The following is a 288358-nucleotide window of genomic DNA, read 5'->3' on the forward strand; positions in this document are numbered from 1 at the left end:
AAGACACCATAAATTATCTTGTGTGGAACTGTTTGATTGTTATGTGTAAACATTTTCTGAGTGATTTCTTTGGTCAGTGTTGGCTGAGTACCTTTTGGTGATACTGATTTCTGGCAGGACATGTGTTTAGGGTTTAGTGGTGCATCTGTAGGTGTTGTTGGCATTGTGGACTATTGTGAACGTGACGCTTGTGAATGCATTTGAGAAGTGCTAGAATGGTGTCTTACCATTATGTGTTGGATCTGTGCATTTTCAGATTTTAGAATGTATATGTATATTCATAGTGTCTAGGTGAGAATTTAGGGGCATAATCTTTGGTGTACAGATTTGGAGAGAATGAAATCATTGGGTATGTTGGGGTGTTTGGAGTTATGTATATGTGGCACATAGATGTGTACAGATTCTGTTGATAATGTCTATAGTGGACTGCTGTGTACTTTCTTATTTAGGGCTTTGAGGTGATCATGTAATTCTTGGGAATGGAGGGTATGCTTTGTGAGTACGTAAGAAACTAGCAGTGTCTGTATCTATGAGATTTGTTGTTGAACTTTATATTCTGAGTCATTCTGTGTACATGCATGTTTAAAGCATACAGGTGACTGTATATGTTTTCATTTGAGAATACAAATTGTTGTCATATGTTAATAAGTAATTTGTTTTGTCTATTTAGTTACTGAGGGAATGTTTGTGTGATTGCATTTGGGTGATACTGATTGGTTTGTGTTTTTCTGGGGTCAAAGATACGTGTATCTGAAGCACACCAGATGCTCCAAACCAAACGACTCTTGCCATAATTAAGCTTCTTCTCTTGTCAGATCAGCAGCATGTATGCAGAGGTTACTGGGGTTGGTAGCTTCCTCTTTCTTGTAAATGCCAGGTTTTCTCTCTTTTTTTTCTTGGTAAAAACTTATGAAACCTGCGTCTGCCCTAGAGAATGGAATGAAAAGCACTTGTCAATGAATCTTCAAGCCCCCTTCCCCCCATGGAATACAAATTTCAAAATATTTTGAAATTATCTGTCCAGAGAATGTTTCAGGCATGAGCCACACTCTAGATGGATTGGCTACAGCCAATAAACCTACTTTTTGAAAATTCCTCTGGTATCCAGGCTCTTTGGTCCTACTTTATGTCTATTTTGTTTCTTGGAAGTGACTGGAATATGTATGAGACTTTGTAAGGAAAATTATTGGTTGGAATTGTTTGGATTTTGCTGTGTATTTGTTTTAATTTGGGCATGAGGACTCTGGGTTTACAGTCAGGCATCTGGAAGATAGGAAGTTTATGCAATTGAGTATTTTCAGAGTTCCACAGTGTTGTGTGCTTTTGGCTGAGTATATCAGAAAGTATGGGCAGTTCTGTACATTAATAATGAGTTCTGTGCCCTTCAAAAGTGAGATAGCATGTACTTTGGGTCTGTGGGACTACTGTGGATTTGTAGATTCAGACAGACACGTGTGTTCTCAGACTTATGTAATCTAGGACTATAATGTATTTAGGAAGTGTGATGGCTGAGTATTCATTCTCAAACTGTAGATGGGTGGTGTGTGTTTCCACTGAGAGAATATAGGAGTTATATTTATATGGGAATACAAGTTAGAAGGCTTGGGTACTAACAGTGTATATGGGTTATTTATGATGTGGTGGGACTTGTGAATAATTATTAAGAAGAGTGTTTGGAGTATTTTGATGAATACTTTTTGATATTCACAAAATATTTAATTTTCATTTTATTTTATTTTATTAGGTTAGGGAAGGGTGTGAGATTAGACAGTGCAGGGGTAAAATGTGTGTATTAGGGCCACACATATGTTATGTGTGTATTTGGGAAATAACAATGAGTAGATTGTAGTTGACATCATTGTTGTGTACTTTTGGAGAGGGTTGGGAAACTTTATGTGTGTTGGGAGTTGGTGTTTGCATATCAAGTGATTCTGGGGATATGGACTCATGTTTATGTGTGTATGTTGGTGGTTGTACCTGTGTCGTTTACGGTTAAGGATGTCACATTTTTGTAATCAGGGTATTTCTGGTTGCACTCAATCTTGGAGAAATTCAAAGAGATTTTTCTGTATATTGTATTTCTGATGAGAGGTTCAAGTCTGTGAGATTTTCCAGAGTACTTAGGGTTTTGTTTATGTGACTTCTGGTAACAAGTAGGGGTTTTTTTGTGTGTAGGGTGGTTGTATGTTGTATTTCTGTGTGCGTGCATACTCAGTGTTTGGTGATATCATGTGCATGTATTCAGGAAGTGTAGAATATATAGAAATGTATAAGCCTGCATTTGGAAAAGTATACATTATAGTTGCATGTCCGTCAGTACCTGGGTGATAACAGGCATGTGTATTTGTGGGTATGTATAGAGTATATATTTTTTTTAGAAAGGAAGTGGTGGTGTGTGTATTCAGGGAAATCAGGGATAAGGGTGATTTATGCATCTGTGTTTTTGGTGGGATGGCAGTGAGTTATGGGTCATGCACCTGTTTCCATATGTGAGGTGTTTCAATGATATCTGTGGCAGAAGGGGTTGTAATGAGTGTGCATCTTCACATGTACATGCCTCAGCAAGGGGTGTTCACAGGTCTCTGTGGCTGGGTGGCATTTGTGTCCATCTGTGGCTGTAAGGGGTGGCAGGAACACATTGGTGATGACGAGCCTTTTCCATGTGCACTGATGCTTGTTTCTGTTGATCTGGAGCTCCAACAGTGATTTCTGCTTTCTCATTCTCATCTGACATCTGTCTACATTAGTTGTGGTGGTGGGTGGATGTGCCTCTTGGATCCTGGGCTGGTGGATGAAAGCTAATCAGGGGTGGCTCCTCAGGAGTGGTGGGGGGAGCTTTTGCTCCAAGATGTGAGGTATGGCCATTGTGGCTCAAAGGGACTGACTCTGGAAGGAAACTGCCAGGACTTTCACAGATCCAAAGACAATTGTTGAGAGATTTGTTTGTGGTCTACCTTTTGCCTCCTCGCTTGCATTTTTCTCTGCCAAGACAAAGACAGAGACCCTAAGCACAAGTCTCCCCAGGACCCTCCAAGCCTGGTGGTGTCCTTGGCCCATATGTGCACATGACTGGCCTCATGGTGTGCATGCTCTGGCAACATCACAAGCTCTATAATTATTACACCACTGCACCTCAGTCAGATTAGGAGAGGAATTAAGAACTGATTGTATGATACTTGCTTTAAATTTTCCTGAGGAGCTACTCTTTGTATTCTTTATTTCTTGGCATGACCAAGTGAGTGATTCTTCCTTTCAATCTGAATGATCCCTTCACAGTTCTACTCATGGAGAACTTCTTTCTGATCAGTTTCTACTAGTGGAGAATTTCCTTGGTTTTTATTTGTGTGGAAATAAGTAGAAGGAGTTTAATTTTATATACATTTTCAAATACACACAGCAAAGTTTTGCCATGTCCACTATTTGGGAAGGCACATCAGTGGTGTTTATTGCATTTATTTTTCTATTCTTCTGAAACCAGCATGCAACCACAGAACTTTTCTCATCTTGCAAAATTGAAGTTCATTTGTTAGACAGTAATCATCAATTTCCCTCATGCCCTAAGAAGCTACCATTTTCCTTTTTGTATTATTTTAATTACTCTGTGTACTGTACTTCATATAATTAGGATCATACAGTATGTGTTCTCAAGGTCCATCCCTGATCTACTATCAGCCATGAGTTCCTTTGTTTTCTAGACAAATAATATTTCATCATGTGCTACATGTAAAACATTCTTCCTTGGGATAGGAAAAGGGCAAAATTGTAGATTGAAATTGACCAAACTATCCTATATACATATAAGAAGAGACCACAGTGAGTTTTATCTTTATGCATATCTGTAAAGTACAAGTTAAGAAAACTATAAATACATGGATGGAACACCAGTATAGAAGAAGAAAGGAAACAGGGTCAGGGAGGAGGGGAGGGAAAGGGCAAGTTCTGGAGACTGACTTGGAACAAACCATATTCCATGCTTTTGTATAACCATAATTCACAGCTAAAAATTTAAAAAAAAATTCTTTCTCAATGGACCCTTTAGTATAATGAATAATTTTGGAGTAATTATTAACATATAAATATCTCTTCAAAAGAATTAGAATTGAAGGGTCATTTGAATGATCCTTTTGATAATTTGAGGAACAACCCATCACTTTCCCATGGAGCCTGAACTACTTTGCATTCTAACCAGGATTCCAGCTCCATCTCATTCTCAGAAGCACTGGTGTTTTCTGTTTTATTTGTGGTGGTGGGTGCTTGTGCCTCTTGGCTCCTGGGTTGGTAGATGGGAACCAATCAGGGATTTTTGTGTTTTTTGTTTCTTTCTCTTTCATCATGAGTGTGAAGCTGGATCTCATTGTGATTTTGATTTCTCCACTGATTATTGGTATTGAACATCTTCCCATGTGCTTCTCAGCCATTTGCATATCTTCTTTGGACAAACATCTGTGGAAGTCCTTTGCCCATTTTACTATTGGGTTGTTGTTTTCTTATTGTTGAGGTATAAGGGCTATTTATATGATAGATCTTAATTCTAATCAGAAATATAATTTTCACATGCTTTCTTGCATTTAGTGAGTCATCTTTTCACTAATGACTGTGTCCATTGATGAATCAAAGTTTTGGTGTTGATGTAGTTCAGTTTGTTTCTTCCTTTTGGTGCCTGTGCTTTTGATGTTCTGTTCAAAAAGTCACTGTCACATTCCCTTGTCATGGGCTTTTTCTCTTGTGTATTATGAGTTTTAAAGTTTCAGATCTTACATCTAGGTCCTCTATTTATGTTGAGTTACTTTTTATCCATGGTGTCAGATAAGGGCCCAGCTTCCTTGTTTGGTGTGTGGCTATCTATTCAGTTTTCTCAACAGTATTTGTTGAAAGATTGTCCATTTCCATGGAATGCTGTGATCAGAAATCACTTGAGAATTTATGTGATATTTTTTGTTCTTGTTCAAAATGTTTCTAAAGTTGGTTGCTTTCACATTCCCTATCATTTTAGGATGAAATTTTAAATTTTTGCAATGAATAATCTCTGCATCATGTACAACAAGACTGGAATCTTAATTAGAATAAGATGTATTCCATGTTTTATGAATAAATCAAAATATTCTCTACTTTGATGTAAAATGAATATGAGTAAATTAAAATATAAAACAAAAATGGCATTCATGAAAAAAAGAAATTAGGAATTTTTTAGGGATGGGACAGAAACTGTAGATTTCTTTGGGTAGTGTTGATATGTTAACAATTTTAAGTGTTCCTGCCCATGATCATTTGATATCTTTCACTTTTTGGTGTTATTCTAAGTTTCATTGCTTGTTTTAACGTCTTCATGTTTGATCTATTTTATTGGGTAGTACTACATTGGGTGTAGTATTACATTTAATTTTACTTGTCAGATGAAATTGTTTTCTTGATTTTCTTTCAATATTTTTTATTATTAGTGTATAGAAACCCAGTTTTTGTGTGTGGGGTTTTGTAATGGCACCTTTGCTGAATTTATTCATTGTTGTGATTATTTTCTTGGAACCTTGAGATTCTCCAGATGTAACTTTATCTCGCTTATGAACAGAGGTTGTTATACTTCTATCTTTCCATTTGGCATGCCCTTGCCTGTACGTCTTGCAGATTGATCTGGCCAGGATTTCTAATATGTTAAAAAGTACAAGTGAAAGCATGCAAATTTGTCTTGTTTCCATTTTGGGAAGAAAATATTTTATTTTCTGATTATTTAATGTATTAGAAAGTCATTTCTTATGTGTGATCTTTATTTTGTTGTTGTTTGCATTCTCCTTTTTTTTTGGTATGAAGAATTGCATTCATGGTCTGACACATGCTATGCATGCATTCTCCCAACCACAGAACTAAATCCTGACCCTTTTAAAAATGTTAAGACAGAATCTGGTGAAGGGGTTCAGGGTGGTTTAGAACTTGTGTTTTTTTCTGCCTTGGACTTTGAATAGCTGGGATTAGAGGTATACACCTTATCATCCAGCTGTTTTTCTTTCTTCTTTTTCTAGTTGTTTTCACCTTCTAATCATGAAAGGTGTTCTTGCCAGATGGATGCAATGACAAGGATTGTAGTTCCAGGTTCTTTTTGTGAACAGATAATTGAAGGAGGCACACACTAGACAGAGCACAAGGAGTTACTGAAGTGAAAGTACACTGCCTAAGACAAGGGGCAGTGGGCTCATCTATGGGAATGGGAGGCCTTGAGGCAGAGAAGGAACTGGGAAGCTGGCTTTGAGAAATAAAGAGACCAGATCTGGGATGCTAAAGTTAGTAAAAGGATATGACTATCACTCCATAGGATGTGACTACAACTGACTTTGGCAAATACAAATTTTTATCAACAGAGAATGTTGATAGAAATTTGGTTTCTGTAGCTTCATTGGGAACTTGACTAATTTTAGATGAGATTAAGTAGAAGACTTTGTTTAATACTGCCCTGCTTCTCAAATTCGAGGCCTATTGACTGCTGGGGGTAGATTCTTTATGTGTCTTGGAGTCATAAAAAAACCCAACTACTTATATGCTAGCTACTGCAGGGTTTGGAACACCTCATTTGACCAAAGGATCCCTTTTCTCACTTCATGGAAGTCAGGAGCCTTACCAGAGAAAGGCAATAGACTTAATCCAAAATTACTGTTCTTTTTTGTCATTTTAGTTGTGCATGGACACATGAGATCTTTATTTAGTTTCATGGGGTGCTGAGAATCTAACACACAGCCTCACACAGTGCCAAGAGGTTGATTCAGACACATCCCTTCACAAAGCACTTTACCAAAGAGCCACAGGGGAGGCACCTTCATTTCCATTTTAAAACTGTTTTTTTGAGGCTTCACAAAGGTGTGGCCTGAGGCAAAGACCTTCCTGACCTGCTGGGGAAGTGAACAATAGGTAAGAAAAAAGCCCAGGGACAGACTTTTTCACAAGATGAACACTAGGGCACTGATAGCTCCTGTTCAGGCTACTTGGGTTGCTATCCAGCCAAGCAGGGTTTCTCCACTGAGAGCCTTAAAGGTCATACTAATTTCTGAATTTTCTGAGATGCTTGGCATTCCTTTCAGCAATACAGTACATGACCATGTCACAGAGCTTGGAGCTGGTACATATCTTGGAGACAAAATTACAAGCCAAAATTCAGGCCAAAATTCAGGAAGAATACAGAAATTTAGGAACATAGTAGGTGTTGCCCATCTGCAAAGCAAGCAGCAGTCTATTCATATATTCATTAGGTGGAGTGCTGGAAAGCTTTGCACTGATGCATACTGTTTCCTAATTCTTTGTTTCCAGAGACTCAGTAAAAACTTCCTGAGATCAGGTTTTGGAAGGGCACAGCCAAGAGTAGGAGAGATTAAAGACTCAGTCACTGTAATCTCCTCTGCCACCTACAAAGTTGTGAACTGCTGAGCATTTTCCATTCCAGATATATATTCACAGATATTCTTCTTCTTCTCCCTCTATTTGTGTATAACTTGGAGTGATGTTAATGTCAAGGCATTGTTCTGGATGACAGTGGGAAGTGTTCTTGTGTAGCACGTGTTCATATAAATATTGGATTGATTTTATTATTTTCCCTTTGAAGTATTGAATCTCTGACCCTAACCCTTACCCTACTAGACTCTGAGTACTAATCCTAACATTATGGATAAAAGCAAACCTAAAATAAAGAAATGCAGGCAGTTCATAGGAGGAATTGTGTATACGTTGATTTTCCTTTTGCTTTATCAAGGGTATGTGTTATAAAACCAGTCACATTTTCATTCTAATACTTCTTCATAATCTTCAAATTTATCAAATTTATAACTTCTGGATTCCCTTTCTCTGTAGCCTGGGTCAGAACATGTATTGTTATATACATATACATTGCCCTTCCTGCTAACACAGGGACATTCTTTGTACATATCACATGTACAAATTCCATGAACAGATCACTCTCCTCAAACCCCAGGGGAACTGAAAATTCAAGCACTGGTGAGCTCCATAGTTGAACAAGTTTATATGTAACCCCATGTAGAGTAAAATGAATATTTTTGTGATCTTTGAATGATATATGTTCCATTAAGAATTTGGATTTGCATATCTATTGCTACTTTTTCATGTATTTAATATATATATTTCTCTCTCTGTCTCTGTCTCTCTGTCTCTCTGTCTCTCTGTCTCTATCTGTCTTTCTCTCTCTCTCTCTCTCCATATATATATATATATATATATATATATATATATATATATATATATATATTGAAAGGAGTTTCCTTACCCCTTAATGGTTCCTGAAAGAATCGAAAGCCACAGTGCCACCTACTTCATCCTTGAATGATGGCTAGGCCAATACAGTGAAATATTTGAAATTCTCATGACCAGGAAGCACTGGAGGACCTTTGGATTTTCATGACTAAACCAGATAGTGACTTTATTGACTGGAATTCATGAAAATGGTGTAGAACAGAGATGCCATTGAGTGGAAGCCTGCTGGGAACTAGGCCTGGAGGAGTGGAGTGCAGGTGTCTGATAAAACATCTGTAGTGGAGCCATGTGGATCTGCCATTGGCTTCCAAATGACATGTGACTGATGTGGGGCAGTCAGGAGACCCTTATATGTAAAGGCCTTTTGTTGTGGGGAGAGGTTTCGGGGTGATAATCAGAATCAAGTTGCTACCCTAAGTGGGAAAGATGTATGGGATAGCAGCCCAGTTGGTGTTTTCTTCTGCAGACCCTGAATCACCACACGTGACAGAACTCCCTCCAGTGCTGTGTCCCAGTTTGTTGTAGGGACAAATGAACAAGGCACTGAAGATAGCTGCAGCCAGGTTCAGAGAGCACAGTTTTTGCTGTTGTCAATCAATCCCTTCAGGGAGTTTCAGAGTTTTATACCCAGCGTGTAAGTGGAAGGGCTCAGAAGTTCACAGTCTGCAGATGTTCACGTAAAAGCAGCTTTTTATTTCACTGTTCTGGGCAAGTTAACTCTTCAAGGACAACACCTGAGAAGGGGAGAGCTTATTCTTATCTTTCTTCCTCCCCCTGCCAGCTGTTACCATGGAGCCCATTTGTAACTTATCTCAATAATGTAGACATCTCTGTGAAGCCCAGCTCAAGGCCAGAGGCCTTGTTTGCACATTTCTTCAAAGTACTCTACTGGATACCTTTTGAAAAGTAGTAAGGGGGTGTCCAGCACATGGAGTGCTGGTATCTTCCTGGCCAGTGGCCAAGTAAACAGGGCAACACAAAAATAGAAAGTTTATCTACATTGAACTCTTTTGCAGAGACTCTTTGGCTGACATTCCCCAAATCAGCCATGGTGAAGAGGGCTTTTCTGTGGAGAAAGGGGGTACCACTTAATTGGGTCCCCCTCTTCCTCCAGGGAGTAGTCTTTTCTGCTATCCTTTAATAAAGCTCCAACTTTCCACTCTAAACTTGCCTCAGTGTGCTTCTCTGGTGTTATACTTCAGCACTGGGAAAGCAAGGCCTCATTACCAGGAAACAGCAGTAACTATAATAGTCAAAGGACAGAGATAATGCCAAAAATAAAGTCAACATTTAGAATTGAAGATAAAAATAATCTTTAGTGATAAGAATTCCTTAATTTGATACTTTAAAAATAATAACAACCTATTGCCTGGGGGCAAATTTGTGACATATGCAGTCAAGGGGAGAAATAAAGAATGTCCACATGCTTCTGCCCCTTTCAATTCTTTATTCATTCAAATTACTCAATACAATTTTACTCTATAGGTACTTAATGAAGAAAACAACAATCCTTAATGATAGGCACTGCAATGGAGATAATCAATTAACAATAAGCAATTCTAGATTAATTAATTCACAGAAAACAATTTTAGATTAATTCTGAGCTTTGCAGAACATATTTAATCATGACAGGCTAGTGACATTTTTTTTCTGAATACTAAGTTCAAAAGTCTCAAGTCTTAGACTTTATGTCCTGCAAATGCACACTCTCTCAGACAGCAGTGATCAGGTCCCAAACCAAAACAGGCTTTTTCTGGTTTAGGGTGGACCACCAGTTGAGGAGAGGGTCATAGGGAGAAGTTGCAGCTCTCACAAAGGTCCAGATAAGATGGTAGAGTTTGTTAGCAGTAAGGGTCACAAAGAGAATCAGGAGAATGATGGCAAATAATGGGATGTCAGTACAGGTCCTCATCAGGCTCTCCAGCTTGAGTACATATTTGTTTATGCTGACTGAATCCCTGTTTATTAGCTCTATTTTTTATACTATATTTTGGGGTATTTGACCACCCCTTGCAATTCTTATCAGGTGCCACCAGATTTCTCCATGACATCATTTACTCTGAGGTCAGAAACATCTGGTCTGGTGGTCTCCATCCTCATAGTCTCACCTTTCACTCTTATCAGGAGAGGAAAGCCTGCCAGAGGCTTTACTCAGTTTATCAGGGTGAGGGGAAGTAATTTGTCTGAGGCCATATTAGTGGGCTCTGTGGATATGTCTGTTGATAAATGATCTCTAATAATGACCTCAGGTTTCAAACTGGAATTTTTTAAATGGAGTGACAAACTGATATGACTCCATTTTTGAGAAACCAGCCTCTACCTGAGAGCAAAGCCTGTCCAAAGAGGGGAGTTATCCTTGTCCTTGGAAAAACCCAGAGTGCTCCTAGGCACATATCCACCCTGCTGATTTGTTTGTCTGTAAATAACTGGGGAGATCTTCCATGCCAGGTGACACTGACTTAGTTACACTAGGTTAGGACCCATAGCAACCCCTTAGCAACCACAATCAGTGTGAGACAGGGAAAATACCTGAAATGCCAGGTAACCTTCCCAGTAGTTTTGTTGATTGATAACATGATTAGACAACCCTGCAAGTTTATCATATACACTCTTGCAACCCCTCATGGCCTAAACCAATCAGTTCAAATGTATCCACCACTTGAACTAACCAATCACACTTACCTGACTTGTTCCTGCCAATGAATGTGCTAATCAATGTTAAGAGTTGTTGTTTGACTTTTCCTACTATGTGAAATGATTGGCTGTGTGATGTTGTGATACATAGAGTATCCCCAAAAATCTTATTAATCCTCACTGAACTAAGGGTTGGAACTCAGTCCTTGGGACCCCTGCATCTGAAATGGTTTGAGTCCAGAGTTGAGCTTACAATAAATATTCTTGTGTGATTGCATTGAATTTGGCTCCTGGAGATCTCCTGGGGTCCCATGAATCTGGTGTTATAGGAGTTGCTTAGGCTCAGGCCTATGGCCATTCTCACACAACCCCTTTCACCTTGACAGCTCTTCTGCAGATAAACAAAAACCATAACACATAACTCCTGTCTTCATAAACATGATCTCTTGAGTCCAGTGTCATTTCAAGTTCTGGGTCTAAAAAGACATATTTATTTTCCCTGACATTTTCAATAAATCACAAGGAAGTCTTAGAAATAGCTTGGAAGAATAACAATGTTATACTGCAAAACTTCATGAACTTTCATATTGCTTGCTGTGTGTGACTGACTAGTAATGTTAAAGGCTTTGAGGATATGTGAAAAATATGAATATAATAGGGAGAACTCTTGAGATTTTTTTTTTTTTTGCTTACTGTACACACATCCTGAGGCCAAATGGGGATCTTTATTAGAGGTCATTTCTCAAAGAAGAGAAAATGATCACAAAGCAATAATTTAAACTAGATATTATGAAATGAATCTAATATATATTTGATTAAAATTAAGGACATATATGAGCATCCCAAAAACAATTGCAGTTATTTAGTTATTTTAATGTTTTGCTTACTATCTGCTTTAGAGACATCATTGACCTGTAATTCAGGGAAACATTCTTAATTCTAACACTGAATTTACCAGGTTTTGTCACTTTGATATATTACTTATTGCCATAGGATCTCTTGTTCTACAATGCATATATTTATAAATTTACACATTCTAGAAGGTTTTAGAAAGATAAAAGAAAATATGTATTAAAAGAGTAGTTAAAAATGCTCTTTAAAATTAATGTACTAGTGCTATGGTTATTACATAACATTTTCCTTTTAAGAATGAATTAACCAGCAATATGTATATAACAATAACATAATAACAAAATATGGTAAAAACAAATAAACAAAAATTAGTAAATCTTATGTGATTTATGTTATAATAATATTGGTAAAATATCCTCAGAGGTGAAAATAAACATTTCAATAATGATAAATGTACATGTCCATTTTTATTAAGGAATAGTGAAATACATCTATTTTTAATATACTTTTGTTCATGAAAGCATCATAAATATTATTATTAAATATTATTGTAGCTGCACAAAAATTAAAAATCCAAATTGTACATATCTCAGTAAATGGCTTTTAGTGACTGAAATTTTTGAGTCTGTTTATTGTGAAACACAAATACTCAGTAAAATATGCTCTGAAGAAAACCTCAATTTGAAAGTGTAAAAACATAGAAAGGAGTATTTAGAGTTGTTTTACCATGAGATTAAATTAAAATACTTTTGATACCGGAATAAATACTCTGAAGTTTTTAACAATAAGAAATACATATGAAAGAGTACAACAATTCTTTCTCTGAGTAATGCAAGCATAAGAGAAAGATGATAATAATATTAAGAAAGGCTCAAAAATATGTGGATCATGAAATAAATAAATTTTTGGCAAGAAAATATCTCGAATCAACTTTGATGTAAAGTCAAAACTAATAAGCATTCTAATTTACCAAATCTTAATGATTTAATATATTAGAGAAAAGAATGCAGAATTCCAAGCAAAGACTTGAGAAATGGGTGTGCACAGCAAGGTTTAACCTCAGAAAATTTTTTACATCTCCTTTGTCTGTCCATGTGTCTCTCTCACATCTTTCCACTGTGACACCAAAAACAAAACAATGAAGAACAAGTTTTTGAGTAATTATATTTAAGTCTTAAAACAGTTAAAGAAAATGGTTAGCTCTCTTTGTCTATTTTCAATAGTAGTTTCTCTTAGTATTTCTTCAATAATTAAAAATGGGAGTTCATAATCCACTTGAATCTCATGTATAAAATATGATATGTCAAGAGCTTTGTAATGTTTTGAACAACCAATAAAAAAAAATAATGATCATCCTGTACTTGTTGCTCACAATATAGAATGAGGTTCTGACGAGCACTATTAGAATAATGTCAGAACAAAAAGTGCTACAGAACACTAGGAACTGAAGAACAAGGCTGAAGCCAGTACAGGACCACACAGCATACAGGGATATCTCAAGGAGGAATGGAGGTGGTCAATGAGGTCTGGCCTCCCTTAGCCAAGACAAAGGGTAGACTAGTTCACACTGTATTAGAAAATATTTTTCTTCAAATCTTATATTTTAATGGATGCATGGTAAGAATCCAGAAGTTAAATGTAAACTAGCATATTTACATTCATTTCTGGGACACTTTTACTTCTAGTTCACTAGATTAGCTAATTTTAATGTCTTTCACCATATCCTCATTGATATTCTAGCTAAGGTGGATAACATTTTCTTATTCAATATTTATCAGGTAATTTACAAAGGACTCCATTACAGAATACCTTCATTTTTAAAAATTGTTAAAACAACAGATAAAATTGTTTAATACACATACACAGTAATATCACAGGATATGTAGTCTGTGTAGACACCATGGTCTTTATGTTTAGCTCCTAGTTTAAAAAAAAGGCTGAATTGCTTGGAAGTTTAGTTTGAAACCTTATCTCAAAAAACTTGAAAGAACTTCTCCCCTGTCTTTAGACAGGGAAACTGGTGGTAACTTAGAGACAACTGTGGGTTTGGCACCTCTACTCATGACCACTTTTTCCTTTCTGGAAGACTAAACTCTTTGAAGATTCACATATCCACTCAGAAGTAGGAAATTTTCTTTTTTCATGTTTTATTTCCCCTCTTACATATTCTGATTATAGAATATGTTAGAAAAATTTATTCTTCTGGACCCATCTTCTGTTTTCTCTCTGAAGAATCTTTTCAACATTATCTTCCAGGTGTTATAATAGCCATGTGTTTTTAAGCTTTTTTTTTAAGAGAGAGAGAGAGAGAGAGAGAGAGAGAAAGTTTTAATATTTACTTATTTTTTTAACATTTTCAGTCAAATTTTATTTAAAAAAAGCAGCAGATCAACATTACAATTCAAGATTCTAATCTAAATATGCACTTGACAATGAAGCACATCTGAGTATGGAGTGAAAAAGGTTTTCCAAAAAAAAAACATCAAATATATTATCTCCAAATACCCAAATTATAAACCACTCCTTGAAAGCCTTTTGTTAAATGGAATCATAAAGAACTGAAGATTTATTGCTGTGAAAACAAATCTGTAGTACAGTATTATGAATCTTGGGTATTAAGCATAATCAGCTGAATCAAGTTAGGAAGGTGAAAATGTGGTAAGAATGTGTGTGTGTGTGTGTGTGTGTGTGTGTGACAGAGAGAGAAAGAGAGGGAGAGGGAGAGAGAGAGAGAGAGAGAGAGAGAGAGAGAGAGAATGAATATGAGAGAGAAAAGGGAGGGAGGGAAAGAGAGAAACAGACAGAAAAGACTGAGACTGTAAGTCAGTTGACCCAAGAACAACTGAGATATCTAACTTGTTCAGTTGAGACCAGGCATCATGTTAATTCTCCATTTTTTAGAAGGCAATTAAAAGTCACAATTCCACAGCCCACAAATCAAATAAAAATATTGTAGAAAGAAATTAAAACTATGTTCAAAGAGCTTTTTCTCCCAGCTCATTTTCAGCACCCCAAGGAAAATAAAAGCATCCATGACTATCACAGATGAAAATAAAATGAACGTCATTGGAATCAGTTATTTTTCCCCACTGAGGTATAAAATCTATATAGAAATTTGATACTATACTATAACAAATTGTACTTCTCATAGTTCTGTTTTAATTTTGTTTAAACCCTGTTTAATATAGTTTTTTTTAATGTAAAAATGTTGTTTTCATGATTCTGTATCTGGTTTCAGTTCTTTTTCATTTGCTTTTATGTCAATGTTTAATATACTGGCTACCAGTTCTAATCAGGAAAAAAATCTTGGTAATCTCTTCATTGACAGCACACTCAGCAGAAATTACTGATGTGCAAGCAAACCATAAAAGGTGCAGCTCTCCAGAAAGCACATTTTGTTGACTGTTTCACTGTCTGAATATTCTTTTCCATGATTCTTGATGAAAGACTCTTTCAATCTTGTAAACATCAGTGTGCACAGTCTCACTACTATGCAGTTTCATGTCCTTGGACAGGAAGGCTGGTTCATAGCTAGTGAAAAGCTAGAGGAGTCTGAGTTTTAATGGCTGATAATCTTACATCCCGCAGAGGAGGAAAGCACTTTTCCTTTTTTGCTACTTAAGAATGTGGCAGAAACGTATGCTGAGGTAGCCCAGTCAATCCTTATTTTTTTTCTTTTTTTTAAAAATTTGGTCTCAGAATATTTCTGGAAGGGTGACATTTCGAAGAAGCCACTGCTGGGACTGGCTTCCACTGCAGTCTCTAATGCTGGGCACCTGGCTGTCCTCTTCCGTGGCTTTATCCAGGCACTGATTACTGTTCACATGCTGCAGGGTTAATTTCACTCGGTCATACTCCCAGAGCTGGTTGCCTTTTAGGTGATGGCACTTGAGCATGGTAACTGGGCCATTAAGTTTGGAAACATCTAAGCAAAGGTCATCTGTTCTAATTTCTTTATTGGCAGTATAAGAGAAAACCTGATTGCCTCCCATACCATGACAATTAAAAATTCCAACTTTTTCATTCTCTTTTCTAGCCATGTTATCTAGACACTGATTTGTTTCCACATTTCGTATCTCTCCCAGTGAAAAATAGTGACGTAGAATTTGAGAATCAGGGTAAATATTCTCTAGGTACCAAGAAAAAGGTTTGCATTGTAGTTTGTGTCTTAGACCAAGTCTTGATGATATATCCCCCTAATCTACCTTTGTAACACCTGGAGAAATTATATAGAAGAAATTCTTGAATTCATCCATCCATACTTCTGCAAGTCGTCTGTTATTTTTATTGATAATTTTCCCTGTGCCTCCTGGAAATGTGTATGGGGTAGCCTTCCGAAACACATGTCCAACACTTGAGCAAGTGACAATTTCCAAAGTTCCTCCACACTGCCAAATCCTAAAGAAAATTTCTAAGTTTTCTCCTCCCCAAATATCCATTCCAGCATCATATGTTCCAATTTCCTGAAAGTAATCTCTGTCTATTGAAAAAAGGCCTCCTGCCATTGTAGGTGTTCTGACAGGAAGAGTCCTATCACCTTTCCTTCTGTCCATTTCTCTCTGGGGAACAGGATACCAGCGAAAATTAAGCTTCCAGTTGAATCCACCATAAGTCATATCAGAGCCTGCCATGTACTCAAAAGTATCATCACTGATCACATCAATGATAGGACATACCACTGTTCTCCTGTCATGTTTGATCCTTGCTAAGAGAGGCTCCAGCCATTCCACTGTGCACTCACAATGAGCATCTAAGAAGGTTATCACCTGGCCTTTGGACACTGCAGCTCCTTTCAATCTAGCTCTGATCAATCCAGAATGCTGTTGCATTCGAATTACATGAACTGGCACTTTGAGTTTCTTCACATAACTCTCTAGAGGTCTTTTCAAAAAGTCTCTTTCACTGGCATCATCTACTAGAACAATTTCTTCTATCATGTGTCTTGGTGAGCGATTAATGACACTATGGACAGTTCGCAGAAGTGTGCTCCAAGCCTCATTATGGAAAACAATCACGACACTTGTTGTAGGAAGATTATCTGGATACACCTTTGTTTTACACCTTTCTAACCTAACATCTGGTAAAGATCTGTTGAGTGCAATCATCTCGCTTGCCATTAAGTTGAACTGATTGATTTTAAACATCTCTTTCATCTTTTCTTGATCCTCTTTAGGAATGACAACTGGTTTCCCCATTTCTCCAGGACCTTCATGAGGTTTTTGTACTGGCTCTAGAACATCCCCAGCAGGAAGTCCTCTTTCCTTTTTCTCATCACATTTGTTGCATTCACTGAAGTAAAGCAGCAAGAACATATCCAACAGTACCCAAATTAAGGAGGTGGCTAGGACCACCTTGCAATATGCAAATTTTCTCATGGCACTTTAAGTCAAATGCAAAATTTTAAAATATATATATATATATATATATATATATATATATATATATATATATATAAAAATATACAAAGATCATGAAAATTACTCCAATCCAGTTTCATCAGAAATCACGTTCACACCCCCAAAGCAGTTTTTCAAATGAATTAATATTCCAAATCCACATGTCCCACATTTCCTCGCTCTGCGCGCGGCGGCGGCTGCGAGCGCTCCTCTGGGCCGGCCGGGGCGGTCGCGGCGTGGTCCCGTGGGCCGCAGCGCGGGCGCTACTCAGGGGCGGCCGCGCCGCCTCCTTGGCCACTGCCGCCGGCTCCCCCCGGCGGGCGGGCGGGCCTGGCGCGAGCCCCGCCTCCGCCGCGCCCGCCCCCGCCTCCGCGGCGGGCCTCCTGGCCTCGGCGGGCTAGTCCGGGCCACCCTGCATGCCATGGCCGCAGCCGCTAGCTCTCGGCCCCCTCAGCGCCGCCTGCCGGGGCCGCAGGGCCGCCCGCAGGCCGCTCGGGCGCGTTTACTTATTTTTTTAAGTTTTCAGCGAACACAACATATTTTATTTTGTATGTGGTTCTGAGGATCGAACCCAGTGCCACACACATGCCAGGCAAATGCGCTACCGCTTGAGCCACATTCCCAGCCCTAATCTTGTTTTTAATATACAAATTTTCTGCATAATTTTTGAGTTTTGCACCTCATGAGTTGTGATTCATTGAGCTCAGGTGTGAAAAAATATAATCTTTAAGTTAATGAAGTTTCAATTATATGTGTTAAGATAAAGAAACTTTGTTTTAAATTTACCCAATTTGCTATAATATTTAAATTACAATAATTTTAAATGACAAATATTTAAAATACATTAATTTTCTTTCTCATTTGACAATATTAATGAAGGCATAATGACTCATTCTATTTTTCTTGTTTATAATTTTATCTTATGAAATATGCTTTGTCATTTATTATTCATGTAAAATTATTAATAGAAATTCGTCACTGGTTAAGAGACATCAGTCAGCCAAGAGGCAAGTTAAATAAAAATTCAAATTTTTCTCCACAAACAAAATAACTTCCTCAGTATAATTTATGATGGGAACAAACCTTCAAGATGGCAAGTAGCACAAACAAGTTTGCTGAAGGCCAAAACTGACTCTGAATGTGCATGCCTCTCCCATAGCACACCACCATGGAATGAAGGTTTCTAAGGCCTGGGAGACTAACATGGGTATTTTTAATGGGGACATGTACTCTTGTGATACTAACAAACTGTAGAGGAAAAATGATCCATAAAACCCATGAAATGCAGGATCCCAGAGTTCTGAGAACTACCTCAGATGTAAGCCACCCAGGAGACCTGCCTGACCATTAGATTTTGTTTACTTTAGATTTTTTAGAGTGGGAAATAAACATTGATTAAATAAATCACTGAGATTTGGGGTTCTAAACAACATTTATTTTCTCAACTATACAGTCTAAAACATTACTCCAAATAGATTGAAGCACAAGTCTCTGGGACACATTTTTCAAGGCTTTTTAATTTTATTAAAATTTTCACTTAATGTGCCACATTCTTTTCCAAATTTCTTAAGGAACAATATCAACAATTTGACATTATGCTTGACCATTCTTACATAGTCACTTCAAGAACTTTAGAGTAATTTTCCCACTCTTGCCAAGATAATACCATATTTACATAGAGTGAGTTTTTAGGTTATTTGTGGTATAAGGCACAGATTCTATTCAAACATTTGCAAAAGAAAACACAATCATTGTCAGATGAAGTCCTGATATATAAAAATAAAAGCAGTTTAAAAAATTTTAAGCTGGATATGGTGGCAAACGCCTGTAATATTTGTTGGATCTAGGGGCTAAGGCATGAGAATTGCAAGCTCAAAGCCAGTCTTAGAAATTCTGCAAGATTCAATCTCAAAAAAAAAAAAAAGTAGGAATAGCTGTGGTTTTGCTTAGTAATTTAGCACCTGTGGGTTAAATTCCTGATTTTAATAATAATACTAATCATAATTCTAAATGACATCATGATAAACACAATAAAAGTTAGTAACTGAAGATCTTTTTTCCTTTTTTTTTTTTTTTTTTTTGGTGGTACTGGAGATTAAACGCAGGGCCTTGTGCATATGAGGCAACTGCTCTACCAACTGAGCTGTATCCCCAGCCCTATAACTGAACATCTTACTAGCTTCCTTCTGTGACTTTTGTGCTTTTGCTATTCCTTCTCTTATTTTATACTTTCTGCCCAAATTTTCTCCAGAAACGAAAAACTCACTCTTTCCACAAATTATGTTCATAAAGGAAAATTTCTGGCACATCTTCACCCCTTTGGTAAGGATTGTCAAGCCTTCTATTATGAGTGAAAACTCTATCCTGTTCTTTAATTCTGTCCTTCTGCCTGTTACTCTGTCCTTCTGTTCAAAATTGTGATTTATAACTACATAGTTAAAATTATGGTTTACATTGCTTCCTTGCCTTAGAACAATTAAGCTTTTTGCAGACTTATCTCTAAACCACAATACTCATGCTTTGATCTTTTGGGGGGTTCAGCTACATCACCAGGGTGGTTACAGGTCTTAATGCAAGCAGTTTCTGTTTGATCTGGTCCTGGCTTCCCCCCTCCCATATATGGTGTTCAAAATTTTTTGTGCTTGATGAGACTCTTAGTGAGGTTACATCTCATATACCAGTTTTGATATAATGAGATGCCTTTTTGCAAATGTAGTGGATGTGATAAGCGGATGTGATATTGGGACTTCATGGAGATAAGTGACCTCAGTTTCTACCAGTCCTGCTATGAGATCTTCTTAATAGTATGAAAATTTTGTCTTATTCCTTGTTAATAAAACTTGAATTGATGGAGTATACAAACCAAGCTTCATGTAGTTCTGATTTCAATAGTTATGACCACTACATGTCTACATTGTATAAAGCACTTGCTGTTTTTAAGGGCTACTTTACTTTAGGAACTCTGAATAATTATTTCATAACATATAAGTTAGGAAAATAATATTGGGCATTTTCAAGTTTTCCAGAAAATCTGAAAGCAATTATTAATGATTGATTGAAGATCAAATTGATGAGATTCCCAGATTTTAAGTGATATATCAAAGTTTATAAAGTTACTAAGTTAGAAAACCTAACATTAGGTTAAATTAAAATCTAGCTATGATTTTACAACTAAAAAATACTAAAATATTCACAAAGTCTTACACCTAATAAATTATGAGGCAAGGCTATTACTTTATTGGCTTCTCCATTTAGTATTTTCATTTTAGAAGCATTTTATTAGAAGAAATAATATTTCTGATAACAAATATATAAGAAAATATTCAACACCTTACACATCCACAATGTTCAGTAGAAACCATGTAAAGTAGAATTTTTATATCTTTATATCAGATTTTAGAAAATTCATTTATAATCTGATAGCTAAAATCATTTTTTGAAGTGTGCTTTTATAAACATTGATGTAGCTCCATCTTTGTACTATGCTGTGATGTCCTTCAGTAGATGAATTGATAAAAAAAATTTCATTTTTATACAAAATGGAATGTTGCTCATTATTAAAAGAGCATGAAATTATAGCACATGCAGATAAATGTGTGGAGGTTTAAGAATATAATGCTAAGTGAAGTAAGCCCATCCCCAAAAAACCAAATGCTGAATGTTTTCTCTGTTAGTAAAATTTCTGATTTGTAATGGAGAGGAGGGAGAAGCATGGGAGGAATAGACAAACACTAGATAAGGCAGTGGGGAGGAAGGGGGAGAATGTGGGCATGGGAATAGGAAAGCAGAGGAATGAGATGGATGTCATTACTCTAAGTACATGTATGAAGACATGAATGATGTGACTCTATCTTGTGTACAAGAGATATGAAAAATTGTACTCTATATGTGTAATATGAATTACAATGCATTCTACTATCATATATAACATATTAGAATAAAATCTAAAAGTTAGTTTATAAAAGACTGTGAGCAAACGTAGAGGAAATAAAATATTTAAAAATAAAAAAAAATTGAAAGCACATTTGTATATGTTGAAAATGTTTTATATATCACATTGTGGAGTTTGTAATACCCAGGAATAACTGTAACATATTATGAAATAAAGCAAGTAGTTTTGAAGCAAGTTAAATATATTCATTTGTTAAAAAAGTAAAATATTCTCTCATTTAAATCTATTTTTTTGTGTGTGAGAGAGAGACAAAAACAGAATACAAAGAGTGTTTAAGAAAGTAAATCAAAATAGGTAGAAGTGAAAAATTCAATTTACATATGAAGAAAATGTCTTAAGTACTAGAGACAATATCCAGGCTAGAAATAAGAAAAGTAGTGAATGCATAATAAGACTGTGAGGAATCACAGGTTATTTATGCTCTGAAAAACCTCTAAAAACTTATTTTCTTGGGATAAAGATAAAGATAAACACATGAAACTATTTCTAATAAGTTTAGACATAATTTTGTATTTTCTTTTCCATAAAAGTTCATTAAATAATATCAATACTAGATAATTTTTGGAATTTTTCTCCAAGTTGATGAAATCTTTTATATATTTTAGAATGTGTGTGTACATTCCAGAACACTATGTATAAATGTATATATATATGTATATATGTTTTATCTAAGGTTAACTTTTTATATTGATATGAAATAATTTGCTTCTTTTATATTTTTCTAAACAAAATGGTAAATAAAATTTTTTTGTAGAAAATATGATGTGAATTACCTTTCTACTTTTATTTTGAAGTGTCTGAATTTTTTACATAACTGACTTCAAAAAGCCAGCTATTTATATATTTTAAATAAAAGGTGTGTTTGAATAAAATCATTTTAAGGAAGCCATTACTCAATAGTGTATAAAATTCCCTATTAAAGAGTATTTGCATTTTTAAATTTTTTTTTTATTAAAAAATATTTCCCATCAAAATAATCAATGGAGGTTAGCCCACCACAGTATTTTAAATCACCTTTCATATAAACCTATGGCAGGGATGCTAAGAGGATTACATTTCAAAGCACAATGGATCTCAAATAAAACTCTAGCCTTCAGGAATCCAAAATAAAGGATATGACCAGTATTTTCTATTTACCACAGAGCCTTCTCTCAAAGAAGTAGGCAGTCCTATGCTAAGTATTTGATAGCATACCCTTGGCGTCAACATTTCCTATTCTTCTATAAGAATCACTGGAGGTCCAGATTTTCCCCCACAGTTAGAATTCTATTTTCTTTTATAGGGTATGTTCATAAAGCAAAACAAAGAGGAGTTCATGAAAAAAGGACTTTGAACTTATATTTTCTTTATTGTCTTTTTGCTGGAAGCAAACAGAAGGAATATGTCTTCAAAATTGCTGTCACCATAGTTCACTACACTTTACTAATCCCAATATTGGACTGCAGCAATCTCTTCTGTGGGAGCCAGTGTTGAGGGTCTTCTGCTGCTGAACCAAGGCCACACAAGCCATGTGGAATGCAGATGAGCCATGTCATGTCTTGTGAGCTCCATGGCTTACACATTCTCTTTCTAAAGAAGTCAAACTGATGTGGTCTAGAAGGCCCTGTATTATATAAATTCTGACTGTCTTAGAAATTATTCAGCTCAGCTAGTGTGCTGCTCCTAATGGTATCTGCATTAATATTAGTGCAACACAAAAGAGAAGTGGGCCTCAACTATTATTTTCCACCTGTTTCAGTCAAAATATTTTTCAGGATTTTTTTTGTGTAAAAATCGCACCCCTCTTATATAGGTTAATATACAAGTGAATTAAAAGGCACTATTCTAATAGTTTCATGACTCTAATTAGCTTGAATGCTTAAAATGAACTTAAGTTATAAACCATGCTGTTATGCTGCAGTAAATGGTACTGTGTTTTTTGTGAATCAAATTACTGTATCAGTGTGAAGTAGATGTAGGAATACTTAGATCAAGACAGCAGAGGCATGGGTGAGAAATTCTACACATCAAGAAAGAGCTGAAAGACCTGGGCTTTTGCCTGGACATGGGATTGTGACTCAATGGTAGAACACTTGCTTAGCATTTTTGAGGCACAAGGTTCCACATAAGTACTGTATATAAATAATTGAACAAAATAAAGGCCCATCAACATCCAAAAATGTATATAAAAAAAGAAAGTGCGTAAGTACTTTCTCAGAATTTGTCTATGCAGTTTAAAAAAAATGAAATATTTTCCCCTCTTAGAAAAACTATTACTTTCAATAAATTGCTTTTTATAAATTTATTTCTTCTTTGTTTTCCTGTGAGAAAATTGTAACATGTTAAAATTCAGTTGTATGTTCTCAGCCAAAAGGATGATTTAATGTCAGAATTTTTCTTCCTATGCACAAATCACCACCCTTACTGTTTTTATAGGAGAAATTAATAAACACAGAAAGCTTGGTTATTATCACAAAGTTTATGTAAATATGTCTCTAACTTCTATTTATATAATCAATTGGGGTTTGCTACCAATGCAGACATCTTGTTACCATTTGGAACACATGAAGTGGTGAAGAATTGATGGCTTTTTCATTTTCAAGAGAAACATTTCCTATAAGGGTGTCTGTATTTTTTCAAGAGGATAAAACAAGAACAGTAAGGATTTATTATTTCTGATCCATGCAAAAATAACTGAGAAAGAAGGGTGATATCACTTAGAACAGGTGCACACGTGTATAAACCACTTAAAAAAATCATATTAAAAATAGACACAAAGAAATACAGATCCAATTAAGACAAAATCAGCTACTGCAGTCAATAAAACTACAGGCGATATCACAATATCAATACTTGAGAAATACTGCCACTTGTTATCTGATCATATCACTCATTGAAACATTACCAAGGAGAGTGAGAGCCAATATAAATATTTCCATAACCATTTAGAGCACACTATTCTTTAAGACCTTAGAAATAAATGATATCTAGAGCCTACGAACATACTAAAGTTATTTATCATCACGAGGGTGAACTACTATATACTGCTTTACAACTCTCCTGGCAGGCCAGAGAAAAGACTGAATTTATTACCTACAACACATAATGCTCACAAAGAGCTCTGTATTACTGATAAGAGTGCATTATTTTGTGGCATAATAATGCTGATAAATTACAAAAAAAAAAACATATTTTTTCCAACTTAAAACATTGTTTTATACATTATGTTGTGGCCAGCAAAGTACACATTATTACAAACAGCTGTTGACATGATTCAATAAAGCCCCATGGGCTTTCACTGATAATCCTAAATCACAACTACTTTTCCAAATAAAAAGCCACTTGTATCTATCACAATATTTAGAGGAGGTTTGCAGAAATGTCAGTGGTTCATAAGGAAGAAACTTGGGCAGAAGCCCCAAGAAACCAGTGTAATTTTCTTAGTAAGTTTAGTGGAGAGGAGAGGGAGTCTTGTATATTAAAGAGTAAACCCTCTGCAGAAAATGGAGTCTCTCATGTGAAGATTAATAAGTCTAATTTTGGAAAGAGTTTCTGTCAGAGTTTGCTAGTATTTTATTTGGTTTCTTATCTTTCTCTTCTTGTGTCAGATGGTGAAGTACCTAATTTTAAAACCACATTTTGAGATGAACGTCCTTAAAAAACTTTAGAGATTCTTCCATTGACTTAGAATTCCTCTGCAGTTTTCAATTTTGCAAGTCATAGTAACATTAAAATAGGCAGACTGCATAAACAAATGTTATTCGGATGTCTTCAAATAAATTTAATAATTTCTTTTTTTTAAATCCCATGTAAAAAGGAATAATTTAATTATAATGAATAAAAGATTAGTTGAGAGCAATTAGTGCTTTTCATAAAGAAACATTTTTTAGGCATCAAGAACTCCATAAATACAATTTTGAGCTAAAAAGATCTTAGAGTACAGCAAAGTAACTACTTCATCTTACAAATTAAAAATCTGACTTCATGTGGTGCCTGTTCTAGTCTATGTCTCTAAGAGAATTACAAATACAGTGCAGGCCTGTCTCTTTGTAATTCAGTCTATTATTCCAAATGCCTTTTTTTTTAGTTTAAAGTGCTAATTTATATATACTATTTTAAATTAACTTAATACTCTTTGGATATAGATATCTCTTTGTTGCAGAGCACAAAAAGGCATTGCTGTTTCAAGTACCAGGCAGGAGCTAGCTGGGATGAGAAGGTTACAAAAGGTACCTTTGGCACGATTTTATGTGTAAATAAGAAAAAAAAATTACTGGCCAAAAAAAGAACATGAACTAGATGACATAAAGACTACAAAAAGTAGTTAAATATTATATTAGTGCAGAAAAATATCTCATATACTTTGAAATAATTTCTTGCGCAGGAGGCAAATTGCCTGTGCCATGGGAGTCAGTCACCAAAGTGAGATTCTCAACTTCTGCTGTGAAATGAGTGTCTCTCCCTGCCCTCTGGGCCTTCTGCAAACAGCAGCAGTGCCCAGAGTAAAGACTTCAGTGAACGCCCAGACAGGTACTCCTCCTGGTGTGGACACTGTTCAAACTTCCACACATCCACCCTTTCAAGAGCAGTGAGAGGAGCAGAAAGGCACAGCCCAGCCTTCATTTCACAGCAGGAGGCTGAAGAAAGGCCACTCGACACTAGATACCTCACAGGACTAAGCATTTGTGCCTAATTTATTTTGGAGAACAAGTGAGGGAGAAGCTAAAGAAATATGGGTCAGCTCCTCTGGCCCCTGGCCAGCCCAGGCGCGCCTCCAGCACACATGCCCCCACCCAAAAAGTTAAGTCAGGTGAGAGCCTAGATCCACGCCTCAGCGGCCTGGCTCCCAGCCCCCCACCTCGGCCTGCCCCCAGCTCCCCGCTCCCACCGAGGCCTACCCCCTGGCCCTGCCCGCTGCAACTCCTTCCCATCACCCAGTGCCAGGGTGCCCCTCGCCCCTGGCACTGATTCAGGCCGCTGCCTGCAGAGTCAAGGCTCCCCTCCTCCTCTTAAAGGCTCAGCCCGTGGGCTTGGACACTCCATTTCACCTCCACACATCCCAATCACTTCCCGAGTCCCTTCCCTCGACCATCTCCCACTTGCACTGCAGCCTCAAAGAGTTTCCCTCAAAGAATCCACCTTCTTGGGAGTCACCTTTTCAGCTCAGCGTGGCTATCTTCGGAAGAGCCAGAGCCTCGGCTCTCTCCAACACCAAAAGGGGGGCAGGCACTCGCTCTTCAAGTGAGGGCCAGCCTGCGCCCCAGCCTCTCAGCTGGGCCTTAGCGCTCACCTCTAGCCTGCGCATTGGGCTGCCGACCCCGCCCGCCTTGCGCTCTGGGACTTGTCTCCCGAGCTCTCCGGAGGCGCTGGAGCACCTCCTTTCTCTCCCAGGACTCAGCGTTTCTCCCACCGCTTACCACCCTCCCCACCCAAACCCTAACTCCCCAGCTCCACAGCGCCTCCAGGATGCAACACCCGTTTTGGCACACTAGGGGCAGCGGTGCCTGCAACCAAAAACAGCCCTCGTTTGGGCACATGGCTCCTCCAGGCTCTACCTGGGCAGTCATGGGGGGGGATGGGGACAAGGTGCCCCTGCCTGCCTCCCACCTGCCTGCCCTCGCAGCCCCTGGGGAAGGCGTGGCGACCGGCTGAGGCTGGTCCATCAGGTGCCAGCTACCCTAAAAGCATCTCCTGTTAATATTCCAACCTGAGAATATAGTGACTTAAAAAAAAAAGACTTTTGTAAAGAAACTCAAATAAAAACTATTTAATTCAATAATAGTTTGCATCTACCTATAGTTGGAAACTAATCTTTAACCAAGAAGTCAAAATGAGAAACTGTGTATTAAAGACTATCTAATTTAAGATCTTGGATCTGCTGACAATGGTGTCAAAATATGAAAAGAAGCACACCTAAAACTGCTGAGTCCGGCAATGAACAACATGAGAGGATAGTCAAAGAAAAAAGGGGTAAGAATCTTGTGAAACTAACAAGATGGGTGAGGCAGAAGGATTGTACACTGAAAGTCAGCCTCAGCAAAAGTGAGGCGCTAAGCAACTCAGTGAAAGCCTGTATCTAAATAAAATGCAAATAAAGCCTGGCGATGTTGCTCAGGGGTTGATAATTATTATTATTATTATTATTATTATTATTATTATTATTATTATGGTATCAGGTATATTATTATTATTATTATTATTTTGGTATCCGGTATTGAGTTCAATACCTGATACCATAATAATAATAATAATAATAATAATAATAATAATAATAATAAAATATTCAAAGTAAACTAATCTGCAGTAATAGCCATTAATGTGTCAGTGGTGTCCAATTTTTGAGCTTTGATAGACAAATAAAATTTCATGTGTGCTCTGGTAAATCTGAGATATATAACAGTCATACAAAAATTATATCACTTCTTGTAATGTATAGTATTTGCATAAAATGCCTCATTAAATGACAGGCATATTTTTGTAAATATCATACTGTTTACTGATATTTTTATTATATACTACTACAATCCTTGGCTATATATTGTAGCTGTTGTATATAATGACCATCACTGACTAAAAGATCACTATGCAACACATTATTGTATGTTATAAACTTAGAGATATCAGTGTACCAAAAAGAGAATTTTTAATTTTTTTAGTTGTTAGTGGACACAATATCTTTTTATTATTATTATTTTATTTTAATATAGTGTGAGTTGTGTGGTGGTGTGCGAGAAACGTTTGGCAGATCATTGGAAGGAAATGTGAGAAATGCAAAAAGAATCTAGAGGAGCGGATTGCAGCCTTTGCTGGGGAAGGTGGTGTTGGGCGCCCCCAGAAGCAACAACCCCTTCAGACTGGCTTAGTGTGCTGGAGCCCAGAGCGTGGACCCGGAGGAGAGGGAAGAAACAAAGCCCAAGGGAGGGTGCAGGAGAGCCCTGCGTGGCTTCCTGTCCTTCTTTGTCCCCTCCTAGTGAACCTCCAAATGACACTTGCAGAGACACTCGCATTCTAGTTGGTGGAGCAAGAATCAAACAAGAGGATAGAAGAAAAAGGGAGATTTCACCTCCTCAGTAGAAGCCAACATAAAAAAAAATCACACTTGACTTTTACCCATAGACAAAAACAGGGGATGTTGTTTAATGAGAAAATAAACAAATGAAAACAAACACATGAGTCCTTGATTCTGTGACATTGGAGAGGCAAAAACCTTTGCCCAGGCTGGGTAGAGGACCTGGTGGGAGGAGCTGCTCTACCAGCTCCCCCAGACCCCGCAGCACAGAGACGCTGGGTGCTCGGGCTTGAGTCTCCTGGCAGCCGGTACCCCTGCCTCAGTTTGGGGCTTCGGGTACTCTGAGCTCAGACTTTCTCAGGACACTCCATTTCCCAGATCCATTTGATAAAAACATTCCCTTTGGACTCCATCTTCTTCCTGAATATTAGAAAACTCCAGATTCATTTTACTGGACACCAGCAGGAATATCTAAGTAATCCCCAACCGGGAGGCTCCCGAGAGTTTGGGTTAAAATGCTGTTCCTCATGGAGGGAACTGGTGTCACCTTCTCTTTCATATGTGAACAGTCACTAGACAAACATCAAACAAACATAGTTTATGAAAATGCTGACCACTAACTAATTAAATCCTGACAGGAAACTTCAGAGCCTCCACTACTGGTTCTAAGAATATATCCCATTTTCTCCCAAATTTAATTTTTTTTCTTTTTCTTTTTTTTTTTTTTTGGTACTGGGGATTGAACCCAGGGGCACTTAACCACTGAGCCACATCCCCAGCCTTTTTTGTGTGTTTTATTTAGAGACAGGGTCTCACTGAGTTGCTTAGTGCCTTGCTTTTGCTGAGGCTGGCTTTGAACTCGAGATCCTCTTGCCTCAGCTTCCGGAGCAGCTGGGATTACAGGCTTACACCGCTGTGCTGGGCCCCAAATTTTAACTTTTAAAATCTTTTACTTGATAAAAAAATCAAAGCAATGACTGCTTCCTTCCGTGTGGTCCAGAATACAAGCATTGTTCTTGTTTAAAACACATGGCAGAAACCCAACAGCCTTGTTGAGTAAATTCAGGCCACAGGTTCCTAGGAGAAAATGAATCTCAGAAACAATGAAAATCAAAAGCAAATTACCTTTTGAAGTTTACAAATCAATGTTCTAAACTGAGTGTATGGGCAACTGAAGAAAATCAAACGTTGTCTTTAATTACCTAAAGTACCAAAACTTCTCTTCTGGGAGCTAATTCTAAATTTCTATTTATTAAAGAAGGAAGAAAAAACATGTTAAAGTCTTACATTCTCCCATTTTTGCCTTTTCCACTGATTCATAGCATGATTTTGCATATACAATCTGATTAATCTAGAACATTTTTGTGACTAACTTTAGATTTTTTACTATAGCTGACACTTGAGGGAAGGTTTAAGTGATTCTGGTACCTAGACTCAAGGGCATCTACATCTTCAGGAAAACTACAAGAAACTTGTTTAATATTTAGTGAACAATGAAGAAATATGGTCCCAGTTTGAAAATAGAAGTTCTAGGTTTTAAACTAAAAAACACAGGTGACAGATCCATACTCCTGCGAATGGGTGTGACAATTCATTTTAAAAAAATAGAGATTTCTTATATATCGCAGTTTTAGCTTTGTAGCAAAATTAAGCACAAAGTATAGAGCTTATGCCCTCTACACTTGAACCGTAGCCTCCTGACTACCAATATCCTGCATCATAGTGATATATTTCATTTTTTCTTTTTTTTTTCTTATGGGTTCCAGGGATTGAACCTAGGAGTGCTTAACCCTGAGCCACATCCCCAGCCCTACCCCCTTTTTTTTCCTGGTGCTGGGGATTGAACCCAGAGCCTTGTGCATGCAAGGTAAGCCCCTCTTTATATTTTATCTTGACACAGGGTCTTGCCAAGTTGCTTAAGACCTTGATAAATTGCTGAGGTTGTCTTTGAACTTGTGATCCTCCTGCCTCAGCCTCCTGAGTCTCTAGGATTATAGGAGTGCACCATCACCCCCAGCCAGAGTGATATAGTCCTTAAAATCAATGAAGCAACATGGACACATGCTTATCACCCCAAATCCATAGTTGACATTAGAGTTCAAGTTTGGTGTTGTACATTCAGTGTTTTTATTTTTTTTTTCGGGGGGGGGGGGGATGGTGGCGTGTACCGGGGATTGAACTCGGGGGCATTCAACCACTGAGTCACATCCCCAACCCTATTTTGTATTTTTTTCTTTAAAGACGGGGTCTCACTGAGTTACTCAGTGCCTCGCCATTCCTGAGACTGGCTTTGAACTCCTGATCCTCCTGTTTCAGTCACCATCCCCACCACTGGAATTACAGGAATGCATCACTGTGCCCACCCATTCAGTGGGTTTTGATGTATATATAATAATATACATACATTACAATATACATACATTGCATACACCATTACAATATCCTATAGAATAGTATTTTTGTCCTAAAAGTCCCCTATGCTCAGTCTACTCACCCTCTCTTCTCTCATGACCCCAGACAATGACTGATCTTTTTACAGTCTCCATAGTTGTATCTATTTTTTTTTCAGGATCTCACAAAGATGAAATCATATGGTATATAATCTTTTCAGTATGCATTTAAAGTGCCTTCGTGTTTTTAAAGTGTCTGGACACACCCACCCTTTATTCATTCATCTGTAAGGATGCCTTCATTGCTTCCAAATTGAACAATCCATGTGCAAAACCCCACCTGAGATTAATTGCTGTCTTTGCTTTCTCATTGAGTTTCGGAGGCCACCCACCCAAACTTCTGCACAGATGCATGGATTCTCAACCATCCCAGTGGCCTGAGAGTCTGGCTTTGCTGCCTTTTTTTCTGACAAGTAATTCACTATTTTCATGAGATGGCACATTTCATTACAAGCTCCAATTATTATTAAACAGTTCTTCCTAGAGGTGAGTTATCCCTAGACCGTTCATAATAAATCCAATGACTTTCCATAGTGCATTACTAAATGTATATTTATGGTAAAAATCTCAGTGTCTTTAAAATTGTTCAAAAAATGCCAGAATTATTATTAGGCTTATTGTTTTTTAAAACATTTGTGAGATTCATTATCTTATTTACCTCTAAGTATTTTTTTATTTCATCCCTGATTTTCTTCTGGTATCCATTCATCCTTCAGTAGTGAATTATTTAAATTCATTCTCTTATGATATTCATAGATGGAGACTTTCACATAACCAACGCGATCCCTCCCATAACCATCATCTAGCAAGAAATTTATCTAGCAAGGATTTTTCCCCTACTAAGATGATTATTGCTGTTCCTGAAGTTTTTACTCTTCTATGATTTGAAAGTGACCCTTCCAAAGTTGATGTGTTGGAAATTTAATCCTCAGATTTCTAAGTTGATGGTATTTGGAGGTGGGGACTTGGGGAGATAATTAGGATTAGATGAGGCCTTGACAGAGGGGCCTCCATGATGGCATTAGTGGCTGTATGGGAGGGGGAAGAGAGACCTGAGCTAGTTCACTTGCTCTGTCTCACCTTGTGATGCCTCCACCACGGTGTGATAGAGCAACAAGGCCCTCATTTGATGTCGAGCAGATGCTGGCACCATGTTCCCAGCCTCCAGAACCATGAACTCCATAAACCTCTATTCTTTATAAATTATCCAATCTCAGGTAGTTCATTATAGCAACAGGAAACAGACTAAGACACTCTTATTGTGAGTTTCCCATGTCATTATGGCCATCTTCGTTCAGACATGCTTCCTTTTTAATCTGTATTCTTCCTCCAGAATTGGGCACACTCTTCTGTCAGCACAGAGGAGAGGAAAACAATTATTTCTCATGTGTAGTGAATAAACTCCAATTATTGCCATTGGAGGTTTGCATCAGCTTTTCAGCCATACTACTCTGAGACCATATTAAACCCACAATTAATTAAAACTCGCTCCTTCCCCATCTGCTCTACTCTGCCTCCTTACTTCATCATATATTCCCTATTTAGGTTTTGTCCTGTAACACATGGCCCATAATATTAATCTGTCAAGTTTCAAGTTTTGTTTTGTTTGTTTTTTTGGTACTGGGGATGGAACCCAAGGCACTTAACCACGAAGTTACGTTCATGGCCCTTTATCATTTTTTAATTTTGAAACAGGATCTTGTTAGGTTGCTGAGGGTTTCACTAAGTTGCTGAAGCTGGCCTTGAATTCGCAATCCTCCTGCCCCAAGTTCCTGGGGTAATAGGTGTGCACTACTGCACCCAACATCAAGATACTTCTGGAAACTGTATCTACTATCAAAAATGTTGGTCCTCTCACCCTGCTTTATAGTATTTATGTTTTTGAGCTATTGCATTTAATTAATTAATTCACTCATTCGACCAATATTTATCAGTGTCAAGTTTGGATCAGATTCTCTGGCTCTGAAGAGGCACCACAAACATTTGCCCATATTCTTAGGAAATAAATCGTTCAGGGGAAATGGCTGGTTATAATGGATCAAACTAAATAATGGGTAATGACACAGGGATACAACTGTCGTGAAATATAAAAATATGATTTTATTAGTTATTGTAGGCAAGTAATCCAGTGAGGATCCAGGCAGGGGAGTGGTAAAGAAAGGCTTCCCCAGGGAGATCGGGGTGGAACCCAGAACTAATAGGCACACAGAAGTTAATTGGGGGGTGGGAGGGAGAACATTCTAACTAGAGAAGAGTCAGAGGAAGGGCCCTGGAGGAGATGGAGCTCGCTACCCAGACCTGAAATGAGGCCAGTGTGTTCTTCTAGCTAGGTTTTTCATCACTGTGACCAAAAGTCCCCAAAAAAGAGCAATTAGAGGAGGAAAAGTTTATTTATGGGTCACAGTTTCAGAGACACCAGTCCGTAGATGGCTGATTCCATTGTTCTGGTCTCGAGGGGAAGAGACCATCATGGCAGAAGCTCATGTTGGGGGATAGATGCTCAGGACCTGGCAACAGTTGGCAGGGGAAAGAGCTCTCTGCTCACCAGGAACAAAATATAAACCCCAAAGGCATTTCCCCACTGACCTTCCTCCTCCAGCCACACCCTCCCCATCTAAGGTCACCACCCAGGTAATCCATTCACGGGGATTGATGCGCTGATGAGGTGCGTTAATTTTCTTGCATTTTGAGATTTTGGGGGACATCTCATATGGAATTCATAACAGGTGTCCAGAGTGCACAGTGGTCATCCTGGAAGGGAGTCAGGCCAGGTGACACTGTACCATAGGCAGGGCCGGACTAGCTGAGGTCTCTCGAGGCAGGATGAAGGATTTGGCTGTACTTTAGCAGGCCTTAAAGAGTCTCTCTGAAGCCAACTCTTCTACTGAAAAATTTTCATCTTATATCCTCTAAATTTTCCGAGGCTTTCTGCCGCCATTTTTCAAGTCCAAACCCTTTAGCTTGCCGGCTAAGACCTTCAGATTTGGTTTTTCTCTTCAGGGGTGTCTCCAATGACCTCTTGATGTGAGCCCTGTGTTGCAGCAGGAGGCACCAGTGTGGAGATCATTTCCCTGCCCCATGCCTTCGCCTGCCATGTGTTGCCTTTCTGTTGTAGCCTCTGCTGTGGTCCGTAAGAGGTACAGTCAGACACACGGCTCCTTAGCATTTCCTCAGACAGGGAAGGGTTCAGTCTGCTCAGTGGGACTGTTGTTTCCCCCAGTGAGCAGAAAACATTTTTTTTACCTTGGGTGGTGGTGGTGGGGCACTACATAGCTTCCGTATAATTTCCACATGCAATAAGAGCTGATTCGTGTTTGTCAATTATCTAAGTAGTCTTCCCTGAGAGCTCCCACTGAGGGAGATTCACCTGTTTCCCAGCGCTGTGCTCTCTCTGGTAGGCATGACCCTAATGCCTGGTGATTATCACATTTGGTGTCTCTAGGATAGATTCCATGGAAACCTCTGCCTGCATTAGGGATCTTTATGCAATACAAAGGGCACATGAGGTCACGAGGCTTCCTCTTCCCTAATGTTTTAAGGCAGTATTTTCCAAAAGATATTTCTCACTAGTTCTGAGGGATATCCACAGAAATTATTGAAAAAGGGGGGTCCCCAGGTCATATGTGTTTGGGAATATCAAATTATATACAAATTCTATTCCTAGAAAAATTGTCAGAGCATCATTCGGTTGCTGGATACTTTGATTGTCCAAGAGAACTGTATTATCTGCTTATTTATTTATTGATTTGAAGAATATGCCATATGTGGCAATATGTGCTAATAGCAATGTATTGGTAAAGGCTTAAAAAACAGCTTTCTAAATAAACCAACAAAAACCCTCCAAAACAAAACAAAACAAAAAAAGAACTGAACACATACCCCGCCTTGGAGTGTTTGCCAATTTCCATGGTGTAAATATTCCCCCATGGCTGAATGGCTGATTTCAAGTCAACATGACATCCCTGAACTCAGAGTCTGAGAAGAAATGCTCACAGTCAGTGCACACCAGCCAGCTCCAGCTCTCTCCAGCACACCACTGGGTGTCAGCCAGCAAGAGAAATAGTGAACAAAACAGCTGTGTTCCCTACCCAGGTAGATCTTATAGTGGAGTGCAGGGAACATGGCAGGTAGTCACGTGAACCCTCAAAGGAGAGCTGTTTGAGCTGAGTAGAAGTTTTTAGAGGGAACCTCTCAGGAAAGAAGGGAGAGGTAAAGCATTCCAAGTAAGAAGAACAGCTCATGCAATATTTGGGGCCTGGAAAGAATATAGTTGTTTAAAGGACTAACAAGTCCAGTATCTGGAGCGGGGTGAATATGGAGAGAAAGGTAAAGGATTTAGTAGGAAAGGTGGGCAGAATATATGTGCATGGTCTTCAATCTCCTAGGAGGGAGTCTAAATTTTTCAAGTGCAAAATAAAGCAACTGAATGTTATTTTTGTTTTGTTTTAGAAACAAGTGAAATAGCCTTAGCAATTTATGAGCTCGCTCTGACTGCCACGTGGGGAATGGCCTGGAGCATCTCCTGTAATTATTTGACCATGGATCCCTGCTTTCTCCAGAGATTTTTCCTCTGGAGCCACTCACAATACATTTGGGGAAATTTTATACTCGAAGTTGTAAAGATGAATGTAACTTGTGTTAATCTGTTTTTTATTACCATAATGAAATGCCTGAGGCAGGCTAACTTTAGAAAGAATAGAGGTTTATTTGGCTTGCAGTTTGAAGGTTGAAAGTACAAACAGCACAGCACAGGCCCCGGCAAGATCCTTTCCCTGTGACTGCTTTATCTTATGGAAGATGGCAATGGAGGAAGTATGCGTGAGAGGGAAAGATATAACCCAGAAAAGAAATCCAGAGAGAGAGAAATGGCTGTCCAAAGATCCCTTCTGAAAGCACAGCCCCATTTCTGAGGCCTTCCCACTAGGCCCCACCTCTTACAAAGTCCCCACCACCTCCCAATACTACCACCCTGAGTGTTAAGCTTACGAGAGACACTTAAACCAAACCCAAACTATGGCATTAGTTAACCATATGATTTCTCAACCTCTCATGCAGCAAGAAACACAAACTTAAGGGTGATTAATAGAACTTTCTTCTTTGCTGCTCCCTACCCAATTATCCAGGGCTTCCCCAGTAGACTCAACAACACGGCCACTGTTCATACGAAATTAGGAAGTGAAAACAGCTAACAAAAAAACCTGAGTGGCATTGTAAAAGCCAGACAAGATGATTCTGGCTGATGAAGCTTATGCCCAAAGCCTGGCTATTTTCAAAAAAGAAGCAAAGCCGGTTCTGGAGCAATACTGTCCAAGAGAACTTACTGTGATGATGGAAAGTTCTGTAACTGTGAGGACCGTAGTCACTGCCCATATGCCCATTATTCATTTGAGGGATGGTCATGGGACAGAGGCACTGAATTTTAAATTTTATGTATTTTAAATTCATTTAAATTAAAAAATCACTTTATAGCTTTGGCTACCATCATGGATGTCAAGGTACTAAGAATATTAATGGAAAAATTAAAAAGTGGGGACTTCCCTCTTTTTTATGACTAAATGAAACCTCTGCTCCAAAATAAACTTAATCCCCATAGAAGCAAAGTAATACACTGCAGGATTTCAAAGGTCACTCAGCAATTTAGTCTTCTGCCTATCTTTTTTCCCTGTTCAAAGCCAGATATACACAAGACAGTTTGTTAATGCCTCTAAATAATACATTAGTATTATTTATTACTTGTGCTTTGGCCCTCATTTTCTCCTAAAAGGATCACCACATTTTGGACATGAGGGGCCTCCTCTTTGTTGGAAGAAAAATGTTAGGTGGTCAGAGAAAACAAAAGAGTTTTGTGGCTTTGTACCTAGATTTGTTCTGTCAACGTGTAACGCCACCAACAGCCATTATAACACCACACTCCTATATATATATATTAATGACAACACTAAGGGTTCCTTTAAATTTGCTTTAAGTTCCCCAACCCCTTTTAAATTACATCATACCCAGTCGATGGATGGGGAGAATGACCAAGAATATATGGTCCATTAGAAAGTCCCTACTGGCTGTCCATTACAAGCCATTTCTCAAAGCATTCTGTTATTATGCAAGATAAATCTTTCTTATTGATTTTCGCTTCTGAACTCCCCAGTCGAGAAGAACCAAAGCTTGTAAGTGGTGTAAGACAAGGGGAGGCCATTTGCTGAATTCAAATGAAACTCCTTCGTCCTTTGTCCACATAGACTTGCTTTCCCTCCCTCTTCTCTGTTCAACACATTTTCCCAGAGAGCTTACCATGGGCCTGGTTCTAATGGCAGGCCAAGGGATGGAGCAGTCAAGACAGGTCTCCACCCTCATGCCGCTGTGAAATGCTACCAGCACCCTGGGGCAGCAGGCAAAGGTCTATAAAGAGAAGTTTGTGAAACAGATAAAAATATTTGCATAAAGAAAGAGAAAGTTAAGAGACGGGCCTCTAAAGCCAACACACTGAACTCAGATTTCATTCCCCTGTTAAAGGAAAAGGAAAATATTTCCAGAATCCTCTTTGAGGCCCATAGAAATAATTATCTGAAAATTATTGAAAGGGTTTAGAAGGGGCTGGCTCAGTGGTAGAGCTCTTGCCTGACATGTGCATGGCCCTGGTTTGATCCCCAGCATCCCCCCCCAAAAAAAAGAAAAAAAAAGAAAAAGGGACTTATTGGAAATCAAGGCAAGGTGAGAACAGTGGCCCTTGTCAACACAGAGGTTCATTTTGTCAACCCGGACAAGAAAAATATGAAGAGAATCAGAACCGTTCTGTGCCCTCTCATTACAATCAGAGCAACTGATGCTTGCTTTTGTTACATTTGATTTCTTGTCATTCAAAGAAGATTTCTTGCATCTCTTCTTGCTCTGCACCTGGCAGAAGGATCCAAGGAGGTGGGTGGCCTGGATAGAACACAAGGGGCATCAGTCCAGGGACCATGTAGAGGGCTTTGGCATGTGGTCTCAACTCTGAAGGCCTTACCATTCTTACCATTTTGTAAAAGGGTCCTTTTGATTCTACTAAGTCCATGCTTTGTTAGGTGATGCTGAAAGAATCCTGCTAAGTTCTCCTTGCTCTCTGATCTTCAGGTGAGCTTTACTCACTTGGCGCCTGATTCAAGGTAGTAATTAACCTGAGCCAATCAGTACCTCGGGATTGGGTGTCTGAAGCTTCCATCTGTGCTGATTGGTCATGCTCAGCATAGCGGTTATAAATACTCGGTCATATGTAAAAATCACTCTTCAACTTATTATTTTTTTTTAAATATATTCCTTATTTCGAGTCTTTCCATAATAGCTTTTTTTTTCAGGGTAATATATGTATCCTAAAATTTGCCATTTTAGTTATATCTCTAAATTTTTTATTACGGCAAGAACCCTTAACAGGAGTTGCACACTCTAAAAGTTTTAAACAAGTGATACCATATTGTACACTCTACTTCAAAGCTGAATCTCAGAGCTCTAGAATTTACCCATCTTGCAGAAGTGAAACTCCATGCCATGGATTGGCAATTCCTGTTTCCTGATCTTCCTTCTCCTTGGGAGCCACCATGTACCCTTTAATTCTACCAATGTGACTGTTTTAAATAACTTGGTTGACTGGATCATGCAGTGTCTCTCGTTCTGTAACTGGATTATTTCATTTAGCCTGGATAAATTCCATGATATGTATCTACCATATATCTTTTTTCTCTGTTCATATTTTTTTCTGTTCATTTTCATATCTTGGCCACTGTAGAGAGTGCTGTGCCGAGGACTCAGGCCTGGACCGTAAATTCAGAAACTGGACAAGGAGTGACAGAGGGTGAAGAAAAGACAGACACACATAGAGAGAAAAAGGTAGGGCCAGATAGGTAGCCAAGTTCTGGTGATGCTTAACTGATACCAGAGCTGGCTCAGCACATTTATTATATAGGTTGCATCAAAAGGATATTTGTGAAAAAGTCTCAGAAAAGCAGGCGCTCTGAAAGACACAGGACTGGTGTGATATTAAGGTCATCTTGTTTTTGCTCAAATTCTCTGTTTCTGGCCATTGGTGTCTGAACTCAAGACCTTGACTGATAACTCTGACTTTGCCCAGAGTATTCTCAGGCCAGCATCACTGTAGCAACTGGGCAACCTCAACCTGTACTTTTGCACAGGCAGGCCCTAGCACAAATGTAACCACGAGAGAGTCAGAGGCCATGATTTGATTCACCGCTCTCCACAATGCTGCAGCAAAGGGGGAGGGTTGACATTTCAAGATCTTGATTTTATTTCCTGTGGATATATGCCTAACAGTGGGACAGATGGGTCATATAACCACATTCCTATTTGTAACTGTTGGAAGAGCTGCCATTCTGTTCTCCATAACTCCTGTACCATTTTGCATTCCCACCAAGAGTATACACATCCTGGGCAAGATGTGGAGGAAATGGGACCAATTTTACCATTTTCAGGGTACAATTCAGTGGGATTTATGACATTCACAATGCTATTCATTTGGCTTTCTTAGTTTCACATCTTTTCATCACTCCAAACAGAAACTCTCCATTAAGCAATATTCACCCTTACCCCAAACTCAACCCCTGTTAATCTCTAATCTACCTTTTTGTCTTTATGAGTTTGCCCATTCTAGATATTCCATATGAGTGGATTTATATAGTATTTTTTATTTTATGTCTGACATATTTCACTTAGTCTAATGCCTTCGAAGTTATCCTTAGAGTAGTGTGTATCATACCTTCATTTATTTTAGGTGACAATTTTATTTGATAAAACACATTTTGCAAAATACTGCAAATTAATGTGAGATAGAATGCCTGAGCCAGACTCTCTGCTGGTATTTAGTGAATACAGATGCCCACCAGGCTCCTATTTCAACAAAATTTTGCTCACCACTTATTGGAATGAACTCACTTTTGCATAAAATTATTGGTTATAACAGTATTCACCAGTGTGGAGATCTAATCAGTTCAACAATTTTTTGAACTATGACTGTCATGATTATGTTTTATATCAAAGCCAGAGCTGTGGCCATAGCAAAACTATGATAACAGTTGGTCCCTCAAATCTTGACAAATTAAGACCAGAGGAGAGGTATGCGAGAATATGGTATAAAACTTGTCATTGTTGTTGAGTTTTTACTTCCCTAACTAGTATGAGATTCCAAGGTCGTCTTTCCTTTTTATGTAAGTCATTATGATGCCATTATGAGATCATTTCTCACCGAGGGGTGCTGACCTTTACTATTATTTGAAATATAGTTGTGCGTTTCACCTGTAGCTTAGTAATGATATTAAGTCTGAATCTTCTTGCAAAAGCAATTTATTCATTCAGAACTACACCTTTAAGTCTGATTAATATTCCACTGTAATGTTCACCATGTCTTCTTGTTGAGCCATTCATCCGCTGATGGACACTTGAGTTGGCTTCACCTTTGGGCTGTTGTGAATTGTATTTCTGTGACCATTGATGTATTTTGATTTGTTTGGGTTCATGTTTTTAAGTCTCTGTGGTACATACCTAAGAATAAAACAGTTGGGTCACATGATGGTTCTGTTTGGAACTTTTCAAGGAAATCTTGAACTGTTCTCCAGAGCAGCTGCACCACCTCATATTGCAACCAGCAATGACGAGATGGTTTCAGGGACTCCACTCATCATCATCACGTGTTTCCACTCTGTATTGTGGATGCTGTGATAGGTGTGAAGTGGAAATGCATGCAGTTTTGATTTGTGGTCCTATAATGACTGACAGTGCAGAGCATCTTTTTAAGTGGTCATTGACAATTTCTATGTTTTCTTTGAAGAAATGTCTACTCAAGTCCTCTGCCCACTTTTGAATCAGATTATTTTTTTGTTATTGAGTTGTATGAACTCTTTATATATTTTGGATCTTAAGCCCTTATCAGATATATGACTTACAAACATTTTCTCCCAATTTGTAGGTTAGCTTTACTTTTTCTTGATAATGTCCTTTGATGTACAAAAGTTTTTTAAAATTATTTTGATAAAAATCTAATTTATCAATTTTTTTCTTTTGCCTTCAGGGCTTTTGGGGACAAATGTAATAATCCATAGACAAATACAAGGTTATTAATATTTAACCCTACATTTCTTCCTTTGTGATATTATATAGGGGTTCAACTGCACTCTTTTATGTGTAGAAATGCATTTGTCCTAGTACCACATGTTGAAGAGATGAAACTTCATCCATTGAATAGATTTGGCTCCCTTGTTTCAAATAAAATTGGATGTACTTCCAGACTCTTGATTTTATTCCACGTGATTGTACATGTATCCTTCTGCCAATACTACACTATTTTGATTACTGTTTGATTACTGTAGCTTTGTGTTATTGATCTCTTTTAATCACAGTAAATGTGCCTACTGCAATTTTTTACTTCCAATCTCACTGTTTTATTTAATCTATGAGTTAAGAACACCAGTCAATCAAGTTGATTGTACTGCATATTACTAGAGTTCTGGAGTCTCTATTAAGGAACAAATTGGTTTTGGTACACTGGCCTTATGACACATGGCCTAGGACAGTCCCTCTCTCCCAGGTTCTATCAACACAACCTCAGATAATACATTAGGTAGAAATCAGAGGTGTTCAGGTTGAAGGGCAAGGAAGTCAAGGCCCAGTGACCCAGGCTCCTCAATAGCCACATGCTGTAAACACTCTTAGGACAAATGTGATCCCAAATGAAAATCCATAACATCAATTTATTTTCAAAGTTTCTATTATAATTTTTATGGTGATAATTTTATAAAATTCACCCTCCAGATAGACTAAGCATTATACTAACTTTTAAAAACCTCCCTTGTTATTGGGTGTTTTTAAAAATTTTATGTATTTATTTTGTTATTGCTTGCTTCAGGAAAAAAAAAAAGATGATTACATACTATTATGGTTGGGAACAGGGTGGCCCCAGGATAGCTCATGGGGCAAAGCAGGGATGTTAAAAGGTGAAATTGATCAGATTTTGAGAGCTGTCACCTATGCAGTGAATTAATCCCCTTGATGGGTTAATCATTTGGATTACTGGGTGGTAACTGTTGACAAGTGGGGTTGGCTAGAGAAAGTGGGTCACTGGGTGCATTTTGGCCACAGGAACACAAAGCTGACTAATCATATTTATAAATAATTATAATCCATGATTAACATTTCCTGCAGCATTTCCTTCTATTGAAATCATTTACTACATCTTCTTAAGAGAGCATTTCATACTGGACTCTGCAGACAGTCTGCACTTAGGAATCACCTTGAACATCATGAATTAAAGAAGAATACAAGCCACCTAACATGCAGCCTTGGCTACTCCCGAGTTCCACCTTCCTTAGAAGGAAGTGCATTTAAAGTATCATTGGATGATACTTTTGTACAAGATGACAAATCAAACTAGTGGTTTGTACTATTCTGCACCAGGATCCAAATTTACAGTTGTTTCAAATAATGTCATGGAATGGTCCATAAATTCACTAAGGTGACCCAGGAGTGTTGATCAGAATTTACTTTAGCCTCACTTATTGTCACTTAACAGAGTAAATGAGAACTGATGGCTCTTCAAACAGGGATAGTAAATTAGAGTTATAGTGAACACAAATGCCTCATTATGTCGAGTCAAGGTCTATTTCCCTTTTATAGAGCTAACGGGTGGAAAGCATTGTTTTTAATTTACGAATGAAATGCACAGGAATCTGAGCTCTCCTATTTACATAAAACTGATAGACAATTAATCTTCAGTCAAGTACCCAGAGCAGGTTTAGAAAATGCAAATTACAACTAAATTTTTTTAAAAAATCATCCTGAAATATCCAATGTCCTAAACACTAAAATATAACTTTTATAAATCTTTTATTATCTCCCATGTAAACATGGAAAAACAGTTTAATGAGATGATGAGACATTTATGCACTTGGGTTAGATGAATTAATAAATCAATTTGGGTTAAACACTGGGAAAAAAACATTTAAATGTTTGGAGTATCAAAAGGTTCCTTTTAGAGAGTTTCTAAACTTAAGTTTAAATTTTCTTGAAATCCGTGCAGTCAGGTCAACATACTTTAGAAAGGGTTGGTCCACAAGAGTGAAGCATGAGAGAACTTTTTCTGGATGATGGAATTGCTCACTGTCTTGATTGTTGGAGAGATGTCTACATTTACAAAACACGGAATTTCACATTTAAGATTTGGGTGTGTCACTGTATGTCTTTGTGACTCTGTCTATGATTCTCTTTGATCTCTCTCTCTCTCTCTCTCTCTCTCTCTCTCTCTCTCTCTCTCTCTCATGAAAGCTCATCTCTTTCTCAGAAAGAAAGATACATTTCTGAAAAATACCCATGGAGCCAGCCATCCCTATATCTAGATTCATCTTCCCAGAATGTGGGGACACACATCAATACACTTCTCTATACATACATCGCGTTCCAATGGTGTCTTTGTTACTTAAAATCAAAAGAATCCTCATGGAGATTTCTACTTGAAAACTTCCTGGTTTGGGTAGAGACCACTGTCCTTGTCTGTGAGTGTAAGTGGGACCTATTTGTTCCAGCACCCAGGCAGGACTGAGCTTGCTGACTTCACTCACCCATTGAATTTTGAGAGAAGGGGATGGTCCAGATGAGTCTGAGGGTGTGGGATAGAACCTCATGAGCTTGAGGTGGCATGGGGCACTATTGTCCTTGGTAAATCCTGTCTGTGAGAGAATTGATGTGACACTGTTGTCACCCATAAGGACCCCATTTACAGAGTCTGTTTCCTTCAGCCAGTGGGGACTGCTCATCCCATTCTTTATTTTAGAATGGTTTTATGGCTCTCTCCTCCTGCCGTTCTAGCAAAAGGCTGACCTTAGCGCTACCAGTGGTATAGATAGGACTGTCCTCTGATGTCATAGCTGTAAGTGACTTTTGCAAGAAAAAAAAGAAAAGCTTGCTCGGGCCCATGTTACCACTTCTCATTTTCTTTTAAAAGGATTGCTCTTACCTTAGGGGCAAGAAAGACAACAAAGACCTGTAATCTCTTTACAGAAAAAGCACAATGCAGCAATTCAGTCTTGCCCAGTTTTACCTATTAGCTGCTGCTTTTGTATGTAGGCTGGGGGCCTGTGAGGACAAGAGAAGGGATCAGAGGTGTCCTTGGTATCATGTCTCTAATACTGGCAAGACCGACACAGAGGCAAGGCTTTGCTTCACTGAATTTGAATAGATAGTTCTTGATTTCTACCCAGAGGAAGCAAACCAAATGCTAGCAAGTGCCGACTGCAGAGGAAGAGTCTGGATGCTTCTTGCCCATCAACATGAAAGCAATGATCCCAAAGTGTGGGGTTTGCAGGCTGTAGATACCCCTGAGGGCTGGGAATGTTTCCATTTTTGTCCAGAGGGGGCATCAGATATAGTTTGTTAATGTAGGATGTCAGAGAAATTAACTAATGAACCTGAAGGTCATGCATAGCCTAGGATAGAGTTTAACAGATACCTTCTGTATCCACACCTGTTAACGATACATTTAAAATCTTAATATGAGAGACAGTTTTCTTTTGCCTCATCTAATATCTCTTTTCTTTCTCTTCTCCCATGTTGAGGTGCCCTTTCTCAGATCAAGGGCTTCAAGGATTTCTTGCTGGTATATGGCAAAGTCCATCAGGACCACTTGGGACAGGTTGGGGCAGTAGAGGACCAGGGCTTAGCTAGAACAAAATGGGGAATGATCCAGGATAAAGGCTGGTCTCAACAGCTAAAGAAGAAGGTGTGATTGAAACAACGGTTGTGAGTTTATAGAATAGGGGAGCTATTAGGATAGAGAAGAAATGGAGATGAACCCCAACATCAAAGCCTTAGAGAAAGAAGGTCAGATCAAATAGCAGGTAGGAAATCAGAGAGAAAAGGTAGCACTTCTAAGAACCTTCCTTGTATTGGAAGTTAGAAAACCCATGTTCACATCTCACTGCTTCTACTTAAAATTAAGTAATAGTAGGTAAATTAATTTCCTTGTCCGGGAAGCATGGATTATATGCCTATCACTGTTTTTAAGGATTAAATAACATATATAAGATTATTTTTTAGAACGTTTGGCACAGAGTAAATACATTTGGGATGATGATAATCACAATGATGCTTGAATATATGAATCTGTAGGTGGTTAAAAATTAATCATGGAGGGCATAGTGGCTTTCTGGGGGAGAAATCAGCTTTAAGGGTGTCTGCTCTTTGTGTTCTCTAGCTTTGAAAGGGGTAGACTTTATAGAAAAACCCTGGAAATTCCGTCTGAGCTATTCTTTCCTATCCTGTAACTCCTAGAAGGCCTTGGCTTCTTCAAAGTGCCCCCCATTCTGTTGGCCCTCTGCATCTTGAGCCTCTGGAGTGTCTCATGTATTTCATCCCCAGCAAAATGATCACTGGCTCAGTACAGATATGCTGAGGGATAAGGGTAGGGATAGCATTATCTTGTTTAATTTGTGAAATCAAATAAGCCTTCCTTCCTTCTAATGATGCTTTGCTTTGTTTTTAGAGGACGTGCATTGGTCTGGATACCCTCCTTATTTTGACTGTCAGTGAGATAAAGTGACAAGTTCCAGATAGTACGGGGAAATATTTTAGTGAGAGAGGTTAAAGTCGTAGCCCACATATTTACAGCCAACCGAGCTTTTGCAACTTTCCCTTCTAAATGTTCTGGGCAAACAGCTGAACATGTTTTTATGACAACCTCCCTCCCAAATTATTATGAAGTCAGAGACATCTGTGAGTCTTTAGACTCCGGCTGCCAAATCTCACAGCTAATTATAAGTTAATTTGTGATTGCAAAGTTAGACAGCCCCATGTGAGGCAAGACGAAAGGTGACTACCACACTATCTAATGTCACCCGGCACCTCTCTAAAACTCACAGTTTAACTGATTAATTGCAGATATGAACCATTCATCTTGATCACCGCATGAAGTTGTCTATGAAAAGATCCATAGATTTATGCTGCAAGAAGTAAGAAATAAGCACTTGGCATTTTAAGCTCCTGGACTTCAGCACCATGGACAGAGGTGAGACCATTCTTTTGTGATTCTACTTTCCTTTTGTTTCAAAAATGTTTAATTTGTTTTAATTAGTTATACATTACAGTAGGATGCATTTATGCACATTGATATGTCATATATAGATGGGGTACAATTTCTCATTTTTATGAGTGTACATGTTGCAGAATCATGTTGGTCATGCAGTCACGTATATACAGAAAGCAATAATGTCTGTTTCCTTCCACTATCCTTCCTATCCCCACGTCCCCTCCCCTCCCCTCCTTTCACATCCCTCTACCTAATCTAAGGTAACTCTTTTCTTCTCCCATGCTCCCCCCTTATTGTGAATTAGCATTTGCATCTTAGAGGAAAACATTCAGCGTTTGGTTTTGGGGGGATTGGCTTATTTTGCTTAGCATGATAGTCTCCAACTCCATCCATTTACTGGCAAATGCCATAATTTCATTCTTCTTTAAAGCAGAGTAATATTCCACTTATTATATAGTAAGAAAAATTTCACTATTGACACCAAAACAGGTTTGTAGACCAATGGTACAGAATAGAGGACACAGAGACAAACCCACATAAATACAGTTATCTCATACTAGACAAAGGTGCCAAAAACATTCACTGGAGAAATGATAGCTTATTCAACAAATGGAACTGGCAAAACTGGAAATATGTATGTAACAAAATGAAATTAAATCTCTCTCTCTCCTTTTCTTTTGCTTTCTTTCAAATGATTGCTCTACATATGACTTGGTTGTGCATACTCTGTGTACAGCAAGGTATTTGGTTATTGTGTAAAGTGACCTATTTGATCTTCTTATTTTCTCCTTTTGAAACTAGATCTTTCTATTGATAACACATTTATTCTATGCACTTTCAGAGACCCTTCTGAAGTGTAGTTAAATGTGTCTATCAGACAAAGGCAGTTGAATGTGTCCTTATTTTCCCCTTTAGAAAACCAGTTCCTTATATCAAGAACTGTCCCTTTTCTTAACTCAATGTATTTGTTATAGAACTCTGAAATTTTTTAGTCATCAACAGAAAAATCATCACCCAAGAAGTTGCAAAAGAAGATTCTAAATCTGCCTGGAGTATTTGACAATTTGTGTGAATATATTTTCGTGATTCTTTGCTGGGAAGGGATGTTCTGCCTTCAGATTTCTATAATAATTGGTTCATAAATCCTCGTGATATTTATTAATAGATTGTATTAATATGGAGGACCTTGACAGTTATGGATTTCACATAGCCACTTTTACCACTTGCCGATGACCCTGAGAGTTGATGACAGGCTTTGATTTTAGATTTTGCTGAGGCAGAAATTGAGATTGAGCCCATGGGCAAGTTGAGGTGTGAGAACAAGTCATGTGGGTAATTCTTGCTCACTGCACCCACATCTCAATATGCTTATATCATTCTCTCCTCCCTGACTGTATGGTAATTCCTCTGTCATGATTGAAATCTTAGCTTCTTTGTGAAAAAAAATGAGCATAAATCAGAGAAGAATCTTCAATAAGTCTGAAAAGGTTAACAGACATGGTGAAGATATGCAGAAAGAATGCCAAAATGGAACTCCATTCCAGAGGAATTCAGAAACCTGTACTAACTCCCATTCACAAACGGATTTTCATAGAGAAGGACATGCAGAATTGTAAGAATTTAACGCAGGAGTGGAAGGCATATTTCAATTCTGGTGCCAACTCTGTTTTGTGAGGCTCTCCATTTCCTGGGTTAGGCCGTATGTTAAAATTACTTGTATTTTTTTTTCTTGCCTTCTCCCCTACCACCATGCAAAAGTAAATTACAAAATCAATGTAGACACTATCATCAGCAGTTCATCCAATATCCATATCTGTTGTTCCTGCTTCCTAACAGAACCACTTTTTTTTCTTTATCTTGTCTTTCCCTAAAGATCTGTATCCTTGGGCATCTGAATATGGATTCTGATTATTCTAGACCAACTCCCAGCATTCCTCCAGAAATCCATTCTTGGTCCAGAGCATCTACAGTAAAATGACCCCACCAAAGAAGGAGAAAGGCTTATGCCCCGTAATGAAGGAAGTTCTCTCTCGTGGCGATCCTTCTTCTCCCTCCTTACCTTCTCTCTTTCCCTAGCTCCCTCCAGTCCCCTCCTTGTTTGCATTTGATCTTATACTCTAGATATCAAGAGGGGAGCACATGGTCCCACTCCTCACTAGTAACCACCTTGTAACCCAGGGAGGAGCCTGCTTTGGGGTAACTCTCAAGTTGAGTGTGTCAGAGTCGAGAACAGAAAGAACTTTCCCTGTAATGATGTAAAAGAGCCACATAATGGATATCTCTCTCTCTCTCTCTCTCTCTCTCTCTCTCTCTCTCTCTCTCTCTCTCTTATACAACCCCCCCAACAAAAAAAGAACAAATCAATCCTGCTCTTGCAAGATTTTAGTTATGTGAATAATTATATGACTTTTAAGCCTATATGAGCCTGGACAGTATATTTTGTTTCTATCTAACGTTAAGTTTCCCAATGATACTTGCTAAAGGTAGGAACTTTATCATTTTCGTATACACCACAGTGCTGTGTTTGCAAAAGTAGGTGCATCTAAGATCTCTAAAAACCTTCATAAATACATCAAATTATTTATGGAGAAACTTGATGCTTCTTTCACCAAGCCTTTGAAAAAGTTCCCCTTCATACTGTCATACCTGATACTAATGTTTTTTTTGAGGGGCATACTGGGGATTGAACTCAGGGGCTCTTGACCACTGAGCCATATCCCAAATCCATTTTTGTATTTTCTTTAGAGACAGGGTCTCACTGAGCACCTCATCATTGCGGAGGCTGGCTTTGAACTCGAGATCCTCTAGTCTCAGCCTCCTGAGCCTCACTGGGAGTACAGGCGTGCACCCCCAGGCCCAGCACCTTATGATAATCTTCTTGGCTAATTTTCCCAAAGAATCAAACACATTTTGTGTTGCGTTAGGTTTGAATTGGTTTAAAGCAAGCACCATGAGGATAAGAAACTTAGCCTAAATTTAGTGGCAGATGTGAAAAAAAAAATTTTAATCCGATAATTCTGTGTGATGACACACGGAGATGTTGATTTTCATTGTGGTTTTGCCCACACAATACCCAAGAAGTCTATAAGTCTGTGAAGTTCAATTGCAGAAATGATCAATTCTCCAGAAAAAAAAAGGAGTAAAACCACGTATTTGACTGGATTGACCAGCCATTTCTATTGAAATAGCACATTTACAATTTCCCTGGGCATGAAATTGGCTGGCTGTTTTTTTTTTTTTTCCTGATGAAAAAGAAAAGATTTTACAAAATTGAATCAATCAACTCTCCTTGTATTTTGAAGATGCAGCCTCATGCAGCATTTGAACTCCAGTGCTCTGCTTTTAAGCATGGTAAAACTAAAAGCTTTTGAAATCCAGAAGGAGAACAGAAAGGGAATATATCTGAAGATGGAATGCATGAAACTTTTCCAGAACTAATGAAAAAAAGATAGGGGTATGTGTGTGTGTGTGTGTGTGTGTGTGTGTGTGTGTGTGTGTGTGTGTACCCATGTACAGGGGATGGAACCCAGGGCTTCACACATACTAGGCAAGTGCTCTAACCCTGAGCCACACACCCAGCCTCAAAACACAGCTTCTTACACATTCAAGATCTTATTACCGAGATCTGTTCATGCAGATCCTTGAAAGATGCTGATGATCTCTTCATGCAGATCATCTTGAAAGAACTATTTCAAGACCAAGACCAGACTAGGAAAGCTTTTACCCAGAGGAGCCCATGAAAAAAAAAACTAATAAAAAGTATTCAAGGAATCCAGAAGTCAGAGGAGTAATTGTATATATCATATCTGCACCATGAGGTAAGAGTCAAAGTAGAAATAGAAATCTTTTTTATTAGGAGGCAGAAAATCATGATATTGCAATGTAGTATTCAGTAAAGGTGCTTTTAATAATACAAACATAAAAGAGGCCCATTCCTAGGGTGTTTGAAGGTGCTTCATCTTGGGTTGGACTTTCTTCCTATTCAAACTTGACCTTCCCTAAATTCTCTGGTCAAGTGTTTTCCAGTCTCTAATTCCCTTTTCTCCTCTACCATCTCTGATAAAGATGCATTTCTCTTCCATTCCATATAGGCACTCATCTATCTGTACATTTCATTCTTTTGTAAGGGTCATGAACCATTAGCTTTCATAAACCAGGTAAATAAACAAAATGGCGGTGATGGGCAGGAGGGATTTGTGGGGACCATGAGGAAATGGAAGTGTATGCCCTACTCAAATTTGAATAAGTCCATGCTGGTATATGTGCATATCTACAGGCTACATTGGGCTCAGGGATCAGCCTTTGTGTCTTTTGCTTCTTAGGTTTGAATGTTACTCTCTCTCTCCTTCCTACGTCTGCCCATGAAACTCTTCCATAATAGAATCTTCCTGTAATCACTGAACGACATTTCCCCTTCATGGCCATATCTGGTCTCACTGTTCTTACTTTTATGGTATCTTTCTTTTTATTCACTGTATCATTAAATTTAATTTTAAAATATTTGAGACATGCAGAGAAGTACTAAAATCCATACAACTCTCTCCCTCTGCCTACTGTAGACACAGTGGATACTATTTTTTTTTCCAACTTTGATTCCTGTAAGAGTTTCCTCTGAGAAATGAACTTGAAGTTCAATCCCTATTTTTCTCTTTCCCTTCTTAGAATTCATTACTAATTTGAAGCTCATGTACAGCATTCCAATTTTATGAAAAATATTTGAATTTTTGTAATGTAGTCATAAACAACATATGATGAAGTTCGATGCTTTTATCATCTAGATAACACATTTATTCTCATTGAATGTATGCTACTGAGACTTTCACGACTATGTTTCTTTTGTATTTATAATTTTTATATCCAGAGCTTTGGTGAATTTCTTTTCATATTACCACCTGGTTTTGTATGTAAGACATTCACATGGCTCTTGAGTTGGAGGGTTTATAATTTTTAAATTCTCCTGGTTATCAACTATGTATAAAAATACCCGGTTGTTACATCTTTAGCAACAATTTATATTAACTGACTTTTACAATTTAACAATGTTATTGGATATGAAATGCTATCTCAGTATTTTAATTTATATTTCTCATTAATAGGTAAATTGGGCAAGTGTTCCTATTTATATTAGCCATTCAAAGTTCCTTTTTTATGAATTGTATATTAATAGTCAATTTCTTCCCTGTTGTGTGTGTGTGTGTGTGTGTGTTCTGATTCGTCAATCCTTGTATACCTTAACTCTGCTAGCATCATTTGTCTTAGGAACCTCACTTTATTTTTATAATTCACTTTCCTCTTATACAAAATTGGAACAGTAATAGTACCTACATGTTGTGAGGATGAGTGGGTTTTTATATGAAGGGCTTTTGGAATAGTGTATGGCACATACCAGGAATCACATACATTTTTTGCTACCATATTATTTTTTAATTATTATTACTAAACCTTAGTTGTCTCAATGTTAAAAGTAATTTCCCTAGTCAATGGTTTGTGATTTAACCATATTTTATTGTAACTTTTTCATACACAAAATTTCTATTTTCATGAAGGCAAATATCCTTTAGGGTTTGTACTTTTTGTGCCTCAGTAAGAAAGTGTCCTATTCTGTTTTAGTCATCTTTTTTTTTTTTTTTTTTTTTTGCTGCTATGACTAAAAGATCTGACCATAACTAAAAGATCTGACCAGAAAGGAGGAAAAATCTATTTGGGGGCTCACGGTTTCAGAGGTCTTAGTTTATAGACAGCTGTCTCCATTCCTCGGGACTTCAGGTGAGGCAGGACATCATGGCGGAAGAGTGTGGTGGAGGGAAGCAGCTCACATGGTGATCAGGAAGCAGAGAGAGACTTCACTTGCTAAATACAAAATATTTACTTCAAAGGCACACCCGCGATGCCCACCTCTTTCCACCACACCCCACCCACCCTCAGTTACCACTCAGTTAATTCCATCAGAGGATTAATCCACTGATTGGGTTGAGACTCTCATAACCTGATCATTTTTCCTGTAAAGATTCTTGCATTGTCTCACACATGAGTTTCAGGGGAGACACCTCACATCCAAACCATAACATCTCCCCAGGCACAGGTAACAACTGTTCTCTCAAGTTCTCTGAGATTCAACATTTGTAGATTCCACCTGTGATTGAGATCATGTGGTGGTATCTCTCCTTGGCTGGTCTATTTGAGTGGACGTCCTATAGGTTCCTCTATGTGGTAGGGAGATGGGGAGAGGCTGAACCACCGGTGCAAAATGACCATAGAGAATCCTAATGCAGTGTATATTTTAAACAGCAGAAAGAGAGAATTTTAAATAGTCTCACAACAGAGAAATGATAGCTGTGCAAGGTGATGAAGGTACTAATTGCCTTGATTTGTTTATACAACATATACCTGTATTGCAGCATCACACGGTACCTCATACATATGTACAATTATTATGTGTCAACAAAATAATATGTTCTCTAGCCTGATATAAAATATTACCTTGAGTTTTCTTGTAACTTTCTTGCATTTGATCTTTCTTTCTAATTGCAATCTCTCTGGAAATGTGAACAGAGGGCTCTAATTGTATTGTTCTCCACCCAAGGAGCAAACACCCTGGACCTCATTTTTTTGGGGGGAGGTAGCTCTTCCTTCGACACTGATAAGCTCTGCCTGCTCATTTATATTTGGGATTATTCTAAATCTCTGTACTTTGTGCCATTGATCTGTCTGTTCTTATAACTTTTCAGTCCTTGATCTTTGCAATCTTGCAGCTTCAAGAAAACCCTCTCTTCTGTTGGTACTTTTGAAAGCTCCTCTGCTTTCTAAGTGACAATCCTTATGGATGCAGGTTCCATGAACCCACAAACCATTTATATTTTCTCTGTGCTCACAATCTTTGCCTGCCCCTCCGAAAGACTCAAATATCTGTTGAAACCAATTTTAATAAAGAACATGTCTATTGAAAATCTATAGTGTGTATGACTCTTTAAAATGGTACATAGCTTACTGGATGCCTGAGGAAGGTTTAAAAGAAAGAAATAACTTTATTTGGTATTAGAAATTAAATATCTCAAAATGACCATGTCATTTTTCTTGTTTAGGGCAAACTGAACCAATCTATTTCACAGTACTGCATTCCCATTTCTTTCTGGACAGAAAAGAATATATCACATTTTGTTTCACAGATTTGAGTCTGCCGTTGGATTGATTTGTTGCCATGAACTTTAAAATTCCATTAAGAAAGGAGTCAGAAATAGTGAATTAATTTGAAATCCTTTGTTGGTATGGATGAAGTAAGAAACGTAATTATAAAACCATTAATCACGCTTTTAAAATATACTTGAACGTGAATCAGAAGACAGATGTAATAATTGTATTTTCATTTTGCAATCCCCTTAAAGGTCTGGGCACTTTGGAAAGTCTTGTTTAAGTCTTGGTGAATTTTGCCAGATTTTTTCCCATTTCTTTTATTTTGATAAATATATCTTGTCATAGAGCCATCTGGGCCACCATGAAAAGTAGATTGTTACTTAAAATGTTAAGTCTGCACCTAGTTTAAATGGATACAAAAATTGAAAAATATTACAATAAAGCACGGAATCATACACTGGGTGAAATAGGACTCTTTTTTTTTTTGAGATTTTAGTGATCTTTTTTTAATGTATAGAAAAAATATTTATACTTTGAAAATCACAGCAGCATAATTATAGTTCAGGTTATTCTTTTTTTAATTAATTTTTATTGTAGGTTGTTCAAAACATTACATAGTTCTTGATATATCATATTTCACACTTTGATTCAAGTGGGATATGAGCTCCCATTTTTACCCCATATACAGATTGCAGAATCACATCAGTTGCACAACCATTGATTTACATATTGCCATTCTGGTGTCTGTTGTATTCTGCTGTCTTTCCCATCCTCTACTATCCCCCCTCCCCCCTCCCCTCCCCTCTTCTCTCTCTACCCCCTCTACTGTAATTCATTTCTCCCCCTTATATTTTTCCTCCTTTCCCCTCACTTCCTCTTGTATGTAATTTTGTATACCCCTGAGGGTCTCCTTCCATTTACATGCAATTTCCCTTCTCTCATCCTTTCCCTCCCACCTCTCATCCCTGTTTAATGTTAATCTTCTTCTCATGCTCTTCATCCCTACTCTGTTCTTAGTTACTCTCCTTATATCAAAGAAGACATTTGGCATTTGTTTTTAAGGGATTGGCTAGCTTCACTTAGCATAATCTGCTCTAATGCCATCCATTTCCCTCCAAATTCTATGATTTTGTCATTTTTTAATGCAGAGTAATACTCCATTGTGTATAAATGCCACATTTTTTTTATCCATTCGTCTATTGAAGGGCATCTAGGTTGGTTCCACAGTCTTGCTATTGTGAATTGTGCTGCTATGAACATGGATGTAGCAGTGTCCCTATAGTGTGCTCTTTTTAGGTCTTTAGGGAATAGACCGAGTAGGGGAATAGCTGGATCAAACGGTGATTCCATTCCGAGCTTTCCAAGAAATCTCCATACTGCTTTCCAAATTGGCCGCACCAATTTGCAGTCCCACCAGCAATGTACAAGAGTACCCTTTTCCCCACATCCTCGCCAGCACTTGTTGTTGTTTGACTTCCTAATGGCTGCCAATCTTACTGGAGTGAGATGGTATCTTAGGGTGGTTTTGATTTGCATTTCTCTGACTGCTAGAGATGGTGAGCATTTTTTCATATACTTATTGATTGATTGTATGTCCTCCTCTGAGAAATTTCTGTTCAGGTCCTTGGCCCATTTGTTGATTGGGTTATTTGTTATCTCATTGTCTAATTTTTTTAGTTCTTTGTATATTCTGGATATTAGGGCTCTGTCTGAAGTGTGAGGAGTAAAGATTTGTTCCCAGGACAGGCGTCTGATAGAAGAAAAAGTTGGCTATGATCTACATGCTGTGGGGTCGGGCTCCAAATTCCTCAATAGGACACCCATAGCACAACAGTTAATAACTAGAATCAACAAATGGGACTTACTCAAACTAAAAAGTTTTTTCTCAGCAAAAGAAATAGGACTCTTAACATTGAAAAATGCTCTCTGAAATCTCAGCCTCCTCTTAGTTATTCCAAACTTTCTACTAAAGTCCAAAGCCATCCTCAACATAAAAAAAAGGCTTTAAGGTAACATTTGATTGGTATTTAACTAGAGTAAAAAACAAAGTGGGGAATCTGTGATATTTATCAATGCCGCAGAAGTACTATTCTTGATTTATTGCTTTAACATATGAGTAATTTTTCTGGCACGTTCGTGCTAGTTCAGTTACCTGAGAGTGAAGCTGGAATCCAGTTTACGACCAAGGGGTTCAAAGAACATTTTTAATTTGGGAATTCAACATTCAGCCTCTATTCTTAATTTCAATATTTTAAAAGAGGAAACTTGCTGAGTATCATAGAATACTGAACAGAAACAAAGACTGAATATCTTACTAACTGGCATTCCTATTTAAATCTAGAACAAGGCTGATAGGGTCATGACTTATTATTAGCCAATACCATTTTGCAAGTTGGTGTTAATTCCGTAAGATAGATGTGGCATACATGGGGCAGCTATTCGGAGGGAGAGAACATTTATTAGTACTAGCAGATGATGTGGTCATATGATTCTCGGCTGAGGAAATTCCAGTAAAACTAATAAGAAAATTCAGGAAGGTCGCTACATTCTATACCAATACCATGAAAGAAGGAGTCATTTTCCTTCTTATTAGCATGAGCCAGTTAGAAATGGAAATGGGGGAGAAAATCATTCCCAGTAGAAGAAAATTTGAGAGACCTAAAAATACATTTAACAGGAAAGGGTTTAAGCCTAGTTAAAAGCAAAGCATAAAATTTGAAGACTACCAAGTGAGACTTGAAATGAAAGAGGTACTCTGAAATCATCATGTCAATCCTTTTCAAATTAATGTGTGAATTTACCATAAATGTTTGCCAAATCACTGCTTGCATGGATGTGTCAAAACCTGGTAGAAAGTGGATTTCACAACACTAAAAGCTTGCATCTTTCCAGTGGCAAGGCTGCAACTGCCATCTTTTATGTTGGCTTGTCAGAGACTTCAAAAAGCAACATCAGAACCAAAAGAGATTTAAATCTGCAGGAGTATTTTCCTAGCAAACAATCAGTTGCTTTTAATTGTAAGGTGAATACCTGTTGTGTGCTTTGGTTTTATTTAATAAAAAAGAAATCTTTAGTTTCTTCAGATAATTAGAATAGGAATAGCTTTAAATAACTAGATATAGATTAATTTTGTTTCCTAAGGGAATAATACATTCATAATATCTTGAATATAACCTATACATTTTCCTCCTTGTATTCAATATTATATTTCTACTTAAAATGTGAGGTCCCAAATCTGGAATTATGCCTCATAATTACCTAGTGAAAAATTTCCTCATGTCTTACCTGGTATCTGGAATTCTGTGCCTACACAGGAGATATGTAATAAATGCTTTTGAACTAAATGCATTTGATATAAGTATCTAGTGTAGAGGGAAGACACCAGTTCTTTTGTGGTTTTTATCTTAGATCCAGTTACTTCACTGAATTCTCATCATGGATCGATAGTGATTTCTAATAGCATCTATCTGAAATACTAAACCAAATATTCAGAGTTGTTGTGATCACTTGACTTGGGCTGGTTGAATCTCAACTCAAATCTGGGTTCAGATGCCAAGACTCGCAATTGTGCACTGAGCCAGGAGAGTAGAAGGAGGCTCATTGTCACATAAAGGGGCTCTTAGGAGAGCAAGACAGGTCCCTGGCAGTTCTGAAAATGGCTTGAGAGAGCAGAGAAGGGACACTGGCTTGGGGATGTGTGGTGGTCACGTGTCGGGGCTGGGTGAACTTTCCCTATAAGGTTAAAGATGCATCCTGCTTTCTTATGAGTTTGCCTAGATACAAAAGAAAAGACTTTTTTTTGGGGGGGGAGAAAAGACTGTTTTTCTGTGTGTCCAAGTAAGGTGTGAAAGCTGAAGCAAGACACAGAGGGCCTGAGTTGTCAATAAGCAAACAACCAAAACCGAGTCATACTCTTGATCACCAAAGCATTTTTTATACAGCGTGCAAAAGCAAAATTTCTACTTAGGCAACCAGCTATTCCTTGTGATAAGTTGTGAAACGCATAAACATTCTTTGCTCTTGGTATTCTAAGACATGGGACTAAAGCACTAACTGCTCAGCTTAGTGGGGAAAACTTGTGGTGTCTAAGCAGATTCACCATCTAGCTGACAGCTAACTTTTTAACTTTGGAAAGCATTTCACACCTCTGAGCCTCTTTTATGTATTTATTCATTTATTTGTTTATTTTTGTCCTAGAAATGCTACTACCTCATGAAATAGTGGGCATTTACATAGATAATATGTGTAAGACACTTAGTTTCCAGCATGGTATGTGTCAAATGTTAAGTAAGTGGGATTTTATTATTAATAATACTAGTATTGTTAATATTGGTATTAATATTAGTTCTAATACTAATGATATTAACAATATTAATATCATTATTAGTATCAATAAAAATATTGATGTCATTAATATTAGTCCTTAATATTAGTATCAATACTACTATTAATATCACTGATAATAGTATTAATGCTAGTATTGATACCATTAATATTTATATTAATACTAGTATTAATATTATTTATATTTCTATTCAGAAATTATATAGATAATAAGACAAATATTAAGAGAATAGGATATGAATAAACAGAAGATTTTATCCCTTAAAAACATTGGGCCTCTCAAATTATATATACATATAATGCATTTCCAATCAGAATCTGAATCAGTTTGGGGAAGTCAAATACACTTATGTCAGAGGTGATATTTGAAAGTATCTGAGAAGTGTCAAAAATAGGGGAAATAATTAATGGAAAGTTTCATATAAATTATTAAAAATAGATATGCGTATGCATACATATAGAGAGATGATAGATATGTAAACTAGAAAGATAGGGGAAAAAGAATGGAAGTCATTGGGGGGAGGGAATTTAAAAAGGGGTGAGTTCATGAAAATAGAAGGGAGATCAATAGTAAAGGCAAGGGATTGGGGGAATAGGGAAAGACTGGGGAACAAAATCTACCAAATCATGCTACATCATATGCACAATTAAACCACCAAGAATCTTACTTCTCTGTGCGGTTATAATGCACCAATTAGAATAATGGTCATAGAAGGGAGCTCAGCAGAGTACTGCAAAAGCACGTTGCAGGAGGGAGGGAGAAGGGAAGGTACTGGGTATTGATCACATTAACTTATGTGCATATGCAAATATGGCATCATGAGTCCCTCTATCATGCATAATGATAATGTACCAATAAAAAGTAAAATCTTCTGAACACTTAATATGTAGTCGGTATATTAAAAAATCTGGCACCAGTAACTCAACGTCGTTGAACGGACTAGCTGGGCTTTGAACCCAGATTTGAATGTAATTTTTCATATCATCTGCTTTCTTGGTAATCTGATGTATTTCATTTCATACATTTAAAAAGATTTAAGAGGAGAAGTGTTCTGAAGACTTTATCAGACCAAAGGGATATGCGGCACAGTGAAATGAAATTAAACGTTTAAAGAACCATCCAGAAGTACCACGTAGAAATTGATAAAGGAATTAGCAGTCAGTTGCTGCAGGACAGATTACCTGAGGCTTTGTGTCCTACGACCTGAGCATTCATTGTGCCTGCTTCCGGGGGCTGGCAGGCTGGCATGGTTTAACCAGGTCCTTTGTCTCAAGGTCCCTCACAAAGCTTGAGGTCTCATCTCAGTGCTTGTGGGCTGAACTCTATTTCTCCTGGGCTCCTGACCTGAGCACAAGCCTTGCTGCTTCTCTAGCCATTGGCCTGTGGCCAACTTCAGCTCCCTGATAAGGCCACATGGACCTCATCAAAGGGCACTCTGCTCCTCAGAATATGCAACAGGGAAAGGACCACCAAGAGGGACTGCCTGCTGAATGTTTTTCTCAATAAGCCAGTCACTTAGCCCAGCCAATGCACAACAGGTGGAATTATACAAGAAACGATTATCAGAAGGTAGCCCTCAGTGGGAACCATTTTAGAGGCTGCCTACCCTTTTGAGCAAGCAAGATAGATTATTCAGTACAAAGGTTTGGGAAACGAGGCTATGAAATTGAAATAATAGAAAGCTATAGTCCATGTCCTAGGTCATATGTAAAAACAAATCATAGACAAAATAAAATATCTAAATCTAAGGAGTAACACTCTTTAGATGTCAAGAAAATAATGTAAAAGAATGCTAAGTTTAGAACATGATGTCCTCCATTCCATTCATTTTCCTGCAAATAGAGAGGTCTCAACTGAATAACCTAATAATGCCTCTCATGGTTTTAAGAAAAAAAAAAAAGAATAAACCAAACCCCAAGTCCATACAAGGAAACAAAGAGTAAGGATCAGAGCAGAAATAAATTAGAAACTAAATGGGTGCAATATAAAGAATCAATGAAAAAGGATTGATTCTTGGAAAAGATAAACAAAACTGACAAACCCTTAGTTAAACTATTCCAAAGGAAGAAAAGACCCAGATAAGTAAAATCAGAGATAAAAGCAAAATCCACTGACATCTCAGATATCCAAAGGATTATTAAGAAGTTTTTTTTTTTTTTTAAAACTATGTGCTAGTAAATTGGGAAATCTAGAAGACATGGAGAAACTTCTGTGCACCCATGATCTGCCAAATATAAGCAAGAAGAAATAAAGAAACCTACATAGACCAATAGCAAAGCCACAAGATTGAGTTGGTAAGAAGTCTCTCTGCAAAGAAAAAGCTCAGGGTTCCATGATTTCACTGTCCCAGGCACCAAAATTTAGAGAAAATATCTATTAATCCATCTGCTGATGCCCAGGGTCATATGCTGCTTCATAAATGATGCCACCAGTGAGTGATAGCTTCTAGCCCCCAAGGGCAAGGCTCTGCACTCACCAGCTGCCCTTAAGGTAGGTCATTTCTCTGACCTCTTTAGTTCCTGCTCTCAAGGCCAACGGTGTTTATCTCCAAGACAGCACATCTCCTGAAGTCCTCCAACTTGAGGGTGATGTCCTGTGAATGGGACACATGTGTGCCCTCCCCCAAATACACAAATTCAGACCACCTCTCTCTTCTTCCCATTTGAACCTTGGGGGTCAGGAAAACCCAGCATGCCCAGTCACCTTCATTAGGAAGAGGGAAAGATAACACTTGTTATGTCCCCTGACTGTTTTATTCAGCTATTTCGCTGCTGTGACTAAAGGATCTGACCAGAACCACTGTAAAAGAGGAAAATTTCATTTGCAGGCTCACAGTTTCAGAGGTCTTAGTCCAGAGAAGGCTGGGTCCATGCCTTGGGGCTCAAGATGAGGCAGAACAACATGGCAGAGAGGGTGACAGAGGGAAGCAGTTCACATCATAGTGATCAAGAAGCAGAGAGAGAGAGAGAGATTCTACTCTCCAGAGACTAATATACACCCCAAAGTCACGACCTAATTCCCACCTCCTCCAGCCACACCCACCACTTCAGTTACCACTCAGAGAATCCCAATGGGGGATTAAACCACTGATTGAGTTAAGACTCTCGCAACCCAGTCATTCTCCTCTGAACCTTCTTGCATTGTCTCACATGTGAGCTTTTGGGGGACACTATGTCTAAACCATAACACTGACCCAAAGGACAAAATCATCTAAAAAATTTCTACCTGAATTACTCCTCTAGTGTAGAACAGTGTCATGTGAGACACAGATTAACCAACCTAGGGTGGGGGATGTGGATTAAGGAATTTCAGGGGCAGAGCTGACTTTGACCTCTGGTTTTGGCAGCTTCCAGGATCCTAAGGCTGCCTCTCTGGGAGCAAGACCTCTATGTTGTTAAGAGCTGGCCATGTGTGCATTTTCTATTTACAAGAAACAGAAAGGAAAAGCAGGTCAGGAATGCTCTGTTGAAATCTTTAGCATCTCTGCCTCATTTACCAAAGGAGCTGAAATGCAGGCTGTCATTTTTCTCTGACACTTTGCACTGTAGTCCTTCTTCATCACAAAGACCTATGGGCAGCCAGGTGCCCGGTGCTGGGCAGGGCACTGCTCTCAGAAGCTCACAGTTTAGTTGAGCATAGTGGTGCACACACCAGGAGTGCAGGCAGCTGGGGAGGCTGAGGCAGGAGGAACATAAGTTCAAAGCCAGCCTCAGCAACGCGTAAAATGTAAATTACCAGTAGATCAAATAACCAAATAAAAAGAATTTTAATGAAGAAAATCTCAGGTAGCTTTACAAAATAAAACTGAGTGTATCCTAGGAATACTTTTTAAATATAGGCACTCTAAAATTCATTTTTTAAGGTTGACCAGAATAGTCATTATCAATTTTAATATGAGATAGAAACAGTAGATACAAATATATTTAATTTTCTATTGTCTTTATCTGAAAGCAAGATGCCATATATATTGTCTTTATTTACTTTTTTGTTTGTTTATACTTACCTTTATTCAAAAGGACTTTGTATATTTGAATCTTTTGAGAACATTAAAAATTTTGGTACATTAAGTATGTGTCAAATTTCTGTCAGTTGAGTGCTCAGAATGAATTTGTTAACTAGATCACATGTAATATGTTGACAGAGAGTATGACACATGTTTATTAATTATTCACAGTTACTTTTCATTTTAGTTATTTAAGTCCTTAGAATTTAGGGTTTTTAAAATAGATATATCATAACAGGAGGATTCCAGCTTTGTGGTAAAACATGAAAGATGACTTCAAGACATTTCTGATCGTCAGGAATTCATCCCTCTGCATCTCCACAATTCCTGTTTTACTCCCAGCTATTAATAAGCACTAAATGGCCTCTTTGTCCTAAGTATTCCCTCCCACTGCCTTTCCAATATAGCCTCAAAATTGAGTCCAGCATTTTCTTCATAAAATGCAAATCTTCTCATGCCACCCTCCTCCCTCTTAGTTTTAAATAACTCTCCAGCTGTTCCCAGCCCACCTTTTTTATGTAATCACCCTACGCTTTCACTATTCCCCCACAGGGAACAATTTTGGGCCCTTGAAAGCAATATTTTTTCCATGTATTTTTACAGGCTTTTCTTTGCCTGAGGGCTTTGTTTTCTTTCTTCAAGAATCTGCCTGCCTGACCAGTTTACCATCTGGGAAGTGTTTGTGGACACCACTTCCTCCCACCTCTCCCAAGAATGGTTAACACTCCCTCCTCTGTAGTTCCATTGAACATCAATATAGCACCTATCCTGGTATATTGTGTTTCTTTTATTGCTTGTATCTCTACTGAAATATGAATAATGTGAAAGTTGAGACCAGTTTTATTTTTGGAAACTCACCCATTCCCCTACACAAGTACAAAATTGCAATGAGTTCCTAGTTTCTTTGTGCTAATGCTTGATGTATCCTCATTCTTCCCTCCACATCATAGAAAATGACAATCACATCACTTAGTTTCCCTATGCAGATACTGATGTATTCACAGAATACATAGTTCATGGGAGTAGTAAGCACAGTGTTTTAGTCAGCATTGCATTGCTGTGACAAAAAGACCTGAGAAGAACAATTAGAAGAGGAAAGGATTATTTGGCTCACAGTTTCAGAATTCTCTTTCAATAGATAGATGACTCTATAAAGATCTAGGCCTGAGATAAGGCAGAAAATTATGACAGGAAGGTGTGGTGGAGGAAATAATTCAGCAAGTAGGAAGCAGAGAGCTCTATTCACCAGGAACAAAATATTTCTCTAGCCACACCCTATCTGCCTGCAGTTACCGCCCAATTAATCCCCATGTGAGGCTGAATGCATTGATTAGGTTAAGTGTCTCTTAACCCAATGATTTCACTTCTTTTTTTTAAAGAGAGAGAGAGAGAGAGAGAGAGAGAGAGAGAGAGAGAGAGAGAGTTTTAATATTTATTTTTTAGTTTTTGGTGGACACAACATCTTTGTTGGTATGTGGTGCTGACGATCAAACCCGGGCCTCATGCATGCCAGGCAAGCGCACTACCGCTTGAGCCACATCCCCAGCCCTCATTTCACTTTTTAACATGCGTTATCTCACACATGAGATTTTGGGGGATATCTCATATCCAAACACATAGCATAAATAGTACAAGCTATTGTACCAATGCCTACTAATGACCTTGGGTAATTTCCTTTGCCTATCTTTGTTCTTGCATTTCTTCCACTCCAAGATGGAAAAGGCAATACTGTTTACTTCAAAGGGCTGTTGTGAAGATTACTCTATATCCACCCTCAAGCTAAACAAAGCTGAAAATTAGCTCAGGAGCTGCTGACAAAAGTACATTTAAATGTAGGTCCACTAGTCTTGATGGTTTCTAGTGATCATATTACATTCCGGATTTGCTTATTTTGTCATTCTGGTTGGATGATCATGGTATGCTGTTCCTTCTCCTCACCTTCAACACATCTCTCATTCCCACTTGTATTTGATAATTCTGCTTCTTTCATTACTAAGAAAAAGAGAAACAGTCAGAATTAGACTTTTCACACTGCCAATCATTAATCTCTGTGACATGCATGCTCCCTCTTCTCTTGCTTCTTCTACTAGGCCCTCATGCTGTATCACAACATGGCAGAGATACCAAGTGGTGTGAGCCCTCTCTTCCTTTCTCACCTAGCCACTAATCTCACCACAGGGCTCCACTCTCAAAAGTTTATCTCAGCCTAGTTACCTCCCAAAGGCCAGACCTTCAAATACCAAGAGCATATGAACTCTGGGGGACACCTTCAAAAAACAGCAGGTTTCAAATTAAGCAGATGCACTTTACGCAATTAGCTCTTGATTCCTAGTGGAAAGATTTTATTCATTTGTTTGTCAGAAACACATGTTTCTGATTTTCCCTCTCTTTCCTGGAATGATCCTCCTCAATTTCTTTGGGTGGTTCCTTCTTAACTCCCCAAAAACTTTGAGACTTTGACTCAACCCATGGATCCTCTTCTAATTGTATCAACTTTTATTTGGTGATATTGTTGAGATTCACACTTGTTAGTGCCATTGCTAAGTTGATGGTTTTAAGCATGTGTCTGTACTGTGCACCTCTTCTTTGAACTTCAGACTCACATAGCTGTTAACCACCAAACTCTGTTTTATGTCTAGAGTATTTTCAAATCAACATGCTTAAAATACTTTTGTTTTTATTTCTAAAGCATATTTCTTTGATGTTCTTACATGTTTTAGATAGTGGGACTTCCATTTTTCCAGTTTCTCAGGAAAAAAAAAAATCCCTCCAGGCATCTTTAATATCTGTTCCAATCCCACACTACTTCAGATGCATCAACAAAATTCTTGTTGGCTCTGCCTTCATTTGTATATCTCAAATTACTCCAATACTCATTACTCTCCCAGGCAACTGCCTGGGCATAAGCCATCATCATTTCTTGTCTTCATAATAGCCTCCAATTTATCTCTCAGTTTCTTTCATTACTTCTCCTGCAGCCTTTTCTTGTTTGGCAGGGCAGTCAGAGTAATCATTTAAATATGCTATTCATATCATCCCCTTTCTCTCTTATCCTCCCATTGCCTTCTCATCTTATGAAAAGTAAAAGCTGGAGTCCTCAGAGGGACACTGGCTCTATCTGTTATCCTGTTTCCTATATCCCTCTATGGCTGGCTTTCTTTGGTACTTCATTACTACTTCAATAATCCTTCCCCCCCCCCATTGAAATCCCTTACCCTCTTTCCACATTTATATTTCCCTCTAGCATTTGTCACAGTTATATTTTTAATTTACTCATTTATTTGCCCTCTCTTTCTACCAACTAGTATGTAAGCTCCATGAGATAAAGGAATTTTGTCTGTTTTGTTTACTATTAAATTCTTAGAACTGTAAAGAGGTCCAGAATATAGGAAGTCTCATTCAATATTCATGAGTAAATAAGTTAACTGGGAAACTGTTATTATTTGCCATTTAAATGCTAATTGTTTGCATGTGGCACACTGCACATGCTTAGGAATTGTATCACTGTATCACATGGAATGGTGACTTCTAAAATCTTAATATACATTTAACTCTACATATTTGCTAAAAATGTTTTTTGATAGTTCTGAAAACATTTTGAACATTGTAATGACTTGAAATGGAATCACTGCAGTCCTAGATAAAATGAGTGTGTAGTTTGCCTTTAATCTCTACTGTTATTTTACTAAATAATTAGAAGTTATTTGCTATTTAAAGTAGGTTTCTCATAACCATTAATTGTGGTTTTAGCTTTCTTCTTTAAAATGCAAGTGAATGGCAGAAATTTAACACTAATATCTAAGCTGTGCTGCCTTAGCACTTTGCTACCAATAGTTGCTAATGGAAACACAAGTACCCTTTTGCCACATGATTTCATTTTTTTTTACTAAATTCTTTTATATCCTTAAAAAAATTGTCTTTTCGGTAATGCATCATTTCCCATTCTTTCAGCAGCAATGTTGTTGTATTTCCTTGTTCCTGTCTTCTCTGCCTTTCATTACACTTTCATATTTTTCATTCTCTCTAGCTGGAATATGATCCTCCCCTAGTTTTCTTGCCTCATCTCAATCATTTCAAATAAATGTTATTATGGTCTCCTGAATCACAGTAATGAAAAGGAAGCTTCTTGCTTTCATAACCTCTTTGAGATATCACATCAGTCAACATTGCAATGTGAAGTGTCTCAATGTTAATATTCAATGTAAAGTTGATGTGACCTTGATTATTCCATGATGATGTCCTGGAACCACAATATTCAGCCTCCAGATCTCTCATCTGATTTAGACATGCTGCTAGTTTCTTTATTCTATCCTGAAGCAAGCTGAGGGACTAATCTGACTTTCTCTACTCTATACATCTCTGTCTATAGATATCTCTGTGTAGTTTCTCTCTCTCTCTCTCTCTCTCTCTCTCTCTCTCTCTCTCTCTCTTCAGTTTTCAAGTTGAAAAACTAGTTATCTTTCCTCACTCAACACAGGGTTAATAGCTATGATACCTGATAACAAAAGAAAGATTAACCAGAGAAAAGCACTATAGATTTCCTTAAAATATTTCCTTGACATGCAAAACTTCAGAAATATTCAATGACCTAAGAAAACTATTCTTATTGGTAGTCACACAGAAGTGTGATTGGAGAACCAAAAAATAGCATATAATGGTAATAAATGTGAGGGTTACTTAGAGAGACCTGTTTGTTCAGATTCTTCTTGGTGTTTGTGATTTTTCTCCTTTCCAGGTTTAGGGTAAAATACTTGTTCAATGAGGTTTTTCAGGGGTGGAGTGAAGGAGATCATCAGAGATGAAGTGAACTTCCTGTATTCCATGGCCAGTCTCAGGGAACAAAAACTGTTGACAGTGTCTAAAGAATGAGGGAATGGGAGTGGCCTTCCTGTTTCTACTCTTTTCTGAGATACAAGGGGTCAGATTATGGGGTGGAGCTTCCAGCACATCCCTAATTAAGGGGGTGATGGAGTTTTTTTCCATTTCATCCTCTACATTATCATTCTAAGCTAAACTCTAAAATTAATTTGGTTGTGAGAGTTTTACTGCTCATTAGTAAGTAAACAAACAAACAGGGCACCATAAGATGAACAAGTGGAAATAAGAAGACCACTCACATTCTTATAACTGAAAAATCAGACCTAGGTAATCTGGTCCCTTCATAAAATCAATATATAAGAGCAGTTGGAAATTATAGCTCAATAAATCACTACTAAAAGCAAAAGTCATGGAAGAAGGCACTTTAGATCAGCACTGTATGATAGAAATAGAAGGACATCCACACATATAAATTGAGACTTCTTAGTAGCTATGGGTTTTAGTCAACTTGCCACGCTGTGGCCAAAAGACCTGACAAGAACAACTGAGAGAAGTAAAACGTTAGTTGTGTTTACAATTTCAGTGGTTCAGTCCATGGCCAGCTGACTCCATAGCTCTGGGACTGAGTGAGGCAAAACATCATGGAGGAAATACATTGCAGAGGAACACACCTCAGGACATGGCAATAAGAAGCAGAGAAAGGCACACCCTCCAGTTACCCACTTCCTCCAGATGTACTCTACCTACTTACAGTTACTACCCAGTTAATCCATATCAGTTTATTAATTCACTGATTAGGTTTATGATCTAACAGCATTTATGATCTAACATTTCACCTCTAAGTGTTCTTGGATTATCTCACACATGAACTTTTGGGGGACATCACATATCCAAATCATAATGTTATATATTTAAAGGCAACACTTATCTTAGTAATATATTTAACCTAGTGTATCCTAATGTTATCATTCCAACCTGAAATCAATGTAAAAAATACTTAATATGAGTCAGGAGTGGTGGCACATCCTGTAATCTTCCAGTGGCTCTGGAGGGCTGAGAGAGAAGGATCACAAGTTCAAGGCCAGTTTCAGCCACTTAATGAGGCCCTAAGCAACTTAGTGAGACTCTGCCTTAAAATAAAAAATGGAAACAACTGGGGACGTGGCTCAGTGGTTAAGTTCCCCTGGGTTCAATTTTTGGTACCAAAACAACAACAAAAAAACTTAACATTTTGTATTGTTTTTCCACTAGTAAGTCTTCCAGACCAAAATATGTTTTCTATTATAACACACTTAAATCCAATTTGCCCATTGTAAGTGCTCAATTGCCATAAGTAGCTGGTAGCTTCCATGTTGGACAAAAGCAGTCAAAATAAAGAAATAAATAAAGAAGCCTCTGATTGAAGAACACAATTGACATGACTAAAGACCTCATTCAATATAAGTCAAATCCAAATCTCCCTCTGAGAATTTTCTCAATGGGGCAAAAGGACTACTCTGGAAATATTCTGAGTCTAGGACTTTTTTATTTTCTAATTTTGCCTCAAAAGTTTTGAATCTATTAAATCCAGGAAGAAGAAAAATGAGAGAAAAGAAATTTTTCATCTCAGAGCTGCTTACTGTTTAAGTAACCTTAAGTTTAACCCTCTAGATCTCTATTTCCAAATCCATGAAGTCAGATTCATAGAACTGCCTTCCTCATAGAATTATAACAAGAGTTAAATGATACATAAAGGTATAATATGAGCTTATCACCAATGTAAATGTGTATGAATTAATATATATTACCCCTTATTATTGTAAATTTTAAGGTTATGTTAACTTAACTATATGTATTTCAAATGTTAGTTCATTGTAGACCTTTAGCAAATTTTGCTTATGAAAGTGTTTATAAATTCAGTTTCAAGCATTTTTACTGCAGGTTTTGGATGTTTGGAAATGTATAGAACCTTAGAAATCACCACTTTTGTAATAGGGTTGAGTAGTGCTGAAGGTCCTTGTTTCCTCTTTCCTCCTGATAGCAAAATATGAAAATGACAGACACCCTGTCCCCAGGTTTAGCATTATTTACCTTCAGAATGTGAAAGAATGATCATGCATTTCTATTGCTTAAGCAAAAGAATTTACATAAACCTACTATTTAGAAATAGATTAGTGCTGTTTTAAAAATAATAGAGGTGGTTTATAAGTCACCTTTTTGAATGTAAATGCCCAGGACATGTGATTTATATACTTTTGATTCTGTGCAATGCCTCTGGTTATTCTCTTTGTTGTAATAGTTAAATACATTTTTATTTCCCCAGAAAGAAATGAATATGGATTTCATACGTGATAGACTTGACTCAACTTTTTCCTCTGATAGTGAAATTCAATTTTCCTTTTTATAGTTTTAAAAGCAGAAATAATTTTACCTGATAAAATGTAAATGTGGTTAACACATTGCCTATCTCATTCATTAAGGAACTTGTTACCTTCTAACTTGTTTACTATACTTATTTCTACCCTCAACATCATTTTCTATCATTTTATTTTGACACTTTAGTATCCTTCTTGAGCTAAGCAAAGTTTCTTTCTTCAATAATTGATAAGAAAAAGAAATCTAAGACTTCACATCTAGTTCATTTTTTACTTAGATGATTCTGCAGGCATCATTTGCAGCAGAAAGCACATTCTTCCCCCGAGGCCAAAACAATTATCTGTGACATCATAAAGAACTTAAACTGGCACATGTGAAAAATGCTGAATGTATTTCATTCAATGAAAAGAGCAGAAAAAGGTTAAAGGTTGACCGAGGTATGGGGAAGGCATTGGGCATAAAGAATAGGAAGCTATTATGCACAGCTATACCTTTATAAAAATGAACACAATTTCACTTGCTTTTGTGAAATCTGAGCAATGGTTAGTTAAAAAACAATTATGATGGTTGCAGAATGAAGAGTGATTTTAGCCTCACCACATTGTGAATGACTAAATCTTTTAGAACATTTCCTTCAAACGGAGAGGCATACACAAAAGGTAGAATATAATAGTACAAATTACAAGACCCCATTATTTCCTACATAGAATAGCAAATCCCTAAGCCTAGGGAAAATGTAAGTACAACAAATATATGGAAAACAGAATGTTAAAAAAAAAGCATCAGCAACTAAATGTAGCAGCACTTACAGGACAAAAATATACACTAGTTTTTTTTTTTTTTTTAAATATAGGTTCCTTTGCCTTCTCCCGATCCCTCCACCCCTTTCCCCCTTCCCCCCTCCCCTCCCTCATTTTTTTGGAAGCTTATGTCATGGTGATAAAGGAGCAGCAGCCTGGTATAATGGAAAGTTGCCCTGAGAGAATCAGGCTTTCCTCCCATCTAGGCTAGCAACAGAATAACAATTTCAATAAACTCTACCTCTCTCCTTGGGTTTTAGTTTCCTCATCCATAAAATGAAAGGATTGCATTGGATGCTCTCTAAGGCCTCTGCTAGCATAAACATTCCCTAATTCTAAATTTATGTTACAAACTTGCTTTTGTTCCAAGTAGAGAGAATTTAGAATCTACAAATTTGGCCCTAGCAAATAGTGTACTGTAAAAGAGCAATACTGTTCATACACTTTCTCTCATTCCTGTTCACATATGAATTATTTTTCTAATTAAACATGAAGCTATATTGTTTGTCATTTAGAGAGAAAACTAAGTGAAAATGAATAATACAGTAACCTTTATATTCTTTTTATTCTATTAGAAAGTAGGAAATGTGCCGGAAATGTTTTTGCTCTTTCCTATCTCAAGTATCCTGAATATAGACTCATTCTGGGTCTTGCTGAGTGTTTACTAAGCATAATTTCTGCTGATCACATTTCAACATCTAGTCTATCCCACTTGCTAGTCTAATCCTCACAAATCCCCAAATTTCCTTCAAAACCCAGCTTAATCCCAAGCCAAGAAGATTCAATTTTTTAACATTTCAACATTTGCAAGTGAGAGCTAAATTAGAGATAGTAATATAAAAAAGAGTTCATTATACAACCTGAAATTGTTTGAGAGTGTTAATTCTGAGGTAGAGGTAGATGATATAAAGAAAAGAGAGGGGGCTGTTTCACAAGACAGCAGAGCCATGGAAGAATCCAGGACTGACTGGATTGTGCTCCCTTTATTGTAGGTCTTATTCTTCTTTATTCTCTGTTCCTGCGCTTGTCATATTAAGATTTTGGGAGCCCTTTTCACCCATAGAATGCTCACCTTTCCCCTCATTCACCCAGCCTGCCAAAGGAAAGTCAAAATGTGATTTGTTTGTGGCAGAGCAATCCATTGATCTTTTTGCCCAAATAGCCCCCATTTAGGCTAATTCTGGAAGGTTTGGCCTTTTATAACCAAAGTGGCCATTAAGTGCTTTCTTGAACAAAAGACCTTCCAGTTCCTGGAGCTAAGAATGCTTCTACCATAGATGGAAGAAATTTTAGTGTGTCTGTTAAGTTACATTTTTTTAAAAAATTTTTACACTGAATAATAAATCCCCTATCATTTGAAGCCACACAAATGAACTCTGTAACCTGAAACCAAAAGATCTGCTGAAACCATGAATATTCGCATCTGAGACAGGGGCTGGAGGAGAAAGGAGCTTCCTGATACTTCTTGCTCTGATAATTCTCACTGCTGGAGCACTGTAGTACAGCTATAAAACTATTTTCTTACAGTATAATAATATTACTTTTTTATAGCTAAAATCTGCTCTTCAGTTTTCAAGGCAGCAACTCCTAATTCAAATCTGCATGTGGTATCTAACTGGTAAGTGATGGAAGTGAAAAGAAAAACTGGATAACCTATCTCCTGGCAATTTTTTACAGCATATCACACCTTTAAGCCAAGGAGATTCAACATTATCTTTCCCCTTTTCACTTCATTAACTCTGTAGCAGCCATATCAGCCTTTCTTTCTGCCCCTTGAAAAAAGCAAATAATCCTTTACTCCAGGATCCTTATTGGTGGTATATATATGTATATATATATATATATATATATATATATATATATATATATATATAGTCATAATATATATATGTGTGTGTGTGTGTGTGTGTAATAAGAATTGTAATGCAAAAAAGTACAAGTATAAAGGCATGAATTGGTGTGAACATACTCTATATACAAAGATATGAAAAATTGTACTCTGTATGTGTAATAAGAATTGTAAATCATTCCTCTGTTGTGTATTTTAAAAAATAAAATTAATAAAATTAAAAACCCCCCAAATTTATAAGTAACTCTTATAATTCAATAATAAAAAATGAAAAAATATTTATATATGCTTAACTTTCAATTTATTCATATCCCTAATTAAAATTTATCTCATAATGTATGCATTCTTTAATCTGTTATTCTTAGTACAACCCATTGCTTTCTATCACCTAATTTTTGTTTCCCAGTCTTTAACATTACCTGGCATTATCTAGGTATTGGTAGACTTGGTGTTGCTACTTCAAAAATACCCAGGAAAAGAATCTTCAGGAGTAGACAGTGTATCCTCTGTTTACTGAAATATCCAGAGATCCTATTAAAGTGCCTGTTGTGGGAGAGAAGGTGATCAAAAAACATTTATTGAGTAAATAAAGCAAACAATCAGCATAGAAAAACGAACTAGTATTTAATGACCTCTAGGTCATTAAATGTTAGGTCCAGAGAAAAATAACCAAATAAGTAGAAGTTCCATGTTTCTAAAATTTACCTCTAGATTTTTCTCAGTGATTTAGGTAAAGGCACCTATGAGATAATATTGCTACCCACCAGCTTGGCCAAATAAGCCTCTGTTCCTTAGTTATTTAAATAGAAATATTTCTTAAAGTGACATCTAATTTAGATCAATACGCTGTTAGGAGAGAGAAACTAACCCTTGAATTTCTGGCAATTTTTACTAATCAAAATTAGTATAATTTGAACTGATGAGGTATCTCAGTGGGAGAGTTCTTGCCTAGCATGTTCAAGATGTGTGTGTGTGTGTGTGTGTGTGTGTGTGTGTGTGTGTGTATGAAATGAAAAATGAAAATAAAGCATTTGATTTTTTAAATATTCTGAAATTATTCCTTAAACATGTAAAATTATAAAATACTTATATTAAAATATGTTAACAAAAAAGATTATGTACATGCAGAAATATTTATTCAATATTAGTGTTTGTTTATTGAGAGTATACAGATTTTTTTTAATTGCATCTTCTAAATCAACTTTTGCAAGTAAGCAGGAAATTTAAAAGCCTGGTTAAAGACTGAGTGTAGAATGTAGAGTGTTGCAATACCTTATGTTTCTACTGTTTTTCCCTTGCCTGAATATAAGAAGTGTGCTAAGTATTTCTTGCCTGCCTGTTTATCAAGCCATGTTGGGTCAGGCTTTCTGGGACTAAACTGGTAGCCTTTGACTATAAAGAATGTCAGGTAAATGGATGTAAATTGTCTTGTCTTTTGACCTAAGGGCTGAAAAACGGCATCACGGGACAAGTGTTCCACAAACCCAGGCCATTACCAAGAAAAGCCTGTGCTTACACATAGGGACAGAAGGTTACCAACAGCATACAAGTAGAAACCTCACTGTCACTTAGTCACAATTTTCCTTACAAGTTTAAAAGAAGAATGCACTCTGCGAGCCAACATTAGTCAGCTTGTACATTCTGTCTGCTCAGTTCTAAGACACTGATTATCTACCTAAAGGTGTGATTAAGAAGGAAAAATAGAGTAGTCTCCAGGAGCATACTAATTTCAAACTTATGTGAATGTTCTCATAGATAAATTCACCAAGGTTACAATGTGCTTGCTTGGCAATTTATCTAGATTACTAAGAAGAGAGTGCTGTAGAAAAAAAAAAGATACTTCCCCAAAAGCTAAAATAATCTTTTCCATTAGGTATGGAAAGGAAGTGCCAAACAAACAAACAAAACACACCAATATCAACATCTCCTCAGAATTATTGAATATGAAGATAGGCCTGTTGTTTCTGAGAACATACACTTAGGTTGGTAAGAAGAAGGGAGGGAAGAAGGAAGAAAGGAAAAAAAGAGAGCAAAAAAGCAAAAGGGAAAAATAGTATACCCCTTACTTTAGGTTACTGGCTCTTTTTAACTCAAATGAATTTTGCTACATCTTTGTACATTCTTTTAGGACGTGTGGGATATGGGGAAGAGGTTGCTAAATTAGTGGTTCTTAATATATTTTAAGTAAGCATTAGGATTTTCACTAAAAGCCTCTACCTAGAAAATCTATGAATGAAAAGATCATGGGATGCTTCTCATCTAAATTATGCGAGCATTTTTTATTTGACCACAATTCGCTATTGTCTGTTTCTCAGGGCCATCCCTTGATTTAATGAACTTCCAGTAGGAGGGAGGAACTCTGTTAAACTTCTAATACAGCAGTCCATAAAACCAGAAAGGATTGTTGCTTTTGCGAAGATTACATATTATTAAGACAAACAGATATTAATACAAGCATAGCACACAAAAAATGCATCAAATAAATGTAAATATGTACAGAACATGCAAACAAATTTAAATGTAAAAAGCACCTATAATAAGAGTGACAGAAGAGGTCTCCGGTGACAAGTATCTACTTAGTTGCAAAGATAGCGGAACTATTTTTTCTGAAGATGTGACATTTGTAGAGAGAATAGAGAGGTATATGGGAGTTAACAGAGGAAGGCAGTAGGAGCAGAGAGTACAGAGAATGCCTTAGGAGAATATGGGCCATGACTTTAGAACAGGCCTAGATCCCAAAAGAATGGAGGTCTAGGGCTAGATGAGGGTGGAGAGCAGCCACAATATGAGGAGCTCCTACTTTCTGATTACCTTCCAAAACTTGAGGTGGGTTGCAAAAAAGTCTAAAGATTTCAATATTTGAAATTATTTCAAATTAATTTTTCATAATTATTTTTAAAATCTGCCTCATCCCAAGTATATTATAGCCTCAGGTATCTAAAACAAATGTTATTTTGTTAATAAAAAACTGGTTGGAGAATAGAAATGCTCAAGTCACAGGGTTTCCATCAGACACGTTAGCAAAGGATTTCATATGAAGTGTTGGAGGAATTGTTCATCCCACAGATATTGACCATTAACCCAGAGAATGTACCTTTTAACCAAAATGTAAATTAAACATTATCATCCAACTTTGCAGTCAAAAGCACTTTTTGAAAATTTCTTCTTGGTATGTCTGGGGTGAAGGCTGGGAGTTAGAAGGGAGAGGAAATAATGCATATGGATTGTACTGGAAACTTGTGATTTTGTACTGAAAGAAATAAAATCCTGCATATTATATATTATCAGGTTTTTAGCATCAGTGGGCTAATTAGAAAGACTCCTTTTGAAAAAACTATTCCCTATCATTTGGCTTTTGGCATTTGTCTGCACGGAAGTAGCCAGCACACACTGGGCCACTCCTGGCTATTGACACCACAGCAGATAACTCACTTTGATGTCTTCCTGATTCCCACTGATAGAATCTGTTACATTAGGCCTCCATGCCTAAGTATTGAAACATGGCCCATTTATTCTAGGGAGCTTTTGTCCTTTATAATAAATAGGCTTAAATTCACTGTATCAGCTTTATATCACAGAAATCCATATTCTGGTGATTTAATGATCATCTTGTCTACTTTCCACCCAAAACCAAACAGGAAGCTTGAGTTCTAGCTGACATAAAATCCCTGCCAAGCTGCTATCAAAATCAATGTGATTCATAAAATGTTGATAAAATTTTCCTAGTCTATTATTTTAAAATGTAATCCTCTCTGGTTGTATTTTAAAAGTAAGAATGTTGCTCCTTTTGCTTAATTCTTTTAAAATTATTTATTTGTTGAAATATGGTTTTGATTCTTGTAACAGGGGATAGATGTATGAAATTCAGAGGTCAGTGATTAGCATTATACAAAGTGATTTCCTGGTCATGTAGGGTCTCCCATCTTGAGATGTCACTCAATGTTGGAAGCAACTTCTTCATATCAAATCAGCATATTGTTTTCTTTACCCCTTGGAAAACAATAGTACCTATTGTAGTCTATTTATAAAATCATACTTAATAATACTTCTTCCATACAAAAATTCCTTCACTAAATGAAACTGTTTTATATTCAATTTCTTTCTCCAAATTAGATCTCAATTTTGCAGTAGCATTTTATTGTCATCCTGTTTATTCTTAGAACACTACCCTCACCATTATACACAACTGTGTTTTTTAATTCCTTTGAAAAAGACTAATATCCAGATTATATAGAACTTAAAGGTGTTTTCTGTACTGTGGACAGTGATATGGAATAATTATATAGAACTTAAAGGTGTTTTCTGTACTGTGGACAGAGATATGGAACTATCTCTGCCCAGTTTACATAGGATACCTCTGCAAGTGTAACCTTAATTAAAGTAATTTTGCGCAGCCCCTTGACATGGTTTTAATCTGCCACAAAGTCTTAACTTTGTGGCAGATTAAAACAACCATGCCCTTTACCTACTGTTTGTATTTATATACTGTTCTTTTTTTTTAATTAAAAGAATGAGTTTGCAGATTTTGGCAATTATCATTCAATCAAATATTTGATAAGGCAGGAGCCTGAATATATTTTTAGCTTGAATTTTTATTATTCCAATTTTATGTCATTCACGGTATTGAATTGCATGTTCTTTATATAATTTCATTCAAATATCCAGAGAACAGGTTAGTGCTGAGAGAGAAAAATAACAAAGTAGAAGAGCAACTTTATCTGGGTATGGTTGGAGTATCAGCCTTAAATTATTGAAACAAAAAATGTACTTTGAATTTACTATTGCATACTTTATTATATACTAGAGAGTATATGTGAATGGAATTTTAAAAGTTGAAAGATACCCACTACATCTCATCTTAAAATGCTCAATACATATCACAATAAAATCCATACATAAAATAAGGAACTGTTTTTAAGAAAACACGAAACAAAATCAAAAGGGCAAATATATTATAGTCCCCTCTTATCAGTAGAGGATATGTTTCAAGACCCACAGTAGATACCTGAAATATCAGATACCAATCGTATGTTTGCTGTTTTATTCTATGCTTATGAACACACAATCTGTACCATTTTCATCTCAACAAAGCATTTATCTTTCACTATAACTGCAATTTTTGAAGTTTGAAGCACAACTACAAAAGTGAATTTCTCTTTCCTTCTTCATAATTTCATGAAAAGAATATTTGTTCTTACCACAGAGCTTAGAAACCTTGGTACATATTTCTTTTCTCTCTTTATTAAGTTGAGAACATTCATCTTTTCACTTAAAGGAAGCACTATATGGCTTATTTTGGGCATATTTGAATTGCTATAACATTGTGGTCATGATTAAGTAACTTGATCTGATCACCAAGATGGCTCTTGTGTGACTAACAGGTAGGTAGCATATAGAACATGTATAACTGAACAAAGGAATAATTTATACTCTGGGCAGGATGGAGGTAGATGGTGCACAATTTCATTCTTCTACTCAAAATGCAGCAAAACTTAAAACATATTAAATGTTTTGAAATTTTTCTTTTAATATGTTAAGATTGTGGTTACCTGCAGGTAACCAAAGCAGCATAAAGTGCAACTGTGGATAATGGGGGCAAGTAGAGTTGAATGGTGAGGGACAGGAACTAAGGAGACATTTTGAGGATAGTTGAGTGGATCCACAAAGCAGTTTTGAAGTTATTTTTTTGTAACTTGGAAAATATTTTTAGTGATAACATTTTAAAGAAATGACAAGATGAAATAGTGATCTTCCCATCACTAAATATTAAATAAGCATTATCTAAAAATTGTATTTCTGGCAATTATAGTAGGTGTTTATGAATTTTTCTGACAGCTCAACAATGAGACCTTTTAATTATTTCTAAATTTAATATTCTATGTTTCAGAAAGTAAAGAATAAAGTAAAAAAAAAATCATTACTTTCTATGCTTATCACCAACTCTCTTTGAGGGATATAAAATAAATAGAAAACAGAGTCTAAACTCATACTGGCTTACCCAAACTGAAAGAATAATGGTACAATACCATGTTAGACAATGTTCTGCTTAACTATGTAGGATCAATAATCAAGAAGTCCAGTTGATAAGAGATCCAGGTGGGCCAAGCATGTTTTTTGGATTAAACTTCTTCAAAGTTGGGAATTGAGTTTTGGTTTGTAGGCAAAGAAGAGTGAGATAGATTTAATAGGAGAGACTTTTAGTAAGCACTGAGCTGTGGAAACTTGCATTTAATTCTAGTTCAGGACCTTATCCTTCATAACATGCTTGGCCATCCTAGAAATTGTTAGGGTCCTAGGCTATTTTTAGAGAAGTGGCTTTTAATGAGTACTGAATCATAGTTCCAATTTTATGCTGCTTGTTAACAGGTTTTGATATCTTTAGTCTCCAATTAATATCAATATTTCTTTTTCTTTCCTCTAGTCATTCTTCATACCTTGTCAGTCTGTCTTTTAAAATTATTTTTTTCACATGCATTTCATATGTTTAAGAACCTACAGTGATGGCCAATAGTCCATGTCTGTAACATATAGCCTTCTAGTACTTTTCATCCATGGCAGTAATTGCTAACAAGTATTCATTGAAGATTTTCATACCATCCACTAAAGATTCAGCCAAATGCTTTTCATGTATGTTCTCATTTAATTCTTATAAAATTATGAAATTGACAGCATTACTTCAGATAATCTAATATTCACTTACACATCTTGAAAATGTGAGATCTTTTATCTATTCATTTATTCATTAAATGCATATTTGTGTTTGCAGCTATTCTAGGGTGATTGAGCTCAACCAGAGAAAATGTTACCCTCTAAGTGACATTTGGTAATATCTGGAGACATTTTTGTTTGTTATAGCTGAGTTAGGTTTCTACTGGCCTTTGTTGGGAAGATGACATGAATTGCATTAAACATCTTACAATTTATAGAGCAACTCCTCACAATAAATGATCATCTGACATTCACGTCAATAGGGCTGAGGTTGAGAACCATGAGATAAGGTTAAGGGTTTTAATACCTAACAAATCAGACAGCCTCAGCCCCGGTAGAGCTCCTATCATTAGTAAGGAAAACTGATATAAAATCAATAACCATAAAATTAAATACATAGGTATTATTTGTGATAAACTGAAGGAAGTTAAAATAAATGGTGCTAGAAAGAATAAAATTGGAGAAATTCATTTCGATTCTGTTGGAGGGAAATAACTGGGAAGGAGGTCTCTTTGTGAAAACAGTATTTGAAATGCAATCTTAAAAAAAGGAGTTCAGAAGGCTAAATATGTGCAGAAGATCTGGGGAAGGTAAGAGCATTATACATTCAAAGAGTAGGAGAAAAGCCAGTGGGAACAGACCAGGGTGAATTGGAGTGTGTGGGGGTGAGAGATGAGCCTGGTTTCTGATTGTCTTATGTATATAAGTCTTTTCTCTCTAATAAGATTGCAGACTCCCATGAGGAGAACATGACAAATACAGTATTTATTTTCTATCCCATAGAGCACTTTGAACAATATTGGGACATAATAGGTGCAGAGTAACTTCTTGCTAACTTGATTTGTGCATTTTTTCTAGGAATCCAGTTTCTAGATTGTATTATGCCTGTTTCCACTTTTGGGGAATGCTAGTGTGTTTGACAATCGTTCTGATTAATTCAGGGATTGCTTTCAATCGTAGACCCAACCTGAGCATTTCCATTTGTCGGGCAGCCACCGTGTCTGCAGGCTGCCCAGGGCTGCACTGAGCATTTTATGTAACCACTATTAGTAAATCACTTTTTGTCAGGTGGCCTTACTTTGGAATCTGAATAAAAATCATAGATATTATTCTTCCTGGAGAATTCATGCTAAATACCATTTTCCTCTCTATTGGGTATTTGTAAATTGTTTAAATACTAGGGCAAACAGTTGCTTTGTAGTGCTTTGCTATATGAAGAATTCAGATTATTTGTAATACCCTGAATTACTACAATCCATTTAATATCAAGAATAATCCAATATAAATACTCACAAAATATTTTAACATAGAGAGAAAAGCCCTTTGGAACCCGATATATTCTTTGGAAAACATTTCAATTATTATTAAGAGGATGAATTTTAAAAAGGTCCTGTTAGGCCCAAGGACACATAAAAATATTTTGATTCATTCCAAATATTCTATAAATTATATTATATTTATAAAGTAAATGTATTACATATATAATATATTTATACACATATAACTGCCATTTTAAATGGAAGTTAAGAGAATTGTCTTTGTCTGAATTGTTGAAATTTTGATGATGCTTACTCTACAGAAAAAAATAAAGAACTGACCTTTAAAATTATATGAAACCAATAAAATATTTCTACTGTACTAGATAAACAAAATACCTTCTATGAACAATTATATTCCCATGTAATGGGTCTCCGGGTAAATATGTGAGCTTAACATAGTGTTAGATAGCTTTCTTCAATGTTTCTTAGTATGTTCAGCATATGATGTGCTTCATAAATGATTATCGAATAGCAAGGCAAATAAACACTTATTTATAAACCTAATTTTTGTCATGTGCCTTGCAATAAAAATTGACAAATTGAGTGTGTATACATATGTATATACACATACAGAGCCTATTCATATAACTCCAATAGAAATTTGCTTTAGGCAATATTTAAATTTAGGAGAATTCAAAATACCCCTCTAATTAGCACTTTGCTCTTTCTTGTTCTCTTGATTTACAAATTGCTTACTTTCTGAAATTAGGCAGACATACTTCCTCTAAGGTTGCAAAAGAAGGTACAATCAAACTTATTCAAAGGTCAGTTTAAGCTCATGTTCTTTTGGCATCTTGCCACGAGGGGATAAAGTTCCTGATAGAATACTGTGTAATCACTGTGGAGAATATTGGTTTTGGAGGATTGAAAAAGAACAAAATATATGAAAAATTCATGGTCCTTCATTGACATGCATACTGTTCTTCGATTTTCATCAGACAGTAAATGAGAAGAACCTGAAGTCTTGTATGTGTTAACAGAGCTCTTTCAGATGCTGGACAGCCTCTCTAAATAAATGCTCAGCATGTCATGAAAAATCCTAACACTGCATACAAGAATAGACTTTGTCACATGGGGGCCTAAATGTAGGCAGTGATTTTCATGACTGGCCACTATTAATAAACAATGTATATTAATAACAAAATGCGTGGAAGATAAGATGCATCATGAGATGATTTTAGCATATAGGGAACAGAGGCAGGTGTGAGATTTACAGTTCATTAGGCATGCTGATTACATCCAGCGTTATATTAATGTAGAGAGATAAGAAGAATATCAGTTTTGCAAGTATATTTTGGAAAGCACTTTCTGCTTAATCGCTAAGCTAAGTGTTGCAGCAGAGGTTAAGAAAATTTTCCATCTACAAGAAGACATAATGAACATGTTGAATTGCAGTGCAGAGTTAGTGGCAGGCCCTAAATATTCACCTTTCTTTGAATGATAATCATCTTTAAGTCATATATATGTGAATGAGAGGCACTGCATGATTTATGATACTAGGGAGGCATAACATGTTGGAGTTGAAAGTGACCTTAGAAATCATCTAAAGTGTATCTTAAATAGAGTAAAACACAAAATCATTTTGTGTTTTTTTATTTTGCAGGCAATGAAACTGACACCAGTGGAGTCAAATGATTTCTCAAATTTTCATGATAAATTTCTGAAAGGTTTTCATGCTAGTTTTGCTACTCCACAACCCCACTTAGGTTCTTATTACCAAGAAGAAAAGGTAAGTATCATATTTTTACACACAGAACTCAAAAATTAAATTTGGATTCATTCCTTGTTTCTAATTATTTAATGAGTACTTTCTAGGTTAAAATCATTGCAGAAACAAAACAGTTGGTTTAAGCAAATGCTTAACCAATTTCGTACCTGTAGCTTGTTTGGGAAGTAGATGAAAAGGTGCTAAATGGCTCAATGTGTGTCTTGCGGTGTGCAAAAGAAAGGCATTGTTAGTTAGCTGTTGATCTGTTGCTTTTTGCCACAATGGAAAGAATGTACTTTGTTTTGCTTTTCTCACAGCTTCATTCCTCATGTGTCTCAGAGTGACACAAATAGACAGGTTGACAGCAGATTTATTATGTAAAGCTCAGCTGAAAAATTAAATGACACTGCTAAAAGTCATAGTTGGCCTGAATAGCCACTTGGCATTATAGGAGTGAGTGAGCACTAAAAAACCCAGAATAATAGAGTGGTGAAATATTTGTGAGAAAAAGAGGTGGGGAATAAATCAATGATCTGATCAGACTTGACTGACCAAAGCCGGGAAAACATTTTTAATAAATCTCTCATATCTAAATTTTTGGTCTTTCCAAGCACAGAGAAGTCCAGTCCTTTTCAAGTTCTGGGAGGTTATCTGCCCACATGTTTTTAATGATTGAATTCTTTAATGGCACTTTCTCATATTTTCTTAGGTAAACTGTTGGCCATTAAAAGAAGCTAGTTTCCTTTAGAGTGGTACAGGAATGTGTCTCACCAAACTGAAATCAGACCTGAAGAATGTTTGAATTATGTATTATCATTTGGCATTGCTTATACATGGATAAAAATAAGATTAAATGAATAGTGTAGATGAAAGTAACCACTCATGTGATAAAAATTACAAGAACATAAAATATTCTAATTTTTATTAGATGTCTGATAATAATTTCTGTCATGAGATGGACTCCAAAGCTTTTATTTAAAAATAAAAGCCAAAGTAGCATTCTCTATTGAATACAAAATGGGTCCCGAATTCCACTGAATTATAGGCATTTTTGTATGTCTCCCCCTTTATACTGTTTCAAGAGGACAATATAATGACTCTGGTGTTCTTTATTTCAAATGTCCATAATCAGGGTGGAATTATAAGGAAATAAAGGTATCTTCAGCATCGAGAAGATTTTAGTGAGTGTGAATAACATGCCCAAAGGTAAAACTAATCTCATGTCTTATTGAATATGTGCCAACACTTTTTCCCCTTTATGATAAAGGAAGGAAGTTATTTCAAAAGAGCTGCAGGGTTTATTATCCCAGCATTCTTATGCAGTGTGAGTGAAATAATATGAACAGAATAAAAATATTTTTACTGTGAGTGCCACCTGGATAATAAGTATATGTGAACACAAAAGTGTGTCTTAAATAGAGTAAAACACAAAATCATTCTATTTTTTTCCCCAGGGAGAATAGGGTGGGGGAGGGGAATAGATGCAATACTTCACTATTTTATCTAAAAGCCTCAAAATTCCCTAATGTGTTTATTCAGAACTATGCTAATGGGATATTGTTCTTTATGGTTGTCTGATTTGCTTATAGGATGCTCTCCCCATCTTAACAGGTTAAAAGCAGAACAAATGCAATAGAGCTGTGTGAGTCCTTTTGGCTGAATAGAACCCCTAGTGGAAATCTAATAACTTCAAACATAAAATATTGATCCCTTTCTACTTATTCTTGTGAATTCTTTTAATATTAGAGCATCTTATGTTTTCAAAATTACATGAAAAACAAAATATAACGTTGAAGTTTGCTTTCCAAAGTATCACTGACTTTTCCTTTGTAATGTTGAAGGTCAGCTTTGTTTTGCTGAATCATTATAGTAGCATTTAACATAGAAAGTGTTCAAATGCCTGGAATTATAATGAACCTACTTGGTGCCAGTAGGAAAACTGTCTTTTGTACTTGAAACTGTCTTCTTCTATCTTCAGGCATGTAGAAAACACTGGAAGAGTTAGCAGGAACCTTAATTTTTCATCTTTTTCTTCCGTTCCTTAAATATGACAAAAATATGACTCTTAGAGGATAATAAGTAATCACTGTTACCACTCAAGGTGTGAAAATATTTGTTGGCTGAGATCTATTTGCTTTGGTATAGACTTGAGTATCTATAGTGCTATACCAGAGATCCACCCTCCTAAGCAATCCTTAGGAATCATTTGTTCTATACCCTGCTGGAGCAAAATAATATAACATAGTCACACTGATAAGGAGATTAGGGTTATCAGTTGCAAAAATGTGGAACAAGAAAACAAATGGGAACACATATATAATATCTCTTAACATTTAAAAACTATAAATCATTCTTATACCAATAAATTGTTTGACTCCCTTACGCTGACAAGTATGTCTCTATATAACCAGGAATAATCAATTTGAATTTACAATTCAATGGATTCCTTTATATTTCTCCTTACCATAGTGATACAGATAAATTTGGCCACTGCTTCCTATCTATTTCCCCTTGCCTCCCAGACTTCATTTTATGTTAGAAGATCCTTTGCTTGCAAGTATGGATACCTCAGATCTTATGTCAATACAGTGTCTGTATCTCTATAAATAACTGCCTATTGGTTTAGCAGAGGCAAACTGGTTCCCCCCAGAAAAGAGACACAGGTGGACTCAAACTAGTTTAAAATCATTCAAATAGCATTCTAAGGTCTTGTGAACTTACAGTAGAGCCCCCAGCTGGCTACCCCAGTAAAATCTACAGTCTTATTAGAATATCTAACCACATTCCAGAACTTCCCAATCAAAATTTGCATTTAAAAAAAAAAAAAACCTCTCAGTGGTTTGAGGCCCATTGGTTTAAGATAGAGTTATGGGAGTCACAGATACTCTGTTGGTAATTTCCTTGGTGGCTCAGACTTTTGGCTCTGTGATCTACCTACCTTCCAAATCTAGACTGTAAAATCTGTAAGGACATTTTCTTATTTAATATTTAGTCACTATGGATGAAAATACAGGCCAAAGATTTGTTACTTCTCATGGAAGTAAAGGATAATCAGAGAGACTACACATATCTGGGAGTTGAGGCTATAATAAGAAATCTCTATATCTTCTTCTCCATTTTCTGTGGACTTAAAATTGCTCTAAAATTTTCTTTAATAAAGGAAGTGCTCTCATAAAATAATTTGAATACAAAAACCTTCTATCTCATACTCATAGGAAATAATGATTGTAGTGGGAAGTTCAATTTAAACAATCAAATGATTTTATGGAGATTTTTAAACAAATTTACCACTATTTGTTTCTGCTTCGAGGCACAAGCTCAAGTTCTGTTCTGTTTATGTAAATACATATATTTAGATACTTGAAGAGTACAGGTAGCTGTTGATCATAGCCCCAATGCCAGCTGCATGAACTCACAGGCTAAAACACAGTTCCTTCTGTTTATCATCTAATTGTATACCTAATACTTACAACTACAGTTAAAGTTTTATTATTAGTCCTTTTTATTTCTGTCTGCCTTCACTTACTATCAGTGTTAATCATGCACATATTGAAAAAAAATGCATATTTGTCATCTCAGTTGCTTAAATGAATTTTGTTTTAAAAATAATAACACTAGTTGATACCCAAAAAGTTTTAATGAAAGTTTTAATTAAGTATGTAGATAAAGATTTTGAATAATAATCTTTCAATTTTATGTAATTTGACACTATTTTAGATGATGAACACTGATCTCTATATGAAGAATTAATATTAGGTAAGAAATATTAGTAGTTTTCCTTAAAATTGCTTATGGCCATACTAATTAATTATGTAAAATATTTAGTTATTTATAAATAACTTCTATCTACTTTTTATTATCTAATATGATACAAAAATGTTTATTTAGAAAATCTACATCAAATATCTATTTGAAATTTTGTATTTATTTCCAGTACTTCTCAACCAAATATAATTGTATTGCAAGTAATAAAAATTTAAATATTTAAAATTACCTATAATAGGTCAACACAATTTTAAACTCATTACTTATGAGCACTTACCTATTGAATAGAACATTAAAAATTAAAATATGATCAGGAAATTTGAAATAATCCCAAATGAGTAAACTATAACTAATCACCATTACTTTCATTTATAATTATTAGTAAACTTACTTAGCTTGGTATTTGTATATGTAAATGAGATGGGAAAAGCAAAGGGATTATAGAGATAAAAGTAATGTTGAAAAAATAAATTAAAATTATAAATAGAAAAAGAATATAGAATTAGTATCAGTTTCATCTATAAGCAGTAGATTTCTTAGAGAATAATAATTCAAGAAAAAATAATATATATATATAATTAAAATATATCTAATAAAATATATCTAATTAAAAAATAAAATATATCTAATCAAGATTTGATGTATTTGTTTCCTTCTAAACATTAGAAAATGAAGAAAAAAGAGACATTTCAAAGTTATGAAATCAGTATGCCAATGTAAGAGCATGAGAGGTCAAACTCAGGTGTGCCATATTTAGATGACAAGGATGTCCATAATTTTTTTGTTCTACTGTGGACATTAATGGTCTAGAGCTCTTTTGTCAGCCAAATTTCACAAAGAACTAATAGTTGTGAATCACAAGGAATTTCAATAATAAAGCCAGTATCTTTATTTAAATATATGCAAAGCCTTTGGACTATGGCTCTAGCAATAGTGGTGGATAGTGAAAAGGTAAATTAGTTCTTAGGGAAGTAAAACATAGAACCACAGTGAAGTAACACCACTTATCTTCTATAATATCTTTAAAAATAAAAGTTTGTTTATACTAAGTGTTGGTGTTGACTAAGTATTGCTGAAGGTGCTGAACAAATGGAAATCTCATAAACTACCACTGAGAATTCAAAAGCCTATGACCACCACAATAAATAAGTTGGCAGTCTCTTAAAAATGAAAATACTCCTACCATAGGACCAAAGTTTACCAGTCCTAGGTAGTGACCCTAAAGAAACAACAGGATATATTCATGACAAGATTTGGAGGTAAGTGTTCATAGAAATTTATTTGTAATAGCCAAAGAATGTAAACAACTTCAATGTCTATCAATAGGTGAATGGCAAAAAAAGTTTTGATAAACCGATACAATAAAATACTACTCAGAAATATAAAGGGAAGAACTATTGATACATGCAACAACATGGATGAACCCAAAATCACACCAAACTGTAATGATAGGAAGATCAGTGATACCTGGGGATGAATGTTGAGGTAGAAAGAGGCAGGAGGATATGATTGAATCATACACTTTCAATTTAGGCAGTTTATTGTGTACAATTTTTATCACAATGAAGCTATTTAAAAATATTGCAAAAATAAAATTGAGAAAAACTGGACAGTAATACAAGTAATACAAGAAGAAAATATAGCTCAGAAACATTATATGTTTATGTGTATTGTGTGTGGGGGGGAAGTGTGCTTTATAAATTAAATGAAACAAAGTCCCCACACTATGAAAATATACATATATATTTAAAAAAAAAACAAAGTCTGCTAAACAGTGAGTGAATCCAAACAATTTTGTCCATGCATATCATGACAAAGGGGCATTTGCTTCTTTATTTAGTTTTACTGACATAATTTATTCAGACTTCATAATACCTTGTCTTAAATACAAAAAAAAAAACACAAAACTTCTTAATTGGTCTAATTTTCTTCATGCTGATGGCAAAGTTGCTATCATATAGTACACCCTAACTGTGCTAACATCTTACTGAATAATAAGTAGGCAAGTAAAGTGTTTCTAGAGCCAGCAAAATACAGATCAGATTAGATGAGTTGGCATAATATTTATAGTACTTCATTTTATTATTTATATCTGACCTCCCTTGTAATATCCTTATGTACTTTAGAGCCCACTTAAAGTGGAAAGGTGAGTTTAAAAAACTTCTGTTTGCTTATGCTGCTATTGATTCGTGAAATATGCTTCTACCCCATTTCTACTTATGAGATACTACTTACTTTTCAAGTTAGAACTTTGATAACACACTCCTTCTTACAAAAATCATTAAATGAAAATGAATTGCTCTTCACGTTTGATCTATCCATCCTGGTTTCAGATGTTATTATATAAACTAACACATACCACATTATATTGTCAATTGTGGTCTCTTTGATGAAATGACATTTCTTCAAAGATATTTCCCTGCAATAATGATAGGAAACAGATTGTAAGTATTTGGTAAATTGACTTCAAATGTCAAATAATCTGTATTTTAAAAAATAACCTTGCACATAAAATAATTGGAATATAGTTTAAAATAGAAATATAAGGCTATATTTTATGTGGGTTTTATAACAGCATGTTAGAAACTTGTCCTTTTCTCTTATTTTGTGATTGAAATTCCTTTTGGTCAATATTTATACATTAAATATTTTTAGTAGTCGATCAATATATTCTTTTGTCTTGATACTTATTAAAATTTAAAAAAATGTATTTTTAATTTTTTATTTACTGTAAGCTTGTTATCTACTAAAATATTATTAATCAGTATTTTTTCTTACTTTTTATATGTTTGTACTGAGATATAGTATAACATACGTACCAGGTGATAGCCAGAGTAGCACAGAAATTATATATAGACTACATGCTCAAAACTTTTCACTTCTTTTTTAAAAATTTAAGACATAGATATTTTTTTTAAGACATAGATCTTGTATTGCAGAATTTAATTATCTGAAATATTTTCATAAGGAGGACAATATTGTTTAAGGTTTTTGAGTATATTTTGAATGAGATATTTGAGACATTAAACTTTACAGAACTCCAAGTTGCAGCAACACTACTTTATTATCTAGTTTTTTGATTGCAGATTCAAGGAGGATCTTGTATCTACACTGCCCACAATATGAATTATACTGCAATTAGATTATATCTGTCATAGATTAAATCAATATTTCTGTCCTTGTAATTCATTCATAGTTTTCTAGATTCATAGTCATGAATCCATATAATGATCCCAAGTACTAAACATTGCCTTTGAATTTGTGATTGAATTGACATATGTAAAAAGTCACTTATAGCTAGATAAGCCATGATGAATGTTTAGCTGTGAATCCTAAAAAAAAATGGCAGTTATTTTGTTGCAGTAAATGTGCAATATGATGCAAACTATCTGGTCACAATTTATTCCTTTATGTTAATTATGTGTATGCTGAAGATGTCAGTAATAGAAAAACAAATGATTAATTTGAGGATCTGAGCAAAGGAATATGTAAAAACAAGGGAGAAGAACAAAGAGAAAATCACTATTTTTGTACATTTTTTGTAGGGATTATAAACTGTGCAATTCTTGTTGCTTTGCAGTGATAACTTATTTAAACAGCAAGAAGTAGGTATTTATATGGCCTTTTCCTTTCCATAACTGCAAAAGTCAAAATAGGGATGTACAACTGTTGTAAAGCATATGAAATATGTGAAAACTTCTGTAATGTTCTAGTTCTTGGATTGCTCCTGTTTTCCCTTGATTATTGCAGAGTTTTTAACTTATTTATATGCTTGCATATGCTCTTATTCATACCTTTTTATATATACATATATACTATATAGTTTATTTATATATAATTTAATGTAACATAAATATTATTTTTAAAAAAATATATAAGAAGAAAAGAAAGGGAATGATTTTGTTTTCTTCCAGCCTTCAATAATCACTGAACTAAGTGCATTTTGCTGAGGAATTACAGCTTTTGGAGACTTTATTTACCTAATTATTTCTGTTGGTGTTCACATATTTAATACTTACTTAATATCAACTTAAGAATAATTTATTATTCTCATTGATTGGATCTTGAAATATTGTGTACCCTAGTTATCTACCATAAAATTTGTCGTAAAATAATTGCCATTTTATTATATCTTAAGATTTTGAGGTTTAAACTTTGATCAGGCCACTGCTGGGTAATTCTGTTTTTTAAAATAATTGCCATTTTATTATATCTTAAGATTTTGAGGTTTAAACTTTGATCAGGCCACTGCTGGGTAATTCTGTTTTTTATGTCATCAATAGAATTCACCCATTGCTATTATGCTTGTAGTGGGTTTTATGTGAAGGCTTCAGACAATTTTTACCCAGAAGTGATGTCTGCTGCCTTGGGGCCTCTGTAGCTTGATAGCCTCAGGTGGTTAGCATCTTATGAGACTCAGGCACCCAAGAGCAAGTTTCCTACTGAGACAAATGGAAGCTCTAGGGCCTTCTAGCCTTGAATTTCACATGGTGTCTCCTTTGCTTATACCCTGCTGGGTGAAGAGTTCATACACCCAGATTCAGAACTACCTATTTTTGAAGATGTTAAACAATTTACAGGCATATTATAGAACCATGGTACTCTATAAACACATAGAGAAAACTATGTTGTTATTTCACAAATTCCATAAATCCACATTCTTTTTCAGTACTTTTTTTTGAGATGTCTCTGCATCTCTACAGATAACTGGTATATTTCCCAGAACATATAATGAGGCTTTGGATAAAGGTGCCCTCTACTTTTTCTATTTATTTTCTTTGTATGTACTACCACTACTAAGCCCTCTTTTATTTGTAAAAATTAGCAAACTTTTCTGTAGCAAAACACCAGACACAAAGACCTCACAGTATATTTTGATTACCTGTATCCGTTATTTGGTTTGGCTAAGGATGGAGAAAAGTCTTGGCCTATGCCCAGGCTGATCTTTCAGGGGCAGAGAGTTGTGCCATATTTCTGCTTTAGGAAGTTTGCCTCTCTTCTTCTTGAGATTCTTCTCTAGTGGCACAGCCATCCTTTATTTTACTTTGACTTTGTTCTTCTCCCATCTCACTCTCCAGAGCTTCTAGCAACCCTGTTTCAGTCAAGAAGGCGATTAATAAGCTTTCTGCTATTTCTTTTCCCTTTCCTTTCTAACTTACACTGCCAACTCCTATTAGGCTATGCTTCTTCAGCCCCTTGCTCTTATTCCTACTTTCTGGCTTTCTATCTGACTTACAACTAGAAGACTTATAAAAATAGTATGAAAATCTTGAACCAGAACCCTCACATTCCCATGACTTGGCTACAACTATCAACTCATTGTCCATCAGGTTTCATTTTTGTAATGTCTGTACTTTTTGCTTTCGAATATATCACATCCAACTGGGCTAAGTTTAAGGTTTCAGAGAGGCTTAAGAAATAGCCTTAAACATAAGACATATGACTTATTAGTGGAAGTTTTAGAGATCAGTGACTACAATAGGCTGAATGAACAGATAGCACCTCCATACCTCAAGGTGTTTCAACAAGCAGTGCCTCCTCTTCCTTGGGGCATTTTATTTAACAGTGACTGGATGGACCAGTGGCATATATATATATATATATATATATATATATATATATATATATATATATATATATATATATATATATTTTACAGTTCTCTCAATTGTATGCTCTTGACCATCCAGCAGCAGCAGTGACATCAGAATTAGATTATTTAGTTTGCTTATTTGACCAACAGCTCAAGGGGCAACTGTCCTGGCATACATTCAAGAAAAGTAGGGTTTTACTCAGCTTTTTCATCACTGAGACTAAAAAATCGAAAGGAAGATTTTAGAGGAGGAAAAGTTTATTTGGCAATCACAGTTTCAGAGGTCTCAGTTCATGGCCAAGGTGAGGCAGAACACCATGGGGAAAAAGTATAGTAGAAGAAAAGGGACCAAAAAAAAACACCAAAATATGGTCATCACCAGGAAGCAGAGAGAGAGGGTGGGGTGAGGTTGGGGGGGTAGACTGACTTCTCACCATGGAGAAAATATATACCATAAAGGCAAACCTCCAAGTACCTCCTCCAGCTACACCCTACATGCTTACAGTTACCACCCAGTACATATCAAGGGGTGACTGTACTGATTAGATTAAGACTGTCATAACCCAATCATTTTACCTCTAAACGTTTTGCATTGTCTCATACATGAGGTTTCAGGGGACACCTAATATCTAAACCACAATAGTTTATATTGATATTTGTAATGCCCTTTTGAAATTTAAAGTTTTCTTTTATTGGCATTGATGTTACATCTCTTTCTCTGATATAAAAAGTAATGAAGTCTTCATTCAAGTCAGTGAAGAGGCAAGAAGGAAGACACAAGAAAATTTCATCATAGAATTGTTTCCTCATATCCCAAAGAGCTAAATTCAATGCAGATGGTTTATAGGATTAGTATTAAAGTCAGTGGAAATTAGGAATACTTCATCTATTCCATACTCTTTTCCATTCTGTTTTCAGGTGGTTAATATTCTGGAAAAGAAGTCAAAGAGTTCTACTGCACAGAGATGAAAGACTTATATGTATACACTTGGAAAATATAACAAAAATGTCTGAAATCTCACATGAATAGAATCATCAGTTTATCAACATAGGAGCAAATGGCTTATAAAAGTCTTTCCTGTTTTCTAATGGACTGAATGATTTTAATCAGAGGGTGGAACAAATGCTTACTTATAAATCCCTATCAAAGAGAAAGATAAGTCCAAGGCAATTTCAGCACAATGAAATTCTCAATTTTTATTTCATTATATTGTGTATTTATTTCTTAAGAACTTTAATACCAGAGGAAGTACTAAAATTAAGGTCTATATGGCTGAAAGGAAAATTGAAAATATCACAAAATACTTTGTAAGATTCAATGTTTATTTATTTTTTTAATGTGTCCCTATTCCACATGTAATGGAACCTGGCCTGCTCAGAGTCTTCCAGAAAGAGTAGCACAAACACTTATATTCAAAAACTGTTAAATTATCTCCCAAACACTTCCTATATCTACTTTGTAAAAGCTGCTCAACTGACTAGTCCTGTTCTGCATTACCTATGTAGCATTTTTATTGTTTTTAAATTCTTTTTAGTAATTATTCAACTGGCTTTTTATAAAGTTTAAGCCTGAGCATATACATTTATCAAAATGCACCTCAGATGAGTAAATATTAGACCAGTCTGGTACCACCTAGTGTATGGTGAATTTTTTTCTCTCCTGTGTTTTCAGTGTGCATTCTAGCACATATTTCTTGTTCCTGAGTCTCTATACTTCTACCTCTGTTTTATGATTTTTAGAAACCTTTCAGTCACAGAGAATTGAGGCCCACTCATGCTGCTTCTCAAAATGGGCTTACTAAACACAGGTGCCAGAAATCATGTCTTGAAGGAGCGATCCAAGGCACCAAGGCACCTCCAGGTACCTTGGCAGCTTCATCTGACACCTGTCTCATCCCCCTTTCATTTTTTTTTTAGCTTGGAATCAACTGTGTACCTTGTAAGACTCTTCAGCTTCAGGTCACTCAGTGCTCACAGTCTCTCAATTAATGGAAGCACAAAGTTAGAATCAGACTTGTCCTTTACAAAGCAGGACAGTCATATTATATACAAGGGTGGGGGTGCAGAGGATTAATCAAATAAGTTTTATGGTAACATATCTGAGTAGGGACACTCATCAGGGATTTTACTAAAGGAGGAGGATATTTTCCAGATGATTGTGTGTGTGTGTATGTGTGTGTGTGTGTGTGTGTGTGTGTGTGTGTTTGTATATTGGTGGGGGGTTAAGTAACTAAATTAGTCTCATGAAAGATATTCATATGGGAATTATGTGATATAGTTAGGGTAGTCTTGTTTTGTTTTTGCTGTATATTTTTCCTACTTTAAATGTGAAATAACTAATAGTCTTTTATGCATTTTACATTGGTAATTGTTTTTCTTATAAAACAAAATAAGTCAGTATTAGATAACTTGAAGATGTATCTTAAAAATATCATTTTTTAGGGGATGTGGCTCAAGTGGTAGTGCACTCGCCTGGCATGTGTGCGGCCCGGTTTCAAGCCTCAGCACCACATACAAACAAAGATGTTGTGTCGCCGAAAACAAGGAAATAAATATTAAAAAATTCTCTCTCTCTCTCTCTCTCTCTCTCTCTCTCTCTCTCTCTCTCTCTCTCCCTCTTTAAAAAAATATCATTTTTTAGAACAGTTTGTTGTGCTAAAACTTTTTTTAAAGAGAGAAAGAGAGAGAATTTTCTAATATTTATTTTTCAGTTTTCAGTAGACACAACATCTTTATTTTATTTTATGTGGTGCTGAGGATCGAACCCAGCGCCCCACACATGCCAGGTGAGTGTGTTACCACTTGAGCCACATCCCCAACCCATGCTAAAAAATTTTGAATGCCTTCTAGCCAGGTAAAAAGGACAAGGGACATGCAAAATAATAATATCATTGTGTAGTTTAAAAAAACTGAAAAAAAATACTTTTTGTCTTTTGTTTCTTAGAATAAACAACGTGCATTTTTTAAAAATTAAAATAAACTTCAGAATGCCTATAAAATGTAAACTTCTGTAGGAGGTAATGGCTTCCCCATAATTACCAGAGAAAATCAAGTCCTCAAAGAGAAGACAGGAAGGAAACAGACAATCCAATATAAGGTGATGAATTTTAATATAAATACAGGACATTTTCTGTGCCCTCATCTTAGTTTAAGATGTTAAAACAAAGAACCATCAACTGAGTGTGTTAAACAACAAAAACTTATTTTTTTACAATTCTAGCAAAGAGAAGTCCAAGTTCCTGGTAGCAGTGTGGTCCAGTTCTTGATGAAGGCCTACTTCCTGGTTTACAAATGGACCAACTGTGGTTATATTAGAATATATACATTCTGGCAGAGACAAGAGTGAGAGAAGCTCCCTATTGTCTTTTTTCTGAAGGCCCTTCTCCCATTCATGAGGATTTCACCCTATAAGCTGATTACCTCCCAGATTTTTCCTTCTCCTAACACTATCACAGGTAGGATTCAGGATTTAACATATGAATTTTGGGGGAATATAAACATTCAGTCCAAAGCACCTTACTGTATACCAGCCCCTATTCAGAGTACTATCTGTATACTGATTCATCTATATTTTATTATAATTCTGCAAGTCAGGTTCAGTTATTATCATTACCCGGTTAAAGATGAAGAATTACCAGCACAGAGAAATGGCATCACTTGTTTACCTCAGTACATGATAAGGACTGTGCTGTTCTGAACTTGGTATCAAATGCTTATACTGAGTAGATAATTTATATGAGCCTGACAAGGAGCGGTATATGGATGATTTTAATGAAAGCAACTAGGTTATCTGGCATAAGCTTATTCCTGCATCTACATTGTTTCTATTAAAATTCTTCAATTTGTAATATATATACAAGGAGTCAGCTCCTGATTACAAGTTTCATGGTGCCTTCGTTATATATTTTTTTGAACTCTGCATGTTGAGACATTTTTAACTAGACCTTGCTGCACAGAATCTCTTGCCATTTGTGAGCTTAGCTCATCAAATATTTGTTAAAGACTGAGAAGTCTAGTATCTGACCCCCAAAACTTTGCATTCCAAAGACTTAGGAATGAAGAAGCTAATTGGAATCTAATTTAAATTCTGAAAAACGCATTCAATGGTAACATATGGATTTCTCCCCTTACAGTTTATCCTTCATTATTTTTAGTGAATTCCTTCTCATTCATATAATTCACTCATTGTGTCATAAAACCTAGAGAACATCCAAAAATATGCACACTAACTCTTAGTATGCCATCAGATTTATTACTCAGAAAATATTCCTCCAAAGTATATTCACACCAATAAGCTCCTTTTTAGATTCTTTGTCATTTTATTTTCTTTAGTAAATCTAATAATATGATTAGAGTTGCTCAGATAATCTTCCATCTCAAGGTTTTATTCATTTCTGATTCATTGTGTCTATTATTAAACCCAGCTGTTGATGTTTTTGAACAAACTGATTTCTGAATTAACTCTACATTGTGTTCTCTAATAACCCCACTTCAGTATTACCATGGGTTGCTCCCAATTTACTTTTAGATAATTAAAGCCTCTCTTTATTTCTATCTAAGTTGCCTGTTTTATTTCCCAGAACACAAGGATGTGATTTCATTCATGTTGCTCTAGGGGTCTAAAGTTGATAATCATTTTTCTACATCTGCCCTCATCAGTGTCTGCTTGCAATATATGTTGCTATATCCCCACCCCTTGGCTTCTGCTCATTAGCATTCACATTCCTACTGATATATTATGTTTCTCTGCCACAAGTCATTCCTTGTTGTTTTCCTATAAAGTCGGTACCTTTGCATCAGAATTGTCCTAATTTCCCTAGCATATTAGATATTTTCCCTATTGACTTGTTTATGATGATTATTTACATATGAATGCATCTGCTTCAGAACTGATGACACCTTTTACTGAAATAAGAATATATATATATATATATATATATATATATATATATATATATATATATATATATATATATTCTCAATATCAGAATAAGCAATTTGCAAGTGAATATAGGGAGAGAAGAAGATGTAGGTCATCACACAAAAATCCCAGGTTGTTTCTCTGTTATTTTCATGATCGAAACTAGAAAATTAATACATTATTTGTTAAATCAGAACAAAGGGAAAGTGGTTTAGAAAATTATCATATTCAATATATTCTAACAGAGGTTTACTTTTAGAATTATATACTTATAAGTATACATATGTATCTGAATATGTACCTATGCAGGTATAGGTATACTTTGAATTTGATATGACTTTGGGTTTATACTCTTAAATACTTAATTTTAATACTTAATTACTTAAGATTTTTTTTTACCAAATATGTATGTCTTATATGACAAAATCAAGTAATAGAATTTATGAAGAATATGTAGAATCACTAGTTTTCTGTATGTAGATTTAGAATTAATGTGTCTGGTATGAGTTTCTTGGATTTTATTAATCTCCTTTAATAAAATACCATTATTTTTTGGATGATAAATATGTAAATTTCTCAGGAAGACTATGTCATTAATAGTTTTATTGTGAAATAGGAATTGGAATATATAGTTAATGCAGGTAGGAAATTTCTCTAAAAGTCACTATCTTCTTTTAATTCTTGGATCACTTCATTGTTTAACAACTTTCCTACCTAATTGTATAGTTACCAAAATAGTAACATCTATACTGAAAAATCCATATTCCTAGAAGTTAAGAAAGTATGCTTTAAGATTGTGCAGATTAATTTAATGCTACCTAGTAATATAAAAACAATTTCTTGGAAGCACCCAACCCTCAACTTTTTCCCACAATTTTTACTAAGCAGAAAACCTAACTCCCTTTAGTTTAGCTTCTTTAAAAATGTGTATTAGTATATTTTGCCTTTTCAAGAATAAGACTTTCTTCATTCTTTTAAATAACTCTCTAATAATATGTACTTGAAGAAATTAGATTTTAAGTATCAGTAATCCAGATTTTCCTCTTACATGCCAACTCTTTTTACCATGTGGAATAATATCACAAGAATCCCTATTACCAGATGTGAAGAGTTTCTTGGAAAGCTTTTCTATTTTACAAATGGGAGAGTTGGGAAAATAATTTCTTAAAACTTTAATGCTCCAATTGCCTGCTAGTAGGGAGCTGAGATAGTAAGTAGAATGTTTTGAGCCTTGATTTGGGACAGCCTAAGAAATCCAAGCCTGTGAAGAGGACTTAGAAGTTGACGTTTGATGTCCTGAGACTTTTCTTTACAGTACCTAGAGTATTAAATATTTCCTATACTATAGGAATCTTAATTTTTAATATATAAGAAGAATCCAGATATAAAAACAAAGCTATTTTTAACAATCACCACAAAAAACATTTCATCATGAAAGCACAATCTTATGATGTTTTTCTTAATATTATTGACAATACAAAAGTGACAAGGAAACTGTGTTCCAGGGGAAAATTAAATAGACCTACTTAAAATATATACAGAGGTTGAATGTAGAAAAATTTGAAAAAATGAGGTTGAATATGTAGGACAGTTTTGATATGAAGAGTCTATATTTTCTTTATATTGTTTCTGTTTTACTACAATCCTCTCTATCTTTTGGAATCTAGTGTTTTTCCTAATTCAATTATCAATTTTCATGTATCTCATTTTAAGTAATATTATGGTATTTATTTTTAATCAATGAGAATTAAAAAAAAAACTAGTTGTAAGATCTTTTCATACTTTTCAGTAAGAAGATCCATTTCTAAATCACTAAAGTTTTCAAAAACATATTGTAACCTTTACAAATACTTGATATTTTTCAATTTAATTTTGACCTTTAAGTTTATAATTTTACCAATGCTTCTGGTTCTCAGTTTTCAAAACCAAGCATTAAGCTGATCAGTTAAAACCACTGTCCTGTACTAAATAGTGATCAATGTATTGACCTGTTCCCTAACATAATATTCGGTTTAAATTTTAAACAACAACTAAAAACATTTGTGACTGTTTCTTTTAGTCTTTAAGCAAGTGAAAGCATTTTCTATACTTTTCTGTACCCGTCAGTGAAAAATGTCAACGTGAGCCAGCGACATTATATTACACTCTTTGTTTGTATGTTTTGTTGCTTTACATACAAGGTTTTCCTTATAGTTTATTTCTCCCTAAGAGGCGGCACTTTGTTAATATGGCTGTGTACAATTTTCTGACAAGTGCTGAACCTACCCTAACAAAAAATGGTTCTTATTTATGATGTGTCAAACTACTGTTCTGAGAGTAGACCTTTTAGGTTGCATTTAGCCTTTAATTTGACTGAATTTAAATGGCATAAAATGCCTTTTAGTTGGGCCTTGGCTGGCATATTATATATCTCATTCAATGAAAAACATTCACATGCAAATACGGTTTGTTTGGAGTGAGGACAAATGCAACTATCATGACTGATGAAGGCTTTTGATCACAGTTCTACACACTGAAACCTTGAAAAAGAAGAGGCTATTTGGACTGGCATCTGAAATCCCATGAATTATTTAGTTCACATTATTCATAAATCTCTTTGAAGAGGAGGTTTTATGAGGTTTTAAGGAGGAGTCATCTTAGTTTTGTTGCCAGTTTCAATGTATGCTGTAAGTGCCTACCTGCATAGGAGCACTTTCTTTAAACGCTAAGTCTTCCCTAGTCAGGAAAGTGTGTTACTCTAGTACACTAGCAAGTAAATCTTGTAGCTCTTAGGAAATGGAATCACATGCCCATTCCTTCTTTACTTCATCTACCAGGATCTATTACTATAGAAAAGTGAAATAAGAATAATTTGGAGCATTTCATGCTGAGTATATGTAGAAGTAGACTTTTCCACAAAACACATTTTCTATTTCAGCTTTACGGCAGAGCAATCTGAACTCACTCCTTCCTCCCAACACCATGAATCCCCTTTCCTCTGGACCTTTGCATTGAAGTTGCTGTGTGTACAGGCATCTCTTGCCCCAGATTTTCAACCAGCTTCATCTAGCTGGGGAATTGATTTTTTCAAAATTTAATCCCACACTGTTGACCTAGCCCTAGTTTTACAATTAAGTTCTATTTTAATTACTTCTCTACATAGTTGTTTTCTTTTCTACAGGATAAAATCTCCCATGACAGGGACTAGTAGTAATCACATTCTTTGTCCAAGTACATCATTATTCCTATAATTTATACTGGACATTTAATAAGTGGCTCTTAGATTATCTTAACTTGAATTATATTCAAATTATATCTCCAAAATGGAAAAATGGATATATTTTGTTTTCAGTTTATACAAAGAACTATAACTTCAAAATTATTTTCACATTTGAGCCACTGTGAGAAGTTTAATATTAGGTAGTACTGTGGGGAAAAAAAATCTTCCATTCATTGATCTTGCATTGGCTTTTGGCTAGCACAGGGTGTGACTCATGTTCAGGCCTTGTTTTGAAAGTGTGAATCAGAATTTATAGTTTGCTCACTTTAATTTTTAAGCGATATTATCTACATTTTAAAACTAATGAACAGTTGCAGTTTATGATTCTAAATAACTATCTCAGCCTTTCAATTTAGAGTTCACAGTATTTAACAATGCTGGAAAGGAAGAGACTTAGAGTACATAATATTTAACAGTATCTTCCCACTCTTAGGATTCTCTGATTATCTGAAATTATCCCAGGTGGGATTTTAGGCTTAATAGTAGATTCAAATGTAAACAACCTGAATAAATTTAGTTACAGTTTGACTATTTAAAAATCCTGAGAACTTTTCTCTCATAAATATAATTTTCTGTAGATTTGTGGGATTTGTCAACATATTTATTAATATGTATACATAAACTGGTTTGTAAAATTATAAAACGACATTGTGACACAATATTTACTTTCCAAGATAGATAGACTATGTAATTCTATAGATGAGATAAGCCAGAACAATGGCTACTGAAAATCAAGAGTTATGGTATAAGGGGAAGATTCCTGTGTTGGGACTTGGAAGTTTTCGAAATTCTTAATCCTGTTGTCAGTGACTTGGTATTACTGAGAAAATTTCTTACTGTCCCTCCAGCCTAAGTTTCCCCATATTCAGTTTGGAATTAACAGTGCCAGATCTTAGAATTTTTTGTGACTCCTTATGCAATCATAGATGTGTAAACATTTCATTTGAAAGCATTACATTGCTTGTCAAATTGTGAGATTTAATAATATTAATTAACTCTACAAAATTTATGGTAGATCATTTTCTGTAAAGGAAGGTTACTTATTAAAAGAATGTATTTTTAGTTTGATTTAATGAAGTTGTTAATTGTTGTAGGCTATTTACTTTTATCAAATGCACATTTCTAGATACCTTTGGTATGCTTAAATAGGTCTTTCAAGGTAATGGCCTACAAAGTTATTGTTAGGTTTCATTATGAATGTAGCTGTTACAGACATTAAAACTCAAAGTAGCGGGGCATGGTGGTGCATGCCTATAATCCCAGTGGCTCAGAGGTGAGCCTGAAGCAGGAGGATCATGGAATCAAAGGCAGCCTCAGCAATTTAGCAAGGACCTAAGTAACTCAGTGAGACCCTATCTCTAATTAAAATATTAAAAAAGGGCTGGGGATATGGCTCAATTGTTAAGTGACCCTGGGTTCAAACCCTATTACCAAAAAAAAAAAAAAAAAAAACCCTCTCAAAGTGGAAGGTATCAGTTTAAACAACAGCAACAAACAAAAAGGATAACCATCTAACTTCTTCACGATTGGGTATTTTATTAAACTATAAACTATTGTATATCATAATCATTATCTTTAAAAGTATATGTTAGTAATCTGATAATTCTAGGTAGTATTTGATATATAAAATGTCATGATGATATTAGAAGCAAAACTAGAATCTATTTTACCTGTAGCACAATATGATGCCATCTCCCCATCTCCCCACTTGGTTGCCATAGCATTTTTAAAATTTTTAATTATTATTTTCATATGTTTTTTATATGTGGCAGTAGAATGTATTTTGAAGTTATACATATATGGAGTATAATACCTCATTCTTCTGGTTGATGTGATGTAAAATTACATTGGTCATGTAATCATATATGTATATAGGATAATAATGTCAGACTCATTCCATTGTCTTTCCTATTCCCATTCCACCTCCCTTCCCTTTATTCCCCCTTTGTGTAATTCAAAATACTTCTGTTCTCCCCTAACCACCTCTCCCACCATTATGAGTTAGTATCTGCAAATCAGAGAAAATGTCTGGCTTTTGTTTTTTGGGGATTGGCGTATTTCACTTAATATGATATTTTCCAGTACAATCCAGTTACTGGTGATGGTCAAAATTTCATTCTTCTATATGGCTAATAACCAATTGGTTGTATATACCACATTTTCTTTAGTCATCTGGTTGGTTCCATAGTTTGGATATTGTGAATTGAGCTGATATAAACATTGATGTGGCTGCATTACTAGTATGCCATTTTAAGTCCTTTAGATCTAAACAAAGGAGTGGGCTAACTGGGTCAAATGGGGGTTTCTTTCATTCCAGTTTTTCTGAGGAATCTGTATACATGGAGTAGCATTTAGAGATGCTCAGAAATTGAGGACACAGAATATACTTCTGCATCATTTACATATCCTGATCTCTCTCTCTCTCTCTCTCTCTCTCTCTCTCTCTCTCTCTCTCTCTCTCCATACATTTTTTTCTACTTTCAGTGACAAAGTTCATTTCAAATTTCATTTTGACTATAATTTCAGACTACTTGAATCCAATATTAATATAAAATAGTGATACTTGTTTTCATGAGTGATACATAATTGTTTTGTGTTCATAATTGCTTTCATTTAGAGTTTCTTCTAAAATATTTACCCTGTTCTACAGAGGAGACAGTTCATGACATTCCAAGATATCTGTAACCTAATTGGCTTCCACATATAAAATATGAAGTGGCTTGTTTAATACACTGTAATTATGTAATTACAATTGTTTTCATGTGTCTGCAAATCCCTATGTCATTTTGACATTATATTTTAATAACGGACACTGTTTGAAATAACTTTTCCCCAAGTGCTCTTTTAGGCAAAGTTTGTAATAAATTTTTCAGAAAATTTTCCATAAAGTTACTGTGCAGAAGATTTTGCTAGTGCACCAAATAGATTTTCTGAAAATGAACTTTTAAGACCATTTTCCATTATATTTCCATATGACCCAAATAATGTTACCTATAGGCATTTTACCATAAAGGGAAGACTACATTAGGTCACCCCTTCTCTCACAATATTGAAATAACCACATAAATAAAGTTCCACTCAGAGAATGTTTGACTCAGATAAAAAGTTCAGACCATAAAATTATGTTCTCCAAAAATTATTCTTGTTAATTAACATTGTATTTGACACGCTTGCCTGAGATCTCCTAATATGGCTTGAATTTAAGGATTAGAGACCCTGTAAACTCTGGCTTTCCTTGAGGTTGCCATACCACATATACCAGTGCCTGGCCTATCCAAGTGAGTCAAATGTCCCTTTTTTGATATCACAGTTACTGATACATAGTTGTGGTGTATGTAATTATACAATGGAGCTGAAGGAATGTCAGGAATGATAGATGATTAAATCCGGTTAGCTCAGTTACTTGAAAATAACTATTTTAGGACCTGGTATCCTTGTCTATAAAATTTATAAAAAGTCACATTCACAACAAAGTTTTAAGTTGGAAAACATATTTTTGATTGGTTGATCTACACTGTGAATTTTTTTTCCACGTGTTCTACTTGATGGGTTGATTTGGAAGCAGCATTCTTTTGTCATAGATTTGCAGGTGATCCATGAAACATCTAACCCCTACTTTACTCTTCAGGTTTGGCTTCCAGTCTTTGGGTCATAGCACTATTAATAACTCCAATGAAGAAAACAAAGAACATTTTAAAATTTACTGCTTACTAGTTTGGATAACACTCTTGGGGGAAATGTTGATGACATCTAAACCTAAATGCATGTGTTTATTTATCATATAATGAACTTCACTTATTCATTAACAGTTTTTTTTTTAAATCACATGCCTCCTGGATTATCTCTAGCTATCTTATGAACACACAAGAGTTGACTTCATTTTGACACTTCTTGATATTTCAAATAGAAAAGCTCTTTGTGGAAAGTGCATACAGCTTATGAGTTTTATAATTTAAAAAAAATATGTGTATGTATGGTTCTTTTTCCCTCTAACTCTAAAAATCGATATTATTAAACACAGCCCCAATCATTCATTCAAACCACTTAGGTGTTGTTTCATTCTTCTGTTCTGTGGGGCTGAGTTTTGAACTTGGGGCCTCATACAAACTAGGCTGAGCTCTACCACTGAGCTATACTCTCAGCCCATTAAAGGGCAATTTTTGAAGTGCTGTTACAGGCCTGTGGCCTGCCATGTGGAAATGGACAGCCACTTCAGTCCTTTTAATGTTGCTAGAAACAATTCCAGTAAAACACAGTGTAGCAAGCAAAACTTTACCAAAGAGACTGAGAAGTGAGGACACTGTACAGCCTAGGAACTGTGTGGAACTCCTGCAGAGAGGATGGTATGGTACTCACAGAGTTGAAGTTTTTAAGGAAATATTGTCCATAAGTTTTTGTCTCAGTTTCCTGCCCCCTTAATTGGTCATACTACCTTTTGAAAAGTCTCCACCAAGTTTACTTTGAGTGTCTTGCTGCTTTGGCTATCAGGGTGAGTGGAGGTTGTGACATAGTTTCGGTGATAAGAGAGGGAACTGGAGACATGGCTACAAGAGATAATGATGACATGGTCCAGAAGCTCTTGCTTTTTCCTAAAAGGGTGTCATTTGTTAAGGCTAGAGGAGATTTTGACATACCAGGTCTCTATGTCCAGGTTTCTATCCTTTCAGAAAATGCTCCCTGGGCTTTTTAGTTACACTTGTCATTGTCATTTCACCCGACTCACCTCTACCTAACAGTGCCTTGTGAAGCTCTAAGAATATTCTGAGTCTCCATCTTCAGAAAGCTCACCGTCTAGGAATGGAGATCAGATGGTAAACATACTCAATTCACTGTAAATTCTCTCATTATGAATGGAGAAGTGTCTTGAGATCATAGAGAAGAGCATCTCATAAATTTCTGAGACATCAAGCTTAGGTTAAAGTCTGAGTCTTTAAGGAGGAGCAACCGTTAGGCAGGAAAAAGCAGAAGCCAGGCAGGGCTAGCCTGGCCTAGGATATGCTGCTCCAATGAGTGCAGAATACACTTGACACGGAGGGTTGCCAGTTGAGGTTGTAAAGATAAGTAATTGCAACTGAGAGCAGACAGTGAAGACTTGTAGTCTAGTAAAGAAGTTTGGGCTTCAACTTAAAGGTAATAGTGAATTACTGAATGGTTTTAAACAAAAGAAGGGTGTGGTCAGATTTGCATTTTAAGAAGAGTCACAGATTGGAAGATGGGTTCAGGAGACCAAGAGAAATGCTCTTATAATAATGTAGGTGGGAGTTGAATACTGGATTTAAAATGCCTGTAATAAATCAGGAATGGAAGCATAGGGGATATAATGGAAATTAGTGGCTGGATATGTATATTGGGTAGGGAAAGAAGCTCAGGTTTGGAGGAATAATAATAATCGGACTATAACTGGCACTTGTTGAGTTGAACTCAAACGTTTAGTAAATTTCTATGTATTTGTTCTTTTCAATAAATAATTCTGATTCTGCAATAGAAGAGCTGTTTTTAAATAATTGTTTCTTTTTAGCTGAAACTGAGTTTAGAATGATCTGTCTTTTGTGTCTGATCTGAAGTTAGAAAATCAGAATGTGAAGCCAGTGGGGGTGTGTAGGGGTGTGTTTGTGTGTGTGTGTGTGTGTGTGTGTGTGTGCACGTTTCTTATTTATGTTTACTTTTATTTATTTTAACGTTATCTTTTTTCACAAGCAGGAAGCAACTATAAATTTTTCCATGTTAAATTCCTAAATTGAAGCCAAATGTTTTGGTAAAATATCAACATGTTAGTGTTTACCACGACATAATTCCTTTTCTTTCATTCACAGTTTTGATGTGGAAAATGGCACATCTGCGGGACGGAGTCCCTTGGATCCCATGACCAGCCCAGGGTCTGGGCTAATTCTCCAAGCAAATTTTGTCCACAGTCAACGCTGGGAGTCCTTCCTGTATCGATCCGACAGCGATTATGACCTCTCTCCAAAGACTATGTCCCGGAACTCCTCCATTGCCAGTGATATGTGAGTACAGGAAGGGGCAGAAATGAAGAAATCAACCCAATTTATTTCCACAGTTGATGATGTAATAATATCAAAGATTTTGTTCAACTGCATCACTCTTCTCTAAAACAGGAAAAATGAGTAAAATCATGCAAACTGAAAATGAATGGTAGATTCAAGTTGAGTACTCTGTCATTCTTGATAAGACACATTTATTTTCCCAGAAAAACATTGGGAAAAGTGAGAATTGCATTTTTAATACACACTTACATTTAAACATCAGCTTTATATTTATGTAGGACCTTGGTTTTAGCTGCCCTGCCACAATGAGTACTTTCTAATATTTTGAAAGACTTTAAAATCAGAAAATCCCTGTGAATGAATCTCAAGTGATGTATATATAAAGGCTCACACTGGTTTGTCAGATCACTTTAGAGATGTTTTGGAGATGTGGCTTAAATTAAACCAATTTTTAAAGATGAATCACTAGAGGCAAGCCCATAAAACATTAGACAGACTCGAATATCGCTGAAGACGTGGCACACAATGGAAAATACTATAAACTGCAGATCTTATGCTATTTTCAGTTCATTTTTGTAGCACATTCCATTCTTGTTTTTATGTACTATTTATGTGCTACGTTCTGCATTGTCATATTTGGTAGCTTACTCTATGTATAGGACTGATCTCCACTTTCCTCTTCTGGATCTCGATTTCTGTCCAGGTACACTCACCATCTTTCAAAACATAATCTCAAAAACTCCTAATGGGTTATAATTTATCTTATAGGAATTAGACTCTATGAGACCCCTAAGGGCCTGTGTTATTCTTGGTATCCTAATAGATCATCCAAGTATTACAGGTGGTCTAAGTGAAATTCTAGAAATTAAGTTGTGTTCTACTCTTCATTATAACCTCCAGTTATCATTGGTGTTTACTTTTAGTTATTAGTTTTTAGCATTTGCATTATTGTTGTTCACTCTTTATTTCCAAACAACTTTCTTTTCTCATTGGCCCTATCTCTGTGCTATTCTTATCCCACTTTCATAGGTTTGAAATTCAGGATAACTGTCTATTCATTCACCAATAATGAAAACACTTCTTGAGACTTCTGGCATATTTAAAGTTCCTATTCTGGAGTGGGGAGTGGAGGTCTGGAATTTTAGTTTATTGTTATAAAATTGGAGCATAGCATCCTTGAGGTATTTACAAATCACTACAAAAGCATGGAAAAGAGAAGGGGGATTTTCTGCCCAAGGGAACAGTGCAGAAAACAACAGACAGGGAACAATATTTGCAAAATATGAGGCATGGAAAATGACTAAATTAAGGAGTGACAGTCTGCTTGGTGTAGGGAGCAAAATGTGGTAAGAGAAAAAGATTCAAATGCAGTATATGGAGAACCAAGAGCCAAGGAGGTTCTTAGCTCAGGTTTGCCCTGATTATATTCTTGTTTCCATGCATTCCAATCACTCTATTGTGGAATCTTGGCACAGTAAAGTAGTCACAGGGAAGTGATTTGTGTCACAATTCATAGAAAAAAAGCAGAGTAAATTTGATGAACACCTAGATCAAGGAAATGGCAGTGGAGAAAAGAGATTGGACCAGATGCAAGAGGGACAAGGTTTATAGAAGTTTGTGCATGTGTGTGTGTGTGTGTGTGTGTGTGTGTGTGTGTGTGTGTGTTGGGGAGTAGCCACCTGGGGAAGGAGAATCAAAGGGATTGCTAAAGTTTTTACCCTGAATGAGTAAAATGATGATGTTGATGTGAGGAACAAAGAACAGAGAGTAGACAACATGATGGCAGGTAATAAGTAATAGATTTGGCCTTTATGGGATGAAGATAGGGGAACAAGACAACCATTAGGCCCAAGGACAAAGAGCAGAAATAGTAGTCCACAGGACCAAGAGAACTTAGAAGAACCAGTTACGACCTCTGATTACTAGGTCTTTGGATATTAGTTGAATGAAGCATTCTTAGTCACGTAATGGAATTAAAAACCCACTATGTTGAGGAGTGAACTGAAAGTTGAGATCTGAGCAAGTACATGTATCTTTTGAGAAGGTTAATGAGGGAGACAATAAGATTGCTTGAGGAATAATTAATTTTAAGGGGAACTGTTTCTTGTTTTTTTTTTAATTTGGGACACTTGAGATAAATGAAAATGAGATTAAAATTCAAGGAAAAAAAGGTTAAAAAGTGGAGTTGTCATTGCTGAAAAAATATGATTCTGAGTTCAAGTAAAGAGATTATCTCTGGAAAAGTAATAGAGACAAGAACTGTATTTTTTAGGAAGAACAAAAAAAGAACCAAGTGAAAGGGGAAAACATAAATTTAGAGATGAATGAGTAGAATGTTTAGAGAATTAATGGCTAATGATCTCTACTTCTGCAATCATAGAAGGTATAACCATTAAAAACCAAAGAAGAGAGGGATAAGGAACACGTAAGAAAATCACCATGAAGATCAAAAAGAATAACAGAATGAAGATGACCAGAGGAACACTGAACATCCCCATAGATCACAATAATGATTTTGAATGGAAGCCATCTAATCTAACTTTATCAAAGGCAAGACAATTTTGGAAAAAACTCACAGTGAATTAGTGGACTTTATGTAGTTATGTGTTCTGTTTTTAAAAATTGTAGAAAATTGATCTTTTAATACCAGCTTGTGTAGATAGTTCCTTCACACCCTTTTTCCAAGTAAATAAGGATTAAGTATATACACACATTTTATAAAAGGCCTATAACATTTCATATTTAAATAGGACCTTTATTTTCAAAGCCCACTGAAAGGGATGACCTGGTCTTATGCTGGACCAATACAAGAGTTTCTTTATTAGCCTAGCCTCATTGTAGGAGTGAATGGTTTAATCAGGCCATGATGCAATTCTGTATTACAGAAAAATAACATCTTGAATGTGCTCAGTTTTCCCATTCCCTTGGTATATTTACATATAAGATTTTCCTTTAACACTCACTGACACACAGAGCACATTCTTTCTACCAAGGATATGGAGTTTCTGTGGGAAGAAAGAGAAGGAGAATAAATAATTACCAATTCAGTATAAATCTGATATATCCCAGGTCATCTACACATAAAGGATAGGCCTTCTCTTTACTGGACTCTCCTGTAGCTATATGTAAGCTTGTTTCCTTACCTTATCTCATTCGGAATTCTGTGAAGATTGTCCAACAACCATAATTCAACTGTGCTTGATGATTTTATATTTATTAGCCTAGTTGAGCTTTCTACTGAGAAAATTCCTGAGAAATTTCAGGCACAAACAGTACCAGGGGAAGTTTGTGATTATGTATTTGAATGAAATGCTTTAGGAAACCTTTAAATGTTCAGTAATTTGGAATGTAATTGTTTAATTTATTGAAAGAGTGAGGAGGAAAATAATCACTTCCCAGTAGACTGGATTTTGTGACTTTGTCTTCTATAAACAATTCTACAAAACAGTTGAGGCATGTGGAGAGAAAAGGCCAATAATATTAGTAATGATAATCATAACTCACATTTCATGTTCTTTCCTTAGCTTTCCCAGATATTTTCATACCAGCTGTATCATCTGAGGTACTCACAGTTCTTTCAATGGGGGCATTATTATGCCACTTGCAGGCAAGAGATCCAAAGTCCAGTGATTTTAATCTTGCTTAAGAACACAATACATATTATTATCAGTTCTAAAAGAATATATTTTGATACTACCATTGGGAACAAAGTGCTGTGAACTACTATATAAAAACCAAATTAATTTGGCCAAATGAACCACTTAGTGCTGTGAAATTTTGGTCAAGCTCAAAGTAGTCAGAGAGGTTATAAGACAAAAATGCAACCCACTCAGCAAACATATACAAGTCTGTTAGATTTAGGATCTTAAGGAATCACTTGTTTAAAGTGGAAGAGAAGTTCCTGGGAGCTTCTACTCTCAGACTACCACACAGTTTGTTAAATGCAGATGACACAGTAGCAACTTAATTTTTAATAAAATAAGGAGAAAATCTTAAGTATTAACCTGAGTAAAAAAAATTAATATATAAAAAGCAAATTTGAACTACTCTTAATAGTTTCAAAATGATTTTATAACAACAGAAAATAGATTTAAAAAAACTTTCCTCAGTGATGCCATGAAGAAACATGATGGAAATTTTAGAGTAAACAGATAATTGTGTGTTTTTTCTCATAAATTTCTTCAAAATATGTTTAAAATTATCTTTCAAATAACAGTTACCTCTATTGTTGCCCATCATCCAAAAATATAGTGTTTCTGTATGTGAAAACATGTGAAGATATGATAGATTGTGAGGATTAAAGGATAATTAACAGTGCTAAGACAAATAGCATTTAGTCATAAAGCTAATACTTTATTGAATATCAGCTGCTTGTCAAATAAGTAAAAAAATAAATCGATTCACCTGAGTAACTGATCCTTATCCCTATCACCTGCTGAATAAACACTAACACACAGAATGCAAAGGTGACCCAGAGGGCCCTTGACTCATGCTTACGTGCTTTACCTACACACAGAATATGGGGTGAGGTGAATGTGGAAGGGGTGCTAAGAAGGAGGTGAGTGGACTTAGTATACCAAAAAAACTGGGCACACTTGGTAGTCTAGCTAACTTGTCCCTATATACCTATAAATCTCCAGACCTCACTGAGCACTGCCCCATGTGGGCATGCTCTTACCTAATGGGCACTATCCCCTGCCATATCTCAGAATGCCACCCTGTCCTTAGCAGTTAAAAGGTGCCCCACGATCCCCAGTTTCAAGTGCAGGTTTTAGGTTCCAGTCCTTCATTCCCACTACCTGGGCTACTGAAAAGAAGGGTGCTGCTAGTCTTGAACTTGCAAAAGGCAGAAGGACAGCCTATTGTCAATTCATATTGACAGTTTACATGATTTTTCCTTGATCCTACTAGGGTATCTCCAAAACTAAAAATAAGAAGACATGGTTAGTCTTACTAGATGTATGTAAAAAGTTTCTAACAGTCCTAGCTAGTTTTTTATCTTATTATATGAATAAACATTTCAAAAGCAAACTGATTTGCCACTTGAAAGCCATTTTTTATTAAATAAATACAAAATGGTATCATGGGTAAATCATCTTTCCCCAGTTCCTGAGTCTTCCCGACTGAGGTGGGTAGGAATAAAGGGTTTCCTAAATATTCTCTGGGGTAACCAGAGGGAACTCACAAAGGCAAAAGGGATATTTGAAATATTCAAGGGAAACAGAAACATCCATCAATCACCTGGAAAGCAAATAATGTCAGTTTAGATCATAACATTCCTTTCTGTTACCTCATATGTTTACAAAATTGGATTTTCAATGGTTGCTAGATGAAAAGCAGGTACTGAGCAAAAATAGATGTGGAACCAGATATGAGAAAGGCAGAACCCAATCTCACTTCAAAGTGATAAGATGCATAGTGCTCAATAGGTGCTACATTGTTGAGATAACACCTCATTTAATTGTTTGGACTGAACTACTTAATAATCCTGACTGTTATTTGTTTGGGCCAATGGAGTGTTATAAAAAAATTACTGAGTTGTTAAGGATGCCATGGACTAAGAAAGTTGGAGAACCTCTGCATCAGGTTGTTGGTTCATGTCCTTAGGACTGGAACTAAACAAAATCTCTGTGTGAAGAGAAATTTTGTTAAAAAAGAAAAAAAAAAACATGTTAAAAGTCATGAATTTTTTGACAAGTTCTAGAGTAAAGAGTATATCCTGTTCTTAATTCTGTTAGGATCCCAGGTAGCCAAAATCTTTTATTATTTGATAATAATCAAAGTAGCCTGCTCTTTTTCTTCATTCCTGCCAAGTGGCCACTGTTGTCATTGTCATTGTGGAGTGCTGATGCACAGGCTACCACCAGCTCCTAGATCTCAAGAAGTCTACTGACACAGTATTCTAAGATCATTGGCTACCAGAGTACCTGCTTAATATCAACCATCTTTTTTCCTTTTACTCTTTTTTTATTACTATTATTCTGCAAAACGATTCTTTATTCAGTCACTAAGGTCATTTTATTGTGAATCAAAAAATAAAAAATAGAAGTGGACTAAGCTTAGTGGTAGAGTGCTTGGCTCTCTTGCCCAGGCCCTAGTTTCTATCCCCAGTAGAGAATCAAACATTCCAGGAGTTCCATGAATGGTAAAATACATTTTAAACATTTTTTTTAAATTTTTGAACTGAGAAAATAAAAATACCAGCTAAGCATAGTGACACAGAACTATCAATCCAACTACTTAGGGGGCTGAGGCAGGAGAATCAAAAGTTTGAGGCCAGTGTCAGCAACTTAGCAAGACCCTGTCTGAAAATAAAAATAAAAACGATTGGGCATATAACTCAATGGAGGAGGCTTGAGGTCAGTTCTCAGTACCAAAAATATAAAAATTAAGAAAAAAAACCCTGAATACATATTTTAAATTTTTATTCTTGTGTTTTAAAAATATCACAAAAAGGAGATCGGAATGTTTTGACATTTTGAATGGATAGGTTTTAAGTGCCACGGGATAAAATTAAAGTGCCGATTTTTTTTGACAGACAAAGCATAGATTGGTTTAAGAAGAAAACAGTGGCCCATAAAGTATTGGCACAACATTCCTGGAGTCTAGAAATATTTATATCTGTGGGGCTTCAGAATAGACTAAATCCACATGAGCACCCAGAAGGTATCATGGTCAAAACAAAGCAGTATTTTAAAGCCTGAGTTAAACGTAGTTATACTACATATTTCCATGATCTATTAAAATGTCAAAAACAAACAAACAAACAAACAAAAAACACCTGGAATACTGACTTAGGGTTGCTAAATTTGTACTTTGTCAGACAATGGATACTAACAAGAAAATTCCCACTGATACACACCATCATTTTTTAAAAAGGCATTTTCACTTCAATAAAAAAGAAAATGCATAATCTCATAATAAAAGTATTTTCCAAAGAAGTGTGTTTGGCTTTTTTAACACTTCACTTCATGGCCCATATTTAATCTCACTTTGATAAGAACCAATGAACATTTTGTTAGGTAAGTCCCAGATCTCAGAATGGCATTTGGAAACTACTGACCCCTACCACTTGCCAATGGCATGACTGTGATGAGTTACTTAAGTTCTCAGAGCCCGGTTCCTTGCCTTGGTGTGGGAATATGAGTACCCCGTAATGCAGAATCCTTGAAATTAGATATTGCCCATTGGTGGAGATCCATGCCTGATTCATAGTAGGTTTGTATCAAACATGATGCTCTCTGCTCTATTTGATCAGACCATTCCTTTTAATCTGCTAAAATCTAGCACATACTGTCCTTTAAAACAGTTGCATGCACTCCCATAAATCTTCCTCCTAGGAACCCGTTCTGGAGAAGAATCAAGAGGGCAGGGCCTCTGACATTAGAAATGGGCCTGTCAAATAAGATCAACAGTGAAATAAGAGCCTGTTCCTAGAACACAAGTGAGGTGAAAGTCCTTCTCTGTGAACTCAACCCTTTCCACCTTCCTTCTTCCACTCTGTGGAAATAAGACTCAGCCTAGTACTGAAAACAGTTGATGGTCATTGTGACATCAGCACTCCTGGAAAATACCCCTATTACACTGTTTTGTTTTTTTTGTTTGTTTGTTTGTTTATATGTGGTGCTGAGAATCCAGCCCAGTGCCTTACACAGTTTAGGCAAGCGCTCCACCACTAAGCCACAACCCCAGGCCTTATTGCACTGGTTTTTATCAAATAAAATAATTCAATGTACTTAATGAACATGTTTACAAGCATGTGTTAAGCACTTTTTAAATTACTCAAATCAGAAAATTTTTGATAGATAATTTTAAACACAGATTATCTTTTGTACTGTCATATGACTTAACAAATTGGAAGTCGTTTATTGGCCTCATGTATTTTCTTTTAAGTTTTTTTTTCTTGTAGCACAAAAAGAGATTCCATTGCAGATGAGAGAATTTTTTGCTTATGATGCATAATACCTCTAATTTCATTTGCTATATCATCAGTGCATAATCTTAACAGGGATGAGCATGCTTGAGTCAAAAATTATGGATCTTTGTTTTAAGAACTTTTTTGATCAATGATCAGTTCTAGGTCTTAATCTGTTGCTGTTGTTGTTTTAGTTTTTAATTGACAAATAATATGTGTCTGTATGTGTGGTGTGTGTGTGTGTGTGTGTGTGTGTGTGTGATGTAGAATATAATGTTTTAATATTTGTATACATTATGGAATTATTAAATCAAGCTCATAATATGTCCATCAATTCACTTATACTTTCTGTGATGAGAATGTCTAAAATCTATTCTCATCAATTTACAAATATGCTTGGCATTATTCCTAATTATAGCCTACCTTATAAATGTCTTAATTAAATTCCTCCTAACTGTATATTTGTACCCTTCAACCAACACCTTCCAACCCCATTTTCCAGCTTCTGGTAACCAACATTCTACTGTCTCCAAGATTTCTTTTTTTTTTTTTTAATAGATCAACATTACATGTGCAATAACACCTTATTTGACTTTCTGTTCCTGGCTTATTTAACTAGCATAATGTACTTTAGGCTCATTTCTGCATCATTGTTTTCAAACTGGCACAATTTCTTTCCTTCTTAAGGGAGAGTGCTATTTCATTGTGTATAGAGACCACATTTTCTTTGTCCACTCATCTGTTGGTTGACACTTAGACTGATTTTGTATTGGCCATTGTGAATACTGCTCTAATAAAACAGTAGTCCAGATACTTTTTGACACATTGATTTCATTTTCTTGGCTTATAAACCCAGAAATGAATCATACGATGGTCCTATTTTTAATTTTGGTGAACCTCCATAGTACCTTCCAGAATTGCCACACGAATTCACATTCCCACCAACACTGTACAATGTTTTGTTCCACATCTTTGTCAACATTTTTTATCTTTGGCTTTTTTGATTAAAACTAATTTATGGGTGAGACATGATAGCTCATTTTGATTTAAATCTGCATTTCCCTGATGATTACTTATGTTAAGCACCTTTTTATATATTTATTTGGCCATTGGTATGTCTTATTCTAAGAAATGTTTACTCAGTTCTTGTGTTCATTTTTTAGTGGGTTATTTGCTTTCTCACTATTAAGTCATTTGTTAATTATTAAAATGTTAATAAATTTTAAGCAGGTGGTTACAAGATTAGCTGGGCACAGTGGCACATACCTGTAATCCCAGTGGCTTGGGAGGCTGAGGAAGGAGGATCATGAGTTGAAAGCCCTTGTCAGCAACTAAAAAAATTAGCAAGAACTTGCTTCAAAATAAAAAGGGTTGGGGATATGGGCTGTGGATCAGTGTTTATGTCCCTTTAGGTTCAATTCCTGGTACCAAAAGGAAAAAAGAAGAAGAAAGAAATTTAGAATTCTAAACATCTAAGATTATAGTATTTTCTAAAGTAATTTAAATAAAATTGTAGTTGTAGATGGACAGAATGCCTTTATTTTATTTATTCTTATGTGATGCTGAGGATCGAACCCAGTACCTCACACATGCTAGGCAAGTGCTCTGCCACTGAGCTACAGCCCCAGCCCCTAAACTGATATTTTTAATCCAGTAAAATATCAATTAGAATGTAATGTTTACAGGTGCTCTCTGAAGGGTTTTCTCATTGATTAAAATAGGCAAAATGATATAGTAAATTCTCTTAAGGCTAGTAAAGATGAAAGTGTTTTTTGTTTTGTTTTTAATTTTTTTATTTTTTAATAAGTTATACATGACAGTAGAATACATTTGTCCACTTTGATATGATATATATAGATGGGATATAATTTCTCATTTTTCTGAAAGTACATGGGTAGAATCACATTGGTCATGTAGTCACATATATGCATAAAGCAATAATGTCTGTTTCGTTCTACTGTCCTTCCTTTCCCCATCTCCCCTCCCTTCTCCCCTTTCACTTCCGTCTGCTAATCTAAGGTAACTCTATTCTCTAGTGCTCTGCCCCCTTATTGTCAATTAACATCCACATATTAGAGAATATGTGTTTTGTTTTGGAGGGATTGGCTTATTTCCCTTACCATATTCTCCAACTCTATCCATTTACTGGCAAATGCCATAATTTCATTCTTTTTTTAAAGCTGAGTAATATTCCATTGAAAAAATATATACAAATATACAATAATACCTTATTTTACTTTCTGTTCCTGGAGATATATATATATATATTTATCCCATTTACTTTTCCCATTCATCTATTGAAGGACACCTAGTTTGGTTCCATAGTTTAGCTATTGTGAATTGAGCCGCTATCAACATTGATGTGGCTGCATTACTGTACTATGCTGATTTTAAGTCTTTTGGGTATAAACTGAGGAATGGGGTAGCTGGGTCAAATGGTGGTTTCATTCTAAGTTTTTTTTGAGGAATCTCTTACTGCTTTCCATAGTGGTTATATCAATTTGTTTTCCTCCCAATGGTACTTTTCCCCATCATTTGAATTACAGAAAGCAAAGAATTAAAAGTTTTAAAAGAATTTTCTTTTAAAAGAAAATTTCCTTAGGATTACATATACACATATATACAAAATATGCATATATAAATTTACTTGTAGATATTTACATTAGAATTTTTTGTTATCTGTACACTATCCTCAAAGGTCTTTATTACATATGACTAATTTGTTCTTATCATACCCCAATTATGCACATATGTTATTGAATTATCAGCCAAAACTTTACACCTGGATGGAAAAAAAAATTATTATTTTATTTTAGGGTTGTAGGACATGAAAATCATTAGGTAGACTAAGCTTGTTTTGCTTTATTAGTCATTGATTATATGTTGTTTGATTAGTTTGATTTTGTTATTTTGATATTATTTTTTGCATTCATGTATAATTCTTCTATTTGTTGTCTTTTGATATTGTCTCATGACACACAAAAGATATATTAAAGATTAAGCATTGTTTTGGATGAGGTTCAGGCATTGATAAATGTGTTCTAGGTGGAGAATTACATAGCACATGACACAGATTTGGATCCTGGCCCCAAAGTCACATGACACAGATTTGGATCCTGGCCCTATAACTTCATAGACATGTGATTTTATTTCTTTCTTAGGCCTCTGTCTTGTCACCTATGAAAAAAAAATTAATAGATTATCATTGTAACATGTTTTGCATATAGTAAAAACTCAATAGATATTAGCTATCACTGTTGTTTATGATAACTAATTTTTATAATTATTACCACTACTATTTATACTTTTATTGGATATTTATACTCTGAATTCTTAAAAGCAGTATGGTGAAATTGTTTTAAGAAATAAAAAATAAGATATTATAAAGGCTCCTAGTGCTGAAGCCAAAAGAAGAAAGGTGTCCCTGAGTTTCACAATTTGAAATAGATTTATATATATATATATACATATATAAAATTCCAGGTGCTGGTTTTAGTTAAACTTATTGTTTTATGATGGTAGTGTACTTTTCCATATTTAATACTATACTTGAATAGTTTATGGATCCCAACAAGGCTTCCATATGAAGGTTTGCTTTTAGATCTCTCTCTCTCTCTCTCTCTCTCTCTCTCTCTCTCTCTCTCTCTCTCTCTCTCATGAATTGAACCCATTGGTTTAACTACTGAGCAGATTCCCAGTCCTTTTTTTTCTGAGACAAGGTTTATACTATATTGCTTAGGACCTTTCTAATTTGTTGAGGCTGGCCTCAAACTTGCAATCCTCCTGCCTCAGCTTCCCAAGTCACTGGAATTACAGGCAGTCACCTCCCACCTGGCTTTTCTCTTTCTCTCTCTCTGTTTCAGCTTCTTGTCTGTGTTTCTAACTTCTTGTTATGGAAAGAACAAGAAATAGGGAAAGGATGGCAAAGACATAAAGAATGGGAGTTTTTAACTCTTGTCATTCCTGTTTTGAAAACAAGAGTCAACACTTGAGCCTCTGCCTCTGGTAGCCCTGAGTCAGGACCTAGCAAGGCCTCTCTTTGAGAGCAGAGGTGGGGCAGGTGTAGGCAAGCCTACCCATGGCAACCAGCTCAGTGACGGAGCATGTGGCACCTCCTTCCATATCACAGCACTCAAGGCCATTGTGACACTGCCTCCACAGTGACCTCCAGTGACTTATCATATCTGTTCTAGAAGTCTCTGCACTTGACCTTCACTGTGACTATTACCTGAGTCCCAATCTTCTTGGTCTCCACATGCGCGCACACGTGTGTGTGTGTGTGTGTGTGTGTGTGTGTGTGTACATATATATGTATATATATAAAATGTCAAAAAGTACCTTTCTCCTGAGTACTATCAGCCCTCAATCTCGTCCCACCTGTGTCCCATGCAGTTCTGAAAAGAACTTTATCTGAAAGCTAAAATTAGCTTCCCTTAAAAATAGATCTCAGATGATTTAAGTTTGTTGATTTTTTTTTACTTAAAGAAAAGGTGATATTGAATAATTCTCCCTCAATTTTATGACACCAGTAGTTACAATTTCAAGTCTCCAGGCACTACTAACTATGAGTTAAACTTCTTAATTTGTTAGAGGCTCTGTCTTTTCCCATCTCAGAAAACCCCAATTGATTGCATGATATTATACACCCTCCTAACTCTTTTCAGTATTTTAAAAAACTTCCTCGTTGAGAAAGTCGTTCAAGTGCCAATTGCAGAATCACTTTCTTTCAAGGGCTTTTTGTTCATTTTGTTTTGTTTTGTGTCTGGTGGTGCACACTGTAGTCACAGCTGTTCAGGAGGGTTGCTTGAGCCCAGGAGTTTGAGACCAGCCTGGATAACATAGCTGTCTCAAAAAAAAAAAACAAACAAACAAACAAAAAAAACCATAAACTCACATGTACTTTAAGCCAATCATATGTAACAAAATTAATCTTCTGTTAATCTTAAGTCCCAAATCTCTTTTAATTATATATGCAAAGTTCAGTACAATTAAATGATACATTTTATATTATATTTATTTTCTTCTATCCACAAACAAAAACATATATTACCTACATCATCATATTTGAAAATAGTCTGGAAAAGGTTATTTTCATGTTGAGTTGAAGACAGAAAAATTTTTAAATTATATATTAGGTATATATCCAAAGACAAATTAAGCCTTACATACTTTTGAAAAGAAATGGATAAAATATCCTTTATAGAAGATGTCTGCCACTGAAATGCTGGGAATCTCATTTATTATTACTGAAATGAGACAAACTTGAAATATTTGGCAGAAAGAATTTCTGGGCAATTTTTAAAAATGACATATCTCCACTAAAATTACAACTGTCTTTCTTTATACTTTGACAGGAAAAGAAAGGAAGTTGGATAAATTATGTTAAATATTGTATATTCTAAATGTACCTTTTACAAAGTTTCAGAATGAAATTGAATAAAAGAAAGAATTAAGTGTTTTAACAAACATGCAATCCTTTTGACTAGTTCAAATCCACTGTGATGCACTTCCAAACTAAAGGACTTATTACCATGGATTAATTTAAGAATGATGATGTGCCTTGATCCATATGACTTAACTCTTAGAAAATTAACTTTATGGTCAGGAAATTATAAAGAATAAAATGAAAGAAAAGACTGTAGCTTGGGACAATGTCTGGATTTCATATTATTTTTGTTCTGGGTATCTGAACTGCCTTCAGTATGGCCATGTGTGGAAGCAAATTGAAAGCTGTTCAATTGCCAAATCAAGGAGACACTTCACATGTAATTTTCTCATTGTGTAATATATTTCCTGTCATGGTATCATGCTTTTTATTTTTTTATACCTTTATTTTATTTATTTATTTTTATGTGGTGTTGAGGAGTGAACTCAGGGCCTCGCATGTGCAAGGCGAGTGCTCTACTGCTAAGCCAAAATCCCAGCCCAGAATCATGCTTTTTAAATAACACTTTTTCTTATAGAAACCACTGAAGTATCTTGAATGTATGTAAATCTGTTGAAATAGTCTTTGCCTTTTGAACTTCTAACAAAGAAAAACTAATACACACTAAATTTATTATCTTGTTCACTACTTATAAAAACAATTGGCTTTGAATGGATATTTGTGTGTGTGTGTGTGTGTGTGTGTGTGTGTGTGTGTGTGTGTGTATTTGTATATGTCAAATGGTTAAATGCTTAGCTCTGGATCTCATACTCATGCTTTCGGAAAAATTTGGAGCATCTTCACGTATTTCTCAGTTGCTCTGTAAGAGTTAAGTTACTATTTCAAAGTGAGTACATAGGCGGAATTGCAACCCTAAATTGTGCCTGTCATCAACCCTCAGAGAGCAAGGTCAGAATGATAAACCAATGAAGAAATGCAGTTGTCCAACCCTGAACATCGTTTTGAGTTTTGCCTTGTAGTTTTCACTTTTTTGTTTTACTAGATAACTGTTCTGACTATTTTTCTTACCTTTTGTAGGTCCTTATTTTTAATCTGTCCTATAGGAGTGAGCTAGTGAAATCATAAGGGGCAGGGACAGAGCAAATGTGGCTGTGTATTCTTACCTGTGTGACTTTTGTGTTTAGTTTTTTAACCAGGTTGAGCCTCAGTTTTTCTCAACTGTAATATGGGAATATACCACTTACCCTGCATTATTGTGTGATTGTTAGTGACATTGTACATCACAGCATTCCCCTTAGTTTTGTATGTTTCAAATTTTCCTTCAAGTTCTTTTACAAAGCCCATAATGTTGTTACTTTTCCTCTCTCAGTAACCATTGATTTGACTCAGGTCCTCTCTTGACACTGCCTACTCTGCTTTCAGTTTTGCCCCTTCAAAACTCTCAGTCCCTTATAAATCTGGCATAATGGCTTTAAAGTTCTTAACTAAGTATCAGTTTTCTGAGTCTTTTAAATTTCCTAACTGCATAAGAAAGCAAAAGCCATTGGAATATAAATAATATTTACTATTACTAATTATAGACTACTAAATTTATCGAATTTTAAGCTAAACACATTCTGAATACCTGAACATCGGTCACTTAATCCTCAAATAACATTATGCATGGACTATCATCTCCATTTTACAGATGAAGCGACCAAAAGAAAGAGAAGTTTAATAACTTGCACCGTATATATACCGAGAACATGGCGGGGTCAGAATTCCCAACTCTCACTCCCATCAGAAAGTAAAATCCCAGGCTTTTCTTACATGTACAAGGGCTCAGTGATCTGCAGCCTGGCTCACCCCCTGCCACTCTTCTTGCATTTCCTACCCTGCCATGCATTTACTAGAATCGCTCAGCTATGCATTGTAGCTCCTCGAATGTGTCATATTCTTCCTCACTCAGATGATTCCTCTGCCTCTTTGGCTTTGTCTCCTCTTGCTAGCTGCCTCTGGGACACTGGCTTTCTTACCGCTTCAGTACACCGGCCCACTTCACTCTGGGCCATTCTTCTAGGAAAGAGCCTTTCTGGGTTTGGCCTCAGAAGACCTTTGTGGACTGACATCCTGGAGCTACCATTTATTTGCTTCTAGACCTTCTGATCTCTTTGAACCTCCATTGCTTCCTCTATAAAATTATGGTAAAACTTGATTCCAAACTTCATAGCACGTAGGATTCTATGAATAAAAGAATAACAGATGTCCCTTGAAAATGTGGTTCTGGAACCAATGGAAAGAAAACTGACACATGCCTCTTTTGAAGTGCTTTTCCGTCTTTTTCTTCTATTTTTCCACATTTTTACTTTCAAGAGCTCTGTATAATTTGATGGTGACCACAGCAATTAGTCTCTTTGTCATTGGTGATCATGGCGAACATTCTCCCCGTGCTCTTTATGCTGTACCATGTTTCGTAAGCATTGTTTTAAGTCACTCTGGTTATTTTCAGATTTTGAATGAGCAAATAGACAGGTCAGTTGCACTATTTTCAGTGAAAGTAATGTTCAGGAAGCTTTCTCTGCAGAATAACTGCTTACACTTGATTCAAAAGCTTTGGCTCTCTAGATCAAGAAGCAGCCCATGAAGATAGGGACATGCTGCTGTTGAACTATTTATGCTAGGAAATACCAAGAAAGAATTGCAGGCCTAAGTTTCTCACTTTCTTCTAAGTAGAACATTGCACAACTTTTCTTGACTTTCTCTATCCCTCCAAGTCACGTCATGCTGACACCTTGCTCCTATATCACAGGCCTGGTGTGGCTGAGGTTGCTGTAGCAACAGCACACATGGGGTAACATTCCCCTGTAACTATGGTGGCTGAGACATGAGTCAGTTGAAAAGTTTCACGGGGTTTTTATTAGTATATGATGCAGTTCCATGTCATCTATAGTTCCTGGCTTGTCCAACACTTCCAGAGGATGATGCAGAACACGCAACGCTAATCATCTTCAAATACTTGGGCCAGGGTCCTCTCACAAAAGCTACTGAGGCTGCTGCTTCCTTCCACAGCATCCCTGACTAATAATTATACTAAGAGGCAAGAGTAAAGTCCAGGCCCCAGCACTGGAATTGTTTCTACCATAGTGTACCCTGTTAGCCCCCAAAGGCAACAGTGACATTGATGGATGATGGAGTCACTCTTTTCACCTAGGTAGCTGGATAATGGTTCAAAATCCAAGAGGATGCATTTTCAACCCAGTGCCTGAGAAGAACATGTGCTGAAGAATAAGGATGGAATTATTGTAATTCTCTATGGGGATTTATGAAACTTAACATTGGAACTTAGCATGGAATATTGATTAAAACTAGTCGTAGAGTTGTTGATGACTTCTAACATGGGATTTGGTTTATTTTTCAGACATGGAGATGACTTGATTGTGACTCCTTTTGCTCAGGTAAGCATACTTTGGTAAGCAGGCCGACTTCTTACAGATCTGGAAATTGGTTTGGGAGGATTTGTTCTGTTGCTCGATTTAGTTTTAAAGTAAATGAAATTATAAATGCAAATTGTGTGGTTCATCCAAGTAACTCATAGGCAACGCTAGAAAATGTGACTTTGGCCCTAGAGATCTGTTTTCTTTAAATTGTGGTAGACCCAAAGATTGTCTTTGCTTCAAATAACAAATTACCCTAGAGATAGAGAACATAAATAGGCCCATATTTCTTAACTGATACAGGCATTAGAAGCAGAAGGCTTTATTGTGGATTAAATTACATTTAATAAAATGAGGTACATGATCATTGGTTGAAATTCAATCATACAGTTCAACCTGATACCTTATTTACTCCTTTATACATGTGTCATTGGCACAAAGAGTTAGCACAGTGATCTGTGTTTGTTTACAGCATACAAATCATGAAAATACTTTAATCACATGACATAGGTGCAAGAAGGTGATGAGATGATTTGAAGTGTTCTGGAGTGATTCTCAATCCTAGATGCAAGCTAGACTCCCCTAGATAACTCATCCGGATGCCCAGGCTGCATGCCTGTGGATTTCAAATAATCTGGAGATCCAAGAATTTGTATTTTTTCAAAGGCCACAGTATTTTTACTGTGTGTAAGAGAAGTTGACAGCCCCTGATGTAGATAACTAGGGACAGAATTATTTGAAACTTATTTAAACTGGGTCATGAAGCAGATTTAAAATCAATACTGACTGAGAAGAAATGTTTAAATGTTGAAATACAAGCAGTGCTGAGAAGTTATACAAATTGTAACTAGAGGTAGGTCAGAAATAGAAGTAGCACCTTGAGCAACTCATTTAACTTTTCTGAATGTCTTTGAGGAAGTCACTGAACTTTTCCAAGTCTTACTTCCTCCTCTTTTAAATTATAATTGCAGGAGTACCCACCTCATAAGATGTTAAAAGATTAAAATAATACTGGTCATGCAAAATATTCACAAGAATCCTAAAAATTTTAATGTTTATTAAATTTTAATTAAAACTGGTTTAATTGTATAGAGATGAAATTGCTCTTTTCTTCCTAAATGTCATCTTAGGTATAATTTTTTTAAATGAATAATAATAATGTTGGAACAATGTGATTTTGCAGTTTTAAGTTTTTAAAAATTTATAAAATAATTTAGACCACAATTGTAATTAATTCACAAATAAAATGTCTAATGGTGATTTTAAAAATTAATGCAGGTGGGCTGGGGTCATATCTCAGTGGTAGAGTACTTGCCCGGCATATGTGAGGCACTGGTTCAATTCTCAGCACCACACATAAATAAATACAATAAAGGTCCATTGACAACTAAAAAATAATAATGCAGGCAATTAAGAACAGATGATGATCACCATCCATTCCATATGCTCAAGTCCTTCTGCTGGAGATCACGAATTCTTTATAGTGCTTGTATTTCTGTGTCAAAAAAATTTACACTCTTACATTTTAATCATATTTGTGATAGCAAACTTTTAATGAAACAGTTTGTAATTAACTCCTATTGAGAATTTATAATTTTATAACTAAGAGCTGAGAGCTAGATGGACAGGCAAAATCAGGTAAAACAATATAAACAACCATCACTAAATGTAGAACCAATCATCCCATCATGAGTTTACTCAGGGAGCTAGCTAAAACTAAAATCTCTAGATATTATTGTAAGAAAAATAAATCTAAGGATGTTGTAAAAAATGGAAAAAAATCTGTATGTAATATTCTGGCTTCTTACTTCAAGTAATATTTACTAAACTCTAACAGATTAATAAATTTAAATTGGCTCCTGCCTTTAGTTCAATTCTAAAGAAGTCTAGTCTTTTACATGATTAGACATCTATAGTGTACCTATAATCTCCAAAACAACTACTCAAATTTCTCTATATTGGAACGTTTATACATATTTTTATACAAAACATCATTTAGCCATAAATGTTATTTTACAATTATTAATACCATTGAAACTGGAACTTTGAATATAAACTAATTCTTTGCAATATTCAGATTATCTGATGCCTAAAAATAATCTGAAATATACTTAAGGAGATTTTACTTATCATCAACTGAGGGACTCATTCACCTTGCTGAAGGTGGTTGTTGCCCCAGGGGCTGTGAATTCTTTTTTAGTGGCTTCACCACAGTTTTCATAAATGGATTTTTCCTGGGGTATTAGATCTGGGAAGCTGTACTAAAATATAAGAAAGAAAAGGCTTTTAAATACTGAGCAGTTTTAGCACTGATGGGGTATCATTGCAGAAGCAGGTAAGACTAAAAGCCCAGTTGGGTGCAGCTGGCATATTTTGTTGACTTAATTGTCCTCTCCTCAGAAAAAGAGTGTGTAATACAGGGCAGAGTACTTACCACTTAATGTTAAATATTATAATTACAAAAATGGAATATATTTATATTGCTTGAAGTTATGCCAACATTATTTGTTCTGCTATACCATAACTGATTTTAGCCAACTTGCACAGGAAAATGTCTTATCAAGTAGGCCAAAGAATCATACCCTCTTCCTACTATGTTTTGGATTCATAATTTTACACTAAATTTTGGTGAAAATTTGCAGGGAGGCCTGAGGTTGTGGCTCCATGGTGGAGCACTCGCCTAGCATGGGTAAGGCACTGGGTTTGATCCTAAGAACCACATAAAGATAAAAAAATAAAGGTATTGTGTCCATCTATAACTAAAGACTATTAAAAATAAAATAAAATTTGCAGGGAGAGCCACATTGCTCTCAAAATGTTTCTGCATACAAGCTTTAGAAAAATTTATATAAGCAAAAGGAAGAAAATTTTCCACTATTCACCATCCCCAAACAACTACTGCTCACATTTTTTTTTCTTACTTACTATCCATTTAGGTTTGTTTTTTCTGGGTGTTACGACTTTCCTTATGATCTTAAAAACAGGCAACGATTGTCCAAAATGGTGAAGGACCTTCCTCCAACTCATCTTTGTCTTCTTGAAAACCCATTTCTTTAGGCCTGAGTGCAGCCCCGAAACATGAAAGGATCCTGCCCTATTATTTCTAAATTATGGCCTTTTGGGTTTTGAGAAGAATTAAATACTAAATTACAAGAGAATTTAGGAAGTCACCAAAAGATATATCCCATTTTGTTGGATGGAGCTGAACCTAGAACATCTTGGTTAGGCCTAATTTTCAAGAAGGATCTTACAAATCCCTCTATGTTTTATTCTAATGTGAAGAACACTGTTAAAGTTATTGCTAGGGGTCAGCCTGAACTATCTTCTGCCTCTGGTGGCTTAGACTTTTCCATATAATTTCAGAATCTCTTTGAGCCCCAAAAAAGTTCCAACTTTAATTAGTTTGTATACATCAATCTCAAAACTGAAATTCTGTTTTGGTATGAGAATTTCTTTCGGCATGGAGACTTGAGTGTTGAGAGCGACCCTACTGCCCTTTTCCTCCCACAAGAATAACAACTTGGCCAGAGTTCCCGGGGGCCCAAGAGCACCAAGGAGGCACAACACTGCTGAATACTGGAGTCAGCAGTCTCTGGCCTCGAGTTCCACTGTTTGCAATTATGACAACCTAAGACTCTAAGTCTCCTGGAATTCTCATCTGAAAGTCTGTAATATTGAAAGAAGTGGAATCTTTAATGAAGCAAAAGACAGGAAACCCCCACCCAAACATTATCCTGACTCCCTGGGGAGTGCCTCACATCAGTCAGTCTAGAGAGACATGCCCAACCCAGGAAGACTAGGCAGGAATACCCACATTATTTTGCCTTCTCTGACAAAAATACAGCACCCAGAATACTTTCAGGAAACAATATAGTAGTTATTAATACTGTAGAACGTTAATTATAGTAGTAGGACATTACCAATATTTTTTGAAATATTTCACCCCACAGAGATTTTTATGATCTCATCATAGTCCCCAAGTTTGCTGGGCCCACCAGGCCCTCTCTGTGAAGCAATGGAAGAAAAGAGGGGTCTCATTTCAGGTGCTTTTATTCCCTCAGCATTTCTTTGGAGTTCATTAATATAAATGGCATCTAGCATCTTTCTAGGTATCTGAACTCTTACAGTCATTCATAGGAAATTGTCAATAACTTTTTGACATAACCAAAACAATTTCATATGGTTCAACAAAAACATAAGTGGAAAGATATTTTCTCTTCTATCAAAATAAACTTTTTATCTTGTACATAATTCTAGGTTGACTCCAGCATTTCTTCTGAAGTTAAAACCTGGATCAGGAATACTTTCATTTCACGCAGGATACACCCACCCCACAAGAATCTCAGTCTGTGTTTTACCGCCACCTAGTGGCATAAGGTGTACATGAATTGAAAAACAATCCTCAGAACTCTCCTTGAGGCTGTGCATTACTGATTCATGAAGTCCACATTTTTCTGTCAATTTTGGTAAATCCAACTGATCAACAGATGTTTAAGAGCACATAAAAAAGTTTGAGAACTCTGTATAAATAACATCCCACCCCACAAGCCAGTACTCAGATCATCTCTGTCTACAATTTTTCTGTAGTACTATCAGTATTTCTTTCCTAAGGTGTGTATATTTCTCATCATTCCGGAGGTATTTTTGATCTTGTTTTGTTACATTTTACTTGTAGGAGAAGAAGAGAAAGCAGTGACCTTAATTTTCTGCCACTGAGCCACGTGGAAGAAACCTCAGGGATTTCTTTGGTTAACAACATTAAGAAGGGAAGAAAATTATAGGGGCAATAAAGCTCTGACTACATCTCTTAGAGAGCTGAATTTATGGGGAGTGAGAACAGCCCTGGAACAAAAGCAAAAAATAACGGAACCTTAACTCAGGGGCTCCAGTAAAACTATTTCCATTTCTTCTCCCCAGCAACAGTTACCTACCTCTTTATGTTCTGCAAAGACAAACCCAGTGATATTTAGGATAAGGATTCCCTAGGAAGCACCCCTTAAAAGATCTAAAACTCTTATTTATACTTTGGCAAATATAAACTTTTATTTATACTTTGGCTAAGGATAATAATTAACAATTAATCTAAAAATTTATAAAATACTGCTTGTCCTACCCCCCCCCCACACACACAGAGAAAGAGAGAGAGAGAGAGAGAGAGAGAGAGAGAGAGAGAGAGAGAGAGAAAGCCACAATGACTTAGGACTTGCACACACAGGGAATGATGTATCCTCAGGGCTATTTACTACAGCAGTGTTTGTTTGTAAAAGCAAACTGTAAGACACAACCTCAAAGTCAGTCTCAGGGACTGCAAATGGATGCCTTAAGGAGGGACTGGGATGGGGGAACTTTTTCTTCCATTTTTATTTTTTGTTTGTTTTGAGATAGTTCATACATATGAAAGAATATATCTAGTGATTATATAAAGCATAAATAATCATCATCATAATAATAAACAGTTTAAGAAATAGAATGATATGAATATTTTAATGCCACTGAAGTATCCCTTTCCATGTTCATCTATCGCATATATGACAATAAGTTTGATTTTGGCTTAATTATTGAGATGAAACTTTTTGCTGGATAGTTATGTTTCTACTTAAAGTCTACAGCAAGCAAATGTAAGATTTATTCAAAATAAATACATAAAACTTAAAATCCAAAACAAAATAATCCAGTTTAATATCTTTATTATTATAACACAGGCAAAATTTCTCTACAGAAAATATTTCTTTTATGAACTAATGTTTCCTTTCATGAATTAATTTCCTCTCAAATGAGCATGGAATATGATTTACCTACAATATCATTTCTATTTACCAGCGGTCAAATGCAGTGAATTTACAACAGCATATTATGATAAAATCCTCAGAATTCTGAAGTTAAAATTTTTGCCTAGAAAAGGGATCAATTAGCTGGTGCAATAATCTTATTTAAAATGCTTTTCAAATGTGTTCAGTATTCACTTCTTAAAATATAAATTAAGTCTGCATGATTTAATGACAGTGGATCATTTATCCAATTTATTTCTGCATCAGTCAAGATTCCATGCCTGTTGAAAGACATCGTAGTCTGATGTCAGCAGTTAGCTATTTGAATATTCTATCATAGGCAGTGTGACCTTTCAGAGCTGTGGGTTGTTTTTGTGCGGTAATGATCCAGGATTTTCCAGTGACTGAGTTAATCATGGTTGGCTCCTTAGGAAGCACCACAGATTCCTTCAGGGGAAATCCTGTAGGTCACTGTCCCAATGCACAAACTTCCATTGACCAACACAAATTAATGTCAATTTTTTGGTTTTTGAAGTCTGAAACATTTTTGTATTGGAAAAAAATATAAACTGACTTTAGATCCATGCCAGATGGAAAAAAAAAAAACTCTGGAACAATTCTGGAGCCCATAGAGCAATTAGAATTTGGGGGGGCCCTTTAGTACCACTCATAGTCACTAAATAAATTCCCTGTGTGTGTGCCAAATCATTAATCAAGTGAAATGCTTCCCCAATGAAATCACCCACACTGAGTGCTTTTTCTTGACACCTAACCTGTCATTTCTTCTAATTCACACTCCAATCCTGTTACAGTTTGTATTTAAGGAAACTGAGGTATGGAGAGGCTTGCATAACTTCTTCAGGTTCACACATTTAATACTTAACAGATTCAGGCAGCCTGGTTTGTTGTGCAATACCCTAGTAATTACCAAGACATATTTTAGATAAATTTAGCATTCTGGTTCACATCCAGAACACCTATAATTACACCTAATTTAGGATCCACCATGAGGAAATGAGCCCATTCTAGGAAAAAGCCAGGGGCAGTAGATTCATGCAACTTTTCTCTCCTAGGCTCACTTCCATTCCTTGGCCACCTTCTAGTCCCGACTGGAATTAAGAAAGGGGGCTATCAGAGGTGGTGGCATCGTTTTCCTGCCTTGTCATATGTGTAGATATATTTCATCTAGGTATTCATTCATACGATGCCATTTTATTGAGTATTTTCTGTGTTCCAGGAAGTGTGTGTGTGTGTGTGTGTATGTTTATATATATATATATATATATATATATATATATATATATATATAGAGAGAGAGAGAGAGAGAGAGAGAGAGACAGAGAGAGAGACAGAGAGAGAGACAGAGCAGTTGCATTTTGTGTAAGAAATACCTTCTTGGGGACTTCTTGTCATTCACAGTCTTAACCAAGGAAAAGACCATCTGTGCACTAGCTGGTACAGACACATGGCAAAGCTGAAAAGCGATCTAAGATTTACTTAGCTTACTGACTGCAAATTATGGAACTCTTCGTGAATTCTTTTTTCTTTTTTTCTCTTCTTCTTCTTCTCCTTCTCCTCCTTCTCCTCCTCCTACTACTACTACTACTTCTTCTTCTTCTTCTTCTTCTTCTTCTTCTTCTTCTTCTTCTTCTTCTTCTTCTTCTTCTTCAAGTTGTAGATGAATGCCTTTATTTAATTTATTTACTTTTATGTAGTGTTGAGGATCGAAACCAGTGCCTCATACATTCTAGGCAAGCACTCTACCACTGAGCCACAACCCCAGCCCTCTTGGTAAATTCTTAAAGAGAAATTTGGAATAATTTTTATTTTTATCCTTATAGTAAGCTTCATTAGTATTTTATACTACACTATTTCATATATGCATAAGATGCAACATACATGTTTGCTTGGGATATTGTGTTAGTGACTTGGGAATACAGGAATGCTATGGAGACTGCTGCTGCTGGGACCACATTTGTAGATAATGAAAAGGGATTTCTGGAAAATTTTGACAGTGTGATCTCTGTGGATTTCATATGGATGCATACAAGCTTTGCTAAGTGCTAGTAGATTCTTTAGTGGTATATGAAATTAAGTTTTAAGCATTATCAGATTTCCTCTTAACAAACCATTCTTAATTGCATTTAAGATGACCCCAGTTTAAGACATTTTAAGAATTTCTTTTTGTTGTAGGTCTTAGCCAGCCTGCGAACTGTACGAAACAATTTTGCTGCATTAACTAATTTTCAACACCGAGCGCCTAGCAAGTAAGTTATTCTTTATTCCCTCTTTTTTTCTGAGCTTTTAAAGAATGTCATCTCAATTTGAATTGAACTCAAGACAAAATATTAAATTTCTCTGAGTCACTGCCATGCAATCTAACCATGGACATTAACAAGACATCAGATGATACCCTGCTAATTCACTATAAATACAGTGTGGTGGTGATTCTAACATCAGGAATGAAACAGTACAACAAATCAATATTTCTGTCAGAAATTACCTGGCGTGATTTGTCTTCTAACCAGTTATTTATACTCAAAGTAACTTTATAGTTTTGGGTTATTTCATAAATTAGCCACAGGCAAATAATCTCATCACGCCTTAACGATATCTCAAAGTCATACTGTTAATTCTAAGACAACAATTAACTGGAAAAACACCAGATCTCAACAAAGATCTTTGATTCTCCTGCTGTCATTGACTCTCTGAGCAGCAGCATTTATGAGGCAATTAATAAAATTGAGATTGATGTGATAACAATAGAAGTGTTTGAGAGAGGGAAACTTGAAATGGAAAATGATTTAAAATTGGGGGATTTTGGAGCTGGGGCTGTAGCTCAGTGACAGAGCGCTTCCCTAGTATGCGTGAAGCATTGGGTTTGATCCTCAGCACCACATAAAAATTTTAAAAAGTAAAATAAAGATGTTCTGTCTATCTACAACTACAATTTTTTTTAATTGGAGGATCCTGATAAATCTAAAAAATCAAAAAGAAGGAAGTAAATTTTGCAAAATTAAATGAGAAAACTGATAAACTATTATTCTAATATCTGTTATTTTTTAAAGTACTATTTATAATAAAGTGTTAAGATTATCAGCCTGGAAGAATTTTCCAAAACAAAACAAAAAATATCAAATCAATATTAAGAGGACAGTGAGTAGAAACTTATTAGGGATTATGGTATATCTGAGTCTATATTATTTTATACTAGTTAACTACTTCTTAAAGAACATGAAAAAAACTGAACTTTTCCACTCCATAATAACATAGTTTACCTCTACAATCCACATTTCCCTGATTAACAAGAAGCTATGGCCATTAGGCAAGTACTTCCTCTGATAGAGAAAACTTTTCTAAAAAAAAATAAAAAAAAATAGTGGAAGTGCCACAACACAAATAACTGAGATGGAACCTAGAACCCTGGTCCGATTGTCTTTCTCTCAGCTTGATCATTTACCTTCTCCTTCTTCTTTTCCACTTGACTAACTGGTTCATTCTTCTCATCACAATTTAAGTATAATTGCTTTGGGGGCACTGTCCCTCACACTGCCAGATATAGACACACAGTGATCAGCCCTAGCTGGCTGGCATGTCTTTCCCACTCTGTCTGGTTGCATCCTGGTATTCAAGCACATTTCTCCCTGTGCCCTACTTGCCTGATCACCTGGTTGATCCTCAGCAATGTCAGTTCCCCAAGAGCAGGGGTGTGGCTGGTTCACATTCCTATTCCCAGTGCCTATCAGAACACAGAATAATTCCTCTGTTTTAGTCAGATTTTTCATTGCTGTGACCAAAATACCCGACACAAACTATGGAAGAGGGGAAATTTATTTGGGGCTCACTGATAGTTTTAGAGGTCTCAGTCCACAGATGGCTAACCGCATAGCTCTGGGCCCTAGATGAGGCAGAACATCATGATAGAAGGATGTGGAGGAAGAAAGCAGCTCAGAACATGGCCAACAGGAAGCAGAGAGAGCCAAAGAGCTCCATTTACCAGAGACAAAATATAAACCCCAAAGGCACACTCCCAGTGACCAGTCTTCACTAGCCACATTCTACCTGTCTTCAGTTACCACCCAGTTAATCCATTTCAGTGGTTTAAGTTACTAATTAGGTTACAGCTCTCATTTAACCTCATTTGCATTTTCTCACACATGAAATTTTGGGGACACCTCATTTCTAAATCTCTGCAAATGCTTGTTGACTGAAACAAATGCTTGTTGTCACTTGTAAAGTGGCCGTTCAGCATTTAAAGCCTGAGGGTGTGTCATGAAGAAACCATTTATCTCCAGTTGTATTGTCTATACAACATGGCCAGTTGTAAAACATCAGGCTGACCTCAATAGCCCTGAGGCCTTTGCTATTCAGTAGGTTATGGGTACAAACATAACCTTCTAGAAATTCTTAGCTATGAAGGAAAAACAAAATTATTGGTTGCCACTAAAACTTGCAGTCTCAAATTTCAGTAAGAAATCGAGGTCTTGTCTCTAAAAGGCAAACAAGAAACTAATGCCCTGTAAATTTCCTTTGGATGTGGTCACCTGAGTGCAAGCATTTAATATAACAAACACTTAATCAAACAGGTGTGAAGGTATCACACTGGTCCTTCTATCTCCAAAGAAATGTCCTCAGGCCCATTCTATACAAGGCAGAAGTTCTCAACAGATTTACAGGCAAAGAATATATTAAAATGGAAAGGAGGGAGTGAGAAAATCATAGCTAACACCTGAACTTACACCTTCTTTGACTAACTATGCAATGCCCATGGAGACATTGAATTACAATATCATCTGGTAGACTCTAAGTGAAAGCCAGTGCATGGTCTCCTTTTTGGTCAATGCAGATTTGTACCTCCTTTATTAATTCAAACCAAATTAGCTTCCTGGGGTGTCGGAATAGTAGAATTCAATCTCCACACAGCTGGACCCTGTTGTGCTTGGTATTAGCAAAGAGGATGCCACTGGTACATGGCATGATGACTCTGAAAGAATCAGGATTCAATTCCCCTGCACTCCCTGTGGCACTAGAATATTTCCAAGCTCACAGTTAGAATTTGAAGAAGACCTGTGCTGCCTTTCACAGATTACCTTTTTATTTGCTTTAGGAAAGGAGTCTAGGAAGAACTCATCTAAGAACTTGGGTTTTTTTGTTTGTTTGTTTTTTGTTGTTTTGTTTTGTTTTGTTTTTTGCTTTAGGGTAGGTGTCTAGGAAGAACTCATCCAAGAGCTCTGGTGTTAGCCCACTAATGGTTTCTTGCGAACTTCTTGCTCTTTTGTGCCATTTAGATTTTTTTTTTTATTCTAAGAATAAATTGTGGCTCATTCTTTTTAAAAATAATCTGTCAAGTTACCATGAATCCAGTGATTAATACTTTCTGCTTGTTACTTATTAAATGTCAAGTTCCCAAGTTTCAGTGTAGGATTGATAAAATGAGAATTAGTAGCAAGTCAACCATTTGGTTTTCCAAAACTATAAAAAAGGATAAGGTATTTTCCCAGACAAAAAGTCAATGTTTTCAAAATTTTCACAGAGCAAGGACTAAAAAACATTCTCAGACATCAATATTTAAGTCATTTGAATAAACTCTAGTCTCTATAACTATATCATCCTGAATATCCCCAAACTCATTTGAATAACAAACTCTCAGCAAGAAGGTAACTGCTAGTATAGAAAACAGAGCTATTTCAAAGCAGCAGTTTAAAACATTGACCTTTTTTAAATACAGCATTTATCAAGTTCAAATTTATATTTTTAATTTCTTCTCTTTCTCTCACTTCTATGGTGCTGGGGATCAACCCAGAGACTTACACATGCTAAGCAAGTTTTCTACCACTGAGCTATATCCCAGCCCAGACTTTTATTTTCATAACTTAAAAAAACTAAAATAAGTCAGAAGAGAATCATGGTGTATTTTCAATCAAACACAAAAATTCAATCCCAAGCTGACACCAATAAACTTAAGAACGATGACCCAGAACCAGACGCTGAGTAGAACAAGAGAGAATTTACAACACCTAAGTGCTTTCTGTAAGCATCCCCCAGACCTGCTAGGATAGTCATCATCTTCAGCATTAGAGAGTCTGCTGCCAACTGCATATCTGTGTGGTTATCCATTCAGCTTCCACAAAAGCATCCCAAGCTAAGACAAAGAGTAGAGTGCAGCCTAGAGTCACATTACCTTGATTCAAATCTCTGCTGGCTTGGAACAGATTTTCAACTTCCCAAAGATTTGTTTTTCTCACTGGTAAAATAGGAACAATGATTCTACCAGCCTTGAGGATTTTTGTCAGGGTTAAGTGAGATAATTCATTTAAAGTGCTCATTTAGTATAGTGTGTGACAGACACTAAGTGCTTATTAAGTGTAGCCACTAGAAGAAACACACACACACACACACACACACACACACACCCTCAACTATTTTACAGATATCCCTTAATATATCTATTTTTAAAGTATTTTAAAAGATGGCAACAATTTAAAAGCTATCAATTATAAGTAATGATTTTATAAAGTTATATTCCAAAAAACTTTGGACAATCCATAAATGATATTTTTTTCAACATAATTTATTGAGCACTGATTTAATACCAGATATATTGATAACTTTTAACTTGTTGATATATATAATTGATAGCTTTTAACTTGTTGCCATCTTTAAAAACACTTTAAAATACATACATTCAGGGATATCTGTAAAATAGTTGAGGTTGTGTGTGTGTGTGTGTGTGTGTGTGTGTGCGCGCGCACAAGTGCTGGGCTTTGAAGGGAATATGAATTAATCATTATATATTACACACATACATATATATATATATATATATATATATATATATATATATATATATATATATATATATATTTGTTTGTTTGCTTTTTGTTTTTGTTTTTTTACCTCAAGGTGTTTATAATCATCTTGTGGAACCTGGAAAACATCTGTTAAAAAATAGGAAAGAATACTAGATGGAATCTATTTAAATACCTTAGGTTTACAATATTTCTAAAATCTCTATAGCATATGTTTATACAACTTGTCAATATACCTCTCTAACACATGTATCAGAAATGTTTCTCAATGTAAGAAAATAGGAAAAAAATTAAATACCTTCTCTAAGATACTTTAGAAAGAATCGTGCACTTCTGAGGCTTTATTTCAAAATCAAAGATTCTTAGCACTGTTTTAAGGAAAACAGTGATAATTTGACTACTTTTCTATATTCAGAAAGTCTGTGTTACCTATGTAAACCCTAGCTTAATTGAATATAGTCAATTAATAAGAATTTCCACTTTTATCATGTTCCTTTGACATGAACATCATAATCTTCCCCAATGTCTATCACCATGAGACTTAACTTTTTAAAAAATTTGATACGTATGATCTGAGATTTAGTAAAAGGGTCCCCAAGAATTGACTGAAGGAAATCTGAAGGAAATCTTCATTTGCATCTCCTAACTTAAAAATATTCCTTAAAATTAAAATTTTATATCTAAAACGACTCAGCACATACTCAAATCAACAAGGACCACGTACTTACTGCTTTGTATTTTTCTCTTTGTCAGAAGATCACCAATGTGCAACCAACCATCCATCAACAAAGCCACCATAACAGGTAAGAGAGATCTGCGGACTTATTCTTCTTGTGTCCAGGAAGAATCTGTATCTTTCAACAGTCAACATCACATTAATGCTGATTCTATACTCCAATTCTAAAATGTCAAAGAAATAAATTTTTTCTTCTTTATGTTATCCTCACGATCATTGATCTTACAATTTTTCCATTTAAGCTGTTCCTTGGAAAACCTGTTCTAATGTGCCCCATTCTTAACCACTTGACTTTATATTGGAACTCAGTTCAGCTTTGCTCTAGGCATTTGTGTTGTGGGAGACAGAGTTACCCTCAGAATACCTGCCATTTTTGTTCCAGGCTTGGTTATCTGCTTCATCTTCATATATGGTAGTTTAGTTTAATGAAAGTAAAAGTATAAATAAGAGAAATATGTGTTTTGTGCTGGAAGGAACATATTACTATTCCAGTAGTTCTTATGGGAACTCGGGTTGCTGAGTATAAATACAACTTGCGAGGGGAGAGAAAATGTTATTACACAATACAGAAAAGTTCAGTGTGATGAGAAAAGGGTCTGTTATGCCAGATTTGTGAGACCCCAGTAGACCTCCAGGAGCAGAATACATTGCAATCACACAAGAGTCTTTATTGCAAGCTGGAGCCTGGATTCACAACCAATCCCGATGCAGCAGTCCCAGGGAGTGAATCCCAGTCCTTTGTTCAGTGAGGTTTTATAGGTTTTGGGGGGATACTCTATATGTCACAACATCACACAGCAAATCATTCCATATCTCGGGAAAATCATTGATTAGCACATTCACTGGTGGGAACAAGTTGGGTAAGGGTGATTGGCTAGTACAAGAGGGGGATTCCTTTGAACTGATTGGTTTAAGTGATGAGGGGTGCACGTGCTAAACTACAAGGTTTTCCAACGTGTTATCAACCACCATAAACTACTGGGGGGTCATCTGGCATTCCAGGTATTTTCCCTGTCTTATGCTGATTGGAGGTTGCTAGGGGGGTTTCCATGGGTCTTCACCTAGCCTAACTGAGTCAGGGACACCTGGCACCACAGACCTCTCCTGTTATTTACAGACAAACAACTCAGCAGGGTGGGTATGTGCTTAGGAGTGCTCTGTGGGTTTTTCCAAGGACAAGGGTCAGGCCCCCTTCCTTAGGACAGGCCTTGAGATAGAAGCTGCTGTTATTTATTTATTTATTTTTAAAATGGAGTCACATTAGTTTCTCAGGTCCACAAATGTTTGGAAAAGAAAAGTAGAAGAAAGGATGAGGGAAAGAAAAGGCATAAAAATGTATTATCCCCATGCCTACTGGTCTGATTTAACCAGGAGACTTGACCTGAACTGAACCAAAAACAGAATGAATGATCTCATTTTGCTGAACCTGAAACCAAATTGAACCTCATTTAATCATTTCTCAAAACCCCAATTGATTCATTGAAATAATTGCCTGGAAAAGAAAACCTATGATTTCTAAAATTATTACCAAAAGAAAATTAACATACTCTCCAAACTAGACCAATACTTCATCTTGATTCAAGTGTCTTCTTAGAACCCCAACCCTTAATAAGGAGCTTCTTATTAATTTTTTAGTGAATACAGATTACTTGAAATTTAACTTTATCATGTCCAATCAACTGGTTGCCTTTGTAGTCACCACATCAGAGTTGATTCTGAAACAGTAGTTAATGTTATCTTCTTATCTGAAAGTCTACCAAGTAGCACTTGTATTTCAATGACTATTACATTTTTTGTTCTTTTTCCCGTGTTTCACTTTACAAATCTTGTTGGTAATGACTTTTCATTGTCATTTCATAGTATACATATATTCATTTCATAGTATACATATGGTTTACCAATTTTGTTCTTGACATTGACCAAGAGATCAACAGTAAAGAATTTCTAAATACCAGAATAAGTTATTTTAGGAACAAAAGCCACATTGAACCTGGTCTCCAGCCCTGCTTCAGGAATTACAGGTACCCCTGTGAACAGGAGCTACCTTCCCCCCACCCACTTTTGCAATAAGCAAGACGGACATTTTGGTTTGAGTACAATGTGTGCTATTTTGGTCTCTTGGCATTTGTTTGTTTGTTTTGTTTTAGTTTGAGGTTGCATATGAGCTTGCCTCACAGATGGGGCAGCATCTTCCCAGAAGAACAGCTTTAGGCACCAGTAGAACTCCTTTGTGTCCTACACAAGATGTTTGGGTGCTCAGTGGTCAGAGCAGCTGCCAGCCACATTGGCAGATGACCAGCTGCACTCAGAGACCACAGACATGTTCTTACACATAGGTGAGAAACCCCATAGAAGCTCCCAGAAACTTTTACATAATATTGAATGAATCCCTGGAGAGGGAACTAAGAGACACTGGAATTGGGCAATTAAGGCTAATGGGGCCTCATTTGTACCCAATAACTCCTGACCTGAGGACTAAAGAAGCATCCCATGTAGGAAGGGAGAGCAATTAGCTGTCATTAACTGCTTGGTAGCTGGGCTCCTCACAAAGCCCAACAGGAAATTGCCTGGCTAGTGAAAGGAAGTCTTTTTTCTTGTCCAAATATTGCAAACCAAGGTGGAAAGAGGGGTCTGGAGTGTGAGGGGATGATGGCAAGGGCAGTGAAACGTTCCTGTCTGTCATCCCATTCTGAAAAAGTGAGTCCTTAAAACCTAAACAATAGTAGTAATGGTGGTTGAGTCTTTGACACAAGCTAGACTTCAGATAAGAAAAGGTAGTACTTATGTGTTTCTTCCCTCCAGACTTATTCCCTCCTGTTAGAAGCTCACTATATCTCTGTAGTAGTACTGAGAAGATGAGAAAAGGGTTTTTTTTGTTGTTGTTGTTGTTGTTGTTGTTGTTTAAGTCAGTAAGGCAACCTATCATATCAAGGCAGCCATCTTTGAAATTTTGCTGAAAATCTGGAGGAATAGGGTTGTCTAAATTCATTTCCTCACTAGCCCAAAGGGCTATATTGAACAAGCTCAAGGCTCCCCTTCAGGAGTCCTTCATAGATCTACATAGATGTGATTAAAATTGTGAGCTGCCTGTCCAGAACTCAAATTGTTCTCTATCATGACAGCTGTATGGCCCTGAGCAGGTTGCATACCTTTCTCTGCCTTGGTTTCTCCATCTATAAAATAGTGATCCCACTTTATGCAGTAAGATCACGGTTGGTAGGTGCCGTGAATTAATGTGTTCACTTTTACTAGCATGGTGCCCAATAGTGTCAGCACTCAATACATCTTGGTAAAATTTGTTTTGTTGTTTTGGTTTCTCTGACCTACTCTGTACATAGAACTAGGGGTGCCAGTTCAGACTCTATAAAAAGTACCAGAGATTATCCTCATAAATTTATAAAATACATAGATTTATTTCTATGGTGTTAGAGGCTGAGATCAACTTGTCAATGTGTTTGAGTTCTGGGGAAGGACAGGTTGCAGACCTGTCTTTCTATTATATCCTCACAGGGTCGAAAGGGGGCAAGCGGGTAGATTCCTTTAAAAGGGTGCTAATTCCATGCTCAGGACCTGATTATCTCCCCAAAGCCTCACCTTCAACTATTACCATGTTGGGGATTAGGATGTCAATGTGAATTTGAGGTGCCCATACACATTCAGTCCATCATGAGGGACAGTGAAAGGGACAGGACAGAAATTAAAAAGAAAAGGGCAGAGTGAGAGAAAGACAAGGATGCAGAATCATAAGAGTAATGTGTGTGGATCCCCCAGAATGGCCCACAGGGACATACTGGCTTTGGACCTGTCCAAATGACACCTCCTGTTGTCCTAATTTTGTGTCCTTTCCCCTCATCACTGTCATAGATGTTAGTGCATTTTTTATTGAGATGATAAGATTATTCTTCAGAGTCTAAAAACTTACTTTTGAGAGCTAGTTTTTTGAAGGAAAAAATAATTCACTATAACTCTTCCATAAACCAATTCTTTAAGTGTAAAAAATAATTAAGAACTTCTATGTCATATAATATTTTCTGAAAATTACTCCCATAGAACATATAATACCATTTTACCCATTCAAGTTTGATTATTTATTGGTACTGGGGATTGAACCCAGGAGCACTTCACCACTGAATGTCATTTCCAGCCCTTTTTATTTTTATTTTTATTTTTTTTAAATTTGAGATCTTCCTAAGTTGCTTAGGGCCCCACTAAATTGCTGAGATTGGACTCCAACTAGTGATACACCTGCCTCATCTTTTCAAATCGCTGGGATTTCAGGTGTGTGCCATCATGCCAGGGTCAGGTTTTTGTTGTTGTTACTTTGATAAATATTAAACACAGAGAAGTTCTACTTCATACCAGAGTTAAAACATGTCAGATACCTGCCAGTTTTTATTTTTATTTATGAGAGGTAATTACATAGATCTAAAATGACCTAATAATTCTTTAAATATAGGGCTTCTAAAGTAGTATTTTTTAAAAAAATGATGTACTACTGAAGAGCTGTTTTTAAAAATGTTTTTATTAGTTGTTAATGGATCTTTATTTTATTTGTTTATTTATATGCAGTGCTGAGAATTGAACCCAGTGCCTCACACATGCTAGGCAAGCACTCTACCATTGAGCCACAACCCCAGCCCAAGAGCTATTTTATTCTTCAGTTGTGATATAACAAAAAGCTGATGTGTGGCTTTCAGATCCTGATTACTTTCAGTATTACTTTCAGTATGTTTCTGAATTTCCATATTTTAATCCTATTTATTTAATCATCTTTAATTTGAGGATTTTCATGCATGAATGTAACTCAGAGAAAAGCTATTTAAATTTCTTTCTTTGGAAGATGTGAAGACTGAAATCTCATGAGTCAAAAATCTACTTGATGGCAGCTCTGAAAATAAATATAAGTTCCATTTTCCCTTATTACACCCTTATAAAAGAAAATAACCCACCATAATAAGATAGTCTTCAGACTTGTAGAATTTTGTTTTTCAGGAAAGTAAAAGAAATATTTAAAAATTTTAATTTCTGAGTAACAGATGTATCATTTGTTTTTTTGTACATGGACTTGAAAATTAGAAAAAATATTGTCCCAATTTCTCATTGGATATGTGTTTATTGTTAGAGTTATTTTAATTATATTCACTGATTATCCTAGAGGCAGAAAAATGGGTAGCCTAAGGCTTTGGACTTCGGACTTTGGAGAAATACAAGTTCTTATACCCAGGCAATACAATTAGTGCAATTGCCTTCCCTCTACTGTAGAGGGCGACACACAATGCCATGAGGAACATAAAACACCACAAAAGTAGTTTCAGTCAGGAAAAGAATATGCATTAAGTCTCTGTTCCACTTCATATTTTTTAACCCTGAAAACTCATGGCTCTATTAAAAAACTGAGTTTATTACAATAGAATTTTGTCAATCTGTAAAGCAGAGTATTAAAAAGAAAACTATCCAAATACTAGTCAGTTAAAACATGAGAAGAAGTGTAACTGTGTTTGTTATTGATCTAAAGCACAAATAATTTCTAAGATTGAATAAGAGGTGAAAAACATAACACAGACATTCAACTGGAATAGTTATTTTCTTATTATCTGAACTAATCATTTAATACTTTGAGCTTAAAGAAAAGAAACTAAGTATGTCATGGTGAGAGTAATGATGCTAACACTTATTTAGATCTGCCTGTAAGTCTTTGTGTCTGTAACAAACACTATATATAACATAATACATCATATACAAAATAAAAATATATATGTGTACCTTTATCTGAAATTATAGTTTGGAGCAAAAGCCACATAAAGAAGGAAGATGGGACCTATGTGAGAGGGATGTACAAGTCTTGAGAAAACACTAACCCTGTTAAGTAAGTATGTAAGAACAGAAGGCCACATAGCCCATCTCCTTTTCAGTCACTCACAGGCACTGGCTGCCTCCTGTAGTCCTTTTTTAAATTTTTTATTCTTTTTAGTTATACTGACAATAGAATGTATTTTAACATATTATGCAAACATGGAGTCTAACTTCCCATTCTTGTACATGATGTGGAGTTATGAATACTGTTCATTTATTCATATAGGAACATAGGAACGTTATGTCCAACTCATTCTACTGTCTTTCCTACTCCCATCCCCATGAACTCCCACTCCCTTCCTGCAGTCCTTTTTATTTCTCCTTTAGTAAAAGCAAAGATTGTGACAATGCTTTAAAAAATGTGAAGAATGAGTGCTCAGTAAGATTTGTTAGGATGCACTTGAAAAATGCTGATGATGCATCATGTTTAATAACTTTAATTTTAAAAAATCAATATTGTAGCTGTGCATGATTATAAATTGGCTTCTTTGGAGTCTTACTTGTTTTACTTTCATACTTAATACAAATAATGACTGTCAGGTATTCCAAAATTTTAAAATAAAGTTTACTTTTATAAAAATTCCACATGAAAAATACTTTTCTGGAGGAAAAAAATGCATAGTTGCTTAAATGCATAGAGTGTGACTATTTATTAGTTAAACCTATTATCTGTTGGATAGGTAAATTTCTATTTTCTTCCTTACTAACACAACTTATAACTTGTTTTGCCTTTCTCTGATTTTATTTTGATAAGTAAAGTTATACCTATTAGTATAGAAAAAGACCAGATCTGAAAAGTGACTTTTTGACTGAGAATTGATGAAAGTTTTATATGGTGTTAAGAGCAGTGAAAACAAGTGAAATGGCATAATTATGGGGAAAATAAGTCTATCTCAATTGCTTAAATATCTGGTTTGGATACTTTCTTATAACTTTAGTTAAAATAAATGAATGGTACTAAATGTTTGTTTTGTTATCACAACAAAAACATTTAGTCCAGCCATTTAAGTTGAATTCAGCTTTCCTATGACCACCTGTGTAATTTTGGTTGATTTACTTCAATTCACTAAATTTTGTTTTTATCACCAATAAATTCTAAGTCAGTGCTTGACATAATGCTTGGTACCCAGGATATATTCATAAAATATTAGTTATAATTATTAATGTAACTATATTATTACTGACATTATCCATCTGGCCAAAAGATGTTTTATAAGCACCTTATATAAGGTATGTAACAAATTAGGTGTGTTGGAGTAAAAGTGACTCTGGCTTTAAAGGATTCACAATCTAGGGGAGAAGGAATTATAAATAATTAATACTTGCTAATATCATGATTGAAGGTTCTTCAAATAATATGTATTTGTAGGCAAGGTGAATGGTTCTACCTAGGAAGAGCTCTCTGCTAAACTTCTAAGAATATGGTATTCTTCATGTGGTAAGGTAAAGATTACCTCAAAGCAGAACCAATAAGAGTGAGATGTGGAAACATGATCAGGCTATTGGGAAAAAAAAAGGATAAATGGAGTTAAAAGTGTATAGAAGCAACTAAAGATAAGTCTCCAAAATTAGATTAAAGCAATCTCACTGGTGTCCTATACCAAGAATAGTGGACATCCTTTTATGGGTAATGGAAAATCATCTATTAATACTATTTATATATATATATGTATGATCCTGGGGTTCAAATCCAAGGCCTTATACAGGTTAGGCAACCACTTTACTTAGGGGGTATACATCCAGCCCCATCAATCAATTTTAAGCAGGGAAACAAATAGGCCTTTTAGAGTGACCACCTCTGGAAACAGCATAGGCATTGTAATGTGGCTCCAACCTGGGGTGGTAGCCTCAGAAGAGAGGTGAGGGAATAGATTCACAACTCTTTTCTGAGAAACAATTAAAAATAGTTAGGAGTTGATTAGATTGGAGAATGAGGAAGAAGTAAATAGTGAGATCATATATACAGATGTCAATCATAGTATCATGAATATACATAAAATATTTAAAACAACCCAAATGTTAAATAATATATCATAAATCTATTTAGGTATTAAAAAATTTCATTCCAAAAATGATTTATTTATGAAAAATATTTAATAATATAGAAAATGGTTTTCATTTTAAGAAATATATTATGGACATTGGATTCAATTTAAGACAGGTTTAGATGTTGATTAGTGATTGGCAAGAGCAGATAGTACCCTTTTGCACAGAATCTGGTGAATGATATTTAAGTATTTCTAAGGATTCAGTTATCAACCTCTTATGACCTAAAAGAGGTTCTGCTGAGAAATTGTCTAATCATATTTCAATATTAAGGTGCCAGAATTGAGCATGAACTATATTTCCAAATAATATTTCTTGGATAGAGCAGCACTCTACTGATTATTGAGTCTATGACAGGACCCTTCTGTTATTTTCCAACTGGTCAGAAAAGCTACCATGTTTTCAGAGAATCTAAATGTCACCACCAAAGTCCACTCTGCCCAGTATCCCTTCCTTATTTACCTGAGTTTTAGAAAGGGCGAAACTTCTCAAACCTGCCTGATCCAAGGAATTCCCAAGGGATATTTAAAAACCAACACAGAAAGACTGGTTCCCAAACGTTGCAGGACAGAATTCTTGAGATAAGATTCAGAATTTGGATTATTAACCAGTGATGCCAGGTGGAAAATGGGATGGGCCAAATTTGGGAGAATAAAAGATATTGAGTGCAGCAAGTAAGAATGCTATCTGTGCACAGTGTTGTCATTGAGTTGCCAGTAATTTGTTGGAAAATTTCTGCCTCTCTGAAAAAGGCATATAGTGACACCCACGCCGCCACCTAACAAACGGTGCAGTCTAGGATACATGAGATAATGGGTGACAAGTGCTCCGGCAACTGGTAGAAAGAAATACAAGGTGATCTTATTATCTGGCACCCCCGTCATCACGGTCGTCATCATCAGGGTCATCATCTCTATTATCTCTCAAAATGTATACAAGATTTTAATTAGAGCACTGTTCTACTCCTAGAAGAAAATGGAGCCTCGTGTCCATGTTTGTGCATGGGGGTAGGAGTGATTTAGGGAAATGTTATGTTTGGTAACTGTATTCTTTTTTGTCTTTGCAAACACAGTACCAAGTGGTCTGGAAAAAAAAAGGAAAATAAACAACAAAAGCAGCATTCTTTAGTCACTCCCTTTATCCACTAAGTGCTTCCTACCCATATGAGCCTAGAAACTATTCTAGGCAGAGTCAGAAATACAATGACTGTGGTGGGCCAACTGAAAATTCCTTTGGGGCTAATTTCTCAAATTTTACTGTTTAAATGTTACACTGAATTATTTTATCTCTGCAAAGAAATAGAGTTCACTCATGGTCTGCTTTCTTTTACTATTTCAAAAATGCTTTAAAAATCAGTTGAATATATTACTAATACTAACAAAAACTAACATTTACTGACATTTGATATGAACTAAACACTGTAGACCTGTCATCTTTTAAAAAAAATACAGAAATCAGAAGAGATAGACACTGTTACTATTCCTGCTTTATAGATGAGAAAATAGGTTAGAGAAGTTAAATAACTTGATCAAAGAAATATAGCTAATGAAATACTAAGTGTAGATTAAGCTTAGCTCACAGAATGTTAAGTAATTTCTCCCCCTAAATTTATTGACATAGACACCCAAACCTTTGCAAGCTGTTGTATCTACCACCCCATAAAAAAGTTATTCCCTGGGGATGTTAGACCTTCCCCATCCCCCCCAACCCTGCTTCTTTCCTTTTCCCTTTCTTTATTTTCTTTTTTGTTTTGAGGGTAGAGAATAAATCTATGCCATCTATTGCTGAACATATATGGATGGAGGGTAGGACTTAGAGAGGGAAAAGATCTATTGATGCAGAGAATCCCTTTGGGAACCCCTAAGAAATCAGTTCTATTAGTGAAGTGAAGGACTCCTGCCTAGGGCATAGAGTCCTTCAGGCACACATCAGTCTCTGCTGTTCTTTTCATGATTCATCTGTTGTGACCTGAGTGCTCAGGGCAGTAATATCAACCAGCCAGGTTCCCAGGTCTGTGTGAGAAGTGAGGCAGATGGAGAATTTCAGGACTGGGGAGAAGCCAAGTTTGAGCTTTGCTGCTCACCTAGCTCTAGGACCACTCATTAAATACCAGCCTTTGTTTGCACATGGTTCTGTCAGATGGGGATCTCATGTTCTCCTTGTGGGAAGGCATACTCGGGGTCTTGCCATCCACTGCCTTCTTAGCTACCATTTCCAGGCATAGAACTCTCTATTCTTCAAACACTCTTTCTACAGATATTTCTGATGTCTAAGTATCCACCACTTTTTAGTATGCCACCTTCTCTTTTATGATTCTTACTGCAGTACTGTTGGCCTTGTGGAAGTATTTCTAACATGCCTGGCAAAACAGATGAGAGGGGTATGGCAGTGGTTTTCTGGACATATTTTTGATGTTTGCATATTACACACTAAATTTCGTCCACATGGAAATCTCTTTTTCTATGTGTCCTCCTGGGTTTGCTCTTTTATTCATTCATCCCTCATGGGTGAAGGACTGTACTTAGACTCAGAAAACCCAGGTATAAAATACTTCTGAGCATTAGAAAATACCATTACCCTCCAGATATTTCTGAAACTTAAAAAGGTAAAATGTGCTCAAATGAATGACAAAGAACTTTAACTAAAGAATAGGGAGTTTATAAGTGAATGATTACATGAATAAAGTAAGGAGGGGAGGAAGGAAGAGAGGGAGGACAAATTGAGACAGGGTGAATTCTTTTTTCTAGAGACACAAGAAGCTACCCACAATGTTATTTAGCTTAGAGAGAAGAAGGGACCTGGGGAACCACTACAAGGTCTTAGGAGAACTTTAGCAGCATTAGAAGGAAAAGCAAGAACAGTAAAAGAAGAAATGTTTCCCAAATAGTCAAGAAGGAAAAAAGGACTGATCATGGAACTTAGGCTTCAGACCTGAGGAACAGGTAAGGTCTGTAAGATACCTCTGATGTCACTGACCATGCTTTGACTGTGCTAGGCTTGGTTTCCTTTCTTCCTTTCTTCATTATATTTTGAAAAAAAATTCCAAATCTTGATAGTTATGGTATGTTTGTTCCTTCCAAAGGTCAAAACCTAAGCAGAAGAGTTAGGGTAGGTATCAGAATTCTGAAAATCTGGACAGACATTGTTTCCTGGCTGACTGTCACTCACCCACTTTGTGTGTAACCTTGGACAAGTTACTCGCACATCTTCAATCTTTTGTGTTGAAGTGGGGTGAATAATATTTTACTAATTTTAAGGGATTACATCAGCTAATTCATGTTGACAAATTTGGCAGGGTCTGATAAATGGTAGATGTTAGGGCTTACCAAAAATATGTGGGAAATCATCATAAACTATCAGTAGGATTATGTTACTTAGTTATTGTTGATCCTCAAAGTAGTCATCTTTGGAAGCTATCCACTTTGTTTGAGTATTGCTGCCATTGCTGAACACATTTGGGAATTGCTTTAGTGACATTTTACAAGCTCTCCAAGAAAAAGAAAAATCTAACCGGTTTACTTATAAACTTTACTTTTGCAGGCAGGCATTGTGACTCAGTGGAAGAGTGCTTGCCTCACTTGTGTGTTCAATTCTCAACAATGCATGTAAATAAATGAATAAAATAAAGTCCATCAACAACTAAATTTTTTTTAAATTTTACTTTTAACGAGAAATAGTATTTCTAATATGATTATTATCCCTGTTCACCAGACATATCACCAACCTAACCTAGATGAGGCTAAGTCTAGAATTGAAGCCACTCCCACTGGGTAAGAAAAGATTGAAGTGTTGAAAGTAGAACTTGGACTCTGAAGATAATTCTAAGGTAGGAAGTCCTAAATTCTTTAGTCATGGAAACATGTGGAAAAAGCATATGCACAAGTTTTCCCAAGGGTCACTTTGATGCAATTGGCTTTGTCTGTATTCTGATCAGTGTGGTCATCTCTGGGAGATCTCTTTCCACCAGGTGCCATTTACTGGAACCCCTTCACAGTGGTGGATGGATGTAAAGGAGAAGGTGGTGTTGACTGAGGTCACTGGCTTAGGAGGGCCTACGAGTCCTCAAGGTTTCCAGAGAGAGGACAACAGTGGAAATTGACCTGGCATCTTGTTATGCCATTAATTCTCAGTGAATCTATTGAACTATTTTTGGACCAAGGCTTTAGCATTTTATTCTTTGAGGATTCTATACAATTTTCCTTTTGGCTGGCTTCTCACCTCCCTTCAGAGAATTGTGTATCAACAAATAACTCATTTGAATCAAATGTATGGAAGATGAAAAAAATAAATAAAAAAATAAAAAAATAAAAACAATGAACCCTTGGTTGTAAGACAAGAAGCAACTCTACTAACTTACACAAAAAACAATTTAGTAAAAAAATATCTTAGAAGAATCCCTTATTTCCTGGAATTTGTGCAGAACTGAAGGATAAAGTTTGAAGGCGTTGATATATTTTGACAATGCTAAAAAGCCAAAAATCATGGGGGAAAATCCTGTGGCAAGTGCAAGATAGTGAGGTCCCTGCAACTGTTCTTAGATTCTCTATTGTTTTTCTTTAATAATGAAACTGCAAAGAAGGGATCAAATTGGTCTAGCTTGGTCTTGATCCTTGGCTAAAAGATTAACAGGGCATCTGGCTTCACTTCCACCAGACTATAGAATAATGTGGTAATAAGTGCCTGAGTTTTGGGGTCAGATTTGTGGATTCATATTCTAATTCTGCTGCTAATAGATGTTTCTCCTCAACAATTCATTTGACCTTTTGGAGCCTCAAGATCCTCAGTTTTTAAGTAGACATAACAATAATCACTGATGTAGAGATAATATTTATGAAAAATGAAGCAAGAAACATGGCACATAGTAAGCACTTGTTCATTGTTAGCTCTGCAGTTGTTAAGATTATCCAATGAAGACATTAAGTAACTTCCTAAAGGAAATCATGATACTCTCAGGGGAAAGATATGCTGAGAGGCCAAAAAATGCATATTAATAATAGTAAGATAAGAGGCTTGGCCTGAATGCACAATTTATTTTGGCTATTTATTTCTCAGTAAACTGTCCTTTATGCTACTCAATTTCTTAGGGATATGGGATGTCACCTATTTATTAATGTATCCCTGGGAGCCCAGTACAAAAGCTATTTGACTAACTTTTTTAAAAAAATGTATTGATGTCTTCTTTATGCTTTAGTTCTCTACAGGGGACCGTGACCTGTGACTTCTGGCTTACTCTCAAGTGTAGGAACCAAAACAAGGAATAATTTGCATTTTTATTTTCTTTGCCTAATAGTAATCTAGATGGACTATCATTGATTGAGTCACTTATTAATTGGTTTTACTTTTAGGGATACAGAATAATATGGAATTAGAGTATTTTCAGTCCTCTCAGTTTTCTGAGAATAATGTGTGAGTGGACTCTAGAATGAGTTGGATTTCTAAATTCCTCTCAAGGTCCATTATATGAACTTTTGGACACAAATCGGCACACACTGGCATTTATTAAAAGTACCTCAGCACCAGTTCCACCTCCATCCCAGCAAAGAGAAGTATCAGAAGGAGAACTTAAGGTCACCTCGAAAAAGCATCTTACTCTGTGGAAGGAGATGGAATTAAATCCTTCAAGATCAATGGAAGCTCACTGTTGAATACTGCACAACTTACCCACTTGTAAAGTTACTGTCACTGTGATCAGGAGAGCCCAAAACCAGGTTCTGAGGAGCTAGGCTGAGTGTCACACATCCTGGCAGAATCAGTCAGGTAGAACTTCATGGATCCCACAGCTGATTCCTGTAGAGCCACTGTGGTGCAGATCTGCTGGATGCTTCTTCCCAACCAACATACTCACCACCCCACATTCTGTCCAGACCTTGGAGACCACTGAGCCTGTAGCAGGTACTGGCCTAAGTCCATCATCTCAGCCCCTATTCCAGTTCAGATATCATATACCCTAAGCCTAGCAATTTGCCCCCAGGGACCAACCATGCCTTCCTTAGCACATCTTCAACAGCGTCAGAGATGTTCCCTGACCTGGTTAAATCTGGCCTCTCCACCAACGTCATTACATCATATCACCCAATACAAAGAAGACATTATTCATGCAAAACTGAAAGTATGGCCATCCTTGGGATTCATTTTTTTAAAAAGTATATGTCTTTTCCCAGGTAAGAAGGTAGACATTGTAAAAGGATAGGTTTTTGCTTCATTAAATCAATACAAAGAATCCTAGCTGTGCCATTATTAGCCATTTGACACTGGGGAAATTTTCTCTGAGCCTTTATTTCTTACCTACATAATGAAGATAATAGCAGACCTATCTTGGAAAGCCCTTTAAGGATTAAATGAGAAGGATAAGCAACAAGCCTAGCATCTGGCACATGGTAGCAATTAAAAAAATACAACAACCCAATTCTTGAATAAATGTATTCTTGAATACACTATGACACTTCCTCTAGTGAATTTTAGAGAGAAATGGATTACCTTTAGAATGAGAAGCTCAACATAAGTAACAATGGCGTAAACAGCTGCATTTCTCTCAAAGTCATTTTACTTTATTAACTTGTTCCTTACTCTCTGTGTTCATAAGAAACTAGCTATGCATGCACAAAATGTCTGCCTGCTTCTGTGGCCAGTTCTTTCCTGCATGTTTAAATTCCTAATTGTGCACACAATCTTAGTCATTATATTTTCATGTGCAAGCAATTAAGACTCATTTAACAGCCCTCCCTCTGGAAGGTTTTGTTCTCCATCTGCCACAAATCAGATTCCTTAGGAACATGTTTGATTTTGAAACAATGTGAAAGTATTGTTCATTTTGTTTGAGTTTCATTTATGTACCATTTTTTAAAATGATGTAAATGGATAGCCACAGAAAACTCCACAGCTGGTCAAAACAAGATATCAAAGAAACCATGGAAATGAAGCAAGATTTTTTCAAAAAGCTAATATACTAGGACAAAGAAAAAAAACATAGTCTGATAAACATTCCTCACACATTTTGCCCATAACTATTTACTTTACAACAGATTTTAAATAAGAGGAAACAGGAATGCATCCCATTTCCTACTTTGAATCTAGGTTATCTTGAGCCAGCAATTATACATAAAGAGAAAGAGTCAAAGAAGCCAAAAGTAGGAAAACATAAAATGATTAAATTAGTAATTTTTTCCAAATAAATATAGTACAAAGCTAGAGGTTTGAACACTCATAACCTCAGAAGAATTCAACATTTTTGTATGATGTTTTGTTCATTTAAAAGTCAATTAAATGAGAGTTCTTTGTGAACATGTAAAGTCCAATGAACTTTATAACAGGACATAGAGCCAATGCTTCCTCAGACTAAGGAGGGAGAAGAATTTCCAGGTGAAGGACACAAATAAGTATGAGGAACTGGTAACTCTGAAATTCAGCAAAAATTTAAAAAGATTAGGATTAGTTTTTCTTGGAGGTTTTTAAAATTAAATATTATGAGTTGGTGATAGGGTCCAAACAAATCATGGAGTTTTGTCTGCTTACATTTCTCATTGTTTAGGCACTTGAAAAAAAAAAAAAACTCACCATCCCAGTTAATGCAGAAAATCTCCACTAATGTATCAATTGGATATTTTGTCCACCAGCTTCCTAAGGCTTTAATAAGCTGCAATGTTTTGATATCATTGGATGAAAGGTTCTGTTAAAGTTCAAAGTATTGTTGTTATTTTGGGCAGTCACACCTGCGTTTTTAAAATGCCTTTGTATAAAATATTGCCCAATCTGCTTTTAAGTCAGACCTTCAAAGAAAGGTAGACATGTGACAGATCCCCTTAGGTTGTACCCTGAAAAGAAAAAGGAAAGCAAAGAAAGCCACCCCCACCCACCATCTCTGTTTGTGCGTTAGCATCAGTTGGCACCTGAGAAAAGCACATGTCTGCTGGAGAGCCAAAGCCCGCACAGAAGGTCTTCTGGAAGATTGTGCGTTAAGGGCTCCAAAGTAGTTGTTAAGTCAATAGAAGGGAAATAGAAATGAAGGGGACTGTACTTTTCACTAACAGTGAATATTTTATTAAAAAGCAACTACTTTTTTAGGAGCAGCTAAGCTCAGAATCACAGACCCAGGATGCCTGCTATTAAAGGAGTTAGTTCTATGCTAGGGTATAATTAAGGGTCAAATGAATGGTGCACTAAGCACTTAGGGTAGTGGTTCATAAACTTGTCTGTTCATTAGAATCACCTGGGGATTTTTAAAAATTCCAGACAGTGAAAGGAAAAAAAAATATTAGAGGGTCAGAGACCAGTTAGGATAATAGCAATGTCCAAGCATATGGTGTAATAAAGGTGCTACACTAGCAAAACATCTAAATAGTAGGGATAAAAGAAAGAGATGGCTTCAAAAGATAAAAGAACAAATGTGTAGGCTTTACAAACTGTTGTCTGACTTTGCTGAATGGATGTAAAGTGCTTCTGACAATATATGATACCTTATAATAGTGTGTGTGTGTGTGTGTGTGTGTGTGTGTGTGTGTGTGTGTGTGTGTAAATGGATAAATGGATTTCAATGTAAAATTTTAAACTGGTTTTTCTCAGTACCTACAGTAGATTACCTACATTTCTCTTAGGAAAAGTTTCTCATATATTGAATATTCTAGAAAACTAAGACTTATAATCATTTTAACCATTTGAGAAGAAAATGTTTGAAAGGCACATTCTTAACCTCTTGAAAGAGCACATTAAGTGGAATAAAAATCATTTTTGGTGGCTCTGGTCATCATTATGAACATCTGCTTCTCTACTTTTCTGTCATTTACAGATGTGCTTAGGAACTAATAATGATCTATGGAGGATCTTTTTGTCCCTGTAGTAAACAGCACCAGGCTTGACTCTTCTGGATTCTCTCCACCTACTTACTGGTTTTCAGTAGTAGAACACTTGCCTATGATGGGCAAGGCCCTAGGTTTGATTCCCACCACTGTAAAACTTAAAAAAAAAAGAAAAAAAAGAAAAATTTTGTAAAGTTCCCTAAATCTTGTTGTACTTTAAATTCTCATCTGACCCTCCCATATTGTCTTGTTCCCTTTTGTGTGACCACAATACAATACCACATACTGGGTAATTTATAAAGAACAGAAAGTTATTTTCCCAAAATTCTGTAGGCTGGGAAGTCCAAGATCAAGGTACATGATCTTGATTACATGAGGGCCTCTTGCTACATTCTCACATAGCAGAAAGGGGAAGGGAGAGAGAAAAACTCCCTCTGCAAGCTCTGTGAGAGGTGCCTCATTCCATTCCCAAGGACACTATGGCTTAGACACCTTTTAAAGCTCACCTCCTACTAGCATCATCTTGGTAAGGCATGAATTTGGTGGGAACATTTAATCAATATTGACCAGTGGTCACTTGGACCAGCCTTATCGTTGTCTTTTCTGACTTAATGCTGTTTTCTTCTTGGACAACTATATTGCCAAATCATTGCTGTGAGCATAAAATGAAAGCTAACTAATTCAAAATAAAAGCAGAATTTGGGGCCAATCCATCTCTGAAATAGAGCTGTAGGACCCTGAAGGCACATAGTGAATACATTTTAAATGCACTTGCTTGGCTCTTCTGAATTCTCTTCATCTCCTTACTGGTTTCCAGAAGTATAAATCCTTGGATAATTAAATCTCTAGATAAGCTGATTGTACACTTTTAGAGCTAATAAAATTAATATTGATTTATCATCAACCAATCCATGAAAGCATGTTTAGTCTTGTGTACTGGGTGTCAGGAAAATAAAAATAAATGAGTTGTAGGCCCACCCCCAAGAACTTGATATAATTGTACATATGAAAAGGAAATAAAATATATTAGGTAGTCCCAGACTGGGCCAAGAGAAGAAATGTTGTTAGAATTCTGAGATGGAGACCAAACTTGTATAATAAGCAATGCAAGTCCCAGAAACCCTTCAGAAATTTCTGAAGGGCCTTAACCACTCTTCAGACACCTGGCCAGACTGTAATGGAGCCATGATGGTTGGAGACTCAGCTGCAGAGCTCTTTAGTGGATTCTTGTATTCTAGCAAACTGGTCCTTTCCAGCCATGATCATTTACTATTACAAAAGTGAGGCAATCACTTGTGATTGTAAACATTTTTTTTCATTTTGCATCTACCACCTGGTATCTGGAAGTCATAGCAAGAGCAATGACCTCAGGTTTTAGAGACCAGAGCTATAATCCCAACTCTGCCACTAACTTCTGGTCAGTAATTTAACTTGATTTTTCATCTGTAAAAAGAAGATGTTAGATTAAATGAGGATCTAACTAGCTATCTCATAATATTTCCTTATTTTTTAAATGCATGCTTCTAATTAATTGCCTTTGTTTATATTCCCTTAAGAAGTGAATGAAAGATATGCCAAGTCAATGAATTCCACCTTTCCCAGTATGGATCTTCAGGGGGGTATCCTTGACACGATTTGTTATTTTGAGTTTTCAACAAAGCGTTAAAAGGAAATTCTGACTCCCCTGGCTAGTCATCCTCTCCAGTTGGCAAAAGTCTTCATGTGGACTTGATGGTTGCCCAGAGCAACAAAATATTAGGGACAGAAACACATTTAAGGACTCAACTTCGCAAGTGACTCAGAGCTGAGAGACCTTTTCCAGCTCAACTGGAGCCCATACTTAGCTGGAGTGGGTATTTGTTGATGCCTGTCTGCACTTCTCCTTTCACTTGGAGCTCTCTATTATTTTCCTTGCTAAAATACAGAAGCCAACCTCAAAACCTACATAGAAGGGTTAAATAATTAGAAAGCAGTCTTCTTCCTCTAGCATGTCTCGAAGATGGAAGATCATTAGGCCAGTAACTATAAACAAAATAAGAAAGCTGTGGACTTTCAAGAACGCATACCAAGAACATAATGAAAACTTGATAAAAATTCAACACAAGAGCTACTATTCAGTCAATTATCTCTTTTGAGTTAGAAGAACCAAGTAGAGGAGCAACTCACAAAAAAATCAATACCCCTTTCCTTCTTGCTGTTGATGCCAGACATCTCTAACTATGATTGGAATTAAAATGTGGATTTTAAAAAAAAAAAGTTTTTCTCTTGCTAAACTTCTTAAATCCTGAGATATTCCCCTCTCTCTTCCATCAGCCTGGCTCCATGATCCCAATTACTACAGCTTGTTAAGGGAGTTATTAGCATCCCAGAGTCCTGTCTTTTGCTTCTATTCATGTTGCCTGGAGCAAGAATTGGAGGAAGAAGTATTAGCCAAGTCTTGTTTCTTGAAATCCTCTCTCTTTAGCTGTTTAACTAGATTTCCATCTTAATTATGTGTTTGGTGGTGTTTTTATACCCAGTACACATTCTTCTCACTTGCCCATGAACAGTGTTGTTATGATAGCAATAGAAATTATATAATACTCCTACATTTTTTTTAAATCTTTGGTGAATACTTATTGAGTGTCACTATGATTGGCAACTCTTCCTCTTTGTTTAAATACTGTGATTTGAAATGAATATTCTTTTTGAGTAATTGGAAACATAGTCCTAAACCCAAGTGTTTTATAACAGAAACTCTTATCTGAGTGACCATAGCAGCTGTTTGGAAACATGGCTTCAGATCACTTGTTTGCAAATGTCTTTTTCCATATGATCCATATACGTTACTTGACATGTGAAACACATGTGACCCTGACAGACGATTTGACTGACCTTGAAAACTACAGCTGTTTGGTCACTTTGCAAACAATGCAATACAAGTGATTTACTAGGCTTGGGTTTTAACATTTTATGCTAACTGATGGGAAGTTTGACCCTTCAGGGGAAAATGCAGACTTGTTAGACAACGGAAATATGTCATTCTGGATATTAATGTTGTAATTAATTTTAAAACATTTCTTTACAAAAAGTGAAAAGAAGACTTTGCTTGATGTTATAGGGGCAAAAACGTAACATACATGTGGATTTATTTTTGAAAAATTAATGAAGAAATATAAGTTTGACTTTTTCCCCCTCTCACACAAATCAAAAACAGTCTACAATTTCCTACAGATATCAAAGCTTTCTCACTTACTATAAAATATGTTCCCTGCTTAAGCATTCAATGGTGGAAGGTTAACATTCTCTTCCAAGAAGAATCCATAAGTGTTCCAATTGTTCTATATTCTATTTTAGCTAGAATTTGGTTAAGCTAGAGTGAAAGATATCTGAAAATTTCACTATATATCATATCAAAATATTCAGTTGTAGGGCTGTGGCTGTGGCTCAGCAGTAGCACACTTGCCTGGCATGTGTGAGGCACTGGGTTCGATACTCAGCACCACATATAAATAAATAAATAAAATAAAGGTCTATCAACAACTAAAAAATATATTTCAAAAAATCAGTTGTATATCTTAAATATATACAATAAAAATACTTTTTAAGAAATTTAATTTTTAAAAAAATATGCTTTAATTAGGGCAGAATTTTAATTCTCTTTCTTATAAAAGAAACTCAGAATCAGCAATCCAGGGCTGGTATGGCTGTTCTAAGACCACCAGGGACCTAAGCTTCTTCCAGATAACTCTTCACCATCTCTAGATAATGGGTTCTTTCTCTGTGGACCAAAATGGCTGCAAGAGTCATAGCCTTAACATCTAGGTTGCCAGGAGCAAGGCAGAGGAAAGGAGAAAGAGCACACCCCTCCTTCTGGAATAGTTTCCCGAAATCCCACATGAACCTGCTTATACCTCATTGACTGCCCTAAGTGAGCCAGAAGAAAGTGGGAAATGGAGGCATTTTTTCCAGGCAATGCCGTAGTATGGGGATCTCTATTTCTTTGAGCAAACAAGCCATTTCCTAATCTCCTTTTCTTGCCTGCCCTGTCTGTCTCTGATTCCTTGCCAAGCTGTTCTTATTGTTCATCTCAGAAACTCTACTCTCTTTTAGTTCTGCACTCGGCCTTCTCCACTTACTCATCCAAACTCCTGGGGTGGGGGGGTGGGAATCTTACATCATCTCAAGCTGGAATTCCAACGAGAAGACCCTCGGTGGGTGCATGTGACCCTTTGTCCTCGCTCTGCCCTTTCAAGTTCCCCTGGTGCTTATTCCAAACCTCCTCCCTCTGCCCTCCTTCCCAACTGAGTAGCTTCTCAACACATGACTTGACTTGTTGATTTGTGAAGAAAGTCAGCATCAAGGCATGGACCTGCCTGGTCCCTGGGTCCTCTTACTGACATCCATGGCCTCCCTTCCCTCTGTATAGGGCCTTCTCCCGGCTGCTCTGAGCTAACTCCTCTGTCTGTGCCCTTGATTTTCTTCCTTCCAGCTCCTCCAGGTCCTTGCTGCATCCCCCACACCCCAACACATCTGCAATCTCCTTTCACTCTGGCTCCTTCCTTTCTCTCTCAATCTTAAAAACACAGGACAGCCAAGTTCAGGTGCAGGCTCTTTACTGATCCTGGTGCTGGTCCTTTGTCCTGCCCTCCTCAGCCCACCTCACTCCTTAGCCCACTGTGGTAGGACTTTCTCATACACACCAGCACCCCAGCTGTTTGGGCCACAGTCACCGGGAGCTCCTGTGTGCCACAAACTCCTCGTCATAGAAGCTTCCCTCCTAAACTCTATTCTCAGTAAATTTTATTCAACAAAGTTTTGTTGGGACTTGTTCTGTCCCAGGAGATTCCAGACACTTGCTGCTCTAAATACTCCTCACTATCCTTCACAGCCTGTCTTTTTCTCCCCTTCCCTCCTTAAAAATGAGTATTCTAGAAGATTCTTTTGGATTCAGCACTTTTCTCACTCTAGATGCTTGGATGTCCCTCAATAGTGGCATTCCCCAGGATTTCAAAGACAATTCCAAAAACTCCATCTCTAGTTGGACTTCTTCCCTGATTTTCAGATTCACTCATACAAAAAGCCCAATGCGCATGGATAGCCTACAATTCTGATAGGTCCAAAACTAGACTCAAATGCTCTGTGGTAAATCTGTTTTTCCTACCTCAGTTACTTATATCTCACCCTGAAACTTGAAAATCATGCACCTCTCCACTGAATCCATCTTTCAAAATTTTTGTTTTCAAAATATTTCTGAAATCTCTACTCTTCCTACCAGCACGTCCCTAGTTCAAGTGCTCACCACTTCACCTGAATTGCAGAAGTGATGCCTGAAATAGGGTTTTGAAATTGTCAGTTTTATTTAGCATTTCATTTTTTAAAAAATGATATGGAATTGAATAAAAAATAATAAAAGTATAAAACCATACATATAATATCAAGAATCAGTATTGTTTTACAAAATTATTGATACACACATGTGCATGCACACATTTTTGCCATGGACAGTGTATTTCTTACTATAAATGAAAAAAAAATGAGAACCACATTCATTGAATGGCCTGTCTCAACCATACTTCTTAGCTCTGAACTGGTAACTCTCCAGCTTAAAACCTTCTGTACTTCCCTGTAGCACAAAACAGAATCCAGCCTCCTTGGAATGGAGCCAAAGGCCTTACCCAGTTATATATCTCCTTTTTAGTTGCCTCATGGCTCTGTCAGTAGCAACCTTCTTCCATCCCATGCAACATGATTCACAGTTGTCTTCCTTGGCTTGTTCTCTCCCCATCTATAACTCACTTTCTCTAATGATCATCTGGTTTACTGAATCCAATTTTTTGTGTGAGGGGATACCTAAAATCTAAGCTGTGCCCAGTTTCCCAGTCTGGGACAGGGTGCCTCCACAGCCCTCCAAACATATCTCTAGCATACACCAGTAAAATTATTCTAAACATTGTGATCTGTGCCTCTCTATTCTCAAGAAGTCTGCCCCATAATATGTCAGTTGTTTTGTTGTTTCAGGGTGCTAGGGCATGGTTCTGGAACACCATCATGCTTGATTTACAGGTGTTCAATAGACTCACAGCAGGAGTGATCAGCTGAGTTCTTTGCAATTATTTGGACTCTTTGAAATGATTAATTAAATAGCATATAAGAGCAAAAGGTAGAACTGTTAACTTGATGTAGAAGTTAGGATGGAATACTGGGTGCTGTGGCACATGCCTGTGATTTCAGCAGGTGGTTAAGGCTGAGGTAAGAGAATCAGGAATTCAAAGCCAGCCTCAACAACTTACAAGGCCTTATACAATTAAGCAAGTCTCTGTCCCTAAATAAAATTTAAAAAAAGGGCTGGGGACGTGGCTCAGTGGTTAAGCACTCCCTGAGTTTAGTTGCAGGTATCAAAAAAAAAAAAAAGTAAATATGGAAAACTTTTTCTCCTTCATGAGAAAAAGAACTGGTATGAAAATGTGTTTCTTAGGACCTTTGATATGAGGGAATAACTTTAAAGAAGTGAAGAAAAGAATGACAAATGGCCTTCTCCATACTGTCAGTTCTTGGAATTAGAATGAGGAAATATGAGAACCAATGCCATTACTATATGTGTATCACTGTCCAATATTTGAAATAAGTTGCATGGTCCAGCAAAGGGGCATGATTTTGCGAAAAAAAAAAATTCCTTCTGGTGTGTTCTGAGAGGCATTTAGGAGTAGACTGAGAGTGGCCGGTAAAGGTGGGCCTCCGCCCAACTCCTTCTGGCCAGCCAGTGAGAACACTGTTTACTCAGCTTTGTGGGAACCCCAGGGAAGCCAGACTGTGATCTGATGAAGGTGCAGCTCCTGGCCAGGTGCACTGAGTGCTGCTGTGATGAGTGTCAGGAGAAGTTGTTTTGGTCCCTTCCAGTTTTTCCTTCTGACTTGGGTTGTGGTTTCGTTCTTTCCCCACCCACCACCCCATGTAAGAATAGACCCCAGAGAGCTTTTCACACCTCAGCTGCCTTCCCTCCACGTGTCTTCTTCCTTTGCTGGGGGAGGGGCAGAACAACCCCTGGGGCCTTCCTTCTACTTGATGTAGAAGTTAGGATGGAATACTGGGTGCTGGGCATGCCTAGTTGGGCTGTTACATGGTCTTGGACTGAGAGCAGCCCCAGAACTCCACACTGGGCCCTGGACTGTGCGACTAATGAGAGAAGCAAAATGACTGTGAGTAAAAGGAAGTGATTTGTGTTGTGGAGAGAAACTTGGAAAGAAGCATCATCAAGAACACTAAGGGCTCTGTTTTCCCCAGTGCCTACAGCTGGGTTAACACATTTCAAAATAACCAGTCAATTTAGTTAATTCCATCAAACAGTTAGTCAATACACTGAAAAGGAAGGGAAAGTAAACAAATGGTTTTGGGGGTGACTGGTTTTGCTTCAAGGAGCCTTGATTTCACTCACTTCTAGGGAATAATTTTAACTCTTAAGAAAATGTGAACATTTATCTTCCGAACTATTTCAGGTAAATTTAATATGAAAATACCTTTTCAATGTGTTCATATTCAACACATATTTATTTTCCCCACGTGTCATTCAAACATACTACAGGAGGCAGAGATCTGGATTGTAATGGGAAAGAAAGGTTAAAATTAGCAGGTTGTGTCTTTCTTTTGCATTCTTCCATGGTCTGAGAAGCTCTCCTTCCTACTTCCTATATTTTGTTCTTGGCTTTTCCCTTCCCTTGCCTCTCTTAGTAACAACAGCTGTAACCATTGCCAAGTTTGTATATATGGACTGCTCCCTTTCTCTGGAAACATTTCCTCTGTCTGCTAGGATTCGGCCCACATGGTCACATTTAATTCTCATAGCTACCTTCTAAGAGGTAGATAAGGTATTTCCCAATTTATAGAAGAAACTGAGGCTCACAAGAGAAAGAAATTTCCTATGGTAATTACTCTGGAAAGAACCAAGATGCAAAATCTTGATGATTATATTTCAGAATCCATGCCCTAAAAACAATATGTGACAATCTCCCTCAAGGGACATTCTTTCTTCTCTCCCTCATATCCTATGCATCTTGATTTTCTGTTCTTTTCTCTCATTCTTTCTCTTATTTTCTATATTTCCCATCCCTTGTCTAAATCCCTTTACCCTCTTCATTCTATTCTTTCTAGCTTCCTAATCCCATAGCAATAATCTGGACCTGAAATGTCCCCATGATCTGGAATGAAGGTTGGTACCCAGAGAGGCATTATTGGGAGATGGTGGAAATGTTAAAGAGGTGTAGTCTACTGCTAGATCTTTAGGAAATTGGAGACATCCCCTCGAAGGGGAGAGGATAGTGTGGCCCCAGAATCTTCCTCTTACTTTATTTTTCTTTGTGGTTTTGCTCTGCCATGAACTTCCACTATTATGTGTTGCCTCGGCATAAGCCCCAATGTCAGGGCTGACTGATCATGAAATGTAACCTCCAAAACTGTGAGCCAAAATAAACCTTTTCTCTTTATAAGTTGATTATCTTGGGTTTTTGTTATAATGACAGAAAGCTGCCTGTAATACCCACATGATCTCCCTTCGTGATGCCTCCTCATTCCTTACATAGCATCTATCAAGGGCAGATTCCGTCTCATCTATCTTTCTTCACCTATGCTTTTCAAAGTCTCTCTCCATAAGTTTAAAGTGGTGTCAAGCTTTAATCACAAGACAGGGTGAAGATAAAAGAGGAGAGCCTGTGTCATTCTGTTCCCATACACAGTATTGTTAGTGAGCATAAAGAGCCATTTTATTCCTGCCAGATAGCTCAGAAATTAAGTTATTGTTTCACATCAGATGGTCTCTAGTGACTAGAAATAGTCATTACCAGGAAGCAAGTTCTAGGCAGCAGATAGAAGCCAAATGTAGAACTGTGAGATCTGAGCCGAATACTGTTCTTATGTATAATTCTCTTGAAGCAACTGTTGAGGGGCACCCAGTAGTACTTGAACAACATTGTATTTTACTAGGGTGATCATGTTTTGAATTGGCCAGAAGGGTTTCATTTTGTTGAATCTGAAGCTATTTGGGGACATTTCCTGAAAACAGCCCGAGAGTTCCAGGAAATGATTCCAGATTCTTAAGCTACTGGCAAAAGTAAGCATCTTATCTTAACATAGTAAGTGACAGAGGGCCCTTTTCAGCATACAGTAGCATCTCATTGGATCAGAAATAATTAGACTCAAATAAATGTCATTCTTAAATGGATTCAGGTTGGCTAAAGTGTAAATTTGTGATTTTGAAGTGTCACCGCAGTCCTAGATACCTGAGACTTTGTCTTTTGCTTATAGGAAATGTGGTGATTTCCTTGGGATTCTGCCCTGTTTGTATATATGAACTGCTCCCTTTCTCTGGAAACATTTCCTCAGCTCTTTGTAGTATCAACTTTATCATTTTCCCAATATTTAGATGGCTTTTCATAGATTATCTAGCTCCAGTTTTACTTCAGGCCATTTGTAGATGATGGTGATGATGATGATGATGATGATGATGATGATTTTGTGGTTTTCTCCTGACATCAATTACCTTGGTTATAATTTTCCATTTACAATCACATCTGGAACCTACAAATTTACAAATACAATTAGACAACTTTCCATTGTGGTTATTTATTACAGATTGTTGGCTATTTGTGAATCCACAAATTGCCTGTCTTTGTATTATATATCTAGACCCATTCCATTTGAAATTTGGACAACATTCTTTTAAAAAAAATAACTGATTGAGAGTCCTTTATATGTCAGTTACCAAGCATGGCTCTTGGGGTCAGTGATGACTATAAAGAAGCATTATCCCTGGTCTTTGTCCCTACAATTTAGGGACAAGAGAGTGGAGATATTTATGAATCAAATAGTAATAGTACTGAATGTAAAATTACAAACTGAAGCATATTATATGAAGCAAAAATTCTATGACAGTGGAAGACAAGAAGTACAGTTTACCCATGATCCAAGACTCTCATGGAAAAACAAATATGTAGTAGAATGGATCTTCTGAGAAGATTCCAGAGGCATGTTAGACCATCAAGGAGAGTAAGTTGTTTCTAAAGGCCATTTATTCCACTGATGTATTTAGTTTGTGATACTTCTACTGTAGAGCTTGGAAGATAAGCATTGGTTTCTCTTCTTTCTGTTCTCCCACCCAGAGGAGGATCCTTCTTCTCCATTACCACCACTGCTTCCAAGGCCGCCACCACCACGAGTGTAATCTCATGCCCCAGATCTATGGCTCTGAATTAGAACCACCTCTCCCATGGCAGAAGTCTAAATAAAGATTAATCCATCAAGTCTGCTAGATTTCCAAAACATTCATTCAAACTTGAAATGCCTGAAGCCTCTTATGAAGCCACAACTGTGCTTATTTCTGCACTTGCATTTGTAAACCCCTGGAGTCAAGATTTGAGCCAGAAGACTTCCAACTAATTGCTTAAATGGCACAGTAAAGATATATAGATTTTAAAAAATCTATGTTAATGAGTCTGTTGTTCCTTTGTGAAGCCCAGTAATGGGTGAGAGGGACTCTTCTTGGACAATTTTGCCAACTATTCTGGGTACAGTCCCAAATCTTTTGACAAGAATTCAAAGTCAAAGTGATAAAGACAAACTTAACTCTCATCTTTTAACTAACCTGCACAACCACAGAAAACCAGGCCTAGGAATCAATAAGCAAACCTTAAGGACTATTTTCCAGACTCTAAAATTCTTCTAGATTGCTATCTCAGTATCAGCCAAACTCCTTACAACCTCTGTTTGTCCCTAGGCAGTTACTTGTGCCTGGAATTCCTACTCCAAGGTTCCCTTGTGGTATTTTTAATAGTCTTGTTTGATGCTGCAGCCAACTTCTCTGTGGTTTGAGTTAAATAGGATACAGTGATGTGGTGTGCTGTAAGAGCTCTGGGAGGAATGTTAGGACAAATTAAATTCCAAAGAAGATAGCACCTGAAAGAACCTTGTCCTCCAGTGAAAGGGTTTAACATTATGGAAAAGAGGGCCTAGAGATTCCCACGGACCACTACAAAACCAAGAAGAAATGCTTTTCTCTTATTCAGACTGATTTGGATTTGGTTTTCCACTCAAATTCAGAGTGTTCGCTTTGATTTACTGGTCTTTGCCCACCTACTTCTTCCCATTTGCTTTTCTGCCTAGTTAAGCCTGAGGATGTGTGTTAGAGAGAAATGGTACTAAAATTGGGGAGGGGATAATTAATACCTTAAAGCACCAGCTCCTCTGAGCCAATGATTGCCAAGTTTTACAATTACTACCACTACTACCAAACAGGTCTGGCATCTCCCGTTTATGTCCTGACACCCAGGCCCAAGCTCAGCACACACACCACTGGTCACCTTTTCCTTTGATCAGTAGTAGCCTATCTTTGGCATATGTGGATCACATGTAGTTTTAAAGTAATGGAAAAATTATTTTCCCAATATTTAATGTAAAACTGATTCTTAAAAATATGCATTGTGTGTATGTATCTGTACAAACATATAAATAAATTATATATATATAATATATATACATACATATAAACAAATTTTATATATATATATATATATATTATATAATATATATATATATATATATATATATATATATATATATATATATATATATATATATATTTGTAGAACATGAAGTTTAAAGTCACTGTCACCAAAATACCAATAAAGTAAAAGTCAGCATTTAGGGAAACACATATTATTTTCTAGTTTAAGATGGGTTACCTCCTCTAGTGATATGATGAAATCACCAAGTGAAGACTTTCCTCTACTGAGAAAAACAGGACATAATTTAGATAGAAATGATATGAGTAGCCCTAGGTTTGGAAGACATTTGAAAATCCCCTCAAACCAATAAATCACACATTGGTGGCCTGTTAGTCACCTTTTTCTTCACTGTGATTAAAGGCCTGACAAGAACAATGTAGAGAAGAAAAAGTTTATTTGGCATTCACAGTTTCAGAGGTTTCAGTCCATAAATGGTCAACTCCATTGCTCTGGGCCCCAGGTGAGGCAGAACATTAAGGTAGAAGGGTATGGGGTGGAAAGCAGCTCAGGACATAGTAATCAGGAAGCAGAGAGAGAGAAAGCTCTAATTACCAGGGACAAAATATATACCCCAAAGACAGGCCCCCATTGGCCTACCTCCTTCAGCCATACCCTCCCTGCCTACAGTTACCAACCAGTCAAGTGAATTAAGGCACTGATTAAATCAGGACTCTCACAACCCAATCATTTCACCTCTAAACTTTCTTGCATTGTGTCACACTTGAGCTTTTGGGAAACACCTCACAGCTAAACCATACCATGACCTAATACTGTGGGGGAGATAATCATACTTGGTTCTCTTACTTGAAAAATTATGGAGACTAGGGGACTAGAAGGTCAAGAGAAACATACTCAAATAACAGAATTTTATGTGAGAATAAGACTAATCAAATATGATATTTCACTGAACTTCATTGGAAAGAACATAAGAGCCAAGTATAAGAAACACAGTTACTAAGTTAGAGCTTTTTAAATCTACTTTATAATACTAAATACAGATCGTAGTGACAGAAACAGGACCATAAGAAACTCTAAATACCATTTATTCAAAAAAGTGATGAAGAGTAGAGAGTGAAATTGTCAAAACTTCATCATCAGGTGGTCACACTCAAGGTGAGCTTGTCAGACACTCACCCTGGATTCCAGGTATGCCAAGTCAGTCATACCCAAGTCCAGTTCAAGGAACAACGTAGGCTGCTCTGACAAGCAATGACTTTATCAATTGATAAACTTCTGAATCTATCTTAGGAATAACTTGAGAGTTTTGACAGTGCTTGAATTATTAAAAGAGCCTCCTCCAATTCAACTAAAAACTTTTGTAAGTTTTTCTTTTTTACTTTTCAAATATACTTTTTGACCTCTATCCTCAACTGCAGCAAATAGAATTCATGATTTGTTGTTGTTGTTGTTATATTGTAAAGAATATGTATAATCAAAATTACAAAGATCCTCTATTTTAAAATTTGCATGGAAACTGTCATATGCTCTTAGCTGTTAGAGTTATATGGACGAGAGACATGAAAGAGATTTCAGGGGAAGTGTAATTCTAACTGGAATACACTCTTTTCAGCATTGCTGTTTATTTTATTAAGGTAAATTTTTAAAGCAGCAGGCAATTGTTTTCTGTATTTTTTCTGTAGATAATCTTGTCCTATTATACTGTGAATCTGAGTCCTATCCTATTCTTGAATCTGAAAAAGAAGAAATTCCAAATCCAATTTAGAAATAAAATTACCAAAAAACATTCAACTGTTTTCCCTGCACTGCATTATTTGATTTGGAAGAAAGTTTAGTCAGACCACTTTCATTTCATGAGGAAACAGCTAATTCATTTACTGACTTTAAAGAAATGGCTGTTTTGGGTGGCTTTAGAAGTGTTACCTTCCATCAATTTTCTGTAGTAACTACTATTCATATCTAGAACACTTTTTAAAATTGAAAATATTTTTTATAGATAATATATTCTCATGATTCAAAATTCAAAATTGTCTCAGAAATGATCAGTTGTTAACAGCTTCTCATGTATTATATAAACACATTTTATGCATGTAGAAGCAAAATATATATGATCTAGCTGCACATAAAAATAAGAAAGTGTTTAATCTTACTAAGTAATATTTTGTAAGATATCTATAGATCAGAAAAGCTTTATACAGTTATATGTGTATTTTTTTCAGTTTTTAAAAATAAGAATAGGACTCTGATTTTTTAAGCCTGTTTGTCTTCAGACACACATGTTAAATTTACCATAACTGTGAGTAAATATATTTATGTTATTAGAAAAACTACATAATTTTACAGACATGGGGTCACTCAAATGAAACATGCAGTTTTTTATTAGAGCTTTATAATATTCAATATATTTAACATGTTAAATATACTGAATATAATAGTAATAGTAACATAGTAATATATTTAATAGAATAGTAACAATAATATAGTAACACATTTAATATATTAAATATATTTTATGGCTATCAAGCACTCTTTTCAGGAATACCCTTTGTTAGGCATATGGAATAGTGACTTTCTACTTTATCTCAATAGATTTCTTATGTCTCTAGAAAAGACTTGTACATTCATTGCAGGTGTATAAATTCCCACTTAAAATTCATTCATTTGATTTCATAAAAAATGATAGAGGGATGGGGTTGTGGCTCAGTGGAAGAGTGCTTGCCTAGTACATAATAAATTAATTTGTGAGATGATTTTCACATAATATCTATACATCAGAGGTAAAAATTACCTGCCCACTTCTCTGTTAACACAGTTCCAGGAAGCATTGAGGATGGGAAGCATGAATGGATAGAAAGGACACAAGCTCTGGAGCTCCCAGACCTGGGCTTAATTCCACTCCCCCACTGACTGAATGAGACATGCAGGGAAATCCTGGCCTCCAGGAGCCGCACTTCCATTATTACCACAGAACATTTGATAATACTGGGGGTGACTATGTTAAGAAGAGTGCCTAGCACACAGAAAGCATTTGACAAATACACCTTTGCATCTGAAAATGCTATTGGCTAAATCCATCCTTTACTTTCTTTAACAATAACAACAACAACAACAACAAAGGAATTAATTTTCTGTATTTTCCAACTTATCTTTAATGGATAAGTACTCTGTAATAAAAACAACACATTGATTCACATTTTTTAAAGGCAAGGGTATCTATAAAGTAACCATAATCCAAGATATCCTCTAGATAAGAGTTTTTAAGTTGTTGAGGGAAGGGGGGTGTCTCAAAGGGAATTCCAAAGACCTGTGTTAAATATGTAAACCATTTAAGTCATAACCCAGGGTAGTCCATTTAACCAGCCTGATGTGTCTTGATGCGATTGGTCCGTGACTTTTTAAGCAATTTTCGTGAAATCTGCATTTTTCTTATCCATGTACTCGATTTCAATCTGCAACAAGATAGACTTTGTTGAATCCAAACTTTATAAAACTCCATGGCACTTGGATGTAACCTCTGTACACTGTCAGTTCTCATCCATTCTTGCTTAAGATATTTAAAGCCCTATTATATGCAGCCAGTTAACTGTGAAGTTTATTTTAATAGCTGAAATATGAAGATTAATATTCAAAACATCACTTATGTTTTGTCGTGTTGAATAATCTGGTGATTTAGAATTGGTTGATTTTTTTTTTCCTTCTGGAGCACACATACACCCCTTGTTTACTGTCTCATTTTATCTTCTTTGAACATACCATTTATGGCCTTCTTGTTCTTTGGGGAAAATTCTTGTTCTTGGGTATGAAATGATCCATTATGAGGGGTGGAAAGGATCTCACTGACCATCAGAGCAGAGATACCTTTTACAGAAAAAGAAAGTGAAACCGGAGCCAGTCTCAATACTCAGAGAGGTCAGGGCTGGTCAGTGGCCAGAACTCGCATCTCCTGACTCAGAGTACACTTGGCTTTCTATATAACTGGCTGCTTTAGGACAAAAAGGAGAATTTCTCTCTCTCTCTCTCTCTCTCTCTCTCTCTCTCTCTCTCTCTCTCTCTCTCTCTCTCTCTCTCTCTCTTTCTTTACCAACAGAAAATTAGACCAATAAATTCATAGGAGATGTTTTTCTTTTATAAGCCATAAAATAATTCCTGGGGACATTTCCTTTATTTGGACCTGTGATTCTTAGAGCATGTGGCTAGCATTTGAAATTGGATTAAAGTGAAAACATGTGGCCATGGAAGAGTTGCAGTACCTTTGCCTTCTTCTGCTTTGACAATCAGCTTTAGAGGTGGAGTTGTACCTCCTGACAAGAAGTGAACCTACTCCAAACCTTGGAATTACAGCTTTCGACTCTATCAAAACTGTCCCAAGTTCAAAGTCCACTAATTCATGATTAATCCCAAGATTTAGGTCTAGAATCAAGTCAATTAGGGAATCAGGTAGTTTTTATAAAATGTGATTTGAGTAAGATAATTACAAACAACACTAGCAGCACATGAATTAAATTCTTGTTTGAATACTCCTCTGCTTAATTAGGTAGAATATCAAAATGTCCTTTGCTTTATCATTTTGAAATGATATGATGAGATATTATGTTTTGCATCAATATATTAGTTACCATATTCATTGAGCACTTGCCATGTTCCAGGCACAGTCTAAGCTTTTTACCTACATATTATCACTTAATCTTCATAATTACACTTAGAGACAGGGCTAACCTCATTTTGATTGGAGGATGAAAGTTTTGCCTTCATTAATGGCTCAAGGACATGCATGGTGAGTGGTGCAAGTGGGGTCCAGCCTGGGTCAGGCCCACTGGATAACCTCTTAATCCCTATGCCAAATCCATTTCTCTGTTCCTGCCATATCTCTGTTAGATCCTTTCATTGATTTATTGATGTTGACATTTCATTTTGGTTTTCTTCAAAATAGTACTTGCCCTATAAAAGCCGGGCAAATGGACTGAAGTTTATATTTAAATAGATTTAAAGATACCAGGGCATTTGAGTATTTATGAAAGAAAGGGAAGGAAGGAGGAAGAGAAGGAAACAAAAGGAAAGGGGAAAGGAAGAGAAAAAGGAAAGTAACTTAGTGCCTCTATAGAACCTCTTTTAATGAGAGTTTTTCATGAATAGGTATTTTGGAATAGATTTTTCTTTATATTCCCACCTAACCCCCAAATAATCCATTACTTACAGATTGTGTGTACCTTTGTGAGTATGTATGTGGTATTGGGCATTGAAGTCAGGGGTCTCTATCAATGGGCTACATCCTCAGCCTTTTTTTTAATATTTCATTTTGAGCCAGGGTTTCACTATGTTACCTAGGTTGGCCTTGAACTTGAAACCTGTCTCTACTTTCCAAGTTACTGGGATTACAGGTGTGCATCACCACACCTGCCAGATCATTCTTTTTGATCTGATCAAATAATTATGAACCCTTGTTTTAGTGGGGAAAATTTTTCTCCTGGTTTTCCCAAGAAATGGCTTGCAGGATAGAATCTGAGAAGCTTCTGGTCCAGAAACTAACTTTATGGACTCTTTCTATGCAAGATCTTTTTGTTGCAATGATTATAACCAAAGAGATATTTGGCCTTTGTAAGTGATAAAACATAACGTGTAGAGATATCATTGACTAGTATGGCAGTATGTATAAACGTGGCTGTATAACCAATGTGATCCTGCAATCTGTAAATGTGGAAAAATAATAATTCATACCTCATTTGAATCAAATGTATGATATATGATATGTCAAAAAAATATCATTGAATTGAAAATGTAAAATTATGAAAGTATGAATAGGAAATATTTTTCTCAGATCTCACCCAGTTTGACAACCACTACTTTTGTGTGTGTGATTCCAGGTTCAGATAAAATTTAGCAAGAATTCTAGTCATTTAATCGTAATTGCCTGAATTCAGGTGGTTTTGTTGTTGTTTTTCAGGACAAAACTGGGTAAAGAACTTCAATTTTGAAGATTACAATTTGAAGCTTTCTTTGAGATGAGAATATTTCACAGTATCTGTGACTGTTGCAAATCTATGACCTAATTAGCAATTAGTATCAAAAGAGGAGGGAATGGGAATGGGGGAAATAGGAAATTGGTTTTGTAGCCTCCTGGCAGGTGGGAAAGCATGAGATAAAAAGAGTACACAGAGGAGAGAAGGCAATCTTGAAAATTTCTCAGAGAATAAGTGGAATGCTAGGATGGTTCTATTTTTCTTTCTAAGATATCAGGGCCTCCATTGCCTGGTAATGTTTCTATTTTTATTTTTTTAACCTCTTTATCTTTCCCTGCAGTCACTATCAGCCTAATACTCATTCACTTATTTACCTGAACTTAAAGGTATGTGCAGAAACACAGGGAACAAGTGGGAATTCTGTGTCCTTTATTTGGAAATAGGTGGTCAGGAAAAAGTCAGGGCTGGCCTTAAGAGATATAGGCTAAGTACATCAACCACATGCATCAGTGGAATACAATATGGGGATAATTCAAAACGCAGAAGGGAGTCCTGGAGATAAAAGAATTTTAAGGGCCCTAAATTTAAAATCATTTAAGTGCCTGCCAGAAGACACCAAGTTAGATGCTGAGGGAAAAGAGTGAGATGAGTGGGACATGCTTCTAGTCTTATGGAGCATGTAGACTGCCCACCAGTGACCAGGAGAGTTCTCTTCCACGTGCCCAAATGCTGTCCATCAGCATGGTCTACTGTGTCATCATTTAAACCTTTCAAGTAGCAAAAAAGGTCTTCCTTTAAATAAATGTTATTCAGAGAGAAGTGCGGAATGTAACTCCCCATAACACAGCATACAGGGAGAGATGCATGGCCTGGAGCCCCCATCATGTTGCTTACATCCACTTTCCAGGATAGGGCACTCAGGAACTTCCTTAGAACCTCCAAAGCACCAAGGAACAAGATCCTGCAACCGTCTATAGTGCTGACTTTGCTAATTACAGACTATGTGACCGTGGAAAAATTATTTCACCTCTTTGGGCTTCATCCATGAAACACAGGTGTGGCCTAAACTACATTTTAAGATAATTCTAGTTTTGAACAGCATGAAAATTGCTAACAATACTTATTTTTACAAAGATTTGGATTTTTTTAAAAAAAAGGGACTGAAAGATTTAGACTGTGATATAAATTACTCCCTGGAATATTTTTTATTTTATACATGCAAAGAAATTAATGTCTAATTGAGAATCTTTAGTTAACAAAACTCATAGGAAATATATTTTGTTAGGAGTTTTTAAAAAAAAAAAATCACTAAAACGTTGCCTTTTAGTCAGCCAGTTTTTTCTTCTTTTTGTGTATGGGTCCTAAAACCTCTGTAACTTTCCTCTTGCCATGCAAGTAAAATACACATTTTTAGTTTTTCTCTCTTTCTTTGGCCACTACTAATAAATACAGGATTCTTCCTGATTTTACAAGTGGACTAGGTCACACATATAATTTTAACCCTCAGTGGAACATTCTGCAGAATCAAGAAAGACCTTGACAGCCTTCAAAGAATGACTTCGTCCCTAGCTGGCAGAGTGGCACATGTAATCCCAGCTGCTATGGAAGCTGAGGCAGGAGGATTGCAAGTTTGAGGCCAGTCTCAGCAATTTAGTGAACCCCTAAGCAACTTAGTGAGACTCTCTCTCAAAAATGAAAAAATAAAATAAAATAACAAGGGAATGTAGATCAATGGTAAAGTGCTCCTGGGTTCAATCCCCAGTATCAAAATAATGACTGCATTCTTGACCCTAAGATGACAAGGGTCAGTGGGTTATCTTTTCATGACAATGTCACATCAAGAAACATTACTTTCTATCCATTTTCTGTACTCATGTCTTTATGGTAAGGGTTTACTTTATCTTGTGATACAAATGCTTGTATCTACTAGAATACAGATATTTTACTGCTATTCTGAAAAAGATCAAGCAGCAAAATTTTCTGACACATTTTCTCCTAATTTTCTTAAAAAATAGGTCTTAAGTCTTTTTTGTTTTTATTCAAGCTTATAATAAAGTAGTTCTTAGTTTAAGAACTTTTACTCTCTGATTCTTCTTTTACCACTTCCATTTGTGCAAAATTAATGTGTATATAAGGGTCTACATTTCCAACCCCCAAAGGCATAATAATGACCATTAAATTTGCAAGATACACAATAACGCTTTCATCCCTCTGTGTCTATTTCACAGCACCCCACCCCCAATTTCTAACTTTGTTAATTAGACCCAATTTGCAGGATACGACTTGACTGAAATTTATAGACACATTGAGACATACACCTCAAGAGAGTGCTTAGCCCAGGCAACCTCTCAAGCTTTTAAAGCAAGACGATCATTTGACAGAAGTGCAGCCCTCTGCAGTAATCACACACATGCAAGTTAAAACTGCTTCATGGCTCCCAGCATCTCTAGGTGTTGCCCTTAACAATGGCTGTCTTCTCACCAGCCTGGCTGTACACATGGGGCTGCACCTGCATGAATTTTTGGTCAATGTTTCTCAGTTTTAGAAATGTAATTTTTGTTCATCCCACTGCTAGTCCCCCATCTTCACCCTCTTTAGGGTGGATCAGTTTCTAGGATTCGTCATCTTGGTTTTGTAATTACATTTCAAACTTTTAGGTGTCTCAGTAGATACTGAAGTTTTTTTTGAAGAAAAATGTCCTTTTACTGTCCTCCTAGAGAAAGCCCCCAGTTCCTCCTCCTGCAAATGATTGCCTAAGGAGTTTTTTTTTTTTCTAAAATGCACTTCTGATCGTATTTTTCCCACTGATGTCCATCAGAGAGTCTGCAATGTCTTCAGGGTAAAGCTTCAACTTCTTTACCCTTCATCTAGAAAAGTGTCCTGTGGTAAAGTGACCAGGGCCTTTGGTATTAGGTATACCTGGCCTTAAATAGTGGCTAGCCCCAGTGTGACCTTGTTCATATTCAGTTTCTTCATTTTCATGATGGAGGGACCAACATTGTCAGAATGTTATTGGGGGTCATTGTATGAGTTGTTAGCTATAAAAGACCGGGCACAAAATAAATGCTCAATAAGGTCAAGTGCTTTTATTCTTACATTTCCCCCTTCGTGTGGTCCCACCTGACCGGGGTGCCCCTCCTCTCACATGCATGCCCTCTTTCCAGTCTGAAGTTCACAGTATCCTGGCCAAGTCCAACTCACCCACACCTCCATAATTATCATTCTGATATTGTTGTGCCACCTTGAAATTCTTTTCCACCTTTTACAGAAACTGTAGGTACCTACTCCCCCTTGAGATAGCAAGTTTTTGATTCCTCCAGAGTTTAATATTTCCTCCTCTGTACTTCCATGATCTTTCACAGAACTTTTTCCTTTTACAGTGTCATTATATTAGTTGATTTTATTTGTCTCCTGAACTCCCAAGAGGACTCTTGTCATATTCATCTTTGAAGCCCTGGAACCCCACTTTTTTCCCAGAAAATGTTGGTTAAATGATCAATGAATGGGCCAGAGAAAGAAAAAATATGGTTTTTAGAAACTGGTGTAGCTGCTGATATAATGCTGCTTTGGGCAGCAATATCACCCACACCCCCTAAATGGGCATAAATGTTAGAGGTAAGAGACTAAATAACTGGTAAATAATAAGAGGCTTGCTTTCTATGAGAAAGTCTTAGAAAATGTGATCAGGTTGAAATGTGTTCAGCTTTCTTTCAGTAAATGGTTACTGTGGCATAGGTATGACTTGAATACCAACACAATGAGAAACAGGCTCAACAGCTAAGCTAATGCTCTTCTGGAGTCTGAAACATTATGCAATTTCAGGGACAAAGGTGAAGTAATGTGACTCCAGTGTTTGGCTTCCCTCTTCCATGCACACAGTAAACAATGACATTCCTTGGGACTTTTCCTTTAACCTCATTATAGATAAATATACAGAGCACAGCACATACCTGCAACTGACAATAATTTAATTCTTCTGCCATTTGTCAGCTATTCCCACCAGAGCATATTGTAGGTCATATGTAAAGTGTCAGACAGAGCATTGATTTATATCTTCTTATCCACTTGATTTATTTTGCTGTGAAAGTACCCTCTTAAAGTACCCCCTTTTAAAATTTAACTAATTTATAGATAACATTTCAATTAAAAATATATTAAAGATGATAGAATGTGATGGTCATTATTACCCTAAGTACATGAATGAAGACATGAAGGATGTGACTCTACTTTCGGTATATGTGTAATATGAATTGTAATGCATGCTGTTGTCATATATCAAATTAAAATATTTAAAAAATGAAAAAAATATTTTTAGTTGTAGATAGACACAATACCTTTATTTTTATTTATTTACTTTTATGTGGTGCTGAGAATCAAACCTAGTACCTCACACATGCTAGGCAAGCACTGTACCACTGAGCCACAACCCAACCCCTACCCCCCCTTACAATTTTTCCAAAGAACATTTCTTTATCTATTCCCATCCATAAACATGAATTTTTTTTTGCCTTAAAAACCTTTTTTGATTCATTAGTCGTAGTTCCACAAATGAATTTCCCTCCCCATATTCAAATTCCTTCTCAGTTTTTTCTGAATAGTTTCTTTTTTTCCTGTAAAACTATACCCAAGCTCAAGAAAATGACCAATATTAGAAATCCAAGTCATCAGGCTGTATGGCAGAGGTACTGGGAAGCTGGGGCATGGGCAGGAACATAAGCACCTCCTTTCTTTCATGATACAGTCATTGCATAAGCCTGGGCAGAAACCTCAGGCAGACTAGGGTCACCTGCTGATCCCTGGGACTGAGGGATTTCTTGTACTATGGGGCATTTACTGCTGAAACTGAGTAAGTCCTGAGCAATTTGGGGCACACGGATCTCACTACCTTCTCCTTATTACTCTCCTCTTTTTTTTTCCTTTTATTTTATTTTTTTCATCTTTCATACATTTGATTCAAGTGAGTTATGCACTTCCATTTTGCCCCCTAATACAAATTGCAGAATCACATCAGTTACACATTCACAATGGTTACATAATGCCATATTAGTGACTGTTGTATTCTGCTGCCTTTCCTATCCCCTACTATCCCCCCTCCCCTCCCCTCCCATCTTCCCTCTCTACCTCATCTGTTGTTGTTCAGTTCTCTCCCTTCCCCCCCTTCCCCTCACAACCTCATATATGTGATTTCGTATAACGATGAGGGTTTCCTTCCGTTTCCATGCAATTTCCCTTCTCTCTCCCTTTCCCTCCCATCACTCATCTCAGTTTAATATTAATCTTTTCCTCATGCTCTTTCCCCCTGTTCAGTTCTTAGTTGCTCTCCTTAAATCAAAGAAGACATTTGGCATTTGTTTTTTAAGGATTGGCTAGCTTCACTTAGCATAATCTGTTCTAATGCCATCCATTTCCCTGCAAATTCCACGATTTTGTCATTTTTTAGTGCTGCATAATACTCCATTGTGTATAGATGCCACATTTTTTTTATCCATTCATCTATTGAGGGGCATCTAGGTTGGTCCCACAGTCTAGCTATTGTGAATTGTGCTGCTATGATCATTGATGTGGCAGTATCCCTATAGTATGCTCTTTTAAGGTCCTCAGGGAATAGTCCGAGGAGGGCGATAGCTGGGTCAAATGGTGGTTCCATTCCCAGCTTTCCCAGGAATCTCCATACTGCTTTCCATATTGGCCGCACCAATTTGCAGTCCCACCAGCAATGTACAAGTGTACCCTTTTCCCCACATCCTCACCAGCACTTATTGTTGTTTGACTTCCTAATGGCTGCCAATCTTACTGGAGTGAGATGGTATCTTAAGGTGGTTTTGATTTGCATTTCTCTGACTGCTAGAGATGGTGAGCATTTTTTCATGTACTTATTGATTGACTGTATGTCCTCTTCTGAGAAGTGTCTGTTCAGGTCCTTGGCCCATTTGTTGATTGGGTTATTTGTTATCTTATTGTTTAATTTTTTGAGTTCTTTGTATATTCTGAAAATTGAGCCTCATTCCTTTGAGAGTATGTACTGATCCTCACTTCTTCCTGATTCTAGCTGTATCCAAATATTCAAAGATCTTGAGCATCACATCTCTTAGAGAGAGGCCTACTTAAAATAAATGTTATCAGGTGAAAGTGGAGGGCAGCAAGCAATTAGGGTTGGCACAGGTGATATCCAACCCTAATTGCTTGGTCATTGCTGTGTAGAGTGAGGTGTTCATTGTTTCTTGCATATTCTGTGAGAGAGTACTGCAAATACAATTCTGCACCAAGCTTTTTTTTTAAGTTTAATAAAGTATCTTAGGTTCTTTTTATAACCTTCTGTGGAGATAATGATCTACCATATTCCTATTATCTGATGTGTGTTGTGTGCAATAATGTATTTAACTCTGTTGGTAGTCTCATGGATCTTTTCTGACATTTTACCACTACCAGTAACGTTGTAAGCATCCCTGTACCTGAACATCTTTGTGTTTCTTTGTGAATATATTCATTGAATGAATTCTTAGCTATGAAACTGAATTTAAGACTTTCATTGCCAAACTGTCTCCTAAAAAACACTACATCCATTCCAAGTTCATCAATAGCATAAGAAATTCTAGAATATGGACTGGGGATGTAGCTCAATGGTAGAGTACTTGTCTAATATGTGTGAGGCCTTAGGTTCCATTCCCAGCACTAAAAAACAAAACAAAACAAAACAAAACAAAAAAACCAAATCTTGTATTCCTAGACAAACATTCGCAAGTGATATATTTTGCCAACCTCATCTTAAACAAAGTTGATCACTTTTTCATCTGTTTGGTGGCTACTTTCAACACCCCCACACACACCTCCATTGAGAAGCTCATTAAAATAGTTATCTTTTGAGGCTTCAACATTGTATTAATATGTTAATGTTCTGGGTATATTAAGAAAATGAATTCCCCTTTTTGGTAAGTTTTATTTTGTTCTAATTTAACTTTCATTTAATGTAGTGCTTTTATTTAAACAATATTTTTGCAATAAAATTGATGTTGTTCAGGTGGTATCTTGACACCCCTTGGTATCTTTTATCCTGTATCACTAAGAAGATTCTCAATAAATATTTTTTGAATGAACAGACAATGAATGCATAAATAAGTGAATGATATAATTTACTTTTTATTATTCCTCCTCATATTATAATAGGGATTTGGAAAACGAATGCCAAAATGTATATTTTAACAAAATTTTATGGCAAGTTATCTTAGGGTACGAATTTTGCATTTTGGCAATATGGTATCTCTCTCACATAGCACAGTACTGGCATATAGGAGATATATGTGGAGAATAATGAGATAAATAATAAATTATTTGAAGTTTATCTTTCTGGCCAATGGCATACTTTTCTAGAAGTGGTAGCCTGCAAATGAGCCCAGACAAGAAAGAGCTGTTTTTTTATTAGGCCCAGAATTTCAACTCAGTATCACTGAAGCCTCCTACTTATTTCGTTGTTTCCAAGTAAATTAAACAGGAGTGTTAAAAAGAAGAGAAGAATGATTATGACCATTAATCTAGAACCAGGAACCATGTTTAATTGAATTTATAATGTTTATAATATTGTTATGTTTGAAAGGTTAAAAATTTCCTAGAGAAAACAACTATTATTACTGCTTGCCAAAGTGCTCATAAAATGGCCTGATTGCTGAGAACAGAAAACAAACCAAATCAAAATAAAATCAGCCAAATAGCAACAGAAATAAATGTGCCTTAGTATAGTTGGATGATTACCAGATCAGCTCTCCACAGACCACCATCCTTCATGGTAAGGATGCACTTTTCAGGACAAGCAAATTATTTTTAGGGGACATTCAGAAAATAGCAGCCCCTTCAGAATGTCAGTTTCTTGGGTCATTTGGGGTCTTAGGAAAATCCTCTTGTTGGTGCACTGGATCACACATGCATTATGTAACTCCTTGCAACCTAATAGCTGAGCCCATGTTTTCATAGCTATTAAAATATGCCACAAACCAAACCACCTGTGAGGCGCCAACTCAGCAAATGTGCCTATGCAAAAAGCAGTCATAAAAATACAGAAAATGAAGATGAAAGAAGCCTAAATTGCAATCTACAGGTCATGCATTTGATGCCATGAGGCACAAGAAGAAAAGTATAACATCTAAGTTGGAGGAAGATGGCAGCAAGGGGTCTTGGCATTGAAGCCCACGACTGTGTGAGAGGGCCATAGAATGTGGAATGAGTCAGAACAACTACTGTGGGTCCCCTGTTGGAAAAACTGTAGTTATGAATAATTATGTGCAAGCACGAGGAGAAATGCCAGACAGGAGAATCTATGCTTAATGTGAAAACTGCATTTTCTTTTTCAGAACCTCAATATACAGTCTTTTTTATAAAATGTGAAAATGTTTCTGGAGGAAAGATTATCAGAGTTGCATTTTAACATCTTGTTACCTTTTTGTTACATTTAAAGGAACATGACTTTTCAAAGCGAAATACTACCCTTTTTACCTTCCCTCTCTCTCTCTTCTACCTCTCCCCCCTTCTCCTCCTCTTTATATGACAGCATTGAGTAGCTCTAAACGTTATAATTGAAATTAGACCCTGTGGAATAAAATGAATGGTAGTTTTTTCCTCAAAGGCCCCTTGTTCTAACAGATTTTATCTGGTATTCTTTGTTAAAAAGGTGGTAATGTGACTATAAGAGCTTCCACTACTGGAGGAATCCAAGAAATTATAGATCAGTAGCATTGATGTTGAGTATTATGGATCTCTCTCTCTCTCTCTCTCTCTCTCTCTCTCTCTCTCTCTCTCTCTCTCTCTCTCTCTCCCTCATATTTTTTTCTGTATTTTACACTCTTAGCTTGAATTCCCTAGACATACCTTTTATGCTAACAATTTATGGGGAGGTGGAGTGATACAATCCCAAGAAAGCAAAAGTGGATTGAAGGTGAGAGGACTAACTGTGGGGAAGATGAGAGAGTAAATAAAGACAGTGTACTATACGCTTGTCACATGTTCACAGAAAACACCACTCACTAGTTGCTAAGTTACAAGAGGCATAGCCTGTGAAGCTACATAAAACCACTGTGTCTTAGAACATGTCGTATGGGGGAGAGACAGGGAGCACTTTTTCTGCCCACATGTTTTATGTCTCTCATTGGTCAAAGTTTGCTCCATGGGCTCTCATACTCCTAGAGCCACCCACAAGTGCCTGCAGAACCAGAGCCTGCATGTATCCTGCTTGTTGCTGGATGGTTCCTGTTGAGTCAGAGATGGTTGCCCAGACCAGGCCCTTCACCTCCAGGATGCACAGGCAAAGAGGACAAGAATAATGCAGGGATGACTAAGGCTTTATTAAGACTTCCCTGACCAGGAAACTGGGGAAAGTAGATTATGCCCAAGGGGTGGGTTGGGCACAGCTGATCTAGGAAGGACATACACAGGGACTGTATACTCACATCAGGTTCACTGACAGAATAAGAATGGATCAGACCAGAGAATTGTTAAATTGCACTTTTCTAATATCTCTAATGTAGTGCTGTACACTAATGCAGGGTCTTCTGTTGCTTGAGAACCTTATTTGTAGTGGGTGTCGGACATCATCTTTTTGAATGCTCACAACCTGATGGACTCCAATGTAGTACAGATGAGAAAACTGAGACCCAAATAGGATGATGCACTTGCATGTGTTTGCAAAGCTAGAATTTGAAACTAGGTCTTTTTATTTCCAAAGTCATTTGTCTCCTCACTGGAAAATCAGCATCCTTTTTACTATTCCTGCTAGAAAGCATGGATCCTTGCCAGAGATAATATTGATAAGGGGAGTTCTCTTTTACTGTGTCACACTTACAGCAAAATCTCAACTTTTATTTTTGTGTTTCATGTACATGACAAAAGTTTCAGACTTTTTAAAATTTATGTGAATAGTTGTATGTGTGTGTGTACAGGCAGACAGACAAAAATTTTTGAGGTGAATTTTTCAATTCTCCAAGTAATGACAGAATGGAATGACAGAGTTGGATGAGCAGAATGTTTGATGCCAACATATGTTTTGACATACACTGTTCATAATACTAGTTTCAGCAAAATAAAGAAATTATTTGTGCTATGGAAGAGCTCCTTTGGGCAGAACAGAGTCGACTTGCTACCATTGTTGAAGCAGGCTGAACACATTCAACAAGATGATTGTGTCTACTTCTTATGGGTTTTGTTTCTAGTATATCATTTTGACCTCAGGTAATAATTCTCTGCAGCCGAGCTGGAATTAAATCCCATTGCTCATAATCAGGGGGATGGATATTTTTATTACCAAAATGCCATCAATGCCATGGAGTTCATATCTGTACATGCAACAGGAATAGCAAAGGAAGGTTGAAGCAGGTGTTATTTTTGTGTGTTTATTAATTGCATGTTTCTGTTATATTAACTATTTTTTAAAACTGCACCTGAAAATGTGTTGTAATGGAATATGAAATTTTAAAAGTTATCATACCACTGAATAAAGTTCTATGAATGGTTTTGAGACGTCATATTCTGAATTTCAACTTACAGATGTGTTGAATCATTGCAAAAGGTATTTAGGCCAGTACTTTCCAAAATGGCACACATTGATAATTACATTTCTAATGAAAAGGATAGTAAATAAAGGATGTGGCTTGTGTTCAGTCTTCCCTTGTATGGGTCAGCTTATCATTAATCTAATGCTGAGATAATTAACTCATAAAAAGGTTTATTTAGCTTATGGTTTTGGAGGTTCCAATCCAGGACCAAGTTGTCCGATTCAGGCCTTTGGCAGGAATGCTGGGCAGCAATGTTGAGGAGCACATTTTTTGGAGTAAAACTGTTTACACCATAAGTCAGCAAACAAAAAAGAAAGATAGAAGGACCAGGGACCCACAATCTGTCTTAAGGGCTAAGGACCTCCCACTAGATCCTACATCCTAAAGGTTTCACCACCTCCCAAAGCACCCCCTGGGAACCAAGCCACAGTGACACAGAAACCACTAAACATCTAAACTAGCATCCCACTACTTGAAGCAAAGACTGAGGAAAGTCGGTATTTTGGTTCACTAATGATTCCCATGCCTTCGCACACTATTGGGAAGTCTAATGTATGCTAATAAACTTAGTTACTTTCATCTTTAAAGGTTTTACCTTTAATACTGGAGTGAGTTCTAAATGTGTCTGGCCCCTTATTACAATTGTATGATTTTGTTTTTGCTTGTTCATTTATTTTTTTGTACCAGGGATTAAGCCCAGGGACACTCAACCACTGAGCCACATCCCCAGCCCTTTTTATTTTTATTTTTTTAAATTTTGACACAGGGTCTCACTAGATTACTTACAGTCTTGCTGGCTCAGCCTCCTGAGCCACTGGGGTTACAGGCATGCACTGCCATGCCAAGCTACAAATTACAATTTTAAGACTTAATTATTAATATTTTCTCTTAAAGTAAAATAAGTCATGTATTATTGGGGAAGGTGAAAACAAGCACTATAAGAATTGCACATTGAAAATAATAATGTTTTCTTTTCTTTTTTTTTTAACTGTGGAAGGTAAGAAAAAAGTCAAAATGAAGAATAGGGAAGTAGAAGAAAGAAGGATTGTAAATTGGAGCCTCTAAGACATATCACCCAAAAACCCTCAAGTCTGTGTTCTGATGTGTACTGAGTCTATGGTTCCCAGACTTTGGAATTTCAAAATAAAAAATTATAGAGCCCAACATGAAATTACCTCCTCTTGATTTTTTTGCCAAATAAAGCTATTTTCAACAGAGCAATTACCACATTCTAAAGCCATACTTACTTGTAGTAGATCCTACATACTACATACATTTAATATCATAAAATAGTAAGAACCCAAAGAGCCATCATCCTCCATAGGGATGTGCAGAAACCTTTGATGCTGGCAAATGTGTTGCCTTGGCCTTATTATTGTTACTTTAAATTTCACTAAGAGCCAGTAAAACTTTGTTTTAGAATACCATATGCCCATTTTGTTTGGAAATGACCATGGCAGTGTCATCCATAAGGGCATGGGGGTTATTTCATATCCTCTCAAAAATTACTTCTGTGCAAAACAGCAGCTATTAAACATGACATAACCCAGCTTTGGATGACAATTTTTTATTAACCAACTATTTGTGTACCGGGCACTTTGACAGGAATACAGAGGTGAATAACATAGTCACAATTCTTACTTGACACTATAGTAAAGAAAGAAACATTAAACAAAATGTTTGACTGAAATGCCTTAAGTACCATGAAGGCAAAATACAAGGTTCTGTAAGAGAATGAAACCAAATTAGAAATAAGCCTTAAACAGAAACCCAATGGGATGGCCCTGTGCTTTTCCTATGTTTAAAGCACTTTTTGTTTATCTTTAAGAGGCACTATCTCTGGGCAGATAGACGCTGAAGGGCTGTCCACTCTGCTGGATGAACTAGAAAGTGGCACCTCTTCTCACATTGAAACATCCCTGCCCACTGGAGCACTGGTTAGGTGCATGGAGCATGACTACAGAAGGATTTTGAGGAAGGAAACAACAGGATTGAATCTGCATTGTAACCTTACTTAATAGTTCAGAGGTGTTAGATAGGACTAAACTCTTTTCATCCATTTGCTTGAAAGAAGCAGAAGATATATCAAGCATTTGAAACTTATCAATATATTCACTGGGTGAAAATCTTTATTAGGTAGGTAAGTCCTAAAGACTGTTATAAATAGGAGCTTTTATTCCTCCAGCACCTCAGGCAAAACTGATTGGTTCAGGACTAAATTACCAAGATGAATATTCCTTTCTGTGATTCATTTTCTCTTCTTTCAACATTTGAGTTCCACTGTTTTATATTCAATCTAGAACTTGCTCAATCCTCTCTGGTTTTGCTTATGAAATTTGGGCAAACCTAATTAAATAGATGTGACAGTCATTTGTTTCTGCGTTTAAAAAATATTGTTATTTTATATTAAGTTATTGATCTGTGAAGAGGAAAGCATTTTTACATTAATAAATGTTGTTATTAATGAAATGAGCTCAATCCTGTCATAATATGGTAAACAGCAAAAATATGCTTTATGGGATGCTGTGATGTCTCACAAATGGACAGCTAGGCTTTCCAAAACACTTGTGTCTTTAAGGTGGGTTTGCTTTTAAGTTCAAGCAATTGAGTTGGCTTCCTATCTTATTATATACAAAGCTACTTGTAACCTAGATGAATATTGGCAGTTTGTCTCAGGGAAAAGAGAACAACTTGGCTCAGCCCTTAATCATTTATCTTTAAAGTAGCTATCACAGACCAGTTTCAAAATGATCCTTAATAAATGTTTAAGAACATAATTAGGCCCATTAAATTAGACAAAGTGTAATGAAGGGAGTGGGGAAATAGGAAAGGCAGTAGAATTAATCAGACATAATTTTCCTATTCTTCCATATGAATACACAACCAGGGTAAGGCCACATCATGTACAACCACAAGAATCGGATCCTAATTAGAATAAGTTATACTCCATGTATGTACAAGATGTCAAAATACACTCTGCTGTTATATATATCTAAAAAGAAATAATAATAATAATAATAATAATAATAATAATAATAATAATGAACATAATTGGGTTTTGTAGCTACTTGACATCTAACTGTAATCAGTGTAAAATGCATTCCACCATATTTTGTGGAAATTCATAGTGGAAACTAATGCTCATATATTCATTTTAGATAATTAATTTCTAACTAGAAAAATTCTTAAAGAAATACTGCCCTTTTCATTTTAGTGGCACTGAGCATCTAACTGTAGTTACAAGGGGAAAAAAAAAAACTCCATCTTTCTTTCTATTTTACTTTATCAGGCCTTAACAATTTTATGATTTTCATTTTTTTATCTCTTCATCAGTATTATTATCCTTTATGGGGGTTTCTCCTGTGTGCCAAGTATTGTGATAGAACTTAGCAAACAACATCTTTAATTCTTTCAATAACCAGCAGAGTTATTATTCCTATTTAACAAATACAGAAAATAAAGCTCAAAGAAGTTAAGGAATATCCTTGAATTTTCACCAAAATTCACTTTAATCAAGAAATTTATAACTATTGTTTTTGTTTAAATAAATATGAAAATTTCTTAGGCAAGTACATTTAGGTCTGTCCATGGGTTTTAAATAATCCTGAGCAATGTGACAGTGGAAAGAGCATTCCAGTTAGAATGAGAAAGCTTGAGTTTGGCACTCCTGCCACTTAAGAGCTGTGTAACTTTGGATAAATAATAAAAACATCCTCTGGGCCTCAGTCTCCCATAGGAAGGTGAAGGGTTGAACAAGATGCACACTGGTATCCCTTCAATGTTTGATTCCAAAATTTTTAAAAGGAATTGATGACGGTCCTTTTTGTATACTGATAAATCACCTTTCTCTGGAACAGTTTCTCCTAATAAGCTGACCACAGGAGATTTAATAACCTTAGAGGGATGGTCATAATATGGTTAGTAGATTCAAAGATAATTTTGTGTGGAAGACCAGGCAAATCTACCTACATATGCATCATTCCATCATCATGCCAAATGACCTTGACTCCTTAAACATCTCAATTTGAGTTGTAGACATCTCTGAAATATTTGGGGTATATCTGGACCATGTTAATCTCCAATGCAAGCAGAGAATGTTTCATCATCACCCTAATAGCTGTGTCCAAACCACTGGGTAAGAAGTGAATAATGGATTTATTATCTTGTGATTCCCTTGTAAATTCAGCCTTCGAGATCGGGCCTCTTAAAAGTCATGGATGATTAGAGTAAAATGTTTACTTCTCAGTGACACTGTTTTCATATTTGGCTGTTAGCATTATTATTCAGCTATAATGATTTCCTTTGCATTGCCAACTATTTTTTTTCTATATTAAAAGAAGGAGGGAGTGCTTGCTGAAGTCCGAAGTAAATGTGGGATTAATTTCTGGACCTAGGTTCTGGTTCTGACCCAGGAAATAAATTAAGAGCACTTCAAGGACTGGGTCTTGGCCACCATATCGGAGAATCACCTTGTACCAAAGGCTTTGGCTAAATTCAGAAAATGATTAAAAGTGGGGTCCACAAGTGTCTATCCTTGGTGTAGGGACACACACATCTTTGAAGGTCAGACAAGGAGGAAGCTCCCTGCTCCACTTAGCAGTCTCTTCTCCTTCAGAGGCTCCCTGCAGCAGAGGACACGAAGGAACCAAGTCTTAACCTGCAAGCCGCCCAGGAAGCTGGCTCTCTTGCTGAATTCAGCGCTTGCTAGGAGAGAGCAGTCCTTTGAGTTTTCTAAATCCGGTCCACATTTTGCTGAGAGCTCAGGCACTGCGAACAAGAGAAGCCTCTGAGGGCTGGTTTCTGATGTCGCACTAGGCACGATAAGAATGCCATTGACGTCAGCAGAGTCATCATCAGGAAGAATGGCACCCCAGCTCTCAAAACCACACCAAGCAATTGCAGTGCTTTTGAAAATTAAAAGCCGGTGCTAGCGAATAGTGGGTGGGGAGGGAAAGAAGCAAAGGGGAAGCAATAGTTCCAACGGAACTCTTCTTTCTTTTGTGTATTTTCTGAACTTAAAAAAAAAAACACAAAAACAAAACATGCACTCACAGTTTGCTGCAGTGGCTCTTTTGCCTAAATTGCGGGTGGTGGGTGTAAGAGGGGAGGGGAGGGAAAAAAGAATATTTAATTTTGCTAACCTTTTTGAATTCAGATAAAATAAACTGTGCCACCCAGGTGCTGGACAGAGGCCCTAAGCCACAGGAGAAAATATAAGCCACTGAGGATGAAATTGCTGAACTAAAACTGATAGGCTTTAAATGTGTGTTGATGAATAGAGGACCAGGGGAAAATTAAACACTTCAAAGGAGCTGCTACAAAGCAACACAGCCCCAAATGCACATTACTGAGGATTCTTGAGAGAGAGAGAGAGAGAGAGAGAGAGAGAGAGAGAGAGAGAGAGAGAGAGAGAATATGAATGTGTGTGTGTGTGTGTCTGAGAAAATGACAAAGTTGTGGGTTTGGGAAGGGATACTGCCCCTGTGTTATGATTTCAGCTTTGAGAGGCGGCTGGCTCCAAGAACATCATCTCCAGCTGTAATTCAAAAAGGTTACCTAGACTGGAAAATGTCTTGGAGGTTAGGAAGTCTGAAAATGATTCTTTAGTGTAAATTGCCCTGGCTTTCAAATTCCATAATTAATCTAATCTTTTCATTCTCTTTCCTTCTCCCAATTGTTCCAGCGGCTCTGTCTTCACTCCCTGCCACCCCCCCTCAGCAATATTAAAACCACACAGAATAGACTTGATGATATCAGCTGTGCTTCATGCTTTATTTTACAGCATCGATTGGCAGCTTCCAAACCCCATAAAATCTTTTGCTGATGTGATTTTCATATCCTTATCCTTCAGTTATACCAGAAAGAATTATTTCTGAGTTGTGGAAATGTTAGCAGGAAAACAAAAGAACATATGCACATAAAACAAAGTCTGGCAGGAAATGTGGATTTAATAAATTGCATTATGTAAAACTCTTATTTCAAATGGACTGGTATGAGAAGCAGCCACGTGAGAAAGACATGTAGTCATGGAGTCTCTTTTTCAAGACCTGTTTCTGAAAAGGAAGAAATGTTAAACAACTTCTCCTTCAAAAACATAAATCACAATTAAGGTAAAACCCCCTCCTTCATCCCATTTGATCTTGAAATATAGCAAAGGTTACATTAAATGGGCTTCTTGTGATGCAGTAAATAAAAGGGGAAGGGGTTTTGCAAAGTACATTTACTATGTTCATGTAACCTGTCCTGGTTAGTGTGATGGTGAAAGACGAGTTATTATCCATGTAGGAATTTTGGTTGTGCTTGCTTAAAGGATACAGGTAAATCTCTAACTTGGCTCACATTAGCTAATTTTTGTTTTCCTTTGTTGTTCATTTTATTTTGTCTTTGCTTTTTTTTGAAATTTTGCTTTGTCCATTTCATAAATGGAATCTTCCTTACTTACTTACTTACTTCTTCCTTACTTCTTTCTTCCCTTCCTCCTTGTTCCCTCTTTTTCTACCCCCACCTTCTTATATAGTCATAAAAGGAAAGGATTCTGAATGTGAGTCCTGGGATCTGATAGGGTCCTGAATGGTGCATCACAGTCTCAGAGCCCCTGGCTCTCAATGTATGAATATTTGGGTTGCTCTATTGTGCTGATGAGGTCAGAACAATTAAGCAGGGACAGAGCCTCCTGCAAGACTCCTTGCCCCACCAAAGATTAAAGAGAACAAAACAAAACAAAAAAACCCAAAAATGTCCTGACTTAAATTTAATGCTGTCACCACAATAAGGACCAACTGTTTCTTTTCCCTTCACCACTTTGTCCTGTGCCTTGATGCCAGTGTTCTGAACCATCTCCCTGAGTTCCTGTCAGTGTCTGCCATCTCCAATCCCATCAAGATGGAAAATACAAAATGCAAAAATACAAAAGCATTCCCTCCTTCCTCCTCCCTGGCATTCTTTTTGTCTCCCAATTTCCCTCCCTCATTCCTGGAACACTCCCAGGCTACAGTTGGTGGAGATGCCCTGGTGATGTTGAGGTGCTCTCTGCTCCAGGCACCCCAACAGGAAGCCCAGAAGTCCCCAGAGTCTGGATATGTCTGTAATCAGGCTCAGGTCCACTGAACACTAATTTGTATCAGGAAACTCTGAGATTGATGAAGGATGGGAATTAGCAAATGGGGCTGGCAGTTGGCTGACAAAAGTTTTAGGAAGAGGATCATTTAGAAAAGGAAAAAAAGAATGTAATCCTTTTCAGGTGTGTTAATTTCCTTTATGGACAGAATTACCACAGACATAGGGGTTGCAAGAGACGTTTTTTCAAGTTTGTCTTTGCCTGAGGGTCTGCCCTTACTTTATAGGAGGAGGCAAGGATAAGTGCATTGAATTTGATTATGGACACCATCTAACCCTGGCTTAATGAGCCATGGAAACAAAACAGCTCAAACTCCTATAACTGTTGTAACCCAACACTAGAAGTATTGAGAGCACTGTGGCTTTGGTCACACATGTTTGTACTATAGGCTCTGCCTCAGCGTTTGAACTTAGTTCTTCTTGTAGCAGGCAAACATCTCTTAGAATTAAGTGGAAAAGAAAAATAGTGAAGTGCGATTCATCAATAAACCACGATTAATATATAAATAAGGAAGCACAGACCTAGAAAGAAATGTTTACTTAAAGATAGACCCTTTTCAGAGCAAAAGCAGAGCCTGGGTTCTGGAAAAGTTGTTCCTTCTTGATTATATTTTCCAAAAGTTATAAAGGTTATGCATTAATGAATTGACTGTTTTAGAAATATCAGAGTACATTCAAGACAAGACCATGTCCATTAAACAGTGCTGCCTTTTTCCATTGTTACCTTATGTGCATGTATGAATATGTAACAACAAATCACACGATTATGTACAATTATAAAGCACCAAAATATGTGGGAAAATAAACAAATAAAAGTATACAGTAGAGTATGGTGAGGAGTTGAAAGTGTATTTTAAGGGTAGGAAGTGTAGTTGGGTTAGGAATTTTATTTTGTTGTATGATAGCCCACCAATTCTCCTCCTTGATCCCTTCCACAAATCTACCCCCAAAATAAAACCCAAAAGCCCTGATCTGTAATTTTTGCCCATTCCCATTCCTCTGGTGTAAATATTCCTACCATGGCCGATTATAAGGTACTACTGATTTAAGAATTCTTCTGTAAAAATCTTGAACATTTACCAGTTGACAAGATACAGATCTGGGTGGCATAACCACTCTAGCAGCAATTCTGTAATTCTCAAATAAATAATAGGACCAATAAATCATGTAGGTACTATAAGGAGGAAGATAAGAGCTGGGATGTAGTTCAGTGGTAAAGCAGTTGCCTAGAATGTATGAGGCCCTGTATTCAATCCCCAGCACCATCACTAAAAAAAAGAAAAAGAAAAAGAAAAAAAAAAGAAGAAGAAAAAAAGATCTTGAGAATTAGCCTAGACAGGAGATGCTTCATTGAAAAAGTAAGGTTTAAATTAGGACATAGAGATAGAAAATGTAAATAGATAAATAGGAGCAGACACCCCAAATGTGATGTACAGATGTTGAATCATATGTAAGTGGGTCAGTCCTGTAGCAAAGGGTCCATCTGAATGAGACCTTAGCAGGTATATAGACCTCAAAGCCTTGGCCTAACTGAGATATTTGGGACATTAATTTTAAGTCAACAGGCAGTGTTTGAACAGAGATGGGCATAGGATATTTTGGCAAATGCAGTTTTCCTAGGAAGATTTATCTGCTAATAAATTGAATAATGAGTAGCACTGAGTCTCCAAAGTAGACTAATTTGCAAATAAGTCCTGGCTTGTATAAGTGAGAGTATTTCAACTCGGCAGCAGTTTTGGAATTTTATAGCTCCTGGGTTGAGAAATGGAATCCCAGAATGTTGGGTACAGGTACCAGGAAACCAAAGAAATAATAGGGACTAAATATAGGGAAATTAAGTTCAGATGAAGAAGTTGACACATAAAGCCACTGTGTACTGTAAAGTATTTTTATTGGTATTTAGTCTTACCATTATTGTTGCTAATGATTATACTGAAAAATTACCAACTGCTGTTAATTATTTAAAACTAGGTGCCTTAAGCAACCTTTCATCTTGCAAAGTGCTGTTTTTCTTTGAACTAAAAAATAAATAAATAAATGAATAAATAAACTTGTTTGAAACATGGAAACTTGGAATGGGTCTATCTCAGCAGCATGTGTGAAATCCTTCTTGTTCCTGTTGTCTTTCCTGCCTTTACACTTTGTCACTCCCCACCCCCAGCCCTGCCAGTTTTTGTGCCTGTCAGACCAGCTCTCCTCTTTCTCCCACCTCTGCCTGGCTGCAGAGTCATCATCTGAGCAGCTCTGTGTTGGTATCTCCTTTCGACAGAATTCCTGTGCCCGTGTGGTACGTGCAGAGCATCTTCCTTTTGACCCTCTTAAAACATACTCGGAGGGGTGTTTCCTTCACACATTGCTTTAGAATTAAATAATAGGGCAGTTGTGGGTTCCTTTTATTGCCATGATGCTGATTCTTAAAAGCACTCAAGAGTGAAAAAGAAAGGAAAGGTAGTAAAATGCACGTACCTAGATATTCATGGAGCACGTTTGCACATGTTCTCGGTGAATGTTATTTTAAAAATCTGTCTGTGCAAGTCTGAGCTGGGACAAGTTCGATAAATCAGGGTTAAAAGGCAAAAACATGTTCGTCACCTTCATCATTCAATGTAAATTGCATGCAGCATATGCATTGTACAAATCTGAAGGATGAGCTTTCGGAACATTATTACTTTTTGTTTTCTCTGATTATACAATGAGAGATTGTACATAGCTTTAGCCACTTCAATATCTTGAACATTCTTCCTCAAAACACTATATTGTAGTATTACTTATGTAATCATAGATTGTGGCTTTATACAATACTATGATAAAAATGTTCAGCAAAATGTGTGGGTTTCCTGAGGAGTAAACCGTGACAAGTAAGGTCAGGGTGTTCCACCAAACTTATATATGGTAGTAACAGTTAATAGTAGCCTAATTACCAGACTTTCTTCAGTATACATGTTCCATTTGGAAAACATAACATGCACATAGCTTAGTTGTAAACAACAATATACATGCTATCAATAACTCAGACCTCAATCCCCTAGTGACCCTTTCATCTGGAACATAGATTGACATAAAGAAGGAATCAAATGAGGTCTTTGTATGCCCCAAATGTTCACAATGGTCACCCACTAAAGATAATATACCACATTAATCTGAGAAAGGAATGTCCATATTTTAGTAATGATTCATGCCAGCTGGATATTGTGCTGCCAAGACTTCCAAATGTTTGCATACATTTATATTTTGCTTAACAAAATGTCATGAATCTTTTTCTGCCTCAACATATACTTCTTTGAATTTTTGTTTGTAGTCCTTTATGGTCTAGCATTTATTTAACCAATAGACTTGAACCTTTATACCATCTTTGAAACTTTCTTTTCTTCCACGCTTTTTCCTTAAAACATGAATATTGAAAGTGGGGGTGGGAAGGATATATCAAATATAAAAGATGAAATGTAAAATCAAATATAAAAGTAATTTCCTGGGAAAGGAGGAGAGAATTCTCTCATATATGGTAGTAACAGTTAACAGTAGCCTACTTACGCTCAATATCTTGATAAGTAATGCCATTTACTGAGTGATGACCATGTGCCACATTATCTTAAGGACTTTCATGATCTCACCATAAATCTGTGAGATTGGATACATCATTGTTCTTATTTTATAGTCATGGAAACTGAGGCACAGATACGTTGAACACTAACCCAGGGTCACGCAAATAATAAAAACCAGGAGTCAAACAGGGGCATCTGTTTCAGGGATTAATCTTCTACCTTAACAGTGTTAATCTGCTTTAGTTGTATCCTGGGGCATCTTTTCTAACAGAATGTACCTCTTAGCTTTATAGTTCTTAGAACTAAGCAAATAAATAATACAGGCAAATAGCTGAGTTGTTGGAAGCTTCAATGGCTAATGGATGGGTGGGGGGAGAAAGGACACCATCTCCATGAGATAATAATGAGGGTTTTATTTTTATAAGTGATTTTTTGGTTGATTGGTTTGATTCTGATAATATAGCATACCTCCAATTGAATAAAGGAACCTTAATTTTAACAAATTAGTAAAGTAGAATTAATGTAGAAGTCTACTGATATATTTTCAACCCCTGTAGCCCCAGCTACTCCAGAGTCAGGCAGGAGAATTCCAAGTTTGAGGCCAAACTGGGTGACTTAGTGAGACCCTGTCTCAAAATAAAAGAGCTGGCAATGTAGCTCACTTAACATATGCCCAACATGTGCAAATCCCTGGGTTCTATCCCTAGTACTTTAAAACAACAATGAAAAAGTGATTTATTCAAATCACCTAGTATCAGAATCTAAATTCATTAGAGGGAAGTGATATAGTGTAGGAAACTTCCTACAATCAGTTCCACACAACTGCCCCATTTTTCCATTCATATTTTGTTTGCTGGTAAGAATGACTCTTGTCTGCTGTATCCCTAGGTGTGATGTGGGGCATTCATAGGTGTGCATGGAAGGAAGGAAAGAAGGAAATGAGGGAAGGTGGAAGGAAGAGAGGGAGGGAAGGTGGAAGGAAGGGAGGGAGGGAAGCCTTGTTCCAGCCCCTACATCTGGCCATGTGATTAGACAGCGGTCATTCAGCCCAGTTAATGCTGCCTGGTTCCTGCATCCTCCAGTGCTCAGCATGAGTATGCCACAGTGCTCTTACTGCTGCCTGACTTCTCTTACATGGGGCTTTCCCTGTCTTAGCATCCAGGAGCAGGGCCATATAATGCTTCTGATCCAGTGAGGACTCCTTCCCAGAGCTTCTCAGGGTGCAGCACATCTTGTTGTTGCTGCTGTTTAATGACTGTTTCACCCATGAGAGAAGGAACTTTGTTTACTTTCTTCACTGCTGTACCCAAAGGACTAGCACAATGCATTGCACATACAAGGTTTAGTAAAGATTTTTGTTGTTGTTGTTTGACTAATTTTTCTTAGGACAGTGCCTTTCAACCAAGGGTCACAACCTATTCATGCATATGGCATCAACTTCCTGGGTCACAACCAGCTGTTAGAAAAGAATAAATGGAATAGAGTAGAAAAATAAAAGTGTTATCACACACAGAAAATTATATTATGTAAATTTGTTTTAGTATAGGTATGCTTACATAACACACACACACACACACACACACACACACACACACATACACACACAATCTCCCTTTAGCCGTGGATTATATGTTCCAAGACTCCCAGTGGGAGCCTAAAACTACAGATAGTACTAATACCTATATATCCAATGCTCTTTTACTATAAATACATTCCTAGGATAAAGTTTAGTTTATAAATTAGATGTAGTAAGAGACTAAGAACAATAAGTAATAATAAATTAGAAACAACTAAAAGAATATGCCATAATAAAAGTTACTTAAAACATAAATTATTTCTACAATTTTTCATTTAATGTTTCCAGACTACAGTTGACTATGGGTAACTGAAACACATAAGTCAAAACCTTGGATAAGGGGGAACTACTATACTGAATCCCTAATTTGTTAACTTTTTTTAAGGTTGAATTTTGGGAAGCACTATACAAGGTTCTCTTCAAACCAGGACATAAAGTTCAGATATTGATCTATTCTTTTGGCCCTAAGTCCTGTTTCTAATCTTCCCATGCCCAGTTATCACCCCTGCCACACACACAAACACATAATACATGTGTGTGTACACAAACACACATGCTATAATTCATCTTAAGTACTATGGCCAAGGAGGGGTGATGTTGTAAATGTTTGTTGAAAAAACCCATTTATTCCCTTTGACAATAACTTGTATTTGTTAAAAGAAAATAAGAATACCAAAATAAAATATCTTTACTAAGATTTGCTGATGCAATGATTACACTGAATTACATTGGAAGAATTCCGTTTACACCCTGAAAAAAAGCTCAGGCAGAATTTTGCTGTCGCAGTTTTTCATAATAGATCCAGCATCCCCAAGTTAAGCATGCATCTTTTCTACTACATGTTGTGCAGAGCAAACAATCTTTTTCCCTAGTTTTGGACTTTCATTTCAGAGTTTAAGGAATTTATGACTTGGTGCATTTGATGTGGCACAGTTCCACATGTGAGGGATGGTGATTTGGATAGCATGACAGAAGTATGTGCCAAGAATAATTGGCTTCTGTATTGCGGAACAGCTCAAATACAGTGTGTATCACAGTATGTAATTTGGGTGTACAAGATGTCTGTAGTTCAAAGTGCTTTACTCCTCTGCAGTGGCAAGCTAGGCTTCCTGTTGGTTGGCTTGGTAGGTTTGCGGTAAACAGGCTGGTTGCAGTTAGAAAAAGTGTCCATCTAACTAAGTGCGTTTTCCTGGTCCTGCAGATGCTCTAGACTTTAATCCCAGGGTCTTTTTCTCTCTCCCTTCTTACTTTCGTCCCCACTTTCTTTCTTCTTTACTTCTTCCCTCCCTCCCTGATTCCCTTCATTCTTTCCATTCCTCCTCCTTCTTCCTCTCTTCTTTCATCCTCCCTTCCTTCATGCATTTCTTCTTTCTTCCACTGAGTATAACACAAATCAGTTCTTTTGTTTACTTCCAATATGTCTTAGCTTTCTCAAGCAGTTTCCTTGCTATTATTAAGAATTTTCTGGGCTCTGATAAAACATGTAGATTCCAAGGTAACTCCCCATAGATTCCTCCAAGTGAGTAAAGTTGGGAAGGAATCAGAGAGTTTGTGTTTTTAACCAGTTGACAGTGATTCTTATAATCAGGCCCTTGAAAAGCATTAAAGTAACTACATGTGAGGTAAAAGCTTTGGAGTAAGATGGACCCTGGTTACCAAGACTTGCTGTGTTGTCTTTGGGTAAGATACCCAGACTTTTTTGAGCCCTAGGATTTTAATGTGTATAAGAGGGTCAGCACTAATTCTTGGTATTGCTGTGAGTTTTCCATAAGACAATGTACATAAAGCATGATACCTCAGTCATAGTTGATAGTCAATCAATGCCAATTCCTTTATCTCATCACAATGTAAAGCTAGCAAAGGTTCCATTTTTCCCCAAGTGTATCTTAAGAATAATTCCTAAAGTAAAATGTAGTCAATAAAACTATCAAAATTTAGTTCAACTAATATTTGTGAGGTTCTGTGGGGTCAGGAACTTGAGTATATATTATCTGATTCAACTTTTGCATCATAATAAGTCCTGTGTGTGGTAGATATTATTATTCCCATAAAACAGATGTGTGAACTGAGGCTCAAGAATAATTTTACATTAGTAGGTGGCAGATTAGGGCCAATTATGTTAGTCTTTCTACTCTAACTGGCAAGTTTTATCCCAAACCTGTGTCTATTTTGAAAGATAATTTGCCTCTATATCCCTGTTCACATGTACACACAAATACCTAGAAACATACAAAGTAAATAGTTAATTTTCTTAGTAATTTATTTGATTCAAATTAGCATAATCATCTTTTTCATGAAAAATAGATTTATAGGACAGTGGTCCTCAAACTCAAATGTTCCAGCACTAGGCAGGCATGACAAAGGAAACACTGACCAAGTATGACAGTAAGGACCCTAGGACCCTGGTCTGCCAGAAGGCGCAGACTAGCCCTGAAGCGCCTTCTTGTGGGCTCCCTACTGTCAAACCTTTAGCTTTCTTATGACAGGAAGAAATCCAAAATTCTATGTGAAATTTCCCAAGTTTCAAACAATGTGTGTGGGCCAAACAAACCACATCTGTGGGACAGATCTGATCTGAGGAATGCCAGTTTGCAATCTTGACCTAATTGCCCTTAACTCTCCACTTCTCTTCACATGGTAAATTGTCCATTTAAATGCCTTGGGTATGTAGTGGGTCCTTTTGAGCTGTGTCTTCATAATATTCACAAATTGCAGAGACAAACTTTTAGTTTTCCAGGTCCAGCAATTTGATTTGCTTAGAACCCAGTTGGATTCAGTCCTGTTACTAACACTCAGAACTCACATAATACAAGAGCAAGAACATATATACTCTTACAGTGAGAAAACATATTGACAGGGAGGCAGTATGCCATATTGGTCTGATGGGTTCATTCTTTCCTTGTAGTCCAGCCACTTGGGAAACAAACTTTGAGTTAGAGACTGTTTTGACATATATGGAGTCAGAAACTAGGAACTGACTGGATTTAAAATGCTTGCCTGCACTGGTTATGGATTATCTTCCTCCTTTTAGTTTTTTTTTCCCCTCTGGTACTAGGAAATTGAACCCAGGGATACTCTACCACTGAGCCATATCCCCAGCCCTTTTTTATTTTTTCATTTTGAGGCATGGTATCGCTAAATTGCTGAGGGCCTCACTAAGTTGCTGAGGCTGCTCTTGAACATGTGATACTTCTGCCTCAGCCTCCCAAGCTGCTGTGATTACAAGAGGGGCCACCATGCCTAGCTTTTATGACCATCTTAACTCTGGGCTGAAATGTTAGGATATTACTTGTTTCCTACATATTCAGATATGCTGAATAAATGCTGATTAAATGTCTCTATTAAGCTAGCTATACTATAAGTGGTTCTCCAACTCATGCACAGAGGTGAGACCTGAGAATTTTGCATTATGACTTGAGAGTTGCAAGTGCTGCTGTTGCTAGTGCTGGACTCTGGGGAAGAACCCACATTCGAGAACTATAGCACTGCATTATTCACCTTCAGCAAACTGCTTTTCCCCCTTTGAACAATATCACTGCTGTCTGGGTCTCTGCTTTACTCTGCCTACACAGTAATAGGATCAAATCCTGATCCTGGGGCTGGAACCTGGGTGCTTGGACAATCTCTAAATTATCTATTTACATTTTTAAATATTTGATTTAATTATTTCCATTGGATCCAATCATTACATTTAATTACTTTATTGCATCAAATTCAAGATGCCATTGATTGCAAGGCACACTTGTAAATCACACTGGGGTTTCAGAGGTAGTGAAAAGTGTGGAGGAGGGGCTGGGGTTGTGGCTCAGTGATAGAGTGCTCACCTCGCACATTTGAGGCACTAGGTTCAATCCTTAGCACCACATAACAATAAATAAATAAAATAAAGGTATTGTGTCCAACTACAACTAAAAAGTGGGAAGGAGGCTAGGACTGTAACTGAATGGTGGAGTACTTACCCAGTAGACAGGAAGTCCTGGATTCAATCCTCAGCACCAGAAAACAAAAACAAAACAAAACAAAACAAACAAACAAACAAAAAAAAAAAAAAACGTGGGGCAGATCTTCATTTTCAGAGTCACTGCAGTTCAATAAATTAAGCCTCAATTTGGGGGTAGTCTGCCTTGGATTATATAAACTCAATTGGATGGATACATTTGAAGGAAGGATTCCAGAGAGCTGTTTTAAACAAACAGAAGGTGAATTTTAAGCCTCCCTTTACCAATTCTTAGTGGGAAAGACACTGCTGGTATTGTGACCTATGGCTGACTTTGTCATCTAATTGAAATTTATTGTTATCATAGTCATGCTCTCCCACTCAAATGTGACCATGCAATGCCTAATCCTTACCTCAGAATGAATCTCTTTTTGTCTCATTGGATTGGTAGGCCATGTGCTTTTTTAAAAATGGTGAATTTTTAGATTCATGGTGTCCTTGGCCAGTCAGGAAAGGACCTTTAGGACAAAATGTGCTCAATTGCCCTAATTCTGCCTTTCCTTTATGTTATAAGTTATTGTTCCTAAAATAAAAGGATTTGGAGAAATCACTATTAATTTTAAAGAATAATTTCATGAACAGTTGAGAGAGTTACTGGAGATGCAGAAATTCTAAATCTGTATGCCCTAATTTTTTTTTCCCATATGGTATTGGGGATTGAACCCAGGAACAATCTGCCACAGGGCTACATCCCGAGTCCTTTTCATTTTTTATTTTGAGAGAGGTTCTTGCTAAATTACTTAGGCTGGCCTTGAATTTGTGATCCTCCTGCCTCAACCTCCCAAATGGCCCTGGATTACAGGCCTGTGTCACTATGCCCCACCTATTGTCCCCTTTTCTATTATCAGAAAACCTGCTGACAGTTCATATATTTATCCATTTCTAGAAAAGCAAGGGCTGTAGATGTAGCCCGGTGGTAGAGTACTTGGCTAGCATGCATAAGACCCTGGGAAAAAAGAAGGAAGGACAGGAGTGAGGGAGGGAGGGAAGGAGAGGAAGGAAGGACGGGCCAGTCAGGCGGGCCAGAAGGAAGCACAGGCCTGTAATCTCAGTGACTGAGGAGATGGAGGTAAAAAGTTCATGAGTTCAAAGCCAGACTCAGCAACAGCTAGGCACTAAGCAACTCAGTGAGACCCGGTCTCTAAAAAGGGCTGGGTATGTGGCTCAGTGGTTGAGTGCCCCTGAGTTCAATCCCTGATGCCAATAAAAAAGGAGAAAGACAGTCAGACCTACAAGTAACTCCAATAGTTCCATAGTTATATAAATGTTACACCTATAGTCATTTCTTTTTCTGGATAGAGGTGTGTGACAAGAAGTTGCCCCAATCATTTGTATAATTTAAGTTGAAAGTGGACAGAATTACCCAAGAATTTCAGGTGTCTACAGGCAGCAGAGGCTAAAACCCTCCACCAACCTTCTCTCTGCAATTAGAGGTAAGGGAAACAACTAGAATGGATCCCAGCAGTTTATCTGTTCTGTTCCTAGGAGGAATACCATTGCAAAAGTCCCTGGAGGGATTAATGGGTTGGGGGAGAAACTGGGCTGATTTTCACTGAACAAGTGAGAGTGAAATCAAAGAACTACAGTCTTCCACTCCAGGACTGGGCCACCCTTGGAAGCTTGGGATACCTGGCTTCACAGATACAGGATTGAGCAGGATCATTGTTCAACTGGGATACCACGTGACATGCTTAGAACCTTCATGGTAATTGACCAGCTTTCCACCAGAAGTTTAGAATAAGAGTCTGCCTTCGACTGACTAACCCCTTAGGTTCTTGGAAAAATTTGAAGACTGAGGAGTTTTTAAGGAGAGAGAGACTGGATTTCCTACCAACAGGGTAGCTCTGGGCTCCAGAAAGACAACTGAAAAAACAAAGGTTACATGACAATATTTATATCTAAGTCTTATGCCTACCTCTGTGAAGATAGAATCAACTGAGACCAGATCTATTAAAACAAGTTGTAAGCATTTCAAGAAAATTATCCAAGTGTAGTTATGAAAATTGACATTCATTTATTTTTCACCCTATTGAGTACTTCCTGTGCATCAGAACCTGGGATTCAAAGTGAACTAAGGAAAAAGACTAGGTCTGAGTGCAGATGAAGGCACCTTCTAAGAAAGTTAATGTCTGTAGACAGAGGGGCACCTGCGAAGAAGTATAAATGGGGCTTGCTGTGTTGTGTCACTTTGAGAAATCACTCAGATGACCTCAGTTGTGAATAGGGGTGAGATAAGATGATCCTGGACCCAGTGGAGGCAGGCAGACTGGTTGAGAGCATGCTGGGATGTTGTGAAAGACAACCAGAACGCCATCACTGCATGCTGAGTGTTATGAAAAATAAAGCAGGAATGAGACCCCACCTTCCAGAAGCTCAAGGGAGAATACAACTAACATAGGAGGTCAGGAGCCTAATGATGAGGCTCCAAGGGCTGAAGAAAGCATGCAGTGTGAGTCATGATCACAGACTGGTGTTGGTTTTGAATGCAGTTGGGAAGAAAGTCTGGGGAAGTGTTGGCCAGAGTCAAAGAAGAGATAAGAGGTATGCCTTAAAAGGTAACACTAGCCCCCCCCCCACCAAACATTCACATGTCCTTTATGTAATGGTGGTTGCTATTTTGAGAATGTCAATTTCAGGAGACACCATAGTAATGTGTTTCTGTGTGTTTTAAAAGCCATCACTATAAAAGCCCTAGAATCATTCATGAAATTCAAGTACCACTTTTTGCCCATGAGCATGGAACATTCTGTTCTACTAACAGTAACTCGTCCTATTACGTTGGACAGTTCATCTCTCATTCTGCTGTTTTGTTAGTAATTTGGGGCCACATAAACACGTACAGGACCTGTGATGAATATGGTGATTCTCACTTTATAACCAAAGAGGGTGGTTGTCATAGCTTGTGAACCATTGTGACCATAAAGCCTGAAGTGAGTCATGGGGTCTGACCCAGGTACAAAGATGTGTTATTATTCATGTTAGTTAGTTGAATTTCCTGGGCTGAACTTATTGGAGTTTGTTTTCTTGGTTTAGGACTGGATTTTAATGTTAGATCAGAAGTCTAAATGCTGTACTTAGATCTCTGACTAATCGATTTTGTAGTTTGGGGAAGACTTCATCTTAGAGCTGTCAGTTTCTTCATCTGAGAAACTGTAAGTAACACATTGGATCAAATTTCATCCAATATTGAGAAATTAATGATTTTGTGCTGTGCCAAGGACTGCTGGTGCTGACTGAATATCCTTAACAGATTTGTTAATTTAGTAATTAATATAATTAAGATTATGAAGTGGCATAATTAATTATATTGGTGGTATCTGCCTAATCAAAAGACTACATTTGTCAGAATTCCTTAGAGATGGGTATAGACAGTGAAATTTAAGCAGAAGGAGCTCCTACCTCAGAACCGTAACTTTTACTTTTGCTCCTCTTCTTGTAATACTAACTTGGGAATGTTTATATGATGGCTGGAGCATCAGAGACCATCTTGAAATCTGAATGGCCTTCTAAGGCAACCTCGTAACACTAAAGTGGCTCTCTTTTAGCTTTTGCTTGTTACGAGGTTGCTTCTGTGATCACTCTATGGTACGAAAATTAATGTTTAAGAAAATAAATCCTCTTCTAATACAATCAGGCCTCTTTTCTCCATTTGGCTTCTTGCTCAGAAGTTACATTGTTCCTCAGGGATTGTGCATTGTTGTGATTCGCTTGTTTGTATGTTCAGAATGTGGAGGGGGTAGGAGGGATGGGTCTTCATGAAATTGATGAACAGGGGGGTTTAGAAACCTTGCATCTCTGCAGGTGTGATTAAACCTGCACTGGTGCAAAATTACATATTGTTCTTTATTAGAGGGCATAGTTATTTTCAGGAAGACACTGGTCACTGTGGTTTAAATAAAAGTGCTCACATGACGTATCAGCATTTAAAATACCCAGCAGTCTTATGAAGTTGTATGTTTCCACCATCAGATGTGCCTTCTTTTTCACCCGTTTTCCTGTTTGGTTGGTTTTGCTTGTTGAGTTGTATGTGTCAAAAATCACAATCTTTGTCATTCGCCAGTTTGACTTTATATTTACCCAAGGATATTCCTTCATTGATAGCCAACTCTGAGAATAGCCCTGAGTGAATTTAAAGGGCACAATTTGACATTGTGGATGATAAAAGTAAAGAATGGTATACACCCATAAACAACCATTACACACTTCTGTCACACTTGATAAAATCTTCTACTGTATGGACTTCTTCTTCATACGTATATTCAAGATTTTACTGCCCCATTCCCTATTAATGTGTTTATGTGGGTGAGGAACATTGTTCCAATTGGAACACTATGAGGATTTGGGTTGTCCGTAGGTTCTTTATCTGAACTCCCCACTTTAGGCTTCATTCTCAGCTTCCAACCATGTTGGAACAAGACCAGTATCAGAATTCTAGTGTCACCAATTTCTGGGTTATATACCCAATATGAAAAGAGGACATCTCTCTCTCTAGCAGCTCACACCTGATTAATGGTATATTTTACTCTGAACCAATCAATCATAGTGGTTTTATCTGACTGTAAAGAGGTTCCACAAAGGAAATTAAGGTTTTTTTTTTTTTTTTCAAAAGGAAGGCAAAATAAATGGTCGGCATCCAGAAAAACCAGTTGCTCACTGGAAGAACCTGATACTTCTTGATGAGCTAGCACCTACCCATTGTTTACCCCTCAATGGCAGACTCAACTAATCATAGTCAGCCAGTAGATTCTGAAGTCTTATTGCCCACTTGAACTTTGTCTGTAACATCTATTTTTAGAGCAAAGATACTGCCAGGGAAGAGGGGATCAGGGTTGAAAATTCCATTCCACTCATTACCCAATGAAGTGTGGCTCTGGCCCTCTATTCACAACTTAGTTGCTCCTTCTTAGTCCCTCCTGATCTGCAATTCCTCTGTAGGTACCCCTACCACTAAATCCCATAGATTTCCCCATCTCCAAAGAAGAAAAGCACCCTTTATTTCTTCCAGGGTAACTGGCACAATGCTGTGTACATGGTAAACAATGAAGAACACTTGTGAAATAAAGAAAGAACACTTAAGGAAAACAAAAGGCTACCTGTCCTCATCAGGAATGAGTTGAGAACTCCTGAAATAGCCCATTCAATAACTCAGCCTTAATTCTGCTTTTAGTTTCTTTCTGGAAACTCTTCGCATTTTCAGTAGGAAAATTTATTATACTTATTTTACACTTGTTACACTGTTATTATTAGTCTTCCCTGATTATCAAAATAGTCTGAAGATTTAGCGGGGGGAAAAAAAAACTAATGGTATCAACCATTCAACATATTTCGTAATAAAATGAAGAAGATTTTTTCTTCATTTTTCCCCTGGTAGTTGGGGTAATATTGGGGGCACTCAGTGCAGATTTGAAGTAATTCAAGAAGGAAGCAGTTAGCACTTCCAATTAGGTAGCCAGAAATAATGAGAGGGTACAAAGAAATGCTCCAAGTGAGTATTCTTGGCACTCAGAGCTATTTATCATTCTTCTGAAAGAACTATAGCTCCACTGTTACCTAAGTTTATCCTTTAGTGATTTAATAAGTATAATATCCCCAGTGTAAAAGAGGGAATCAATTACTGTGATAAAGAGTATCCTTTGTAAAATAATGCTAGAATACCAAGAAAAGCTTTTGTTCTTATTTTTGTTTTGTTTTGTTTGTTTTTAGTTAGTTTGTTGTTGTTGTTACTATTCCTTTTAGTAAGAATTAGTATCTAAAATCACGTCCTCTCATGAAATTGTTAGCTAATGTTTTCAAAACATAACTTAAGAGGCAAGAGAATGTTTTCTATTTTGTCATATGAGATAGTTGAATGCTGCTTCATTAGTTAATAGAAAAAAGTCATTTGTTTTTAGTTATTTTAATGACCTGCAAAGTTTGCTATCAATATACAAGTTATAAACAAAAAAATGGGTATTTGGCTGTAATTTACCATAGCCTATCACCTGTTGATCCATATTTTATATGTCTCATCTATGTAAAAAAAAATAGTACACTATCTTTTCAGGATGCGAAGTCAGACAGATTTTGGAACTTTGGTCAGCTTCTTGATTCCAACTCAATGGTATTAGCAAAAAAGAAAGCTTGTTCTCAGGAGCTCCAGAGTTCCCCTAATTCCTGCCTATGTCTCTGTATTTAGGACCAAAGTTGGGAATAAAAACTAGTTTTTCATATTTTCTCTTCTGGCACCTTTTCTATATTCTATTCAGTGACCACCACTCCCTTTCATCCCAGGTCCTCAATTCACTGCAACCGAATTCTAAGCTACAAAGGTTATTTTCTCAACATTTTGCAGGCATTGTGCCACTGTTTTCTTCTAACCTTGGTGACTTCCTGTTGTCTGTTCATGACCTACTTTTCTTTGTAGATGTTTTTAGGAGCTTTCATTCTGATGATCCCGTATTTCATGCCCAGTCGCCTTGGTTCAGGTCTTCTTCCAGCATATTCTAGGCCTTTGACTGCAGACACATGTGTTCTTCCAGTCCGGAAAACCTTCTCTTGTTAATCATTATTAATTTTATGACATATGTTTTCTCTTCCTGAACTCCTATTAGCTGAATGTTGGACTTTTAAAACCCAAATCCTTAATAGTTGTCTTCCTATTTTCCAGTTTTTTTTTTTTTAAATCTGTTTTACCGTCTAGAAATTTTGTTCAAGTTTACCTTTCAATATTCATTTTGACCATGATATTTAAAAACTTTTGTTTTTTTTCCTTTTAAATAGCACCTGTTTTTATGTTTTCCTTGGTCTCTCTGTTTCCTTTGGATTTCTTTATTTGGTTGATACTGCTGATTATTCTAGTCTCTCTTCCTCTTCATTATTATGGAGAGTTTCTTCAAAAGGCTATTCATTCTTTAAAAGTGAGACATCCTCAACAAAACAATAACAATGATGATAACTCATCATCAAAATTCTGCAAACATATGTAGGGCTTGTTAACTACAGGGTTTCACTGTTGCATGATTGGTTGTTCAGCCAGCAAATCCTTGGGAAAGTTTCCCAATGCCATTATCAAAGGATTCCCTGCTTATTGCCTGGGAGACTTCTGCCTGGGGCATATCCATGACTGCTAGTGTTCCTGGAGCACGACATGTAACATTGAATATCTCACTAAGAACTCTATAGACTTTCAATTAGGCTCCGAGGCCTCACTTTGTTTGCCACAGTGCCTAATGTCCTTGCTTGGAAATATTTCTAGTTGATTTTCTGCAGAAAAGAAAGATTCAGCTTCCAGCAGAGGAGGGAAATTGGTGGGATTCAAAGGCTCTATATAAATGTTCATGGACTTTCAGCCATCACACTCTCTGGGTTTGGAGGAACACATATTGGAATTTATTCTCCACTGGGCTGAGACAGTTTCTATTCCCTTTTATCCATTTTCTGACTTTGTTGATCTGGGTATGGTGATACATGCCTGTAATTCTGTATTTTTCAGAAGGCTGAGGCAGGCAGATCCCAAGCTCAAAGTCATCCTGGGCAACTTAGGGATATCCTGCGTCAGAACAAATAAATAAATAAATAAATAAAAATAAAAACGACTGAGAATGTAGTTCAGTGGTAGAGTACCCCTATGTTTAATCCCAGAAAGAAGGGAAAAAATCATTGAAGTCTCTCCTTTGCTGATCTCTCCTTCCTTATGGTCTCTACCTTTGTGCTTTATTTTAATTTTGCTTTGGTGAAGTACTAGAAAAAGAGACAAGATAACAAGCATGTATGGTTTCATTCTGTTTGACTGGAAATCCAGGGAAGCCAGAGCTGAGGAAGAAGGTGGCTAGCAAGAGCACCTATAGTAGAAAAAAGTTGGGTGGGACAGCTTTGTGAATGATCTGCAAGATAATGATGCAAAATATGTGTGCACAATGTGCTGGATGCTTTGCTGCATTGTTTATTTCTGACCTTGTAAGAAGACCAGGATACACATACTGAGACATAAAATGACAACTCTTACTTAATTCCAATCCTAACACTAGAAACCATTCCCTCAACTGCCACACTCTCTTGCCTCCTATAAAGGACATACATTGTGCAGAATCACTTTCCATGTTCATGATGTAGGAGATTTTCTATTCTATTATTTTTCTATTTAATAATTTCTTAATCTAAAATGCTTTCAGGTTTGCAAAGCAGTAAAAGAACCTTCTTTAGATGAATAAATGCTTTCAGTATCTGTAGGACTTTCATTATACTTAAGCACTCACTGTTATACAAACTCATGGACAATCGATTTGAATTCTGTCTTATTACTTCTCTGCAAAACAAATATACTCTTTATATCTATATTTAAATCATATGCAGAGAGGTGGAAGTTGTGTATATTTGACACAAACATCTGGAAGGAAAGAATAACCAGCCAAAATTTGATGAAAGGAGATTCTTAAGTGAAGTACACTTGAAATTATGAAAATAGATCATGCCAGTTTCTTTAAAAACCTGCACAGATTTGTTTCAGACATGGCTCAGAGATCATTGAGGTTAAAGTCTAATTAAGTATGCAATGTTTTCTTTGCTATCAATTTTGGTTAAACCAGACTTTCTTGACACTTCTGGGGACAAAAAAATTCAGTTCTTTGTTAACACTTTAGCATTTGGACATTCCATTTTTTTCCCTGAGTTTTTATAGATTGTTTCTTATATTTTCTGTAAATGGGCTCACTTGTGGATACGTTTTTGTCTTTCTTCTTTTACACAGCATTCTACTCATAAGATTCAATAATACTGTATATGGCTGAGAATAGTACATCATAATCCTCATGTCTAAATACACAGAATGATTTCTTTCTCCAATATTTTCCTGTGACACAGCTGGGAAGTTTTCAGTTTGGGATATTATGGGTATTTCAAATAATCATGTGCACATATCTTGAGGCATATATGAACACACTTCTTCAGGGGAATATATCTAGGAGTGGTATCTTAAATCAAGTGTACCCTTAATTTCACTAGATGAGGAGAAAGAGGCTAACAAAGTACTTGCAAAGTGCAGGAGAGTTCCTGATGCTCCATATCCTAATCCAAACACTTGGGTTGTTAGAATTTTCTTTGTTTGTCTGTTTGTTGTTTTTCAAATGTGGGACTCAACAATGAGCTCTTTCTATTTCACTGGTTACCAATTACTTTCATATACTTAGTAGACATCAAATGTTCATTTTTAGTTGCATTTGCTATACTTCAAGAAAATCACTTTCTAGAAGCCATTTTTGAGCACCTTTTAGGGAACAAAAGACTACATAAGTTAGAGTACCTGCCACAACATGGTGGTGAGCAAGACAACTTTATCCATCAGTTGCTTGCCATATATATGTAATGGAATAGAGCATCTCCTGACTTAGCACCATTTATCACTTTAACCTCTACTCCCATCTCTCAAGAAGTATTGCTCCAATAATTCTCCAGAACACAGTGAAGGCATCTGTGAAATCAAAGCTTAGTTTGGATTCAATGTTGTCATTATTTTTGTTTCTTCTCTTCTGAACTTCGGCATTCCTACTTAATATGTTTATAATATAGAACTGCTCTAGAGACTTGCTTTCCTCAAGGCTCCTGTGCTTAAGAGAGGATGATAGTGCTTCTCCTACCAGGATGTCTGTGTGTGACTCCTATTGCCTCACTGATATTCAAAGCATCCTTTGGGGATGGAGAAGGAGGCAAGTGCATTAACCTCCTTTTCATCACAGAGGGAGAGATCCAGTTCTGCATTGACAAGGCACAAAGCTCGGAATAGAACTCAGGTTCTGTTCTAACTTAGGTGTTAATGCCAAATGCCCTGGACAGGGTATTGACTTTAATACACATGAAACATGAGCGCTGTTCACCAACGGAGTGCTAATAGCAAGAACAAGAACATGAAGTCTTTTTTAAAGAAAAGATATATGATGAGACTGCATATGATTTTACAGACAGATTTGACAATTTTAAAACCTTAAGTATATTTTTGTAGTTTTACTCCTTTCCCAACCCCTTTCACTTTGTTAAATCCCCAATTAATTGTGAGTACTCTTAAATAAATCATAAAATAATTTATGTAAGTCCCTAAAGACCCAGACTTTATATTTCTTACTTCTCACTCTCCTCCTTTCTAATCTCTCCATGAGGTTTAGCAATAAAACATGAAGCTTAACTGGGTTAGTAGGTGTCTGAACATTCAGTGCTGGTGTCTCACCTCCTCTCTGACTTCACTTGGTCTTTCTGGAAGACTTCTCAGACTCTTAAAAGTAATTTTAATGTAGTATAAGCAATCCTTGAATTTATAACACTGTATATTTTATAGAAGACTACAAAGGTTCTTCCTCACCAGATATAAAGACAATGAAACTCAGAAGATAAACAGGCATCCTTAAATTCTCTCCACTACCATGTGGTAAATTTAAGACTAAAAACCTGGTTTTGTAACAATGAGTGCAGTGTTTTTTTTTATGAGCAGCAAATTAGAAGTATAAGGAGTATGGACTGCTTGTGCTTGAATCCCAGCTCTCTTAGAACCAGCTGAATGGCCTGGGGTAATGTACTGACATGATCATGCCCCACCCTGGCAATAAAATTGATATGAAAGAGTTGTGAGGATTCAATAAGTTAATACATACAAACGTGTTTAAAAATGAACTCTTCTTACATAAAGGCTTAAAGGATGGTACCTCTGATATTATCTTCCCTTAGTATTAGTGAACAATAATATTTGTAAACATAAAAATCAATAAGTCATCCCTTACATTCCTGATCATTAGAAAACTAATGTAATGTTGAGTAGCATTCAATATAAATTCATTTTTTAATTTTTTCTTTAAATATTTTCTCAGCCATTTTTTTTAGTAGATGGACACAATACTTTTATTTTATTTATTTATTTTTTGTGGTGCTAAGGATTAAACTCAGTCCCTCACACGTGCCAGTCAAGTGCTGTAGCACTGAGCTACAGCCTGAGCCCACATCTTTTAATCTTAATGAAATCAGGATCACAGTGGAGCTGAACTGGGTGACATAGAATCATGCAAAGCACTCGTTTTCTTTCTTAAATTCACTGTTCCACCCTCTGTCCCAATATGCCACAAAGTCTATCAACTGCCACTGTTACCTGAAGTGTCACACTCAGGTTTTCCTGCCGCATGAATTTATGATGGAAGTATCTGCAAAAGGCAACATAAGACTATTCCATAAACACACACTGAACTTCTACTTTGGTTTTAGAATTGTGAGGCATAGAGAAGATGATAAAGAGAGAAGACTTACATAACTAAATTATTAGAGTGAGGAAAGAAAGGATGATACAATAACAGAGTGTTTTCTGGGGGCAAGGACGATATCTTATTTATCTTTGTGTTCCCAGAAACTATCAAAGAAATAATTATTAGACCATTATATGCAAAGTATGTACATAACATATACACCAGAAATTTCCACCTGGACGTAATGGACACCTCAAACTCTATTTCCAACACTGATGTGTATACAATCTGCAATTTTTCTATTTTACTGAGAGGAGATACCACCGTTATTCATGTGGTCACTAAAGCCAGAATTGAAGTGTGATCCATGTGTCCTTCCTCTCTCAAGCTCAGTGTCCTAGAAGTCATTAACTTCCGTCTCTCTTCTGCAAATAACTACTTAATTCTTCTCTTGCCTGTTACTTCTTAGACCTCCAATAACCTCAGATGTTTGTTAGGAGATTATTTTCTAATAGTTTCATTGGATCTTGCCTCCTGAAGAAAGGTTGTATGCTTTATAATGTCAAGATGTATCCTTAGGGTATCTGCACATTTTGTGTCTGTGACTGTATATGCTGGTCATCCAGATGTGCTCTGTGTGAATTTGTCATTTATAGTGCCCCCACTAATTCTCTCAAAAGGGTGGTGGTTTAGATGATGAATTATATGAACAACCCAGATATAATGCATAGTTTTAAAAATTAGCAGCAAATATTTATTTAGGGACTACTGACTATACATTATACTTACTTTATTTGCTTGATTAATCAAGTGCCATCTTGTTTAAATATGAATTAATTTAGCTTCAAGAATATTCAAATATCTTTTATATGTCTAATGACAATTATACATCTTCACCTATTCTTATTATTTGATGATTCACCATGGATTTATTTGTCTATTCTTACTGATTTTAGAGTGGTCTTTGGAGATTAAGGACCTTAAGGCCTTATCTTTATATATATATATTTTACTTTTTAAATTATTTTTTAGTTGACAATGGACCTTTATTTTCTATTTATTTATATGTGATGCTGAGGATTGAACCCAGTGCCTCATGTGTGCTGGGCAATTACAGCCCTGTTTTTTTACTTTTATAAACATTTGTTCATTTCTAGTTTTACTCTTTTGGGTACTTTGTTTTGTTAAACATACATTTAAATTGTTTATACTGTCTACATATAAATATATTTTGAGACTTTTGCTATCCCAACATATATTTCTATATCTTTTTTTATTTTTGTTTTATGTTATATATTTAAGTCTTTAATAATTATAGAATTCATTTTAATTTAAATCAGAATTCTGATATTCTTTTCTAGATTTCCTAAATTGTCTAAATACTATTTCATACTCATCATTTCCTTATTGACTTGAAATGACACTGCTACAGTTTTAGAAATTCAAGGGTGATTGGTTCTGTTTTTAATCTTCTTATCTTGCCCTGATTCATAAAGCCCTATATTATAAATTATTATGATTTTTTAAAAATATGTTTGTTATCTGGGAGAACATATTCCCTTTCACTCAATTTTCTTTCTTAGTATTTCCCCAGTTTTTCTGATATAGGTTTGGTAAATTATAAAAATTAATTTTTAAATTATGAGAATTTTATAATCTATTTGTCATGTTCTTCTTAAAAAACTCAATTTTTTATTGAAATTACATTAAGTTGCTAATAAACAGCTTCTAAGTACTACACAGTTTTTATGAAACCCCTGCCAACTGTGACCCTTGAGTCCTTCCTCTCTGTTAGGTTTTGGAGCACACCCAGAGACTCCAGAGGCTGAGGCAGGAGTATTAAAACTTCGAGGACAGCCTCAGCAACTTAGAAAGGCCCTAAGTAACTAAGCTAGACCCTGTCTCAAAGAAACTAATAAAAAGATTTAGGAATGCAACTCAGTGTTTGAGCATACAGGTTCAATCCCAAGTATCAGTTTAAAAAAAATAGGATAAAAGAGAAAATTCTATTTGTTTGAATATAAATATTACTAGGCAACAAAGGATCACCAAACATTTGAAGAAAACTATAGTTGAATGAAAAGAATCTAATAATGAAACAGGACAACTCTATTATTTTGAAGAAAAATCGCCTTCGGTTTTCCAGGGGACACAATGAAAAGTATGGTTATTTTTTCTTAAATATTAAATTTTCAGAGATATAGAGTACATCTATGAAGTATGATCAGACTTCCAGAATATAGGTGCAGGATTTTGAAAAATAATTTCAAAGATAGATAAAAGACTTAAAACATGCTTGAATATTGAATTAGTCCAGCACATCTCTTAGAATATAGAACAAAAAGTTCAGATATAAAGTATGATCAAAAATTAAAGTGAGATAAAGATTATGGTGGAAATAGAATGGCAACAGGCAGGGTAAAAAATAGAAAAAAAAATAATTCCTTGATCTGAAGGGTAATTGGAGTCTTCAGGTTGAGATGTCCAACAGGGGAAAATATATAAACTAGACCAAGAATGAGAAAATGTTGGAACTCTAGGAGACTCTAAATTTATTTGAAAACCTCCTCAAAACCAAAAAGGAATCTATCAAAGCTATCAGAGTTCTTATTAGCAAAGCTAGAAGCTGTAACAGACTAGGAAATGTTTCAAAGTTCTGAGAAGATTTCTTGGAACCAAATGTTGATAGCTGAACTATCAAGTGTTAGGACAAACTAAGGATGTATTGAAACAAGTAAGGGCTCAAGATTACAAGTTCACCTCCTACACACCTTCCTAATTAAAAAAAAAAGAAGAAGAAGAAGAAAAATATATATATATAACTTGAAGATGTCCTCAAGCAAAAACAAAAGAATGCCACAAGAATCTAACTCAGAAATTAACCTAGGTAGCTGGGCTCAATGGTGCATGCCTGTAATTCCAGCAACTTTAGAGGCTGAAGCAGGAGGATCACAAGTTGGAGGCCAGTGTCAGCAACTTAGCCAGATCCTAAAGAACTTCCTGAGAGAGATCTTGTCACAAAATAAATAAAAAAGGAGTTGGGATGCATCTCAGTGGTAAAAGCACCCCTGGGTTAAATCCCCAGTACTAAATAAATAAGGAAAGAAAGAAAAGAAGAAAAAAAGAAAAAAAGAAATTAAACTAGGTACAGAGAACCCCAAAGGGACAAACACAGGTGTTCTGTGAAAACAAACCGCAGTATTAACAACAGTGTGGTAGGCCTAGAAAACAGGCAGCCTGAATTAGAGTCATTAGAGGATTATAAGAAAAGTGACTTCAAGAAAAAAATAGACATCAAAATTCAACTTGCATGATTATAAAAACTTTATAATATTTTAGGGCAAAGTTAATTGCATAAAACTTACACATTAATCTAGGAATAAGTCCTAATAACTTTCTTGACTCTCCCAGTGCTGGAAAATAGATTTTTTTTTCAAAAATATAACAATGTTTCTCAATGATATTTTGCAATGTTATTTATATAAGAACTTTATATGTTTTATTAATTTATTATACATATTTTCTATGAATATGAGAATCATAAATGAGCTCATGTTTTCATTTTCTAGTTGATATATAGAAAACCTACTATGGATATGTATTTTACAATATTTTGCTTTTCTTATAAATCATAGTTTTGTGCTTTTCTTATACATTTTGGTTGGTTCTCCTGAATTTTGAGTTAATGAATTGTCATCTGAAAATGTAAAAATTTTGCTCCCTCTTCAAACTTGTGAACTGTGTATTTGGTTTCTGTGTTTGATTGCTTAGGTTAGAATTTTCTGAGCAGCATTAAATAATAGTGGGATAGTAGACAATCTTCTTGTTTCTAATTTGTTTTTAATTATGGATATAGATATTGGATGAAAGTTATTCATTTGCAGGTTAAGAAGCTATTTCTATTCTCATTGTACTAGAAGTACTGTTTTACTATCAGTTTTTTAATGATTATAATAGGCCAAATTCTGGGCATTGTTGGATAGTAGGATAAAAATTGTGGGCTCAATTATATGCTTAGAGGGACTGTCATAGCAATGTGCTGAAAACAATACTTTGAGAGAATAAACCACTAATAGAGCAAATGTGATTATGAAGAAAAGGTAAAAAATGTTCAATAATTTATCATGATTTTAAATGTCTAATCATATAGAAAAAGTAGGGGAAATGCCTATAGAAAGACTGAACTTAAGAGATACATAAGAGAATAAATCCACTGTTCTTTCCTGAGTACTTCTTACCCATAAGACTCAGAATATTTGAAAGCAAAATGATTTAAAAAACAAATTAATATTGAATAGAATTTTTATATAATTGCTAAAAAAGATATTTCTTTTTTAATCTTATTTATTTATTTATTGTTGATTTTTTTAAAAAAATAAATGACAGTGGAATGCATTACAATTCTTATTACACATATAGAGCACAATTCTTCATCTCTCTGCTTGTATATAAAGTATGTTGACACCAATTTGTATCTTCATACATGTACTTTGGATAATGATGTCCATCACATTCCACCATCCTTGCTAGTCCCCTGCCCCCTCCTTTTCCCTCCCACCCCTCTGCCCTATCTAGAATTCATCTTTCTTATGTTACTTATTATATATGCTTGTAAAAAACAAAACTGTACAAGAAAATACTACGCCTTAAAAATTAGGCATTTGGCTTTCTCTTCTGAAATAAGGAATAACAGTAATGGAACTCTAGTCACTTCTTTCCATAGTCAAGTAGTTTCTGTAAAATATAGCTTGAATAATATTTGGCTCTCTGCCGTTCATTATGGTGGTTTTCAAATAAAAAGTAAATGAGTTTTCATATTAAGGAGAACATTTCATTAGTGTGACAAATACCTGAGACTTATAAAGAGAAAAGATTGGTTTTGGTGGACACTTATGATGGTTTCAGTCTATGATTGGTTGGTCACATGGCTTTTAGGCCCATGGTGACATGGTACCTCATGGCAGATAGTGCATGTCCAAGCAAAGGTGTTCACTCATGGCAAAAAAGCAAAGAGAGTAAGGGATTGGGGTTCTGACTGTGCCCTTCAAGAGCAAGCTCCCAGCCACCAGAAGACCTTTCACCAAGGCCCACCTCTACTAAGCTTTTTTAACACCTGGGCCTTTGGCAGACACTATAGCACTTGGCCTCATTTAAAAGTGTAAATTCTACTTGAAGGCAGTAGACTTTATGCCCTTTCTTCATTATTCTATAGACAATAAATTCTCAATCACTATAATCCAAAACTTGAATATTAATTGTTACTTGAACTTAATGTATCCCTATTCAATTACAAGTGTTTAACAAATAAACTTCTTGTGATTGATGAAGCCCATTGTCACTAATCTCCTTCCCAGTGCCTGATAGAGAGCTATGCTTTCATTTTTAAAGATTTCTACCTAGTTAGTTACATTTGCAATAAGATTATATGCTAATGTGCAATCTTCTTCATGTTAATGGTTCAGATGTTGAATTATAATGATTCATGATCTATATTGTAAGATTAAAAGGCATCTTAGGAAAGCTTGCCATTTCTCATTTGTGAATATGCCATCTGTTCCTGTCAGGATTGGTGCAGATTCGAGTTTGTTTTTAATAAACTTCAAAGAAGATCAAAACCAGGGCTCATCTGTATTGTCACTCTCAGGTGGTAGCTTTTTGGCCTCTTGTTTTGCCCTGCAGCCTCCTCCTAAGAAGAAAGTCACATTTTTCATTTGAGTACTTGCTGCTACAGGTATATATATATTTTCAACTTTGAGTAGTGAACAGCAAGAAACAATGTGAGATTGTCAGTAGAGAGATGTCCCTTCCCCATCCAGAGAACTTTCTGGAGAACTGAAAAAAAAGTTCCACAAATAAAGGAGTACATTTGGTTTACAGAAAGGTCTGAGGATCTGAAGAGCTCAGAGAGCAGACCATGCTATGGTGGTCCATTTGTTGTGATTGTTGTGCTTTATAGTGCATCACGCTTTCAGAGGTCTGTAGAGATACATTTAGAGATGAGGAAACCGAGGCCCACAGAACTCACACATGGAATCCACACTCCAAAAGGAGGAGCTCCTGTCTTACTATGGAATTTACAATGACACATTCTGAGGTCACACAAGAAATGAACCAGAGTAAAGTGTTAGAATTAGGTCAGCAACTGGAGACAGTGCTGTTCTCAATCTTTAGCTTCCCTGACCACAGATGTGACTGGGAATTTGGAAAAGATGCATGTGTATGGCTGCAGTGTCCCTGTCCCATGCATCCTGTCTTCAGCTGAGCTTTAAGCTCAGCTTACTTTGGCCCATAGATTCTAGTGTTGTTTCTTTGAAGGAATTAAAAAAAATTTTTTCATGTATTTTAAACCTTTTAGGGTAAGAGGTCAATAAGAGACCCAGTCATGTTTTGAAAATTGAGTCTGTTTATATGTATGTAAAAAAATATTGGAAAAATGACTACCACAAGAATTTCTTTAGATGCATGAGTTTTTAACCTAACAAATAAATATATCCATGACATAAAATACTTAAATAATTAAGAATATAGGAAAGTACTTCACGCTATATCAGCCTGTCTTTCTTTCTTTCTTTCTTTCTTTCTTTCTTTCTTTCTTTCTTTCTTTCTTTCTTTCTTTCTTTCTTTCTACTTTCCTTTGCTTCTTTCTTTCAATTGACATATAAAAATCAGACAGATTTATGGGACAGCAGGTAATGTTTTGATACATGTACACATTGTGTAATGTTTAAATCAGGACAAGTGTGCCCATCTCCTCAAATATTTATCATTTCTTTATGATGAAAACATTCAAAATCTTTTCTTTTTTTTGAAGTATACATATATTATCATTATCTTAGTCACCATACAGTACCATACAACATCAAAACGTATTTCTCTAGTCTAACTATAACATTACTCAATAATCAACCTTCTCCACCCAACTCAACCCAGTCTCCATTCTACTTTCAATTTCTTTAGATCAACTTCATTAGATTTCACATGTGAGATCACGAAGTATTTGACTTTCTGTGCCTGGCTTATTGCAGTTGGCATAGTAGCTTCCATGTCCATCCATGTGAAAAATTATACAATTTCTTTCTTTCTCATGGCTGTATTGTATTCCATTATGTACTAGATGTACCACATTTTATTTATCTGGTCATCAACTGATAGACACTGAGGTTGTTTCCATTTCTTGACTATTGTGAGTAGTGCTACAATGACCATGGAGTGCTGATGTCTCTTTGATATACTGAGTTCATTTCCTTTGGATATATACTCAGGAGTGGTAAGGATCATTTGATAGTTCTATTTTTAATATTTTGAGGAACCTCTCTAGTGTTTTCCATAATGGTTATACTAGTTTACATTCCCACCAACAATATGTAAGAGTTCCCTTGTCTCCACATCCTTGCTATCACTTACCTTTTGTCTTTTCAGTAATAGCCATTCTAACTAAAGTGAGGTAATAACTCACTGTGATTCTGAATTGTATTTTTTCTGGTGATTAATGATGTGGAGCCTATTTTCATATGCCTATTGACCATTTGTATTTCTTATTTTGAGAAATGTCTGTTTTGGTCTATGCCCATTTCTTTTTTTCAGTGTATGGTTTTAATTAAAATTAAGTTTTCATCAAAATCCTGTACTAAGTCATTAAATATGAAAAGACAAACAACTTTTGAGTAGGAAGGCTGTAAAAGTAATTACCATTAATGATTTTGATTTTTATAATAAACAAATTTGCCTTTTTTCCAAATATTAGTTATTTACAAGAAAATTGAGTCATGGTCATAGCTTTGAAATGCTAAGCATAATTTGCCTAGGAATATACATTCTTCCACATTTTTAAGCTTTATTGGGCTTTAATTGATATACAAAATGAATATATTTAATCCATACATTTGATGAGTTTGGATTTATGCATACACACATGATATCACCACCACAAACAAAGTGTAAAACATATCCATCACATCCCAAAATTCTTTTTTTTTTCATTTTTTGTTGGTTCATATTAGTTATACATAACATTAGGATTCTTTCTGACATAATTATAAAAGCATTGAATATAATTTGTTCTAACTCAGTCTCCAGTACTTCACCTTACCTTCCCAGGAATATATAAGATACAAACACTATACTACTCTTTTTTTTTTTAATCAAGTTGGTTTTGATTTTTTTTGGGGGGGGTTATGAACTCTTTGAGGAAATATATATATTCTTTTATATCACTCCCTTGTCAGAATAGAGTTTGCAAATATTTTCTCCAGTTCTTTAACTCATATTTTTATTGATTTATTTCCTTTGCTATAAATATTTTTTTTAGTTTTATATAATTCTTTTGTCAGTTTTTGCTTTTTTTTGCCTTCGCTTTGAGTTTTTGAAAAAAAAAAAAAAGTCCTCACCTTCTGACTTCTTGAAGCAGTTTACCTGTGTGTTCTAGTAGTTTCAGGTTTTCCACTTAAGTCTTTAATCAATTTTGAGTTGATTTTTTTCTAGCTAGTGAGAGACAGGTCTAGTTTCATTCTTCTGTATATAGATGTTCAGTCTTCCCAGCACCATTTATTGAAGATACTGCCTTCTTCCCATGTCAAAGATCATTTGGCTGGGGTTACAGGCATGCATCTCTGCACCCAGCACTTTATAGCATATTTTGAAGTGGGGCAGTGCAATGCCTGCTTTATTTTTTTGCAGAAGATTGCTTTGGCATGTGTGTGTGTGTGTGTGTGTGTGTGTGTGTGTGTGTGTGTGTTGTGTTTTCATAAAAAATTCTGGATTGTTCTCTTTGTATTGTGAAGAATACCATTTATATTTGATAGGGATTGCATTGAATCAGTAGATTTTTTTTTGTAGTATGGACTTTTTAACAATATTGGTTCCTCCAAACAATGAATGTGAAATATCTATTTCCATTTATTTTATCATTGTTTTATAGTTTTGTGTACAGATCTTTTACATCTTTGGCTAAATTTATTCTTATGGTTTTTAAAATATTTTTAGTTGCAGATGGACACAATATCTTTATTTTATTTTCTTATATGTGATGCTGAGGTTCAAACTCAGTGCCTCACACATGCTGGGCAAGTGCTCTACCACTGAGCCACAACCCCAGCACTACTTTTATGTGTTTTTGATGTCTATTATAAATGAGATTGCTTTCTTTATTTCTTTATTCAGATACAGATTTAATTGTTGGCAGATAACAACATTAGAGAGTTTTAAACGTTGCTTTCATATCCTACAAACTTGTTGAATTTATTTATTAGTTCTAGTAGATTTTGGCAGAGTCTTTGAGATATATATAAAAGATAGTCCTATGTTCCATGCTTCTTTGGTCTTGCTATCTTTCTTGAAATATTCACTTAGCAATATATACTACCTTTGGTTTATACTAGTCCATTTTGTGCTGGTATAACAGGACATCCTAACCCAAAAGTCTGAGGTTGAAATGTTCTGAATTCTGAAATTGCAAAATATTTTGGGATTTTAGAGCATTTTGTATTTCAAGTGGTAAAGTCTATGCAAATATTTCAAAACCTGAGAAACTCTGAAATCAGAAACACGTCTGGCATTAAGTGTCTCAGAGGAGGGATGTTCAACCTGTACTTGAGACTGGGTAATTTACAGTGAATAGAAATTTATTTGCTTATAGTTCTGGAGACTAGAAAGTTCATTGGCAAGGTACTGGCATCTAGTGAGAGGACCTTCTTGCTTTGTTAGCACATGGCAAAAGTCAAGGAAGGAGGAAGGAAGGGAGGTAGAGAGAGGGAGCCAGCCAGCCAGACAGACCGAACTCAGTCCTTTAAAATCCACTCTAGCAATAATGCAGAACTCTCATGGCCTAATACCCTTTTGGGGGTCCCACTTCCTAATACTGTAACACTGTTAAAAGAGCAATTAGATTTTAACACTAGTTTTTGAGGAGACACATATTCAAACTATAGAAATATTTTTTTTCTGGAATTTGAAACTGAATATACTTATATATGAACATTTATAATCATGGGTTATTTTTAATCAAAAGTGATATTCTACAGATGTTATTCTGCAACTGACTTTTGTATTAAATATGCTTTGGAGATTATTTTGCTTCATTACTATACGTCTTATGCAGTCTTCTTAAAATGCAGCATAATATTTATATTCAGTTTCTGATTTAACTGGTTTCCTAGTGATGAACTTTTTTAAATATTGAAACAATATTTTACTGAACATCGTAATATATGCTTGCCTTTATATTGCATTGTTTTTTTTAAGTCAGTGAATTAGTTGTAAATATGGGGGAAAGCAGTAACAGAGAGATGAACATAAGGAATTACAACATTGAAGGGACTAGAATCAATTGTTTCTGAAGTACAAAACATTCATTAACTTTCCCAAAATTTTCTGATGCTCACTTAGAGACAGTGTTTTAAGAATCCAGGGGTTCTCAGAAGAAGTTTTAGTAAAAGTTCACACTCCACACTACCGAGATGTTTTTTAGTCTTTGTTGCCCTTGTACAGAAAAGAACAACTCCTTTGATCTACAGCTGGAAGATTGTTGTCCTGGGGTGGTGGAGGGAGGAGGCGGGTTCTGATGGTGAACAGAAAAAGTGCATGACCAGTTTTATTCCTAATCACCTGTCTCATCCCTGCAGCAGTTTCCCAAAGCAGCTAACTGAACTGATGTTCATGGTGATATCACCTTAGATATGGGAGAAGGAAATATTGGGAATTCTTTCCAAATCCTGGAAATCCACCGTCAGTCCTGTGGATGTACACTATAAGTATAACAATGTCAGCTGCCTGCAAATCTGTTTTACATTTCAAAACAAATAAGTGAAAAATGAGAGGAAAATTTTTCGTAGAAAATTTAGGAGCTCCTTAATTTATTTAGAACTCCAGTTGTCCAGTAACTGAGAAAATATTAGCTGTAATTTTGATAAAGATTTAATCTATGCAGACATCTTCCAAAGAGTTTAATATGTAAGATGACTTTTTATTCTTCAAAAGAGGTTTATAAAAGCTATGACAACTTTATAGATAAGACTCATGAGATCAGAGAGTTTAAAGAATTTGAACAATATCATACAGCTCATAGTGTCAGAGCGAGGATTTGAACACAGGTTTTTATGTATTTGAAATTCTAGCTCTTAATACCATACTGTAAGCCAATTTATTTATATTCTGGTAATCAAATGTTTTCATATATGTGGCAATTAGTTTGGGACATATTACTACTTTCAATTACAGTATCTTTTGTAAGATGCTTGAATGATGAATTATAAATTAGACCATTTAACTAAAAAGAAATAATTATACTTTTATTTTTGTCACTTATACCATTTTGCTTGAACTTTCATAATTGGAAGTGATAGGGTTGAGATAGGCAGAACAGATTAGTTGGTATGTATTATCCTGAAATCTAGATTGTTTGACATTTTTAAGGCAAGGCATTGATTGAATTTTATGAACATAAATCAGCAAAAAAAGTAATACCATATGCTTAATAACAATTCTTTGCTCTTGGCTAAGAACAGTTGTTTCAACATGAGAGTAACAATGATATTTACCAAACTTACTAAACTTACTATATATAAATAGGCTCACAAAGGTGTATCACTCTGGCAACCGGGGGCTCTTTAGATTCCATACTTTTATTGTTGATGTAGTTAGCTCACTATTTTCTTTTTCTTATTGTCATTGAAAACTGCAAATAGTCCAGCTGGTATTTTCTGTGATTACACTGCAATATTCTCAAACCTAGTTGCTTATCCATGATGTACATCCAGACTTTCCTTATTAGATTTCTTGGGTACTTGTTCTCTAGGTTTAAGCTCTAGTGTTCCACTAATGGAAATAAGTTTTTCTTTTATTTGCCAAGAGACTCCCCTTATAGCTAAAAATTGTGTTGTTTTTCTTTTTAAATATCAATATAAAGTATATATTGTATAAATTGTGTATAACTGATGTGATATGGCCACTATTGTTTATACTGATTGCCAAAGTGAGCCAGAGGATTCTGTTAGATTAAGGAAACTATAGTATTCTTTTGTCTCATTGGTCTCTTTTCTGGTTTATTCCAAGAATTCTTAATGCTCCAAAGTAAGGCACAATTCTTAAGAAGTGCTTTCTAGAAGTATCTGCAATGACTTTGAGGATTTCAAGAAATAGAAAAATGGAAAAGTAAATGGCCTCATTGAGATAATTCCATATATAGACAGTCTTTTCCTTTTATTTGGGTTATTCAAAATAAGTGCATGTTTGAAGGAAAATCTATGATTTCTTTTATTTAAAGGAAATGCAGTATATTAATGAATGTCTATTTACTTGAGTAAGAAAATGAGCAAAATTTCACAAGTCGAGTCTTCTTTGCAACAAATGTTCATACCTATTATTTGAAAGCATTTAAATAATGAATTTCATGCTTAAAAATAGTTAAATAGTTTTGCATAGCCTGAATACTGAATAGGAAGCATATCTGTCATCCAAAAGTGTTCATTTAAACAAAAAAAAATCAGAGTTGAGAAAGGAGAGAGGTTTCAGCTATACCACTCCAAAATTGAATGACTTTTTAAAGAATAATTCTCATAATATAAATTAAGCAAAAATAACGCCATTCATAAATTACATATGGTATATTATTTTCATTTCATTTTATACTTCTCATTCCTCATTAGTGGGTTCCCACTTATGAAAAACAATTATATGGATTATCTTCCATCATGTCCCTGGTAGATGTAATTAAGAAATTGTGCTTCTTTCTGTAACCCTCAGACTTCTTCTCCACAAAGAACTTTGAAGAGTTGTTAGCATCAGGTTAGAACTGAAGTCTGTGTCTTTCAAGTTTTCTGATCAGCTCTTATTATACTCACTCTTAGGGAAATAATTGGCATTTTTAGTAAGAAATAAAAAACTGCATGATGTAATAAAAATGCTCTGAAGGAATTCAGAACATTTTGTGGAAGTCCTGATTCCATCACTAATAGAGGGACCTTGCACAACTTGTAACTTCTCTAGGACTGACTTCCAATATGTAAAATTAAGGTTAGAATAGACTCTCTTTCTAAAATCCTTTCACGTTTAATCTTTTATGACTTTGGGTTTCTTTTTACATTTTATATTCTCTCCTTCCCATATTTCATAACTCACTTTATTCTCTGTTTCATAGCTATTAATGTTTTCTCTTCTAGAGTTCTTCACAAGTTACTGCTCTTTATTTCCACTAGAAGGTAGTTCATGTTACAGGTAGATGTAGTAATACGCATAAAAATACATAGTGTGTTATCATCTTTCCAGAATTTTTGAAAAGATGAAGTTTCCTTGAAAAATTAATCATCTATGAATTTGTTAACAAGTGTTCTTTGAATTATTTGTTAAAGAATGTGCCAGGATGTTGAATCAGGACATATGATTAGGCAGCAAAGGACTAAAGATTCCATTGAAAATATCTTAAATAAGACATTTACTGCATCGAATAACAAGAAGCTTAGTGATGGAATGAGTCCAGAGGTGCAAACATGCTTCAAGAGTCCAGGTTCTTTACTTCTTTGAACTCACTCAGCCTAAGCCCTTCAGTTCTCAATCTTGGTTTTTTCACCTTATTGTTGCAACAGCTCAAAGCACTATATATTCACACAACTTTTTTTTCTCCTTTTGTAAGAAATACAAAACCTTTTCCAGAAGCTCTCTAACAGATTTCCTTCTCAGATCTTTACTTGGAAGAAATTCATCATATGCTTAAACCATCCTCTGGCAGGAGAAATGCCATGGAATTGGTAGTAGCAGTAATCATGGCTCATCCTGTCACCAGGATGGGCCAGGATTTCCTTGAAGCACTGACATCTCACACCTGAACAACCCCCAGGTTGACAACAACAGCGTCTTTACAACTTGCAACGCTTAGATACATTTCCACAATTTGAATTGCACTTACCTCTACTCCCCATTTTGAGCAATTTCCCTGTTTATGTTCTATACCTTCTGCAACCCCCAGAGACTTCTCACCATTCCCTAAAGACACATTTCTAATTATCACATTCTCTTTTATACAGGATGGAATATTTTTGTCACCTTTCCATGCTGACAAAACTGCCATTCCTATTTCAAGACTCACTTTTCACTTTGAAGCCTCCCCTAATTCAGCAGGTCTAGCAATGTCCTCAGCTTGGTGTTTCTGATCTGAATCAGTTCTTATTGTTTTATAACTAGTTGTTGATCTTTTTACTCCTAAAACTCTAGTAAGAAAGAGACTCAATCCCCTCATATTTGCATTCTCAAGGATAGGGTTCTTTACACCTGTCAACTCTTCAACAACTGTGTATATAATCAATATAGTTAAAGGTCAATATTTTCTGATACAAGTTCAAAGCCTCATGGTTGAAGACTGTTTTTATATTATTTTTAAATATATGTATTTTGTTGAAATAATCAGAATTTCTTTATATCTGTTCCATCTGAGTAGTTCATGACCTGCATATGTGATAAAAACCACAGAAAACTTAGCACTGGTTGAAATAAGTCATCCTAAAAGATGTTGCAGTCGACAGTTAGTACCCTAAACAAAATAAAAAGACCTCATGCAAATAAGAAAAGAAACACTAAGGATTCAATAATAAACCAGTAGAGACACATTCAGGCAATTCACAAAAGAAGATGCATGTAACAAGTTAGAATGTTAAAAAAAATGAGATCCTGATTAAAGCTAGGGCAATTAGCATATTATTTTAACTCCTTTACATTCTAAAATTCATAAAATTTATATTTTTGAGCATAAGTGGCAATAACAAATAAGGCCATAGAGAAAGGATCAAAAATCAAAAGGTCACAAGTCTTCACAAGACTCTTACTAAAACCTAGGAGCGAATGGAACAGTACCTTTTGAATTTTGAAGGAACATAATTCTCAACCAAGAATTCTATACTCAACTAAACCACTGATCAGAAGTGAGCATGGAACAGTGCCTTGCCTCTGGTGCATACTTACCCAGGAAGCTGCTAGAAAACATGCTCATCCAAATAAGAGAGTGAAGACATCTTCAGGATAATGATGAAGAAATATCTCAAAGTGACCCCTGACAACAACTAGAGATTCAGATTACAGAGGTTTCTTGAGAGAGTACTTCAAGAAGATGAAGTTGATAAAATTCTTAAGGTTTTCGAACCATACTTAGATTTTTCCAGCAGGGATTATTTGGAATCCAATTTCTGATAAATGTGTAAACACATAAAGAAAAAAAGGGGCAAGAATTTTCAATAAGAAAAGCAAAAACTTGGGCAGAAAAAAAAACAATCAGAGTATGGTATATAAACTGCTTATAGGTTTCCCTTTGTTCTACTAAAGTATAAACAATAACTACCCATTAAACTAGAATCACAATATATGTTGGAAAGGTGAGGGATGAAAAGTATGAATGGATAAGGAGCTAAATCCTCATCTACCACCATGAAATATCAAAAATCAATGCCTAAAACTGACATATTAAGACATAGCAATGAAGGTGTGTCATTTAAAGACATATTGGAATATAGCAAAGAATCTATAATAAAAACAGCTGAAAGTTGGAAGGTAGTTACCTTTGGGGAGCAGAAGACGTGTTCATACATTGGGATAGGAGTCACAGTTCAAAAGATTTCTTATTTTCTTTATCTTTACAATACTGAATTGAGTAATTCTTTAAACGTTGTTTAAATTTTGTTAAAAATAAAATTTTAACTTAAAAATTGATCACTCTTATCTATAATAAGGAGCTCAAATTAAACAAGAATTATTGCAGGAACAATTTCTTACATATAGCATTGTCCAATAAGCATCAGTGAGAATATCATATAACATCACTCTCAAACACTGCTTCTAAAAGTGGAAATTGGTATTACATTTCTCCAACAATTCGACAGTTTCACATGAAGAAACTTAAAAATGTTTATTCCCTTTCACCTACTGCTTCCCCTTTGGCAAATCTCTCTTAGGGATCTACTTAAGACAAAAAGACAAGGGGCTGGAATTGTGGCTCAGTGGTAGCACATGTGAGGAACTGGATTTAATCCTCAGCACCACATTAAAAACACAAATAAGAGGCTGCAGTTGTAGCTCAGTGGTAGAGCACTTGCCTAGCATGTGTGAGGCACTGGGTTCAATCCTCAGCACCCCATAAAAATAAATAAATAAAATAAAGGTATTGTGTCCATCTACAACTTAAAAAAAAAGTAAAGACTAGAAATTTTCAGTATTTACCTCTGAATGGTAGAAATATGGATAACAAAATGATGGATTCTCTCTATTTTTTATCTTCATTGTTCAAAGAATCTATAATAAAAACAGACTTGCCAGCAAGGTGGTGCAGGTCTGTAATCCCAGAAACTCGGGAGGCTGAAGTAGGGGGATCTTGAGTTCAAAACCAGCCTCAACAAAAATGAAGCACTAAGCAACTCAGTGAGACCCTGTCTCTAAATAAAAATACAAAATAGGGGTGGGAATGAGGCTCAGTGGTCAAGTGCCCCTGAGTTCAATCCCCAGTACCAAAAAAACCTCATTTTATATTCATAAATTAGAACAATAAAATTTTTAATTTTTAGAAACTCCCACCCTCATAATGGAGAAAGTTATTTATCTCAAGCACACCAGATCAGGTTACTAGCACCAAGCATGGAGAAAAGCTAAGAAGGCCATCTGGAAGTGTGAGTCAGTCCTAGTGCCATGAAAGAGAGGCTCTGTGCAAGTACAAGCTGTGTGGCATATGACTGCTCTTTTCATGATTGCTTGGGGAAGAAGTCAAGGGAAGAAGTCAAGGGCTTCCTGTGGGATAAAATGAGCTTCCTGTCTCAGAGCAGAGTCCATAAGTACAACAAGTGAATAAGGGATAGGCTGTATTCAGATAGAAAATAATGCTTAGGATGCTATTAGGAGGACCACTGAAATGCCCCTACACAAATGTTTAGTTCTTTAGTTACATCTTTTGAATCTACTAGAGCATCCAAGCTCTCAGGTGGAACTTGATTGCTATGAACATTTCATTCTGTTTTAGTTCAATGCTGTAGAATCTGCTGATCCTAATGAACCAGGTTTCTTAACACTGAGTTGTTCTAAAAGAGGTAGAGATTTATTTCCATGGTATGGGGACTAGAGATGCATAAGGAAGCAAAACGATTTAAATAGATTTTTGAATGTTTCCTGCATTTATTAGTTGAGAGATAGATTGAAAGATTACTTAGATGATATTATGGTCTGGCTTCACAGATCTATTTGTCATTGCTAAGAAAGCATTCTCATTCTGGCTACTAAAATTTGCATATTTTGTCCCTTCTCTCTGTGCTATCCTAACACATGAACTCCTTCTTAATCTTCCAAAGTTGAAATTGTTCTGATTAGTATGAAGTTTCCTTGACTTAAAAAATATTTAAATTAAAATTAGAGCAACTCTAATGAGCTGCCTGGCCTTTACCACATTCTTGCTCCATCAGATAACCCAGGAGAAAACCCAGTCTTAGATGAATTGAGTAACTGACTCAAGAGCACACAGATAGATTGGAAATCCAAATCCAGGATTCACTCCTTCAAATACCTTTTATTTTATTTTTTTGAGAACCACATCAGCTGTTGATAATTTTGCTTTTTATTTGCTTACATGTTTAGTTTCCTAATGGGGTTGTCTTCATTTCTTAATAGGGGATAAATTGTCTTCTTTGGAGGGGTTGTGTTTTTATACATAACAGTAACCAGATTGAAATTTTCATTTACTGTTGATCTTCCTTGCCTGATGTTTCACAGGGCAGAATTCTTGAGCATACAGAGGGTAATGCTTTGCTTATCATTGAATTCAACAGCTGTCACAGTGTTGGCCATATACTAAATTTATATGTTTGAGTGAATAAATGAAGTAACAAATGACTGAGCCAATGAATGAAGCAGAATTCCTAGCAAAGATCTAGCTCCTCACAAAATGATTTTTTTAACTTTGATCATCTCTATTATCTGGGTTAAAAAAAGTCTTATGTGAAATATACTGCCAATATCAACAGTCATGTAAAATCAGATGAAATTTGCACCATATGGGAATCTTCTCATGCTAGTAGTATGAGTTAGAGGAAACTTTTACTTTCTTACAGTTCCTACAACTTTGTAATTCTCAGCTGTACAGGTATTCAGGCAGTTATTGAACCAGATCTTAAGTGCCACTTTTAAGCTCTGAACCTTAAGACAAAAGTGGTTTATGTTTTGTCACTCTAGGTTCTATGATTTAACTTCATTTTGAGAAACTTGTGAGGTTTTCATAGATTTTTAGTTATTAAAAATCGAGCACATAAGAGCCACCAAACACCATGTAATAATGAAATCTTTTATTAAGTTAACAAATATTTCTGTTATCCAATTTTTTATTAGTATAACAAAAAATCTGGGACAATCAACTCATAAGGAAAAAAAAAGTTTGATTTTGGCTCACAGTTTTTAGAAGTTCCAGTCTGTGGTTGGTTGGCCCCATTGCTTTTGGGCCTCTGGTGAGACAACACATCACATTGAGGAGCCTATGAGGAAGCAAAAGCCATTCACCTCATGGCAAGGAAGAGAGAGAGAGAGACAGAGAGAGAGAGAGACAGAGAGAGAGAAAGAGAAAGAGAGAGAAATAGATTGAGGTCTCACTGTCTTTCTTGGGGTGTTGTGGTTCTGATGTGAGGTGTTCCTCAAAGCTCCTATTGATGTGAGAATGTGTGAAATGATTATCTTATGAGAGCTTTAACCTAATTAGTCCATCCAAGTTTGAATGGACTGACTGGGTAGTAACTATAGGCAGGTGGGGCATGACTGGAGGAGGTAGGTCAATGTGCCCTGGAAGGATGCATTTTCCTGTTAGACCCTCTCTCCCTTCTCTACTTCCTAAATGCCAAGAAGGCACCCTTCCCCCATAATATGCTGTCTCATCTTGGGCCCAAAGCAATGAATTTGGCCATTTATATACTGAAACCATGAGCCTCAAATAAACTTTCCCTCTTCTAAGTTGTTTTTGTCAGGTATTTTGGTGAAAGCCTTGCAAAAGCTGACTAAAACAGAGGGCACGTCCCAGTGACCTAAAACCTCCCACAAGCCCCACATCTTAAGAGTTTCCACCACAAAACAATGGTGCTGCTCTAGGGAAGAAGCCTTTAACAGGATCCTTTGGATGCTACTTAAAATCAAACTACAGCAACATGTGTATTTCCTGATTGAAAGTTCTTAAAGTCTAAAATAATGTGGTTTTGCTAAGGAAAAGTCCACGTCCTGTTTCCCCTACCCGCTTTTACATGAAAATGCATGAGCAATAAGAGGTAGCAGAAGGCATTACATGTATTTACCCATAGCTGCACAATTCCATATCAGATATTAAATACGAAGGATAGAAAAAAGGATAATGGCACCAACTTTACTTCTAACCCAAATAAGGTAGGAAATTGGGTGCAGTCAATTTTTCCTCTAATCTTATGTGGAAAAAAAAGTGTGTCTCATAGCAAACCCACATGAATCCAATCTGTTTGAATTATTCATCTTTGCAGTGACATTCAGACTCCAGAAAATGTACCATAAACCAAGGCAGTATTTTACTGTCATTACATAAACTAGAAATGTGGAGGGTATGTGATTACATAAAAATTAAAAGATCCTGATTGAAACAGGGTGTTGATCATACATCTTTTCCTCTCTTCAGAAATACTGAACTATTTTCTACCATTCAATTTTTGTCCATAAAGGCATGTTTTCTTGTTTTCTTAGTTGGTTTAGGCTGTTACAACAATACACCATAAAGTGAGTGATGTATGCACAATGGAAAATTTATGTCTCATGGTCTGGAGCCTGGGTTTTCAAGATCAGAGCATTGGCAGCATCACTATCTGGCATGGTCCTATTTCCTGGGTCATAGATGGTACTCTCTAGATGTGTCCTTACATGATGGAAAGGCCAAAGCAACTCTCTCCAGTCTCTTTTATAATGGCATATTAATCCCATCTATAAGGATTCTGGTCTTACGACCTAAGCACCTTCCAAAGACCCCCACCTCCTAACACCATCACCTTGGTGATGAAGTTTCAACAAATGAATTTGAGAACACAAACATTTAGATCTAGTATCTTCTATTCTCCATGCAATGAGAAAGAAGAAGAAAAAGTACCTTAAAAATCTTTTCCTACTCATCCACTACATGAGGACTTAACCAACTCCCTTTACTGGTCACTAAAATCTCTCAGGATCATCTTCTGCTCAACTTTCTGGCTTTATCTCCTTCCACACATGCACTCTCTGGTGTAACAGATGATAGGCAGGTTCCCAAAAGTACAGTGCTCCCATTACTTTGCAGTTGCCTATGTTGTTCTCTGTATAGATCCATCCTCTAGGATCCACTCCTGTCCTCGCTCCATTTTTGTTGTCTGCCTCATCAGACTTCCTCCTTTGTAGCCTATCAAGAATTGCCTCCTTGAGGAAACCCCTCCAAGACCAAGCTAGGTGTTCCTGCATGTGCTGTTGGAGCCCTTATCACAGTGGTACTGGGATTGGATTGTTTATTAAGTTTATTAGCCTGTCTCTCTTCTGGATCATAATAAGCTGGATCATACTATAAATTTCTCTTCTTTCTCACCCACCACCCCTCTCTTTGGGGAGTACTAGGTATTGAACTCAGGGGTGCTCTACCACTGAGCTATGTCTTCAGCCATACACACACACACACACACACACACACACACACACACATTTATATATATATATATATATATATATATATATATATATATATATATATATTTTTTTTTTTTTTTAAATTTTGAAACAGGGACTGAAAGGTTGCTGAGGTTGGCCTTGAACTTCTGATCTTCCCACCTCAGCCTCCCAAGTTACTAGAATCACAGGCTTACACAACCACACTCACCAGGTTAATAAACTTTCTAAGGGTAGGGATTTATCTTATTCCTCTCTGCATTTCCAGAATCTTATTCAGGGTTGAGTAGATAGAACATGATTTAATGAATTAGTGGGTTTTCCACTAGTAGTTTGAATAAGATACATTTTAAAACAGAATCTGAAAAGTAAATAGGAAAAATTGGGACATCTTTACTTAACCTAACCACCATTAAAATTCTATGTACTTAGTATTATAGAATGAACTTTCTTATAAGAGACCTGAATCATAGATTCTAAGAACGATATCATGTTGAAATGTCTCAATAGCTTCCAAATACCATATGCAATTGAAATAGTAGGAGTCAAAAAGAAGAACAGGACTTCTAGGTTTTCAGTGTACTTGGTGCTCCTTGAAAAATATTTTGTGTAGTCTTTTGACAATTATTTCTTATCTTTCCAAAAGAAATTATAGATTTAAAATATTTATTATGCAAAGAAAAGTTTATGATATTTCATTTTTAATACAAATATAACAAGTTTAGATCTTATTTATCATTTGTGGCAAAGAAAAAAAGACAGTTCTATGTATAGAAGGCAGCAAATCTCCTCAAATCCAACAATTAGACATTGGCAGACATGAAACCAGTGGGTAAGGCAAGAGTAGAATCTTCTTTTTTCTTCTTTAATAAATTTGTTTTCTGATTTTAAAATTAAGATACTTTGTTGAGGTATAAAATGCTTTAGATATTTATTGAATACAACTTTATAAATATATACCTATGCAGCCAAGATCACAATGTCATAGATTCATCATTACCTCCAAAAGTTTCATCTTGTTCTCTTGGTTTGTTTTGGTCTTCTTGAGTTTTCCTTTTATTGGAAAAGTAGTTAACATAATATCTACCTTCTTAGACAGTTTGTTAAGAATTCAAATCAGTGTTTTTAACCACATGCTATATATTATACAGTAGCTCTCGAGAGCTTATCTTGCAAGAGTAAAACTTTCTATCCTTTGAACAATACCTCCCTATTGCCCCTTTTTCCTAGACCTGGCATCCACCATTCTACTTTCTGCTTCTATGATATTGACTATTTTAGATTATAAAGCAAGATCATGTACTATTTGTCTTTCTGTATCTGGCTTACTTCACTTAACATAATGTCCTACAATATGTCTGTCCATATTAATGCAAGTGATAGGATTTTCCTTTCTTTTAAGCTAAATAATATGCCATTGTGTATACTGTATCTTCCCTGTCGATTCATCTGTGGATGGACATTTAGAATGTCTCCATATATTGGCTACTGTGAATATGCTCCAGTGAATATAAGAGTACAGATGTCTCATCAAGATCCAGAATTCAGTTTCTTTGGATATATACCAAGAAGTGAGATTGCTAGATTGATGTATTTCTTGTTTTGAAAGTAGGGTACCTTTTGGACATTTCTACAACTGAAGTACTTCTTATTCTTGGAAGTCAGACTATTTGACTTCCAAATAGGAAGGACAGAAAAAAAAACTAGTGCCTAAAAAGAAAAATAAGGTTAGAGGGTTCAGTGGTAGAGTGCTTACCTAGCATTCAAGAGACCCTAAGTTCAATCAATCCCTAGCACTGGGAGGAAAGAAGTTTAAAAAGGGGATGATAACTAATGGCTATATTAATTCAAGTTTACTGAAATTCTCAATGCATTCTGAAAAAATTATTTGATTAACCACTCAAAGCAGAGAGTTTATTGACATGTCAGAGATTAACAAATTTAGTAAAAAAGAATCCCAATCTGAATTTTAAAATCACCATTGTGTACAGAATACAGGAAATTCACTGCTGATAGATTTACAACTGGTAGCTAGATATTTCTTTCCCATTTGGTTTATTGTTATTTTTTATGGGGACAAGAGAAACCTATAGGACCTGAGAGCAAAGTACCCTTTAGCTATGCCAGTTGGAGAGCTGTCTTTTATTTGGGAGACCTAGTACAAAGTGGGTAAGTGAGGGCTTGGTTAGTACTTTGCAATGAGATGGCAATCCACACTGCTCTGAGAGAGTAGCAAGGATGAAAATGTAGTCTTCACTAACTGGTCTACGAAATCATTAAAAAATAAAATATAATTAAAAATAGTTCCAATGTGTTATATCAACAAAATCTGATATTTTGAAAGAATCAGAAATATAACATTCTCTGGGATTTTAAATCTGGATCTTGTCTTTTTCTAGACTTAGTCCCCCACCCCCATCTCTCCCTCTTTTTTTCCTATAGAGTAAAAGAAAAAATATTTATTTTTTGATCATGTTTCTTTATTTAATGACAGCAGCAAAAATGGCAACAAAAACAATCAAACTTGGATTCTGGCCAAAATCTTGGTCAGAAAAGCAGCCTTTTCCTTACAGTTACCTTAGAATTAGGTTCCTGTCTTCTCTCTGCTCTTTTTATATTTCTGCATCATATTCACCAATGTAAAAATAAATATTTTAGTTTCATACTAAAGAACCACTACTGTCATGGTCTCATTCTTTTTAAACTTCTTTTTCAGTCCCCACATCATTACTATTGACATTAACTTGATTATCTCAGTTTTTATTTCACAATTTAAAAAAAAATCAGTAACTGAAATTGGCTTGCGCAGAAGGCTGATACTCTGTCAGAATAACTGGAAGCATAGAATGGTTTGAGTCCATTTGTGGGTGTTTTGATCACATGTATGTTTTATAACCTGCCATTCATAATAGATCACTTCCTAACCTGACTCTGGCCCTGGCCCTGACTGGTCTCAAAAAGTTATTACCATAATTACGGGTTGACACATAGACTCATGCCTTGAAATTTAGTAGCCTGAAGGAAAATTTCCAAAGGCATTATAATAAGGAAATTCAATTAAGAGCTTATGTTGACTCAGGAATCTTATGCACAGCATTGATCCAGTGTAGCTAATGAATTCATTATGCTGGAAATGTAAGTGATTTCTGAGTACATTGGACAATAAGAGTGAAACCTGTCTCAACAGGAATGTTGAAAGAGGCAAGGCAGTGAAACTTTCCTTTCCACTGGGAATGAACTAACTTGCCAAATCCGGACCATAAATCATAGTAAATGTGTTCAAAACAAATCATACATCCTCCACAGTTCATTGTATTCATCAGCACTTTGGAGGTCAACCATCCAGAGTAGTCACTTTTGGCCAAGTTTTCAATAGCCTGTGGTTTGGGCAATGTGCCTGGCTATCTTTCTCAAGGATGTGTTCACAGGTAGTTGTACTCTGTGGACCAGTTTCAACCAATTCTGAAAGGACAAAAGGTCAGTCTTGTTTATAAAGGATGACATTATATTAACTCTTCAAAATTGTTGTCTTAAAAATCGAATCATTGCCTAAAAAGTCTTTTGGAATTACTTTGGGCTTGATTGCATGATTAGAAGACTTGATTGCTTGATTAGAAGACTAAATTTTTTACTCAGGAACTGTGCATCATATAGGCAAAAAGTGTCACTCATGTGAGCCTATGTGTGCAAGTAGCATGTGTCCATGGAGGCGGGGGGGGGGGGGTTGGAAAAGAATTCTCCAATCTTTTCCATATGTTGTCATGTTCTGATTGCCTTTTTATTAAAAAAAATTTCACTTGGAAATACTTTAATATATACTAGAAAACTTAATGAATAGTGTGAAGAACACATACACATTCCTCACCCAGAATCACCCAATGTCTAACTTTCTGCCTCTTTCTCTTTTGGCACCCATATACACACTCACACACTCACATGTATACATGCACATAGACATATACATATATTATATTTTTTCTGATGTACCTGAGTGAAAACTGTGCATATCATGGCCTTCTATCCCCAAACTCTTTAGTGTATACCTCCCAAGAAGGAGGATACTTTCCTATGTAACTCTAGAATAGTCTCAGACATTTGATTGTCTTTGAGTTTTATAGCATGAATTATTTATAACATTTTACCTCAAGCTTTAACACAGACCTTGAATCATGGAAGGAACAGGTCAACTATTAGTTGAGGAACATCTCAAATGTCTAGCGGGGGGGGGGGAAGTCATATTGCTAGTATTTTAAATTTGGCAAAGGTACATGGTATTCCAATATATGGGAAATAACTAAATGCTGGTTTTAGGAATCTAGGTCATGCCTGAATGGTTTGCCAAGTGATATTTCATAGCCATATTTAGACTTTTAGATTCCCCTTAATAAATTTATCTCTTTAATGATACACTTATATCTGGCATTATAGTTAGCTAGCATTTATTAGGATGCCACATTTATTTGTCTCTTTGTGTTTTGTATCTTGTTTTTCTTCTTGTGATAATATAATTCCAGTTTTAAAGACTGCAATAGTTTCTGCTTAGACAATGCCATCAACAGTAAGCAGGAGAGAAGTAGAGGGGACACTGGTGATGCTGAACTGGGTCTTAGAGAATGCAACAGTCCAGTGGGTAATGATTCTGACATAAGGTAACAGCCATCCCCTTCCTAGAGCAGATAGTGGAGCCCCTCTCCCCAATACTTAAAACTTTGTTATATAGATTTGTTATATCTTAGATAGCAAATATACAGATTTTCACTGGTATGAACAAATAGGATTGAGATTTATGTTTCATTATCTATGTCACTAAATTTGACAGCTTGCATTTATGAAAGTTGCCATTTTTTTTCCGCGTAAGGGAGCTTGAGCATGATATTCTTCTCCACCCGAGTATATGTAACCAACTTTCTGTGCATTGGGGAATCCAAATGAGACAGCCAGTGCTTCAGGGATTCATAATGAGCAGAAAAATTCTTTGTAGGAGGAAGGTATAATGTTGGAACAATTTGTAAAAGTTGAGTGTGTCCCTGATAACTGCAGTAGACAATGTGGAGACACAGTCCTGTAAAGTCACCTCCCTGGCTGACTCATTGACATTGTCCACACAGAGAGCGTGTCAAGTATATACAAATAACAAGTTTACTACTCTAGGTAAACTCTTCATTTATCCAGTGGACAGATTTATATGGAGAAGCACTCTTTGAGGAACAAGGGATTTGGCAATAAATAATATAGCCATGTTCTATAACCTCAGAGAGCTTGCACATAAACGGTTTTGCTTTAAAAAAAATTGTACCTTGAGAAATATTTGTGCTCTGGTAATATGACCACAATATGTCATTCAATAAACCTTTCAGGCATGACTTGAATCCATCAGAATTTAGCCTGAAACTATCATATTTGTAGGGGGAGAGAACAGTGACTTTAGATGGCAAAGCATGGAATGTGATAGGTTCGAAAAGATCCTCTGAGAGCTGGGGATGTGACTCAGTGGTACGGCACCTGCCTGCTGTGCACAATGTCCTGGGTTCAATCCCCAGCACTGACAAGACCACAAAACAAACAACAACAAGGAAAAAAAAAAACACCACCAGACCCTCCAGCTCTTCAGTTTTTTAAAAGACATAACAAGAGCTGTATACTCAAAAGATTGAGTATCTAAGTGAAAAGAAAATTTTAAGCTTCCGTATGTTCAAATGTATAAATGAGTGAGAAAGGGGGTTTTGGAGAAGGTGAACCACCTAGCAATGAAGACAATGTTTTTCTTCTTTAAGACAAGGAGAATTTGGTTCATCGAAATGGCTTCCAGGCTGGAATAAGTTCCAAATAAGGCCAGAAAGACAAATCTCTGAAGCCTACAGGGAATCCCAAGGTGGTTCTTGTAGGATTTTTTTTTGGCAGATTTTTCTAAAAATTATTTTCTGATCATTCTGGAGCAAGCGGTTAACTAGCAATGTATCACTACACAATATTTTTTAATCCTGTAAGTTAAAAATCCAGTCATCCAATATCCAAATCTCAGCCTGGCCTATGTGAACACATTTATTGTTAAAACTAAGCTATGGCCCTAAACCATGAGGGAATTGGAGTTTTATAATTTGTAATTGTATTACTGGAATTGCATTTAGTTGTGAATACAAATATTTAAGTAGAAATGGCTTTTATAATATTTCTCTTTCACGTTAAATTGAAAAGTAGGTAGTCCAGAGCTAGTGTGGACACGTTATTCCATAAAGTCTTCAAGAACACACACTCTTTCCATTTTGTTGATTTCTTAGATGTGAACTCTGTACCTAAATTATAATCACAATCTAATGTGGCTACTCTAGCTCCAGTCATCAAATTCATATTCAAACCAGTTGGAAAGAGAAATGAATAAAGGTATACGACAAGTATCTTTTTTAAAAAGTTCCTGGAATCCCCACATAATGGTTCTACTATCAACCCATTCACTAGAACTTAGTTATATGGCAACACTTGGCCATAAAGGTGTCTGAATGTTTGCTCTATTTGGGACACTCATGCTTAGGAGAAAATTGAGATTCCAATACAACTAATGAAGAAAGCACCAGTAGTAAAGGACAGCTAACAGTCTTTGTCATACTATAGTTATTAATAATGCTGCATGTATTTTAAATATTTCATATCCATCTTTGGCACTCTTTTTGCAGCATAATTTATAGGATGATCTTTTACCACATGAGAATAGCAGCTGCAGTGTTCAAGAAGTGTGTTCATTTCTGCTAGACTCTTTTTTTTTACTACCCTGGGTAAAGGTTTAAAGATGAAATGTGTGAGGTTGATTAATTTTAATGGCACATGACAACCTCAAAGCTTGCATGTACACCTGGAATTAGGAAAGGAGAAACCAGTAGCACAAAATAATAGTAGCCTGAGTTTTTGAAACTGTTGCTCTTTATGTTCTTATTAGCTCATACCCTCATCTAAATTTGAATCATAGGTACATTTTGACCTTACTGAAGAGAAAGTCCTAACATCTCACATGAGAATTATGGTGCTTGTTCTGATAAGATGGTGCTGCTGCAAGCATGCCAAAATTTGATAGCTACAAATAGGGAGATCTGAAAGGAGAGAGGCAGGGTGGTAATTTCTTTTGCCTCTACTGCAGTGTCTTAGATTAAGACGTAGTTAGCTTTTTGCTGACATGAGGAAGGCGTGCTCCTGACTAGGGAGGCTGAGCAATCACAGAGCTGACTTAATTTCCAACAGTGTTTATAGGAGCACCCAAACATGATGTAGCCAAATGTTCCTAAATGTCTGACGTCATTTCATTTCTTCCATCATGATGAGAAATTAAAGCCCAGCACAATTACATCCAGTAGTAAAAAGAACCCATTAAATGGCCATTGTTATTGAGTGAATGAAGTGAGCTTTTGGATTATTTTGACAAGCCATGTTTTAATTTTTGTCTGTACATTTATTGAAAGCACATTAGAGGGCCTTAACTGATTTTGACAAAATAAGCCATGTTGTTAAGGTGCAGTTTAACCTGAGACACATTAAGTTTAATTTCTAGAGTTTCCAAAAGGGTGTATCTTCTAGATTTCACTAAATTTAGAAATGTAATTATTAGGGATTCTTTGTTTCTTGTGTGCATTGGAGACCCAAGATTAAAGGAAAGATTTAAATTTAGAGATCTGACTTATTTACCACCAAGAGTCTCTCTATAGACAGGCATCTCTGTTTTTTTTTTTTTTTTTTTTTTTTTTTTTTTTTTTTTTTTTTTTAGGAGACTTAACCTCCTGATTCATGGACTAAGAGAACTGCCCTCATGGAGGAAAGTCCTGGCAAGGTGTAGTAGTAGACTTCCAAGCAGGGTAGCCTTGGGCAGCTAAATGATAGACAATGAACTCTCCCATAAATAGGGTATCCGTAAGATTTAGCATCCAAACCAGGACACTTTAGAGTGAAATGCAATGGTATTGCTAACTATGCTACCATAACAGATATAACCTGGTAAGTTCCAGGCCAATTGGGAGGTGTGCACCCCCTACCCATAAAGTACAGGGGCAGTAGATATTAAAACAAGTAAATGTGCCTAGAGAAGCAAAGCATTAGTGGATCATCAGGAGAGAACAATAGGTGATAAGAGTTATCCTACCAGTGATTCCTCTCCCCTGGCATGAAAGTTACTCTGGTTATATGATATCCCTGAGTATGAAATTTAAAAGTCCCTTGGTCATATTCATATCCATTTAAAAGTCCAGTTATTGATGCTCAAATACAGCAGAAGATACAGAAACATTATAGAAAGGTACTCTTGATAAGGGAAATGCTGCATATGTTTTCTGTTCAGTTCAATTCAACAAACATTTATGGGACACCTAGTGTGTGACAGTAAGGATTTAGCACCAGAATTTGATATGGTCCCAACCCTAGAGAAATTCATTCTAGTTTTAAACAAATCATTGCAACAGATTTTTTTACTGACTTAGTGACTTAAAGAATTAACTCTGTTTTAACCATCATGCATTGAACATATTTGCCACTCTCTATAGAGAACTCCTTCTAGGGGGATATCCTGGATTTTCCCCAGTCACCTATGAGTGCAAAGTGTAACATATTTTTGCAAATTCTGATGACTAGTTTCTAAGTGGGGAGGAACATGGACACCCTTCCCATGAAGTCTGAGTTTACTGACCCAGTCACATGTCTGGGAAGCATGCATAAATTTATTTAGAAATCACTGTGATTGTTCATTTGCTATCAGGACCTCTGGTCTATGGACACCTTTAAGTAAAAGGTCTTTTTGAACTAAGCTTCATATCATGAGTTTCTTATAGAATACCAGTTTTGCTGCCTTGAAAAGGGTTCAACAAGTATTTATTAAGAAGTAATGAGTCAAACCAACATTTAAGTAGACAGGGATGAATCATTTAACAACCTCTAGTTTTCACTTTGTCAGTGGTAAGGACTCATCCCAGTTAAAAAACAAAACCAATAAAGTATGTGAACTCCCTCTAAACCTGGGACCCATTGCCTTGAACCTCCTCCTGTTTCCCTCTCCCACTGATGTCAGGACTGACTCCCTCCTGCTCCTACTAGGTGTAGCTTGTCATCTGGGTCATGTGAGTCTATGCAGAGATTTGAAGGAAATTTCACAGAAAGGAAGCAGACTAGGAAAGCCAGGAGTTTGATCATTCAGACTGAATGATGATCAAGTGACAAAAAATAAATTACATCTTAAAAAGTAACCCAACATGACCAAATATGCAGAGTTGAGACTCTGAGAAAATTTACAAAAAATAAATTTACAAAAAATAAATTGAATCTTAAAAAGTAACCCAACATGACCAAATATGCAGAGTTGAGACTCTGAGAAAATTTACAAAAAATAAATTTACAAAAAATAAATTGAATCTTAAAAAGTAACCCAACATGACCAAATATGCAGAGTTGAGACTCTGAGAAAGTTTACTGACAAAGTGCGGAGGTGGAGGTGGGATCAGGCACAGGGGACAAAGCTGGAAGTGAGGTGGCTTTTAGAGTGGCTCAAAAGATTAACTGAAGTTTGATGAAAACTTTAGGCATTAAAAACCTATAATATGGTCTTCAATAAGGAGAAATATTATTACAATTATTATTGAGAGATATTATTACTGTTAAAATATTAATAATTTAATATTATTATTGTGCTTTGGGAATATAAGATCATGTAGGAGGTTTTAAAAGAGGAGAACACCAGAAATTTACAAAATGTGTAGTTTCGCCAAGAATATAAGACTTAAAGGGCTAGAAAGGAAAATGAGGGCCAAATGGAAAGATGTGTCTTTCCTACTCATTCATCAATGAAAGGGTGAAAATATATGGTAGTATTTGAGAAATAGTGATCCTGGTTCTGCTGGGTCATAGGTCATTGTTAGGTCAACAGGTTCAAGTATTTTTGGTCAGAGTGCATTCCTCAGATTGCATCTCTTAGGGGTCCAGTTGGTCCAGGGACAGCTGAGATCATTTGGCCAAGATCATTCCTGGGTCACTATTGGAGTCAGGAAAGGAATTTCTGTGTTTTGATTCCAAACCAAATAGTCATTCAAATGACTACAGATTCCAGGAAAAAAAAAATTTTTTTTGAGTTGTGGTCTCAGGGTCTTGCTTTGCAGCTCAGGCTGCTGTGGAACTCCTGGGCGCAGGTGATCCTCCCACCACAGTCTCCTAAGGGCTGAGTCTCCTCATCACCACTCTTCCCAGTAAAAGTATTTCAATTTCTCTGCTTTGAAATTATCTTGTCCATATGAGCTCTTTGTAAAATACTCTCAGGAAGGTTTCTGTCACTAGTACTAAGCACTATTGCTGTCAGAGATGCAAACTGGTCACTAAGACCCATACAAATACAAAATATTAAAGTAAACCGTACATAGCAAGGATAAATACTACTTCATGTTAAATTATGTTCCTCGTTTCTACATATAGTACCAAATATATATATGTGTGTGTGTGTTTGTGTGTGTGTGTGTGTGTGTGTGTGTGTTGCATATACTGCTTCAGTTGTATTCAGATTTTCTTTACATTGTGTAGATGGAGTTTCTTCTGTTAGTTTCACTTGAACTGAAAAGTGCAGTGTGTTAAGGACTGCAAACAAAATTTGTCATGAGCATTACAACACACAAATGTTGTTTATGGTAGGAGTCTGCAACCATCCCTTTTTAAACAAATACATTCCTATACACATTTTTTATACTACTAGGAATCAATGCCCACATGTCTTCAAGAATGGGCACAATCAACAATATTCATGGCACTTCCCACTTGAAACAAATCTACTGTGTCATAGTACGAAACAGAGTTTTTACTGGGGTTCACTGACAAAATATAAGTTATTGAATGTCATTTAAATCCCCACCTCCAAAAACATGTATGAGTAGCCTGGGACCTCGCAAGATAAGGAGGGCTTCAGAGGAGCTGAAGTTCCTGTCATGGTCATCGTTGGAAGATCTTTCAAAATATCAAAAAGCAATGGTTGGGTCCTTGAAGGAGATGAAGACAAGACACGTTCAAGATGAACAAGTATAATTATTGAGGCAACAAAGACAAAAATCTGAAAATTAATTAGATGTACAGGTTTAAATGATAAGGTAGAATTAAATGTTCAGAATTTCCTTCATGGGTTAGGTTTATAACCAAAATTTATATAAATGAAGTAAATAATTTCAAGTGAATATAGTAGTGTTAGAAAATTGAAGAATTCATAAAAATTCAACAATTTCAAAGTTTACTTCAAGAATTAAGATATAAAAGGCTATTGAAGAAGAATATGAAGTCAAAAGAAGGTCATACATAATAATTAAGTTTAATAAATCCAACACTTGTTTTAAATTGAAAACCTTTTATTCACTAATGCCTTAATTATCACAATGTAAAATGTGCATACATTACATGAAATTACTTAAGCTAGCAAATATTCTCTGAAGATATATATATATATATATATATATATATATATATATATATATATACATAGACATATAAATACACACACATATGTTTACACACACATATGTTTACACACATATCTTATGTTATATATGCTATATGTATGAATGTTATACATACATCATATATAACATGTACATTGTATATTTACATCCATATGCTTTCAGACAGTGGGAAGAAAAAATGCTATACAATTGTTTTTCTCTTTCCACGGAGCTCTCATTTAAGCATAGAACTGGAGCAGTATTTAAACTTTAAGTTTATAAGATCAAATCATATCAAAAATTATCATAAATAAATAATCAATGGTAGAGAATTTGCCTAGCAGGCCAAGACCCTTAATTTACTCCCCAGCATTGGATAATAAAAATTGTGGAATAGTAAGATTTTTAAAAACTAATTTTAAAGTTGAATAAAATATAAATGACATGCTTCATGCATCTTCCTTAATTAAGAAAACTACAATTTTGATTTTTCAAAGAAGCAAATGAAATTAATACTGTTAATTGTGTTCATTTTCAGAGAGGTATAGGAATTGAGTCCCACTAGTTCCAAAAATATGTGCAGGACTGTTCTGATGGTATTGTGTTTTAGGAAGAGATGAGGAGAAAATGGACTGCTATTTTAAAAAACATCCCACGTGTTACAGGCAATAGGTTTGCCAGGTACAGTGGCACATGCCTGTAACCCCAGTGGCTCAGGAGGCTGAGGCAGGAGGATTGCAAATTCAAGACTAGCCTCAGCAACAGTATGATGCTAAGCAACTCAGTGAGACCCTGTCACTATATAAAATACAAAATAGGGCTGGGGATGTGGCTCAGTGATCAAGTGCCCCTAAATTCAAACCCTGGTAGCCCTCCCCAAATTAAAAAAAAAACAGGTAATAGGCTCATAAATACAGTTTTTTAAAAAGATAAATCATGTTTTCAAATTGAAACCAACAAAAAAGAAATTGGGATACGAATCCATGATTTTTAAATTAAAGTTTGTCTTAATATTCAAATAAAATGTGAAAAATGACACGGGCAATCTTCTAGAGGATGTATGTTTAATCCTATTTCGCAAATGAAAAAGCTGAGGTGTAAAGTAGCTAAGCTGCCCATGTTCTCCACATCCCTGTTGAGTTGCAGAGTCAGCATGTGAATCTGAGTTCTCTCCGTTGCTCTATCATGGTAGCCTCCAAACCTCAGCCTTCCACTCTGCCTCTATGCTGCTCTAGTGTTCTCCACTCTCCCTCTTTGTTTCATCTTCCCTGGCTACCACTGCACTTACTCCATGCCCACAGTATCCATTAGCTCCAGGCAATTCATTTAAGTATTCAACTCTATTTCCCTTCTCCTCTCTGGAAGGAGTCTACTCTGCTCAAGCCATTTACCACCCACCCACATAATCCTGATGTAGGCTCCAGGCATTTCCTGTACCTGAAAAGAATGCCTGCTGAATCCCTTCTCCCACAGAGCCTCAAACCATTGACTCGGTTGAAGACCTGCATCCAAGTTGGCCTTCCTCCTGGCACTCTGTGTTCTTAGCTTCAGCCCATACCTTCCCCTCCATGCTCTCATCTTCAGTAGCACTCCCAGACTGAATGATTTATATGTCACCTTACACTGCCTCTAGGGAGCAGCTAGCGTATGTCTGATTTTCTCATCCAGATATTTTAAGGTCTTTCCTAGGTCCAGGCCACTGAATCTTTCATTTTCTTGTATTTTACAGTGACCAGTATATGGGAAAATATGTATCGATAAATAAATACAAATGGGTGTTTTGATTGCTCTCTTCCTGGAGAAAAGAGAGAACTTGAAGGAGGAAAAGAGGAAAGAAGATTACTCCCTGACTATTTCTCAATATTGGGCTGTTACAAAGGCAGGATGGGGGGCAGGTTGGTAGGGAGTGTCCCTAGTGGAGATTTCAAAGATGTGGGTACCCAGAGAATGAGTGAGTTTATGTTTCAGACATATTTGATATGATGGTATAGATAGTTGTGGGACAAAATTTTTCAAGTGTGCTTCAAGAAATGGCAATTGAGCTAGGTGCAGTGGCACAATCCTCGCTACTGGAAAAACTGAGGCAGGAAGATAATTCAAGGTTAGCCTCAGCAAATTAGGGAGATTGTCACAAAATAAAAATAAAAGGACTTGGAATATAGCTCAGTGGCAGAGGGCCTAAACCTCATCAGTGGATTAATCCCCTGATAGAGATGAAGTGGTAGCTTCAGGTAGGTGGGATAAAATTGGAGAAGATAGATCAATCGGGGCATGCCTTTAGGATTTATATTTTGTCCCTAGTGAGCAAAGTGCTTTTTCTCTCTCTGTCCCCTTTTTGCCATATCTTGATCTGCTTTCCTCCACCATGACTTGATGATCTTCATCATCTTAGGCCCAGAGCAATGGAGTTGGCCATCTTTGAACTGAGACCTCTGAAACCATGAGCACTAAATAAACTTTTCCTCCTCTAAAATCATTCCTGTTAGATCTTTTGGTCACAGTGTTTATCAGTATCTTTATCAATACCTTTCTTTCTCAGGATATCTTGATTTGAAATATAAAGCATGCATACCTGGTACATGAAAGGGATCTTTGACAGTATTTAGTCAGTTCAGAAACTCCCACTAAAAAAAATAGCTGACCCCTTCTGAGTTAACCACCACTGGACAGCCTTCAAACCAGCACCTAACCACGATGATACGGTGTCAGATCAGAGAATGAAAGACTGTGAGAACTGGTGTCACTGAAGGCCATCTATGAGACTCCTTATTTTCTCTAAAGAATTATTTGTGCAGTAATTGACAAAGATAAAGATCCAAAAGCTGTTGTACTCCAAGTTTGATTGGATATGATGAAAACATAGGTGCCTTCCCACAATACCATGGGAATAAAATTGTTGTTACAAAGGTATGTAAATACATGTATAGTTTTAATACTTATTTTAAGTATTAAGCATAGTTTTTATATATTTATTTTATTATTAAAGTATTGAAACAATAGATACAAGCTCCCTCATTAACATACTTTAATGCCCTCTTTGATATTATGTTCCTGAAATACAAGTTCAGAATGGAATTATCTTAATCCAAACCTATGGATATTCAAGAGAGACTTGTCTTGAATATCAGTGACAAAGTCTTAATATCTAAGTCAGTTCTGGCTGCTAGCACAAAATACCATAAATTAGGTGACTTGGAAAGCAAGTCACCTTGCTTTCCAAGTCACCTTTTTTCACAGTTCTAGAGACTGAAGTCTGAGATCCGGGTGTCAACACGGTCAGGTTGTGGAGAGCTGTTTTGGGGGTTCAGGCTGCCGTCTCTTCTTCTTTATTGCCTCCTCTTACTGCAAAAGAGCAAGCTAGCTGTCCAGTCTCTTATAAAGACACTAACCCCATTTGTGAGGGCTCCACATTCATGAACTGTTTACTTCCCAAAGATCCCTCCTCCAAATACCATCACAGTGAAGATTAGATTTCAACATATAAATTTTAGGGGAACACAAACCTTTGGTCCATAACAACATTCTTCTTTTTAAATTCTGACTCTTCCTCTTAGGTCATTCTTCTACTCTTTGCAACTTCTCCTCTGGGCATTGTCCAGAATTTTCTCCTTATTTCATTGTCAACCCCTATACTGGCCTATCATTCCCCAAATCCTCCTTTCATTCCATTCCCAGAGCAATCGTTCTAGAAGCAAATTTGACTACATGACTTGTAGCATAGAAGATGTTTTATGAATGGTTCAGAAAAAGACAATAAGCTTCTTTCCCCACATTTTTATTGATGCATTTAGTCATATATATAATGATGGGATTTGTTACATATTCATACATACTCACAATATAGCAATATCATTCCCCAGCACTTCTCCCACCCTCCACACTTCCTATCCCTTGGTCCCTTTCCTTTAGTGATCTCCCTTTGATTCTCATGAGATATGTCCCCACCTTTCTTTTCCTTTTTCCTCTCTAGCTTCCACATATGAGAGAAAACATATCACCATTGACCCTTCTGAGTTTTGGTTTCACTTAACATGATGGTCTCAAGTTCCATTTTCCTTCAAAGGCCATAAATTCATTATTCTTTATGACTGAATAAAACTACATTTTGTAAATATACCACATTGTCTTTATCAATTCATTGATAGACACCTAGACTGTTTCCATAGTTTGGCTATTGGAACTGTGCTGGTATAAACATCATTGTATGCATGTATCACTGCAGTGATATGACTTTAATTCTTTTAAAATAAATACCAAGGAGTGGTATATTCCTGGGTCATATGTTGGTTCTATTCCTAGTCTTTTGAGGAACCTCTGTATGATTTCCATAGTGGTTGTGTTAATTTACAATCCCTCCAGAAGTATAAAAGTGTTCTTTTTTCTCTACATACTCTCCAGCACTTATGATTATTTGTATTATTGATTACTGCCCATTATGACTGGTATGAGATGAAATCTCAGTGTAGTTTTGATTTCTATTTCCCTAATTGCTGATGATGCTGAACATTTTTTCATATGTTGATTGGTCATTTGTATTTTTTCTTTTGGGGAGAGTCTGTTTAATTCATTTGCCCATTTATTAATCAGGTGATTTGATTTTTTTGGCATGAAGTTTATTGAGTTCTTTATATATTATAGATATTAATCCTCTGACAGAGGAATAGCTAGCAAAGATTTTCTCCCATTCTGTGGGCTCTCTCTTTACATTCCTCTTTTCAATAGTTTCCTTTTCTGTGCAAAAGATTTTTAATTTGATGTCATCTTGTTTATTAACTCTTGGGATTATTTTCTGAGCTTTAGGAGTCCTATTGAGAAAGTCATGCCTATATCTATATGCTGATGTGTTAACCTTACATTTTCTTCTAGGAATTGCATAGTTCTTGGTATAATTCCTAGGCCTCTGATCCATTTTGAATTGATTTTTGTGCAGGGTGAGAGATAAGGTTCTAGTTTCATTCTTCTACAGATGCATAACTAGTTTTCCCAGCATCATTTGTTAAAAAGACTATCTTTTCTCCAATGTATGTTTTTGGCATCTTGGTTAAGAATCAGATGGCTGTAGATATGTGGGTTTGTCTTGTGTTTTCTATTCTGTGCCATTGATCTATGGGTCTGTTTTTATGCCAGTACCATGATGTTTTTGTTATTATAGCTCTGTAGCATAATTTGAAGTCAGGTATTGTGGTGTCTCCAAAAGCCATAAACTCTTAAATACTGCTCCAAAACTACTTCTCCACTTTTATCTATGCCCATGGTCTGCCTAACCTTCACATCTTCATCTGCTTGTGGCTCCCTGTATGGCGTGTGTATTCCAGCTAGCAATGACATGTGTTTGTCCTCTGTTGCCTCCTGTTTTCCACTTGGTCAACTCTAGATTTCATCCTTAAGGGCTGACCTTGCTCCTTTCAGAAAGCTGTTCCATGTCTTTCCAAAGCTGTGTCAAGTGGCACCTCTTCTGTCCTCCATCTCTGCCTTGTATTTACACTGCATCATACTGACTGCCTGGTTTTAGTGGACAATTTACAATTCTGTCCTGGTTCCTCAATGGAGCCTAAAGTCCAGGGTCATTTCCTTCCATTTAGTATACTCAGAAACTGACATATAAAATATGTTCAGTATTTGTGTATTAAGAATGAAAAGATCTTCATAACCAGTAGAGTGTAAACTTGAGAGTAGGCAGTAACTTTTGGCTATTTTGTCATTTTTAAATCTCCATCACTTAGTATAGTGCCTGGTATATACTATAAATATGCCTACAAGTAAGTTGTTGAATGAATGAATGAGTTTTATCTAAAGTATAGCACTTCATATTTCTTGTGTTTGGGAGAAATCACTTTTAATTTAAACACAAATAAAATAGACATCAAAAGAACATTAGATTTATTGTATGTTGTCCCATGGTGATATTATATATGTAAATTATGTACCAAATCTAGCAGCAAGGTTTTCCTAAAACAAATTTATAAATTATATATTTTTAGACTGACCCCTTTTTCTCCATTTCTTGAAAAATTTTTTTTTCTTTCTAGGTATCTTAAAAACTGTCCAAGTTACCTACTAAGTTACCTACTGGAGTCCTAGGTTTTCCCTAAGTATTAGTTGATATATTCACTTTAATTAATAAGATTATTTAAGTTAGGTACTGAGATAACTCCAGGCGGAAAGGAAGGTTAAATGGAGGAGGATGTGGAAAGAATCTATAAAGCAAGCAATGCAAGATTATTTGACTCACAATCTCTCACTTAAACTAAAATAACCTACCATGTTCTTGTTGTCTCCCCAATCTATAGGTGAAAAAATAAGAATGCAAAAAAATTGGGGGAATTGTCTTGGGATTGTGGTTTGTAAATAGTGGAATAGAGATTGGAGACATCTTCCACTTCTCCAGTTTCTCTCAAGGAATAATATTGCTTATAATAACATACATGTTGTGTGGAGCCACCAACCCAGATATCTGATTAAACTTGGCTCAAACTCAAATTGTTTGGACAAAAATTATTCTTAAGTCAAATACTAGAAGTTTTTCTCCTCTTTCTCAGCCTCTTCTCTCTGCTCAGGTAGACATTCTGCTCAGGCCTATCTGGCCTTCAAGTGCAATCCCTTCAGTGAATTAAAACAACTCGGCAATCTGTGTCTTCAGGAACTTTATCAAAGATTGAGAGAAGGGAAAATTTAAGGAAGGACTTACTCTTTAGACCAGGCTGACTTCTTTCTCTGCTCCCCCCCCCACACACACACCTGCCTCTCACACACACAAACTTCTTTCTCAAGCAATCATCCTATTCTTCTGGCTTTCCTAGGTAGAAGAGGCCACAAATTCATCTTAACCAACCCATAGTTTCTCGAGGCCTTGGCTTCTGTCATAAGTAGGCTTATTAAGCACTTTCTTGCAGGCAGGTTCTCTCTGAAAGAAATTCTGATGATATGCACCCCTCTTCTCATGACAGTATGATTAAAAATTAAATGACTAGAAGGTTGTAGTTTTTGAGAGTAGAAAGCCTACTATGTGCAGTCCCTCTATTCATGCCTGACAATGTTGGGAGAGCATATGCCAATGTAGGGTTTTAATACAGAGGTTGTCTTAGTAAGAATAATCATCAGAGAAGCAAATGGTCTATAAATTATTTTGTTTTATTCTAGCAATAATATGGTCAATGATAATTATCTCACTGACTGCAGCCTTGACTCCTTCAAACCCATTTATTGCACATCCCAAGAATTTTCTAGCTAAACTAAAATCAGATAGCATATCACACAGCTCTCTGAATTACTCAGTGGCTCCTACTTTTGAAGATAGTCCAAAGCTCCTACCTGCTGATGCCTGAGAAGATTTCCATGGCCAGTGTCTGCAAGTTTCTCAGATTTATTTAGATTTTTTCCCCAGCCTCTTTTCCTTTGAGCAAAGACCTATTTATGACAACAAGACACATCTTGTTGATCACAGTTCTAGGTGTCTGCTTGTTTTCTCCTAAATATCCCTTTCACCCTCTTTACTTGCCTTCTCTTTTCTTCTGTAGGACTTTGCCTTTTCCTCTTCACCTCTGTCCCAGTCTGATTTAAATGGCCCTTTTTGAGAATCCCATAGCCCATGTACTTCATTCTTTGAAAGTACTTTCTACTATGCAGTATGCTGAAATTGTCTCCACTGCTGGGCTCTAGGTTCCCTTGGATACGGGACACACATGTAATCATCTTGTTCCTGCAGACTTTAATAAAGTATTTAACACACAGCTGGTGCTAAATAAATGCTGAATTACTGCTGGGACTAAAAGTCAGGGAAACTCAACCCTGTGTTTATTTCACTTAAGAGGTTCTACTATAGCCTTAGGCAGCCCTGGTGGGGGTGGGGTGGGGAGAGATAGATACTGGAAAGATAAAAGAAAAAAAAAACTCACAAAATCATACTTATCTTCACTTTGGACATTTTTTGAAATGAAAGTTTCTATATGTTAAAAGATTTTAAAATACTTCAAAACAAGAAATCAATGCCAGAAATTCACTTGGAATCAAAAGCAGCTTGCCACTGGCAAGTTTGGCTTAAATCTATTACATGTACACATTGAAAGAGAATCCAGGGCCTTCATGTATTTCCCATCAGATAAAATTTACAGAGGAAAAAAAATTGTCAGCAAAGTTAAGAGCTAACCTGCACAAATCTCTTACTAGAGCAAAGTCCGGGAGTGTCTCGCTCAAAGCAATACACGGTGAAGTAGAAATCATTTTCTCCAATTCTACCTCCACTTTCAACTCCTTCCTTAAGAACAAGGAGGAGACTTTGCCAGAATAAGGAGAAAGTGGATTTGGTTAGAAAGGTATCAAGTATTTGCATGTAGGAGCTGTTTAATGGGATCATTTCAATTTAAAAACGATCTGAATCAGCTGTGATAATTTCTATTTAAAATTAAGAATATGCAAATAGGATCAGAAATAAGTCATGCATTTGTTGGACCTATTCTCATTTGCAGCAATAGGTCTGTCTAGGAATTGCAACAAACTTTAACCCTGCAAATGTTGGCCAAAACCTAACGTCTACACAGTTACACATCCTGTAGAGTGGATCTATTTACCTCACTGGTCAGCAGGGCTGTAAGCTGTGGGTGAGAGTAATGGATGGAACATTTCACAAGAAAATGACCTCAACCTCCAACTCACAGCTGTGGCTCTGAGCTGGGGACTTTTTGCCTTTTTCAAAGGGAAGCTGCTGCCTCAGCATCCTCTCCAGGAGCCCCTGGCACTGTTTCAGGCTGTGTGTCTGGGGAACCCTGTGCGCATCACAACGACGGAAGCCAAGTGCTGGCCCACAGGCACTGAGGACTGTTTGTTCACAGGAGGGTTTGAGCAGAGCCCTGGTGTTGCATAGTTCAAGGGTGCCATGGAGAAAACCAATGCTACTGGGGGTGGGGAGTGGGGGCGTGCCAAAGGCTCAAGTTCTTTCTCAGTTGCTATTCCATAGCCCTCTAATGCCTTATGGATATTAGCCAATAGTTTTTTGCTTGGGTGTTTTTCTCTCTTTAATTCTTCGATTTAGTGAGATTTTAGATAGTTTAAATAAAAGGGTTTTCATATTTTTTTTAAAGTAGGGCTATGGTGTATACTATTCTTGGGGGCAGGTATTTTATTAATGAATGCAGTATGTGTTCTTGGTAAAAAACAAAATTAAACTCTTTCACTATTTTTGACCTGCCGGCTGTAGATGGCATTTAGGTGTTTATGTGGTGACTCAGTTTCTTGTAGGATAGCTGACAACTGCACATTGAGACTTTTTTTTCTTTCTTTTTTTAAATATATATTCTTAAATTTTTAGTTGCAATGGGACACAATACCTTTATTTTATTTATTTATTTTTATGTTTTGCTGAGGGTCGAACCCAGGGCCTTGCATGTGCTAGGTAAGCGCTCTACCACTGAGCCACAACTCCAGCCCCTCTTTTCTATTTTTAATGGTAGGGATAAAAGGCTAGTTACTCAATGCCTTAGAACACTTTGGGTTAAAATTCCTAAAAATGAAGGCTTAAGGATCCTGAAAAATTGTGGCTAGCCATATTACCTATTGACTTAGGAATGTGGAAAAAGTGATATTCTCAGTACTATGCTAATATCAACAATAATTCTTTATTGAGCAATAAGTTTATAAAACAAACTGTTCTTAATTCTGTGGTAATTATTTTTTGACTGGTATTTAGATATGTTCTGGGTCTTGGTGTGTGTCTCATTTTTCAGACTTACATAGGATATTGTAGAAGATGTTAGAATTTGAAACACCACATTGTGTTGGCACATAAATTTTTATAGTCAAATGGCTAATCCATGATTTGAATTTAAAATGGATCATCTGAAATAAATTGTCCTTTTTGTCATTATATTGCCTTCCTAAGAGCAAATCCTATATCTAACTGCATGAGGTCTCTAACCTGAAGCTTTCCTGAATTGCCTTTCCACATTAAAAAATAAAGGCTGAAATATAATACTTGGAACCATATCCTGCTAGGTCTGAGACCTGAATTTGTACTTCTGATTTCAGAAAAACTTTAGAAAGTTAAATGAAGTTAAGGGGTGGTGTGGGAGACATTTTATGTATTGGGAGGTCCCCTGGGTCTCAGGCTTTGAGAGAGTTGAATTGCAGAGGAGATGAATATAGAGAGTCAAATCTTAGAGATATGAGAGGAGGACTCCTGGCTTCATATGACTGAAAAGATGATAGTGAACACTTCCTGCACAATGCTATACCCATCTAATAACTATGGACAACTCAACTGACTATAAAATAAATTAATTTCCTCTTACAATTTCCTATATCCCTATTTTATGTAGCAGAAGGAGGAAAAAAGAAAAAAAATCCATGGAGTAGAGGTACCTATGGCAATTAGGTAATGCTGTACTTACATATGGAAAGGATTCAGTAAATTGAAAATGGTTGCATTACAGCCATAGACTGAAACATTTGAGATTTTAGGTTGTGGGACTACAAGGGACTTTTCTATGTGTGTAATGTTTTACTTTTTAATAGGAAGCATATAATATTTTTATAGCCTTATTATCACGGAAAAACTATAGTCTTTTAAACTTACTATTTAAATTATCTTTAGGGTTGTTCCTTCTGTTATGGTTAAAAAAAAAAAAAGCGTCAATCTTAAATTTTAACCAGGCAAGGTTTAGTTGGTTGTTCATCCACCTAAAATATGTATTTACAGAGATTAGTGTGAAGGGGGCGGGTGGGGGGGTTGAACAGAATAAAAGAGACAAAACCTACAGTATTCAAAGTGAAGAGCAAACAGTTCAAAAATTCTAGATAACAAGTCACGTGGAACATGGAACAAATAGTTTGAAAGTTACTGTAACCTTTACAAATTTTCTGTAAAAACCTGTCTGGAAAGTCCCAGGATCCTGAAAGTTGGTCCATGAAATTCTTTGTTGGGCCACTGTTAATTTATGAAGTCTAAATTTCAAGCGCAGACTCTCTTCTTCATCAATATTGATAGATTGGAGGATTCCCGAAAGGGACCCCACAACTTCATGTAAGCTTTTCATTGTTTTTCTTTGAATGACAAAGTTTTATAAGATGGATAAGATGGACCCTTGGGACTTTGGGTGTTCTTTCCTTTGGAATGGCTTGTTCAATTCCATGCTAAAGCATGATCCGTTTATGTTAAGGGAGGAGTGAACCATGGTCCCCTGGGTTGGCCTTTATAAACAGAACCATTTTGCCTACATTGCCTTTATTTTTTTTTTACCTCAGTGATTTCTTTATTGGTTGTTCAAAACATTATAAAGCTCTTGACATATCATATTTCATACATTAGATTCAAATGGGTTATGAACTCCCATTTTTACCCCAAACACAGATTGCAGAATCACATCGGTTACACATCCACATTTTTACATAATACCATATTAGTAACTGTTGTGTTCTGCTACCTTTCCTATCTTCTACTATCCCTCCTCCCCTCCCCTCCCATCTTCTCTCTCTACCCCATCTACTGTAATTCATTTCCCTCCTTGTTTTTTTTCCCATTCCCCTCACAACCTCTTATATGTAATTTTGTATAACAATGAGGGTCTCCTTCCATTTCCATGCAATTTCCCTTTTCTCTCCCTTTCCCTCCCACCTCATGTCTCTGTTTAATGTTAATCTTTTCCTCCTGCTCTTCCTCCCTGCTCTGTTCTTAGTTGCTCTCATTATATCAAAGAAGACATTTGGCATTTATTTTTTAGGGATTGGCTAGCTTCACTTAGCATAATCTGCTCTAGTGCCATCCATTTCCCTGCAAATTCCATGATTTTGTCATTTTTTAGTGCTGCATAGTACTCCATTGTGTATAAATGCCACATTTTTTTTTATCCATTCATCTATTGAAGGGCATCTGGGATGGTTCCACAGTCTAGCTATTGTGAATTGTGCTGCTATGAACATTGATGTGGCAGTATCCCTGTAGTACGCTCTTTTAAGGTCTTCAGGGAATGGTCCGAGAATGGAAATAGCTGGGTTATAACAATTTCTTTAAATATTGTGATAGCAAATTCCCCAGAAATTCCCATATTCATATTATCAAATTCCTATTAGAAAAAGTTCATTTGAATTGCAAGATCTTGAAGACATCTTAAAATAGGTAACTGTTGAGGCACACCTGACCTGAGACTGATAATTGAATTCCTCCTTCACCTTCTGATTTAATATTGTCAAATGAATAAGGAATTAGCATTGTAATAGCCTCCACAACAAAGAAATTATCCAGTTCAGCCAGGCCTGGTGGCGTACATCTATAATCCCAGCTACTTGGGAGGCTGAGGGAAGAGGACTGCAAATTTGAGGCCAGGCTTGACAGCTTAGCAAGACCATGTCTCAAAATAAAAAAAGAATGGGAATGTAGCTCAATGGTAAAGTGTTCCACAAAAAATTTTTCTTTAAATAGGAAAAAGGTTTCAATTGTAAGAAATTACATTAACATCCTATAATACATTGCCTTTAGATATGGTCTTTTGGTTTTACCGCTTTGGTAGTTTAGTCTGCACATGGTGAGGTAGGAACACCCTTTCCAGACTTTTGTCCTTGGCCTCACATCATCCTGGTCTTGTGCAATTCCACAAGGGAAGCACGTATTCAGGACATGTGTGAACTCCTCTTACTCTGTGGTTCATTCACGCCATTGCTCCTTTAAGATAACTCTAAGGGTAACTCTTTAAGTGAATAGGCAGCACAGTACATTGTCAGACTCTTAGGCTTTTGGACCTTAAAGCACTATGTTTTTTTTATGTCCACCCCCAAATTTAGAAATCTGCTACTTAGCGGGGTGGATTAGGTACTGAGAGAGTCTGCTCTTGATAGAAATATTCTTATTCCCCAAACTCAGCTCCCTTAAAGTAAGTCCTAACCCCCAGAAAGCGAACCTCATAAACCCTAAAACATAAACCCTCAGAAACGATTTTGCAGGTCTTCAATAACCTCATTCAAGCCTAGGAGTGCATACTAGGAGGCTCTGGCAGTCCCGGAGACCCAGTAGGGTCTGTTGGCCTTGCATATTTAAAGGTATTCTTGGGATTCCTGGTTGGAAATAAGAGTTGGTGGATGTCAATGAAATCACTTGGATCTCACCACCTACCACTAAAACTCAGAACTTGGAACCTTAACCCTCATTTATCTAGTTGTCAGGATACCCTGTTAGACCTTTGCCTTTATATATTCTGTTGGCCATACACATTCATAGTTAGAAGCTTCATTATGATCATTGCCTTTCCTTTTGATCTTGAAGAAGACCAGATTTCTGAGGTCATTTAGTTTCAAGGAGGTTTCAGCTGGACATTTGTGCCATATGTACAAAAGTGCTGGTCCTGGCAGTTAATGGAATTTGGGGGACTGATAAGTAATCTTCAGTATGAAACAGCCATAAAATAGCCTGGAAGTTAAAGTAGAGTATTTTCAGTTTTGCTACATTTAAAAAAAATAAGCCCTGTTCTTTTTGTATATAGTTATGCAAGGAAATAAATTGGATTATGTGTGTTTTAATGATTGACTGGCTGAAGGGGCAGGAAAGGAGACATGTGCATGTTGGATGCAGATATCTGAGGGATGCAGCTAGTAAGGACTGGTAATATTGTGTTCAATTAGTAATACTTGTTTCTTAAAGATACTTATGTGTTTTAGCCACCCATTTATTTCCAAGGTCAGGAAGGTGATGGCCATTTTACTCTTCATGTGTACATGTATTTCAATGAGTGATGCTTTTTTTTAGCTTACTATAGTTTTTATCCCACCTGTTTTTTCCTCATGCAGTTTTTACAAAAACTGTAGCATCACAGACACTTGTCTTATCTGTTAACATTTCTTATATAGATAGCATTGCTGTTTAAGTAAAAAGTCGGCTTCAAGCAAATAAAAGGAGTCCCCAGCCACTGCTTGAAGTTAGTAACCTACCCATATGCATACTGACCTATCCATGTATACACTAATGATCAAATCAGATTTTTTATTATTTAAATTTGGGTCTCATTTCTAAATTTGGCATGGCTTCTTTTAGAATTGCTTTCTTATTGGGACTCTTAATTCCTATAGTAGCATTAGATGCCATTGTTCTCACTTGGCTAAAAAAAAAAAATCTTAGTTTTATAAACTAGAATAGAGATTGTTTTTCTTTTTCATAATTTGATTCATAATAACAGAAGATGTATGCCAAGTATCTCCAGTGTCCTAAATGCTGAGTGAGAGCATTCTGCACTGGACCTGATTTTAATTCTTTGTCTGTTAGATTGATTCTATGTAGTAAAAGGCAGAACAAAATCTGGGTATCTAGTGAGATACATGCATTTATTTATGTTTTTGAGATGATTTGACAGTACTTTTCAAGCAAAATGTACCTGAAAAGCTAGTTCACTTTCCTTAAAACTCATATTCTTAATGATGAAACTTAGGTTTAAGTTTAAAAACTGATGTGAAATCTAACAATATATTGTGATTTCAACTGTGAAATAATTTATCTATACTTTAAGGTAAAAAAACATTTGGGATCACAGCAATTGCTCAAAATGACAGCTTTCTTTTACAAGCACCAAATAAGAGGTATTTTTTTTCTGCTTTTAAATCTTCTCTGTGATGGCTCTCAACTTTGAGTTAATTTACATGATTAGTGTGGAAGATAGGTTTATTTGGTTGAAATAATCAAATAAATAAGAGAATACTTTTTCAAGTGCAGCCATTTAGCTATGTGTATATCCTGTGGTTGAAAGATTATTGACATGACACTTGAGTCAACCAAAGCTCTTACTTCAACTTTTAATTTCTAGGCTGTTTATTTCTTTTTTTAACTTATTCATTTTTAAATTTGTGTTATGCTCACATAATTTTTTATAGATGAAAAAGAATTAAAACTAAAGCTCTTGTTAAAATTTGTAAAGTTACCAAAGCCACAAGAGCTATAAACTGAGCTGGAGCAGCTGATCTGAAAGTCCCTGTGAGTGATGCCCTACCTTCAGTCTGGACTGGAAATGCAGACAATTTGTTTCACACCATCTCTCTTAAGTATGAATGAATAGATCTGCAACATTGCTTTTTGGTTATTAGTCTTATTGCCATCCATTCTGTCAGGGTTTATCTTTTGCCATGGAAAAGTTTTCCCCTTTCTTGAGATATTTAAAATCATACTCTAACAGATTAAAAAACACAATAAAAATGCTAGTAAGAAACCAGGATTTTAAAGTGATAAATAGTAAATACTAATTATGAGATGGATTTGGGTGCTGGGAAGAAGGAAACTGATTGCTCAAAGCCATTTAACAAGTTGGGTTAACAATTATATATTTAAAAATTTTAATAAAAGAAACCTTATAGTAATTTTAAAATATTGCTTTAGAAGTAACTAGCTATATTTTCTGTATTGGTTTTATACTGTACATACTGATTATTGATGCTATTGAGGTAGGAACATTTTTGAATTCTTGGCCAAGGCCAGTTGGCTTGTAGGATGCTTGTACCAATTTGGTAAGAGATTCCAGATGGCATTTAATTTGAGTGATTAAATCTATAGCATTTACCTTCATAAGCACATTAATCTGCCTGAGAGTTGTACAGATTTCCTTTGGAACCTCATTGTTACAGTTGAGGGAAATTTTAGTCAGTTATCAGAGCTTTTGGAAGCAAATGGACCCAGAAGTTCATGGTTTTGTTCCTTGCTAGATGAGTTACATTAGCAACTTAAACCTTTTAGCTTCAGTTTCCTTGGCATAATATAGCCATAATTACAGACACTTTTAAAGGTCAATGTAAGAGTTTAAAGAAAAAAAACAAAACAAAACAAAACAAAACAAAATATATATATATATATATATATATATATATATATATATATATATATATATATATATATATATATATTTAACAGCAAGCTAATTCAGTGTCTGTCAAGAGTAGCACTATATCTGTTGTTACTGGTATTATTTAGAGATCAGATCAAACTTTACTTATTGCCTATTTAACCATACTGATTTAACCACACAGATTGCCTATTTTAACCATAAGTTATGCTAGACACTTTGTTTCATAGATATTTTTATAATTCTTAGGTAACTGTCTGTAAAATTCTATTAGAAGATTTGAAGTCCTTATTAGAAGTTTAGTCTTTTAAAAATAATTCAGCTATGAAATTCCAGACAGAAAAACTAATTATTTTATCTGTTTTACTGTAAAACTGAAAACAAAAGCCATATAAATCTTTAGAACATGTAAATGTCATGTAGGTTGGTGGGCACTTTTCCATCCTTTTATAGATTTTGCAAACTAAAGTGCCTTTCTGGTAAAAATATCCTTTGATGTGGAATAGTTTCATGGTATTTTGGATTTTCTCTCATGGAAAGTGTATTGAGGGTAGAAGGAGTGCCAAGGAGGGCAGGAATCTGGCCCTCAGGACTTCCAAAGACTGCAATGGAACCCAGTAACTTAATTCTCTTGTGACCTAATAGTGCACATTTCACCAGGCCTTCAGTGTAAGTGCAGTGATGTTTAAAAGAGAAAATGAAATAATTGTGGATTCTTTCCACCACATACCCAGATAAAAAATACATTTTGTTTCTCCTCTCTAATTTTGGGGGCAGTTCTGAGGCTTGGCATTGCTGGAAACTACTGGCCTTCAAGTTGAAAGTCTGTCTTGATACTAGGATTCAAGCATCCTTCTAAGAGACTTCAGGTTGTCCTATAATTCATTCCAGAGGTGCTTAGGCCAGTTTGCAAATGTGGATATGACTTCTTTATAGAATTTATTTGTCTCTTTGGTTTTTAGTAATTATCCCTAGTATGTTTCTGTTGCCTATAAATTAAATTGCTTTTCTGGGGTTCTTTTTCTTAGAGTTTTCCTTGGTTGCTCCCCCTGCTCTTTTTTGATTCTCAATACATAGCATGGACTAGCACTTTCTGGGACTGCTGATATATTTGATGAGCAGGAGGTCTGCTGGAAGGAATATGATATGTTCATATAAGTGGTTCATCTTAAGCTATTTCTGCACTGCACAAGTAAAAGAACTCAGAATAGAAATCAGTGTTGAATTTTTGCTAAGAAGGAACTCAAGTTAATTGAAAAAGACATTTTTAATTTATGGAACATTATAGCAACACTTGTTTTCTACATTAAAATATTAAATTTTGAAAAAAATAATTGCTAAGAGTTAATTGAGGTACCCAAAGAAAAACTCTAGATTAAAAAAAAAGTCATGTTTAACTATAGAAACTCAACTTTTTGTTGTTTTCTTGAACTTTATATATGCTCCTTCATCCATTTAATAAAGGTAGATTTTAGGAAAGACTTTTGTAACTTACATATAGTTTCTTAAAGTGAATACAAAATGATTGAGAAGTCCTTGTCTTTATAAAAAATGTTCTTTTTATAAAGTAATAATAGAACGAAGGAAGCACTTTTAATGGGTATTTTTGTTTTATTGAATTTTAAGCTAGTTGACTTTAATTCAGCAAGACACTAAGGTTAAAAGGGAAAAAAAAAGTTGTCTCTGTTGCCATCCACTCAATTCTAGTGTCAGTAAGCTTAAATATCCCTAACACTCAAATTATCAAAAATTCTTCATTTTTATGAATCAAGAAATTAATCATTGCTAGAAAAGTTGCTTTCATTTATTACATGTTGATTTGATTCATGGGAAATGGTAAGCTCCAACTGAGAACATTATGAACTCTTCACTTTTTAAAAATATATATATTTAAAACATAAGGCTTAACTAAGATAAAATAGTACTGTTACTAGTATTATGGATAGATTAAATAAACTTTCCTCTGAATAGCAAGGATGATAATGCTTCTGTTCAATTTAAGATTTTTGCAGTATTCACATGGATTGTCACTGTTTTAAAGTATATATATATGGTAGATGTGAAATGTGGTTACTGTCATGATTTTTAGTTGCTCCATAAAATCAGTAGAGCTTGTTTTTCTCTTGTTTAGTAAGGGAGATCAGCTTTTTTAAAGCTGCTCATTGCTGGGGTTTATTGTGGCTCTAGTAAGGCAATAGTTCTACCCTAGTTACTTGTCATCATAGCTTAATTGGCATAGTTTGAAATCTTTCTAGAAAATGGACAGTCTTTCATTTTAATAGTCACACGAGTTGAGTTTATTATTATTTGCCCCAGGGATAGAACCTAGGGGTGCCTAACCACTGCCCCACATCCCCAGCCCTTTTTTTTTTATTTTGAGACAGGGTCTTGCTAAGTTGCTTAGAACCTCACTAAATTGCTGAGGCTGAACTTAGAGCCTCACTAAATTGCTGAACTTGTGATACTCCTGCCTCAGACTCCCGAGCCACTGGGATTACAGGCCTGTGAGAAACACCATGCTGTGCTAGTGACATGAGTTTTGAAAGAAGACATTTAATTTTATTCACTCTAACAGGAATGGGGGATGAATCTTGATATTTGCTTAAACCATAAATGGTTCTGTGTTCATTAGAAAATTAGTTAAATTACATTAATAGCTAAAGTAATGATAGGTTTATATTCTTTTAAAGAATACTTTATTTTTAAAATTATATTTATCTTTATTATTGTTTTTATATTCTGAGTTTTTTTATTGTTTTGCTTACTTTGTATGTGATAAAGGCAAGTGATATTTACCTCCCGACCTGGAGTGTGCACCAACGATACTTAGGGCAACTTTGCAGAATGGAAAGAACTTAGATGTTTTTTGTCAGGTGAATTTGGTCTCAAATTTCATCTTTGCTGTTTCCTACTTAATTGTTTGGGCAAATGCCTCACCTCTCTGAAGTTCTATTTTCTTCATTTATAAGTAGAGATAATAGAAGGGGAAATAAGTTGACATGTTGTAAGAATAATAGCTATAAGTGTGCAAAGTTCATTTTGGTGCATAACACATACTGGATGTTCCATAAATTATATGTGCTCACTTGCCTGGAATATACACAAAAAAACAAGATCAATAAAACCTTGTGTTTTATACTCCTTGCAGTGTAAGAATGTAATATTTCTTGTTTCTATTCTGTAAGAAATTATAGTCTAAATTATAATAATTAGTGTTTCTCAAACTATCATTTCTGTATACACCATAATTTCAGTATACATTCATATCTGCCATTGTATGTTAAAAGTTTAATTTAAAGCAATTTATTTAAAAAAAACATAAATACTTACCTGAACACCTTATTTTTTCTAATATATATTAAAGTTAATATATAACAAGAAAGCATTTATTTGAAGGCCACCACATTTAGCTTACTACTTATGGACAGTGGCCATATTTTTGGACATAGTCATCTGAATTTGTAACAAAAACATTATTTAAAGTCATTTTTAGTTAGAAAGATTTGTTTGGTTTAAACAACCTACCATGTTCTTTCTCTGCCTTCAATGGAATTTCCCTTCTAGAAGAAATGCAAAATTTCTTCATTAGAAATCTCTCATTCATTAGATACTCATTCCTCAAGTAGAACAGTCTGTGGATCTTGACCACCCTTCTATAGCCAGGCTGCCTGGGTTGGACTCATTCTCTGCCTTATATTCAGAGTACATGGGCCCACTTTCCCTTTGTGCTTCATCTTCTTCATCTGTTAAATAGTGGCTGTGATGATTTGATGAATTGAGAGATGAGAATTATTGAGATAGGAACACGGTAAATACTGAGTATGTTAAGCCATTTATTTCCAGCTATAAAGGAATATTATTAGTCCTTCTTAAAGTTCTGCATAAAGCAGTGGAGGGTTTTCTTTTTCATAAATGAATATATCTCTGTAATTCCTCTGAATGAAACTGGAACAGAGCTCACAATCTCTTATTAATATTTAATGTTAATAAAAGTATATTGAGAACCTAGCCCGTGTTTCCACTTCTTAACTTCTGAATCATCTTATACACCACAAATATTTTCTCATTCTGTAAGGTGAGAGGACCTAGAAGCAACCACACTCTGGTAGTATGAGCGCACCTAGCACCCCCATTTTAATTTCTAACATCACTCTCCTGTAAAAGACAGCAGGATTCCTTAGAGAAATGGCAGATTCTAGCTACTGCGGCAGGACATATACAATATGAGTCTGGAGCATCTTGTACTGCCAGAAAGTAAGGATGTGATCAAACAAACAAAATCATATACTAATGTGGGGACCTATAAGCGGGACACAAGAGCAAACTCAAAGAGCTCTAATTGTCAAAGCTGGAACAATACATGCAAAAAAAGTAGTACTATATTATGACTCAAAATATAATATAAAAACCCTTGAGTGCATGTTGATAGAAATAATTGATTGAATAAATAATTAAGTGGGAGAAGATTGGCAAATCTCCTGTGTAGGAGAATTCCAAATAACATATAGATAGACTCTGCAGCCATAAAGAGGAAGAACATAGCTCCCCTCTCCTGAAGTATGGGCTGTGCATATTGACTTCCTTCCAAAAGGTACTCTGTGAAAAGGGGAAAAAAAGTAACTCTACAATAAGAAACTCAACAGATACTATCTCAGCCATGTTGTCAAGATCAATACTGACAATGATACAGTCATGTTAAGAATCTGTATCCTTGATATGATCTGATTAAAGTGGTATTTTGCACCTATAATTTTCCTTGGCATCTGCAATTAACCCCAGTCTAATCATGAGAAAAATATCAGGCAAATTCCACTTGAGGGATATTCTACAAAATACCTGACCAGAACTCCTAAAAACTGTGAGAGTTATTAAAAATGAGAAAATTTTAAGAAACTCAAAGCCAAGAGGAGCCTAAGGAAACAAGGCAAGTAAATATAACATGGTATCCTGGGTGAGATCCTGGAACAGAGAAAGAACACTCAATGAAAGCTAAGGAAGTCAGGGGAAAAAAAGTGTGGAATGAAGGCATCAATATGAGCTCAGTAATTGTGACCTATGTGCCATACTAATGTAAAAAACCTGACTGTAGAGTATAGGGGACTTTCTGTACTGCCTTCACAAGTTTTCTGTAAATCAAAAAATTTGAAAACAAAAAAGGTGATGTAAAAACTCGGCAGCATCCTCTAGGCCTGTCTGGAATGCTGACCTCGTTCTGAAGCCTGTTTTGTCCTGTCTCCTCCTGAGTCTTTCTCCACAGCCCCCTCCCCCATTGGATATTCCGTCTATCTTCTTTGACTTTCCACAGGATTTTATCTGGGATTCTCTTCACTGTTAGTACAATATGTTGCCTCTATTTTATTGTTCTGATGAGGCTGTCTACACTACTTTTAGTCTAAACCCAGGGAGTGTCAATATCATCCTTTGTTAGGTAGTCAGGTAAGTTAGTACAGGGCTCATGATAGTAGTTAATGTAAATGCCATTTCTAGCTTGGGTTGGTAGACTAAGAGTCAAAGCCTTATCATTCCTGCCTTTTAAGAAAGTGTTTTTTGTTTATTGACAAGAGTTCCTAGTATTTCTCCCTTAAGAATCTGAGTTCTGCTTCTAGAGAACTCATCTCCCAGAAATGTTATCGCAGGATATACTAGATTAGCCTTATCTCATTTGAATTTAAAGTTAATAGTGTTCAGGCAAAAGCCAGATGGACCATATTCATAGCTGCAAACTGTTTTCTATCATATCTATTTTAGCAATAACCTCCTTTTTATTAGATCCTTTTCAGTTGGAACTATCTGAATGCTCTCTTTTAGTTTTGATGAAAAGGGGTGCGTGTGTGTGTGTGTGTGTGTGTGTGTGTGTGTGTGTGTGTGGAGAGAGAGAGAGAGAGAGAGAGAGAGAGAGAAAGAGAGAGAGAGAGAGAGAGAGAGAGAGAGAGAGAGTCTTTTTTACCTTTTAGGGTCTATTCTGTCAGGTTCTACCTAGCATGTGCTTGAGTTCCCATCCGCATCTAGGGGCTGCTGCACTGTAATTCCTACTGTCGCAGCCTCTGGCTCTTATTCCTGGCAAGCAGTTAGCTGTGCAGACATAAGTACCATAGTAGGAAACACCTCTGCCTGTCATAAACAGGTCTGGAAAGTAGAAAGCACAGGCATGATGGGGATGTAACCATAGCAACAAGGCAAAGATGTGGCTGCCATATTGGAGTAAGTTCAGACCCATGGGCGCCTTCTCCACTTCAGAAAATAACTGCTTGATTTTAATGTGTGTTCTCTGTACATAGCAGTGTTCTAGTTGCTTTGTTTTTGTTTTAGACAAATATGAATGAGCATTACTCATATTAATTATTCATAATTGTCTTACAGAAATTCTCTTCAAAATATTTTGAGGAAATGTGTCAGTGTTTCCTTTTGTTATTCTGTTTTAAAATGTTACCTGATCCTTCTAATTCAAACTCACTGAAGAAGGAAGAACAGTGAGAAGTTAGAGAAAAAACATAAAAATTATTGTGTACCTTTTAAAAGAATTATAAAATATACTGAATTACACAGCATTACAAAGAAAATATTTTTTTCTTAGTAAGGTGATATTGTATTTTTTATGCCTATAAATCAACTCTACATTTTAGAAAAGGAGTACTTGGGCAAGATAGGTTGTATTTGATGTTTGCTAGTTTCATTTTTCTATCTTCAGGAAAAAATAAACTGCCTTTAACAATTGATGGACTTTGAAGCAATAATTTAGGAAGAGAATAAATTTCAATTTGGGGAGGGCTTTCACAGTTTAAGAGAATTCTTTTTCGTGGGTGCTTTAATTATGTATATGTGATTTAAATGTCATTATTTTCAGGGAAGCCCTGTTTCACGAAAAGAGGCTAAAAGTTGCATAGAGTGAACAAAACTGTGCTTTGCTCCGTGCCTTTCATAGAAGTGGTATTTAGTGAATGTTCATTGAGTAGTCCCTTCCCTTTTTTAAACTAAGCACCTATCCTCTTCCATCTTTTTGGATATTTCAAGTCATTTTCAGCATATGCTGTGATAAGGATGAAGCATTAATATTTTCTTTAGCGTATGTTTTTATTTTCTTTCTTTGTTTTCTTAATGTTAATTCTCAGCACGATCTCTTAGATCTTCATAAGAGTAGTGATAATTGGGTTTTAGTAACTCATGAGGAATCTTTTACTAGAAATAGGCCTATTTCTTTTCTGTACATCAGGAGAAGATTAGTTTAGTTTTTCCTGAAAGATATTTGGGCCTAAATCTTAATTTTGCTTTAGTGCTAATGAGAAGTAAAATGATTAAAGGGAACAGAGTTTATGACACAGTTAATTCTTATATGAAAGGAATTTATTATCTGAAAAGTCAAATTCAGTGGAAGAATCAATTACTCATTGTATCAGTGTTTCCTTTTGTTATTCTGTTTTAAAATGTTACCTGAACCTTCTAATTCAAACTCACTGAAGAAGGAAGAACAGTGAGAAGTTAGAGAAAAACATAAAAGTGATTGTGTACCTTTTAAAAGAATTATAAAATATACTGAATTACACAGAATTACAAAGAAAAGACTCAATGCCAAACATTATAGTGTTATCCATTTGGTCCATAAACAATCTTTGACTACCACTGGTGGGGAAACTCTAGTATGTGCCTTACCTTCTAATGTAAGGCATGATTTTGTTTATTTTCTCATGCCTCAAACCTTAAGTTTCTAATTTAGTCCTAGAAATAGTATACTACATATGAAAACAATTTCTCCCATTTCTAAAGATGAAAACCTGAGGCTCATTTAAATTTACCTAAGATCCATGTGGAGGGAGCACATGTTTTGCAATACTGGGGGAGCCCAGGGCCTTGTGCAGGCAGGCTGGAAAGTGCTCTGCAGCGATTTTGGTAGGTGTAAAGGTAATTATTTTTTAGATAAAGTGTTGGGTGAACATAGAGACATAAATAAGTGTTTGTTCTCAGGCTACATGTTCAAAATATTCCAAACATTTTAAAACATGTATTTAATGAGTACTGGATTCCAAAATAGCAAGAGCAATTTCAGGAAAAGCTAATTCCACAAGGGGAATCCTATAGTATATCTTGTTCTGCCTTCCTTCTCTCAGTTATGTCAAATGGGCACAAACCTGACCTGGCCCCTTCCTCCTAAGAAGAACATGATGTTGAGACAGTGTGTCTGGTCGGGAGCCACCCTGGCAGGCAGGTAGTTAACTGGTCACAGATATAAATGAAAGGATAATGAGGTTGGTGGGATGAGGAAACCAAATGACAAAAGCAGATCTATAATGCCAAGCTGGCAGAGAATCTAAGGATATTGGTGGTGAGGAAGGCAGCAACAGAGAAGATGTAAGAAAGTTTAGGGTTTTAAAAATAGCCTGTTACTATAAGGGTGCTTTGAAAGCCTGTTTTCCTCTAAGGACAAAATGGGAAAGGGAATGTGGACCACTGGATGGTGGGAGGGATGAAAAATGAGGGAAAGAAAGGTTGCAAGAAATACAGAGAAGCTATCAGCCTGCGATGTGGGCAGGAGTGGTGGGAGAAGGCAGAACATCTGATCCCGCTGGCCTGGGGTCAGGGCTCTCCTTGGCGGAAGGCAAAGGAACCGGTTTCTGTTCCTGACCTCCTTCTGCCTCAGGGTTTGTATGGTGAAATCTGGTTGTAATGAGCCTTGGGGACAGCTTTGGAGAAAAAAGAAATCCGACAGGTCAACAAGAGGGTGCCAATGTTTTAGGGAGGATGATCAGCAGCAGCTTTGGGGGAGGAGGGGAGGACTGACTAGCTTGGGGATATTTACAGACAGTGTGTTTCCTGAGGCTCAGGTCTCCATTAGCACTAAGAGCTGGTCTCCTTCACCTGTTGCCTCCTTGAGTGGTAGCCCAGTAGCAGCATGGGTGGGTTGCTAAATCCAGTGGCTGGGCTATCCCCTAAGGATCCTGGTGCCCAGGAGTGAGGAAAGGGAATAGTTGAAGGGTACGTGACAGCAAGGTGCAAGCTGCAATAGGGTGAAGAGAGACCATGTCCATATAAATCTCAGCTGATTCACTGTAATAGACTTGTTAGTTAACTTACATGCTAGGAGAGTAAAATGGAACAGAAGAGCAAATTCTCAATTCTCCTTTAAATCATCTCCTAAATTCTGATGAACTTAGCAACTTCTTTTCTGGGTATAAATCTGCTCCACACTAGGACCTTGGATTATTAATTTACTCTAACCCCTCTGAACCTCTGTTTTCTCTATAATCAAGACAACACAAGCTACCTCACTGGACTGTTGTGAAAATTAAATAAAAACTTACGTAAAGTACGTAGTGTGATGCACACACATGGCAGGCACGATGGCCTATCTTTAGTAGGGATGATGACTGTGACTATTTTTAAACTTAAAAGGTCAATTTTATATGCTGCCATATAGGTAACCCAATGCAATTGGGGCTTGAATCAACAGACTGGGAGAGGGCTTACAGAGTGTGCCTTTGAAATCCTGATACCCAGTCATGGTGATTTATGGGACCTTACCAGCTTGCATATGTGATGCCCACAGATTTGTTTACTTTACTGTTATCTTGGTTACCTAGCACCCAATGATAGCATATTTTTATTTACACTCTTGCTGACTACTTAATTAGGTTGGCTCTAAAAGGATACTATGAAGTCAGCCACAAAAAAAGACTTACTAATGTTATAAAAGAGGTATGTAGATCTTCATTTTTCTGTCTAAAAATTGGTCCTTTGCTTGTGCTTTGTTTTTCCCTACCCTGGATGACCACCAAAGCCCCTTCAAATGATTTTTCTGATTCTGAGAAAATTGAAGTCATGATTTAAAAATGTGTCCAATATCAGACAAAGTGAAGATAATAGTGCTTTTTCCTGGTGAAAGTAGAAACGAACTAGAAGTAGACCCTTTAATCCTTACAGATTAAAAATGACAATCCAGATGAGAAACACAAGTGTGGATGAGATGACCTTGAATCTAATGCCAGCCCCATAATGAGGTCTTAGTCATGAGTCTGACACTAGATATAGCCATCAAGAGAAAACTTCCCTAGTGGTGCAGTTGTTATAAGGGTTGACTATGAGTCACTGCATAGGCGATTGGTTCCTTTCCATTTTCCACTTAATGTCAGCCACATTGCAGAGAAATCAAACTTCAGTTTGCTTAATAATCTCTCTTTTCCCCTCTTCAATTCCATCATTCCTTAGGGATTTATGAGGTCTACCTGTTATACAGATATAGCAAAATAACAAGGAATAGCCAAGTGAAAGTAACCAAGGACAACACAGTTCTGTTTCAGGGCTTTGATCTTATGGAGAATACAAACTTGGTCTTGTTGGTCATATAGCCCTGATCTGGGCTTATATGGGCACCATCACTCTCAAATGACATTTTTAATTTGGTATGACTCTGTTACTTTGTTTGATCCTTGACCATTCTCTAGATGAGATACCACTTTCATGTGGGAAATAAACAACTAGGAGGGTTTGGTTTTGTTTTGCACCTTTTGGGTGAAGTCAACCACAGTTCAGGTTTCAGGCTTTTACTGAGTTGTTGTTTTATCCTTTTTTTTTAGATGGCAGGATATCTATCTGCTCAAGGTTCTTAGAGGAGAAATGAGATCTTAACATAGGTGTATTTTATGCAAACAGGCAGGTACACAAGTATCTAAGCATACAGACATACCACTGAAAATATAGATAGCCTTCTAAGTCAGCCTGTTGCATTTTAATGGGTCATGGAATTCTTTAGGGTGTCCAGCCCTGTAGAGAAGTCCCCCACACAGGACTAGAATGAGAAGCATTCCAGGGAACATGCTACTTCAGCATTTGGATTGTGAACATTGAGGATTCCTATTAGTTGCTAATGAGGAAGGAGGTATATTCTAGGGGCTAGAAGAAATTTGGGTAGGATAAAATACCCTGTAGGTTTAGTGTTATTGTATATTTGTGGGGTGGGGGATTCGTGGGTATCATGGAAGCGTGAGCCTGGCTGAACAACCTGATTTTAAGGCCAGAACAGGGGTGAGAAATACAGATTGGGCCACATGACAGATTGCTTTAAATGTCCAGCTAAAACATGAGCAACTCGCCTATAAATCCTGCAGAGTCTTGCATTTGATTATAAAGATAATATTAGAAAGGAAATAGAACAACCAAGTGATTTGGGGAGGGTAAATCTGGTAAAAGTGTACAGGATGGATCCTACTGAGGGGACATACTGAAAGCAGGAAGAGTCTGTTAGAGAATTAGCTACTAGAGTGATGAGGGCCTGAAGTAGGATGGGAATGAAAAGAAAAGATGGGCAGGACAAAGATTGCATGAGGAAGGGTGTTGGGACCTACAGGACTGCAGGGCTGTAGCCAGAGGACAGTATGAAACTCTAAACTCAAATAATGGGAAGGATAATAGTCAGCAGATGAGGAAGAGAAGCCAGATTGAGATGGGGGCTGTTGGACAATATCTTAGTTAAACTTTTAGTCCTGAGATAGAGGTGAGACTCCATGTCTAAGTTGCAATGCACTCTGGGCCTTCAATTGTCAGGCCTGGTTTTCCAGGAAAAAGGCAAGATTCTACTAGAGTTTTGCCTCCACAGAGTTGATAGGTGGAAGCTTTCAGACTCATCTGTAAAACGGGGATAATGCTAGCGCTCACCCATAAGGTTTTTATTAGAAATAAATCAGATAACGCCAGTAGTATAGCCAGCACCATCCTCAGCACATAGTAAACACTCAATAAATTTGAGCTTTTATTATTCTTTTATTATGAGTTTTAGGAAAAGACAGTTTTGTGGATTGTTAAGACTGGTATTCTAGAGGCTTTTGAAGCCCTCTACTTAGAGTCTTTTCTTACTACACCAGATGGGAGAGTGTGTGTTCTGATCCATATACTTGCCTCCCTATCTGTGGGGGGAAGTGACTGCGCAGGCTGTAATTGATGATGTCCAGCTGTTGATCACCGTTAGTCAGGTCTGTAGTGCTTTTACATGAACAGTTATGGATCTTGGCTATTCTTCTCTTCATTGACACCCCCATAATACAATCCCTGAGCTGGATTTTTTTTTCATTTGCTGGGTCCATTGTGAAATAGGTCTTAAGGGGTCTATAAAGAGCTTCTTTTGAAGAATGGTATGAACCCAGTGTATTATTCTGCATTCACCCAGAGTGAAATATGCACATGCTTTATAGATTATCCTAGATCACTATATTAACTCCAATTCCTCCACACAGCACAGAGCCCTTAGATAACATGCTGCCTGTTTCAGGGCTCATAGGAGGTGGGACTTTAAGTCAGCCAGAGTAACCTGTATTCTATACCACGGTGCGTCTCATAAATCTCAGTCCCTGCTATTTAGCACTTTGGCAAATCAAACAACAGAACAGCCCTTTGGTACACTACTTTTACCTGTTTCTTATGGCATTCAGTTAAGTTTTCATTCATAAAATGTTTAAACAAAACATGGGACTTCAATAAAAATTTGTCCACTCTTGAGTGCTCAACTCATAGATAATCTTGATTTCATCAAAATTTTCTATAATCAGAATTTCATATAATTTTGATTATATTGTGTGAGCAGTTGTTTGGGCTTTTGCAGTCCTAATCTACTATGGTGAAAGGATTTTAAAAACGAATTATCTATTCTTGCTCCTTTGCTAAATTATTCTAAAACATTTTGAAAGATTTTGATGGAAGTGGTCTATCCTAATGTAATGTCTTTGGGGTTTTTGCTCTCTGGCACCTCTCCTTGTTCAGACCTCTTTAATGAACCTGGTGAAAGGTGCAGAAGGTTCCTCAACAGTTAAAACTGAACCTTCATCTATTTAGATGTTCCTGCGCTTGGCTCTTAGGTCTCTTTTTTCTTCTTCATCTTCCTCCATATCTCTATGACCCCAGTCTTCTCCATCTCAGAGCAGGTGTTCATCAGAACAGAAGTTATCTCGTTCATTTGCCTTTATCCCTTTACAAGCCATCCCCTGTAGAAATAACTTTTAAAAAATGTGAATCATGTTCAAAATCTACATGATATTCCATTACTTGGTGCTAGAACCTTCCAGGGGTATCCTTCCACCCATTTGAAGGCTTCCAGGGTCCCACACTATCTTGCTTTCACTTGCCTCAGATATCATTCTCCCCTGTCTCCTGGTTCCATCAGCCTTACTGTGAGTGGTCTGTTCTGAGTCATCTTAATTTTTAAATTCAATTGTAGTTTTAAAACATTAAAACTGTACATATAAATGGGATACCTTGTGATATTTTAGTACCAGTATATGTATATAGATAGATTGATTGATTGATTGATTGATTAGGAAAATCTATGTAACATTGAAATCAGATTATGTGTAATCTATCTTTAATCGTCTAACATTCATGGTGAAACCATTCAGAATCCTTTCTGCTAGCTTTTTGAAATGTAGCATTATCTAAGTACCCTACTGTGCAATAGCACATCCTAACTTCTGACTACTGTCTGACTCTAATTTAGTGCCCATTGATCAGCTCCCCCCCCTTCTTTCTACTCTCCAGCGTCTTGTAACCACCATTCCACTCTAAAATTCCTCACATATGAGTGAGATCATATAGGTGGTACTTATCTTTTGTACCTGGCTTACTTCACTTAATTCTCCCCAGTTCCTTCCATGTCGTTGTGACAAGATTTTATTCTTTTTCTGATGAATTATATTCCACGATGGATATGTACCACGTTTTCTTTACTCTGTCATCACTTGATGGACACTTAGATCGTGTTTCCTTATCTTAGTAATTGTGAGTACTGCTGTAATAATTGACTTCCTAGTTATTTGGGTCTCTTCTCAGATACCATCTTCTTGGTACAGTTTTTCCTCACTACTTAACCTTATGGTCCCCATCACAGTCTCATATTGCCTCTATTTTTTTTTTCATTAATCTTTTTTTCTCCTTCTTTGTCTTTCTGCTCCAGGAATCTGAAGTTTACATGGGTAAAGAGAGTCTGTCTTGTTCATTACTGTGTCCCCGAGGCTGGTACACAGTAGCTGTTCAATAAATATCAGTGAGTGAATGGGTGAATAAAACCATCCTAAAAAATCTTAAGTGTCTGATTTTTAAAGCCCATTGCTTTCATAGGAACTTTTAATGAAACCTAAGTACTATGCTTTTGTTTCCTTGTTAAGAATATCAACAGTTCGATAGAAGAGTAAATCTGGGAAATGCCATGTCAAACCAACAAGGCAAGGTTGTGTGTCAAGTCCTTGGCAGAGCCTTGACTATGCTAACGTGCAGACTCCATAGAAGTTAGTGCCAAGTTGAAGCTTTGTTTGACAGTGGAAGTCATCTTTACAAAGTGCTGCTTTGGATTGCTGTCCTTCACAACACATTCTGGGATGTGCTGCCTTAGACAAAAGCTCATCCTAAAAGGGGAAAAAGCATCATCTACTGACTATAAGGAAGCAAATTTATACTGACTGTAAAGAGACCAGGCTGGAAAAAATAGAAAACTATGAAAAAAAATAAAATAAAAGCAAAAGGATTCAGAAGGAATACTCCTATTGAGGCTCTTCGGTTTTGTGCAAAATGTTGTGCCCATTTTAATGAATTTTTCTATCCCTCATAGTTGGCATAGTATTTGACCTAGAATGAGTACACAATAATTATTTGTTGCCTTTTCAATGATGAACAAATAATAGTGGCCCAGGGTCACCATTTGTGTGTTGAATTTGTTCTGCAATTTCACCAAATTCATTTATTAGTTCTAACAGGTTTCTTTTTCCCTGTATGTGGTCTTTTAAGGCTTTTTTGTATTTAAGATCATGTCTGCAAGAAAGGACAGTTTGACCTCCTCCATTCAAAATTGGATGCCCTCTCTTTCGTTCTCTTGCCTAATTGCCTTTGGCTAGGACTTCCAGTACTAGGTGAAAGTGGGCATCCTTGTGCTGTGCCAGATCTTAGAGAAAAAGTTTTCAACTTTCCCCATTTTGTATGAGGTTACCTTGAGTTTGTCACATATTGTCTTTATTGTGGTAGGTTCAAGCTTTTGTTGGAAGTTTTTTTTTTTTTTTTGTGTGTGTGTGTGTGTGTGTGATGTTGAATTTTCTGAGATGATTTTCTGTCTCGATTGAGGTGAATCCTGCATGATTTGAGTCCTTCATTCTGTTTGGGGTATATCTCTCAGGAGAGTTTATTAATTTGTGTATGTTGAGCCACTTTGCTTCCCTGTGGTAAATTCTACTTGATTATGATGAGTAATCATTTTTACCATGCTGTTGGATTTGGTTTGCTCATTTTTTATGAGAATTTTTGCATCTGAGTACATCAAGAATGTCAACGTGTAGATTTCTTTTATATTGTTGTATCCTTGTCTGGTTTTGCTGGCCTTACAGAATGAATTAGGAAAAATCTCCCCCTCTTCAAATTTTTGAAATAGTTTGGGAAGTATTAAGTAGAAAATGTTAAGCGCAAGGTAAAGGTTGGGTTGCATTGTTTTGTGGCTGGTGTCTGATTTTTTTTGTTCAGGCATCTTTTGTTGAAAGGAGTATCCTTTTATTTTTTTAAATTATAGCTTAAATTTTGTGAGTTAAAATTACTTTAAGATCCACATATCAGAGGGGTGCATGTGAAAATTATGCATGTCTAGAAGTAAATCTGTTTACATTTGTCCTTATTGCTTCAGAAGACAGGCCTTCTCTGCTTAAATCATTTCACAAAGCACACCCTATAGTAAAGAAGGATCATTTTTTTTTTAAATTGGAATTTCTTTTCTAATGAATGTTGCAATTGTTTCCTGTTTTTAAATAAAGCCATTTGGGTGAAAAATTTCAGACCAGATTAATTAGATAATGAACCTTCCTTTGTTTTCTAGATGATTATTCAATTTTTAAGATTCAACTTGCTGTTCCTCTTAATCTCAGTCATCCTTAGAACTCGTGAGGGAGCTTTCAATTTCTGAAATATAACTCAGGAACAGAGCTGCTTTATAAGTCAAATGTGGGTCCTTTGTCACTAGAGGGCAGTAAACACAAACAGATGTGCATTTATTTGAGGTTTCTTCATGTTTTAGCATTAATCAAAGTTATATACAGTTTTTCTAATGTGCAAATAGATTGAAAATCCCGTGATTTAAAATATTGGTGATAGCTGGATGTGGTGTCACACACTAGCAACTCAAAAGGCTGAGAGCAGAGAGTCCAAAGTTCAAGGCCAGCCTCAGCAATGTAGGGGAGACCCTCAACAACTTAGACTGTCTCAAAATTAATTCTTTTAAAAAGGACTAGGGATACAGCACCATGGTAAAGCATGTATGTATGCATTTATGTATGTATGTGTATATATGTCTATATTGTGTGTTTGTCAACCTCTAAAAATAGTTCTAAGACATTTGAAGGTAGACTGTTTTTAGAGACACTGACTGCTAAAGCTATTATGTTTAATATCTCAAGTTAAACTTTGCCTCAGAATTATTCCAGGGGCATTTAAGTAATTGTATTTGCATTTGTGAAACTGAACAGTACCAGATATATGAGACCCTACTTTATATGAATTTGGTTCTTGGTTAATAATAACTACCAGAACTTGATTCTAAATTGAAAGGTATAAAATAAAAGTAGGTAAATTATAGAAGTAGATAGAATAAAATATTTCCCAATAGTGTAAGTTCTACAAAAAAATGCTATTGCCAGGACAATCCCTTTGGTTGGAGAAATCTAAGAGAATATATGTTTATCTTAATATTTCTTAAATATTTCAAGTACAATAATATAATATTTAGCTTAGAATTGATTATATTAATAGACCTTTAGTGTAGACTCTGAGATAAACATAAAACAAAGTCCAAAATGCTGTTTTTTATTAACATATATTAATTGTACATGTCAATGGAGTTTGGTATGATATTTCCCTACATACATACATATATCCTGCACTGACCAAATCATCCATTTCTCACCACCACCCCCTCCTCCCCTCACTAGTCCCTGGTGATCACTATTCTACTTTCAGGTCTTTTTTTAGTTTCCACACAGAAGGGAGAACATACAGTACTTGACTTTCTGTGTTTGTCTTGTGAAATACTGTTTTGGGCGGAAGCCAGACAGCCTGATTTTAAACTTTGGAACTACTACTTTCTGGCTTTGTGACCTTGAGCAAGACACTTGACTTCTCTGAACCCCAATTACCTCATGTTTTGGTTTTTCTTTCTCCCTATTAAAAACTGTGGCTTTTCTGTCTCCACCAGTGTTCTAAAGTCAATGATGCCAACCATATGTTAATATGTCAAGGATTCAACTTCATCCATAGAATTTAAGTATCCTGAAATACTCCAGAGAGATTGCTGATTGCTCTGAGTGTCTATTAAGGACTGAGAAAATGAAAAAGAAGAGTGGGATGTAGTGATTCTCAAAAGAATTATTAGGAACAGGGAAGTGAATGCTGATGGAAAGTTGTTTTTTTTTTTTCTGTTTCAACATCTATGTTTATAAGCCATTTGCATGTTCAAGAGTGGCAGATTACAACTAGGAATCTGAATTCTAGCTGTGGTGCTGCCCCTCAAACTGCATTGTCAGGAATTTCTGGTCCTCAGTTCCTTTTCTGAATGTGTTGCCCTCACTCTGCATGAGAGCCCATCCTTGTCTGGTTCATAGTGCATTCCCAAACACAGCCATGTCTCACTCAGGTGGGGCTGCGTATCTGGGCACAATTTCCTAACTCAATTAGCTGGTAGGATCCACCCTGTCTGGAGATGGGACCACAGAGATAGTAACCATGGCTCTTTCATTCAAGATGCTGTAGATTCAGCAGAAGAATTGAGGGTAAAAGAATTTGCTCCTGGATTCCTATAAATGATCATAGAGCTTGCATCAGCCTTTTAGATGATGAACCATCACAGACCATGGTGAGCAAAGGCAGAAAGAGGACTGGGTTTGCCTCAGCTGTCACCCATGAGGCAAGTTATCAAGTGTTTAAGAATGTCCATCTTTTGACTTTAAAATGGGCAGAGTATCTATCTTACTGAGATCTTGCAAAGATAAGAAATGAGGTATATAAAACTCTCATTGCATAATAGATGTCTAATAACTTGAGACAGCTTAAAATCCACAGAAGTCAAGTCTGACAGTAAGAGTTGCACCTTCTGGATCCATCTGAATTTCTCTTCTGGATTGTCTAGAATCCTCCCCAAGTTCTTCCTACCATGGCAGTAGGAACAAGCTTCTAGTATGTTTTGTGTAATGGGAAAAAAATAAAAATGAGTTTTAATTTAGCTTGGAGCTTAAAAAAGACTTCTTATTCCCTTGAAATATGGAAATCTTCCTTGGTACTTTTTACTTAACACTTGCAGTAATCTTCTGGCAGCATATTAGGGATTTATAGTTGAATCAACTCAAATTTGACACGTATCTGAGGATTAGTGCATGTTGTTGCTGATGGTAATCTGTGGAATGGAGACACCATTGTGTTCAGCAAGAGAATGGGCAGTGGACAGTCAGAAGCAGGGGATCATTTTGGGATCATTTTTTAAGACAGGTTCTGTTGTTTTGCCATATATAATTTGTTTTATATGTTTTCAGTGACATTGCTGAGGGTAACACCTCTGATCCTTTCCTATCTCCTATAGGTGGTTAAAAATGTTGCTGATTTTTGCTTCTGTATCAGTGAACAACCTTTTTGTGTTTGTGATCATTAACTACCTCAAGAAATATAGAAAAAGAGTAAGATATATATTTTCTCTCAATGATTCTACCTTCTGATTGTGGAGGCTGAACTCAGGGCAATAGAAACAACTAGAACAGAGATTCTTAACACTGGAATATTCAGAAAATTTGGGGAACACAGTGTGGGGTGCTTCTCTGGTGAGCAGAGGGAGACTGGACATCCTGAAGTTCATAGGAAAGTCCTTTGCCATGAAGGATTGCTCTGTCCCACCCACAGGACTTCCAGCTGTTCATGTAGATGAAAGTCCCAGCAGCTGTTTATGTAAATGAAAAACACGCTTATAATAATCTGAGCCTAGAACCCAGCTCCTTTTTACATGTACACACGAAATATTTTTACATGGTTTTATCCACACTAGCTCTTCAGTAATGCAGCAACAGCATCATGTTAAGGGACGTTTGTACTTGGTTATATAAGAAGGCTTCCAAGAGTAATCCTAACCATTTCAGGAGAAAAACACAGTCTTTCTAATATAATTTCTGTGTGTTCATTTTCATGCTGCTGTAACTTTCATGGCCATCTTCCATATCAGAGAAATCACAGTGAAAACTTACGTAGCTTTTACTGTTCCAAGTGCTTCGATTATATGCACTGATTTAATTCCTACAGCAACCCTATGAGGTGGACACTACTCTCATTTTCCAGATGACTAAATTGAAGCATGAAACATTTAAATAAGTCCCTGAAGGTCATAGCTAGACAGGAATAGTAAGATCTAAACTTCTAATAATTTTTTAATATGGTTGTATACAATATTTATGTTTTGTATTATTCAATATAAATTCTTTTACTTCTCCTTATGTTACTGACATAAACCATTCTACTTATTTTTTGAAAGATTATCTACGGAGGGAGTATTTAGTCTGTGTGCCTATATTTAGCAAAGTATATTCATAGGAATTGTCATTAAGAATTTCAATTCAGGATACAAGAAATATTTGTTGTAAAAAGAAAATGTTAACTTGACGCTTGTCAAAGAATAAAATCGACTGGCGGATAGATAACAAGGAGTCAGGGCAGTGAACCTGAGCTTGCTGAGAACCACTTTGAAGTATGACTTGGATTTAAATGATAGGGGGTGATACGCATTGGGAGCTCACCACTGCGTGTGTTGCTGCCTGGAGGTCTTTGCTCTGGGTGTGCCCCTAGCCTGGATCCCCCTCCCAGGGCTCTGGGTAATTACCTTGCTCCAGATCTCTGGATGACCATCATCTCAGAGAGGCTTCCCTGATCCCCTGTGTCCTAACACTTCATTGCCTCCCTCTCCTTTCTCTTTCTTCATAGCCCTTATCATCCTGTGGTGTGTTTTGTCTTGCTATCTTAGTTGTTGCATGTAAGCTCCAGGTAGGAAAATGTGTTTTGTTTATACTGTGTCCCCCAGCATGTGGGACAGTGGTTGGCATATAGTAGGAGCCTAGTAAAAAGTATTTTTTTATATGAAGGGGTGAATAAAGGATAATTAAAATTTGGAGAAGGACAGGAATAGTTATGTTTGACACATACTTGAATAACTTAAATCTGACTTTGAAGGGCTGGTTTGAGGCAGGCAGAGTGGAAGGAGGAGGGAGCTAGTAAAGATAGGGAAATGGGGGCTGCTGGTCCAAGAGACAGGTGAAATTCTAGCCTTCCAGGAACAGAAGGAGCAGCTGAAAACAGTTTTGCATTTAGGGATTAGGAGCAGCAATCTGGATCCCACAGAGGAATGTAGATGGAAGGAAGTAGGTGGTAGGTTACTAGCTTTGAAGTTACAGGCTGAGGCTGGATTTGAGGAAATGAGGTCTGGCAATGGAAATCAGCATGGCCCTGGAGGGGGAAAGGTCAGAAACAAGAAAATAGTGGGGATTCAATGACAGAATTACAGATCTGAGACACAGAGTGACATGATGCAGATCAAAGGAAACAAGGTATATTAAGAAAAGAAGTAGTAATCTGAGAGTTAAAACATGATGGTATGGGGCTGGGGTGGTAGCTCAGTTGGTAGAGCATTTGCCTTGCATGTGTGAGGCACTGGGTTCAAATAAAAACAGATAATATAATGATATTGTGTCTGTCTACAACTAAGACAATATTTTAAAAATGTTGGTATGATAATGGAATTATTGTTATCAATATCATCTGATATCTATTTGTTTTATTATATATCATTATTTCAAGTGCTTTGCATATATTATTTTATTATTTTATTCTAATTAGTTATGTGTGCACGTAGAATGCATTTTGATGCATCATACATAAATAGAGTATAACTTCTCATTTGTCTAGTTGTACATGATGTAGAGTTACACATTTCATTTAATCCTCCTAACTGTTCTGACTATTGATTGCTATATAATAAATCACTTCAAACTTGAAATACAATTTATTTTTACTAGTTTCCATGATTTTGTGGGCATGGCTAGACATTCTTATTTGGGGTTCTTTGTGGTTGCAGTGAGGTAGTGGATGGGGCTGGAGTCATCTGAAAGCTAAGCTGGGCTGCATGACCAGGATGGCTTCTTCATCTCTCGTCTGGTTGGTGACTGGGCAGATGTGTGTGCTTGTTTTTAGGCAGGCACAATCTCTCCATATCCCCCACACCATACTTTCCTACATATCAGCCCAGGGATTCCAATAGCAAATTCAAAAAGAAAGCAAGGTGAAAGCTCAAGGCCTCTGTGACTTAGCCTCAGCAGTCATGCATCATCATGTGGGTATACAAGCCAGGACAGATTCAGCATAGTGGAGTGGTGTGACTCATTAGGAGTCTTTTGCAGATTAGCTGCTGCACTAACCAATTTAGAAGTTAGGATTAGAGTCCAGGTGCTGGGTGAATTTGGGAAATTCATTTTTTCTCTCAAAGTGTCTTGTTTATGTGGAAATAAGAGATTGGAGGGAAGGAAGTTGAAGGTATTTTCTATTTTACTCTTTTAAGTATTTGGATTGATATGAAGGAAGTGGGAATAGAAAGGAACAAAAGGAAAGTAGTAGCATTTTATTAAAGATAGGACTTGGTCACAATGTTGAGTGAAGGAGAGAAGGTAATGTGGTAGAGGGGAACATGTCAGGGTTACTCGAGGATTCAGTTAGATGATTTATGTGTGACAGTGTGTGACTCACATGAGACACCTATTGGATGATAGGAGTCACGGATTTCATCTGAGACACTGGAAGCAACATGGGCGCCCTGACTGCAATGGGAGTTAGTTATGATAAGAACTACTTTAAATAGAAAAATGTTTCATAGTTTTGAAAAAGTTTGACGTGACTGGCAGGACATTTGAAAGGGAAGAGTATTATATTTTTGGAAATACAGTACTAATGTTCAACTTAGAAGTAGTCATTCAAGAGTGTAGGCCTGGGAGAGAGTCTGTGGAGATCCTGAGTTAGGGGATTAATAGAAGAAGGCAAAGAAGGGATGGTCAGAGCAGTGGAAAGAAAATAAGTTCAGGACCCTGGGAGTTCAGGGAAAGTGTTAAGAGTGATCAAACAAGGCTGAACACTTCAAAGAAGGTAAGGAGGATGAAAGACCATATTAAAAAAAAAAGGTTTTGCCTTTTTTCTTATCTTTTGTAGAAGATTAAGAGAAATTTAGGGACTAAAACACAAGGGGTGTGTGATTCTTCTGTTTGTCATATGGTATAAGTTTGTATTGTGCTTTAAAATATCAAGGTAATTAAATAAATTCATTTGCAAATAATTTTTAGCCAAATTTCCTATTCTGATTTATGGATTCCAATTAACATGTAACACTTTATGTTTATACAGTTAATTTATGGCTCTTGCTAAATGCCTGTACTACTTAAAATGACAAAGATATTTTTTTCCATCTTTGGATATACAGCTCTAGATTACATTAAAAATTGACATTGAATATTTAACTGATATTTGTCTCAAATAAAAATTGATTATATTAGTGTAAAATTATTTAAAAAGTTTGTATGATGATGATGCTTTTGTTAATCTCAAGAAGTGAATTAATACACTGAATTTAATAAGAATGTGGTCATATTTAGCAAGCTTTTTGCCTGCTCTGTGGTAATGATAGCATGGTGTTCTACCTCCATGATGGTTGTGAAAGGTAGAAAAACTTAGTTCAGTTCTGGGTGAAGTATCACTTCAGAAAGTGAGGCTCAGCCTTGATTATTGAGGCAATTGCACACATTTTTAAAGATTCATTTTTCCATTACTTTAAGGACTTGAAGTTTGAAATATTTTATCTGTTTCTTTGATTATTTTAAAGGACATTTCCCCCTTTACTTTTGAGATTTTCTTGAATTTTTAGAAAATATTTAAATGTTTAAATTTATGGAAGATCCAGATTTTTAAAATGTTTTTAAATATATAGATTTTCATTATGTGAATTCTGCTAAGCATTTCCTGGCTACTTTTTTTAAATACAGAAAAGTATAAAATGTAACACAAAAAAAACACCCATAATCCCCCTCACTCCTCAATTTATCTCTTAGCTTTTAGCCAGTTCATATTTGAATCATTTTTTTGAAGGCTTCATGTTTATATTTTGGATATGAACAATATTTCCAAGAATTTAAATATACAGACATGGTCTTATGCATTTTGAAGATTTTATTTTTATGCAGCCAATTTAAATTAAGTAGCTTTTGATACTGATGTATTCCAAACTTGTCACAGAACAGCAAATTAAATGATTTTTTAGCAGAACATTATAGCTAAATATAAGCATTTTCTTTCTGTTTTAGCTGTACCACCTTCTTGTATGTATACTAGGAGGATATGTAATATATATACAGTAGCACAGTGGCAGGATTCAGGATTTCAGAGGACTATATTTTAAAATATTTTAATTATATTTTTGTTTCTTTAATTTATTTATTTATTCTAATTTTTATACATGGCAGCAGAATGAATTCCAATTCATAGCACACATATAGAGTACAATTTTTCATTTCTCTGGTTGTACACAAAGTGGAGTCACACCATTCATATCTTCATACATGTACTTAGGGTAAGGATGGTGGAATGAGATGGACATAATTTGTTTTCTTAATCTTTTTTTAAAGGTTTTTTTTTTGGAGTTGTGTATGGACCTAGTGCCTTTATTTATTTATTTTTATTTGGTGCTGAGGATTGAACCCAGTGCCTCACACATGCTAGGCAAGCGCTCTGCCACTAAGCTACAGCCCCAGCCCTAACAATCTTAAATATAGAACTTAAATACAATCTTGAATGTAAACCATAGAACTGTAGTTCTCAAATGTAAAACACACCATTCGGATTTGCATTTTCACTTTCCTTTAAGCCTTTTAAATGCTACTCACAGATATTCTGACGCTTAATGAAAACAAAGGATTTAGAAATCTTCCTCATGTTTTTCTTCATTGCAACCATGATTCTGTTTTATTTTCTAATTACTTAATTAAAAACTAACAAGAAATTCCCAAGCAGAAAATATTTAGAGGCTACTTTAAAAATAACTAAATGCTCAATTAAATTGCAACCATTTTTTAATTGAAAATCAGTTCAGTGTTTTGTGTCTTTTAAATCTATTAATCAAGAAATGTGATATTTCAAGAAGAATACATTTTATTAACTTTTAAAATCATCATTTTTTACCCAGTCATGGTAATTTTTATGTAGTTATTTTAGTAAATGTTACAGAGTTATCTCAAAATAAGAGAAATTCTACTTAGATTTTAAAATTTTTGTTGAATTCTTTAGTATATGGTTCTTTAGTACATCAGGCTATACACTCCAAAACCAATTGGTAAGATCAGCTAATAGTTGAGAAAGCAATTGTGGTGATTTTTGTGGTTATTAATTTAGTTTCCCTGGATTGAAAGTTTTGTGTAATAGCCAAATAGTAAAATGATTTTTATTCCTTTTAGGAAATATCCTTATGTTTTAACTTAATGGATGCTTTGACAGTACTCTGTAGGAAATCCCTCACAATTCTTTCCTTTGGGAAGAGAGAGGTTGCTTCAAATACTGTCAGTTATAATTATGATAAAATTAAATGTTGACTTTTTTGGAGCACCTTGCAAACCTTGGTAGAGAGACAGATGTGTGATAATGGATTTCTCCAACCCAGGATTTTCTGTTTTGAACAAAAACAAAAGAATAGTCTGGGCATAATGTGTGTGATGTGAAATATCCAATGGAATATGCAGTCTCATTTATTCAGTCTACACAATAGATTCTCTGGCATTTTTTGCTTTATTTATCTGTAATAACTGGCTATTTTTGATGAATTATATATTTTAATCACCAGAAAAATTATGCATCAGTAATTTGTGTCCCAAATTTGCAGGTAACAAATATTTTTCTATTTGTGCATATGGCAATATATTCCTTCTAAGTTAGAGCTTGTGCACAAATTAAAAGATGGGTCTGTGAATACCTGGATCCTCATCTATTTTTTCCACTTGCCCCAGAAGATTTAGTGTTTAGTTACATTGACAAAGTGCAGGTGGACACCTTCTCTGTACGGACTGCTGAGGGGCTGGCAGAGGCTGAAAGTACTGCCTATTTCACACCTTTTACATAAAAGGACTATGTGATTATAGCAACTTGCAGCTTATGACAGGGACAATGTCTAGTCAAAGAGATACTTACTTGAATGCATGCTTCAAATGTTAATAGCAGACTGTCCTTTAAGTGTGTGTGTGTGTGTGTGTGTGTGTGTGTGTGTGTGTGTGTTTGTATTTCTATTTAATGGATGTTTTCAAATGTGGATTTCATCTGTAAAGCAAGATGTGTTGTCCACTCTCCAATGTGAGATTATCTATGATATAGTATGCTTTTGAACATAGTTTCCTCTATGTCTTTTTCTTAAATTCTTTTGTGGGATTGGATAAAGAGGTGGCTAGCTAGTCATACCTATAATCAAGTTCTTCAAGTGCATGTTCTTCAATCATAAAAATTAATATCAATTTAAAAATACACAAAAATAGGAACTGAGTATCAAAAAGAGGGCTAGGAAAAAGAACTCAAATAAGTTAAGCGACTGTTATGTGCCAGACTAAATAAAAGACACTTTCCATTAGCTTAATTAATCAGTAACCCATAATTTACTCAAGGATACATAATTTAATAAGATGGACAGAAAAACAATTGAACAGTATTGCAAACATCTTACGAATATTCTTAGAAGGCCTTTCTAGTAGATGATACTATAAAACGCTAAGTGAAAACAAGAAGCAACCATGTTTTATGTTATATGATGCCAATTTTTAATTGAAAAATCTCACATAGGTTAAAAAAGGGCATAGAAGAACATATAACTGATTGCGATTATTTCTAAGTAATGGATTTACATGGTTTCTTGCTTTCTTCTGTATAGCATTCTGGGTTTTCTATCACATGTGCATTTTATAATTAACAAGAAGTTACAAAAAGAAACTAGAGTAAGAAGGTAACCATTGTGTTCCTGAGTTTGAGAATAAGGTTCCTAGACCTGTGAATTGACAACTATAACTTGTATTTATCTTGACCAGTTCGTTTTTGACAGCCAGCAGTGCTAGAATGCATTACTGTGTCCAGCAGTTTATTGATTTGTTGTTGTTATGACCTTCTGCAGTACTTAGTAGGGAGAGTTCAATCCTTATGCCTAATTTAGATGATCAATAAGATTGACTTTTGGAGAGATTTAACTACATTGAGTTAGATCATCTTTGTAACAATTATGTAGAGAAGCAGTACATTTTGAATATTCTAAATAAGCTAATTCAACACTGAGAAATAATTGCATTTCAAACATTTCTAAAAGATAAATTCACTGCTCTTCTCCAGACTTAAATGAGAATTTCTAGTGAAGCTCAACCACTTAAAGGCTGCTAAAGATAAGGAATGATGTACCTGGCTTTGGTCAAGTATCTAATAGCAGTTACTTTATATATTGAAAAATGTATTGTTTCTCTATGTTAAGAGAAATATTAAAAGCATATTTAAAAAGCCTATTTTGGCTGTTTTCAAAGTCAAAGGAAGACATATTAAGAAGCGACTACTATTTCAGTACTGTCAATTCTTTATTAAGAGATGACCTAAGGGGAATGAAAATGCCAAGAGTAGTGTCTAAAGATGCTTAAGGGTATGGTACTCCAACAGTTGAGTTGCTATATATATGGGTATTAAGATTAAATGAGTTTGTGATCATATTAGAAATGACACAGTATTGTATACAGGAAACTAAATAAGTTGCAAAGTAAGTAGAATATATTCACACAGAAAGAAATATAAAATAATATATATATCAATAAATATATATATTTATATGTTAATATATATATATATATATATATATATATTTATATGTTTTATATATATATAAAATAATAGCAACCAAGTGTCGGAATACATATCAAAATAAGTTGCAAAGTAAGTAGAATATATTCACACAGAAATAAAGAAATATAAAATAATAGCAACAAGGAAAAATAATATAGAATGTGTCTATAATAAAACTTGAGGCACAGATTGGAGGGAAGGAGAAAGGAGAAAATATTTTAGAAGAAATATCTGAGGTGTTAACTGCTAGCTGAATATCTTCATTGTTGACACAAGACATTAAGGCAAAGATACACAAAATATCCTCAAACTCCAGAGAGGATGTATTCAAGGAAGAATAAATACATCTGTGATCCTAATAGAATACCTTTTTAAAAATGGTGGCAAAAGAAAATCTTAACATTCTGATACAGGTGAGGTTGGAAATGTTCAAGGTTGTATGGCCATAGACTTAATGTCCAGATTCAACAGGAAGCAATACCCTTAAAGGAAAAGCATTCAAAATAGTTACAATGGAAGCTAAAGGTAGAATAACAACTCAAAAAGGCTGAAGTTAAATAGATGTCAACTTAGAATTTTTTACCTAGCAATATTAGCCTTCAAAATTTCTAATATGAATAAAGATACTTTCAAGGAAGAGGAGAACACATAAGAGAATTCGCCATCAATTCCCCTGCTTTAAAGAAATATAAAAGTAGTTCTTTAAGCACCAAATATTTGACAGAAGAAAAAAAACTGAGGCAGGAAGAAATGATGAGCTAAAATTAAATGGCAAATATGTGGCCAAATATAATTGAAAAACAGTGGGCATAATAGTTATGGTATTTATAAATTGCAATAAAAACATAAAAAACAGGAAGGGTATAAATTTTTAAGGTTCTATCTTTTTTTGGAAATAGTAAATGCATTATATATATTAGATTGTAATAAACCAAGGATGCATTTTGAAATCTCTAAGTTGTACATTAGCCACTAGCCATGTATAACTGTTGAGCATACATGATTAGACAAAATTTAAATGTGTTTAAGTGTAAAAGAATAAAAACATTTTATTAAAGATTTTTTTTAAAAAAAGCAGCGGATGTGCAGGGAAGTATCAAATCTTTGAAAATGTTGGCAATGCCGCGTGGTGTCTTTGGATAAAACAAGCACTGTAGCTTTAGTAAAACAAGTTGCAAAGTAATAAAATACAATAATGAAAATTGATGGGGTTTTTGTTTGTTGTTTCATGACTTGGGAATTGGGTTGTCAAATTCTGTGAATGCTGAGAACCCCATAAGCCTTGTACTTTTTACTTGAAAAAATTTTTTTAAAGAATATATTATGTAGTATTTATTTAAGTTTTATTTTTCCACAATTCCCAAAAAGTACTAAAATCTTTTAAAGTTTTCTTTGGGGTAAAATATCAGATTTTAACCTTTGACCAATATTATTTATATATTCATTTCTGGTAATGATAAACCAAATGATAAAAATATACCATGCTTAGTCATGTGAAAACACTTTTGTGTGCTTATAAATTATAGTTTTATCTAAATACCAATAATACATTTAAAGTGTATAATTGTTTTTACTATTAATTGTCATTGATTGTCAGAATCTGTGCTATTCAATGTCATAGCCACCAGCCACACATTATTTAAATTGAGGATAATTATATGAAATCCAAATTTCTGTTTCTTGTTCACATTGACCACATTTCAAGTGTGTGGCAGCCACCTGTGCCTGGCAGCTACTATCACAAACGACACAGATTATGGTTCCTTCCTATGATTGCAGAAGATTCTGTTGAAGAGTTCTCCTCTAAATTGTCAAGGCAATTTAAAATTTTGGCGATGTAACTTTCTGTGTCCCAGGATATGCTTATATTATTTCACTTAAAATTTCCTCTTCTGTTATTTCATTTTACCCTTTGGTTTTTCAGTTTAAAAGGATGCTTAATCGGGAGCTCACCCATCTCTCTGAAATGAGCCGGTCTGGAAACCAAGTGTCGGAGTATATATCAAACACATTCTTAGGTGAGAGTAACTCCATGCAGCTTAAAATTTTTCTTTTGAATTATTTGCTTGTTGGTTTTTGGAGAGGGATTGAAGCACCAACTCATTTTGTAAACCAAATAAGTGTCAAAAATTCCAATTGTATTTATTATCTTAATAAATTGATACTATAAACTTCTAAGCCTTAGAATATATAAAGTAACAAAGTAAATTTTTTTATTTACTCAGTGGTGCCAGGGATTAAATTCAGGTCTTCTCACATGCAAACATTTTACCACTGAGCTACATCCCTAGACAGCTTTTTTTTTTTCATAATGCAGAAGAGCACAATGTATTTTTTAAAATATTTTACACATGCATTTGACAAATTTTTCTTAAATGCTTCCCTGGCTGGGCACTAGGTACTTAATGATAAATTAGAAATAGTCCCGCCCTTGATGACTTGATTGTCTAATGCATACCACGCCTGGCAATCTGTTGAGCAAGTACAGTGCAACTGCTAAAGAACAGTGTGCTAATAATAGCTGAAAGTATGATGTTCTGGGGCAGCCCCTCTACCTCATCAGCAGAAAGAAAGTCCAATAAGTGAAAATCAGTAATTTGAACAAATCCTTGATTTAAATTTACTTTCAAGGGGGGTGGGAAGATGACGCTGAAGGGAGTGCAGCACCCCCGTGTACTGCATCACTAAGCAGGAAAATGACAAGGTAGAATGGCTAAAAGCTAGCTTTTTAGGAATTTCCAGCAAAATTGGGGTGCTCTGAAACCTAGAGGAAGGATTTCCATCGCATAAGGATCAGCTACTGGGGCGCAAACGCGAGAGATTTGTCCGTACGGAGGGTCACGCTGCTCTATTCAGCAAACCGCCCCGCGGCCAGAGTCTGCAGTACTCGCTGGGAAACTACGCTGAGATAACAACGCAAAGATACAGAACTACGGATCCTGCAGGCTCCCGCCAGCTGTGCAAATACTGTACTCAGAGCTGAATTCTGGGCTTGAGACAGGGAAGGAAGCCATCCAATTTGATTCTCCACATCAGTCAGACCACAGAGGAAGCCAGCGGCCACCATCTTGGAGAGCTGACATCATCATCTCTGTTTTTGACTGATCGCAGCTCTTTCAGCTATAGAACAGCGGGGAAAACTTAAGGACCCATCCCAGCTCTCCTGTGAGTGCGATAGCCAGACCGAGGGAATCAGGAGTGGCGCAGGAGCTGCAGCGCGGGAGTGGCGGAAACCGCCGCGCGGGACTTCTGGCTACCGCTCCCACCAGTGCTGACAACTGAGGTCTCTTGCACCAGAAACCGGGGGCGTGGCTACCAGAAGGTAAGCAAATTCCCTGGGGGTTCTAAGCCCCAAGCTCTACAAACTTAGGGTCTGAGGGAGTCAGGCACGGAGAGTGTGCCCAGGCGCTAATGAAAACAAGGCTCCCAGGAGCAGCAGACCTGGTGTGTAGCCAGGATTGTGGTGAGCATCACAGGTGAGTGGGGCCTGGTTCGAGGAAACACAACAGAAGGCCCTAGACACTCAGGATTGGAGACCCGCCCAGTCTGGGAGGAAGAGCTGCTGCACAGTGACTGGTTCCCTCCTATTGAGAGGAGAAGCTTGACCCAGTGGGCACAGAACCACCTACTGGAAGAGAAGTTAATTGAACTCTATGACTGCATTTATTATTATTATTATTATTATTATTGTTGTTGTTGTTATTTTTTTAATTCTTTTTTTTTCTCTCTTTTCTTTCATTTGCATTTTCTTTTTTGTGGTTGTTGTTCTTTATTTTTTTATGTTTTTAATTTTTTTAACCTTTTAAAATTTTTATTGTTATGAATATTTTTTTTAATTTTAACTTTCATTTCTTTATTATCATTATTATCTTTTAAAAAAATTTCTTTCTTCCCCTATTTCCTATTTTTTTTGTCTTTTCATCTCTTTACAATTTTCTTATTCCCCCTTTCTTGAGTTCTACTTGCCTACCCTCATTCTCTTTAGTGACTTCTTCCCTTCCCTTCTAATATCTTTTCTCCCAAGCATCAAATAAATCTATAAGAGTCAACAGTAACTCAGCAATCAAACAGAACAAGAAGTAATATGAGCAATATAAAAAAGCAAGGAAGAAAGGGAGTACAAACAATGAAGGACAGCCTAAATATCCAGGAGGACCTAGAGTCACCAGAAAAATGGTCATATAAAGAACTCAAGGAACACCTTAGACAGATGGAATGGAACCTTAAAGAGGATACGAGACAGCAAATTCAAACAGTGAAAGAACACATTGAAAATGAGCTACATAAACAGATAAAAGAAGAAGTAAAGCATCTTTACCAGGAGATAGAAATTATTAAAAAAAAATCAAACAATAATTTTAGAAATGAAGGAAATGATAAATCAAATAAGAAATTCAATTGAGAGTATTACTAACAGAGTGGAGCAAGTAGAAGCCAGAACGTCAGATAATGAACACAAAATATATCATCTTGAAAAGAGTCTAGCCAACTCAGAAAGGCTGGTAAAAAATCACGAGAAAAAAATCCAAGAGATATGGGATAACATTAAAAAACCAAACATATGAGTCATTGGGATAGAGGAAGGAACAGAGAATTGAACCAAGGTAATGAATAACCTTCTGAATGAAATAATAACAGAAAACTTTCCAGAAATAAAAAAGGAAATGGATATACAAATTATAGATGCATACAGAACTCCGAGCACACAAAATCACAGTAGACCAACGCCAAGACACATTGTTATGAAGATAGCCAATATACAGAACAAACAGAAAATATTAAAAGCTACAAGAGAAAGGAGGCAGATTACATTCAGGGGTAAACCAATAAGGTTAACAACGGATTTTACATCACAGACGCTGAAAGCGAGAAGATCCTGGAATAACATATTTCAAACACTGAAAGACAATGGATGCCAACCAAGAATTCTGTATCCAGCAAAATTAGGCTTCAGGTATGATAACGAAATAAAAATCTTTCATGATAAACAAAAGCTAAAAGAATTTGCAGCCAGAAAACCAGCATTGCAAAGCATATTGAGCAAAACACTACACGAGAAAGAAATGAAAAACAACAACCAAAAACAACAGTGGGAAGAGCCTCGGTAATGACAGAGGGCAGCGGGGAAAGCTAATCATGGATGAAACAAACTAAATTTTTTTAAAAAAAAGAGATAAATAATCAAACATGGCTGGCAGTACAAACCATATATCAATAGTAACTCTAAACATTAATGGCTTAAACTCACCAACAAAGCGACATAGGCTGGTAACATGGATTAAAAAAACAAATCCAACAATATGTTGCCTCCAGGAGACACATCTGATCAGAAAGGACATACACAGGCTGAAGATGAAAGGGTGGGAAAAAATATATCACGCACAAGGTCCTCAGAAGCAAGCAGGGGTGGCCATCCTCATATCGAATAAAATCAACTTCAAGACTAAGTTAATCCAAAGGGATAAGGAAGGACATTATATACTGTTAAAAGGAACCATTCACCAACAAGACATAACAATTATCAATATTTATGCACCAAATAATGGTGCTGCAACGTTCATAAAACAAATTCTCCTCAAGTTCAAGAACCAAATAGACCACAACACAATAATTATGGGTGACTTCAACACACCTCTCTCACCATTGGACAGATCCTCCAAACAAAAGTTGAATAAAGAGACTATAGAGCTCAATATCACAATCAATGACCTAGACTTAACTGACATATATAGAATATATCAACCATCATCAAGTGGATATACATTTTTCTCAGCAGCACATGGATCCTTCTCAAAAATAGACCATATATTATGCCATAGGGCAACACTCAGTAAATATAAAGGGGTGGAGATAATACCATGTATTTTATCTGATCATAATGGAATGAAACTGTAAATCAATGATAAAAGAAGGAAGGAAAAAATCCTACATCACATGGAAAATGAACAATATGTTACTGAATGATCAATGGGTTATAGAAGACATAAAGGAGGAAATCAAAAAATTCTTAGAGATAAATGAAAATACAGATACAACATATAGGAATCTATGGGACACAATGAAAGCAGTTTTAAGAGGGAAATTCATTGCCTGGAGGTCATTCCTCAAAAAAAGGAAAAACCAACAAATAAATGAGCTCACACTTCATCTCAAAGCCCTAGAAAAGGAAGAGCAAAACAACAGCAAATGTAGCAAAAGGCAAGAAATAATTAAAATCAGAGCGGAAATCAACAAAATTGAAACAAAAGAAACTATTGAAAAAATTAACAAAACTAAAAGTTGGTTCTTTGAAAAAATAAATAAGATCAACAGACCCTTAGCCATGCTAACGAAGAGAAGAAGAGAGAGAACTCAAATTACTAACATACGGGATGAAAAAGGCAAGATCACAACAGATGCTACAGAAATACAGAAGACAATTAGAAATTATTTTGAAAACCTATATTCCAATAAAATAGAAGAGAATAAAGACATTGATAATTTTCTTAAATCCTATGATTTGCCCAGACTGAGTCAGGAGGATACACACAGTTTGAACAGACCAATATCAATGGATGAGATTGAAGAAGCAATCAAAAGACTACCAACCAAAAAAAGTCCAGGACTGGATGGGTATACAGCGGAGTTTTACAAAACCTTTAAAGAAGAATTAATACCAATACTTTTCAAGTTATTTCAGGAAATAGAAAAAGAGGGAGCTTTGCCAAATTCATTCTATGAGGCCAACATCACCCTGATTCTGAAACCAGACAAAGACACTTCAAAGAAAGAAAACTACAGACCAATATCTCTGATGAACCTAGATGCAAAAATCCTCAATAAAATTCTGGCGAATCGGATACAAAGGCACATCAAAAAATTTGTGCACCATGATCAAGTAGGATTCATCCCTGGGATGCAAGGCTGGCTCAATATACGGAAATCAATAAATGTTATTCACCACATAAATAGACTTAAAGATAAGAACCATATGATCATCTCGATAGATGCAGAAAAAGCATTCGACAAAGTACAGCATCCCTTTATGTTCAAAACATTAGAAAAACTAGGGATAACAGGAACTTTCCTCGACATTGTAAAAGCTATCTATGCTAAGCCTCAGGCTAGCATCATTCTGAATGGAGAAAAATTGAAGGCATTCCCTCTAAAATCAGGAACAAGAAAAGGATGCCCTCTATCACCACTTCTATTCAATATAGTTCTCGAAACACTGGCCAGAGCAATTAGACAGACGAAAGAAATTAAAGGCATAAAAATAGGAAAAGAAGAAATTAAATTATCACTGTTTGTGGATGACATGATTC

General features: G+C 36.2%; 2 protein-coding genes and 1 pseudogene across 14 annotated transcripts in view; 2 read left to right on the plus strand and 1 right to left on the minus strand.

Annotated features, from left to right (window-relative positions):
* Positions 1–15411: 15411 nt before the first annotated feature.
* On the minus strand, positions 15412–17136 carry LOC143640842 (polypeptide N-acetylgalactosaminyltransferase 1 pseudogene; annotated as a pseudogene).
* An 18606-nt stretch (positions 17137–35742) lies between these two features.
* On the plus strand, positions 35743–179950 carry LOC143386883 (3',5'-cyclic-AMP phosphodiesterase 4D-like). The gene is made up of 8 exons (XM_077108397.1): positions 35743–35871; positions 80497–80622; positions 93180–93301; positions 103953–104144; positions 120843–120879; positions 128820–128893; positions 134189–134238; positions 179841–179950. The coding sequence occupies exons 1-8, from the start codon at positions 35743–35745 to the stop codon at positions 179906–179908; spliced, it is 798 nt and encodes a 265-aa protein (XP_076964512.1). The 3' UTR covers positions 179909–179950.
* A 90426-nt stretch (positions 179951–270376) lies between these two features.
* LOC143387505 (3',5'-cyclic-AMP phosphodiesterase 4D-like) overlaps positions 270377–288358 on the plus strand; it is a 200365-nt gene continuing 182383 nt past the window's right edge. For 11 of the 13 annotated variants that reach the window (XM_077108410.1, XM_077108413.1, XM_077108405.1 and 8 more), the window contains exons 1-2: positions 274569–274630; positions 282979–283072. In XM_077108410.1, the coding sequence (XP_076964525.1) occupies positions 274586–274630; positions 282979–283072 (139 nt within the window). In that variant the 5' untranslated portion in view covers positions 274569–274585. Of the gene's footprint in view, positions 270404–274568; positions 274631–275859; positions 276303–282978; positions 283073–288358 lie in introns of those variants that run through there. The other 2 variants (XM_077108407.1, XM_077108408.1) reach the window with 2 other exon arrangements.

Source organism: Callospermophilus lateralis, unplaced genomic scaffold (assembly GCF_048772815.1).
Source record: "Callospermophilus lateralis isolate mCalLat2 unplaced genomic scaffold, mCalLat2.hap1 Scaffold_66, whole genome shotgun sequence".
Classification (NCBI taxonomy): domain Eukaryota; kingdom Metazoa; phylum Chordata; class Mammalia; order Rodentia; family Sciuridae; genus Callospermophilus; species Callospermophilus lateralis.

Bases quoted from the DNA above. Each gene is read 5' to 3' on its own strand.
- LOC143386883 (XM_077108397.1), top strand. From the start codon at position 35,743: ATGATTCTGGCTGATGAAGCTTATGCCCAAAGCCTGGCTATTTTCAAA. The intron at 93,302-103,952 runs GTGAGAGAAGCT...TTTCATTCACAG, and splicing joins ACATTCTGGCAGAGACAAGA to TTTTGATGTGGAAAATGGCA. The intron at 104,145-120,842 runs GTGAGTACAGGA...TTTATTTTTCAG, and splicing joins TCCTCCATTGCCAGTGATAT to ACATGGAGATGACTTGATTG.